This window comes from Heterocephalus glaber, unplaced genomic scaffold, assembly GCF_053883595.1.
Source record: "Heterocephalus glaber isolate CG9 unplaced genomic scaffold, H.glaber_assembly_v1.0 deba00001593, whole genome shotgun sequence".
In the NCBI taxonomy this organism is placed as follows: Eukaryota; Metazoa; Chordata; class Mammalia; order Rodentia; family Bathyergidae; genus Heterocephalus; species Heterocephalus glaber.
The window spans coordinates 1,458,159-1,746,516 of record NW_028258368.1 but is presented as its reverse complement, the minus strand read 5'-3'; the positions used below and the strand labels follow the sequence as shown (position 1 = coordinate 1,746,516).

Sequence of the window (288,358 nt, the reverse complement as noted above, 5' to 3'; positions counted from 1 at the left end):
TTACATAGACTTTGTTTCGATTTTTTCCTTTTCTCATAACTTTTCCTTTCCCTTCTTTCCTTTTCCCTTCCCCTCCCACCTTCCCTACCCCTTTGGACCTTTTCTTCCTATGTCAAATTATCAATTATTCATTTTAATAATTTTAACCCTTATTTACACTTTCAGTTCCTCACACTAGAGAAACTATTCGGTATTTACACACGTGTGTCCTATTTATTTCACTTAAGAGTATGGCCTCGATATGCATCCATTTAGCTATAAATGACTCGTTTCTCATTCTTTATGGCTGAGTAGTATTGCATTTTATTAAAAAACCACATCTTCTTTAACCAGTTTCCAGTTGATGGGCACTTGGGCTGCTTCCAAGTTTTAGCTATTACAAACTGTGCCGCTATAAACATAGGTGCACATATATCGCTGTGGTATGGTTCTTTTAATTCTTTGGGGAAAATACCCGGCAGGGGAATAGCTGGGTCAAAAGGGACCTGTATCCCTAGTTCTTTGAGGTATCTCCGTACTGATTTCCATAGTGGTTGCATCAGTCTACACTCCCACCAACAATGGAGAAGAGTTCCTTTCTCCCCACACCCCGTCAGCATTTGTTATTGGTTGATTTCTTAATAGTAGCCATTCTCTCTGGGGTGAGGTGGAATCTCAGTGTTTTCATCTGCATCTCTCCAAAGATCAGTGATGTTGACCATTTTTTCATATGCTTATTTGCTGCTTTTACTTCTTTGTCTGAGAAATGTCTGTTCATTTCAGATGCCCATTTCTGAATCAGGTCTTTAAATCTGGGGGGTCTAATTTTTTTCAGTTCTTTATATATTCTAGATAGTAGTCATTTGTCTAAGGTACAGCTACTGAAAAATTTTTCCCCACATTGTAGGTAGGTTGTCTCTTAGCTCTGTTGGTGTTTTCTCTTGCAGTGCTGAAGCTTTTTTTTTTTTTTTTTTTTTTTTTTTTGGTACCTGAGATCGAACTTGGGACCTTGCACTTGCAAGGCAAGCACCCAAACCACTGAGCTAAATTCCTGGCCCTCAGAAACTTTTTAATAAGATGAGATCCCAGTTGTTGATTCTTTGTGCTAGTTCCCGTGCTACTGAGGTTTTGTTCATAAAGTTTTTTCTTATGCCAATGTCTTCAAGAGTTCTACCTAACTTATCTTCTAGCAGTTTAGCGTTTCTGCTTTAATATTTAGATCTTTAATCCACTTCAATCTTAGTTTAGTGCATGGTGATAGATATGGGTCTAGTTTTAATCTTTGGCAGGTTGAAATCCAATTTTTCCAACACCATTTATTAAATAGGCTATCTTTCCTCCAGTGAGGGTGGTTGGCTCCTTTGTCAAAGATGAGGTGGCTGAGTATGTCTGGAGTTGTTTCTCATCTTCTAATCTAGTCCACTGATCCTTGGGTCTGTTTCTTTGCCAGTACCATGCTGTTTTTATCACAGTAGGTTTGTAGTATAGTTTCAAGTTGGGGATTGTGATACTTCCTGGCATGTCTCTGTTGCTTAGAATTGATTTTGGTGTTTTAGGTCTCTTCTGGTTCAATGAATTTTTGGATCATTTTCTCTAGTTCTGTGAAGTATATTGTTGGAATTTCAATTGGCATTGCATTAAATCTATATAGTAGTTTTGGAAGTATGGCCATTTTCACTATATTGGTTCTTCCTACCCTGGAGCAAGGGATGTCTTGCCATTTTCTTATATCCTCTTCAATCTCTTTTTTCAGAGTGTTGTAGTTTTCAGTAAAGAGGTCTTTTGCTTCCTTTGTTAGACTGATTCCTAGATATTTCATTTTTTTGGATGCTATTGTAAAGGAATTGTTTCTCTAATTTCTCTCTCAGTGAGTCTGTTATTTGTGTATAAGAAGGCTATTGTTTTTTGAATGTTGACCTTGTATCCAGCTACTCTGCTGAATCTGTCAATTAAGTCTAGAAGTCTTTTGGCAGAGTTTTTTGGGTCTTCTATGTAAATTATCATATCATCAGCAAATAATGACAGTTTAACTTTTTCCTTTCCTATCTTTATTCCTTTTATTTCTTTCTCTTTTCTAATTGCAGGACTATATTGAACAGGAGTGGTGATAGTGGGCTCCTTGTATTGTTCCTGATTTTAGCGTGAAAGTTTTCAGTTTTTGACCATTTAGTATGATGTTGGCTGTTGGTTTTTCATAGATAGCCTTAGTCAGGTTGAGATAAAGACCTTCTATTTCAATTTTCTGTAGCATTTTTATCATGAACAGATGTTGGATTTTGTCAAATGCTTTTTCTGCATCTATTGAGATGATCATATGGTTTTTGTCCTTAGCTCTGTTACTATAGTGTATTACATTTACTGATTTATGGATGTTGAACCATCCTTGCATCCCTGGGATAAATCTGACTTGGTCAGGGAGTATGATCTTCTTGATGACCCTCTGTATTCTGTTTGCCAGTATCTTGTTGGGTATTTTTGCATCTATGTTCATTAGGGAGATTGGCTTGTAGTTGTCTTTTTGGGTTGAGTCTTTCCCTCGTTTTGGAATCAAAGTAACACATGCTTCCAGGAATGAATTTGGAAGTATTGCTTCCCTTTCAATTTCCTTGATGATTTTATTTGTTTTTGTTTTGTTTTGTTTGGTTTGGTTGGGTTTTTTTTGGTGCTGGGGATCCAACTCGGGTCCTTGCATTTGCGCAGCAGATCCTTGATGATTTTAAAGAGTAATGGTGATAGTTCTTCCTTAAATGTCTTGTAGAATTCAGCAGTGAAGTCATCAGGACCTGGGCTTTTCTTTGTTGGTAAATTTTTTATTACATTTTCAATTTCACTCATTGTAATTGGGGTGTTTAGAATTTTTATATCTTCTTCATTTAACTTTGGCAATTTGTATGTATGAATCTGTCCATTTCTTCTGTGTTTTCCATTTTATTAGAGTACAGGTTCTCAAAGTAGGTATTGATGATCTTCTGGATTTCTGTTGGATCTGTTGTGAATTCACCTTTTTCTTTCTTAATTGCATAGATTTCAGCCTTTTCTTTCCTTTTTTTGATAAGGTTGGCTAAGGGTTTATTTATTCTTTTGAAAAACCAACTCTTTGATTCATTGATTTTTTTGTATTATTCTCTTAGTCTCCATTGCATTGATTTCTGCTCTGATCTTTATAATTTCCTCTCTTGTACAAGCTTTGGGTTTGTTATGCTCTTCTTTTTCTAGGAGTTTGAGGTTCTGCATTATGTATTTTGAGTTCTCTCTGTTTTCCTATATGGGCATTCACTGCTATGAATTTCTCATGTAGAACTGCTTTCATAGTGTCCCATAGATTCCTGTATGTTGTACTGACATTATTATTTACTTGTAGAAACTGTCTAATTTCTTCTTTATTTTCCTGCGACCCATTGGTTGTTCAGAAGAATGTTATTCGATTTCCATGTGTTTGTATGTGTTTTGTGGTTTCTTATGCTATTGATCTCCAATTTTATTGCACTATGGTCTAATAATATACAGGAGGTAACTTCAATTCTTTTACATTTACTTAGATATGTCCTATGAGCTAACATGTGATCTATTTTGGAGAATGACCCGTGCGCATCTGAAAAGAATGTGTATTCTGATTTTGTGGGGTGGAACACTCTGTAAACATCTATTAAGTCCATTTGTTCAATAGCTTGGTTCAGTTCTAGAATTTCATTGTTAATTTTTTGTCTAGATGAGCTGTCTATTTGTGATAGTGGGGTATTGAGATCCCCCACTACAATTGTATTAGTGCTTATTTGGTTTTTCATGTCCATTAATATTTATTTTGTATAGTTGGGGGCATTCATATTTGGTATATATATATATATATTTATGATTGTCATCTCTTCCTCTTGCATTGTTCCCTTCACAAGGATGTAGTGACCATCTTTATCTCTCTTAATTAGTTTTGGTTTGAAATCTACTTTGTCTGCAAATAAGATTGCTACCCTTGCTTTTTTCTGGGTTCCTGTCGCGTGGAGAACTGTTTTCCATCCTTTTACTTTCAGTTTATGAATTTCTTTTTGAGTTAGGTGTGTTTCTTGTATATAGCATATTGTTGGATTTTGTTTCTTAATCCATTCTACCAGTCTATTTGTTTGGATTGGTGAATTAAGGCCATTAACATTGATGATTATAATTGATACATATTGACTCATCCTTGTCATGATGTTTTACTGTTGTTGGCTCTTTTATTTCTTATTTTTCCCCCTTTCTCTTTAGTTTCTTACCTTCACTGGTGGCTTCCCTCTGTTGGGCCTCATGGAGTTGTGACCTTTATTGTCTTTTTCTAGGATATTGTTTAGAATTGTTTAGAGTGCCAGTTTGGTGTTCGTGAAAGTTCTCAGGTGTTCTTTGTCATGGAAGTATCTAATTTCCTCACCAATTTTGAAAGATGATTTTGCAGGATACAATAGTCTAGATTGGAAGTTATTTTCTTTCAGGGCTTGAAATACTTGACTCCAGGCTCTCCTTGACTTGAGGGTTTGTCTTGATAAGTCTGCTGTGATTCTGATGGGCTTTCCTTTGTAAGTGATTTGTTTCTTTTCTCTAACTGCCTGTAGGATTTTGTTCTTCTGTTGGGTTTCTGGGATCTTGACTATTATATGTCCAGGTGTAGAGTTTTTTTGATCATGGTTAGTTGGAGTTCTATATGCCTCACTTATCTGTATGTCTAATTCTCTACCTCTGTCTGGGAAGTTTTCAACTATTACCTCTGTGAACAGGTTTTTTTAATGTCAATTGTACTTTCTCTTGTTTTTTTGTGGACTCCTATCAGTCTTATGTTATTCTTCTTTGCATCATCTAGCAGCTGCTGGATTGATTTCTCATGGTCCCTTATCATTTTTAAGAAATCTCTGTTTTCATGGTCATTAACCGCAATCCTGTCTTCTATATCTGATATTCTATCTTCACATTTCCTTAATCTGCTGTGCATACTTTCAGTGGAGTTTTTAATCTCCTGAATATCTGTTTGAATCTGTTTCATGGATTCCATTTCTTTCTTATGTTGGATGATCACGATTTCCATTTCTTTCTTATGCTGGGCATTCATGGCTTCCAGCATGTTTCTGAGCTCATCTATTTTTTTTTATCTGTTTCTGTTCTAGAGCCTCTAATCATGTCTTTCACTCTACTCACCATCTCTGTAGTTATCTGGGAGATTATTTCTGCTTTGAATTTTTCTAGACCCTCATTCATCAGTTTTGTTACTTCCTGTGCTATCACACAGGAATGAGGTGTCCAGGTGGTTGATTATCAGACTTTTCCACCTCATTTCCCCCAGAATTTGCCTTTTGTGGGGTGGAAGTCTGAGTCTGTGCCTTGCCTTCTCATTTTTGTTTTTGGTATCATCCTTGGTTTAATTCCTGAGTTGATTCTTTGAAGTTGCTTATTGTAAGTATCTTTGTTGCTTGTAATTAGAACCCTTATGGAATGATTGCTTCTCAGAGGTGTCTTCCAGGTATAGCTGGTCTTTAGGTTTTGAGTCTCTAATGACTCTGATGCTATCTCATTTTCATTTTACCAGGAAAGACAACTGATTCGATCAATCACAACACCTTACCCCAAGTGATACAATCAGCAACACCATAGCATCAAGTACATCTTAGAAAATGACAATTTGTGGTAGTTATTAATCTCTCACCTTTAACTGTGTGAATTAAATCAAAATTGAGGACCAACCCAACATACGTTTATAGTGAATAAACTCTTCAATGTGGCAACTTTACCCTTTGGGATGGGGAGTTAGAAGGAGTTGGGGAGGGACGGATAGGTAGGTAGAAGGATAGGGGAAGGTTAGCAGTGAGGCCAGAGGACACGGGCGAGAGACGGAAAAAGACAAGAAAAGAAAAATAAAGAAGAAATACAAATTAGGGCCAGAACAGAAACACAAAGGGAAATGAAGAACAATGTGGGACAGCAAGGGACTGAGGGGGAGAGAGAGATAAAGAAAAGAGAAAGAAAGAAAAAAGAGAAAAATTAAAATTTGAAACAAGTAGAAAAAGAAAAATTAAAACTAAGAGCAAAATGGGCTGGGGGTTTAGCTCAGTGGTGTCACCACCTGCCGTGCAAGCGCATGGACTCAAGTTCGATCCCTGGTACCAAAAAAAAAAAAAAAAAGAGCAAAGAAATAGTAATAATTTTGAAAATAACAATTAAAAGATAAAATGAAGGGCCTCCTTCAGGTTATGTCTCTGTTGTCACAACAGACAAAGCGGGCAGCAGTGTGCAGATATAAGTCAATGAGTCTCAGCAAGCCAGTCGCAGACCCATGAAATTCAGTCAAATTTCTGGCTTCAAGTCCCAAGTTGAGCTCCCTGTCCTCCTGCAGGGTTGAACTCTGCAAGGCTCTACTAAAGGTTCCAGCTGCTCTTCCCCTGAAGATAGTCCAGGTTCCGATGGGAGGTGATGATCTCTCCAACTTACCAAGTACCGTGATCTGGTGTGCCTTTATTGCAGAGATTCTCTTCACTTTTCCAGTGGGCTTCAGTTTTCATCAAGGAGCCTGAGAGAGGCCCTCTGTCTGTTGTTCACTTTTGCAGCTCAGGACAATGGCCTTTATGCCCCCCTGTGCCTCTGTAGTGTGGAACCAGGTAGCTGCACAGCCAGGAGGCCAGAGGTGGGGTGGGGTGGGTTGCAGGCTCCCGCATGGCTACACTGGCAGCTGGTGGGCATGCCGAGGGGTCCTTAACCAAACTAGGTTTTGAAGTTCTTTTCTAGGTGGCTTTCACCAAAAACCACAGCCATACCTAGGATCAGGAACACAGTGGATACCCACAGCCTCCAAGTGTTTTCCATTGTCCCTCAGCAAGGTGCCAAGGTCTAGTGTTCAATAGAAGTGGTCCAGACAGCCCAGGTTAAGTGAGGACCTGGATGTGTGAGAGGAAGCCAGAACACAGCATCACACCTTTATATACCACCCCAGGCCTTGGAGACTCCTCCCCCCGCCCCCGGCTTGCCCATTACCTTAAAAGGAATTTGTTAGACAGGAGATTTTTACCTCAATATTCTAGTTTCTGTGTGACAGGAGCCTTCAGCAGCCCTGCCCACACCTCATCTCCAAGAATTTGCTTCATCTACTACTTCACATGCAGCTGCAACCTGGAGGAGACATTCATAGAGATCCCCTGCCAACCACCCTCAGGGCCAGACTGATGTCATTCTACTCTGCTTACTGCTCACCTCACCCACACGACATGTCAGGAGGAGACACCTAGCTAGAAGGTATCAGTGTAGAGATAAACATTAACATTTTTGTGACAGTAACTTGGCTGAAATAATTAAGATTTAAAGTTCTGGTTGTGAAAACTGAATTTTACCTTAAGGAAAACTTATCCCAATGCCTGGAGGGAGGGTCAAGAAGTGACACTTCTTTAGAAGAAGAGCCAAGCATGGTCATATCTCAGTACTCGACCACTTTGAAACGTCAAATTTGTTACTGGACACATTTTGTCATGGTGCCATTATTTGTTTGGTCCTGGATCCACAAGCTAGAGCTTGTCGGTGTCAGTTGCTTTGTATCTTGGTACCCTTTTCAGCCAAAGCAATTCGTTTGTATTCCTCATTTCCAGTACTTGTCATACTTCCTGAACCAACTAACAGTGAGTACCAAGGTACCACTGTCCTGAGGACAAGACTCACATACTTGGACAGCAGGAAGAAGACAAGCAATGAGTACTTCTTCTTGTTCTTTTACTTATTTTCTTAGCTTAAGATACTTGAAAATATATTAAAGATATATCTTTTTATATCGAGATATAAAATGAGAGAATTGAAAGCACTGAGAAGTATACTATATTAGACACACTGGGATCCTGAACTAGATCATCCATCATAGATGATAGATTTAAAGCAACCAGAGAACACAACCCTGCCTGGTCTCTTCATCCATAAAATGGAAGTAACAATATATTTATCTTATTGGGTTGTTGGGAAGATTAAATGTAAAATATGAGAATAGAACAGTGCTTGGCATAAAGCAGTCCTCAATAAATGTTCACTTTTGATTAGATTACCTATTAGGTATGCTCTTTATTATATATTGGAATCACTTGGGGAGCTTTCAAAACAATATTCCCAGGCCTCACCCAAGACCTATTTCTAAATATTCTTGAGATGACAGCCCAGGTGTTGGTATATTTTAAGGCATCCCAAGTAAGTGGCATCCTCCAGGGCTCTGGACCATTGCAAAAGTAGTGGTGAACCAATGGCATGCATGCCGCAGCAGGCTGTTTGTATCATTGAAAGCTCTAAAAAGTTCACCATCACTACATTATTACCTCTTTGACAACAGGAATTGCTCATCTTTATATCACCAGCACTTGAGCTAATGACCCACACATGGGAAAATTCAGCTCTGTCTGTTGGATTGAACTGATAATATGGGAAGATCTAGAAGGAAAAAAATTCCAAGAATGTACTCCAAGCATCTCGTAAGACCTCAAGATCATTTTAGGTGTAACTATTTCCCAACATCATATCTAGGTACCCAGGAGGAGAAGGCTTACCTGGGCACCTTAGGGACACTTGAGGAATATGAGGTAGGGGAATGAATATTAGTCAACACCAAAAAAGTTCACAGAAGCTCAGAATCATACTCATAGAATACCAATGGTTTGTAGCTTAAGCTACATTCTCATTTCAGAAAATGGAAAAAATATCTTTAACATATATTAAAGAATACTGTTCAAACATCAGTCTTTCCTTGATTTCTGAAGCAGGACTGGCACTTCTTATGAAGACGTACAGTGGTTTATAAAACTCACCTAGCTCGGCAAATAAATGTTGAAATCCCAGTGATCACTGAAGGACAAAGGATATGGATTTTAGGAATTAAAAACAAAACCAGAAGCTTTCACTTAAAAATGTAGAAGCCGTTGGAACAATGCGGGGGATCACCAGCCAAATTTACCTGACTACGAAGAGGCTAGGTTTTGTGCACTGTGCTAACAGCAAAGATATAGATTCAGATTGCAGAAATTAGAAGCTATTATTCGTAGAAAAAAAGATGCACCTGGAGTGCATAATGCTAAGGGAATTAAATCAAACACAGAAAATTAAGTATCATGTCTAAGTATACGAGAAGTGGTATTTAAGAAGAACTATAAGTATATAAAAAAACTCAAACTATAAATAATGTAAAGAGCAAAATGAAAGAAAGATAATAGGAAACAGGGAAATGGATATTGTGGAGATGGGAAGGGAATCTGAGAATGAGGGGATACGCAAGAAAGAGGAGGAAAAGGAGAAGTAAAAAGGATCAAGATGCAATAGGTATATGTACCAATATCCCACAATGAATATATTCATTACATATCACAAATATATACTAATAAAAATTTAAAACACTAAACGAGAAGCTACTATTGGGTCCTCTTCCCTTTTTGAATCTGCTTTGCAATGATTACTGTAGCCAAAAAGATGAAAATATTTTGAAACACTTTGTTCTTTCTGAATGTTCATTCACCTTGCCATCTCAGTTTACTATAGTTTGGTTTTAGTGAATGTTAGAGAATTTTGCCAAAGATTTTACTTTCTACCAAATGTTCTTCTTTTTTTTTGGTACCAGGATCGAACTCAGGTCCTTGTGCTTGTGCAGCAGGCAGTGAAACCACTGAGCTAAATCCCCGGCCCCCAAAGATTTTACTTTCAATCAGTCAAAAAGCATTTATTAAATACCCATATACTCTAAGCACTACACTAGATAAATAAGGTTTGGTTGCACACATGCTACAAGCTCTCCAGTGGTTCATAATTCCAGTAATTGAACTATAAACTGGTTCAACTTTAACTTTTACTTTAACTCAGAACTTAAGCAGAGAGAGATAACATGCTTAATAGTTTCTGCTTACACTTTTTTAACCTAATACTGAGGGCATTTCGAGGGTCTCAACTCAAATATCGTTTGTTATGAGCTTGGAAACACATTCTCAGTCGAAGAACAGAAAGCAGTATTACCTTACACCTTAAAGCTGTATTAATAACTGGTGCCATCAACTACTTTTGATAAATAAAGCTTACTTAGGAAGTAAGGCTGATTTTCTAGTCTGTAAATGAACTAAGACCTCTACTGGCTCCCCATCCCATTCCTATGTGTATCATGTTATCTGTGTGGGCGCGCGTGTACCCGTGTGACTTTTTGTGCGCATCAGGGATTGAACCTAGGCCCTCGCACAAGTTAAGCGCACTTTCCTGAGCTCTTACCGGAGCTACACCCCCAAGCCAGCCCGTTGTAAACATCTTGATTCTCTTTTCACTTTTACCAGCCAGAGGCTAAAACATCCTTTTTGAAACAGAAAAGCATCAAGCGGAAACTTTTGACACTTTCACTTTTTAGTGCCTCCTCTGAAGCGTAAGCTACTAGAATCTGTAAATCTCTGATGGGTACCATTTTTCTTTCCTCTCTATGGAGAGGAATTTCAGAGTTGGGAAGTAGCGGATATGTGATACGTTTACACAGCAATGAATCAGTTCTTTTCAAATGGAAACCGTCCTCATCCTTCAGCATCCTTCCTCGCTTGTGTTGTAATTTATACCTCCAAAGCCTCCTGCATGTCTCCCCAGTGACATGAGCTCTTCCTTCACTCCAGGTTTACACTGTACTTCAATTACTACTGTACTTCAATTACTACTGTAATCTCACCACTCTTTTTTTTTTTTTTGGTGCCAGAGATCGAACTCGGGACCTTGCGTTTGCGAGGCAGGCGGTGGAACCACTGAGCTAAGCCCCCGGCAACCGCTCTTAAGGCCTGAAGTGTTCAGATTTGGTAAATCCTTCCCAGGCTTTAATGTAAACCATACCTCAAGAAAGCTGGTTTTTCAATAATGAAGCTTCAGAATTTTTAATGTCACCTCTCATTTCCCAGTGCTCAGTCCTGCTATGAGAAGTGGTCACAGGCCTGATTCATGAGCTTTCTGGGGGACTTAGATTATTTATTTACTTTTATCTCTTGAAGAAAAATTCTACTTTCTCTACCCAAAAAAAGTATAGTGTTTTTTTTTTAATTTCTGTATATACAAAAGTGGTATCATCTGAATGTATCCCTTTGCAACTTGCCTTTTACCCCCAGTATGATGTTTTGGATTTACTCAAGATGATACGATACATACCAATTGTAATGATTAACAGTAATCTGTCTTTCCCATGATAAACAACGTTGCAAAGAATATTCTTGCTTGTATTTCTTTAAGTGCAGGTAATAGTTTCTCCAGGGAATATGACTTTGAGTGGAACTGTGGAGGAAGAGTGGTGTATATCTTCAGTTTTTCTAGATATGGACAAACCGCTTTCCAAAGTAATTGTTCCAGTTTAGACTGCTACCATTTCTGCATACTCTCTCTGGTATTTTTCTTTTCTTTTCTTCTTTCTTTCTTTTTTTTAAATAGTTTTCAACTTTTATATTTGGGAGACAAAATACACCAGCCAAATGATAGAAATAAAACTAATGTTTCTTGGGCTGGGGATTTAGCTCAGTGGTTCCACTGCCTGCCTCGCAAGTGCAAGGTCCTGAGTTCGATCCCTGATACCAAAACAAGAAACTAAGGTCTTTATTATCAAGGTTCAAGATTCCAAAATTTCACAATAGTATGTTTAAATATTGGCTTTTGCATTCATTTATTGGCTCTATACTATTTCCTGTTTTAATTTTTTCTTCATTAAGTTTATTGGTACATTTTAGGTATACAATATGACATTCATCATGGGGAATTTGTACCTTTACATGATACATCTTGATTCTTATTTTTTCCCCATTCTCCTGCCCTCCCTCCGACCCCTCCACCCCTCCCTATTTACAAAGACTTTGTTTTTGTCTTTTCCTTTTCTCATATTTTTTCCTTTCCCTTCTTTCTTTTCTCCTACTCCTCCACTTCCCCTTTCCCTTTGGACCTTTTCTTCCTATTTCACATTGTTTATTTTACATTTTGATACTCATTTACACTTTCAGTTGCTCACACCAGAGAAACTATTTGGTATTTACACATGTGTGTCCTATTTATTTCACTTAAGAGTATGGCTATAAATGTCTCTAGTTTACCATTCTTTATGGCTGAGTAGTACTCCACTTTATTTTTTTAAAAAACACATCTTCTTTATCCAATCACCAGTTGATGGGCATTTGGGCTGTTTCCAAGATTTAGCTATTACAAACTCTGCCACTATAAACATGAGTGTCCATATATCTCTGTAGTATGGGGCTTTTTTTTTTTAAGAGACATTTATTTTGGTTTATGACACATGGCAGGTTTTTTGGTTTTGTTTTGGGGTTTTGTTTTGTTTTGTTTTGTTTGGTACTGGGGATCGAACTCAGGTCTTTATGCTTGTGCAGCAGGTGACAACACCACTGAGCTAAATCCCCGGCCCTAGCACGGTGCTTTTAATACTTTTGAGGAAACACCCAGCAGGGGAATAGCTGGGTCAAATGGGACTGCTAATGTTAGTTTTTTGAGGTACCTCCATACTGATTTCCACAGTGGTTGCACCAGTCTACACTCCCACCAACAGTGAAGAAGGGCTCCTTTTTCCCCACACCCACACGAGCATTTGTTATTGGTTGATTCCATAATAGCAGCCATTCTTTCTGGAGTGAGGTATAATCTTAGCATTGTTTTCATCTGCATCTCTCGAATGACCAGTGATGTTGAACATTTTTTCATATGTTTATTTGCTGTTTCTACTTCTTTGAGAAATGTCTGTTCATTTCAGATGCCCATTTCTGGATTGGGTCTTTAAATTTGGGAGGTCTGATTTTTTTTTTCACTTTAAATTACTGGTACTTTTTAATAGTCACAAGATTTGACACATCAAAAAAATACCACTAATAAATAACAAAAACTGAATGTTTATCAAAGTTACAGCAGACATACTGTTCAGCTGAGAATCACTTCAACAGAGTAAGGCTCTAAAGATAGTAGAGAAACCAATACTTGCTGGACTGTGATGTGCAGCTTTCTTCCTGTGTGGGTTGGTTATACAGGTGGCTCTGGCTCTCCATGGTCAGGATTATCATGATAAAACCAGTTTTCACCCAACAGTGTTTCAAACCAAATTTTCACAAGTTGGAGTAGTGTGTACCAGATGTTGAGGAATGTCCTGGAAAGGTTAAAACTTGAAGACTTTCAGAATTTCTGATAGCCAATACATTCTTTAAAGAGAGCAGGATAAAATGGGTACCACCAGATACATTTGATGCACTGGGTTTACTTTACGACAGGCAAGTCAGTGTGTCTCAATTTTGAAGACCACAGATGACAGAATAATTCAAGTTAGAATATGAGGTGTGTACTTTTTTTTTTCTTGGTACCATTGATCGAACTCGGGTCCTTGTGCTTGTGAGGCAGGCACCAGAACCACTGAGCTAAATCCCCGGCCCTTGAATATGGGGAAAGTTAGGATCAAATGAGTTTTTAACTAGAGTATTAGTAATCCTCAACTCTTCACAGGGAATGGTTAAGTCTTCAAAATTTTTTATAGTCATGCTTCTCCATTCTAAATTCACTAAACTAAATGGTACCTTGTAGAGGTAATAAACAGGAATGAACTGACAAAAATGCTACTCTCAAATGGGCCCATGTCCATTCCTTGTGTCTACTTCCTATACTTCATCCCCCCTTCACCCAAAAAATACCCACTTCAGGTTCTATACCAAAATGACCTGTTCCTGAATTACTTTCAAATGAATAAACTGCTCTGTAGTTTTGTAGTGTATATGCTACTCAGGTCTACACAATGTAGGATGACACAGCCTAGTCTTGGTTCTCAAATCTGGAAATCTCAAGTTCAGCCTCCTCTGAAGACCCTTCCCAATAACCAGAATTGGTGATCCCTAGATTCAAACAATACAAGTTAAAATAGCCTAATATGTGAAAACATTTTAAAATAAAACACGATTCTTTGTGGCTAAAATCTAAATCTGGATTATTCGTGTCTGGCATTGTGTAAACATATTTTTAAGTTCATTTTGTTGGACTTCATTAACTACTTCAGGTTCTGCAGGACTCTTCTGAACTTTGGCTACTGCCAGGTTTATCCCATGGGTGAACCCAGCTTGGGTAATACTAGCAACCTGGACCATGGAGCTGCGAATCTTTGCAAAGGGAGAGACTGCTCTGCTGCTACTGTTCTCAGAAGGGGAAGGAGTTACACGATGCCCTGCCTCAAGTTCCATGCTGAGACCAGAGCTGGGAGTCTTTTGAGATACAACTGAATGAACTGGTTCAACTGACAAAAATTGGGGGCCTGTCCCAGAAGACACATCTAAATGAGATGGCCGAGAAGGTGTCTGTTCCGTTGATTCTGATTGAGTTTCTTCATTAGAAACTTGATTGGTCATTTGATTTCCTTCCTCACTAGCTTGCTGAGACCCAGACTTGGTCTCTGACGGCTCAGTCATTTTGTTTTGTGCATCTTGGACAAATCTGTGGCAGTAAATATCCATAGGCTTAGCAAAGCCAGTCAATATGTGTATGTTGTCAGAAGGGCTCTTGTTCAAAGGAGACTCCTGGCCTTTTCCAAGCCCACTTCCATGCGCAACAGTGACCTCTGAAGGAGCATGAATACTAATATCAGTGCTACTAATAGACTGAGATCGACTGCCTAATCGAGGTGCTGAAGCAATAATACCACAACTAGGAAGAACATAATTGATCAGCCCTACATTTTCTAAAGAATTAGCTAGCTGCTTGTCTTCATCAGACTTGGAATTGATAAGGAATTCATCAGAGTGGTATGAGTCATCTGAAGACATGTCCTCATCAGACTCTGCCTGGACCTTATTATCCATCACTCCCGAGTTTTCTATAGTCTCAAGACTACTATCTGATTTCCAAAGGTTGACTTTTAAGTTTGGTTTTAGAAAATTAACTTTCATTTCAGATTTTGTAAAGTTTCCTAATTTTCGTAGGTTGCCAATATTTACATTGGATTTGGTCTGTTTCACTTTTTGAGTTAGAGAGGAAAATTTGCTCATTAAAAAATTCTTCCCCTGGGCCAAAGAGCCTTGGTGTTGAGATCTGATACCAATGATTCCTTCATGAGGTTTACTGTTCTTCCTCTCGAGTTTTCTCACGATTATGGGCACATCCAGACCTACAGCTTGCTTGGTGATCTGCAACATCTCTGCAAAGGCACTGAAGGGTGTCTTTTCCATCTTCTTCTGGATTACGTGGTACAGCTCTCAGTGTGTGGAAATAACCACTTGCTTCTTTATATCTGTAGTATAGTCGCATGCAGGAAAACTTTGGCTTACCAAAAAGAGTCTGTTCAGGACCTATTTCTATTTTTTCCAGGTTTTCTAGACTTAGTCATCGATACTGGTTTACTTTATCCACTTCATCATCATAATAGGCCACGTAGTAGGCAGAGTTAGAAAGCAATAACAGCACATCCACATCTCTATGAGTAGCATCAATGAGGCTGGGATCACAATAAATAAGGGGGCCCAGTCCCCATGGAACTTTTCATCATCAGGCAGCAGTAATTTCATGTAGCTTTGTAAAAGCTGACTAATCAGTTCGTGGTGGCTTCTCTGGCTTTCCTTATGCAAAGCTTCATGCTCTTTCTCCTTGGTAAATATGAAATAAAGATCTTCTGTCACTGGAATGCCTTGCATCAAATTTATAACGACTTGCCTATAAGCATCCTTAAACTGATTGAGGTAATACCTATTCGCTGAGTTGACACCATCTTTCATAACTCCTGCTAACTTCCTTTCACCTGTCCTTGTAAAGTCACCCTTCAGAGCAGCTGTCCCAGCATACTGTCTGATAATGGAGTCACCATTGTTTACCCACATTATCTACTAGATCCGATTACATTTCACAGGCAGTGGCTGCTCTGGGGGCATCACACCTAATTTTTTCAGCTGCTGTTCCATGACCACTCTTGCGATGGCAGCTTGGACCACGTTTGTGCGATCCAGGCAGTCCATGCAATTAACTCGAAAAATCCCTTCTTTTTAAATTTTTTTTCTGTATTAAATTCTTTTATTAGTACATTGTAGGTATACAACACAATTACATTTCTCATTGGGAATTGTACCTTTATATAATGCATCTTGGTTCTTATTTTTTCCCCATTCCTAGCCCTCCCTTCACGCCCTCCACCCTTCCCTATTTACAAAGACTTTATTTCCATTTTTTCCATTTCTCATCATTTTTCCTTTCCCTTCTTTCCTTTCCCCTGCCCCTCCCACTACCCCTACCTCTTTGGACCTTTTCTTCCTATTTTACATTATCGATTATTCATTCTAATCATTGGTACATTTTAGGTATACAATGGAATGACATTCATCATTGGAAATTTGCACCTTTACATAGTCTCTCTTGGTTCCTATTTTTCACCCTTGCCCAGCCCTCCCTTCAACCCCTCCATTCCTCCCTATTTACAAAGATTTTGTTCCTAGTTTTCCATTTTCTCATATTAATCCCATTCCCTTCTATTCTTTCCTCTAGCCCTCCCACTTCCTTCCCGTTTGCCCCTTTTCTTCCTATTTCATATTACCTATTATATATTTAGTCCTTATTTACACTTTCAGTTTCTCACATCAGAGAAACTATTTGGTATTTATACATGTGTGTCCTATTTATTTCACTTAAGAGTATCACCTCAATGTGCATCCACTTAGCTATAAATGTCTCTAATTTCTCATTTTTTATGGCTGAGTAGTACTCCATTTTATTTTAAAAAACCACATTTTCTTTATCCAGTCTCCAGTTGATGGGCATTTGGGCTGTTTCCAAGTTTTAGCTATTACAAACTGCACTGCTATGAACATGGGTGCACATATATCACTGTGGTATGATTCTTTTAATTCTTTGGGGAAGATCCCCAGCAGTGGAATAGCAGGGTCAAATGGGACTTCCAGTCCTAGTTCTTTGAGGTATCTCCATACTGATTTCCACAGTGCTTCCACCAGTCTACACTCCCACCAGCAGTGGAGCAGGGTTCCTCTTTCCCCATAGCCCCACCAGCATTAGTTATTGGTTGATTTCATGATAGCAGCCATTCTTTCTGGAGTGAAGTGGAATCTCAGCATTGTTTTCATTTGCATCTCTCGAATGACCAGTGATGTTGAACATTTTTTCATGTATTTATTTGCTATTTCTACTTCTTTGTCTGAGAAATGTCTGTTCATTTCAGATGTCGATTTTTGGATTGGGTCTTTACATTTGGGAGGTCTGATCTTTTTAAGTTCTTTATAGATTCGAGATAGTAGACCTTTGTCTGAGGAAGAGCAGGTGAAGATTTTTTCCCACATTGTGGGTTATCCCTTCACACTGCTGGTGGTTTCTCTTGCTGTGTAGAAGCTTTTTAATAAGAAGAGATCCCATTTGTTGATTGTTTGTGCTAGTTCACGAGCAACTGAGGTTTTGTTCATAAAATCTTTTCCTACACTGATGTCTTCAAGGGTTCTACCTAACCTCTGTTCCAACTGGTTCAGAGTTTCTATTTTAATATTTAGATCTTTAATCCATTTTGATTTTAGTTTAATGCATGGTGAGAGATACAGGTCTAGTTTTAATCTTTGGCAAGTTGAAGCCCAATTTTTCCAGCACCATTTATTACAGAGGCTATCTGTCCTCCAGTGAGGGTGTTTGGCTCCTTTGTCAAAGATGAGATGGCTGAGTGTGTCTGGCGTTGTTTCTGCATCTTCTAATCTGTTCCACTGGTCCTCAGGTCTGTTTCTTTGCCAGTACCATGCTGTTTTTATCACAGTAGCTTTGTAGTAGAGTTGCAGGTTGGGGATTGTGATACCCCCTGCCATGTCTCTGTTACCTAGAATTGCTTTTGCTATTCTGGGTCTCTTCTTGTTCCAAATGAATTTTTGGATTGTTTTCTCAAGGTCCATGAAGTATGCCGCTGGGCTCTCAATTGGAATTGCATTAAATCTATATAGCAGTTTTGGAAGTATGGCCATTTTCACTATATTAATCCTTCCTACCCAGGAGCAGGGGATGTCTGTCCATTTTCTGATATCATCTTCAATCTCTCTTTTCAGAGTGCCATAGTTTTCAGAGAAGAGGTCTTTGATTTCTTTCATTAGGATGATTCCTAGGTATTTCAGTTTTTTGGATGCTATTGTGAAAGGAATTATTTGCCCTATTTCTCTCTCAGTGAGTCTGACATTGGTGTAGAGGAAAGCTATGGATTTTTGTGTGTTGACCTTGTAACCAGCTACTTGACTGAATTTGGTTATTAAGTCTAGAAGACATTGGGTGGAGTTCTTGGGGTCTTCTATAGAGAGTATCATGTCATCTGCAAATAATGACAATTTGACTTCTTCATTTCCTATCTTTATTCTTCTTATTTCTTTCTCTTGTCTAATCACCATGGCTAATGTTTCCAGAACTATATTGAACAAGAGTGGTGATAGTGGACATCCTTGTCTTGTTCCTGATTTTATTGAGAAGGATATCAGTTTTTGACCATTTAGTATGATATTGGCTGTTGGTTTTTCATAGATGGCTTCTATCAGTTTGAGGTAGAGACCATCTATTCCAATTTTTTGTAGAGTTTTTATCATAAATGCATGTTGGATTTTGTCAAATGCTTTCTCTGCGTCTATGGAGATAATCATATGTCTTTTGTCCTTGGCTCTATTGATATAGTGTATTACATTGATTGATTTGCGTATATTGAACCATCCCTGCATCCCTGGGATGAATCCCACTTGATCAGGATGTATGATCTTCTTGATGATCTTCTGCATTCTGTTTTCCAGTATCTTATTAAGGATTTTTGCATCTATGTTCATTAGCGAGATTGGCCTATAGTTCTCTTTTTCAGTTGGGTCTTTCTCTGCTTTGGGGATCAAGGTGATGGTTGCTTCCAGGAATGAATTTGGGAGTATTGCTTCCCTTTCAATTTCATTGAAGAGTTTAAACAGTAGTGGCAGCAGTTCCTCTCTAAATGTCTTGTAGAATTCAACAGTGAAGCCATCAGGGCCCGGGCTTTTCTTAGTTGATAAGTTTTGAATTACGTTTTCAATTTCATTCGTTGATATTGGGTTGTTCAGAATTTTTAGGTCTTCTTCATTTAACTTTGGTAATTCATATGTATCTAGGAATCTGTCCATTTCTTCTGTGTTGTCCATCTTATTGGTGTATAGGTTCTGGAAGTAGGTATTGATGATCCTCTGGATTTCTGCTGGGTCTGTTGTAATTTCACCCTTTTCATTCCTAATTGCATGGATTTCGGCCTTTTCTTTCCTTTTTTCTGACAAGGCTGGCTAAAGGTTTGTCAATTTTGTTGATTCTTTCCAAGAACCAACTCTTGGCTTCATTGATTTTTTTGTATCCTTCTCTTAGTCTCCATTGCATTGATTTCTCCTCTGATCTTTATAATTTCCTCCCTTGTATGAGCTTTGGGGTTGTCCTGCTCTTCTTTTTCTAGAAGCTTGAGGTTCAGCATTAGGTTGTTTAATTGGGCTTGTTCTGTTTTCCTAATATGCGTATTCACTGCTAGGAATTTCCCTCGTAAGACTGCTTTCATTGTGTCCCATAGATTCCAATATGTTGTATTGTCATTGTCATTTAGGAACTGTCTGATTTCTTCTTTAATTTCTTCTGTGACCCATTGGTTATTCAGAAGTGTGTTGTTCAATTTCCAAGTGTTTATGAAATTTTTTGAGTTTCTTTTGCTATGGATCTCCAATTTCATCTCACTATGGTCTGATAATATATAGGGGATAACTCGAGTTCCTTTGCACTTACTTAAGCATGTTCTGTGTGTGAGTATGTGGTCTATTTTGGAGAATGACCCATGTGCAGCTGAGAAGAATGTGTATTCTGATTTTGTGGGGTGGAAGACTCTGTAAACATCTGTTAAGTTCATTTGTTCAAGAGTTCGACTGAGTTCTAGTATTTCATTACTTATTTTTAGTCTAGTTGATCTATTTGTGACAGTGGGGTGTTGAGGTCCCCCACTACAATTGTATTAGTGCATATATGACTTTTCATGTCTGTTAGTATTTGTTTTATATAGTTGGGCTCACTAGTGTTTGGTGCATAGATATTTATGATTGTCATCTCTTCCTCTTGGATTCTTCCCTTTACAAGGATGTAGTGTCCTTCTTCGTCTCTCTTAATCAGTGTTGGTTTGAAATCTACTTGATCTGCCAAGAGGATAGCTACTCCTGCCTTTTTTTGGGTTCCTGTCGCATGCAGTATTGTTTTCCACCCTTTAACTTTCAGTCTATGAGTTTCCTTTGGAGTTAAGTGTGTTTCTTATATGCAGCATATTGTTGGATTTTGCTTCTTGACCCATTCTGCCAGTCTATTGCTTTTGATTGGTGAATTGAGACCATTAACATTGATGGTTATAACTGAAACGTATTGACTTGTCATTGCCATGACTTTTTCTTTTTGTTGGGTTCTCCCCCTTTACATTTAATTTCTTGTCATGCCATATGGGTTCATTCTGCTTTGCTTCCTGGGGTTGTGATCCTCAATGTCTGTTCCTAGGATATTGTGTAAAATTCTTTGGAGTGCTGGTTTGGTATTCATGAAGTTCCTAAGGTGCTCTTTGTCATGAAAGTATCTTATTTCTACATCCATTTTGAAAGATAGTTTTGCAGGGTACATCAATCTGGGTTGGAGGCTGTTTTCTTTTAGGGCTTGGAATATGTTACTCCAAGCTCTTCTTGCCTTGATGGTTTGTGTTGAGAAGTCTGCTGTGATTCTGATGGGCTTTCCTTTGTATGTGATTTGTTTCTTTTCTCTGATTGCTTGGAGAACTTTGTTCTTCTGTTGTGTTTCTGGAATCTTAACAATTATATGCCTATGTGTAGATTTTTTTTTGATCATGGCTGTTTGGAGTCCTATATGCCTCACTTATCTGTATGTCCAGCTCTTTTCCCCTGCTTGGGAAGTTTTCTGTCATTATTTCTGTGAAGAGATTTTTTTATGTCATCTGCACTCTCTCCTGTTTCTTCATTGAGCCCAATCAGTCTTATGTTATTGTTCTTTGCATCATCTAGCAGCTGCTGGATTGATTTCTCATGTTCCCTTAGAATTTTGAAGCAATTTTTCTTTTCCTGGTCACTAATTGCACCCTTATCTTCTATATCTGAAATTCTGTCCTCACATTGGCTCATTCTGCTGTGTAGACTTTCAATGGAGTTTTTCATGTCCTGGAAATCTGTCTGCATCTGTTTTATGGATTCCATTTGTTTCTTATGTTGAGATTCCATCATGTTCCTGAGCTCCTCTCTAGATTTATTAATCATGTCTTGCACTAGGGGCAAAATTTCTCCTGTTATCTGAGAAATTATTTCTGATTTCATTTTTTCCAGATCCCCTTTTGTTGCCAGTTCAGTGGGTCCAGGTGGTTGAGTATCAGAGTGTTCCATCTCATTTCCCTTTAGGGTTGCTGTAAGTGATCTGGAAGTCTGGTTTTGAGACTTATTTACATGTTTTCTCATTTCGACTGGGGCGGGGGGCTGTTAGTGCCTGCATGGATTACCTCCTCTGGGCTGGGTGAGGTGGGACAGGGGCCAGGAGCAGCAGTAGGGATGGTGACCCAAAAGCCCTTTCCTGTGGGCTGGGAGCAGTGGGAAGGATGGTGGCCGGGAAACCCCTTCCTCTGGATCAGGAGCAGTGGGATGGTGGCTCAGAAGCCCCTCCCTCTGGGCCGGGAGCCATGGGAGGGATGGTGGCCTGGAAGCCCCTTCCTCTGGGCCAGGAGCAGTGGGACAGAAGGTGGCCCAAAAGCCCTTTCCTCTTGGCTGGGAGCAGCGGGAGGGATGGTGACCGGGAAGCCCCTTCCTCTGGACCAGGAGCAGTGGGATGACGGCTCAGAAGCCCCTACCTCTGGGCTGGGAACAGCGGGACTCAGTACCTTGGTCTGGTGGTCTGCTGTCCTCTGCGTCTTTGTAGTGTGGAATCAGGTGGCTGCCTGTCTGCAGCCGTCTTCCGCGAGACTCAGGACCTCAGTAGGGCATGCACAGACCTGCCTGTCTGTAGCGGGCTGATTGGCATGTATTCCGTGCAACTGGGGACCTTGGTAGGGTGTGGGCAGACCTGCCTGTCTGCAGCGGGGTGATTCGGCATCTTCCACGCGACTCGAAAAATCCCTTTTTGTTTACATATCACTCCCGCTTGATCAACCCAACACCACTTCATGTCAAGAATAATGTCATAGATGGCATCTGTTAGGGTTTGAACAGTCTCAAACTTTCTTCCTCGGCAGTGCTCATGAAAGTCAAAGGAAACGTAAGTGAGATGAGAGTTGTTAAAAAGCAGCACTTGTTTCAGGTAAGCATCATCAATAATTTTCTCTCTTCCTGTCTGGTTTACCAAGTTAATAATAACCTGTTTTTTGTAAATATTCAGTTGTTCTTCGAAATGGGGACAGAAATAGGCAACAGTTTCCTTTTCACTTTTGTCCAGCCAAGATCTTAGATTATATTGATACCCAACCTGGCTCCAAAAGACAGGCACAGAGCCTCATGTCTGAATAAAGGACAGTGTATGATTATGAACATGAATTAACTGCTCAGTCTCCACATAATTTGCAACATTTCCATTTTTATCCACTCCTCTTCGTTTATAGCACATTCCTGCTCTGTGTCTACTCCGGTGTGAAATAAGAGCCACTAAAAATCGTGGGTGAATGTCATCTACACAGGTGGACTCCTGAGGGGGTCTCTCTGGGCTGCTTTTCTCATCATCAGATGATTCATTATGATTAACCACAAGCTCTTCAATCTGCACAAAACCTTGGATAAGGGGAATAATCCAAAAGTCCACATCTGGTGTACCAATCTCAGTAAGATCTTGTATCATATATTTATTCCAAAAAAATCGATCATCAACCTTCTGCCAGAGGGGATGGCCATCCTTCTCCCCAGTGCTCTCTGCCTTTGCACCGAATTGGTCAGGTCATAGGTCAAGCTATAGTAAAAGGATTCTGAGTCCATGAACATCTTCAACAACTCCTCAAGTAATCGTCTCTCCAATTTCTCCTTTTCTTTACTTTCCTTAACTTTTTTTTTTTTATTTGGAGCAGACACATTGGATTTAATATTTATAAAGGTCTTCAGTAGAAACTTTGAGTCATCAGGAGATGGTATAATCTTCTCCGGTTTGTTAATCCCAAAATGATGCTTCTTACAGAGCTGAGTGAAGTTGAAGCTTCCCAATAACACCTTCTACCAATCCCAAACGAATAGGATTCCAGGCAAGAAGTAGATCAGTAGTGGGTCGGAGCTGGAGGCCGCCGTCGCGGCTGCTGCACCACAGCGCGCGCTCCCCCTGCTGCAGGATGTAGAGGTCCTTGGCTTGGAAGAGCTCCATGCTGGCCCCGCGCGCCGAGGGAGGACGCGGCCCCGGGCCCGGGGGGCGGCAGGAGCCCCGGGAGCGTCTCCTCAGCAGCGGCTGCGGAGCCTGCGCCCCAGAGTGGCCTGGGACGGACCCTGCTGGGAAGCTCGGCCGAAGAGCACCTCGGGCCCCACCCGCCCGGGGAGAACGGGCCCCGCCAGCGGCCCAGGCAGTGAAGGTCTCAGGTCTGATTTTTTAAAGTTCTTTAAATATTCTAGATGGTAGACCTTTGTCTGAGGAACACCTGGTAAAAATTTTTTCCTAATTTCGAGTTGTCCTTTCACCCTGCTGGTGATTTCTCTTGCTGTGTAGAAGCTTTTTAATAAGATGAGATCCCACTTGTTGATTGTTTGTGCTAGTTCACAGGGAACTGAGATTTTATTCATGAAGTCTTTTCCTATGCCTATGTCTTCAAGAGTTCTACCTAACCTCTCTTCCAGCAGGTATAGTATTTCTGTTTTAATATTTAGATCTTTGATCTACTTTGATTTTAGTTTAGTGCATGGTGAAGGATATAGTTTTAATCTTTAGCAAGTTTAAATCCAGTTTTTCCAGCACCATTTATTAAAGAGGCTATCTTTCCTCCACTGAGGGTTTGGCTCCTTTGTCAAAGATGAGGTGGCTGAGTGTGTCTGGAGTTATTTCTGCATCTTCTAATCTGTTCCATTGATCCTCAGGTCTGTTTCTTTGCCAGTACCATGGTGTTTTTATCACAGTAGTTTTGTAATGTAGTTTCAAGTTGGGGATTGTGATATCCCCTACCGTGTCTTTGTTGCCTAGAATTGCTTTTGCTATTCTAGGTCTCTTCTTGTTCCAAATGAACTTTTGGATTATTTTCTCAAGTTCTGTGAAATATACTGTTGGGATTTCAATTGGGATTGCATTGAATCTATATAGCAGTTTTGGAAGTATGGCCATTTTCACTATATTGGTTCTTTCTACCCAGAAGCAAGGGATGTCTTTCCGTTTTCTGATATCCTCTTCTATCTCTTTTTTCAAAGTGTTGTTGTTTTCAGAGTAGAGGTCTTTGATTTCTTTCGTTAGGTTGGTTCCTAGGTGTTTCCTTTTTTTGGATGCTATTGTAAAAGGAGTTGTTTCTCCAGTTCCTCTCTCAGTGAGTCTGTTGTTCGTGTAGAGGAAAGCTGCTGATTTTTGTGTGTTGACCTTGTATCCAGCTACTTTACTGAATTTGGTTATTAAGTCTAGAAGACTTTTGGTGGAGTTCTTGGGGTCTTCTATATAGAGTATCATGTCATCTTCAAATAATGACAATTTAACTGCTTCATTTCCTGTCTTTATTCCTTTTATTTCTTTCTCTTGTCTAACTGCTGTGGCTAATGTTTCCAGAACTATATTGAACAGGAGCGCTTCTATACTATTTCCTTTACATCTAAAGACATATCTTTCAACTCTGGGAAATTCTATTCTGGCCCCCACCCGCTTCAAAATGGGAAAGGAACATAGGACTTTGCACGTGCTAGGCAAGCATTCTATGACTGAGCTACACCCCCAGCCTTGGTCTGTTTTAGGGTTTGGGGTTGTGTTTGTTTGTTTTTGAGACAGGGTCTTGCTAAATTCCCAGCCTGACCTCTAGCTTGCAATATTCAATACAGATCAATAGGCTACAGAGTAGATGAACAGATAAAACTTCATCTATTTTATTTCAAGTTGGAAAAAAAGGACTTATTCACTCCTTTCACATTTTAAAACACCAGAAATAGCTTAAGAAACCAGAAGTAGCTTTGGTATATGGATTCTGAAGGAATATTTGGATTCTGAAGATTAATGAATTCACTAAAAGACACTTAATACTAAAAGTTTTCAAGACAAAATGAAGTACTCATGGATCTCAAATTGAAGAAGATATTTTGGCACTAAGTCAAGGTCTCACCCACTAAATGTTACAAAAACATTGATGATGGAAATTAAGATTTTTAACTTCTGTTTCACAGGCTTTACTTTTTCTTTTCACATTCTTGCCTTACTTAAGTATTCATGAAGGATTTTTTTTTCTTGAATTTGTTCCAACATCAGAGCTTAAATATAGAATCTCGTAGATGAGTAAGCACTTGACCAAGGTTTACTCCTGAATAATCCCACATGCCTATTTCACTTATAACACTGAAGCTGTGAAATGTATTTTTCTATTCCTTCCTTTATTTAATCATAAGGAATATTTAAAGCTGCATTCATTCTTAAAGCTGCTGTTCATTCTTTATAAATATGTCTATTGGGGACTAATGTTGCAAATTACATTAAAAAAAAGGTTTGCCTAGGAAAATGTTTTTACCAGCAGATTTACATATTGCAGGAATTTGTGAAGCATCTATTATCAACATAATGTTAGGCATGGAGAACCAACCAGAATGATTATTAACATAGTCTTCATCCATAAAGAGCATATTATTTTTTTGAGGAGAAATACAGAGGAAGCAGGCAAGGCACAATATAAGGCTATCAGTGATCACATAGCAATAGAAAAAGGTTTTTAAAAGTCAGTTTCCTGTACTTTCCTATATCTGAAAAAGATTCTCATGCTAGAAAGTTTACTGATGAGGTCTGAGGCAGAGTCAGGAATCTGAATTTACAGGAAGCAGGTGTTGACTACTATTAACATAAAGGGAAAAGCTAGTGTGACCAAGGAATGGCTCATTAAAGAAATGAGCGACCAGCTGAACTTAATGGTGTTGAGGCTTTAATCAGTTTTAAGAGGCGGAAGAAGGTTGTATGTTTGCATTTTAAGAAGAGGTGAGCTTAGTGATATATTTGGCTGGGGCACGAGGATAGATTCGTTTTAGAGATGGTAAGAGTTAAAAGTGAAACAAAATCTTGTCGAGTTTTTATTCAGGCCAAGAAAATTTTTACTGCATAGACAGTACAAGGCTATTTGTGCTGAGGAAAGATGTGAGGAAGCCAGCTTTTTAGCACTATTGACCAGACAGAGGCATTTATAATAAATATATAGTGAAAGCCCAAGACCAAGGCCTATTCATTCACAAGTGTGTACTAGGCACCCCAATTTTCTAAAATATCCTTTGCTAAGTGCAAAGAATGCACAGTTGTAGGCACCAACAGCCAGAACTATTATGCTAGTGTCTGTATTTAGACTTTTGTTATTGTTGTTGTTGTTGTTGTTAACAAAAATTTCTTCTTGTAGCCTGACTTAGTTTTGGATCATCCTAACAGCTTTTGGTTCTGTATTTTTGCTAATGTGCTTAGCTATTTGGAGTCACTGCATTTGCAATTAAAATGCTCTACATAACTGTTAGAAAACTACGCTTTAAGTGAGATGAAAAACAATTTTTGTTCTATCCAAAATATACTTAAAAGACAGGCAGAGAGAGAAGGGGAAGAGAGAGAAAAAAAGAAGATTAAAGTCATGTTGATGGGTAGCAAGACCTGGAAATAGAATAATTAAGAAAATCGGCTTAATGTTAATGTGTTTGTCAGAACTAGGAGGAATCAATCAGTATGCATAGTAATAAATACTGAAAAAGATAAAAGTTGAGTAATATGGTTAACCACATCCTGCTTGGAACTATGTCCCTGGGGTGGTACATGCTATGTGTTGTATATTTTACTAAAGAACTTTTGAACTCTTAAGAAAAGGAGGCACCAGACAGCAAATTATTATTCATGAGTTATTGTATCACACATTCCAAGTTGGAAGAATTAGTAACTTTCTCCATTGTCCTTAAATCTCTTTCTGAGAACCCCACCCTAGCCAATAATGGGAAATTTAATTTGAATTGTGATCAGTGCTAAATATCAGAAGGCATTAGAGCCATGTACGTAACAGACATCGCAAAACAGGGCCAATCAGCCTGGATCCAGTTTCTTGTGTTATTTTGTGGCTTACAAAGTATATGTTATAAATAAATAACTATACTCACTACTAAAAAGTTTCTAAGGAGTTGCCAGAATTAATACAGGAATCTTTCCTGTAAATTTGTATTCGAAGCTTCTCTTATAAAATCAGACCTTGGGAAATCTGGCCTGCACTAATTCTTATAGGTAATTGACTACAACTGAGTGTTCCCCATCCCTATTAAAGAGGTATTTTTTTGTAGCATGCCACAGTCCCTAAACTCCCTATGATCTTACCCCTAACACTTTCATCAGTCTGTTGTTTGGCTTTACCGCCTCTTCCATTTAGGCATTTAATGTTTGCACTCCATCCCACTGGCTTCTGGAGAATTGCAGCCATGATACTTTCCTGATAAACCAACTAAACACAAAGTTAAGGGGCTCCAAAATCAGAGCCGTCAAACCATGAGGATTGTTTTTGAAAAACTATACGTTGTTAAAACTCCCTGTAACCAGCAAAAATTGCAGAACTGTACTGGGTGCTTAATGTCTATTTTATAGTATAGAGGGTTTTTTAAAAAAACTTTTAATTAAATGGGGAGAGGAAGACTTTTGGCATGTCAATAGTTTTTCAGAACTGGCAACTATGAAAATCATTACCTGGACTCTTGAGTCAAACACTTTTTTTCTGTTCTAAATTTTCAGCTATGTCAAGAGCCAGAGATTATAGCATCTACAGTTGAACCTCCTTGGACTCCTTTGTCTGAGATCATAAATAAAATTAGCACAGTCAGTGACCTCTCATCTTCTTTGTTAAGGGTATAACAATACTCAAAGGCAGTTGAGGAGAAGCTGCTAACTTTGATCTTCATTGATTGGGCCAAATGAGTACTCATTTGGAATGCGTATAAAAGAAAGCTATACCTGATCTTCACCTCTAGTCACTACTATCCTTCCTCATATTTTAGCAAGGAGTAAAGTTATTGTTTTGTTCATGCCCAGGAAATTCAGTCTCAATAATATGGGCTCGATAATATGTTGTGAGAACCAAGATAAGTTAAAATATACAAAAACATAAATTTAATTTTTTATGTAATAAAGCAATATTAAAGATTTTTTCTTAAAATTAAATTATATTAAATATTTAAAGTAATTTAACAACATCTGAATTTCAGATTATATTAGAACAAGAAAAGAAGAAAAGAGAGGAGGAGAGAAAAATTGAACAATGTATAAAATGCTCATCAAGAATGAACAGGTTGGGCTGGGAATTTAGCTCAGTGGTGTTGCCACCTGCCTCGCAAGCGCAAGGACCCGAGTTTGATCCCCGGTACCAAAATAAAAAAGAATGAACAGGTTTAAAAAAAAAAAAGAAGAATGAACAGGTTTGGACTGGAATTGTAGATCAGTGACACAGTACTTGCCTACCATGTGTGACACCCAGAGTTCAATATCTCAGATGCAGAGAGAGAGAGAGAATCACTTTGGAATATTTATAAAAATTCCCATTGACAACCTGAGACACCACACAAAGACACAAAAAATACATCCTTTAAACTCACCCTGAGGGCTGGGAAGTAGAACTTGAGAGTTTCTGCTCCTTACTCTGACCACATTCCCCATCGAGGTAACACATGGCCTCAGGACCATTCCTAAATATAAGGAGATGGAGGTACAACAGCAGTTAAAGAAAGACATTACCACATAAAGCAGAAATAATGAAATATATTGATTATTATTTCAAAATAACCCTCACAGAAAGAGAATAAAGGATTTTCAGCAATATGCCATGAGAACGGTCATAAAGCAAAACTAAACTATAAGACATGAAAAGTAATAGTTGAAATCAGGAACTCAATGAATGCAAGAGAGAGAGAGAGAGAGAGAGAGAGAGAGAGAGAGAAATATCTACCCCATTTTATTTGGAAGTCAGGTAACCAAGTATTCTCCTTTGCCCAGAGTGGGAGATTGCCTGGGAGGCAGGACATTTTGTGCTAAAACTATGATGTTTTGGGAAAATTTAGACTTAGTCACCCTATCAAGCAGATAGGGAAGATTTCAGATGACATCGGGAAAGAATACAGATTATAACTTATTTGGAAAGTTATAAATGCTAGAAGCAAAACTCAACATTTACATAATAGATCCAGAAGGAGGAAATATTTTAAGTAATAGTGAGTAATTTTCCACAATTAAAGAAAGCTGAAAGATCTAAGATCAGAATGATTCTAAACTGCCAAAGATGATGACATGTTTATTAATCATCCAAGACAAAGAGAAAATTATAAAAGCATCTACAAAGAGAACAAAATATTTTCAAAGGAAAGGAACAAGTATCAAAACTTCTCAAAAGTAACACTGGACACAAAAAAGACAGTGGGCACATGTTTTAAAAGTATTAAAAAGAAACAAACCTTGCACCTAGAATTTTTTTGAGCTAAACATTCAAGGATATGAAGTATACAATGGAGATACTTTCTGGCGTAAAAGGCTTCAGGAGTTTTGTCACAAAAAAGATCTCTCTGGATTTTTGGTGAAATTATTTCAATGAGGAGAAAAATAAATACAGGTCAGTATTAGAACATACATGGGAACACAGGCACACAAATAACTTAGTAATATCAGTGTGCTCTGTGGCCTAGAAGAAGGAGCAAGCAGGTACTGTATATCTATAATAATTCAGAAGGTAAGCTCAGTATCAAATAGCAAGGACAGAGAGGGTCAAGTGGGAGTAACTGTGGTGATAAGAAATAAAAGAAAACTAGATATTCATAACTTTAAGGAATTAATAGAGAAAATAAACAAGTTTAGTTCTTAATTTTGTGGCAACCATTTGAAAAATAGAAGACTATCATAAATGCCTCCCAATCTATCACACACATGTGCGTGCACGCACACACACACACACACACACACATCCATTCAATGAAATACAGAAAAGGAAAATAAATAGAAAATATGAAATAAGACGTTAAAGCCCAAATATGTTGTTCTATTTAATTAATGTAAATAGGTTAAAAACACAAATTAAAAGATCACTAAAATTGGGTTGAAAAGCAAAATGCAACTAACTGTCCACACGAAAAAAAAATTCAGAAAGTTTGAAAATAAAAGGGTCAATGTAGTTACATATTCCCCAATGATGAAACAAAATAATGCCGAGAGTATTTGTAATATGACAAATACAATATTTTTCACCTTGAATTCTAAAAGCGAGCATTAAGAGTAATGATATAATCAAGATACAATCTAATGCCTCAAGGGATACAAAGAAATAACTGGTAAAATTAAAAGGACAGATAAACTGACAATGTACCCATAAATTGTTACAGACACTCTCAGAAATTTACTGATAAAGCATACTAATAATAAGCTACACGTTTTTTAAGAAACATGATTAACAAACACAAATAAATAGGTAAATAATCAACAAAAAATGAGTATTCTTTTGAAGTACACATGGAACATGAACAAAAATTTCCCAGAAACACTTTCAGTTGGCTTTTGGCTACATCTCACTGACTGGAATTATATCTAATAGGGCCTATCTGGCTGTGAAAAATCATGTATATCAACCTGTATTAAGATGTAGGCAAAAGAAGATAGATGCTGGGAATAGTTTTGGGTTGGCCAATCTTCAGTGTCTGCCACACTTAAGATATGTGATTGTTGTACCTTTACTTGAATACCTCTCTCTCAATTTAATAAAGTCCCCAAAAGTCTTATACATGTTAGAGTTTGAATGGACTTACTGGATTTTCTTCAATTTCACCTTCCAGTTCTATTGAAATTTTTGTTCCAACATGCGTAATTTTAGTTTCTAATAGTCCCTTTTTGGTACTATTTTTCCAAGTATTTTGTTTTATGTATTATCTTGGTTCATTTGAACTGCTATACAGAACATTACAAAATGGACAACTTATAGAGAATAGACATTAGCTTGTCACAGTTCTGATGGCAGGGAAGTCCAAGATCAAGGTACCAGCATCTTCTTGCTTCATTTTCACGTGTCAAGACAGCCAGAGAGGGCCAACTCCCTTTGCCAAGCCTTTCATAATGGCATTGATCTATTCAAGGACACCCAGGCCTCATGACCTAAGCACCTCCCAACACTGCTGCATCGGGGATTAAGTTTCCAGCACATGAATTTTGGGGTCACCTTCAAGTAATACTTTCTTGAAATCAATTAATCTTAGATGTCTTCTGTTTCTTCAATTCTTTTCCCTTCTCTGGTACTACTTTCATGTGTGTATGTCGTGGTCTAGCTCTTTTGAGTCACTTTATAAATTCCTCATACATCTACGAATCCTTTATAGTACCTTTGTTTCTAAGAATGAAAGACCTGATGGATCACTTTATGAAACTCCTATGATTTTCTCCTATTACATAAGTATGCCTGGCTCCTGTAAGCCTTTTTCCGAGGAAAGCCTTCATTTGTTGGAGGCCCAGGTTATCCGGCCTGCTGAACTTCATTAGAAGCCAAGGAGTAAAGCCCAATATTCACCTTGGACAATATGTTGCGAAATTGTTTTATGTTTTCCAGAATCAGGCTTTTCTCTTTGCTTTTCTATGGTGACAGTAAGTGTAGGAGGAACGCTAGAGGTGGACTAGCCCAGCTGTTCTCTGTTCTTAGCTTCCTTCCTGCTCCGCTCTGATTTGTGCACGCTGGCTCCAACTGCAATGCTGCTCCCCTGTGCTGCAGTTAGAAGACCAGCTTGCCCTTTATCCCACAGGTAATAACAAATGCAGTGCTATTGCACTTTGACCCCAGAATTTTTTTTAATCTGTTGTAGAATCGCCTTACTCTCTCCACTCCTGCAGAATTTATGTAACTTTTTAGTTTTCCGTAGTGTCATTCCAGTGGAGTCTCAGAAGGAAGGTCAGGCAAATGCATGTGTTCCGTCCATGACCTTGAACCGGAGACCTCCAAGGCATCTTCTGCAGTGCTATACTTAAATCATACAGGCATGTTCTTTAACTGCATACTGACAGCTGTAACATCCACCAGGGAATCCTACTGACAGCTGATTTACAAAACAAATAAGACTGCATTTAGAAGTGTATGTGCATTGCTAGATGCTTTTGTAGACAATGTAATGTGGGCGGATTTGTCTTCAATAGCATAATTAGAACAGCATGAAATAGTGCTATTTAATGTCTAGATGGAAGAAAACTTTACAGATAAGAAAAGAGTCCTTAATCACCAGACTTTCTGAGAGCAACATTGTGCTGAGCACTTGGGAAGCTGAGGCAGGTGGATCTCCACATGTTTGAGACCAGCATGAGTTGTGTAGTGAAACCCTGTCTCAGAGAGAGAGAGAGAGAGAGAGAGAGAGAGAGAGAGACCAGCCCAAGAAACCAAATGCATGAGAGTAAAGAAATACAGATTAAGAGCAACAGACATGATATGATATAAATGCTAAAAGCCGTAAGTGGAATTTTAACTTATACAAACAGAAGTGTAAAAGAGGCCTTAATAGGTCAACCCCACCCTGAGTTAGTGCTTATTTGTAGTATTGCATCTAGTTGTGAGAGCCACAATTTAGGAGAAAAATTATACAGTGGTGTGGCCAGTGAGATGATCACACATAGAATGAAAGAAGTGAAGAAATTAAAACTGCTCATGTTGAGCAGGCAACATGACTATAGATATAGATATAGACCATATAGAACTATATACTATGTAGTCTATAGTACAGTATATGCTATCTACTATATACCACATATTATACTATATATAATATATATATATAATATATATATATTTTAGACAGACTCTATGTACTTCAAACTTGTCTTGAACTCACTATGTAGCCCAGGGCACCAGCCTCAAACTCAAAATGATTCTCCTGCCTCTGGCTCCCAAGTGCTGGGATTCCAGATGTGTACCACCATGCCCAGCTTGATGATTTTTTAAAGTTCATTTCTTGAAAGGTTACACTAGCATAGTGGTGCATTCCTGTAGTCTCAGCACTGAGGAGACTGAGGCAGGAGGATCGCTGTAAGTTCAAGGCCAGCTACATAGTGGGCTACATGGTGAATTCTGGGTGACATAGTAAATTCAAGGCCAGCCTAAATCAAATAGTGAAAACCTATCTCAAAAACCAAAAAACAAAAAGAAAAGAAAAAAAAAGATTACACTGTAAAAGAGGAGTTAAACTCTCACAGTGTGGCTTTGGAATACAGAATTGAGACAGATAAATGAAAGTTATATGGGAGTGAATTCTGGCTCAATTTGAGATAGAACTTAATAATAAACAGTTAAAATAAAGTGGATTCCAGGAGAAGTACTGACTTTCTTACCACTGGCATCATAAAAGCAGGAAGCAAATGACCACTTGTAACCAAATGACCACATAGTAGCTAAACATTGGTACATAATCAACTTCTTTTCAACTTTGAGAGTGTATGAGATACGATGGTGGGGAAGGAAATACAGTGGCTGGTAACTTCACAATAAACTTCACAAAATTATCTGGATCTGGTGTTGTAGTTTCAAAGACCTGGGGATACATTAAGGAGGGTCGCTGTCAGAACCCCCGCTGGCCCACCTGTTTCCTTATCCAGGCTCAGCACACACTCGTCACCCTCAGTTCTCTCCCTTTCCTCCTCTCTCGAATCCGACCTCTTGTACATTCCAGTCTCCTTCCCTGCTTTGTTTAGCACTTGTCATCAAAAAACAAAATAAAAAGAATCCTCTATTTCATTTATTGCCTGTCTTGCAATGGAAGACTCAACTTCAAAAGATGCCACTTCTCCCTAATTATGTATAAATTTAGTAAGGCTGCAATAAAAATAGGAACAGATATTTATGATAGTAGATAAGTCCATTTTAAATGTTCATATGGAAAAAAACCCTTGAGAAACAGTAGCCAGAAAATATGCAAAATAGAAGAACAATAAGGTGGAACCAACCATACCATATAATAAGGTACAGACTATAAAAGCCACAATTACTAAAATAGTATTATTACACTATTACATTAATAGACAAACCAAGGGAATAAAGAGAAAATCATATGGAATTTAGCCTTTGGGAAAGATATTATTTCAGGTATTTAGTTAGAGTGATGAAAAGCTAACACAGTAATAAAAAACTATAGGCTTGATATGTGAACAGACAAATTTATATACAGTCCTGGTCATCCCTTCTTAAAACATTAAGGCCTCTCTATACATGTTAAAGATGGACTATAACCTTCAACTCAGTAATGTGTTATCTTTAAATTATTTTCTGCTATATAATTTAATATCCATTATTTTATTAATGGAATTTGGGTTGTTTTCAATTATGTAAATAATGCATCCATGAGTTAATTCAAAGATTACTGGAAGCTGCACAAACTCCTAATCACTTGACCAAGGGTATGCCAGCAGGATAATAAAAGACAAGACAAGATCTTAATGCATAAATGGGGTCTTGGGATGGCCAAAGCTCTTATCAGGCTAAGACACTGTCTCCTGGAGCTGGCCATTATTTACTGAACATGTAGCTTCTGAAAGAGGTGAGGGGCAATGCAGGGAACAGTGAAGTGGAGAGTCCTGACATGACCAGGGTCCTAGCAACAAGGGAACAAAACATTTCCGCAAGAACAGCTCATAGATTAATGGGAAATTTGTTTCTTCCTTTGGATTAATGTTTTCCTCTATAGGAGTTTTCTGTACAAGTCATGCTGTCCTTAGCTGCACTATTGTCTTGCCATCCAAGACATCACAGCATCATGGATCATTAAGACCTCTGCTGTAACCAGTGGTGTGGCCAGTTGTTCCTTTTCCATACACCAACTGTTGGCTCTTCAGGCAAGCCATTGTGGGCCAGTAGGTAGCCTCAGAGTTTTAATGTGAAGAGCCAATTTATAAATCTGTAGCTTGCTCAGAGTGGTCTCTATCAAAAGATAATACTTTTCTGACTACATTCTATCTTTAACATTTGTGTATGTGTGTATACGCACAATACACACATAGATATAATAACATGTGCACATACTAGAATACACAGGCATAAAAATGGATAAATTTCAAAAAAAGTTTGAATAAAATCACCAAACATTACCTTAATGAAATATTGAAAATCATATTATTCCATTATTACATAAAGTTCAAAATATTGCAAAATAAAAAATAAACTGTTAAGGCACACACACATATGTTTTACACATATGTAATAAACATGTGGGGGAGCAAAGGAATAATAAATACACATTTAAGCCTTTTGCATAAAGTAATGTACATGAGTCTTTGGAGGGGAACAGGGGTGAAATGTTATGCTTTGGGTCTAGATGCCCCCCCCACCCCCAAAGCCTCATGTGGCTTGATCACTAGGCTTGATCTAATGTGAAGCTGGAATTGATTCATGATGCAATGCTAGGCTCAAGGTCACTAGGATAAGGGTGTGAATGCTGCCCACCCTAAGTAGTCTGAATAAGATAAAAGAGGCAGAGCCGCTGTTAACCTTCCCTCTTGTTACCTTTTGCTGCCTTGTGCATGCCATGCTGTTCCTCCTCTCTCATGCCCATTTGTCATTCCTGCCTTGGAGTCGACTGATTATGGACTGAAACTTCTACAAACTGTAAGCCAAATAAACTTCCCCTTTGAGTGTCTGGAAAAGAATAAATAAATAAATAAATAAATACACATTTAATATGCGAGCTATTAGTATAAGGGGAGAGTTTGGGATGGAGGAAAGGATTTGGAAAGAACACAAAAACAGTAAGTGGGTGGCAGGATAGATTGACAAAGACCTAGAGTGCTATTCTTAAAAGGATCTAGCTTTAGCTGTCATGGTGATACATGCCCATAATCCCAGCATTGCGTAAGGCTGAAGCAAGAGGATCACAAATTGGAGCCCAGATTAGGCAATTTAGTGATTTAGTGAGACTCTGTCTCAAAAGAGAAAATAAGAAGGACTGGGGATATAGCTCAATGTGAAGGCCCTGGGTTCAACCTCCAATACCAAAAAAAAAAAAAGGAAAGAAAAGCCTAGTTTTCTGGGAACCTGGATTTGGGGAGGGTTCCCACCATTGCCTGGTAAGAATGACTCATTGTGTCTAAACTGCAAAAATACTGTGGTTGATGTTGAATGCCTGCTCTCGTTCTGGAAGTCTGGAACTTTTCTGTACCAAGTACAGCACATCTGGTTGAGTAGCCCCAGTAAAAACCCTGGCCACTCGGTCCCTAAAGAGCTTCTTGGGTAGCAATATTTCTTCTTCTTTTTTTTTTTGGTACCAGGGATCGAACTCAGGAACTTTCGTTTTCGAGGCAGGTGGCAGAACCACTAAGTTAAATCCCCGGCCCACTTGGACAGTAATATTTCATATGTGTTTTCACAATTCAGTGTTGGAGGAGTTGAGTGCAATCTGAATGACACCTCTGGGAGAAGAATTCTGGAATACTGCACCTGGATTTCTCCAGACCTTGTTCTCTGAACCTGTTTTTTTAACACTTTGTATCTGTTCACTGTCATAAGCCAGAGCTCTGAAAATCCCTGTAGGCTGAGTCCTGTGATTCCTCCAGGTGAATGTTTGGGCTATACAAGTGTTCACTTAAAATCTGTAAGCCTTTCATATATCTTAAACATTTTACTTATGCATTAATCAAAAGGAAAAATGAATAGGAATTACCTAAATAAAGCTGGGCTGTACCTGCATAGAAAGCTTTCCTGTAAAAGGAAAAAGCAGCCAGGTGCAGTGGTCCATGGCTACAATCTCAGCACTTAGGCGGATGAGGCAGGAGGATTGCCATGAGTTTGAGGTCAGCCTGGGCTACACAGTGAGTGAGTTCAAGACCACCCTGAACCATATAGTGAGAGCCTGTCTCAAAAAAAGGCAATCTCTGCTGTCCCTGGACTTCTGCCTTCACCCCTACTGAGCATCTGCACTTCTTATCATGGCTAAATACAGCAGCTGGGGACAAGGACAAGGCCCTGCTTGATAAAGTAGGATTCTCATGAAACACAGTAGGAGCTTTACAAGGTGAGGTCTCGGCCTGCAGGGACCAAATGAAGCAGCTGTCTGTGCTCTCACTGATCTCATCTCACTTTCAGCCACATCAACATTAGTGCTCACGGTGACATGGAAGAGAAGCAAATCAATAAATGTGCCTCTGGTCAGGCTTTTGAGCTGATCAGAGAGCTGCCAACTGCATCTTCAGAAGTCCTTCAAACTTTACCTGTCTCTGGAGGAGATCCAGAAGAAACTGGAGGCTTCGGAGAGGACAAAGTCTCAGGAGGCCCAGGTGCTGAAGCAATTGGCAGAGAGGAGGAAGCACAAGTAAGAAGTCCTGCAGAAGCCATCAGAGGAGATGGCAACTTCAGCAACACAGCAGAGGAAAAGCCGATCCTGAAAATGGACTGAATTCAGGCAAGTTATGAGGCCAATCTGACAGCTACTATTGAACATCTGCAGTGAAGGGAAGTGTGCCTGACAGGAGCACAGGAATGGGAATTCCAAGCTGAAGCAACTGAGGGAATGGCACACTCTCACTATTAATACATCTCCTGCCTATATTATAATGGATCGTGGCTCATGAGATATCAGCAGAGGAAATGTACGTTTAAAAGAACAAAATAAATGTTTTTTTCTTTGCATGTGTGTATGCACGTGTGCACTGAGGATTGAACCCAGGGTCTTGTGCATGCCAAACATATGCTGTACTACTGAGCTACAGCCCCAGTCCCTGGACTAAAATCATTTTTAAAAACCAATACAATTAGACAGCCATGTCTGCCCACGCCCTGCCGAGGTCCCCAGTCGCGCGAAACACACGCCAATCAGCCCGCTGCACACACGAAGGTCTGTGCACGCCCTACCGAGGTCCTGAGTCGCGCGGAAGACACCGAATCACCCCGCTGCAGAAGACACCGAATCACCCCGCTGCAGACAGGCAGCCGCCTAGTTCCACACTACAAAGACGCAGAGGACAGCAGACCACCAGACCAAGGTACTGAGTCCCGCTATTCCCAGCCCAGAGGTAGGGGCTTCTGAGCCATCGTCCCACTGCTCCTGGTCCAGAGGAAGGGGCTTCCCGGTCACCATCCCTCCCTCTGCTCCCAGCCCAGAGGAAAGAGCTTTTGGGCCACCTTCTGTCCCGCTGCTCCTGGCCCAGAGGAAGGGGCTTCCAGGCCACCATCCCTCCCATGGCTCCCGGCCCAGAGGGAGGGGCTTCTGAGCCACCATCCCACTGCTCCTGGTCCAGAGGAAGGGGCTTCCCGGCCACCATCCTTCCCACTGCTCCCAGCCCACAGGAAAGGGCTTTTGGGTCACCATCTCTACTGCTGCTCCTGGCCCCTGTCCCACCTCACCCAGCTCAGAGGAGGTAATCCGTGCAGGCGCTAACAGGCCCCTGCCCCAGTCAAAATGAGAAAACAAGTAAATAAGTCTCAAAACCAGACTTTCAGATCACCTACAGCAACCCCAAAGGGAAATGAGATGGAACCCTCTCATACTCAACCACCTGGACCCACTGAACTGGCAACAAAAGGGGATCTGGAAAAAATGAAATCAGAAATAATTTCTCAGATAACAGGAGAAATTTTGCCCCTAGTGCAAGACATGATTAATAAATCTAGAGAGGAGCTCAGGAACATGATGGAATCCCAACATAAGAAACAAATGGAATCCATAAAACAGATGCAAATAGATTTCCAGGACATGAAAAACTCCATTGAAAGTCTACACAGCAGAATGAGCCAATGTGAGGACAGAATTTCAGATATAGAAGATAAGGGTGCAATTAGTGACCAGGAAAAGAAAAATTGCTTCAAAATTCTAAGGGAACATGAGAAATCAATCCAGCAGCTGCTAGATGATGCAAAGAACAATAACATAAGACTGATTGGGCTCAATGAAGAAACAGGAGAGAGTGCAGATGACATAAAAAAATCTCTTCACAGAAATAATGGCAGAAAACGTCCCAAGCAGGGGAAAAGAGCTGGACATACAGATAAGTGAGGCATATAGGACTCCAAATAGCCTTGATCAAAAAAAATCTACACATAGGCATATAATTGTTAAGATTCTAGAAACACAACAGAAGAACAAAGTTCTCCAAGCAGTCAGAGAAAAGAAACAAATCACATGCAAAGGAAAGCCCATCAGAATCACAGCAGACTTCTCAACACAAAGCATCAAGGCAAGAAGAGCTTGGAGTGACATATTCCAAGCCCTAAAAGAAAACAGCCTCCAACCCAGATTGATGGACCCTGCAAAACTATCTTTCAAAATGGATGTAGAAATAAGATACTTTCACGACAAAGAGCACCTTAGGAACTTCGTGAATACCAAACCAGCACTCCAAAGAATTTTACACAATATCCTAGGAACAGACATTGAGGATCACAACCCCAGGAAGCAAAGCAGAATGAACCTATCTGGCATGACAAGAAATTAAATGTAAAGGGGGAGAACCCAACAAAAAGAAAAAGTCATGGCAATGACAAGTCAATACGTTTCAGTTATAACCATCAATGTTAATGGTCTCAATTCACCAATCAAAAGAAATAGACTAGCAGAATGGGTCAAGAAGCAAAATCCAACAATATGCCACATACAAGAAACACACTTAATTCAAAAGGAAACTCATAGACTGAAAGTTAAAGGGTGGAAAACAATACTGTATGCGACAGGAACCCGAAAAAAAGCAGGAGTAGCTATCCTCTTGGCAGATCAAGTAGATTTCAAACCAACACTGATTAAGAGAGACAAAGAAGGACACTACATCCTTGTAAAGGGAAGAATCCAAGAGGAAGAGATGACAATCATAAATATCTATGCACCAAACACTAGTGAGCCCAACTATATAAAACAAATACTAACAGACATGAAAAGTCATATATGCACTAATACAATTGTAGTGGGGGACCTCAACACCCCACTGTCACAAATAGATCAACTAGACTAAAAATAAGTAATGAAATACTAGAACTCAATCGAACTCTTGAACAAATGAACTTAACAGATGTTTACAGAGTCTTCCACCCCACAAAATCAGAATACACATTCTTCTCAGCTGCACATGGGTCATTCTCCAAAATAGACCACATACTCACACACAGAACATGCTTAAGTAAGTGCAAAGGAACTCGAGTTATCCCCTGTATATTATCAGACCATAGTGAGATGAAATTGGAGATCCATAGCAAAAGAAACTCAAAAAATTTCATAAACACGTGGAAATTGAACAACACACTTCTGAATAACCAATGGGTCACAGAGGAAATTAAAGAAGAAATCAGAGAGTTACTTCAATTAAATGACAATGACAATACAACATATTGGAATCTATGGGACACAATGAAAAGCAGTCTTACGAGGGAATTCCTAGCAGTGAATACGCATATTAGGAAAACAGAACAAGCCCAATTAAACAACCTAATGCTGAACCTCAAGCTTCTAGAAAAAGAAGAGCAGGACAACCCCAAAGCTCATACAAGGGAGGAAATTATAAAGCTCAGAGGAGAAATCAATGCAATGGAGACTAAGAGAATGATACAAAAAATCAATGAAGCCAAGAGTTGGTTCTTCAAAAGAATCAACAAAATTGACAAACCTTTAGCCAACCTTGTCAGAAAAAGGAAAGAAAAGGCCAAAATCCATGCAATTAGGAATGAAAAGGGTGAAATGACAACAGACCCAGCAGAAATCCAGAGGATCATCAATACCTACTTCCAGAACCTATACGCCAATAAGATGGACAACACAGAAGAAATGGAGAGATTTCTAGATACATAGGAATTACCAAAGTTAAACGAAGAAGACCTAAAAATTCTGAACAACCCAATATCAACCAATGAAATTGAAAATGTAATTCAAACCTTATCAACTAAGAAAAGCCCGGGCCCTGATGGCTTCACTGATGAATTCTACAAGACATTTAGAGAGGTACTGCTGCCACTAGTGTTTAAACTCTTCAATGAAATGGAAAGGGAAGCAATACTCCCAAATTTATTCCTGGAAGCAACCATCACCTTGATCCCCAAAGCAGAGAAAGACCCAACTGAAAAAGAGAACTATAGGCCAATCTCGCTAATGAACATAGATGCAAAAATCCTTGATAAGATAATGGCAAACAGAATGCAGAAGATCATCAAGAAGATCATACACCCTGATCAAGTGGGATTCATCCCAGGGATGCAGGGATGGTTCAATATACGAAAATCAATCAATGTAATACACTATATCAATAGAGCCAAGGACAAAAGACATATGATTATCTCCATAGACGCAGAAAAAGCATTTGACAAAATCCAACATGCATTTATGATAAAAACTCTACAAAAAATTGGAATAGATGGTCTCTACCTCAAACTGATAGAAGCCATCTATGAAAAACCAACAGCCAATATCATACTAAATGGTCAAAAACTGAAATCCTTCTCACTAAAATCAGGAAAAAGACAAGGACGTCCACTATCACCACTCTTGTTCAATATAGTTCTGGAAACATTAGCCATGGTGATTAGACAAGAGAAAGAAATAAAACGAATAAAGATAGGTAATGAAGAAGTCAAATTGTCAGTATTTGCAGATGACATGATACTCTATATAGAAGACCCCAAGAACTCCACCCAAAGTCTTCTAGACTTAATAACCAAATTCAGTCAAGTAGCTGGTTACAAGGTCAACACACAAAAATCCATAGCTTTCCTCTACACCAATGACAGACTCACTGAGAGAGAAATAGGGCAAATAATTCCTTTCACAATAGCATCCAAAAAACTGAAATACCTAGGAATCATCCTAATGAAAGAAATCAAAGACCTCTTCTCTGAAAACTATGGCACTCTGAAAAGAGAGATTGAAGATATCAGAAAATGGACAGACATCCCCTGCTCCTGGGTAGGAAGGATTAATATAGTGAAAATGGCCATACTTCCAAAACTGCTATATAGATTTAATGCAATTCCAATTGAGAGCCCAGCGGCATACTTCATGGACCTTGAGAAAACAATCCAAAAATTCATTTGGAACAAGAAGAGACCCAGAATAGCAAAAGCAATTCTAGGTAACAGAGACATGGCAGGGGGTATCACAATCCCCAACCTGCAACTCTACTACAAAGCTACTGTGATAAAAACAGCATGGTACTGGCAAAGAAACAGACTTGAGGACCAATGGAACAGATTAGAAGATGCAGAAACAACGCCAGACACACTCAGCCATCTCATCTTTGACAAAGGAGCCAAACACCCTCACTGGAGGACAGATAGCCTCTGTAATAAATGGTGCTGGAAAAATTGGGCTTCAACTTGCCAAAGATTAAAACTAGACCTGTATCTCTCACCATGCATTAAACTAAAATCAAAATGGATTAAAGATCTAAATATTAAAATAGAAACTCTGAACCAGTTGGAACAGAGGTTAGGTAGAACCCTTGAAGACATCAGTGTAGGAAAAGGTTTTATGAACAAAACCTCAGTTGCTCGTGAACTAGCACAAACAATCAACAAATGGGATCTCTTCTTATTAAAAAGCTTCTACACAGCAAGAGAAACCACCAGCAGTGTGAAGGGATAACCCACAATGTGGGAAAAAATCTTCACCTGCTCTTCCTCAGACAAAGGTCTACTATCTCGAATCTATAAAGAACTTAAAAAGATCAGACCTCCCAAATGTAAAGACCCAATCCAAAAATCGACATCTGAAATGAACAGACATTTCTCAGACAAAGAAGTAGAAATAGCAAATAAATACATGAAAAAATGTTCAACATCACTGGTCATTCGAGAGATGCAAATGAAAACAATGCTGAGATTCCACTTCACTCCAGAAAGAATGGCTGCTATCATGAAATCAACCAATAACTAATGCTGGTGGGGCTATGGGGAAAGAGGAACCCTGCTCCACTGCTGGTGGGAGTGTAGACTGGTGGAAGCACTGTGGAAATCAGTATGGAGATACCTCAAAGAACTAGGACTGGAAGTCCCATTTGACCCTGCTATTCCACTGCTGGGGATCTTCCCCAAAGAAATAAAAGAATCATACCACAGTGATATATGTGCACCCATGTTCATAGCAGTGCAGTTTGTAATAGCTAAAACTTGGAAACAGCCCAAATGCCCATCAACTGGAGACTGGATAAAGAAAATGTGGTTTTTTAAAATAAAATGGAATACTACTCAGCCATAAAAAATGAGAAATTAGAGACATTTAGAGCTAAGGGATGCACATTGAGGTGATACTCTTAAGTGAAATAAATAGGACACACATGTATAAATACCGAATAGTTTCTGTGGTGTGAGAAACTAAAAGTGTAAATATGGACTAAATGTATAATAGGTAATGTGAAATAGGAAGAAAAGGGGCAAACGGGAAGGAAGTGGGAGGGCTAGGGGAAAGGATAGAAGGGAATGGGATTAATATGAGAAAATGGAAAAATAGGAACAAAATCTTTGTAAACAGGGAGGGCTGGAGGGGTTGAAGGGAGGGCTGGGCAAGGGTGAAAAATAGGAACCAAGAGAGACTATGTAAAGGTGCAAATTTCCAATGATGAATGTCATTCTATTGTATACCTAAAATGTACCAATGATTAGAATGAATAATCGATAATGTAAAATAGGAAGAAAAGGTCCAAAGAGGTAGGGGTAGTGGGAGGGGCAGGGGAAAGGAAAGAAGGGAAAGGAAAAATGATGAGAAATGGAAAAAATGGAAATAAAGTCTTTATAAATAGAGAAGGGTGGAGGACATGAAGGGAGGGCTAGGAATGGGGAAAAAATAAGAACCAAGATGCACTATATAAAGGTACAATTCCCAATGAGAAATGTAATTGTGTTGTATACCTACAATGTACCAATAAAAGAATTTAATACAAAAAAAATACAATTTATTTGCATAATATTTTCTTGATGCTTAAAAAAATACCTTGGATCTTATTTTGTAATTACTTAGGTTTTTGTTAACACATGTATGACCTGTAGTAGGCCTTAGAAGGTGTGTTTTTTTCACTGAAATGAATTTTCTAGCTGTTCTTTTTTTTTTTTTTTAGTACTGGGGATTGAACTCGGGACCTTGTGCTTTCGAGGCCTCTAGCTGTTCTTTCTGAAGCTCGCCATGTTTACCTTCAGTCCAATATAAATAAGGTCCATAGATAGTGTATGGGGCTAAAACCCCACTGTTTTCTAATGGCTTAGCTTTGCAATCTTCAACCTTGACTAAACCATACTTATTTACAACTTGCAACTGTTAAGAACCCTTATGAACCTCCACATTTGTTCATGCATGATCTACTCACTGCCTAGAAATGACAAAACCAGGCTAAAAATAGCTACTGATCATATCACTTACTTCTGCCTCTACTTGATTACGTGCTGCAGATGTCCTTTGGCTTCAGAAAGGGTTGGGTGCAAAGGCAAATTTGAAATCAATCTGGGTAGAACCAAAGAATCAAACATTTTAAAGTACTGAACACAAATCCAAATGGTTCAAGCAGTTGTAAAATCATTCTTCATAAAGTGGGGGTAATTCTCTAATGAAGTTCTTTTGATGGCATGAATTAATGTGTCAGGTGGCTTATTTGTGGATGCCATGATTAATGATGTTTATTTTAAACTCTTACCAATAGTACAAGTACATGAGGCTACTGAATATTTTCCTACTTGGAAACTCTGAGCTAATTGTTGCATTAAAACACACATAAAAAGAAAATAAGAAACACTGGATTCAGGCTGGACTGTCTTCACTAGTGTGAAGCAGTCCTGTTTATTTTTTTAAAATCACTCCATTAACTAAAGGGGCTAGGCTGGGCCTTTCTGCTACTGAGAGCATTAGCAGACATCCACCATAAGTACCTATTGTAGTTTTGAAGTAATTTCTCGCTCTCAACTCCTGAAGGTTGCTGCCTGCACATTTGCTCATTAGTGTAATTTTCCTGTATGTTATTAGGAGCAAGCTGTGATTACTAAATTTCTGTGAAGAAAAAGAAGCAGTGTAGCAATATCTAAAATCAAACTAAAGAGCATCACATTCAAGGAATTGAAATAGTGAGCAGAGGAATAAGAGGGAATGGTACAACTGGAGTACTCATAGGTAGTCTTGGTTGTGGTCTCCACGACATGGCTATCTTGATTTTCCCCACTCCCTCCCTTCTTCCCTATGCTGTTCCTACTCTGGGTAATTTTTTTTATGGTGCACATTTTAAGGCACATTATGGTGCCTTAAGATCTGAGGCACATTTTCCCCTGTGTGGAGAGCCCTTTCTTCTATTTCCATTTATTGAAAAGACTATGCTTCCCCCATTGCATTACCTTAGCACTTTTGTAGACAATGAATTAAATACATATTCATAGTTATCTACAAGTGTGGGATATTTTGTTTAAATTTGTCTTAGATATTCTAAATAATTTTCATTTTCATATAAACTTTAGAATCAGTCCATCTGTTTTCCAGAACAGGGCCCAGAAAATCTCTGCTTTAGCCACTGGAAACTCTTTCAGCTGGTTCCTTTGTCTCTTTGACATACCCGCATCGTGGTGTGTATGTGTTTAGCACTCGCTTTTGTTCTAATTTAACTGATATATTCTGTGCCCCAACCCTAGAATCAGACACTTCTTCAAGCAGCCCCAGATTCTTTTACTGGAAAATAATCTTAGAAACTACAAAATCTTGGCATTAGATGTACTTGTCAGATGTACTGGGGTGTCATTACATCTAAATTGTATTAAGGAAATTGTGTGTGTGTGTGTATGCGTGCACGTGTGTGTAAACTTATCCAAGTATATGCATATATTTATAAATATTTCTGTATACAACCATCTATAATTATGTTAACCTGAACAAGAGTTCATAGGTTATCTCCAACTGTAATCCATTATTTCATTACATGGATCATTTCAGTCTTTTCCCTTGGAGAATTCCTACTCCAACAGTGAGAAATCTGGTTCCTACCATCCATTTACTTAAATTTTCAAAGTAGTATATATATATGTATATATGTGTGTGTGTGTGTGTGTGTGTGTGTGTGTGTGCATTACTTTGGACATTTTTTTTTCACTTTCAGAGAGTTCATTTTGTTATTTTTATACTCTCCATTTTCCTCCATTATTTTCATGACATTCTCTAAACCCATGTAATTGTTTGTAATCACTGTTATAATTACATCTATCATTTCTGGACCTGCTTCTATTTATTTATATTTCTCCTGGATATATGTCACTCTGCAGCAAAGGGATGACTCAGTATGCCTTGTATGCTCAAACCTCGCACATTCCAGAGAAAGGTCTGGCCCTTGACAGGATCCTGGAAAATGTCCACAAGCCCTTGGAATACCCTGCCTGCTAAGAGAGGCAGTATTTACGTAGGGTCTTGGGCCAACCTGAAAAGTTTGTGTAACACTGTGATTTATGGTGGCTGACTTACAGTCATGCTTTTGGTTGTTGAGGGCTGAAGGCTGAGTATCTAAGCCACTGGACACTATGCCTACGGGACAACCACCACCACCAGCACCACCACTATCCCTGCAAAACAAAACAAAACAAAACCCTGAACCTCAAGGCTGCAGTAAGCTTGCCTATTTAGCAATATTTTGTGCTTATTGTTGCCACTGGGAAAAGTAAATGCTATCCACATGATTCTGATGGGAAAGTACCACTGGGAAAGTGCCTGGACTTTCCTGGGCTCTCTTCTTCGTCCGTTCCATTTGTCAAATTTACTTTGTGTATGTTTTCATTGTAACTGTGAGTATAGAAGCTTTTCTGAATTCTATGAGACTTCCTGGCTAATCACAGAAACACTGGGTGGTTTGGGAGACCTCCATCAACAGTCACATGTTCCTTTTCATATTTGTTTTGTAATTTGTTATCTATTGAATGCTAGTCATTCTGCATGTTATTAAAAAGGTGTGTGGATTTTGTAGTCTTCCTTTAAAGAATGTGGAAGAGTTACTTGCTTTGTTAGGGTGAGTCTAGCTGCTCCTGGTTTGACTCCAGGTGTTTAGCCAGATTTCTCTGTTGTTCTAACCAGAACTCATAGGTATCTCCTAGCTCTGGGAACTATTCACCTTTCAGTTCCCTGGTACTTTTCTTTGCCACTTTGTGGTGTTTCATGTTCTGGGTGTGCTGCTTTGTACAGTAGTGCTCCCTTACCCCTGTTACACCTTCCATGGTTGCAGTTGCCTGCAGATAAGTACAGCCTGAAAATATTAAATAGAAAATTGCAGAAATAAGTAACTCATACATTGTAAATTTCGCCCCATTCTGAGCAGCATGATAAACTCTTGTGCCACCCAAATCTTCTCTTTATAGTCACACTATATACATGACCAAGCCTACCAGCCCATCATGTTAGTCATTTAACAGCTGTCTCTGCTATCAGACAGACAAGCACAGTATCACCGTGTTTGTGTTAAGTAACCCTTATTGTACTTAACCATGTCCCCAAAGTGCTGGAAATTTGGATATGCCAAAGAGAAGCTATAAAGTGCTTCCTTTATGGAAAAAAGTGAAAATTCTTGACTTTATAAGGAAAGGCAAAATTTGTATGCTGAGATCTACAGTAAAAATGAATCTTCATAAAATTATAAAGGAAAATAATTGGTGCTAGTTTTACTGTTGCATCTTTTTTTTTTTAACTGTTGCATCTTAAACTGCAAAAGTTACAGAGTGTTTAAGTGCTTAAGTATAGATGAAAGACTCCCTTTACAATCAAATTTGTAGTAAACCAGAAAAAAAAATACTTCCCCTAAATGATGTTTACATTCTAATCCCTGGAACCTGAGACTATTATACAACAAAAGAGTGGAATTACTTTTTATGTAAAAGTGTGATTAGATTAAAACTCTTGAGATGGGAAATTCTCCTGGGTTATCTTTGTGGGCCTGGTATAATCATACAAGTGCTTACAGATGGAAGAGAGGCAGGAGAATGTGAGAGGATGAGGTGTGAGGGAGATTGGGAGAGTGGAACTGACCTGTCCTTGCTGGCTTGGAAGATAGAGGAAAAAGGCCACTAGGCCAAAAATGCAGGCAGCCTCTCGAAGCTGGAAAAGGGCAAAAAAATGGGTTCTTCCCTGAGCCTACAGCAGGGAGAAACAACTTGATTTTAGCACAGTGCAACTGATTTTCTCTCCTGATCTGCAGGACTGTAAAATAACAAATTTGGTGGTAATTTCTTAGAGCAGCAGTGAAAAATGAATACACCAATTTTCCCTGGGAATTTCTTTGCATGATTTCCTTACAACCTTGGATGAAGGGATAGTCCTTCAGAGATTTGTGTTACTGCTTCTATGCAGTTGCCTATGGGCACTATTATTTCCAGAACACTTAAAACTATATCAAGGGTTTAAGGTAATGTAATTTTGAGGTGCAAATCCATGTGGAGGCTGGGTTTTATTCCATCATTCAGCATTTTACCCCCTTCTTGCACTGTTTGCCCAAAGAAATTTTTCTCATAGTTCCCTGACGTGAAGGTGGAAGTGTGTCAATTTCTGTTTCACCCTAATCCTGGGTTGTAGCCCTTCAAAGGCCCAGCTTGATGTGGAGACTCTCAAATTAGACTTCATGACTTGGAAGGCTCCAGGTTTGACTTCTGCCCCTTTCCCCCCTGGCAGTTGTCAGACCCCAAAGTTCAAGTTTGTCTGGAATGAAAAATGCTTTCAACTTAAAAGCAATTTCAGGATTCTGTTTACTTCTCTGAGAGTTCTCACTTTTTTTTTTTTTTTTAGATTTTGTCCTGCTTTTAGTGCTTTCAATTTTTTTTAGATTTTTTCCCTTTTAGCCAACATTTTTTATTGTTTTCAGTAGTGGGGATGGTCTAAACAACCTCATCTATCATTTTCAGGAAATCTATCAAACATTTTGTTTTCTAGATTTGTCAAGGGCACTCCCTGAGCTTTCTGCTGGTTCGGCCTGGTTCTGCAGTCTTTTGTTTTTGGTAGCTGCCACTCATGATGCGTTCTTTTCCCATTTGTTCATTTGTTAAATTACATAGTCTTATTTGCAATGGACTTTAATTTGTCAGGCTTCTCTGATAGTCAGGTTGAAGTTGTTTTTTTCCCAGGGAATTTGTACTCACTTTGTCAGTTGCCTGGAAGCATGCCAACCCACTACCAATTTAAAATAATTTCTTTGTTTGAGGTTTTCAACATCACCTAGGTATTATGAATTGAACCACAAATTGCATAAGGTCTGACTTGTGGTTACAAATACTCAGGGGAAGTTCTTCCCTTTCTTCTCTCAGTTCCAATGCTGAGACAGACAAATCTCTTGCTACTCTTTCCTAGCCACCCTCTTCCTCACCCATGGGCAAGTTTTTATGCCTCCCCCATTTTACACGTCAGCCATTTTACTGAAATATTGTCATTTAGTTCTGTGCAAGGTTCTCTTCTAAGACTCCATAAATTGGTCACCTTTTGTCCCCTGTGCTTATACTTTGTGGCTTCTAGGATCAAAGCCTGGGGACATCAGGGACTGGTAGAGGCTCCCAGTGTTCTGCCATTCTAAAGCTCCCTTATTTCTTTGCATTCCTGATGCTACTTTTTTGATCTCCAGGGAATGCTTTTACTTTCTGTCTAACTCAGTGATGCATTTTAAAGAAGAAATGTAAGGATTTATGCTGGTGTTGGTAAGTTATACAAAATAAAAATATTAATGGAGCCTCCTCTGCCATTCTTCCAGTAGAGCACCATTTTAGAGTGTTAGCTGTCCCTGGAGTTAAAGGGCAATAAGGGACTCTGGCTGTGGTTCTTAAACTGTATCAGGTGTCCTGACCTCCAGGAATCCCTCTCTGATGCCATGAATAATGTGAGTTTCCATTTTACCGCCATTTTATACCTAGAATGCTAATTCTTTCAACGTGTACACTCAATTCTCTTTATAAGTCTTTTTTACTATTCCATTTTTCTCTATAAATCTTTTATGTGAAATAAGATGAAATGATAAGGTAAATGCCTTTTAACAACTACTGTCTATTTTTTCTTTATTTTTTTGTAGTGCTGGCAACCAAACGCAGGCCTTACTCCTAGGTAAGAGCTCTACCACTGAGCTCTAGCCCCAATAATTACTTTTTAAAACTTTATGTCATTCCCTACTCTCTTCCTATTACAAGCAGAACAAAACAATAAAACACAATCTTAACCCTGAGGTTCTCAAACCCTCTGGGTTTAAGGTACTCTTTAGCATCTCTTTTTTTGGGTTGGTCCCCCATGCTAAAATAAATACAGTCCCATCAATAAGTGGTTAGGTCCTAGTGGGGCGTGGTAGAGTATGCCTGTAATATCAGCACTCTGAGGCTGAGGCAGGAGGATTGCCAAGAGTTCGAGGACAACCTGGGCCACGTAGTGAGTTCAAGGCCAGCCTGAACTGCATAGCGAGACCCTGTCTTAAAAAAAAAAAGTTGTTAGGTCCAAACAATTGAAAAAGTTCTTATATCCTAGCAATTTAGTAACTGTTTAAAAAAATAATAATACACATAAATAGAAAAAAATGTTTAATCCTTCCTTAAACACAATCACTTAAACAAGGACCTCCTGTGCCTGTCCAGTACTTCATATTCTTTCATACCTTGAAATCATTTAGAAAACTACATCCTTATTTCTGGCTCCACCTTGACTATCACTTGGTACTTCCCTTCTGTTCCAACTATCAGGAACTCAACTTCAAAAATGTGACCACACAGAAAGGAATGTAGTATGATCGATCCAATTTTAAAATTGTGGGCATTCATGCCTTTTTACAACAGCCCATCCTACACTCTGGGATGTATTTTTATTTTTTCCTTCCTTTTTACTGAGCCCAAACTCATTCTGCAGAGTCCATTTTTACCTTACTCTTCTGCTTTTTTCCCCTTCCTTTAATAACTGTGAAACAAAATTTAAAAAGAAAATAAAAAACCAAAACAAAAAAATTGTGAATTCCCACTAGGTATAGTCTCACAAGCCTGTAATCCCAGCTACAGAGAAGGCTGAGGTGAGAGGATAGCACGTTTGTGAATAGCCTGAGAAACTTAGTGGAATCCTGTCTCAAAATAAAAATTTTAAGTGCCTGGAGATGTAGCTCAGTGGTAGAGCACTTGTCCAGTGTGCATGAGGCCCTTGGTTTGACCTCTGGTACCACAAAAATTTAAAATACAATTGTGAATTTCCTGGAGTTAGTAGCTCCTCTGGTGTGGGAAGTACTGGTGCATCTCCCTGGATATCTTCTATGTTCGTTCTATGGTGCCCTTTCAATCTGCTGTGCCCCAGGACACCGTGCTGTAGGAACTGTGTCTTTCACTCCTTATTCTCTTTTAACTTTTATTTTCTTTCCGTCTTCTCTTTGAAAAATCCTCTTGAAAAGAGTTGTTCAGCAAGCATTCTTTCTTTCCACTGCAACCTGATTTCTGCCCCACCATTCCACTGAAATTGTTTTCAAGCTGCCAATGAAATCTTTTTACTAAATCTAATCTAGGAGTCTAGACACCAACCTATCTAATGTTAAGGTCACAGTTGGTGCTTTTACTGCCATCTCACATTTTCCTTGGAAAAATTTGGTTCTCTGGGCCTTTCTCTCATCTTTCTTGATACTTTTCCTTTTTTATATCATTATTGTTATGTCTTATTTACCTTTTCATTTCCAGAAGAACAGATGGAAAAAAACATGAAAATGAGAAGTCAAAGGAAAATTCTAGAAGAAAAGCCTTAGAAACATAAAACATCCAGGAGGAATGGAATGTATCATTGATTCACTAAAAGTTTAAATAAATCCAATCAGTGGATAATTGCCATGCAACCAACTGATCTAATCTTTTAACGGATGAACATCATTATTCTAAGCCTCTTATTTGCCTGCAAAATTTTGGGCCAAGCTAACCTAACAGCAAGAAAATTCTAGTGGCTCACCCACCTGCTACTCTACTGCAGCTCAGGCTATATGTGGACCATGTGAGAGCCTTCGACCAGCTCTTCCCTATGTCAGGTCAAGAAAGTGCAATCCTCTCTCAGCCCAGAAAGAAGTGAAAATCCATTTTCCTTGTATGAAATTTCACTTCAGCATCACGCTGGCTTAATAACTTTGCCAACATCGGAGGTGAATTTTTACATGCTCACCCACAGTAGAGAGATACTGCTTCATTTCAAACTAGAATTGTGAATTTACCTCTGTAAACAAAAATAATAACCCCTCCCATGAAGAACAACTTACTCGCAAACACAAATCCAAATGTTCCCCCCCACCAAAAGAAAAATGTTAGCAACTTCCCCCACTGCTCCCACTGCTTTTAGCTTGCAAGCTTCAACTATGTTGGATTCCCAGTCTCAAAGTGTTATGCACCAGCTGTATTAGTTTGAAAGGGCTGAAATAACAGAGTACTATAGACTAAGTGGCTTAAAGGACAGAATTTTATCTTCTCATAATTCTAGGAGCCTTGAATACAAGATTGAGGTTTCTTCTGAGGCTTCTCACTGTGGCTTGCAGGTGGCTTTCTCCCCATCTTCCCAGGGTCTTCACTCCTCTTCTGATAAGGATACAGTCAGATTGGACTAGGGCCTATTTTAATGACCTCATTTTAATTTAATCATCCTTGTAAATACCCTAACTCCAAATATGGTCACAATTTGAGATAGCAGGGGTTCAGACATCACATAAATTTTGGGGAGACACATTCAGGTCACACTTGCACTTAAAACTAGTAAGAAAAGCACCTTGAAACCTTCAGATTTAGATTTAAATATCTATAAAATTATTATTATTGTCATTGTGTGTGTGTGTGTTTGTGTGTGTGTGTGTGTGTTGGAGATTGAACCTAGGGCCTTGCACATGTTAGGCAAGTGCTCTACCACTGAGCTGCATCTCCACCCCTAAAATCAGATCTCTTGGAAACAGTCTTACTAAAAGTCTTACAGGCTTTAAATTTAGCAAAAGGATGTCAGTTTAAAAGCTAATAGGTGTCGCCAGGGATATAGCTCAGTGGCACTGAGCCTGCCTGGCAAGCACAAGGTCCTGAGTTTAATTCTTGTTACTAAATAAATAAATAAATTAAATAAAAGCTAACAGGTGTCAGAGATGTTTGCAGTTTGTTCAGTGGAGCCTCAGAGAAAAGAACACTGAAGCTTGGGTAATTGTCAGGGGGAAGGACATAAAAGTTCTAATCACTGAAAGTTCCTTTTTTACCTTTTAGTAATTCAAAGTTACCTTAAATTATTGGTCTCTCAGAGACCTTGATATGAAAGGCTTTATTCTAAATAGATAGTAGAACATAGGGGAATTCCAGTCACTTGAAAGTGATACATCATGTAGTAATTAATACATTTGCATTTGGAGGGGTACTGCTGTGGTCTGAGTACGGTTTGTCCCCACCCAATCTTGTATTGATGCCTAATCTCCAAGGTAACAGTATGTAGAGGTGTTGGGATCTTGAGGTGGGATTAATGCTACTCTAGCAGAAGTGAGTTCTCACTATTGTAGGACTGGGCTGGTTACCTCCAGAGCCTGGCATCTCCTTCTATCTCCCTCACACAGGTACTCTGAAATCTGTGCTTACTTTCTCTGTTTGCTTCTCCACTGTGAGTTGAACCACCATAAGACCTTCTGGAAGAGCTGAGGAGCTGGCGGATGCCATGCCTTTGAACTTCCAGAACTGTGAGCTAAATAAACTTATTTTCATTATAACATCCTCAGCCTCAGGTATAGGTGTGGCCACTTAATTATGAGGGGACATTCTGAGGAATGGGTTGTTAGAAGTGTACTTACTTACATAAGTATGGTTAGGACCTCACGAGGCAATACAATCTTATGGGTCCACTGTCACACATGCAGTCTATCACTGACTGAAACAATGGGGTGAACGAGTGCACTTTGCTATATAGCAAGACACAAAACAAAGACACGTACATAGCAGTCTCTGATCTACTCTGGATGTTTGAGTTATCAAACATAAGGAGCACAATGATCACAAGATATTGTAACCCAGGAAGACCTTATTTGGACGATCACCTTAATGCCCCCTATAATTATGCCCTCAAGTTATATATTTATAGATGAAAGACTGAGTCTAAGGAAATAAGGAAATGACTTTTGGGCATTATACCCTCTTTCTCCTATAGCAACAAAATAATTTGGTCTCTTATTTGATGATCTGAAACACACCAAAGTTTGAATGGTCAGCAAAACCTGCAGTATTTTATAATAGCAGCATGAAACTTTATGGTGTGTAAAATATCCCTTTCTCACAAGCAAACTGTAGTAGTATTCATTTTGAAAACCTGGGGAAAACTGTGCTTTTCGGGTGGGCAAATAACTTGGGTAGAGAGCATTATACATTAGAAGTAAGGAAAGATTCACTGTGAAGGAGAAAGACATGAATCTGCTGATTTATCCCTGGGTGACAAAAGTTAAATCAATATTCAAAGGGGGTTGTAGCTCAATGCTTGCACAGCATGAGCAAGACCCTGGGTTCCATCTCTGGCTCCATCACTTAAATTAAAATAAAAAATACTTACATAGCTCAAAATGTTTGATGATTTTTCTTGACTATTACCAATTATGGTGTGTGTTATTGTACCTTTAGCCATTTGAAGAACCACCTCTTTAGTGGACAACAAAACATAAGAACCCCTGAGCTACACCTTCAATCCTTTTTATTGTTTTGAGATGTGGTTTTTTTTGTTTTTTGAGACAGGGTCTTGCTATGTAGTCCTGGCTGGCCTTGAACTCACTGCAATCCTCATGCCTCAGCCTCCCAAGTCCTGGGTTTACAGGTGTGCACCACCAAGCCCACCTGAGGTGGGGTCTTTCTAAATCACTAAGTTAATCTAGTAATCCCCTCTAGCTAGACTTGTGCTAATATGGTAGCTACAGGCCTATATTTAAGCATAAATCAGCTAAGTAAAACAAAGTTAAAAATGACTTTCCTGAGTTACATCAGCCATATTTCAAGTGCACAGTAGCTGCACAGGGCTACAATTACTGTGTTGTGCAACATAGATCTAGAACATTTTAATGATCCCAGAAAGTTCTATGGTGAGCACAGCTCTATAGATTATTTTTGACTGACCTTTTGGCTGAATTAGATCCCATGAGTTCTCAGGAATGATTTAGTTTTAGGGCTCAGGCCAATGATAATCACATTAGAGAATGTTGTAACTCTAGGATATGTGTTGTAATTTACAATTTGTAGTATCTTTTCTAGTGACTTGGCATAGTCCTGCTCACTATTTTCCACACCAATCTTCAGAAAATGAAGCAGCGGCCTTCCATTTCTTGGTGTTGGCCCACCTGATCCTAGCCGGGTCAATTAAATGCCTTCATTTTCCCTTAGGAATTTGGAACTCAGAAGGAGAGGCTTTCATTTGGGTCCTCTGTGTATCTAAAACTATAAAACCAGGAGTATTAGTCATATCTCATGACATAAGCAGAGATTATGCTGCTTCTTATGTGTTCTCTATTTTGTCTCAGGTCTCTCCCTTGAGTGCATTCCTGCCACTGGGTCACATGAGAAAAACCTGCATTTTAAGCGAGTTCTTTTTGCTTAAACTAGCTCAAATTGGGTATGTTGCAATTAGAATCTTAACATAAAACACAGATATATCTAATATAGATAGATGAGTATTGATGTTTGTTACTGGACCGATGTATATAAACTTTGTTTATTGGGCCCCTGGACTTTATCTTTCTCTAACCTTTCTGGACTTTCCCCCTGGCCTTACCTCTTCACCTGAGGGGTGTAGTTAGGCTGTCCTCTCCTTTTATTCCCTCTTGCTCTAATAAAGGTATGCCATCTTTCTGGGTGTGGAAATTTTATTAAATCAAATTGTAGGGCTGAGAATGTAGCTCAGTGGTGATGTGCCTGCCTGGCAAGTGAAAGGTCCTGGTGGGGGTGTGGGAACCAGAGTGATCCAAATTGTTTTAACATGTTAACTGACTTTACTGTAGTTTATTGTATTTTAATTGCTCAAGCCCAATGAATTCAGTCAGCACTGGTCCTCTGTGTAATTGAATAATCTTCCACAGTTCGCAGTGGTCAATTTGTTTCTTCTAGGGATTGAACCTAGGGCTTTCCCACCAAACTGCAAACTCCAGCCCTTTTTCATTTTTTATTTCGAGATGGGGTCTTGCTCAACTGCTAAGTTTCTAAGGCTAGGCTCAAACTTGCCATCCTCTGCTTCAGCCTCCCAGAGTGCTGGGATTACAGGCATGCAACATGCCCAGTTCCAGTGGTGAATTTTGATTGTAAAAACCTGGTTTGAATACACATGAGTGCAGTACTGAAGTCCCAGTAAGTTACTTGGACGAAGTGGTTAGGAGACCTCTTGCAGGGTCAGCTATGAAAAGGAACATGAGCTATAAACACCACACTGGCTGAGAGGCGTCACATACAAATGTCCCAGGTAGGAAAATGCTGTTATCCAGTAGCAGAGAAGAGGCTAGGGTGAAAGGGTGACAGGAGCGAAGGCAAAGTGGTATGAACTGCAGAAGGTAAAACGTTACCACACAATCTGAAAGGTAATGGGGAAGTAAAGGATTTAAGCAAGGAAATGACCTGTTCTGATGTGTTTCTTTTTTTAATCACTCTAGCTACTACAATCTGCAGAGTGAATTTCAGGAAGATAAACAAGGGAACTGTGAGGAGGCTACTATGGGTGTTGGCAAAAGATAATCATAGCTAGGCCTATGAGGAACCCAGGTAAACATCCAGATCTCAGCTTTATTGACTCAGTTACAACCAGCTCTCAGGAACCAATCAAATTCGTAAGTGATTCCAGCAGTCGTCCAGAGTAAAGATTCTGTCATCTTTTCCTCTTTCTTGTGAGTGAATTTTAGAGAACTAATTGTTGAAAAATGACTTTCAACAAGAGGACAGCAGTGTTTGGGGGTTCAATGACACTTCTAAATCTTAAACTGCAAGTAGACGTTAGTCCTAGAACTAGCACTGGTTATTTTACATTGCACCAAACGAGAGAGAAGACATTTTGTAAGCAACCTGTCTTATAGTGTAAGAAATAATGTAGTCACCTTGTTATTCCGGAGAATCCAGGGAGAAACTCCTCTAGAATAACTCTCTTCCATTAAAGATGGGTTCCCTCTCACCCACCCCAACAGCGTGCGGCCTGGGACCCTTTCCCGCCTTGCACTGCCGTGCAAGCATTGTTTGGGCCACCCCAGACCTGGCGGGCACGCAGCGTGCATTTCCTGCACGCAGAGGCCGCGCGCCAGCTTCCTTCCCGGGATCCGCAGATTTTGTTACAATGTTTCCTCCCTGGACTCTCTGTTACTAGATGACTAGTAACTTTTCTTTGGGCTGTTAACATTTAGTCTACTGTCCACTAAAGTTCTCAAAAGCAACTAAACGCAGTCGCTCTTGCACAAGCCAGTCGTCAGGGAAACAACAGAAATAAACACACTACTGTTTCCTTAATTGGCCGCTTCCCGGGCACATGTAGGTTTTTCTTTCAGCGAAACTACGGCAAAGCCTGCCAAGAGGGACCATCAGTCTGCTGCACCCCTCCGTGCCGAGGCGCTCGCTCCCGCGTCCGGGGGCGCGGGGCAGGGGTCGCGAGCCAAGCTGAGCCAGCCTCCGAGCAGCGACGCTCTGGCCGGCGCTCGCTCGATGGTTCTCACGCGGGAGCGGGGTCCGCACGGTCCAGTCGCTAGGTGGCGCGCTGGCTGGCGCCGCCGACTCCGAGATACGCGGCCCGATCGTGTCCGCCATATTGGATGCCGCAGCCGCCGCTGCCAGCGCTTCCTCTTCTGTCTTCGCGGTGCGCTGCTGGTTCCTGTGGCCCAAGCGGCGGGGAGGTGAAACAGGAGCCTGTGAGAGGAAGAGAAAAAAGGGGGTGGAGAGCATAGGGTTCGGGGCCTGAGGGTGGGGGACCGAGACCGAGCGGGGCGGAGAAGAGAAGGCGCCGCGCCAGCCCCTCCCCCGCCCGCCGCCGACCCGCCCCAGCAGACTGTCCCCAGTCCCGGGCTTCGTCCGCCCAGCAGCCATGCCCGGGCCTCACAGCCCCTGAGGGTGCCCTCGCCCGCCAGTGCCTCTCTTCGGCATCCGCCCCTGGTCGCAGCAGCTGCTCTCCCGCCGGCGCCCGCGTCTCGTTCTCTCCACCCAGTACAGCTGCCGCCGCCTCTTCCGCCGCCGGGCTCGGGCCTCCGCGCAGACAACATGGAGGCCGTGAAAACCTTCAACAGCGAGGTTGGTACCGGGGCCTGGCTCCCTCTCTTGCGCGCATCACCCCTGCCCCCGGGACGAGGCCCGCGCGCCGAGGGTGGGTGCAGGCGTCCCCGGGTGGGGCTGCGGGCCTAGCCGTGCTGTGGGGGAGGGGAGATCGCTCCGCGCCCCTCCCCCGGGGCCGGGGAGGGCGGGGGAGGCCCGCGGGGCGGAGGGAGTTTCCGCGGCTCGGCGCCCTATGGACGGCCGCGGGTCGGAGGCGAGCAGCTCTTGGGCCCTCCCACCGAGGCTCCGGCGGGTCTCTCGGGTCGGTACCTCCCAGGCCTGGCCCGCCCACCTCCTTCCTTAGCCTCGGGGGTTTAACGGTCCCTAGACTGGACGTCCCTAGGCAGACCAAGAGGACGTCCTCTGATGGGAGCGGTGCTGGCGGTGGGTGACTAGAAGCTACGGGGTGGTGATCTGTGGTCACATCACATGTAGTGTTTATAACTGCGATACTGTTGACTAGGTAACTTATCAGCTAGGGACTTAGGCTAATTGGGTGGTTGGTAGGGATGCAAGGTTATTTTGTAATTTTTTTTCTGTTTTACTGTCTCAGTCATCACGACATGCACAAATGCAGTGGTAGGGAGCAATCAGTGCCTTCAGGAAAGATGCTGGGGAAATCATTTCCTACGGGTTCCTTCAAGGGTCAAATGTAACGAGATTTTTTTTTTTTTTTAAAGAACGTGCTTTTGTTAATTGAACTTACTGATCTCAAGGAAAGCAAGTCTTTAAAATGTATTGACTTTCTTTTTAAGCGGTGATCTTACAGGACTTTAACGCAGACATACACAGCAAGTACACGAACACAAGCAGCATTGTTATCCTTATATGTATGTCTTAGAAATACCTAAATATGGTAGCTAAATTAGGGAAATTTTTAATGAACTTTTGATTTGGGAATGCTAATACTTAATTCAGTAGTATAATTGTTAATATCTTACATTGATCTCTTAAATACCACACTAAAGGCTCTGATAACCCAAATAAGGACAGTACTTTCATATTTTATCTTTTTTTTTTTTCCTTTTAGGATTAAGCTTAAAAGTGGCTAAAAGTTAGATAACATGAACTGGACTTACCATTTTAGACTAGTTAGTGGCAACATAAGTTTTTTTGTGAGGGATTCTGTTTTTCAGTACTAGAATTTTTTTTTAAAACACCTTTTTGATAAAATAGTTATAGCAATAGATTTGGGAATGTTTTTTTAGGATATAGCTGATAATTTGGGGCACATGTTTTCTTTTGTAAAATTTGGTTTCCCAGCCATTACTCTTTAGAACTTAGAATATAGAATAAAATCAGTGATATTACATGTTCAACTTGCTGTGAACAGTTTTTACAATTGGGGGGGCAGGAATTGTAGCTTTTTATTTGCTACATGGAGTGCTACAGCACTAAAGTTAAGGTTCCACAGCATTACTTGATTTAACCCTTTTCCATTTTGATGTGCGTCTCTGTTTAGGAGGAACATAATGTGTCCCCCCTCTTTAACCCCCATCAGGTTTTAACAGGAGCCCTCAAGTGGTTAGTGCACTATGGTTGGTCACAATGAAGCGCAGTGGAGAATAAAAGTTTTTCCTGTTTCTACTGATTAGGGGTAAGAGGGCTTAACTTTTACATGCTTGTCTGGGTGTGCCACCTCTTCTCATCTAGTCTTCACAGGAATTTTGAGATTTCTTGTACACCCGTTTTTGTGTATGTAGCACTCCTCTTTCTCCCGTAAGGATTTTGAAGAATTAAAAAGTCTTTATTCTTTCGTATTTACTAATATTTTCTAACTTCATCATGTTTTAAAGTGAAGTTAGCTTCAAATAGCAGTATGGAATCAGTTGAGGAAGGGAAATACATTTGAGGAAGATTCAGAAAAATGCTTTTCGTTTAAACAAATAAAATATATCACCTTGTTAATTAAAATTTTTTATTATAACATTCTGAATAGTGTTGATGTAATAAATGTGATATTGCAAATAGGCATATACTGCGAAGTTCAGTAACTTGTATTTCATTAAATTGTGTTGTAAAGCATAAAAATAAAAGACTGACTTATAGGATTAGAAAAAAAAATTTTGGAATGCTTTACCTCAGTGAGTTTGGCTTTTAAAAGCATTTATTCTTGGTCTCAATTGTCCAAAACTTTGCTAAATTAAGGTGTCTTTAGAACATCTATAAGGCATTGAAGTTTAACTCTTAAGAATTATTAATATTTGTCCATAGGTATTTTTATTCTTTAAAGTGTGAAATGCTTAGTTTTTATGACTTTCTAATTTTAGGTTTTCCAAGACAGAACTCCTCTACTCCCATTTTTTAATTTAGCAGGGAACATTGACCTGAAAATATGCACATGCCAAGAGATATTTAAGCCAATAGATTTTTTAAAATATGCAAAATGTGATTTTCAGTCTGTGAAAACTACTGACCTTTTATAGGATATGTATGAGTCATTGTTACAATACCTCCCCCTCCATCCTAATTTCTCCGAGGGGTTCTCTGGCCTCTCATTCTTGTGTTAAGTATTATGTTAGATCCGCCTGCTGCGCAAGCGCAAGGACCCGAATTTGATCCCCGGTACCAAAAAAAAAAAATTAGAGGATCCTCTGATTGTGCAGGAATGATATGTATGGTAAGATCCTCTCATTGAATAGTAATTGAATGGGATCTAGGCCTTTACTTTTTTCTCCTCTAGGACACATTCCTAGGAATCACATTCCTTCTCTTTTTTCTTTAAATTTTGAGGCAGAGTCTTGCTAAATTCCCCAGGCTGAGCTTAAACTTGTTCTCTAGCCTCAGCCTCCTATAGTGCTGGGATTTACAGGCATGTGCCACTATGCCAGGTTCCAAGAGTTGATTTTTAACTGCCCACCTTGCTAATTTGTGTGGAAGCTGATTTCCATTCAAGCATCGTCACTGTGTTGAAAGTGTTAATTGCATGATCATCATTGTCTTCTGAAATGTTGGAAAGCTTATCCAGATTGGAACATGCAGTGCTTGACCTGGACAGTTAACCATAGAGTTATGATTACTGTACGAGGTATTGTAGTTATTGCTGCTCTGATATGTAGGGTAGCATTTTCTTCTAATTATTTAGAGTTCTCACCTAGTGAAAATGATCTCATACTGGAGTGCTTAAATATGTGGACCACTTAGCATGGAGTTGATTGCTGGAATGCAGTATATTCTGTACTTAAGGATGACCAACTCTGAAGGTCATTCTGGTAGGGTCTCCCTTCCTCCACCTAACCTTGCCTCTTTTTTCTTTTTCTTGACAAAGGGGAAGGGGGGTGGAAATACCTGACCTTTAAACAATTTCTACTTATTTAGAGAAGGCATTTTGAAACATAAGAATTCTTGAAGTAATCCTGTATATGAAAAATGTAAGCCTGTTAGCAATAATTATGCTTAGTCAAAGTAACAAAAAGTGATTATTGTGTATTGGCTTCTTTTAATTTTTAAGGATTTAAAATACAGTGCCAGTATTGTTTTCACATTTCAAATAATTAATAAGTCTTCAACATAACCATATATCAATTAGTGATCAGTTTTTAAAGGTTCTTGTATAGTTATTTGCATCTAGTTTTTCCATGGCCCATTTCTTTTGCTCTCCTGAATAGACTGAGTAGGAAAACGTAGGATTGGATCTGTAGGTTTGAGATGTGTTAGAAAATTTAATTTTTGGATTTACTGTGGCTCACAAATTCTGAAAGGATTCTGTTACTTCTTATCATTCTTAGTTTCTGGTGGTTGTCTTTAGTATCCCTGGTTAGTCATACAGTTTTTTAAACTGTTCTAGGAAACAAACTTGCCAGTCTCCTTTTTTTTTTTGTACTGGGGATCGAACTTAGGACCTTGTGCTTGGGAGGCAGGCGAGACACCACTGAGCTAAATCCCTGGACCCCAGACTCACCTTTTTTTTTTTTTGGTACCGAGGATGGAACTTGGGACCTTGCACTTGCGAGGCAGGTGGCGGAACCACTGAGCTAAATCCTCAGCCCCCAGACTCACTGTTAATAGCCAGTAAATTTTGCAGTCCTCAAAGCAAAATCACATTCCATTTAACTTCATTTCCACAGTGGACATTTTGTCAAATTATAGGACTTTTTGTAACCTTTCCTCTAAAATCTAGTAATAGTTATGGATTGGTAGAGAAAAGTGGAAAATAAAGAGGATAATAAAAGTATAAAATTTTTTAGTTTGTATATTTTACCTTTGTGGTTCTGAGAAGGGAATTTATGTGAAGTAGCCATAAAAACGGTATTTTTCTTTGGTTTTTATGATCCAAGGAATCTCTTTTTCTTTTCTGCTTTTTAGTGGGAGTTCTGGTTCCTTCAGGTCATATTTTTGTTCCTGTCTCCTTGAAAATTTTTTAAAGATACAGCATACTTAGTATTGTGAAAGAAGGAATCCTTCACTAACTCCTCCCTGCCCCAGGAGCTTAGGTAGGGGCTTCTTAAACCTTGGCACTATTGGTGTTTTAGGCTGGATAACTATTTGCTGTATAGAGTGGTATTGCACAGTGTAGGATGGTTAGCTGCATCCCTGGCTTGTACCCACCAGATAACACTAGCACCTTCCCCATTTGTGACAATCACAAATACCCTAGGCATTACCAAAAGCCCCTTGGAGAGCAAAGTGATCGTGGGTGATTTGGGTCCCATGTTAAACCCTAACCCTAATCTTAATTGTGCTTTTTTTCGAGTGATTACTGTAATTTTAAGTGTATGGTAATAGTGTTTATTCCCAGACTATAAATTCTATGGGAATAGGAATCATATATCTTCATTGCTTAATATCCTTGGTACTTAGTGTATATGTCAAATGAGGATTTTTTGAATCCTTGTTTCTTAAATAGATGGCATACTAGTTAACTAAATGACCTTGGCCAAAGTAGTTACCATTTCTGAACATTTAGTTTTAAAATACATGACTAGTTTGATTTCATATTTAGGTTCCATGTTAGTAGGAAGATTCTTTGACTAATTCAATACAAAGTTAATTTTTTAAGAACTTAATATGCCTAAGCACTACTTTAAAGGTTATTTTTATATCATTGTAGGAGTATAGGTGGAAAACTTCAAATTAGAACTCTGATCTGCATATAATTTTCGTTTAACTGTGGGGTGGAGAGGAGAAGTGAGGACTTACTCATTGAAGATACCTGTTAAATCTGTCCAAAGTTTTATGTTTACATAGTAATTATGCTCTATTTTCAAATCCATTTTTGCTTCATTGTTTAAAATGATTACATAGTAAAAGGTTTTTTTCTTACCCACATTAAAAATATTTAGACCATCCGGCAGTTGAGATTGGCATAATGATTTTGAAACTCTGTACAATTTGAGAGTGTTACAGTCTTAATCATTCAAGATTAAATATAAAACTTCTTTGGCAAGATTTAAATCCACATATATAGCATTCAGTTATTCTAGATTAGTATAGAGTTTGCTTCTTTTCTAGAAGGGTATAAGTAGCTTAGAATTAGTAATGATACTACCACTTATGTATGTAATTTCAGATACCTCTTTCTATGGCCAGTTTTGCTGTTATTTTGGACAACCTCTTAACTCAAAAGGGTATGAGAATGTAATCAACCTTGAACAAGGGTTGAGCTCCTGAATTCTTAAGTGAGCTCATTTTATCTGGTTTTGTTTTCTCAACATCTTTCTCTACTCCTCTCTCTCAGGATTGTGCATCTACTCCTGCTTGTACAGACTGCTTTTCCAGCAGCATGGACACAAGAAGCATAGTAAGATGATTATAACTCACATAAGGCAGGCCCTTTGAAAACTGTTAGGTTTAAATTGGTAGTGAAATGATGTGTTGATTATATGAGTAGTACTTTGGAAGCAGAATGGAGTTTGTCAGAACATATGAGTAATCTTAGAACATGTAGGGAGTATGTTGAATTTCTGAGGAATTTTGGAATTTCTTGCCAAAAGGAGTGGGGAGTTGTTAGGCTTAACAGTGAGCATAAGTCATATGTAAACTGTTTGTTATGAGACAATTATGAGCATTTGGTTATTGTTTTTACAAAATTTGTTTTAAAAATCTGCAATGTACATTCTGCTCCATATAATTTTATTGTATTTTTTAAAAAAGAAATGTAACATTTAATATGAGCAAATTGAACACCTCTTAATTTGATATTTGGAAATAACATCCATCTTATGTTTTGAGGAAGTTTTTCAGACTATAAGATGGCAAATTGACAGGTTATAGGAATGGAGAGACAGACTAAATCAAATTTTAGATTTTCTAATTATAGAGGAGCAGATTGTGGTAGAGATACTTTGGTTATGGGAAGTAAATGCTGGTGAGAAATGTTTCTGAAGCCTGTGATTTCTTATATGAATTAATTTTATCTCAAATTTGATGGCAAACAGTGCATTTACTCTGATTTTGATTTTATTCATTTATCTTTGTAATTGTTTTATGAGAATTTCTGATAAAACCATATTTTATACTCAGGAAAGACTATTTAAATGTATTACAGATCCTACCATAGGTTAAGAAATACCTCAGGAATTTTGACATTACCTCTTTTAGTGAAAAGGAGAAATAGGTGTATTCTAAAGATAGTTATGAGTATTGTTCATGTTTTTACAAAATTTGTTTTTAAAATGGTTCAACTTAATTTTTTTCTTTCTGGTATGGGGATTGAATTTGGCCTCTCACTTGGCTAGTAAGCATTATACCACTGAGCCACACCCCCGTCCAACTTAATGTAATTTATATAAGTTGACTTGAAAGAACTAGGATTTCATTCTTTCATTGAATTATTTGTTTAAATTTTTGCAAGGCATTTTTCCGTCTTTACAGTACAAACTAGAAAAGCAAAAACATTACTACCTTGGAACTTGTTTTTGTGATCCTTTTCCTTTTGCCTCATCAGCATTGTGTCTGGTGAGCTTGCTGCAGAGCTGGTGAGGCAGGGGAGGCATACTGACTTCAGGGTTGCTTGTTTAATACAGACTGGTTGATAGCAGTTCTTTCTGCCTGACCATTCTTAGTACTTCAGCTCTCAGAGCTATCTCGCTCATCTGCTACTCAAAATAGAAATGAGTAGGCAGGTATGTTTAAACAAGGATCTGATCCACAATGGGAAGATAACACTAGTACCATTACATTTTATTCCGTACCAAATTTTGTCACTTAAATCCATATGATAGTTTAAATCTTTACCGTTTCTTAAACATACCTTTAAGGATTTTTTTTTTAGCAATATTATAGTCTCCCTGTGTACTTTTGAGTGGTAACCAAAATTCTGTGAAGTTAGAAGAGTAAGTTAATGTTTTTATTTTTAAAACTTTTCCTCGATTTAAGTACATGAAAAAAAGGTGTCTATTTTCTGAATTTGGTCTGATTCCTTTGGGCTTATTTTGGTCCTTTATGAAGAAAGGACAAAACAGTTTGGGTCTTATACTTTTATAGGTAGAACTTGGGAAATAACTTACATATCACTATATAGTGATACTTGGTCACAGCATCTCACAAGTTGACCAGATTGTACTTGGTGGTTTTAAAAAATTTAATGTTTTAACACTATAAATTTTTATGAAAAATTGCTGTTTGAATTTATCAGGATATTTGAAATATATGGGTAAAGGTCCTATGGAGTAAAAGGGTTTGCTTTGGTGCTAGGGGTTGAATCCAGGTCCTTGGACATGGCATTTATACACTCTACCACTGAGCTATACTATAACCCCAGCCATGGAATAAATGAATTTTTTTTTAATCTTTCTTTCTCTCAGATGAATCTTAAATAAGTTTTTACAAACTAAAGCATCTGATACCACAGATGTCTAGTTTATTTAACACCTATTTACTATGCTGGAAAAATATTTTGGATTTTTGAAGCGCTTTTAATTCACCAACATTTGTTTAAAAGGAATGAGTATAATACAGCCATCCCTGGGTGTTTGAGGAGAATTGTTCCAGGACAACACCCTGCCCTCACTTGTAGATACCCAAATCCTTAGATATTCAAGTTCCTTATATAAAATTCCATGCTAGTCTCAAAATCCTTCCATATACTTTAAATCAATTTTAGATTTCTTAATGATACCTAACACTACAAATGCCATGTAAATAAGTAGTATTCTGTATCATTTAAGGAATAATGATAAGAGAGTACATATTCATTGCAAACACAATTTTTTTCTTGAATATTTTTGAATTGTGGTTGGTTGAATTCATGGATGCAGAACTCACAGATAAGGAGGGCTATCTATGTGGTGTTTTATGTAGTACTTCCGCTTTTTTCCCACATCAGCGTGTTCCATTAAATCTTCAGGATAACTTTGTAAGAAAGATTGGATAGGTACTATCCTACTTCACAAACAAGGAAATTAAGACCCACTATTGTTTGTGATTTTACCAAAGAAATAGTTTTATAGATATTAGAGCAGGGAGTCGAAAGACTCAGTTCTCAGTCTCTGGTGCAGATATTTTTCTTACTTTTCTGGGTAAAGGAGAACCATCACTTAATTTTTCTTCTTTTTACTTTCATCATGTCCAAATATGTTAAATATTTTTTCATTTTTTTCAAACCTTATAATGTCACAGAAATTACAGAAGAAAGAAGTTTTGTATGCATTTTATCCAGATTTCTCTACCTCATGTTAACTCTCTTTGCTTTCTCATTCTCTTTCTCCACATACACATGAAGACACTTTTTTTTTCTGAATCTTATGAGATACATTTCAACTCCTGGTGCACTTTACCCCTAAATAGCTGTGTACATTTTCTTTAAAAAATATATTCTTTTATTTAACCATAGAAATCAAATTTGAGAGAATAATATTGATATTATGTTGTGTGAAGATTTTTTTCAAATTTAATTAATTGTAACAGTACTGTCCTTAAATCTGTTTTGTTTTGTTTTTTGAGACATGTTCTTACTATGTAGTTCAGGCTGGTCTTGAACTCACCATGTAGCTCAGGCCTGCCTCAAACTCACAGCAATCCTCCTGCCTCGGCCTCTTGAGTGCTGGGATTACAGGCATACGCCACCACACCCAGCTGTTAATAAATCTTATATCACACTTTAACATTCATTTGTGTTCTTAGGTCTGGAACAGTTTGTTACTCTTTAATAACGTTTGAGGTATCTGATGAAAGTAGGCCAGTTTTTAGAATTCCTTCAGTATTAATTTGAATGCTGTTTATTCATGATTAGGTTTAGGTCATGCATTTTTGGCAGGAATACTCTAAAAGTGATATGTCTTTTTCATTGTACAATATCAGGAAATATTTAATGTCCATTTAGCCCATTAATAGGGATGTTAACTTTTATCTACTGTGAACTCTTGGATTCTTTTTTAGTAATTTTTTGGATACTTCTATTCTCAGTTTTAACCAATCAGAGCTCCTTTAAATTGGCTCCTATGTCCTTTTGATGAATACTGATTACTCTTTGAATATTCCCTTATTTTCTTGTCTAGTAAGGTATTCCAACTTAGTCCTGATTGGTTATTTATCCAAAAAATCTAATTTCTTCTCTTATCAATAGAAGCTATAAAATTTTATACACATACATATTTATCTTTATTTGTCTAAAAAAGCCATGAGTTCATAATGAGCTGTCCAATTCCAGTCCGGCAGCATAGGGTTCATTCTAGCCTTGCCGTTGTCCAAATCTATAATTCCTTTCTCTACAGCAAGAAGCCTAGCTTCTGTTATCTGTCATAAATTATTTGCTCAGTCCTACACAGAAAGTATTTCCAAAATTGCTAAAGCATATGTCTAAAAACAAATCTTGACTAGAATCTGATATTTGTTTATAATTTATTTTTGTTTAGTAGTTAAACTACTGTGTATAAAGATTATGTGAGGGTTTTTTTCTTCCTTTTAGGTGGTTGTGCTCTTCATTTGAAATATTAGTTTTAGCTTTTTTTTTTTGTATTGCATTTTGATTTTTTTCTGTTTCATCCTTTGTGTGTGTGTGTGTGTGAGTTACTAAAGATACATTAGCTTTAACCTTTTTTCTAGCTTCAATATCATAATCACTGATGCTTTAGTAAAAAGCAAAACAGGTTAATATTCTTCAAGTCAATAATATTTCAAAATTCAGAGGGTTAGATGTGGAGAAGGACTTAGGTGAAGGATCAGCTTTTAGTGCAGATTGTATTGGTAAGATGAGAGAAAATGGATAGAGAATATTTCATTCATTCCCTTGGGAATGGAATCTTCATTACAGGGGTCAGCAAACTTTTTCTATATGTAGTAATATTTGGGCTGACAAAATGTATTTGGCTTAAGCAACTAGGTGAATATAATGATATATGTTACCTGTTGGCAACATAGACAACTCTGGGTGAGCAAGAAGGTTGAGCAGATAGTGTTGGATATTAGGGTGAATGGGAGATGATTTACCCCATATCAAGAATAAAAGAAAGGTCCTCACTAGAATGATTAAAATCACCTGTACCTCAACCAACCAAAGACCATAATTGTTATTGCTTTGTTGAATATAGTAGTTTTGTACCTGTTTAGTATTTGGTGTCTGGAACATCAAGGTGGATATATGAGTCAGGCATCTGGAGAGAAGAGGTTAGAAGTGAAGCTTTACAGGAAGGCACAATTAAAGTAGGCTTAGAGCAAACTCTTTTAGAATCTTCCTCAAGTTGGGTGGTTGGTTAGGTGGTTTCTTTCATCCTGTCCACTCCTCTCCTTGATGTTTTCATCCTCTCATATTGGGTTTGAGAGTATAAAGATATTTAAAAGTGACTTCATGAGAAATGCTTGATTTTAAATTCTACTTGCACAACCAGTTGTTCTTGTGTATGATTAAATCTTTAGTAAGTTGAATGGTGAGTGAAGAAAATTAAGGATTTAAATTTTATTTGAGGATTTATTAGAATTTCTTAACATTAGGCCTACTCATCATTTAGCACTTTCTTGCTTTCTTAGTCATGTAGTTCTTTACCTTAACTACATAGTAACCAATTTATTGTGAACATGAAATTGTGAATTTAATGACTATATCATTAGATGTAATTTTTTTATATCTATGTTTATTTGAATACTTCTAACTATACCGTTGTGGGAGATTTGTTATGAAGAAGCTTTATAAATGATTTTTTTTCTATTTAATATTTTAGCCATTTCAGTATTAGTACTTTTTACCAAATTAAAAACAAGAGAATGTAACATTCGTATCATCTTGTTTTGATGTTGACAAAGGATGGGAAGAGTTGAAATTAAAGAAAGGTGGATTTTTTGAATCATAGGGAAAATTTAAGCTGAAGGAGCTATTTTCATATATGTGCATGTGTGTACGTATTTGTTGCATGTTTTGTTTTCTGTTATGGGGAATAATTTCTCTTTGATTTTAGAATATGGCAGCTAAAGACTATCATAGTCATGTTATGCATTTGTAGCTACAGACATAACCAAAGTTTATGGTTTTGTAATTGAGTTCCTTGTTAATTTCTGTGTTTAAACTTAATTTCTAAAACTTAAAAGTTTTCGACCTGAAAGCCTTATGTCATTTTGCAGACGAGGAATCAGGACTCAGAAGTAATGAAACTTGTTCAGAATCAAAGTTATTAGAGACACATAGTGACCAAATTAGAGTGAATTTATATCCTTTGTACCTCAGTTCCCTGTTTTATTTTGTTTTTCGGTGAATTTTTCAAAATGTGATTTTGGTAGTGTTTATATTTGTTGGGGGTAGATAGAGGTGGAGTGGGAATTGGTTCTTAGTAGATGGTTATATCATTTCATGCTAACTCTGGGGCAGAATAAGGAATACTGTGCTGCTACTTTTCTGCTCATAAAATAAGGTGCCATGGGAAAAAATGTGCCTTCCTTGGCAAGGAAATGTGCACAATAACACCTAGTTAGTAGTTTTCCAGCATCTCATCCTCTACAGAAAACTTAAAAAGCATCTGAGCCTGTGTATAAAGCTCTTGGAGGAGAGGAGGGCAGTTACACTTATCATTGTGTACCTTTGGCATATTTCTAGTTTTTACTTTTTACTAATGGTGACTTCTTTGTATCTGCAGTACTTGCCTTGAGAGTTTTGAAAACTACAGTCATACCTTGGTGTAGAATTTGGAACTTGATGTGTTTTGACATGCAAATTTTGTCTCAGTACTCATCATTTGCTTGGTACTTGATATGCAGTTTACCTGTCAGTATTATTACCTTGTGACTCACTGTCCTTTCCAGCCAAAATATTTGTTTGGTACTCATTGATTTTGGTACTCGTCACATCTCCTGGAACCAATTAATGATGAGTACCAAGGTACCACTGTATTGTTTGGAATGCTGTCAGTGTTTTAAAGCAGCAGTCCCCAGTCTTTCTGGCACCAGGGACAGTTTTGTGGAAGACAGTTTTTCCATAAATGGGGGTAAGGGGTGGTTTCAGGATGATTCGTGCACATTAAGATTATCGTGCACTTTATTTCCATTATTATTACATTGTAATGTATAATGAAATAATTAAAAGTTGTCATAATGCAGAATCAGTAGGAGCCCTGAACTTGTTTTCTTACAACTAGATGGTCCCATCTGAGGATAGTGGGGGACGGTGATACCCAAAGTGTGTTATGTCCAATCTGTTCCATTATCTTGTTTTGGTTATTGTCACTGTGGAAAACTTGGTTTCACAAAGATAAGATGTTGGAAATGGAAGCAAGGTTTTGAGTGCTTTTGTGGCTACCTTAGGCTATTCCACCTTGACTTTAATCCCCAGTGTAGGGAGATTTGAAGTAGTCTCAAACACACATTTAGGCCACCATCATTTGTAATCTCAATCAGTTGATGCTCTTCTAGCATAGAGAAAGTTGAGTCACTTGGCTTATTTACAGAGGTGTTGTGGATCCATTACTTCCCAGTCAGGGCTCTTTTTTTTTGTGATTGGGAAGTATTGCTCAAATTTGTGAAAGCTGAGATAAGTGATCATCCACCAGCTGGGAGAAAGAGAGCCCTGTTTTAGTCTCTTTTAAAATCTCTGGTAATGTTTAAAACATGTCGAAAATCCCATTGTTTACTTGTTGCCCCATAATTTCAGTTTAGCTTTGAATGCAGCTACTTTATTAGCCAACTAAAACACAGTTGTCATTCTCAGCTGAAGTAACAGATTGTGTTCAATGAGCAGATATCTCTGGAGCAGTTCTTGTAACTCAAAAACTGGCCAGTGATCTGCCTTTCGAAAGCCATCTCACTTCTGTGTAATATTTGGGGCCATCTCTTGACAGAATTGCACAGACATGAATTAAGGCCATACACTTTGGTAATTTTAACCACATCCTGCAGAAATGTTTCTCAGGTAATATTTTTTGGCTAGCTAGCATTTTGCTTATGAATGATACAGTGCATAGACTCGCATTCACAAGTGGTCTCTAACCCAAGTAGGGAAACCAGAAAGCCATCTAATCATGGCATCCAGTGTGTCCTTGTATATACCAATATAAAATGACCAATTTGGTTTTCTTGCTATATAATCATTCAAAAACTTGAACAGTTCTGCAGCAGTGGTGTTGGTTGGCAGCGAAAGTACACATACTTTACCATATCCACATGTACATCCTCCTGAAAAACACTGCACGAAAACAAGCATTGTTCCCTTGTCAATATGATAGACTTGTCAGCTTGGTTTTTGTGACATGGTGACTCATTAATCCTCTCAACAGTTGTGCCTCAGTATCCTCCGCTATTTCAACAATCCATTTGTTATGATGCTAGCCAAAAGAGGAACACATACCACCTCTTAAACTGCAGCTTCACCTAAGATGTCCTTAGCGGATGGCAAGATCAGGTGTTTACCAATACTAAAGAGTGTGTGAGCTTTAGTAATGTGGTTAGCTACTAAGAATGATGTTCTCAGTGCACACACATTTGGTGAAATGGTAGCCTTCAGTAATTGGTTCTGTTCTTTGTGTACATGTATTTTTCTTTTGGAAGATTCCAAAGGCTTGTCTTTTAATGCGGGGTACTATATTTGGTCTCCAAGTGGCAAAGCAGTTTTGAAGATTTCATGACAACGTTGGATAGTGGTTGCCACATATTTTACACAGCTGGCTTGGAGAATGTGAATCTCTTGTGACATAATTTAAGTAGTATGCTTAGTATTTTTTTTTTCTCTCAGTACCAGGGATCGAACTTGGGACTTTGCACTTGTGAGGCAGATGCGTGCCACTGTGCTACATCCTGACCCTCCTAGTATTTGCTTTTAAGTGCAGGTTTCTTTTTTTTTTGGCAGTCTTAGAGTCTTGTACAAGTCTCATCATTGGGTCTGTCTCCCTTTTTTCAAAGAAGCTCTCCAGTGATTTTTTTTTTTTTTTTTTTTTTTTTTTTTTAGGTTTTGGCTAAAGTTAGCTTGTGGCCTTTCCAAAACTGTGACTGAGACAAGTGGGCAGTGAGGGAATGAGGTGCAGATGGAAGTGATAAATGCAATGTGGGCAGGCCATGCACGGACTAAAATATGTCAGGTTCTGACTTAAAGCCTGCACCAGATTCAGCTGTACAAATGAAGTACATCAACTCACTTGGCACTATATAGTAAAGCCTGCCACTAGATGTAGCTTAGTTGTCACTTGCCAGTCATCAATGATAGGGGCTTTTTTTCCCTTCTGGGATCAGGAATTGAACTCAGGACCTTGAGCTTGCCAGGCAGGTGCAGCACTGCTGAGCTAAATCCCCAGCCCTATTGATAGGGTTTTGATAAGAGTCTGTGAGCAATTGACTTATGGTCTCTGTGCAGTCAAATCTCTTTGCTAATATTAGTCAGAAGATGCAGCTGCTCTTCAGCACTAGCATCCCTCCCTCAGCTCCACCTCAGATCATCTGGCATTGGATTTCCAAAAGGAGCACTCAATCTGGAACCTTCAATCCATCATGTACACAGTTCACAGGTTTGAGCTCCTGTGAGAGTCCAATACAGCTGCTGATCTGACAGAATCAGAGCTCAGGTGCTAAGGCAGGCTACAGGGCCAGCTATAAATACAAATGAACCTTGACTTGCTTGCTTATCACCTCCTTTGCTGTGGCCTAGTTGGAGACCTTTGTTTTAAAGCATGAAAAGTCTACTAAATTCATAAGGTTATAGTCAAAGAAAGATGTGACAGATAACAACTAGCCACAAGGAAGAGGATGGTGGTTTCATCGTTTATAAAGTGGGATTAGACAAGATGTCTTTTAGGAACTCTTAAAAATTAATCCTATGAATAAGTCTTTCAACTTTTTCTTAGCTTCAGTTTACTCATTAAAAAGTTTAGATAATAACACTATCTGTGACCATCTCTCAGACTTGATTTGAATATTCAGTTTATTTGAATACTTAAAAACTGAATAATTTTGTAAAATATTTGGAGTGCTAAGGGGTACTAGCTTTAGTGTTTTTAGTTTTCTATAAAAATGTTTCTGTAGGAATGTTAAGTGTAAAAAATAGCTGCAACTTGGGAATACATAGTGTTATGGATAATGGTTGTTGCCATGAAAAATATCTTCATACTATAGCATACTTTAATAGTGGTTAAATTATGAGTTAAAAGAATATGCTAGGTTATATTCTGCATATTTTCCAGAGATGGAGAAATAGTTGAACAAGATAGTAACAAAATACAGTCTCTAATGTATGTTGGACTAATTATTAGCCATAATTAACAAGAATTTATTTAGGGGGTTTGCATTTGTTTGGTTTTGTTTTTTTTTCAGACAGCCTCACAGTTTCATTGTTTTGCGACAGGCTTTTAAGAAAACCAGGCTTAAACAGTAATAATAATTTTTCACTAGGATGTATAAAATGTCTTTCATAGCTATACACAGGTAAATATGTTTAGAGTATTCATATATAGATACATATGGAAGATTCTGGAATGTGATTATTAGCCTTTTCACAATAGTTATTTCTAAAGTGAGCAATAGATATATGGGGTGCAGTGAATGAGAGCTTCTAATAGTTTCAGGTTTTTACACTGAGCATTTATTGCCATATTACTTTTGTAATACTTTCTCCAAGTCCAAAACAGCATGAATCTTAGCTTTTGGGAGAAGGGTGGAATCAGTCTATTTTAATATTAATTAATGTTTTTAGAGAAAGGGACCTTCCTTGTTCAGAATTTGAAGCCCTTAAGCCTTATTGAGGATTGCATAAAATTTATTTTTAAGTAGGATTTATCTGGTCATTATTTGATCAGTAGACTCTTAAGAGTTATCGTTCATCTTTTGATTAAGGCCTACTTTGTTACTAAATTGAGGCTATTGGATAATAGGTCTCCATAGTCCTTTACTCTGTTGGGTTGCTTACTGTAGCTGTGTATGTTTACATGGTTGCTAGCTGGTGAACTTCTTTGTTTTGTTTATGGAGACTAGATCACATCTGAACACCTAGGTGGCCAGAAAAACTGAATTAGAGACATGGTTCTATGACTTACTCAACTTGGTTCTCTAACAGTTTGAATTTGTCACTTACTTGAAGTTCATACATGTGTAAATGAGAACATTATCAATCTTAGCCATGTTGAGGGTAAAGTAACTCAACAGTTGTGATAGTGCTTAATAATTAACAGAGTCTCTTAGATCTAAAAAGTAACACTACTATCTTTCTCTTTTGCCATGCAGCTGGTTGTCTTTTTTAAGTATTTGTATTGGTTGTTTTCATTTCTGAAATGATTTTACTCTATACAGCCCTACAAGTAAGTAGGCTCTTGTTTTACTTATTCTTCTTCTGATATTTAATTTTTAGTATTTATTCCTTATCCTTTTAACTGGTATCTCTTTAGGTATGACTTGCAGTTTTTATTTTCTGTGCTAGGATTCAGTCCCATATCTTGTATGTAATTTTGTTTGTTTTGAGTCAGGGTTTCACTGTGTAGTTCAGGCTGACCTTGAACTCATTCTGTAGCCTAGGCTGACCTTGAATTTAGCCTCCCAAGTTCTGGGATTACAGGTGTGTGCCATTGTGCCTGGCTTCTGAGTATTTTTTGTGTATGTACTTGAATTTATATTGCTGTCACCCCAAATCTAAACTTATCTTTCTTTCACTGATGACTTACTTTTAAATGTCTGTTTATGTTAGTACTAAAATCATGTTCCCAAGTATCCAGACTCAAAAGCTTGGTATTTCTAGATGCCTTTTTGGGGAGGGGGTCACCGGGGATCAAATTCGGGACCTTGTGTTTGTGAGGCAGGCAGTGGAACCACTGAGCTAAATCCCTGGCCCTAGATGCTTCTCTTTAATCCATACCTCACCAGTCATAAAATCCAGTGATTTATTTTAAAAATGAAGCATCCTTCCTGTCCTTTAAAATTCTCAGTATTAGTACTTTTGCTAATGTTCACATTATTTCTCCTTTGATTTGTTAAATCATATTATTGGTTTTTAATTTACTATATTCTTTCTTTAGTTCCTATATATTTCAAGGTTACTAGATTGTTTCTTAGATTAATCTCTTCAAACAACAGTTTTATCTGGAATCACTTAATACTTTTCAAATTCTTTCAGATTCCTTGTTCTTCATCTGTAGGGTTTTGAGCTTATATATAAAGTTTTGTGGGTTTTTTTTTTTTTTGGTTGGTTTTTTGAGACAGGGTTTCACTGTGTAGTTCAGGCTGGCCTCAAACTCACAGTGATCCTCCTGCCCTCAGCCTCCTTGTGAATTACAGGAGAATGCCACCATGCCCACCTAAAGCTTTTTATAAGACAGTATAAGACTATAAATGTTGTAGTCTGTATAAATTGGCTTATATATATTGCATGTACATGATGTTATGAAATGTGAATGTTTACTATATGGGAAGCTATGCACTGTATATTCCAGTCCTGGTGTCTTACTGCTTTTGAAACACTAGTGATTTTCAAGTAGGAAAGCACGGTGTTCTGTTCAGATTCTAATGTATACCCACTGGGATACTTCTACTGTGCATTTTTGTAATCATTGTAAAAATTTTTGATGGGTGTGTTATAAATATAAATTAGTGTGGAAGTAGAATTGTAGCTGTAATAGGAATGCTCTTTTCCCATTTAGTCCATTTCACTTTCATTTACTTTATTAAATCTTTTTTCTTTTCTTCCTCCTCCTCTCCTCCTCCCCCTCTTCCCCCTCCTCCTTTTCCTCCCGCCTCTTTCCTCCTTTTTCCTCCCGCCTCTTTCCTCCTTTTTCCTCTTCCCTGTTTTTCCTTCTTTATTCTCCTTATTCTTTTTTTTTTTTTTTTTTTTTGACAGTATTGGGGATTTAGCTGGGGAGCTATACATCCTCAGCCCTCTTTTATTTTGAGACAGGGTTTTGCTAAGTTGCCCAGGTGGGCCTGAACTTGTGATCTGCTTCCTCACCATCCCAAAGTACTGCGATAACAGATGTGTGCCACCATGCCCGGCTTTTCATAAAATCTTGTTTCTTACTGGATATATATTTTATGTATAGTCTAGATAACCTCCTTCCTTCAGTAGTGCTTTTATTTTGGCACTGAATTTATGTCATTTGCTCCTGTTTTTATGAGGCAAAGTCTGCATCCTCCCAGAATCTCAAATTTTTAAATTAGATGAATACTGGGGTGTTAGAGAATAACAAAAGATGTTTATTTACTAATGGTTGAGTTTAATATGCACACTCAAATAAGTGTCTGCAGTTACCTGTGATTGCATATTAGACACCTTTGGAATTATCAGTAAAATGCCAGCAAATAATGGTAAGTCAGTTACTCAGAATCTACAGTAATAAAAGTGTGTATAAGATTTTTTTCCTTCCACCTCGAGAAGATTGTTAGATATTTGCAGGGAGGGTGTGTGTTTTGTTTTCTAAAGGGCTTAATATTGTCCCTGTCTTCATTAGCTAGTCTATGACTGTTGGCTTGATTTCACCTAAATCATCATTAAGCTTTAAATTTACTAATCAATTGAATTTGGTTTTGTACACCCTAATTTTTTACTTTATTTGATTTTAACCTTGATAAAACTTATTAATTCAAACTTAAAAATTGTATATAAAAGATGACTTTTATTATACAGTACTACGAATTATATTGGGCATTATTTCGTCCTGCTACATTGAACTTTATATCCATGATTAGTACCATAGTGTTATAAAGACAAGATTGAAAAGCTATATAAAGTGAAATTCTGGGGGAAGAAGTTTATATTGTTATCCATTGTTTTGACGTTGCATATATACAAGTAAAGTTGATCTGCGTTCAAGTAAATTTAATGAGAAAGTTGGGTAATTTTGGTAGCTTATCTTTGGTTATTTCATTACCTTTAGAACCTATGCAAACCTAGTGTGTAATTGTGGAGGATATGAAAACATTCTTTATTGGCTGCTATTTATTGAAGATTTATAGTGTATAAGGTCAGAATTTTCCAAAGTGGATGGGTGAAAGGAGGGTGGGGGCAGAAATCTCCGTGCATGCTCATGCATGCATACACCATTGATGACTAATTTGATTTTATGTATGGAAGTGATTCCATTTTTCTCTCCTTGTGATAACAACAGGGAGAGAAACCTCAGTTTGGTGCCAGTATGTCTTTTGCATAGCTGAATATTTGCTAATCTCCTTTAAAAAAAGATTACACTGTAGACTTCGCCTTTGGCAAGCAATATTATTCAGAGAATATTTTCTTTTCCTTGTAATTAATTTTAATACTACCTTCTACTGATACCTATATACTAATGTCTTTCAAAAAATACATAGATAGGCTTTTTTAACCACAATCTACAATAAATTGTTTGTATCATAATGCAGTAGTTACATATGTAAATACAATAGGAAGAGAAGTGTCATCCAGGATTGGAAAGTACACTTTATTATTTTCTATTTGTTCTGTTCTTTTTTATTTTAACTGGGTGAGGGTTATCCTGAAAAAGTTTTATATAATGGGTTGGCTAAATTATGGTTTGAAAATCATCTAGATGGAAAGAATACATGAAATAGAAAAAAAAATGTGGTAGGGCCCTTTTTAATTTTAAGAAAATTACCTGTGCTTAATAAATTATATGCAGTTTTTGTTTGTTTGTTTGTTTTTTGTTTTTTGGAGACAGGGTTTCACTGTGTAGCCCAGGCTGGCCTTAAACCCTCAGTGATCCTCCTGCATTGCCCTCCCAAGGGCTGGGATTATAGGCATGGCACTACTACGCTCCCAAGCATAAATTCAGCAGAGATGAGCTCCCTGGTGCTTAGCTCCTGCTGTCATCCTTCCATTGGGGGCTTTTTTTTTTGCACACAGAGTCTCACTTTGTAGTTCAGCCTGGCCTCAAACTCATGGCGACCCTCCTGACTCAGCCACCTGAGTGCTGGGATTACAGGCGTGTGCCACCGTGCCTGGCCTAGCTCTTATATTTATAAAGTTACAATTATTGCATATGTATTTGTGATTTAACATAATAGACATTTGTTACTCCTCCATTAATAATGGTTGCCTCACTAACTACATCTTACTATACCTTACTGAATCTCTTTCTCTTCAAGTAGGCTATATTTTTAAAAAATTATCATATATAATGTTGTATAAATAATCATGATAGCCTTTCACTACAGTAAGTCACTAGTAAAAATTATGTGGCTCTTTTTCTCCATACTACCTCGTTTCAGATTTTGTATTTTTCAGTTTTAAAATGTCCATTTGGTTCTTTTTTCTGTTTGTTTGTTTTTTTCCTAAAAGTCTTATTTTTGCATTATTTTAGGAGTGTTTCCATTTACCTTATGGGGCACACTTACTACTTTTTTAAGGTTTTTAAATCCAGTGTTGTCGTCATTTTGGGATTGGCCTTTTTTTAAGTCTTGCTTTACCCTGTGGACTAATTTCTCTGGGGTGGGTTGTGTGTGTGTGTGTGTGTGTGTGCACGCGCACGTGTGTGTGTGTGTTTTGGAATGTTAAGTAAGTTTTACTTGCACACTGGACATATTCAGTATGTTGTCAGGCTTTATTTAAATCCACTGAAGAATGTTTGTTTGTGTTAGGGAAAGGACTTGGTTAATACCAGGATGCAGGTTGTATCTTGCCTTTTTGCTGTGGTTCCAGCCTATATTCAATTTTGAAAGCATTTGTTCTACCCTTTAGTTATGTCCAGCATATGTTCCACTTCATGAGTTACTCTAGGAATTGGGTAATGGTTGACATGAATTTTAGTTCATATAGCGTTAGTGTTTGTCTGCTGCATGCAAAAAATTCCGGGATGAGCTCAGGATCTAAGTTAGTTTACACACAATATTGGGGCATCTTCTCTCTCCTGGATTCCCATATACTCTAGATCACAGGGCTCTCTTTTCTCTTTTTCCTGGCCAAAAAAGTTAATTTTCTCTCCAGGCTGAGCATTCAAAATGAAGTGGTATGAGAGAAGGAAATAGAAACCTCATCCCTATTTCTTTGGATGATAGTGGCTGCATTTCTTTGTTCTTCTGGACTTCTTTTGGGGGTTTTAGATGCTAGTGTGGCAACAGGGACTGCCTTCAAACCATTGCCAGGGCCAGGAGAGAAACAGAAGAGGAACTTTCTAGTTCCTGACAAAAGAGAGTATTCCTTTTACCTGGGAATACTCTTTCGTTTTTGCCTCGTGTTGGCTGCAGTGTACTGTGATTCTTCTAGCTCTGAGATCAAAGCTGAGCATACTTTGCTGGAGCTATGAAATTTACCTCCCTCTACCCAGTCCCCTATGCTTTCACTGGTTGGTGGTTAGGTTTGACATCAGCCTCCACTTTGCCAGTTGTTTTTAAGTCCTCAGGTACAGTAGTTGTCTTTTGTGTTCAGTCTGGGGTTGTCAGTTGTCATTTGAGGCGGGTTTGTAGTTGACTTATTCCATCCATCTTGGCTTATACTGTAGACCACCTGTATTCCAAGGATTTGAAAAGGATGTGTAAATGTATGTGTTGAATTAAGGACCTATACAAATACATTTTTGTGGCTTAAATGTAGTTCTTTAAATAACATTTTTATTTGGGTGGAGCAGAGTTGATTACAAGTTTTAAATTATAATGCACTTTTTGGGTTTTTTGTTTTTGTTTTTGTTTTTTTTGGTACCGGAGATCGAACTCAGGTCCTTGCACTTGCGCAGCAGGCGGCGATATAATGCAGTTTTAAATTAATCTAGATTCTAAAATAGTTTCCTTTTAAACAGTACTCAAAACTAATGTTCTTACACATTTGGTATGCTTAAAAATAAGGTATTCTGCTTAATGTAATATAAAATGTTACTCATTAAAATGCAAATAGCCCATAGGAAAGGATAATTAGTTATAAAGCATATAAACAGTTGGTAGCACTTTAACCTATAACACTTGTTAGCACTTTAAAACAATGCTAGAGATTGAACCTAGTAAGCACATGGTATACTACTACTGAGCTACATCTGTAGTCCCTTTTGTTAACACCTTTAAAAAATTCAATTCTAGCCTGGGAGGATTTCTAGCTCTTGTTAGTGCCTTTTAAAAAATGTAATTCTGGCTTCATTTTTATTTATTTTTAAGCCCCTCCCCTCCCCTCTTCCCTTTCTTCCCCTTCTGTTTTGTTTTCTTTTGAGACAGGGTCTCCGTATATAGCCCTGGGTGGCCTTGAACTCTTGGCAGTCCTCTTGCCTCAGCCTCCTCAGTGCTGGGATTACAGGCATGAGTCATCACATCTTGCAAAATTTATTTTTTTCAACCGTTCTTCTGGCTGGCCACCCTGATATTTAGGTGTTGACTATTGGGCTCCTGGGAAGACACTTTTCCTGGCTTAGGAACAGCCACCTTCTCTGTATGTCCTTACACAGAAAAGAAAGGGGGGAGAGTGTACAAGAGTGAGATAGATACATTCTGTCAGTTATCTTTTCTTAAAAGGACACTAAGCATGTTGGACCAGGGCTGTCTGCCCTTATGACCTTAATTACCTCTAAGGAGGCCCCATTTCCAAACATAGTCACATTGGGGATTGGAGTTTTAATATAAGAACTTTGGAGAGAAGAAATGAACCACAGAGGGCCAATATTGGCAGGTGGAGTTACAACAAAACTGATACTAAAATGTAAGTACTGTATTTTTCCAAGTAACAGGCATGTAATTTTTTAAAGTACAAAGGAGATTTTATTGAAAACTCTTGATTCTAAGCCTGTTCTTCACCCCTGCTCCCAATATTTTAATTCTAAACACTTTAATTATTCTACTGGCACTGATACTTTTATACGGCTATTACTTGAACTTTAGACATTATTTACTACCTTGCTGTAATAGTAGAGAACCATTAGTTTCCTTCTGCTGCTCCTCCCCTCTTTAATACCTTGCTTTTGAATGGTAAAACTCTGGAATTCTTCATGACACATTGTTTCCCACCTTCACTATATGGTATCTTCTTTTTTTGTGTGCTATGGCTCTTCATTTTCTTCTTGTTCTATCATTTACCAACCCTTTTATCCCATTTCCATTTTCTGGAAGTTTATGACATCTTTTACCTGCTGATTCTTCTCCCCACTGTACTTTTATATTGTGAGTTTTTATACCCCCCCCCTTTTTTTCTTTAAAAGACCTTTATTATTATCTTAACCAAGGAGGAAGAAAAGAGAAAGCTTGGTGTCTTGGATTGAATGTGTCAAAATTGTGTTGTTTGTAGGAATGAAGTTTTTGTTTTCTTTGGATGTTTAAAGAATCCTGATCTGTACTCAAAGCCTTAAAGAATCATGTAGAGAAAGATACACAGTGGACCCTTGACTTACAAACTCGATTAGCTCTCAAAGGCTGGTTGTAACTCAAGTTGGTTGTAAGTCAGTACGGCTGAGATCTGGATGTTTACCTGGGTATCTGCTATAGGTAACTAGAGGCAGATGAATCTTCCATTAACCCGATTAACTTCAGTTGTTCTTATGTCAGCCTGGTCCAGTATAGTAATCTACTGTACTGGATTACTCTCAAGTTATTTTAGCTTTACACTTCCCCTTAATTCCATTGGTCAGAGGGCCAACAACCTCAAAGGCATAGACTAACCTGCACGTGAGCAAGATGTTGATATTTCTCTGGAATAAAACCTCTAATAAGCTCTTTGTTGGGCTCTTGCAAGGTCCTAGTGAAATTCATTTAATATTGCTCAAATTGGGAAAGGCACCAAAATTCAATTTTTGCTTGAAGTAGTAAACATGAAATAACATGTTGTTAAATTTGGGCTGAGGAGATTCAATATGTAAATAGGACGCGAAAATGCCCACCAGGATGTGAGAGTCCATTGTTTATCAAAAAAAAAAAAGTGTATCTTTAGGATTGATAATGTTGCTCAAATTCAGTGGCTGACTCGCTTTTATTAATAAGTTCAGTTGAAACACAGTTGCCCATTCATATGCAAGTTATCTGTTAGTGTTCTGCTACAAAGAACAGAGCTTAGGGCTTGTTATAGAAATAGTATGGTGCTCTTTAGCCTTTTGTCTTTATAGCAAACCTGAGGCAGCCTATGTGTGAAGAAAAGAAATTTATTAAGCTGCAGTTTTGGAAGTTCAAGGGTATGTTGCCTGCATGGGCTTAGAAGTTTTTGTTTTTCGAGACAGGATCTCACTCTGTAGCCCAGGCCTACCTCAGGCTCCGGAGTGCTAGGATTACAGTCATGTACCACCATGTTTGGCACTGCATGATCTTAGTTCTGATGAGGATCCTCTTGGCTTGAGTGACAGTTTTAGGAGCATTTGTAGGAGCGAGTAGTCACATGATGAGGCATGAAGCCAGAAAGCTGAGTAGGTGAGTAGGGCCAGGCCCGGGTTTTCTTAGCAACCACTTTGGGAGGACTACCAAGATGTATGAAGAAATACTGCACCTTATTTTTTTCTGAGGGCAGCATCCCCAGTGACCTCACTGGGTCAAATCAAGGGACCAGCCTTGTAGTATGTGAAACTTTGCAAGAGACAAACTATATCCAAATAATAACAGAGTTTAAGATCTTTACTATCTCACACATTATTGAAAAAGTTTGCTCACCCGTGGACTAATTGATAAATACTGGTCTTTAAAAGACTTTGGTAAAGTTTTTTGATGGAATAGTCACAGCTAAGAATTCTGAAATCTTAATTAAAGTCATTAGAAATTTATTTGACTGGAAGAAATTTTCAGATTTAAAAACACATTTGTGGCAGAGAAGCTCAGCTGGTCCCAGTACCTGGAAGGAAGCTCCCCCGCTGCCATCCCAGGCTCCTAGGGCAGAGAAGTTGAGCCAGTCCCAGCACCCGGAAGGAAGCTCCCCCGCTGCCATCCCAGGCTCCTAGGGCAGAGAAGGTGAGCCATTCCCAGCATCCGGAAGGAAGCTCCCCACCTCCATCCCAGGCTCCTAGGGCAGAGAAGGTGAGCCAGTCCCAGCACCCAGAAGGAAGCTCCCCTGCTGCCATCCCAGGCTCCTAGGGCAGAGAAGCTCAGCCAGTCCCAGCACCCAGAAGGAAGCTCCCCCACTGCCATCCCAAGCTCCTAGGGCAGAGAGGCTGAGCCAGTCCCAGCACCTGGAAGGAAGCTCCCCCGCTGCCATCCCAAGCTCCTAGGGCAGAGAATGTGAGCCACGTGGGTACCAGAAGCACCCCCTCCCGAGGAAATGAGAAGACAGGTAAACAAGTCTCAAAAACAGATTTCTGGGTTACCTACAGCAACCCCAAAGGGAAACGAGATGGAACAGTCTGATACTAAACCACCTGGACTCTCTGAACTGGCAACAAAAGAGGATCTGGGAAAAATGAAATCAGAAATAATTACTCAGATAACAGCAATGATTTTGCTTATGGTGCAAGACATGATTAATAGATCTAGAGAGGACACAGATTAAAAAATAGAGGATCTGAGGAACATGATGGAATCCCAAGATAGGAAACAAATGGAATCCATAAAACAGATACAAACAGATTTCCAAGAGATGAAAAACTCCATCGAAAGTCTGTGCAGCAGAATGAACCAATGTGAGGATAGAATTTCACATATAGAAGATAAGATTGCAATTAGTGAGGAGGAAAAGAAAAATTGCTTTAAAATTGTAAGGGAACAGGAGAAATCAATCCAGCAGCTGCTAGATGATGCGAAGAAGATTATCATAACACTGATTGGAGTCAGTGAAGAAAGAGGAAAGAGTGCAGATGACATAAAAAAACTGTTCACAGAAGTGATGGCAGAAAACCTCGCAAGGAGGGGAAAAGAACTTGACATACAGATAAGTGAGACATATAGGACTCCAGCTAGCCTTAATCAAAAAAATCTACACATAGGCATATAATTGTTAAGATTCCAGAAACCCAGCAGAAGAATAAAATTCTGCAAGCAGTGAGAGAAAAGAAACAAATCACATACAAAGGAAAGTCCATCAGAATCACAGCAGACTTCTCAATGCAAACACTCAAGGCAAGAAGAGCTTGGAGTGAGGTATTTCAAGCCCTAAAAGAAAACAGCCTCCAACCCAGGTTGATGTACCCTGCAAAACTATCTTTCAAAATTGATGGAGAAATAAGATACTTTCATGACAAAGAGCACCTCAGGAACTTCATGAATACCAAACCGGCACTCCAAAAAATTTTAGACCATACCCTAGGAAAAGACAATGAGGATCACAACCCCAGGAAACCCAGCAGAATGAACCCATTGGGCGTGACAAATTAAACGCAAAGGAGGAGAATCCAACAAAAAGAAAAAGTCATGGCAAGGCTTTTAAAACTTTTGACTTCATCTCCCTAATGAGTGTATAATTCAGTCTTACTATTGTACTGATTAGTATTTTTCTGATTCTAGAATTGCACACCATTCCTTGTGCTATACTGGCTATCATCTTATGTCTACATTTTGATTGGGTTGTCTATTAATGAGCTCTAAGAATTCTTTATACATTCTGGTCATAGGTTATATGCATTGTAAATATGGTCTGTTTAAGGACTACTTTTCATTTTAATGATGTCATTTAAAGTTCTAAATTTTGATGGAATCCCATTTATCAATTTTTTTCTTTCATACATCATGTTTCTTGTATCCTAGGTAGTTCTTGCCTACCCTGAATTCATAAATATTTTCCCTTACAATTTCTTCTTAAAGTTTTATACTTTTAGGCTTTCTTGTTTAGGTTCATAGATCCCTTCAAGTTATTTTCATGTATGGAAAAAAAGGGTTGAGGTTAATTTTTTATATACGGATACCAGGTGTTCTAGTGCCATTTGATGAAAACACTTACCTCTTCCTCTGCTCTTGAATTGAGTTTATATTCTATAAAATGCTAATGTTAAATAATCTTTCAAAACTCAGTGGACCATATATGTGTGGTTCTATTTGTAGATTCTCTTTTTATTCAAATGATCTATATGTCTTTCCTTACCCCAACACTGCCTTGATATCTGTAGCTTTAGAAGAAGTCTTAAAATTAGGTACTAAACATCTTCCAACACTGTTTTTGTTTTTGTTTTTAACTTTTCTAGGTCCTTTGTACTCCTACATAACTTTTAAATTTCAATATCCAGTTCTTCATTTATAGCAAGTATACACAGACCTGAATTTTTATATATACTTGGTGTTTTCTAATCCTGCTAAATTCAAGTACAAGTTCTAGGGGCTCCTAGAGATTTCTTAGTATTTTCTCTATAGATGAGCATTTCATCTACATATAAAGATTTTACTTCTGCCGTGCCAATCCTATCCTAGTTGTGTCATTTTATTGCCAGACTATTTTGGTGGATACTAGGTTTCAAAGTTTAATGAACAGATAAAGAGTAAGCATATCTGCCCTTGTTTCCCACCTTAAGGAGAAAGCATTGTATCTTCTCCATTCATATAAGGCATTCTCGCTGGAAGTATGGAGTACATGTCTTTAATCTGTTGAGAGGTTTCTGTTCTACTTCTAGTCTCCTAATAGCTTTTACCATGAACAGCTGTAGAATTTAGTCCAATACTCTTTCTCCAACTAGTGACAGGATCATATGGCTTTTTCCTTTCCTCTGTTAAAATGATGACTTTTGGGGGTGGATCTTCCAATGCTGACCCAACACTGCCATCCCTATACTAAAACCACTTTCTACATCCTGCCAGATCTGCCTTCTAATAGTTTGTTTTGTTAAACAAATTTCTATCTCTGTTCATACTTTTTTCTTCTATTATCTTTATCCAGTTTTAGGATTAACACAATGTTGAGTTCCTAAAATGAGGGGAGAAGTGTTCCTTCTTTTTTCTGCTTTGTTTGATATAATTTATCAGTTAAAATGTTTATGAGCCTGCTGTTGTCATATAGGTAGGTTTTCAAGCTAGGAATATACTCTCTTTAATAGGTGCTATTCAAATTTTATATTTCCTCCAGAGTTAGTTTCATTAATTTGTCTTCCAAGGTACTTCTTAGAAGTTGTCAAATTTATTTCATAAATGATTTTTCAAATATGCTTTCTATGTCCTTTTAAATTCTATGAAATCTGTGGTAATGTCTCCTAGATCTTAATATTGTAATTTAAAAGATGTGTAACATATTGTGTAACAGGAAGAAAAGGTCTAAAAGAGCAGGGGAATTGGGAGGAGTAGGGGAAGGGAAAAAAGGGAAAGGAAAAAATATGAAAAGAGGAAAAAAAATGGAAACAAGGTCTTTGCAAATAGGGAAGAAGGTTGGAGGGGGTGAAGGGAGGGCAAGGGAAGGGGAAAAAAATAAGAACCAAGATACTCATGTAAAGGTACAAGATCCCAATGATGAATGTAACTGTTTTATACCCAAAATGTACCAATAAATTTAATGGGAAAAAACCAAAACAAAACAAAACACATTTGCCATGGTGATACCTGCGAAGTGATAGTATAGAAATTTAAAAATTTATAAGATTAAGGGTGGAGATTTAGCTCAGTGCTAGAGTGCTGGCCTAGCATGGGCAAGGCCTTGGGTTCAATCCTCAACACTTCTAATAAATGAATGAATAAGTGCACGCATCCTGTAATCCCTGCACTCTGGAAGACTGAAGCAAGAGAACTGCCAGTTTGAGCCAGGCTTAGGCAATTTAGAGACACTGCCCCCCAAAAGGAGGAGGGGCTCCTCAGTGCAAAGGCCCTGGGTACAAACTACAAAAAAAAAAAAAAATTTACAGATTTAAGCAGGACTCTTCAGTGTATAAGGAAGGGGAGAGGAAACAAAAAATGGATATAAAGTGAAATTTTTTATTTTGTATTTTTCTATGGAAAATATACCTTGATGGCCAAATGAAGGGGCTGGTCAGGAATAGGACTTTCTTTCATTCACTGAAGTTAGAGGGATATAGTTTGTGTAACTAAGGGCTTTGTCACCTGAGATTAGGTAACATTAGCACATGGTATGCTAGGGGAATAGGTTTAGGTTTGGGAAGTAGAGTTAAGTCTGAACAGTAGTGCAGGAAGTTCCAAGGAGCCTAGAAAAACTAGAGTAGTTTTTGGTTTTTTTTTTGACATACATTAATCCGTTTATTAAAGGCTAGGGCTGTCTCAAATAGAGCTTCTGTTGGTCTTTCAATTCCTTTAGTCTTCTGATAGCAAACTTGACTGTGAGTGCAGGAGTGGTGATGGTGTTAAGTCCAGGTGCTGGTCACTCTTTTCATGCAGGAATCACCCTGCCTGATCCCTGCAGCCCGTCTTTTCATCTTGGCCTTGCCACAGACCAAGTTGTGCTTGATGTGCTGGCTGATTTCAATTCATTTATTTTCCAGAGAGAGGCACATAGCAGGTCCCATATTTGCTGACAGTTCTATTTGGATGTTGGTTTGACCTAGGCCCAGTCCCAGAGAGAAACTACAGTGGTTCTTCCTGAGGAGGAAGTTAGTGGAGCAAACTAACTGGAATCAGCAGCCACTTGGAAAACACACAGCAGGGAGCCAGACCCCAAGAAGTACAGGAGTGGGATTAAAACCTATGCAGGAAACTGGGTAGCTGTGACAAGCATAGAGATAAGCAAAGGAAAAGAAAGTCCCAGATGATCCTTCTCTGGCATTTTCCAGTGTGAAACCATGACATATTTTCTGTCCTGATTCAGATTTTAAGACTATAGACAGAATTACATTCCCACTGGTTTTTGGCTGGTTGACATTATTTGATATTAGAATAGAAGTTTGAATGAAGCTGGTAATTCTAACAGCAAAGCAATATTATAGCAGTTGGATAATGATTATTAAATGCTTGCTGTGTAGCTGTGTATTAGGCATAGTTATATCTTGTAGATCTAAAGGTAGGTTGAATTGTACATAGAAATCTTTTAAGAGTCTCTAATTGGCTGGCAGCATTCCATCACTATATTTTTTGTTAAAGAATTGAACACTACAGTGACATTTGTAAAATTCTTAGCAAATGGTCTTTGATAGATGTCCTACAGGATTGAGTGTGATGCTTAGGATTAAGCAACAATAGACTATGTAGGACACACAAAAGATTGGAAGGGAAACTGGATGATGACGAACTGTCTTTTAAGTGATGTGCTAGGTTCATATCAGTTCAGTAAGTGTTAAGCACATTTGTATTACAGGTCAATCAAAAAGAACTTTGAGGGCTGGGGATTTAGCACAGTGCCACCACGCCTGCCTTGCAAGTAAGTGCAAGGTCCTGAGTTCGATCCCCAGTACCAGGGGAAAAAAAAAGAACTTTGAATTAATTACCTTAGGAAAATTAAACAGAGAAATTATTCTTGTATACCATAAAACTAGTTAAATATAGCAGACAAATTAGTGCCAGTAGACATTTGAGATGATTAAAGATCAGCAAGATCTGTAGAGCACAAGACAAGAAGTGGGAAACATGTTAAATCATCCATCTTTGGTATTAAGTAAGCATGTTAGAACTAGCAGAATCACTATCTTGTTCCTGAATTCAAGGAAAATATATTTTGAGAATTATTGGGTAAGGTACTTTGGGAGTAAATTTATTTTTTTAACAGATTAGTAAAAGGCAGTGTTTTAGGAAATTTTTGTCAACTTTTTTTTTTTCTGTCCATATAGTTCTTTATTTGATATCTTTGAGTCATTTATTGTTATGGTTTAGATCTAAAATGGTCTCCAAAGCCGCCTATGTGACTGGATTATGGATGTTCATAGCTGACCTGCTGTTACCAGGCGGGTCTGGTCGGAAGAGCTGTTGATCTTTATATTAAATTTCAATAAAGGCAGTTGGTTAAGGAGTAGATGAACTTACCTATATCAGTTTCTTGATCAGATGTAATAAGGAAATGGGATTTTAGAGGATCTAGAGAAATGGTTAGTTGGAAGTGTTTATATGACGTGGGCTTTGAAATGTATGGTATTAGTATTTTTCTGAGTAGTACCTGAAATATTTACGCTAGGTGCGTTTTGTAAAGGAGGGCTGATGAAGGCTGACTTTTCAGACTGCTGAAAATATTCTTGAAGTCATTATTCTCCCATCTCCTTAAAAAAGCAAGCAATAGTTCGTTATATGAGACTGTGGACTAGAGCTTAATTGAAATTGAAGCCATTACCTTACAAAATGAAAGAAATAAAACAATCTGATGTTTCTTCATTACTCTAGTATAAAATTTTCTTTCAAGTGGCTGAGTGAATAATGTTTGCTGGAGCCTTTACTATTATTTATTTAAATGAAGAATGCATACCAAAGGAAAAGATTATAATAATGGTTAACTTTTGTGGAGTGACTTTATTGTGCTCTAAAAGCTTTATATATATTCATTTCACAGTTTTTCTGTGAAATGAATATTCTTTCTGACTTGTAAATTGAAAACCAAAGATTAGAGGTTTAGCAGCTTTTAATAAATTAACACAGTTGGAATTCAAAGTGAAAAGTTATGCATTGCTGTGTCTTATATGTATTTAATTCATTCTTACATATTCTTAATCTCTACCAAGCACTAAGGATACACTTTGAAAACAAGGAAAAACATAAAATATGAACAACAAAGAGGATTTTTGTTCTTAGAGCTTATTCTCTATAGAAGATGGCAGGAGTGGATCTCAAATGGGGTCCTCTTAAGAAATTCTGGGAAATTAACCTTTGTTTTTGTGGCTTGCTATAAGGCATAGAATGTATTGTTACTCTTTGCACCTGAGTAGACTGGCATACAAGTAGATTTTCTAAGACAGGAATAGAGGCCACTAGTCTATTACAATTCTAGGTGAGTTTGACAGAGGTCTTACATTTAAGAGTTAAAGATCTTAACCAAAGAACTTAGCTTAAAAGTTCGTTGACAGTATCCAGTGGGACCTAATCGTAGTCAAAATCATGAACAGATGGGTCTCTAGGAAATGAAAGAGGAAGAACGTTTGTACTTCTTACTAGAATTGATTGCAGCTTGTACAACATTAGGTGTACAGTTAACCTCTTGAATTGCATTAAAGAAATTCATTAAAGGAATTTATGTCCTTTGTCTATCTGCTTCGTAACAGGGAAGTCTTTCTTCATTAGGATGCTTTAAGCCACATTAGCTAATAGGGAGAGCATGGTGGAAACTGTTCAGAATAGAGGGAATAAGCCTCATTTTAAGGACCCTGTGGTGGGGAACTGAAAACAAAACATGATTGAACCAGGAGCAGGGAGGGAGCTGTGAGCATGATGGAAGATGAAGCTGGAAATGGAGACAGTAGGACCAGGCAAGGCCTTATATATACAGGTTATTTTACAGGTTTATCCAAGAAATTATTGACCATTTTAAGGGGTCATGGGAGTGGATTTGAATGTCATTCACCTGATCGGATTAGGTTTTGTAAATGTAACCATGAATTAGATGAGGAAAATATGCCACATTCATTAGGTGTTCTCTCGGTGAAAAATGAGATAATTTGGACTGCAATCATTGAGTTGGTGACTAGAGGAAGAAGAGGAGACACATAAGGGAAAACTGAGTAGATTCCGTAGATATGAGGAGTAAATATGAAGACCAAAGTCTGTTTGGTAGTTTATGCAGTATTTTAATGATCAAACTTATTTTCTAGACTTTTAAATATCTTATACCATTATTTTTACAAATCTTAGCTATTTGCCTATTGAGTAATTTCTCCACTATCTGTAATTGTTTCCTCAATAAGCACTATTATTATTCTTTGCTTGTATGGGAAATTTCAAAAGAAATATTTCTTGGAGAAAGGGTTGTTGTTAAACATTAGATTATTTTATTTTATTTTTTGGTTTTTTGAGACAAGGTCTCACTATATAGTTCAGGCTAGCCTTGAATTCATTAATGTAGCCCAGGGTGGCCTCTAACTCAAGGCAATCCTCATGCCTCAGCCTCCTGAGTGCTGGGATTACAGCCGTGTGCCACCTTGCCCTCAAATTTTGAAACAATTTTGTTGAGGTAATTCAGCAGTTTTTAGTATATTCACGAAGTTGTTGAAATCATCACAACTAACTTTAGAATAGTTTCTTCACCTCAAAAAGAAACACTGTTAGTAGTAATTCCTCATTTTTCTTTGTAGCATAATGTTTCCAAGGTTCATTAGAGTTGTAGTATTTATCACTATCGTATTCCTTTTTATAGTGCAAGATGTAGTGCATTTTGTTTATGCTTTCCTCAGTCGATAGATATTTGGGTTGTTTCTGCTTTGTAATTAAATGAAATTTAAATGAATTCAAATGAGTAATGCTGTAGTGACCACTCATGTACAAGTTTTTTAATGTGAATATTTGTTTTTGGCTTTTTTGGTTATATACTTATGATTAGGATTGGCTAGGTCATACGGTAATTTTTTTTTTAAATAAACTCTCAAACTTTTAAAAAGTTGAAAAATTTTACATTCCTATCAACAGTGTATGAGAGCTCCAATTTTTCAACATCCCTACTAACACTTGTTATCTTGTTGATGATAAGTGAGCGAGTGTAAAATGATAACTCATTGTAATTTTGATCCATTTTCCCGTGGCTGATGATGTTGAGCTTTTTAAAAGAAAAGCAGCCCTTTGACTTCAGAATATAAAAAATGGAAATTTTGGTAATTTCGTGTAATTTCTTAGAGATAATTAGTTTTGCTGTATTTATATTCTGTTCTTTTTTCATCAGTTGTATTCCTTGAATGACTATAAGCCACCAATTTCTAAAGCGAAAATGACCCAGATTACAAAGGCAGCCATCAAAGCTATTAAGGTGAGTAATAAATTTTACTCCTAATTTCAAAAGAAAATACTACTATAATATTTTGAAGGGAGAATAGTTTTTATAGCTTATATAATTACTCCAGCTTTACAGTATTAATACATCTTTAGTGTGGAAAAGAAAAAAACCTACCACTTGCAAACCAAATAAATATTTAACATTTTGGTAAATATTCTTTCATAAACTTTGAAGTACACATTTTTCCTTAACCTTTCTTAGGCAGGTGATAAATACTGGTTATATCCACATCATGAAGAATGTGTTAAACACTATCATTTGTCATACTGACTTTACAAAATTTTAAATACAATTTGATAAAAAGCTTTGAAATAAAAATTGATACCTTATGTTTTTTAACTTATTGATGCTATAGAGATTTGAAAATGGGTCATTATGGGAAGTAATTGAGCCTTGTTGTACATAAAATGCTTGAACTGTTTGTAGAGACCACAGACATGTAACCATTGCTCTGTTATGTTAGGCTTTGAACCTATTTTGACTCATCCATTGGTCTGAAAAATTTCAGGAAAAGGTTGGACCCTCTGAGGAAATACACATATGCACAAAATTTTACATAAAGTATTTTGGCTAAAAGACCTTGAAGCTCAACCACATACACCTTCCTAAGTTCTTGTTCCCAGAGTTAGCACTTCTTGCTTTAGTAAGGCTCTTAAAAGTAGGAATGAATGAGTTCTTATTTCTAATATTAATATATGACTACTAAAATATCAGGGTTTTTTTCATGGTATATGATATGCTCAATATAGAATAAGTTTAGCCTCTTGTACTTTATACTAGTCTCCATTATGATCTGATCTTTCATGATCCTGAATATGCAAACATATTACTATTTAGTACTTAATGCATTTTATGTAACTGTTGAGCAGAATACCTTTTTAATTAAAAGGCTTAATGAAGTATAGGTGCTAACATTTTCTGTTTTCAGGTGTCAAAAGGGTGTAAGAAATTAAATAATGTGTTAGAATATGAATTGAAGTTTCAGTTGAGTAACTTAATTTTTATGATACACTGTACTGTTTTGATTTATTATTGCTGTTTTTAATTTTTAAAAATTCAATTCTAAAACATGATGAGCATTAAATATTCTTCCCTTAGATTCACTAATTATTAACTTTTTGTCATCCTTGCTTTATTTCTTTCTACACATTCATAGACTCGCACGCTCTTCATGTTTTTGGCTGATTATTGGAGAGCTCCAGACCTCATTCATAATAGCACTTAATCCATATACATTCAAATTTAAATTTCATAACAACATTGTCCCAAGAAACCATAGTATATTGGTCATGTATAAGAAATTGCACTTTGATGAAATACTATCATCTAATATACAGTACAGTTCATAACTTATTTTATTGAATCTTTTAAATTTTTAATTAAAAATTTTATTAACACATTTATAGTTCATAATGATTACATTCATTGTGGGGAGTTGGTACATGTACATAACACAACTTCTTTTACTTTCCCTCTTTTTCTCCCACTTCCCCTTCTGCCTCTTAGTTCCTATCCAATTTGCAAAAGATCTCCCATGTTTCCTGTTATCTTTAGTTCTGTGTATCTTTTAGTTGTCTCTTCTAAGGCAGTTTCCCTGATAAAGCATAATTCATTAGAAGTACAATTCACGTTCTTTAAACAGGAATGTGCTAACCACAGCATACCATTGAGGTATTAATATTTATGAAACATAAATTCTAGAAAGTTACTTATTTTGAGGTTTATGTTTTAAGTATTATGTTCTAAGAAACTTAAATCTTCTAAGTTTTTTCATGACTGATAGCATATCATTACTGATTTTTAACCCATATGCTCACTTTTGCTGAATTTTGTGCGGTCCATTAGGGCATTGTACTTTTCTGCATCTTATATATCTTCAGTTCATTTTTTAAGACAAGCAGGAGATAATGAAATTAAAAACAACACTGTTGCATACATTTGCTGATGCTGTTTGTGGATAAAGTTATTTGACTTTTCTAATACTACCCTTGTGATACACGTGCATATCACAAGTATTTTATGTCAGTACAACAATTTGTCAAAGTATGGTTTCATAAAGACTTTGAGAATTCTTTTATAAGTATCTATGTTGAAGTAATACACTTAGGATATACCGATCATTTAGCTACATAAAAGAACTACTTATATAATTCGATATCACAGCTGGTTGCTTGTAAATGTGAGTACTGTGAATGTTTATCATGAGAAATTTGATTAAATTTAATTGTCTTGATGGACCTTTGAAACTATGTTTAACTTGTAGTTGGTAGGAAATTCTAAGCTACCCAAACTGATTTTAAAATTATACTTTTTTTCTCTTTCAGTTCTATAAACATGTGGTACAGAGTGTTGAGAAATTCATTCAGAAAGTAAGTATATACTATCTAATATATAGGCTAAATGTAGTAAATTGTATATTAATGCCTGTGCTCTCCTTTAAATCAAATACCTAAGGTTATATTGTTTTGTCAGACTGTTGAAAAAATGATTCCAGTTATTTTATTTTCTAATTAAGAATAAAAGAAAATAAGTACCTTTTCAGTAATTTCAAAAGCAGATTTCAAATAGGTGTTTTTGTTAAATTTGGAATTATGAATATGATGCTTTGTGTAGCCGTCAATGAAATTCTCTTGTCATTTTAAGCTGCATCTTTAGAAAATAGCTATTTATATGAGATATGTATAAAATGTTTATCGGCTTGTTTTTCTCTTGTTTCATTTGGTCTTATCCATTAGTATATTACATCTTAATGCATAGACTTGCAGTTCCATTTTCAGGGTAAGCAGAGGAGGTAAACTTGAAAACAGCCGTATTACATACATTTAGTAATGTTTCTGTAACCAGAGTGAAGTGACTGGATTATGGTTCTTTGGATTCTTGTTTGTGATTAGCACTGTATCAATGCCAGTTTGTGGTAGGAACCCGTAAGACTTATACCTTATAAAATGATACAACAGGAACTCTGTACTTTCCTGATTTGTGCTAAGGTTTATATTCTGCCCATGTTCATATACCATATATAAGCGCAGAGCTTGGTTGAGAATCAGAAGTACATATATGGCATTAAATATTCAGCAGGGTTGCGGTATGTTACAAAAATAACTAGGAGAAAGGAATCTAATAAGATTACTGGGTCTCACTAAGCTAGGTGGCCTTGGATAACTCAATTAGCTGTATTTGATTCAGTTTTTTTTTTTTAAGTCTTTTCTCAATATCTAAAGTATTAGTTAAACATACTTTGGCATTAAGTAGTTTGGATAACTTGATGGTAAGACATAAGTAAAATAACAGGTATACTCTCTGTTTAGGTAAATTAAACTATGAAAAGTTAAAGTTAGTAATTGAAAAGATGTGTCAGTCTAAAGCCATGAAGTTGTTATGTTTTGTTTTGTTTTTTAAGTTTCTTAAGTTTCTTCTGTCTACCGCAGTGTTTCTTAAGCTTTATTATGTGTAGAAATTGCATAGGGATGTTGTTACAGTGCACATTCTAATTCACCGAGTGTGGAGAAGGACCTGAGATTTTGCATTTCTAAAAGTTCATAAGTGGTACCTTTGATGTTCCTTCAGAAATCACAGTTTGAGTAATAGGGATTTAAAGAATAAGTATGAGTTTATGTATTAATGTTTTTTTGACTGATTTGATTTGGGGTGAAGGTAATTTGAGAATGATTTCAGAATCTTAGGGAGACCTGGAGTAAGCAGAGTTATTCTATTCTGAGATAATTGTATGTCATTTCGAAGAAGCAAGTCTGTGTATGGGGAATAATTGAATTGCTTTTCCCAACCTGTTTAAATCAGAGATTTATATAATGTTAAATTGTGTGTGTATATTTTCAATTAAGCTTTCAGTAAAGTACAGTAATTATAGAATCATATGTAATTGAATAAATTAAGACTAGCTCATAACACAGATTCCACATACCCTTCACTCATTTTCCTCTGATGATTGCATCTTGGACAGATTAACACATTCACAAAGGGGCTGTAATTCATGTCTTGCTGCCGTGCAGCTCTGATTTGGATTCAGTCATTCCTGCTGGCTTGAACCTCTGGTGGTACATACATGACTGTCCCATCAGACAGCTTCTACCCTTTCTAAGGGGGTCTTTGATTACAGTAATGCAAAGAAAAGTAATTGATTTAGCAGACCATGTGTCATCATATTATAATACCTTAAGGAAAACATTAAAATGGTATAAAAAAATTATAGTACATCTAATTTGTAGTACAGCAGTTGTACATACATATTATATACACTGGCAAGTATACTTGTAAGATTTCCATGTTAAAATTTAGAGAAATTAATTATAGGTAACTTAGTGATTATAAATGTCTTTTAATTTAATGAAATAAATTTATAGATTATTATACCAGTTTTTAAATAGGTATGAATAGTATTTATTTGTATTTGGGCAGTAATTATTCACATTCAAGCAACTAACTAGATTTGGTCTATTCATAGTTTTTAATAATTTTATAGCAAAAAGACTGATAAAAGTGATTAGAAGTGTTTTGTACCACCAGTGGTACGAACTTCTCAGTGGGAAAGTCGTTCATGTACCGCCAGTAGTTCAAGTCAGTGGGGATGTAATTGTGCCTAACCTAATCCAGAAATTTAAAATGCTCCAAAATCCTAAAAGTTAATGAACACAAACATGATGCAACAAATGGAAAATTGTACACATAACCTCATGTGATAGTTTGCAGTCCAGAGTGCAGGCATACCAAAAATACTATAGAAAATTACCTTTAGGCCATGAATATAAGGTGCATAGGAAACATAAATGAATTTAGTGTTTAGATTTAGTTCTATCCCTACACTATCGTATTATGTATATGTACTTTAAAATCTGAGAAAATCCAAAAACGTCCAATATCCCAGACACTTCTTGTCCCAAGCATTTTGGAGAAGAGATAGTTGACTACTCTGTAACTACTAGTACAATATTGCTGTCAGGACATTTATACAGTCACTTAATTGACAAGTCAACCTTTTTAACTTTACTAGTTTTCTATGAACTCATTTCTGTTTGTATATTTAGTTCTGTGCAGTCTAATAACATTAGTGGATTTGCACAACCACTACCATAGTCAAGATACAGAACAATTTCTACACTACATGGCTCTATTGTACTTCCCTTTTATTTATAGTCACTCTGAACTGTACCTCCCCTCGTCTCTAGTACCTAGCAGCTACTAATCTCTACATTTGCATTTCAGTATTGTTACATAAGTGGAATCATGAAAGATGTAGCTTTTGGAGCTGGACATTGCTCAGCATAATTCCTCTCAGTTCTAGCCAAGTAATTGCATATATCAAGTAGTTACTTCCCTTTTATTTCTGGGTAGTATTCTATGATATAGATACACTGTTTAACCATTCACCTGTTATAGGTCATTGGGGTTATTTCCAGCTTTTGGCTTATGAATAAAGTCCTAGGAACATCTATATACAAGCTTTTTAGTGAATGTTAGTTTTCATTTCTCTGGGATAGTAAATCATGTTTTCATTTTAAAAGGAATTGCCAAACTATTTTCCAGAACTGCAGTACCATTTTATATTCCCTTCACACAAATTATGTAGGTAAGGGAAAAGTAGGGCTGCATCTTGATAATATGTATGATTCCTTCTTGTAGTTATGAAAGATTTACTGATAGAGTAATGAATAATGGTGATAAATGAAAAATTAGCAATGAAAATGTCTTCCTACAGGCCCGGAAAAACTGAAAGAATACCTCTGGCCTTTGTGAAAGTCTGTATTCTGTTTATGTCTTACCTTTATGAGGCCAAAGCAAGGACTTCAAAATACAGATAATTAAGAAACTTTATAAGTTTTAAAACTATTATTTGGTCAGCTCTCCTAGTCACTGTATTTATATTATAAATAAGCAGCTTATCTTACTTACCTTGAATTATAAAGAAAATAAATTATATTTGGAGTAGAGGCCTCATACTTTGCTGAGTTTTCTACCATCTGTAGCTAACCATTCTGTTATTTGCCATTTTGACATGCAAAATCTAAATCTTTAGGTCCACTTCTAAAATATATCCATGTGAAATATTTTGCCTTTTGGCAAGAATATTGCAAATGAATCTGTCTACAAAATTCAGAATAGGATTGAATGTAATTCTTCAGAGCTGTTGTTTATTTTGTTCTAACTGGATGCTCTGTTTTAGTCAAATATGTATCATGGCACTGTGGCTACTTTTAGATACTTTAATGTCATCAAAACATTTTATTTTCCTAGGCTCTTATAATGCCCTGTAGGTGAACTACTGTTGACTTAATTTAAAAGTTTTTGCCTATGATTAACCTTCTAATCTTTTTAAAATTAATTTTATTGGCATACTTTTGACATCCGTAATGATCCATATTCATTATAGGGAATTTGTACCTGTACATAATATATCTTAATTTTTTTTCCCATTCCCCTGCCATCCTTTCAATCTTTCTTCCCCTCACCAATTACAGAACTTTGCTTCTATTGTTTTCCTTCCATTCTTCTTTTTTTTTTGGTACTGGGGATCGAACTTGACCTTGCACTTGCAAAGCAGGCGGTGGAACCACTGAGCTAAATCCCCAGCCTCATTATTATTATTTTTTTTAATCCCTGTTTTCTACACACACCCCCCCGCCCCCTTGTTCCCCTTCTTATACTGCCTTGTTAAATTGGTGAGAGCCCGGAATATCATCTGTTTATTGTCATTTTTATGTAACAAACATTTATTCAGTGAATAATTATGAAAGCATGATGCTAAACACCTAGGCATTACCATAAAGAAAGTTTTTGGTTGTCTAGAAACTTGGTCTCTTAGTTTTATGCACATGATATTTAGGTGGTTGATACTTTACAGTGGGTGTATTTTTTTTTTCTTTTTTGTCTTTTTTTTTAGTACCGGGGATCGAACTCAGGTCCTTGCACTTGCACAGCAGGCGGCGAAACCACTGACCTAAATTCCCGGCCTTGGTGTATTCTTTTAAACAAAAGCTGTTGTTCATCTTTTGGTATAGTTCTTTTTCTGCTCTTTGACATTTTCCCAGAGGAAGGGTACAGTCAATATTGAAAGATGGTTGTTTTTGATGTTTGGTTATATATGTATACACTTTGATGAAGGGTGCAGTATTCTATGGTGATGGGTACTCTTACCTTTGGGATGGAACATACAGGATTTAGGCACTTGGGTACAAATAGTTTGAAAGGCGTAAACTTGCAAGTGTTCACTTTCCGTTATATACTTTTACTAAAATTTCTTTGCCCTGCAGTATTTTAGATCAGTTCTAAGTCTCATGCTCTTTACATTTGCATTTCAAATATATCTTGACCTTTTCAGTCATGTTGAGCCATTTCAATAAGAGAAACTTTTGCAGTCATGTTTTTTAAGAAATCAAGGGTTTTTTATATAATTATTTTTGTCATGAAATACATACATGCATAGACAAAAAAGTACAGGAAGCAACATTTGTAGCTAACTTTTTACCAAGAAAAGACCTGTACAACTGCCCTTCATTTCAAGAAATAGAACTTTAGGGCTGGGGATTTAGCTCAGTGGTTTTGCTGCGTGCTGTGCAAGCGCAAGGACCCGAGTTCGATCCCCAGTACCAAAAAAAAAAAAGAAGGAAAGAAATAGAACTTTGACCAGTACACATCCCTTTCATATGCCTTACCAAGTAACCATAGTCAGACTTATGTTAGTCATGTCCTTGCTTGGCAATAAAATTTTACTAAAATAAGTATGAGGTCTTTCATTATTTACAAGTATTAGTTTCTGAAAGCAATCCCACATAGATAAGCCCTTATGTATTTAATACAGTGTATTAGCCCTATATGAATGGAAACAAAATTTTAACATTTCTAGACAAATATGGCTGTTAATTTCCAAACCATACAAACTCCACACAGTAAACTGGGATACTTTTACCAAAGTTGACAGCCTGGCTAAAGTTTCCAAAAACTCAAATTTTATGTGCATATATAAAGATCAATGACAGCAGTATGTTATGGATCAATAGCATCTACAGCTTTTCCAGGTTCTGCTGTCATCTGAACAAAATTCAGTGTCAATCTAGCATACTCCCATTTAAAAACAAAACCAAACCAGGATTAATACCCCCCCCCCCCCATTAAAGCTAAGTTGAGTTGCTTTAGTGGTACCTGGCACCAGTTTTTTAAAAAGATTTGCTTAGTCATTACCTGGAAAAGAGAATAATTCTGGAATAAAATCTTTTAAAGTAGCTTGATAATGCACAGTTGCCACTATATATCATAATGCAGGTACAAGGTATTTTACATTCATAGAGGTATGATACAGTACTGTTCTTCATATAAATATCAATTCTTTAAGCAGTTTAATTTTTAATTTCACATGGTGGAATTCTATACTATGTATTCTCTGTTTACAGTTCTTTTATTCAATGTGGTATGTTTAGGATTCATCCGTGCTAGGTATTGCACTGTCTGTCACTGTTGTTGTGTATGTTCCCATTCTGTGAATAAACTTCACATTGTCCATTCTCCTATTTACAGTATTGGGAGGGTTTTGGATGTTGAATTTCTGAACAAAAATACTAGCACCTGGTGCAGCATGCATTTCTGTAGGAACAGAATTTTGCTGCATTATAGAATATGCCTTTCTTCAAGTTGGCTGTATACAGTAATACTAAGTTTCATAATGTCTGTGTTCTCATTTACACTATGACTAGCAATGTATGGATTTGTGTTGTTCCCCGTCTTTGCCATCATTTGGTGTTATTAAATTTTTTTAATCCAGTGAGTCTTAGCTACAGATTATTTTCAAGAGACATTAGTAAGCCATTTTCACTGAGGAATTAAATTCCAAACAATCTTAAAACTTGCTTTAAGAATCTTGAGGACTAGGGGCCGGGGATTTAGCTCAGTGGTTCCGCCGCCTGCCTCTCAAGCACAAGGTCCCAAGTTCGATTCCCGGAACCAAAAAAAAAAGAATCTTGAGGACTCATCAGAATGAATTTCTGTAATCAAGAAGCAAAACGTATTCTAAGACTTAAAAACATAAAGCTTTCTACTTTCTTTAGACTGAGTATTACTATATTTAGTTTAACCTCAGATATTTTACTAAGTTATATATTAAATTTGAGGGGTTTTTTTTTTTTCTCTAAGTCATCTTCCTTCTCCCATTGTGTTTCAGTGACACATTAGGGAAGAACAGTCGTCACCTTTTATGTCTTGCTTCTTGAATATGAAGAAGAGAGGGGTTAGTGATTCCCCATTACCCTCTTTCACTGTAGGTGTTGTGGAAACGTATACTGCCATCTTAGAATTGCTGAAGTTCTATGCTTTTCAGAAAATTTGAATTATCACAGGTTTTGAAAATAGCAAAAGAATTTAGTTTGCCATCTGAAAGAAAATATCACTTGATCTTTCCTCCTATTTTTTAGTAATATCTTGGAACTAAGTAGTGTAGTTAACTTACTTCCTTAAGAAATGCTATGTAGGGGCCGGGGATTTAGCTCAGTGGTTTCGCCGCCTGCTGCGCAAGCGCAAGGGCCCGAGATTGATCCCCGGTACCAAAAAAAAAAAAGAGATGCTACGTAGATTGGCTCAGAATTAGCAGTAAAGATCATACAGGCTCAGTTAAGAGTGTTATATATGTTCTGGTTGAACCTTTAGTAAACTAATACTGGATGTCCATAAAGTCTGGAACATAGGAATTTTTGTGACATTGAAACTTTTTTTTTTTTTTTTGGCTACTGGGGATTGAACTCGGCACCTTGCCCTTGTGAGGCAGGCACAGTGCTACTGAGTTAAATCCCTGGCCCTTGGCATTGAAACTGTTAGGTAAATTATCCTGTTTCCAGGCTTTATAGATACCCCATACCTTGAGTTCACTGTGTAGATAATAGTTATTACTTTACATAAAGTGTTAATAATCAGTTTGTGTGACTGCTAAGGAAAGTATATAAAGCTTCCCATAATTTCTTAGAATTCCTTAACTGACAAGATCTTTTAACTATGTATTTTATAATTAAAAATAATCTAGCCTGGTCAGCATTACATTATCAGCTAATAACTGGTTTGCTGTTTACAAAACTCACTTGGGAGAAATGAAAAATTTAGTATGATACAGCTTTTTAGAAATTATTCAAAGAGTACAGTGAAAGTATATCATGCCACTAGAGTCTTATTAGAAATTCTAGTTTTCAGTATGCTAGAACTTCAAGATAAAATTGAAAAAAATCGTATTTCTTGGTTTTAATACTTCTCTATAGTTTCTACTTGGTGACGTAACAAAGTTTATCAGGTTTTGAGTTATTTAAAACATTAAATCATGCTTCAATTTTTTTTGCCGTCTTAGGTAGAAAAATGTCTGTTAGTACAAGAATTATTTATTTTGTTTTTTTGAGACAGGATCTTGCTGTGTAGTTCAGGCTAGCCTAGAACTGTCAGTGATCCTCCTGTCTCAGCCTCCCAAGTGCTGGGATTACTCATGTGCTCCCATGCCTAGCTTAGTGCAAGAAATTTTAACCCCACAACATGTGTATTTTGTATTTTTGAAGATACTGTGGAAGCAGAAATATTTTCCTCCCTTAGACCTTACTGTTTACCACTATAAGTGTTAGTACAGTTTTGAAGCTTTAGAATGTTTATACTTGTCCATATCAGCAAATTTACTGTAGTGGGGCCAGGGATTTAGCTCAGTGGTTCCACCGCCTACCTTGCAAGCGCAAGGACCTGAGTTCAATCTCCAGTACCAGAAAAAACAAAAACCAAAACAAAACAAAAAAAATTTTACTCTAGTGTATACTCATGATTCTTCTCTGTTGAAATCAGAATTTTTTTTACAAATCAAATTAAAAACTACATTATATACCTTGCTTATCCCTTAATATTAATTTTAAAATTTCTCATCAATTTATAAATTCTATTTAGCCTTACTATCAATATAATCATTTGTATAGAATAATACATTATGTATAAGACTGTTCTCTGCCTTTAGGAAAATTAAAATGCCAGTCAGTCAATCAATACATAATTATTAAGGACTTACATATGTTTGTAGCACTGGAGAATATATATTTCCTAACAAAAAAAGATGCCTTGGTTTTCATTAAGTTCAAAAAGTTATATTTACTGAAATGTATTATTAGCCTAGTCAGGTAAATAATGTTGTAGTAGTCAAAAGAAGATAGCCTTGGGTGGGTATGTGAATTGAAGGAAAATACACCAGTGTTTTTGGAATGTGTGGGGAAATTAACTATTTCAAACTTTTGAAAAACAACAATTTTATAAATGGAGAAAGTTTTGATCCTTTAGCTTAACCTCAGATTTTAATGTCCAAACACCAACATTTTTTCCCTGTTATGAAGTATTTCAGACACCTTGGAATAGATTATTTTGAGTTGGTGTTAAATTTTGACTTAGTAAAAGACTCTTAAGAGGAAGTCCTTTAAAGTGATTTCAGCGAAAACATATAAAGTACCATCTCTTTTTTTGTGTGTGTGTGCAACTTGAAATCATTGTCTTGACTGAAAATACCATGTAGAAACTTCAGTGTGTGTGTTACAGGAAATTAGAGGATTCTTTTCTCATTGATATCTATCTTTTTAAGAAGTCTCTGAACAATATAGTTTTGTTTATGTATTATACATGATTTCTAGAAAATAACTTTGGGTGAACTATTTGACCTGACTATATCCAAAAGTAGAACGTGCTTTGGAGCTGTAATTTTATTTTAATCAACATGGTTCAGAAGCAGTTTTTTTTATAGAGGCAAAATAGAAGCAGTAAGCTTGATAGTAAAAGGATGCTTCATTGTACTTACATAATTACATAGGCAAGAAAGCTTGTAAGAAAGGAGGGGACATTTATATCCCACAGAAACATTGACCCAGGACTATAGCTAAAAATTGTTTACATAAGATGGATTCCCAGAATTCTAATGATAATGATTTGTCTAGTCTATTTCTGTAGTACTGTATTTCAGAAAAAATTTGAAACTGTTCAGTGTAAATAGAATGTTATAATTTGCCAATTGGTATTTGTTCGAGCTTTGCTATGTGCTCCAAATGAAATCTAATGCATATTGGCAGGATATTTTCTGGAGTTCTTCTTCCATCTATGTAGCTTTTCCAAATCATTCAGTTTTTATTATTATAACAAAACTTTATTAGGTTTTTGTTATTGAAGCCAGCTGTGCATAACTGTTTTGAAACTTGGATGACTGGCATTTGAGTACAAAGATTTTTTTCTTTTTTTGGTACTGGTGATCGAACTTGGGACCTTGCGCTTGCAAGGCAGGGGGTGGAACCACTGAACTAAATCCCCGGCCCAGGCATTTGAACTAAATGTGTAGAGCAGCGAAAGTAGATTCTTTAAAATGACATTCCAGAAACATGCTGTGGAGTAGTCAATGTCTTCATTACAGGATGAGCAATTCTTTTGTATTTATATAAGATTTATGATGACTTTTGTCTGTCAAGAGTTTTACCTGTTTCCTTCCTTTCCCACTCTTTTTCTCATCAGTGTAAACCAGAATACAAGGTACCTGGACTATATGTCATTGACTCCATTGTGAGACAATCCCGACATCAGTTTGGTCAAGAAAAGGATGTGTTTGCACCCAGATTTAGTAATAACATCATTAGCACTTTCCAGAATTTATATCGTTGCCCTGGGGATGACAAGGTATGCTGTTAATGAAACACATTACCCTCTTGGTCTTATTTACTGTCTTTAGGTTAATACACAGTTCATGTTATTAGGTTATTCTGAGTTTGAATAATTACAGTATTTATATTCCTTAGAATTTCTTGGATACTGGATAAGTATAGTTGAGTTTGCAACTTTTTAATGTGTATTGAAACAGCTGCTATTAAACAGATTGGTTTCAGTGAGCTTTTGAAATTACACTTGACATTTATTCACACATACAACCAATTCAAGATTATGATTATTTTATTTGAGTTGATGTTTACCTTTTCAGTGGTTGTAAAAAATGGGTTTGCCAAGCAATTAATAGAAAATAACTGCATATCAAAATTCTTTGGTTATGGTACAATTTTATTAAAATGTTAGAAACCAACTCTTCAGGTCTGCTGGATCTGAATGTGTAGTCTAATTAGCATGTAAAAAGAAAACTTTGGACCCAGAGGCAGAACAAAAATGAGTTGTTTATCCATAATTTGCCATGGGATATTAGCTTAGTTATTTTGAGTGATGATTTGGAATTTAGATGGTACTTTTCTGAGAGTTAAATGCAGTGTTGATAAATGAGGAAAAGGTAAGGATGAACCTGATAATGGTGGTTATAAGGAAGAACCACAAAACCTGAAAGTTCTTCACAAAGCTTTCAACTCATTTTAAGTAGGGTAAGATTAAGTAGTTTTATTAGCTGATATATAAGCTTGAGCCAAAAAAATCTTGTGATGGATAAATATAGAGATAAATTTATCAAAGTATTTTTTGTGAGTTCATCTTAGATGTAATTGTAATGTAATTCTTGAGCCAATTTTTGCTTTTTGTTTTAATTACTTTGTTACTTTGATACTTGCATGCAGGCTAAAAGAATGTTTCAGATTTTAAGTGACCTATCTTAATTGATTCTTAAAATAGGTACCTTATAGTCCTATCTGAAGTAAGTTACTAATTTGAAATTTTATAAAAACATTTTTTAAGGGGCTGGAGATTTAGCTCAGTGGTTTTGCTGCCTGCTGTGCAAGTGCAAGGACCCGAGTTTGATCCCTGGTACCAAACAAAAAAACCATTTTTTAAGAGTAAAACAGCACTTTGATTGATTTAGGACTCTTATTAAATTGGGCTTAGATTTATATTAGTTACAATGAACTAATCAATCTTAAATGTGTAGATTTCAGTTTAATATCTCTCATTTATACTAATGTTTATGGAATAGGACTTATTTTTAACCATAAGAAAGGTTATATTAATGGTGTAACCTCACGAATGAGAGACATTGTGGCAGTATAGATGTGTAAATGATAGTTGCTAGGTACTAGTTATTTTGAAGAATGTGAATGTCTTAGAAATGGAAAAATTTTTATATAAGGAAAAAGAAAATGAGGTTTTCAAATGGGGGAGGCCCACACACACTATGTGTGCTTCTTTTCTGGTGCTAGGGATTGAACCCATGGACTTGAGCATGCTAGGCAAGCCCTCTACCCTTGAGCTACAAAACCAGTCCTAGTGGGGTTATACATTTTATAAAGAAATAGTCAAATTAAAAAGTCAGAGTATTTGTTGTGTAATTTTCTTACCTTTTATCTGAAATTTAAAAATTTGCATGTTAATGTAGTTTGGATATAATTTTTAAAATGTATCATAATATTATGAGGAATTTAAAAATGAACCAGATATTCTGAAATATATACATGCAACAAAGTTTTTGATAGTTAGTAACTGCCTCTTTTAAATTTTTTTCCTAATATAGTATAGGTAGCATTATAATAATAGTAATTACTGCTTCTTATTTGCAGAACTTTGATGTGTTAAACAGTTGTGAATCAAATAGTGTCATGATAACCATTGTACTTATGGCAGGTTCAGGATACTATTAGAATGACTTTGAGTAAGATACTTGTACTTCAAGAAGCAAAGTGTAATAGGCAGGCCACTTGGTGTTGCTTGCAAAATACTGTGGAACATCTTGAGGCATTCTTCTTTGTTGGAGCATATTTTTCTGCTTATAAATTTGAAGCTTTCAGGATCTGAGAAACTCTGATACAACCACGGGAGAAACTTAAACAGAAATTTTTCTTATCCTCAAGTTCTTTCTAAACATTGCTAATTATCAAATAGAAGTCAGTAATACTCAGTCTTTTCAAGTTTACAATACCAGATATAAAAGAAGACATAGCAGTATGAAATCTCTTTTGGAGCAAGATTAATTAAGTTGAAATGTTTTATAGGCTGCTTCAAGAAGAGCTGTAACTAATAAATTAAAACATAATCTCTACCTCAGGATGCTCCAAATTTGGGAATGGGTAAGACTTTGAAAATACTAGCTACCCTTAAACAGTTTAATTCAGTTTGAAATTCAAAAAAGGAACCTGAGAAGCCTTCTGGCATATAGTCTTATTTTATAAATGAGGAAACAGTTTTAAAAAATGTTTGTATTTATTGACAAAGTTGGCCTAAGACTGGTTAATGAGAAAGGTATGTAGTTAGCATGTAGTACATAAGTTTGATAGCAGCTGCATAAATGTTATTTGACTCACTGAAACTATGCTAAAACTATAAAGTACTCTGAATACTTAAGTAATCCAAAAAAGTGTGAGATTAAAACAAAAATTTGATTTGTATGTGAATTGAGGATAACATTGAGACTCTTCTGGGGGAGGAAGAGTAAATTGAATGCAGTGCTGCAGTTAAAGGACCTATTAAGAAGAGAAAAAGTGTGTAAGTCGGCTTACCAGTAACAAGTAGGTCACATTAGGCAAGGATTTTGCCCTGAAGTTAGTTGTTTGTTCAAAAGATAAGCATCACATGGGACAGAATTAAAATCAACTTTAAATGTCACTTTAGTATGAAATAAGTCCTGTCACTGCATTGGAACCCTTCAGACAGTTCTTTATGCCATCTATATTATCAGGCATATTAGAATTGATGTACACAGAAGACAGAGCCTACTTATTCCTACCTTCAGCTGGATGTAGCTGTCCTTTATCTTACATATCTAACAGAATTAATGTTATTTCAAGAAAGTGAAGGTTTGCAAGTACAGTATGGTAGAAAACAATTTCAGAGGTGGAAAGTACTATGGAAGTACTTTAATCTTTAAAGTACTTTAATATTCATTCTAATCAAGTCTCTGAATACTCTGTATAGAATGACTATGCTAGAGATTTGAAAGCAAAATCTCAATGTCATTTTTTTTTTTCTTTTCTAGAGTAAAATAGTGAGAGTATTAAACTTGTGGCAGAAGAACAATGTGTTCAAGAGTGAGATTATTCAGCCTCTGTTGGATATGGCAGCAGGGATTCCTCCACCAGTTGTCACACCTGTTTTGGCCAGTACTACTACTGCTCTGAGCAATACTCCAGGTATAGATTAGTATCTAGGTATTCTGCTCGTATTTTTCATAAGCTTATTCATTTATAAAATAACAATTTGACAGTACTGAAGAATGTGTCTAACGTTAGATAATTGAAATATAACTCAGAAGGAAAAATAAAATCATGTATTTTTGTGTAATTCTTTCTAGAATTTAGAAAGCTTTATTTTTCTTTTTTAATCATCAGAAACATAATGAGGCTGGGTGTGGTGGCACACACCTGTAATCCCAGCACTTGGGAGGCTAAGGCAGGATTGTTTCAAGTTTGAGGTCAGCCAGGGCTACATAGTGAGTTCAAAGTCAGCCTGAACTACATAGGAGACCCTGTCTCAGATAGATAGATACAAACAAACAAAATGAATTTGGGAAAATAGATTTGCCAGTTAGGTCTTTCCTGATTTAGGCTATCAATGTCCTCTTACATTTGCATCTATATCAACTTGAAATGCATGTAAAGAATCCTAAAAAAATTTTTTTACAAAAACTAGGATACTTTTGTAATAATCTCAAAATCATGTTTTCTTGGAGTATTTAAATGATAGTAAAAATTTTTATCACAGTCTCAAAAACTAAATTTGTTAGCATTTGGTATATATTTATCTTTTGTTGTGCATATACATGTACACATACACAGATTTTTAACAAAAATGGCTTCATGTTATACATATGTACTGTCTTAAAATTTTTTTCATCAAAGGATATGTTTTATTTCTTCATGCTACTGAATTTTCTCTAGTAAGGTTTTTTTGTTTGTTTGGTTTTGGTTTTTTTTTTTGGTACCGGGGATCAGACTCGGGTCCTTGTGCTCTTGAGGCAGGTGGCAGAACCACTGAGCTAAATCCCCAGCCCCTAGTAAGGTTTTTAATGCTCCTAAGTATCGTAGATTAAAATAGTGGCTTAGTTTATCCAGGACAAGTACGTATCAATTCCTTCTAGGCCTTTTGGGGTGTATTTTATAAATCTAGCTAATTATATAAAGGATTTCAAATATGCTTTCAAAATGGAGACAATAAAATAACATTTATAAAAATTTATGTTTTATGAAAATAATAGAACGGATTCTTCTGTCTTTTTAGTCTTACTGACATATTTACTGGGGGGTGGGGTTGTCTTCTTTGAAAGGAACGCCTGTGACACCTGTTACTCCAGCCAATGTGGTTCAAGGCCTGCCTGATCCGTGGGTATCTCAGATAACAAACACAGATACTCTTGCTGCTGTTGCTCAGATCTTACAAAGTCCTCAAGGCCAACAGGTGAGCAGCTTTTCTGTTAATGACAGGAGTAATTTAGAATCATTTTTCTGATATATTGTTTAATAACATACCACCTAGAAAGTATTGTTTAGTTTTATGAAAATAGTATTACTATATATACTCCTCTGTTACTTCCATTTTTTTGTTTAATTCATCATGAACACTTTAACATCATTAAAGATTGTTTTATAAAAATCTCACTCTATACCAATTGATTTCTCAGCACATAGTCTGTGCCAAACATCATTAGGTATTGTTGCTATCCCAGTAGCAAAGATAGGGTGGTCTTCTATCTTATGGGAGACAGACAATTTCAGAAAATGATAATATGACCAAAGTTTGAAGGAGCTAGTTTTAGAAAAGGGGGCCATGACAAGATATCATTGAGCAAGTGACATTTGCATTGAAACTTGAAATAGAGCTAGTCATGCCAGATAGGATAATAGGAGGCAGAATTTTAAGTGTTGACTTCCTAAGGTGGAGAGCAATGCATATTGTAGAAGTAGAAGACAAGCTCCTGAGGTTGCAGCATCAGGAATCGAGGGGGATTGAGCTACATATATCAGTTGATTTGAAGGATGGGAAAGATTGCTGCCATTGTAATACCAAGTAGTTCCATTGTACTTACACTTTTTTGTTGGTACAGAGCTTGAACCCAGGGCTTTTGCACTTAATTAAACCTCCAGTTCACACTCTCTTATTCTCTCTCCCTCTCTGTCTTGCTCTCTCTCTCTCCTTTGAATAGACTTATTTTGTGTAGCCAGTGCCAGTCTAATTTCTCTTAGTTTTAAAAAATGTCATTTTTCCTTCATTTTCCAGTTAAAATATATTATTTGCAATTAATGGTAGTTATCCTCAATTTATGTGTAACATACATTTGTTTTACTGTGATAGGTCTACTTTTTTTTTTTTTTTTGAGACAGAGTCTCACTCTGTAGTCCAGGCTGTCCTTGAACTCACTGTGTAGCCTAGGCTGGCCTCAAACTTGTGATGATGCTCCTGCCTCAGCCTCTGGAATGCTGGGATTACAGGCGTGGACCACCGAGCTTGTCACTAGTTCTACTCTCAAAAGAAATTTTAATAGACATATGATAGCACCACTCATTCTTACCTTTTTTCAGATTCAGTAAGTAGAATGAGTGAATTTTGTTAAAAAAAAAAAAAAAAGAATGAAGTTGAAAATGTAATAAAAATCTCCTAAAACACACCAAGCCCTTGAGGGTTTCATCTTAAGTTCATCCACAGGCAGAAGTCATTCAAATTGCAGTGTACAGAACAGAAAAAAAGAAGCATATTTCTGAATGCAGAAATATTTAAGTGCTGAGAATAAATATATATAAATTAGGGGCCCATCTTGTAGGACTGCAGAATAATTGCAAATTATTTTACATTTCAAAGCAAAACAAAAAATAATAAAAAACTTAATGCATTGTCTAGGAGTATAGTTGTATGTGGATGTGTGGTTAGAATTGTAATACTAAACAATGATTAGAAAGTCTAGTAATATAATTCATTATATTTGCTGACTAAAGGCATACTATTACTATATTGATAAAATTTTAAATAAAAGCCTGATGAAAACACTGTTGTGTGGGAAAAGCAGACTGTGCCCCTAATAAAGAATACTTATTTCAAGGCTACCTAATCCCAAGGCCTGTAATCCCAGCACTCAGGAGGCTGAGGCAGGAGGATTGCTGCAAGTTCAAGGGCGGCCTGGGCTACATAGTTCAGTGTTAGCTTGAACTACATAATGAGACACTGTCTCAAAAGGAAAAAAAATACTTATTTCAACACAAAATTTAAAAATTGGGCCAGGGATTTAGCTTGGTAGTTCCATGGCCTGCCTTGCAAACGCAAGGTCCTGAGTTTCAGTCTCCCGTAAATCTTCATTTAAATGTCACCATAATAAGCCCTGGCTATTTAAAATTGAAACTCTACTTCTCATTCTTTACACTTATCCCTTTCTCACTTGCCTTACTTCCTTTCTTAGCTTATACTTCCATCTGTTGAATTATATAATTGACTTGTTTTGTTACTGTATTTTCTTTGTCTCTTCCTATTAAAATGTGTGCTGTCCTAGGGCCTGGGTTTTTGTCAGGTTTTCATTGCTGTACATCTACACGATTGTAGGTTTTCAGTACATTGTTGTAGAATGAATGACATACAGAGGCCTACCAATGTTAGATATACAAAAGGTATTTTAGAGTTGCCTAGAAGATGGCCTGTGTAAGTTAGTAGTGATAGAGTTGAAAAGACAGCCTTAAGTGAGACCTAAGTTTTGAAAGCAGTAAAAGGGTGAGCTGATAAATACAGGGTTCATATGCTTAGCAATGGGGAATTGACAGGAAATTTTATGTTGAAGTCACATGATCTGAACAGTACGTCACGTGAGTTGGAGAGGAGAAATATCTAGAGACAAGGAATTCTTCCTTTTTGCAATAGTGATACTAGAAGAGACTACGTGAAAAATAGTAAAGTTGTGTATTGTCTAAAAAGATCTAATTTCTCTATTTTTAAAGAGACAGGAAGCATAATCTGTATATTAGATAAAATTATTTCATTTGTGATAATATATTGAAAATAATTCATAAAGCAGATGTTCTCATTTTAACAAAGCCTATTAATAATTTGATAGAAGGAATTTTCCAGAAGGAGTGACACAAAGTCAGTAAGACACCAATTTCTATTTTTTCCCCAAAGAAGTAGTACAGAAGGTCAGTACAGCAGTAATTGATAAAACATGAAGTCATTGTAGAGTATCAGAGGTCGATCAATCCTCCGACTGGCTAGAAAGGGGGATAGCAAGGGATAAAGAAAAAAAAGACAATAGAGACTTGGATAGTTTCAACATATAGGGGGAGCCAGGAGGTCAGTGCCTCAGAGTGGGCAAAGATAAGGATCTCTGAGCTTGCCACTGTTTATTGGGTTCATAGGGAGTATCAGATGACTCACAGAGCGGTGATGATCACTAAATTCACTAGGATTTTATAATCAAAGGGAGTATCAGATGTCTCAGAGGACAAGCAATAATCCTATGAGGATGAGGATCTTAGATTGATGAGGTTCTTGCGTTGATTAGGATGGTGAGATGAGCAAAAAGTTCTTACACCAGTAGGTGGGATGAGTTAAGCTGATAAAGAATTTTCCCCTTCCCAGGTGAAACATTTCTCTTTTTGTATTACTGCTTGGTTCTTAAAGAACCAGGATGTCTTCAGCTGATGTAATTTTGCTCTTGAGAGTCACAGCATCATTGTATCATTGAGGCCTCAGGCAGCCCTAATCATAATTTAATTGTGAAATGATTTTTTTCCCCAAAATTATGTAGAATGGCTCCTGACAGTAGAGGGATAAGTTGAATACTGTAATGATCTGGAATTTGCATGATTGAAGGAACAACAGTACACGTGAAGTTATCAAGAGGAATCGTTAAAACATGCAAAGGAGAAATACGGCGCTTTTTTTTCCTCTTCCTTTCTCCTTTCCTTCTTCAAGGATTTAGAGTTTGTGTCTTATTTATATTTGTTGTTTTTAGTTGTTGTGGAGCTTCACACATATTGGGGGGGGCTGTGTTTGTTTTTTGTTTTTTAGAAGGGGAAGGGGTTTATTTGGCTTAAAGTTTGTAGAGGTTTCATTCCGCAATCAGCTGGCTCCAAGACAGGGAGGATGGCAGATAGTCATCCCAGAGGAGAAACAACATGGCACACACAAGGTAGCAAAGGCAACAAGGGAGCATCACCTTGTCTTCCTGCCTCTTTTATCCCATCGAGACTACTAGGATTACGGTGGTGCTAAACCAGTCACTCAGATGTACTGGTTTAGTCATCACATCCCCTTAATCCCAGCATCACACATTCTAGATTCAGCTACCTCTGACCAAGAGTAAGGCTTTGGGGGGACATCCAGACCCAAACTATAACATTCTGCTCCAGGCCCCCGAAAGACTCATATACATTCCTTTATGTAAAAAGCATTTAGTCCACCAGTTTCAACATTGCTGAAAAGTCCAAGTCCAAAGTCTCCTCTGAGATATAAGGCAAATTGTTAGTTGCAAGCCCCTGTACAAATGAAAAGAAAGTTAAATACTTCCAACATGCAATGGCACAAGACAGACATTTCTATTCCAAAAGTTACAAACACAAGGTTACAAAGGAATAGGACCAAAGCAACTCCAAAATCCAGCAGGGTAAACATTAAGTCCCACAGTTCCACTTCCAGCCTGCAAGGCAGTCTGTGGCAAGTTGTAACCTCCAAAGGGCTTGGGTTGGCTCTGCCCCTACGTCATTTTGGGTGGTTGTAGCTTCCATTGCTGTAGCACCCATGGTTGTCTCTCTTGCTGGCTCTCTTCCCTTCTTGGAGTTTTTCTCAGATGATCCACACTCCTGGATTCTCCATACTTCTAGGGTTTACCACTGTACCTTTGGCTTCACACTCACCTTCACACACTGCCTTCTCAGGGGCACACTGCCTGGCCGCCCAGGCCTTCTGAAATCTGGGTGGAAGCCTTCCTGACCCCACAACTCTTGCATTCTGCATGCATCTAAAACCAGCTCTCCATGTATGATGTCAAGGTCTGCTGCCAGCTGGAGCAGTAGTAGTGAGTCTGCCCTCTCTCTTAGCTGTAGGGATCCAGTGCCTATGAACCGAATCCTGAGGAGCAGCTTCCTTGAGCTGCCATTTTGGAACAACTTCCCTAGGCCGCTGCCATTCTGGAACACAGTGCTCTGAGGCTTTCTTCTCAAAACAAAATCTTTCACCCTTACAACTCTGAAATTGCCAAGGGTGGAGTCCTGCTGCTTCCTGTGATGCCCTCAGGACATCTTTTCTTTTCTCCTGTTCTCAGCAATCAAGATGTCCTCTGCTCTGTCTTTGTGTATTTTATTTTTTATCACATTAGTAGTGTTTTTGTTTTTACTTTTAGAAAATGTTTATTTGATAAACAACTCTACTTTTCTTCCTAATGTTGCTAAATTAGAATAGCCATGACATTTTATTTACTGTCATCTTTCGTGGTGTCTGTGCCTTCTCATACTGTAAGTTAAATACAGATTTCTTGACTATCAGTAGCTTTGCTATTTTTTATATTTCTAATCTAAACTGATAATTTCAGATTGAATAGACTTAAAACTTTAAAAAATCATTATTTTATAATCTATTTTATTAGTAATATAGTAATTATACATATGTAGAGCACATGGTGTGACATTTTGATACATGTACATGATATGTAATGAATGATCAAATCAAGGTAATTGGTATATATAGATCATCCCATCCATTTATAATTTCGTTTTGTTGAAAACATCAAAATCCTCTCTACTAGCTGTTCTGAAACATACCGTACTTACCTTACTGTCCTATGGAATATTAGTTTATTCCTCCTACCAAATCACACCTGTGTACTTGTTACATTTTAAAATTTTATTAATTTTAAGATATATGGAAGGCTTTATCAAATCCTACAGGTCTTACTGTTGTATATTTTTTAACAAGGCTGGTTAAATAGTGGAAATGAGTTGCTTTCAGCCCTAGTTGACTTTATTAATCATTAATAACTCATTTCCTTAGTCTCAGACTCTGCTCCAAGGAGCAAATTTCTTAATTGCTCTTCTGCTTTCAGAAAATATGTTCTCAGGTGATAAATCTGAATGGTAGTAAAAGTTGCCACTGTTGTCAGTACTCATCCCTTTACAGAGTTAATTGAAGAAGGGATGAGAAAATTAATGGAAAATGACAGTCAACTTGTGAGAATTTTTCTTCTGGTTTTTATGGTATGACTGCTTAAAATATCTGACTTTCCAAAAGCAGGATAAACAAAATACTGTTCCTTATGCATACGAACCTTTTCTTGATTGTCAAAGACTGATTAATATTATTGATTAAAAATTGTAGATGGTATTCTTATGAATAAAACCCAATACCTGTTTTATAATAATTTTTTCACCTCCAGCTTCAGCAGTTAATACAAACTTTACAGATACAACAGCAGAAGCCCCAACCTTCCATCCTGCAGGCCCTGGATGCTGGTCTCGTGGTTCAGTTGCAGGCTCTCACTGCGCAGCTTACAGCTGCAGCTGCAGCAGCCAACACACTTACTCCCTTGGAACAGGGAGTCTCTTTTAACAAGGTAATAATTAAAATAACATATCTGTTCTGTTTGAAATGTTAAATTTTGTATAATTTGTGGAGTCTTAATTTTATAATTATATTTTTTGGTAAACTTAATATCACTGTACTGTATAAAATTTCTACATTATATAAATGGTTCAAACTTAGGAAGGTAATTTAAAAATTCTTCTTGAAACATTTAATATTCAGTACTTTCTTTTGACTAAAGATAAATGGTCAGTGTATTTCCATTGAAGCAAGTCACTGTTTTTTGAATTTCTTGGTATGGATGCTATAATTATATTAATGGTGGTGTTCTATGTTATATAATTTTAACCTACTGAAATTAAAATTATTTAATATGTGAAAGTTCAAAGGAAAACTTTTACAAGTTGGCACATTGCTTTGTTATTATAAATTGAAGCCTAAATAAAAAATAGTACTTTTATCTTTTTTTAGTTTTCAGTTTTATTAGTACACGTTTGCAGTACATAATGATTACATTAATCATGGGGAGTGGGTACTTGTACAGAATATGTTTGAATTACTTTTTTTTTACTTCCCCTCGTCTCCCATCCTTCTCCCTCCACCTCTTGGTCTGCTATTGAAAATCTTCAGTGTATAATTTATTGTGTGATATTCTAAGTATGCTTATTAATTACAGAAATGTTATACTTTGGAAGTAGTATTTATATATTTTAAATTTCTGTTACTATTATTTTCATAGGAAAGTAAATATTGATTTATTGGATTATTAACTGAATTTCTGGGCCCCCAGCTTCCAAGTCTAATTTTGAATTGCTAAACTACAAAAAAAGCTTTTAAATTGAGTATTCTAAAGATAGTAGAGCAACATTTTGCAATGAGAATTGTACTAGGAATTGATCCACTGATTATGGTTCTAGATGTTTCATCAAACTGTATTAGTATGGTCAGGCCACTGAATTACTTTAATCTTTTGTATTTTCTTCTGTAAAATTAAAACATCAGTGTTTATATTGCTTATGTCAACATTAGTATGTATACTGCCTACTGTCATAGGACAGTAGTACCACCTCATTCTCAGAATACACATTCTAGGACCCACTGTGGATACCTTAGTTGGTATAGTACCAAACCATATATGTGTAATGTTTTTTTCTATACATGCATACTTATCATGAAGTTTAATTTATAAATAAGGCACAGTAAAAACTTAATACTTAATTTAAAAAATATAACAATATACTGTAATAAAAGTTACATAAATGTGGTCTCTCTTGAGTCAAACAGATAATATTTTCAGATACAGTTGACTGGAAACTGTAGAAATTGAAACCATAAAAGGGGACTAATGTATCATGTCAAGTACTTTATTTTTTTAAATTAATTTTATTGGTACATTTTAGGTATACAATATAATGACATTCATTATTGGAAATTTGCATCTTTACATAATCTCTCTTGGTTCTTATTTTTTCCCCATTCCCCTGCCCTCCCTTCAGCCCCTCCACCCCTCCCTTTTTACAAAGACTTTGTTTCCATTTTTTCATTTTCTCATGTTAATTCCATTCCCTTCTTTCCTTTCCCCTACCCCTCCCACTTCCCCTTCCCCTTCAAAGTACTTTAAAGACTCACAGTGCTTCACTCTATTATAGTATAAAATGATACAAAACACTTATATTAAATGAGAGAGATAAACTAGAGATGTTATTTTGCAACTTATATTTGTATGAAACACTTCTTAATTTGTCCCTTTTTGTCCCCTGCTCTTAGAAGTTGATGGATAGGTTTGATTTTGGTGAAGATTCTGAGCATACTGAAGAACCCAAAAAGGAAATTCCAACTCCTCAACTGTAAGAATTGTATTTTTCTTTATAACCATAGTTTTCTTTGTTTTATTTTGTAAATACTGGGTGGAATATTGCCATCTGAGCTATTAAGTATACTTTGAATGAATTGAGGTTATTTCAGGTTGTTGAGCTCTAGCTTACAGAAAGATAAGAGTTGCTCCCGTGTTCCCTCCCTAGATTACTGGGATTCTTTTTCAGATCTTTGCAAATAGGATACATGAAAGTTTCTTATAGGAATATTGATAAATCTAGTGATACTGTCTATATTTCTATTGGCTTTAACGCTGTATAAAAAGAATATTGGGGCTAGTGCCAATGTCCAATTTTAGGAAGTGTACCACATTCTAAGAAGTACATAAACTAATCAGAAGTAAGGATTGGAATTATAGGGATGTTTATTTAAAGAATTGTTTTTTAAATCAGTGATTTCCCCAACAGTTCTGCAAAGTTGTAGGTTCTAAGAGGGTACTCTATATGAAAAGACCAGTAGAAAGAGGATGTTGGAGATTGGGAGGTGGAATTTGTTAGAACTGAAGGGAGAGGATAAATGATGAAAGTGTGTAGTACTCTTATTTCAAATAAATTATTAGTTTTATGTATTAAGTTAACATGTAAACTGTACATAATCATAGAATAGATAAAATACAAATATATTCTTTTGTTAAAGGAAATTTTCTTGACAAAATTAAAAGCTAGTATTTTAGATTATGAAGTTAGAAGGACCATTTGAGATCACATTAATGTCCTAAACATGTGAGCATCTCTAACCACCCTGTCATTATGGTCAAAGTGAACTTTTTTGGGGCGGGGGGGCAGGTACCGGTGATGGAACTTGGGACCTTGTGCTCAAGAGGCAGGTGGGGGAACCACTGCACCAAATCCCCAGCTCACCCTGTCATTATGTATCTAATGTCTTAATCTCTTCTGAGACAAGAACTTAAATTATTATTATTATTATATATTCTTTTGTGGAGCTGAATCTTACTTCTTTTATTTCCTACACATTGATTCAAGCTTTGTTTTTTGAAGCAAGGAAGCAAATTACTCCATTTTTTTGATGTGTAGTGTTTGAATATTTGAAGATAAGTGTCATTCTTCTCCTTAAGTTTATTTGTTCCAGGTGAAGTACATTTTTCCCCAACTGTTTCAAGACTTCTCATCATAGAGATTGCCCCTTTAGGAATGCCCTCTTTTTTGTTCATATCATAGCTTATGGCACCCAGAATTCCAGGCGTAAATTTCCCAGATTATAGTTAAAAGATTATATCCTCTTATCTAAACACTGTTTATTTCTGATAACAAACCAAGTAATGTGTATGTTTTCCTAAAAGAAGCATAATAGTTTTATGAAGTTTATGGTCAGTTATAATTGTGGATCTTACACATAATGGCTGATAGAGCATTTTCCCCACTTTCATATTTTTAAAAGGAATTAAAATGACAATGTTTAAATACTTTAACTGTTTCACTCACTGAGTTTTTCTTAGCTCTATAAAATTTATTAATTTCCATGTATTTAATAACATGAGATAGTAGTGTCAGATCTTCAACAGGGTATCTAACATGGTATAATATCTATCTATTGAAACACTAGGGAATGCATTTCTTTTAATGTATTAATGTTCCCAAGTATTCCATTTGGTTGTTAATATTTCAAAAGCAGACATTGTAATAGAGTCTGTTTTATCAAATTAGTAGTTTTATTTGTCTTCTTTGAATACTCAGTTATTTTTATATTATTGTCAGTGGGTTTTTAAATATATTTCTACCTGTTTTCTTTTTAGTTCTCATGTTTCAGAATCTGTGAACAATTCCATTTTTCATCAAATAGCAGAACAACTACAACAGCAAAACCTTGAACATCTCAGACAGCAGCTTCTGGAACAGCAACAACCACAAAAGGTTCATAACCCCATCTTGTGGTCTTTGGAGTTATTGCTGTTTCTATTCTGTAAATTGAAATTTTTCTGTGGTGGTTGGTTGATGTTTGCTTTTGGTCTTAATAGAATATTTTCTCATCTGTTTCAGTTTTTACCAGCCACTTTATTTTCTTTCTAAAGTATGATGGTATTTCTTTAACTTTTTATTACTGAGGATTAGTCTTTTCAAGTTCTTTACAGTTTTTTCTGTAGAGTAACACACTGTAGAGTGTGTCTGGCAGTTTAATGAATCCAATTTCAGTATTCTGGAAGTTGAAGTCAGAAGGCCAAGGTGGGCTTTCAGAACTACCACTTTTTTATGTTATTTCCTCCTCTCTGTTCTCTGTCTAGCAAGGTAATGATGATTGTATTATTGATGGTAATGATGGCAAAGTAGAGATTACTGTCTTTAATTTTGAAAATATAATTGCTATTACTATTTGGCTGGAACTTTGTTAGGCATGTATTAAACATAATTTCATTGAATCTTCATGAGGTAGGCATTGTGACTCCTGTTTAGAGGAAGTTGAAACCTAGTAAAATTATATAGCAAAAGTATATAACTAACATTAGATATAATCAATCTTAAGACACACCATTAATTTGTATGTAGCTGAGGATTTTTAAACACTTCAACTAACATGTAACATTCTTTTGTTCTGTAAAAATCTTTTAAATTTCAAGAATGATGAAATATGAAAAACTGTTGTACTCTAGAATTGACCAATATGTCCAGTTGTAAGCCAAGATTAAATCTACTACAAAGTTTAGTTCTGTTTTATATAGGAAATACTTCTGGGTATAAACTGTTTAGAATACATGTTAAAAATCCCTGCAGTACACTTTGCTAATAATAAAAATTTGGAGACATGAAGGAACTTAACAATACCAGAAGTGTTTTGTTTTTTTTTTGGTACCGGGGATTGAACTTGGGTCCTTGTGCTTGCGCAGCAGGCAGCGAAGCCACTGAGCTAAATCCCCGGCCCACCACAAACATTTTTGAAGTATGAACAATTCATTCTTAGGCAAGAAATACGTACAAAGGTGTATGGAAAAGTGATTACTTGAGGTTCTGGCCTCCGGAACCCTGATGGAGCCACATGTATTGTAAACATGTGGCAGAATTCTAGTTTCTATAATAAAGGTGAAGGATATGGGAGTTATTGAAGAGGTGCATTAGCTGGAAGGGATAGCAAACTTGAGACACAGCTGAGTTCTGCACTTTGAATAATGATGCAAACAATTTAAAAATGTTTCCTGCTTTTAGGTAAACTTGGGTTTATATAAATTACAGTTTTAGATTTGATTACTTTGTAAATGTTTAACATGAAATTATGTATTGGGCTTTTTTAAACATTTAATTGTAAAGTTTATTATATTTAAATTTTCATTTGTAGTAAAAGTGTATCCCAGTAGTGGTGTTTTTTTTCTAATAGGCAACTCCTCAGGATAGTCAAGAAGGAACATTTGGTTCAGAGCATTCAGCATCACCATCACAAGGGAGCAGTCAGCAGCATTTTCTTGAACCTGAGGCAAATTTGGATGATTCCATAGATATTCAGCAACAGGTAAGTACTTTTTTGAATCATAAATTTCTAAAATTATTTTAAGAAATCATGTAAAATACTGTATCTCCTGAGTGTGTCTTTTCTATACAAGCTCAAAATGCTAGCTTTTTAATCTATTGGGCACTAACTCTATTGTGAAGTTTTTTAAGGGAAGAATTGTTAATATGTAACAAAATCTGAATAGTGCTTTTTGTGTGCCTTTCTTTTGACTTCCAAGGATATGGATATAGATGAAGTACAAGATGGAGTACAAGAGGAGGTCTTTGAACAAGAAGCTAAGAAAGTGGCTGTTCGTTCAAGATCAAGAACTCATTCACGATCTCGTTCAAGGTTCTACAGTAATTCTTAATAATAGCTGTGTGTGAAGTTAAAAATGTTGGCTTTATTTCTTTGTATCAAGATTACAATATTTTTCTTCAATTTTATAAAATATTCTTAGTAATTTGAAAGCAAAAACAAGGGAACCTTTGTTCTACTTTTTATCAGATGTGTCTGTGCCATTTCAGTAACATACAGCAGTCCCAATGCATCATAAAACAGGAATTTTGGATAATTACTTGATTTTAGTTAGTATGAGGATGATGCCTAGATTAGGATGTCATTAACCTCTGAACAGCTGTTAAATTGTATTTCTTGCATTCTAGTTCATCTCATAATGATACCAAAATTGCTGAAAAAAATTAAGTTATAAAAATCATTTGTATAGAATGTTAAGTATAATACTAAGACATTATAAAACATTTACTATAAATATTCTTTTGTTGTTTATTTTGGTACTGGGAATTGAACTCAGGACCTTGAGCTTGCCAGGCAGGCATGGCGCCACTGAGCTAAATCTCCAGCCCTACTATAAATGTTTTTATTTGTAGGTATAACCTAAAGTCATTGGTACCCCTCCCCATGTGGTAGTAGAGGTTGAATCCAGGGCTTCATACTGAGTTACATCTCCCGTCTGTCTGTCCGTTTGTCCATCTCTCTTTTTGATACAGGGTCTTACTAAGTTGCAAAGTTGCCCAGGCTGGGCTTGTACTTGTGATCCTCCTGCCTCACCCTTTCAGTGTGTTGGAATTATAAGTGTGTGTCTGCCATGTTCAGCTTACCTAATTTATTTATTTATTTTTAATATGTATTAACTCCCCTGCAGAGTAAATGTTGGAATTATTTCAGTTTCACCTTCTGCTGTAAAGTCAGACACCACAAAATTTTAGAAGTACAAAGCTCCTATGCAAAATTATATACTGAAGTAATCTTTTGTTGGAGATATTCTCTATTTTCGATCTTTTTTTTTTTTTGTATCAGAAATCAAACTCAGGGCCTTGCACTTGGCAGGCAGGTGCTGTGCTGTTGAGCCATATCCCCAGCCTGGATTCTCTATTTTCTAATGAAAGAATCTAACATTTTCATCACTTTGTTCATTTTATTTTCTTTGGTCTTTCATTTCTGTTTTTGACTCGTTTTGAAAATATACTGGAAAACACTAAGAAAAAATGAGGGCTTTTCTCAAATCTTATTCTCCCTATTTCTAGGTGAATATTCACCTAGACTTGGGATCATTAAACATTTATTGCTAGTGTAGATGTACATAGCCTCAGATTTGAACAAAATGCATGTTTGATACTTGGTTATATTATAAAACATTTCAAGAAATAGCCAGACTTTCCTCCCTCACTTGATATTAGCAAATTTGGTAGAAGGAAAACATTGTCATTAGAAGTAAACTAAAACTTTTTTGTAGATCACCAAGAAAACGAAGGTCCAGGTCACGATCTGGTTCTAGAAAGCGTAAGCACAGAAAGCGATCACGCTCCCGCTCAAGAGAAAGAAAGAGGAAATCATCACGTTCATACTCAAGTGAAAGGAGAGCCAGAGAAAGGGAGAAGGAACGACAGAAAAAAGGATTACCTCCAATTAGATCTAAAACATTAAGTGGTAAGTAATATACTTTGGTAAAATGCTGGTTTCAGGGCCGGGGATTTAGCTCAGGGGTTCCGCCGCCACTGATATTATATGATATTTTCATATACATACACAGTATGTAATGTGTGTTTCTCTTTCTGTGTGCCTTGTTTTATCCATTTTCCCCCAAATGGCAGGCTTTCATTTTTTTTATGGCAGAATAATGTAATGGAATTCATTTGCTATTGTTACAGTAAAAAAGGAAATTTGGAAAGCATATAAGTAAAAACAGTAAAGAATATCTCTTCCATTGTTTACCTCACTCCTCTCCTTACTGTGAAATAATAGTTTTTTTGTGATAACTATTTTCCATTTTTAATTTTATTTTTAGTTTTAATTTAATTAAATTTTATTTGCAGTAGTGGGGATTGAACATAGGGTCTTTGAACTGGCTGTGTCCTCAGCCCTTTTTAAATTTTATTTTGTTTAGTTTTGAGAGTCTTGTTAAGTTGCCCAAACTGAGCTGGAACTTGAAATTGTTTTGCCTCTGCCTCCCAGTGCAGGGATGGCTGGTGTGGGCTGCCATGCTCAGCACTCTATATACATGGGGTAGTGTTTCTCTACTATTGGTCCTTAGTGTGAGTTTAAATTTTTTTTTTTCTTTTTTGAGACAGAATCTTGCTCTGTAGTTCAGGCTATCCTTGAGCTCACTATGTAGCCCAGGCTGGCCTGGCTCGAACACGGAGCAATCCTCCTGCCTCAGCTTCCCAAATACGAGGATCACAAGTGTGTGCCACCAAGCCCGGCTGTTTCAGTGATTTGGATGTAATTTTTTTTTGTTGTTGGTTTTTGTTGTTGTTGTTGTTGTTGTTGTTGTTGTTTGGTGGGAAGAGATATTCAACCTACCACAAACCCTAAGCAGGGTTCTGAAGCTGTTTGAGTTTCTTCTTCATTACTATGTCCTACATGAGCTACCTTAATCTCCTCAAATATTGTTCCATTTTCCTAGCTCTTTTGTTAGCTGTCTACATTTTTCACCCTAGGAAACAGTAATAATTCCCCCTTATTATATGAAGAAGAGACATTGTGATTCCTACAGTGTCACTGTTGATGATTCATATCCCCTGGACTATTCGTGAAAATCCTATGTTCTAAAATCCACACTAAGCGGGCAAGGTGGTGCATAGTATGTCATGGCAGGAGTTGCGGAGCGAACCTATTCACGTAATAGTGGCTGGGAAGGAAGCAAAGAGAGAGAAAGAGACTATAGTCCCAATATCCATTTCAAGGACATGCCCCTGTGTCCTTTCTTCCACTAGGCCCCACCTCCGAAAGGTTTCATCATCTCCCAGTAGCCTTTACCACATGAGCCTTTGGTGAGACACTTCATATCTGAACTATAATAGTACTTGGGATTAAGGAATTTGGTTTTTTTGAGCCAGGGTCTTGCTATTTAGTTCAGGCTGCCCTTGAACTTGAGGCAGTTCTGTCTCAGCCTCCCAGAGTGCTAGAATTAAAACGCATGTACCACCGCACCTATCTTAAGGATCTAATTTAAATTTTGAAAAATAAAGATCCTGAGATGGAAAGATAAAAATTTGGTTGAGTATTAATTATATGTGCATAGGATAAGACTACATGAGACAAAAACAACTAGTAGGAAAAGAGCAGTTACCCAGGGGTCTGTGTGGGCTAATTTCCAGTATTTAAACAACCATCTTGAAGATGTTTAAGGTGTTTTTTGGGGGGTTTTTTTGTTTTGTTTTTTTTTGTACCAGGGATCAAACTCAGGACCTTGTGCTTGTGAGGCAGTGCCGGAACCACTGAGCTTGAATCCCCAGCCTTAATGTTTGAGTTTTGACAGCCAGAAAAGAGAGGCCTGCTAGTAATTTGCAAAGGGTCACACTTTAGTTTGAGGTTCATTTAGTGGTAGAGTATAGTCTGCTCTAGACCTGCCCTATCAAGATGATAGTCAAAATGTTAGAAACTTGTATTTGAATGTGACATTAACGTAAATCCAAATACAGTATATTAAACTCTGTAAATGTGTCGAGTGTAAATATTTTTAAGTAGATGTCTTCAGTAAAAGGAAATATTCACGGAGGCATGCACAATATAGCAAAAAGTAGGCAAAGTGTCTCATGTTTATTAAAAGAAAACTGGCTTTCAATAGTTTAAGTATCTTTAAAGTTTTCAAGATAACAACTTAAGGTGCTCTAATTCAGATTTTTCCTGTTTTTATCTCTGCAAAGTAGTGATTTCCTTTTGCATGGAGTATTGTTTCCATTCTTTGACTTTCAGTCTGTGAATTGCTTTTTTAATTAAATATTTTTCTTGTGTGCAGCATATTGTTGGATCTTTCTTCTTGATCCACTCTGCCAGTCTGTTTTTGATTGGTGAATTGAGACCATTTACATTGATGGTTATAACTGATATGTACTGACTTATCCTTGTCATACTATTTTCCTGTCATTGGTTCCCCTTTTTTCCCCTCTATTTAATTGCTTGCCTTGCCTGGTGGATTCATTCTGTTGCAGTTCATGGAGTTGTAGTCCTTATTATCTCTTCCTATAATGGCCTTCAGAACATTGTGGAATGCTGATTTGGTGATCATGAATTTCTTCAGGTGTTTTTTTTTTGTCATAGAAGTATCTTATTTCTCCATCAATTTTGTTTTGTTTTGTTTTGTTTTTTGGTACCGGAGATTGAACTCGGGTCCTTGTGCTTGTGCAGCAGGTGGCGAAACCACTGAGCTAAATCCCCAGCTCTCCATCAATTTTGAAAGATGGTTTTGCAGGATACATCAGTCTGAGTTGGAGGTTGTTTTTTTTTTAGGGCTTGAAATACTTCACTTGTAGCTCTCCTTGACTTGAGGGTTTTTGTTGAGAAGTCTGCTGTGTTTCTGACAGACTTTCCTTTATAGGTGATTTCTTTTCTCTAACAGCTTTTAATAGTCTATTCTTGTGTTAAATTTTGGGAATCTTGAATATTCTATGCCTTAGTGTAGTTTTTTTTTTTTAATCACAGCTAATTGGAGTTCTATATTCCTTATTTGTATGTCAAATTCTTTTTCCCTGCTTGGGAAGTTTTGTGTCATTACTTTTGTGAACAGGTTTTTTAATGTTGTTTGCACTATATCTCCTGCATTTTCATTGATTCCAATTAATCTTATGTTATTCTTTGTATCGTCTAGCAGCTGTTGGATTGAATTTTTGTGGTCCCTTGGTATTTTTAAGAAATCTTTTTATGATCACTAACTGCAATCCTGTTCTCTATATCTGATATTCTGTCCTCACATTGGCTCGTTCTGCTGCATATACTTTCAGTAAAATTATTAATCTCCTGGATATCTGTTTCATACATTCCATTTCTTTCCTATTTTGGGCATTCATGGTTTCTGTCATTTTCCTAAGCTCATCTATTTTTTTTCTGTATCTGCTTTAGAGTCACTAACCATGTCTTTCTTTATGATCACTATCTCTGTAGTTATCTGAGAAACTTTTTCTGATTTGATTTTTTTTTTCTAGAGCCCATTCATCTGCTTTGTTACTTCTGCTGTTACCACTTCAGAGACTCCACGTGGGTGGGTTTTGAATTGTTCCACCTCATTGCCCTCTGGATTTGCCTTTGGTGAGCTGGAAGTTTGGAGTTGCGTCTTGCTTAACTGTTTTCTCATTTTTAATTTTAATTTTTTTTTAGTTTAATTCCTGGGTTGATGCTTATAAATTACTTATGGCAAGTAGCTTTACTGCTAGTATTTAGAATCCTTAGGAAATGACGACTACTTCTCAGAGATGTTTTCCAGGTGTAGCTGGCTGTTGGGTTTTTTGTTTTGTTTTGTTTTTTTAATTATTATTTTTTTTGGTACCGGGGATCAAACTCGGGTCCTTGCGCTTGTGCAGCAGGCAGCGAAACCACTGAGCTAAATCCCTGGCCTGCTGTTGGGTTTTGAGTCTGTTATAAGGGCTGGAGATTTTACAAGATTCTACCTCTTCAATTTATTGAGGATGAGAAGTTGCTGCCGGTTTGGTCTAGCCCTTGGTTTTTGGCACTGACTTATAGTATTTTTATTTTCCATTAAGTTTATTGGTGCATTTTAGATATGAAATACAGTAACATTCATCATTGGGATCTTGTACTTTACATGAGTATCTTGGTTCTTATTTTTCCCCTGCCCTCCCTGCACCCCCTCCATCCTTCCCTATTTGCAAAGACTTTGTTTCCATTTTTTTCCTTTGCTCATTTTTTTTTCTTTTCCCTTTTTTCCTTTCCCCTACCCCTCCCACTTCCCCTACTCCTTTAGAGCTTTTCTTCCTATTACACAATATCAATTATACATTTTAAAACTTACAATATCAAGATCTAGGAGACATTACCACAGATTTTACAGAATTTAAAAGGATATAGAAAACATATTACAAAAATCTTTTTTGAAATAAATTTGACAACTTCTAAGAAGTACCTTGGAAGACAAATTAATAAAACTGACTTTGGAGGAAATATAAAATTTGAATAGCACCTATTAAAGAAAGTATATTCTTAGCTTGAAAACCTTACCTATATGACAACAACAGGCTCGTATACATTTTAACTGATAAATTATATCAAACATTTAAAGCAGAAAAAAGGAACACTTCTCTCCTCATTTTAGGAACTCAACATTGTGCTAATCCTAAAACTGGATAAAGATAATAGAAGAAAAAGTATGAACATAGATAAAAATTCATTTAACAAAACAAACTCTTAGAAGTCAGATCTGGCAGTATGTAGAAAGTGGTTTTGTTATGGGGATGGCAGTGTTGGTTCAGCATTGGAAGATCCACCCCCAAAAGTCATCATTTTAACAGAGGAAAGGAAAAAGCCATATGATCCTGTCGCTAGTTGGAGAAAAAGTATTGGACTAAATTCTACAGCTGTTCATGGTAAAAGCTGTCAGGAGACTAGAAGTAGAACAAACCTTCTCAACAGATAAGCCATGTACTTCCAGCAAAAAATGCCTTCTATGAATGGAGAAAATACAATGCTTTCTCCCTAAGGTGGGGAACAAGGGCAGATATGCCTACTCTTCATCTGTCCATTAAACTTTGAAACCTAGGCCCAAACCAAAATAGTCTGGCAATAAAATGACACAATTAGGGTAGGATTGGCAAGGTATGAGTAAAATCTTTACATGTAAATGAAATGATCATCTACAGAGAAAATACTAAGAAATCTCTAGGAGCCCCTAGAACTTGTACTTGAATTTAGCAGGATTAGAAAACACAAGGTATATATAAAAATTCGGTCTATGTGTACTTGTTATAAATGAAGAATTGGATATTGAAATTTAAAAGTTACTTAGGAGTACAAAGGACCTAGAAAAGTAAAAAGAAAAATAAAACTGTTGGAAAACATTTATTACCTAATTTTAAGACTTCCTCTAAAGCTACAGTAATCAAGGCAGTGTTGGTATAAGGAAAGACATATAGATCATTGGAATGAAACAGAGAATCTAGAAATAGAACTACACATATATGGTCCACTGAGTTTTGAAAGATTATTTCACATTAACGTTTTATAGAGCATAAACTCAATTCAAGAGCAGAGGAAAAGATAGTGTTTTCATCAGATGGCACTAGAACACCTGGAATTCGTATGTAAAAAATTAACCTCAACCCTTTATTTCCATACATAAAAATAACTTGAAAGAATCTATGAACCTAAATATGAAAGACTAAAAGTATAAAACTTTAAGAAATTATAAGGGAAAATGTTTATGAATTCAGGGTAGGCAAGAACTACCTAGGATACAAAAAACATGATGTATAAAAGAAAAAACTTGATAAATGAGATTCCATCCAAATTTAGAACTTTAAATGACATCATTAAGAAAATGAAAAGTAGTCCTTAAACAGACCATATTTATAATGCATATAACGTATGACCAGAATATATAAAGAACTCTTACAGCTCATTAATAGACAACCCAATTAAAAGGTAGACACAAGAAGATGATAAATAGTCAGTACACGACAAGAAAAGGTATGCAACACTAGAATCAGAAAAATACTAATCAGTACAATAACAACATTGAATTATACACTCATTAGGGAGCTGAAGTTAAAAGTTTTAAAAGAACAAATGTCAGCTTAGGTGTGAACCAGTTAGGACTTTCTAATACTGCTAATGTGAATATAAAATGCTAAAAACCATTTTGGAAAACAATACAGAAATTTCCTGTATTACTGTTAAGAACCAACAGTTCTGTTCTTAAGTTTTTACTTAAGAGAAATGAAAACACATGTTCACAATAGATGTGTACATACAAGTTGACTATCCTTTATCTGAAATTCTTGGGACCAGAGTGTTTCAGATTTTCATTTGAAATCCACTTGATCTACAAAGAGGATAGCTACTCCTGCTTTTTGGGGGGCGGGGGGGGAGTCCTATCACATGGAGTATTGTTTTCCACCCTTTAACTTTCATTCTATGAGTTTCTTTTTGAATTAAGTGTGTTTCTTGTATGCAGCATATTGTTGGATCTTGCTTCTTGACCCCATTCTGCCAGTCTATTTCTTTTGATTGGTGAATTGAAACCATTAACATTGATGGTTAAAACTCATACATATTGACTTATCATTGTCATGACTTTTTCTGTTTGTTGGATTCTCCCCCTTTGCGTTTAATTTCTTGTCGGACCCAACGGATTCATTCTGCTGGGCTTCCTGGGGTTGTGATCCTCGTTGTCTTTACCTAGGATATTGTCTGAAATTTTTTGGAGTGCTGGTTTGGTATTCATGAAGTTCCTGAGGTGCTCTTTGTTATGAAAGTATCTTATTTCTCCATCAATTTTGAAAGATAGTTTTGTGGGGTACGTCAATCTGGGTTGGAGGCTGTTTTCCTTTAGGGCTTGGAATATGTCACTCCAAGCTCTTTTTGCCTTGATGGTTTGCATTGAGAAGTCTGCTGTGATTCTGATGGGCTTTCCTTTGTATGTGATTTGTTTCTTTTCTGTAATTGCTTGTAGGACTTTGTTCTTCTGTTGGGTTTCTGGGATCTTTATTATATGTTTAGGTGTAGATTATTTTGATCGTGACTGGTTGGAGTCCTATATGCCTCACTTATCTGTATGTCCAATTCTCTACCTCTGTCTGGGAAGTTTTCAACTATTACTTCTGTGAACAGTTTTTTTATGTCAATTGTACTTTCTCCTGTATTTTCATGGACTCCTATCAGTCTTACGTTATTCTTCTTTGCATCTGCTGTCACTGGTACACAAAGTGGGCAGACAGAGTCCAAATCTTTGTTGATTAATCCCAACAAGCCAGCCATAGATTTATAGCAGGGTAGTGGATAATCCCAGCAAGCCTGCACCTTTAGTTCTAAAGCTCAGGCTGGTTTCTGGTTGTGAAACTGGAACCTGATTTGTTCAGCTTGTAGGACTACATGTGCCTCCTGCCACCTTGAACTTGGTTCTGCCTCCCCCATAGAGGCAGCCCACAGCTGCTCTTGAGTTCTGAGCTCAGTTGGTCCCTCTCCAAGATGGCTACAGGCCAATTACCTTCTGAGGGACATCTGAACCCAAATCATTCACCATCTACTGCAGTCTACTGCATCCATTGCTCCATGCACTGGTGTGTTTTTTCTGTGGAGGCCTCTGGGGTTACCAGTAGTCACTGTTCTTCTGCAGGCGAGAACTGCCTCTCCTACTCAGTGAGTCACAGGTCAGGGAGAAAGCACCACTTCCTACCTTCTTCTTTGTTGAAGACTCTGTCTTCGCTCTTCCCATGAGCTTCAGTTCTCACTTCAGATCATTGCTGTGTCCCAGAGACCCACTTCCCTCCTTCTTTTCCTCACCTTGCTATATTCCAGCATCTGGACACCTAATCTAAGTGAGGCTGTTTCTCTGGTGTTCACCATTCCATCTTCTCAAAAGTTTCCTCTGTATTACATTTTAATGTGACTGGGAAAAGTTGACACAACTAGTATTCTATTCTAATGGTGCATAGTTGATTCCCACTTTCCTCAGCATGCTCTGCTTACACCAATGTTCTGGACCTTCATTTCTTTGCTGATAGGGCTGGCACCCATGTGCTCAAACGACCTGTATACTATGACTGAAGGCAGTGGATCATGACTGAAGAATGTTAAGCTCGGCGGCAGTGGCACAGTTGGATTTGGATTTTTAGAAAACCTCGAAATTATTGATTTCCCTAAGAATAAGATAGATAGTACAGTTTTCCAATTTAATTTATTAGAAAGAAACATTCATTTATTCTAACACCAACAGACACTTAGAAGTTTCACAGGTAGGATTGCGGTGGGAAGTGATTTTGAAACTTTGTTCATATTATAATCACCTGGCAAATTTTAGAACTCCCATTTTTCAATCTGCTATACCTCATGACACTCATCTTCTCCCAAAGGAGAACCTAGGCATCCACAGGCGATTCAGTGTGTCAAGCCAAGTTTGAGAACAGGAGAAATGCAGGTGGGTTCACTCAGTGAAAATGTGAATGGATACCTGGGATTTCAGTTGATTTTAAACAAAATAGATCTTAACAGATATTTTAGATATATTACCATAAATTTAATCTATTGTTAGTATTTTTTTCCCTTAGCTCCTTGAAAGAAGTTAACTATTTTCATTTAAATCATTCGTCTCTTATGTCTTTTCAGTATGTAGCACTACTCTGTGGGTTGGTCAAGTGGACAAGAAGGCAACACAACAAGATTTAACCAACCTTTTTGAAGAATTTGGACAGATTGAATCTATTAATGTAAGAATAAGCAATTACTTAAGGCTATAAAATTAACATTTCACTCATATAATCACTGCCATTCCTAATTAAGCCCAGTAATATGTAGCTTTAATAATGGACATCTTCACAAGAATTGTTTTGTGTTCATCATTTCTGGTCAGTCATTGCTGTTTATCTGTTTAATTTTTTTTGTTACCGGGGATCGAACTTGGGTCCTTGCACTTGTGCAGTAATTGGCCAAACCGCTGAGCTAAATCCCCGGCCCATCTGTTTAATTTTTTAATGGAATTCTAACAAAATATTCATAGAGGATTTATAGCAATATAGCACTTGCTTTGTAAGAACAACAGATGTTTGAGTTAGCAGGAACTGTATATGTGATCTATTTCAATTACACTTTTTTAAAAAAAATTAATTTTATTGGTATACTTTTGATAAACATAATGATCACATTCATAGGGAATTTGTACATGTACATAATACATCTTCATTCTTTTTTTTTCCATTCCCCTCCCCTCTCAATTCCCTTTTTTAAATGTATCTAAGGAAACTGTCCCACAGAATTGTAGTCACCTGCACATGAGTGTGTATGTAGTAGGAGATACACAACTGGACTTGAGATCCTAGTCTGTTATGCAAGATTTTTTTGTTCTTTTCTCTCAATCTCCCTCATTCTGTTTCTGTTTTCAAACAGCACATGCTAGGCTAAAAACAAAATACTGTGACCAGGAAATTGTTTGTAATTTGAGCATAATTCTTTTGCTCTTCAGCTTCATCCTTTGACTGGTTTTGCTGTATTTGGTCTCCTTGGAGTATTTTGTTTTCTTAGACTTTTGGCTTTACTTGGGGAGTCAGACATCCTTAATTAACCATTAAGTTGTTTTTATCCTTACAAATTGTTTACTTTCCTGTCTTTCCTCTGTTGCATAAATTGCAGGCACTAAAATAAAACAATGAAATGTTTTATTGTCCTTTATTTGTTTGAAGAGCCTTTTAATTCATTAATCTCCTGATTTCTTTAGCTGTAGTTGTAGCTTTATTTCCCTTTTGGACCATTTATTATTTACCAGATAATTAACCAGTTTTTCTTTGGTCTTAATTCCCAGTATTCCTTATATGGCCAAATTTCTTTTACTAATAATAACAGCACTTTTCATTTAAATTGAGTTTGACCTTTTTGTGTTTTGCTTTCCAGTGCATATGATTTCATTGGACCCTTACAAAAAGTTTATTAATTCATATAACATTACATTATAATATTATTACATAATAATAGTATTATAGCATTATTACCACAAGAGTTTTGTAGGATTCTCTTAGTCTTTTGTCTTTTTAAATTTGAAATAGCTGCCTTTTAGAGTCCAACATAATATAACTTTTCTGAAATTTTTTTCTCATTTTCTTATAACCTTAAACTAGTGGTTGTTAGTCCTTGCTACATATCAGAGAATTGGTCTTTACATTTGAAAAACAAGAATATCCATGATGAGTATCTTTTAAGTTTTTATCAAAGTGCCATAGGTATGCTAATTCTAGTGTACAGCCAGCAAGTAAGTATTTTTTTTTAAATTTTATTTTATTGGTACATTTTAGGTGTACAATACAATAACATTCATTGGAAATTTGCATCTTTACATAATCTCTCTTGGTTTTATTTTTTCCCCCTTCCCCTGCCCTCCCTTCAACCCCTCCATCCTGCCTTTGTTTCCATTTTTTCATTTTCTCACATTAATTCCTTTCCTTTCCCCTACCCCTCCCACTTAGCAAGTATTGCTTTGAATAGAACCGACTTTGTATCATTTTGCTATCCAAAATGCTATCCAAATAGGAGTTTGAATTTTCTTGTTCCCTTGAACATCTCTTTGCTATTATCTCCATTCTTTCTTTTGTTACATTTGGAACCATAAAAGGCACTAGGTTATTTTGTAAACTGAAGAGCTGATGGTAAAATGTAAGATATGAAAAGTTGAAAGATTTATAACCTATTCACTTAGTTTTGGAGAATTTGAAGACTGAGAAAAAAATCATTCCTTTTTCCATGTTATCAGTCTTTGATGAGCTTCAAGAGAATATTTTATGAGTTAGTGAGGAGTTGGAGTTACATTGCAAGGGGTGAAGAAAAATGTCATGGGTTGGAGACTTCTTTTTTAAGAGGTTTGGTATTAAAGAGACAGCTTGAATTATTAGGCTGAGGAAAGGTTATTTGGATTAATAAAGTCATTGGACATTTTCCCAGGTAGGATATATCATATACAGGCACAAATTCCCTATGATGAGTGTTAATTATCATTTGTTCCAAAGTACTTGGATAAAATAAAGTTTTATAAAACGGAAATATTTTTATTTTATCATTAATTATAGATTACATTTTTTCTTTTGAGACAAAGTCTCACTGTAGATTAGAAGTTATATATTAAGGGTATGATACTTCTCTAAAACAAACTCTCTGCACATACATAGTATATTATTTGTAAAAATATAAATACTACTAGGAATAAATTATTTGCCATCAAATATTTTGACCATGCAGTATTATTTTCCTTTCATCTGGTGGCATTTTGTATATGAAGAGGCTATATATTTTTGTTGGTATTTTGTATTTAGGAAACTCTTAACTTGTGTTATTAAACGTTTCACATATATCATGGCTTAGAATGAAACCAAATGGGTTTTGAATTTTGGGTTCGTTTTTTGTATAAAGTAATTATATGAACTGTGCCAATAAACAGCTGAAGGAAGAAAGGGGACACCAATTCAGTAATCTGTCAAAATAGGATTGGAGCATTAGTATTACATGTTGTTCCCCTAAAACCATAAAATACCACAATGATTTTCTGTCCTTATACTCTTGATTTTAAAAATCTAACTTTTTTTTAATAGATGATTCCTCCCAGGGGCTGTGCTTATGTTTGTATGGTTCATCGGCAGGATGCATTTCGAGCTCTTCAGAAACTCAGTTCTGGATCATACAAAATTGGCTCCAAGGTCATTAAGGTGAGATCTTGTGGAGGGGGAGTTATGGTGTAGGCAGCCCACATTTAATATTTATTATGTTAAAGTCTAAGTTGACCATAGGAAAGGGTCATGTGTGGTTGCTCGTGCACTCCTTTTTATTGTTCTTTCTTTGTGTTGTGATTTGAATCTGTGGCCTCCAGCATGCTGAGTTCAAACTTTCATTACTGTGCTATACCCACAACCTTGTATTCTTTTATTGTCATGGGTACAAATCACTTAAGAAACTTAGATTTTAGTATTGTTGAGTTATAAAATCAGATATAGGTAAAATAAGTCCAGTAACCAAAAGTTGAGTCAAATTATTCCTTCACGTCACACTTGTTCAATTAAGTTTGTCTTTTGTTTACTCTTTTTTTGCATTGTCTCCCAATGATATTCCCTGATTAACATTAATTTATTTTATATCTTAAGTAAACCAGAGCCTTGTGAAGTGATTATCTGCTAGTATATTTTTTCTTATTAATCCTTAAATTGAGAATTTTGTTTTTCTGTTACTTCCTGTGATTAATTCACAGTTCTTTTCTGCTATTTATGGAGAATTTATTCCATCAGTTTCTGCAACTAAATTTAAAATGTTAAAATGACTTTTCAGGGAGTTAACACATTCATGACAAGGCTATAATTCATATGTTTTGCTGCTGGGTGGCTTTGAACCTCTGGTGGTACATTCATTACTGTCCTATCAGGCCTACCTGGGATCAAGCTGGCTGGAATGTGTTAGTGTATGCCCATCTTTTGTCGTTTCATGATCAAGATTTCTCTGTGTGAAATACTGTGATCTCGTCTTTCCTGGTATACAAAGTTTTGTTTAAATTGTAATAACTATCCTAATTATTGCTAATAGAAGTTGGCATTTTGACAGTGAAAACTAGATTTGGATTGTTTCTGGAAATGGATAATTTTAGTTAGCAACAAAAAGTGGAGATACTATAAATACTACCTCTGATGCAGATTTAACACAAAGAAACCAAACTAACTGTATTTGTATTTATGTTGTTGAAATATAAGTTTGAATTTTTTTATACTGTTAAAGTATACATATGAGTGTCCTTTTTTCCTTCCCCTGTTCCCAATAGATTGCTTGGGCTTTAAATAAAGGTGTAAAAACAGAATACAAACAATTCTGGGATGTGGATCTAGGAGTAACTTATATACCATGGGAAAAAGTTAAAGTAGATGACTTGGATGGTTTTGCAGAAGGCGGTATGATTGATCAGGAAACTGTAAATACTGGTAAGAACCCTATAGTTTTATTATTTAAAACCTATACTTAGAAGTTTGTAATTGAAATGAGTTTGGGTGACAGTCAACTCTGTTTATTTTACATATTGGCTACATCTCCCAAAAAAGGGAGTAAAACACTGCTGTGTCCGGTGGGCTCCATTTCATAGCAGGAGTAGAATCTTAGTGTAGGGTTCTCTAGTACAGGTTCATGCAGTCTGATAATACCTATTAGAATGCTTTTTAGAATACTTAAAGCACTCCTATCTGTTCTTTTTAAAAATACATCTTTTTAGAATCTCCCTGTATTCTGAAGAATGCCCCTGTATTAAATAATTTTAAAAGATTCCAGTTACAAATTTATAAGATTTTTAAAGGAAGTATAACCTGAAAGAAACGTTAAAATTGCTATTTAGAAAACTAAAATGTGATTTATACTTTATTTCGTCAAATCTTAGTTCTTTTACCAAATTACCTAATTTTTAAAATATTGTAGTTTTTGGGCCAGTGAGATATTTTCAAACATTTTCTTTTCAGTTGTTTTCTTCTGGCTGAGTATGTAGCTCAGTCACAGAATATGTACTTAGCATGCACAGGCTTTAAAAAATTCTTTTCTTATTGTCAGCAACATGCCCCTCTTCCCCAGTGCTTTTTTTCTTTTTTTCCAGGACATTTATTCTTTCAGTATATATTTTAGTTCCAGCTGTGTATCAGACCTAATTTAGGACTGGAATTATGAAGTGACAGATGACAGAATTACTCTTCTCTTGAGTCCGTGGGCCTAATCCTGTCTGTATTCTGTTCTGCAAAAAATGTTATACTGAAATACAGCCACACTTGGTTCTCTATTTTATATGACTCTTGTTTTTTGTTGTGGTGTTGCATTAGATAGCATATGGCTCACAAAGCATGTAATACTTGATATAAAAAAGTTTGCTAAACCTTGTTCTTATGTAGTGGTGAACCAGTGACACGTGTTACTTGTTTTTAAGACAAAAGATCTTAATGTATGAGTTTTTTCTAAACTAAAACTTCAGTATTCAGGTTTAATTACAGTGTTGGCATTTTTATAAATTAAGTGGGTTTTGGGTTACAGTTTGTGCACTCATCTCTAAAAGGTTCGCCATCACTGCTGTAGTGGAAAGACATAAATAATAAAAACCATAAATGATATAGCATAACTGTTGATAAGTCATATGAAGAAAAAGCAAGGAAAGGAGATGAGTGGTATGTGTGTGGAGGTGTTACAGTTCTTAAGTGTTTGAAGGTTTGTTCGAGAGTGATGTTTGAAGGGATAATACATGCAGCCATCAGGGGAAAGAACATTTGATTCAGAGTAAATCAGAAGGGCCAAAAAATAGAGACTGGTATAACTAGGGAAAAGTGAGTGAGGAATGAATTGTAGACAAAGGGAGAGACATACAGCGGGGCAAAGTCTTACTCATCTTACTCTACTTTGAATGAGATGGAAGATCATTGGAGGATCTCCGAGAGCCTGTTTGTTCTATTTTTACTTAGCTATATTGTCAGGAGAGTTTTTCTGTATTGGGATAGTACTTTGTTGGTTTTCCTTTGTGCCTTGTGATAAAATATAAAATAAGGTTGGTTTCTCTTATATCAGTCTTTGAAATGTTTTCATTATCTCTCTTCTGTTTTCTTTAGACTGAAAGTTTTAGTGTCTTTCATTTGTCTCATGTATCATACTACTTCTTAGTATCATAACTGATTTATCTGGGCAAAAATTTAGGGTGGCACCAAAGTTATGGTTATTTCTTAAAGATTTGCTAAGGTAGACGAAAGATTTAGATGTGATATAAATATATACATAGGAAAAAACAAAAAGTTGCACCTATCCCAAGGATAATCAATAACAAATATTTTGTTTAGAATGGGAAACTGTGAAGAGCTCAGAACCCATTAAAGAGACGGTCCAGACTACCCAGAGTCCAACTCTAGTTGAAAAGGAAGCAGTGGTCACAACCCAGGCAGAAGTTTTCCCTCCACCTGTTGCCATGTTGCAGGTTAGTTTAGTGTCTTTCATAAATGTATTATTTTACATTTCTGTGTTTACTCGTGTATTTACTTTATAAAAACTTGAAAGAAATTATCTGATTTAGAATAGATACTTGTCAGTAGTGTTAGGTAAATAATACTTTGTTTAAATATCGTTTTTAGTCAAAAATTTACTAGGACTGTGGTGTCATTTTGCTAAACACAAAATTTAAAATAAAAATTATTGCTTCCTTAAACTTGCATGGCTGTTTTCTTTAGATTCATATTTTCCTGAAAAATCAAATTGATAGAACAATAAGTACTTCGATGAGTTTAGTCAAACATTTTTGAAAAAAACAGTATTTTTAGAAATGGTATCATTCGTGATTATATTTATTTAATGAACATATATTTTGTTGAGTTCTGGCTGTGAGACATGCACTACTTCAGGTACCTTGAATTAGGGACCTATCAGTGGGGGAAAATACATGTTCTTATGGAGTTTTCATTTTCAGTAGGGGAGACAGAAAATGTAAAAATAAAAGTGAGATCCTGTGGAAGAACAAAGGTACTGTAAGATTGAATAGAGTTGTATGGTTAGATGCATACATGGTCAGGGTGGATCTAATTGATAATGTGACATTTGAGTGACAACTTAAAGATGCTGGGGGAATTAACTATGTAGATATCTGAAAAAGAGCATTTCAGGCAGAAGGAACAACTAGTGCAAAGTCCCTTTGTCAGGAACATGTTTGGTGTGTCCCAAGAATGGTGGAATTCTTAAGTGGCTACATATGTTACAGCCAGTAAAAGTCAGGTTAGTTGGAGAAAAACATGTTTGAGGACTCCGTTTTTCATTCTGAATGAGATGAGCCATTGAAAAAGTATTTTAAACAGAGAAATGACTTGATCTGAATTGAATTTTAAGGGATTGCATTAGCTATTTTGAGAATAGGCTATAAGTCAACACTGATAAAAGCCAGGAGACCAATTAAACAATTGTGATACAGTTGAAGGATAACAATGGCTTAGAGTAGACTGCTAGTCGTGGAAGCATTGAGACTTGTTCAGATATTAGGTATATTTCGAAGATATAACCAGTGGAACGGAACTTCTAGTAGTATTGAATTTGGAGTTGTGAGAAAAAGCAAAGGGAAAGTTTGTTCTAAGGAATTGGAAAGATAGTGTTTGTTATTTTGTACATGTAAAGTATGAAATGTCTCTTAGATAGTAAAGATAGATGTTGAACAGGGACAGTTGATAATAATGGAAAATTTAGGAGAGAGGTAAAGCTATGTACCAATACATTTTGGGGACTTTTTATACCTAGGATGAGTAAAAGATTTAAGCTGGGATTAGAAAATCAATTTATGAGAAATTCAAACTGTTCTAAAGCTTTTATTGACATGTTTCCTAATAGTAATTTAATACAGGTTTTATTAAATTTAGTGGAGATGGCAGTTGAAAATTGAGTCTGATATTCAGTGTTTGGGTAGGTACCCATCCCTTTATATTATTTGAATGTAAAGATTCCACCACATCCAAGTACATTATCTGTTGCCTCGCTTTTACCATATACAGCTTTACTCACAAATGTAGAAAGTGGGAAGGAACTTAGTATATTGATATTTTCTAGTTTCAGTATAATTTACCTTTAGTTGTCCTAAGATGTAATCATTGCAGGTGAATAAACTGATTAGTGGACTTTTTTTTTTTATCCCCAAAAGATTCCAGTAGCACCAGCGGTACCTACAGTTAGTTTAGTTCCACCAGCCTTTCCTGTGTCAATGCCGGTTCCTCCTCCTGGCTTCAGTCCAATCCCTCCACCTCCTTTTCTTCGAGCAAGTTTTAACCCTTCACAACCACCTCCTGGTAAGGAATTTTGTCTTATTATTTGAACACTACTTAGGATGTCATTAAAGTTCTTTTTCCAGGTTTAAATGCTGTAGAGCAGTAGTTCTCAGACCTTAGCATACATCAGAACCACTGAGAGGGCTTGTTAAAACACAGATTGCACTGCGCAAGTGCAGGGACCCGAGTTCAATCTCCAGTACCAAAGGAAAAAACCACACAGATTGCAGAATGTCGTCCTCTAGTGTTTTGTTCTATTAGATCTGTGTTGGGACCAAGAGATTGCATTTTTAATATGTCCTCAAAATGCAGATTGCTGGAAGAATCACTAATAGAAAAAAATTAATCATTTTAAAATATCTGAAAATCATGATTTTTCCTGCCAGGCTTGTTGGTGCATGCCTGTAATCCCAATACGTGGGAGGCTGAGGCAAGAGGATTACTGCAAGTTTGAGGCCAGCCTGAGCTACATAGCGAGACCCTGTCTTAAAAAACAAACAAAAAAAATCATTACATTTACTATAAAATTTATGTTGAAGGGGCTGGGGATTTAGCTCTGGTTCCGCCGCCTGCCTCACAAGCGCAAGAACCCAAGTTTGATACCTGGTGCCAAAAAAAAAAACTTATGTTGAAGTTTTAATATGGAAATTCTCTATAATTATCACCCTTCTGTCAGAAAGTTGGCATTGATTTGTGTACGTTCTCCGAAAATTCAGTAGATTCCAGTATATTAGAAATTATAGTATATTTTTAAGTGCCAATTGAATTTGGTATACTTTTTTTTATTTAATTGATTTTAAAAAGTTCCCCAAGTCATTGTTTCTAGATTGAAAATTATAAATTACTTAACACACATTTTAACAGTTACATATATATAATTGCTTACATAGTTTAGAGATAGAGCTTTTAGTACTTGGCCATGGGAGCTTAGAAGAATGAGGAAGAGATACTAGGGATCATGATACACATACTGCTTCTCCAAATTAAGAAAAAATGTGTAGCTTTATGATTTGTGTATTAAAAGACGTACTTTGTTTCTGTAATTTCTTAGCCATTGGAGAAAGTTTTAAAAACTTGTCAACAATAGGGCCAGCGATGTAGCTCAGTGGGGCCTCGCCTGGCCGGCAAGTGCAAGGTCTGGAGTTCAATTCCCGGTGCTGGAAAAACAAACAAAAATTGCCAACAAGAGTAAAACGTAAATTCATCATCATAGTATAATTGTAACTTGTCAGAGTACCATTTAAAAATTTTGATTTAATAACGTAATTTGAAATTGACAGATTTTTAATAAGAATTTTCTTTTTATATTTTAAGTATTGAAATACTCGTATTGAATATTTTCTGTATTTGTGATTTGAAGGTTAAAATTTATTTCAAAAAATATGTAATTAGTAATTATACGACATGGCTTTATAAGGTCATTTTTCATTTGTTTTTAAAATTACATATCTTTATTTTTAATCACTTTTCTAATTGAGTTTAATAGTACTGTACATTTTTAAAATGCACAGATTTATAGTTTGATTATTTGATTTCTAAAACTATAAAAACTCCACTATTAAATTGAAGATTTCTTAACCAGTATTCAAAGCATATGGTATTATCCAAAGTCAGTAAAAATATTTTGATCTAGTAAGTAGTATATGTATCAAAAAAATTCAATGATATGTTTGACAGATGACCTTATTGCATGTAGTGTGATCAGTATGCTCAACTGAAATATGTTCAACTTTCCCCATGCAGTCATTGTTCTAACATAAACAGACTACCTGGCTTTAATTTATAACAACATAGAACACACTACAGAAATGAATGAGTAAATAAATAGAACATGCTTATAATGAGATTCTCTCTGCTTTAGCTTACTAGGGATCAAATAAAGTAAGGTATGTAAAAGTCATTTTAAAAATAGAAAATACACAACTATGAGGGCATAGTAATAAAAGACTAATAAGAATGCAGAATTTCACTGAGTGTGGTAGCGCACATCTGTAGTCCTAGCTACTACTGATGAGGTTGAGGCAAAATGATAGCTTCAGCCCAGGAGCACAAGGCCAGCCCAGGCAATTTGAGACCTCATCTCCAAAAACAGGGTGGAATTTCATTTGTGGTTATTGAATTCTTTGATTTAAAGCATGTAACTTTTCTTGTGCCATTTTATTTTTTTGGTCTTTTCCCCCCCGTGTAGGTTTCATGCCACCGCCAGTTCCTCCACCGGTTGTACCACCCCCTGCAATTCCACCAGTAGTACCAACATGTGAGTTTTCTGTATAAAGAATTTTCTTTATTCCCAGCAGTGCTAGTGTATTGGTTCTTATTCCTGTGAATTATTTTGATTATGAAAGTTTTTAAACAAATGAATTTATGAGGTGATTTCTAAAAATTAACCATATCATAGGATAGTCCTTACTCATATTTGCCTTGTTGTCTCAGAATGTCTTTATAATGATTTTTAGTCAAAATTCAAAGAAGACCTTCCCATATTTTTTCATTTTGCTTTATGAAATGTCTTTATTTAGAGCAGTCCTGCCCAAATTCCTCTTGCATTTCATAGTTCTTCATGGCTTGTTGAAGAAACAGCTCAGTCTGTGTGCGGGGTATCACATAATGGATTTGGATTTTTGCTTCTTTGTGGTATTGACTTTGTTCCTTTCTTTGGATTCCATGTAAAGTGGAAGTTAGCACCAAAGACTCCTAGATCTTGGTGTAACTTCCTCACAATAATAGTTCATAAGCAAAATACCTTTCACTTAATATTATATCATATCACATAAGAAATCAGTATCTTCTTGTCCCATTTTTGTTTGTAAAATAAACTACTTTTTAGAGATGTTTTAGGTTCACAGTGAAATTGAGCAGAAAATACAGAAATTTCCAATATTGTCCCTGTGAATGCAAAGCATCTTTCATTACCAATATTGCACCAAAGTGGTAAAGTTAAAATTGATCGACCTACACTGATACATTACTCAAAATTCACTTTTGCTCTTCCACTTTTAATGGTATTGATATAATCAGAGAATTTAGGTAGTGGAACTTAGTCATTTAAAAATGTTTCCCTTCAAAGTTTTCTATGGTAGTTTCATCCATTGATGATTGTTGGCTGTATCTAGTTGTCCTGAGTTGCCAAGTGGTTATCTTTCTAAATCCATAATTCTCTGCATAGCTCTAGAATTTTTTTTAATAAATAAAATTTTTCTTTTATCAACAAATGTCACTTAAGTTACTGTGAAGTGTATTCCTATAGGAAGATAGCATAGGTGATGCCAAATCTTAGAGCTTTCAGTGATAACCAGTCTGCTGCAGCATACATGCCATAGGCTCGCCACCGTTGGTATAGGTACTTAAATCTTTCCTTTGTCATTTTTCAGTCATTAATTAGTATTAATGGGTGACTCCAGTGATATGCAGTGACTGGAAATGGGGAAAGGATTTCTTTTTTTTTTTTTTTTTTCCTCCATCTCCTCTTTTCCTTGGGCCCTATCTTCTCTTTTTTTTGTTATTTCTTTAATATGTAAGGATTAATAAATTTTTACTTCCAGTCGTATTTGTTGTTCTTGTTGAAGTTCACATTTTTTCCATCTTTGGACAGTGCTTCTTTATTTTTTATTAGTTTTTGAGGGCCTGTTAGTTTTTTCTTTGGGGAGGGGCTCAGTTTGCACCTTACTAATCTTTTATACTTTCCTGTTCTAGTCTTAGAATCAGCCATTTCTCTAAATGGGATATTTAGAAACCATAATCCAAGTACAAGATTCTCATTTTGTTCTTGGGATTTCATTGAGTCAGCAAATTTTCAAAAAAGAGTAATGACTACGTATTTTCATTCTCCTATAATATAGAATTACATACAGTAGTTTGAAAGCAGTTAAAACCAAGGTTACTGTCAGCAAGACTTCTGAATGAAACTATTTGTCCTCAGAATATATATTTGGTGCAAATATATAATTAGGATGCTCCTATGCAAGGTCACCTTAAATCATAATTTTCTTTTTGTAGTTGTGGAATCAGTTTCATGTGTGACTTTCAAAAAGAAAACATTTTAATGTATGACGTATTCCAGACTACCTGGGTTTGTTTTTGTTTTTGTTTATTTGGTATCAGGGATCGAACTTGGGACCTTGCCTTGCACTTGTGAGGCAGACAATGGCACCACTCAGCTAAATTCCCAGCCCGAGACTACCTGGTTTTGACATCTATATTTTCCTTACTATAACATACATTTCAAGAGAAATGCAAAAACTCAGTGTAAATAATTACAGATATTTCACTTTTGTTTTATTCTGTTGAACATTTCAGAAATATTAAATATATTTTTACTCATTTCCATTTTTTACTTTTTATCTGTAGTAATTCTCCAGCTTTCAAACAAACTTTCAATAATTAGGCAAGCCTACTTCAAAAAATTAGACTTGAAGAAGCCCTGATAAAGAGAATATACCTGATAGGTAGATTTTAGCTTTTGATACTCTAGTTGTTTTTCTTATATTCTTTTTTTTTCTTTGTATTTTAAAATGCTTTCCTTTTAGTGTCTAGGTGGCAATAGAATCCTTTCTTTTTGATATTGTTGGTTAGTTAGGAATAATTATTTCTGAAAATTAGAGAAAATATTCAGAAGTCATTTCTGACTTCGTTGTCTAAAGAGTCTCATGCTGTACCCTGCCTGTCAATTATCCCTAGTTAGTTAAGTTTTGCAAAATCTGAGATCACATAATAGAGGAATAAATACTGGTGTTCTATAGATTGCTTGCACTGTTTCATTTAATTTCATTTCATAACTCTTGCTCATGATTTCAGTGGTATTTTGGGGTTTTTTGTTTTTTTTTTGGTACCGGGGATCGAACTCAGGTCCTTGCACTTGCTCAGCAGGTGGCGAAACCACTGAGCTAAATCCCCAGCCCAAGACTTCAGTGGTTTTATCCCTACCTTAAATCTCTGTTGTGCTAACAATTTGTATAGGTAGTTCAAGAGTTAAATATGAGGAAAAAGCATTTTGTAAAATCTTCAAGTATGATTTTAACAGTATCCTAAGTGACATAAATTGGACTAAAAATTACAGTTGTATATTTTATATTTCTATAGTTCTGCTTTTTAACATATAAATGACATAGGTACTTAGTGATTTTTCTCCTGATTCTTTAGTATAGAATGCTTATAACTTTATATTTCTAGTTTACCTATTCTGATTTGAATTTCTAACCTTACTTGACAAAAGATTGTGAATGTAAGGACTCTGTTATATTGTAATTTCAATGAGATTAGTTGGATTTTCAGTCTGATACCTAGTTGTCAGTATGTACTAATTGTTTATATATTTTTTAGATTATTCACTTAACTGGGCTGACCTCTTTAGAAAATTAATTTTTTATAATACGAGAATTTGCTTCTTCAGGACTGGTTCTTTTATTAATCACTCTAGGTGATTATTTAAGTGAATATTTCTTAAAATTGTTGGGTTTTCCTGTTCTTCAAAAGCAAGGCTTTCTAAGTATAAGTTAGCTGCTTCATGATAAGTCACTGGTCATTTTGAGCATTAGTTATCATATAATATGGTTAGTAATGCAGATATGCCACTAAATAAAATATTTAAAAAGCCAATAAACTTAGTACATGAATTGATGAATTAAATCTGAAAAACACTTTTCTCCTCTCTAAAACAGCTTTAGTGCAACCACCATTGTCCATGACTCCAGAAACTGTGAAAGATGTTGGATTTGGCAGCCTTGTTTTACCAAGTGGTTCTGTTGCCAGTGGTCTTGCTACTGCCACTCTACCAGCTGGAAATGTTTTTAATCCTCCAGCTAAAGCAGAGCCTGAAGAAAAAGTACCTCATCTTATAGAACACCAGATTTCTTCTGGTGAAAATACCAGATCAGGTAAAAACTAAATGAAACAAAATCCCTGAAAATGCATACACATTTCTTTTCTAGTTTTGGTGTTCAATTCTGGGGTGGCATGCATTTGTAACCAATTCGGTGCACAAATGCTGGCATATTCTAATCATTTAACAAAAATCACTGTGTCCTACAAATTACATTTTTATGTTTTGTTTTGTTTTTGGTACTAGGGATTGAACTTGAGACCTGGCGCTTGGGAGGCAGGTGGCAGAACCACTGAGCTAAATCCCCGGCCCCAAATTACATTCTTAAATAATGACGTTCTATTCAGAATAACATAGATTTAAACATCTTTCCATTAACTGTCCCCTTCCTGGGGTGGGGAGGGGGGTCCTCACCCCTTTTCTGGCTTATTGGGACTGCTGAAATGTATTGCCATCAAAGTGTAAGAGTGTCCAAAATCTGTATAATTTATAAGATAAAAATCAGTTAGCTTCACCATCTGCCTTGCAAATGGAAGGACCCAAGTTCAATCCCCGGTACCAAAAAACAAAAAATAACAACAAAAATCAGCTAGTATGTTCAGTCATGTTGGCGCGCATGCCTATAGTCTCAGTACTCTGGGAGATTGAGGCAGGAGGATCACAAGTTTCAGTCTAGCCTGGACAACTTATAGAGAGACCTTGTCTGAAATTTAAAAATGGACAAGGGAGGGCTGAGGATTTAGCTCAGTGGTGCCACTGGCTGCCTTGCAAGCACAAGGTCCCGAGTTTGATCCCTGATACCCCCCCCCAATGGGCAGGGGATGTAGCGCAGTGCAAAAGCCTTGGTTTCAATCCCCAATACCATCCCCCCAAAAGGTTATAGGTTTGAATAACTTAATATGAACTTTTTTGTCTATCAGGTATCATCCAGCTACTGCTGGAAGATAAATATGGTATTTGAAAGCATTAAGTCCTTTTTTTATGGCCCCACTATATAGGTATCTGTTATAAATTACACTTTTAGGGCTGGGGATTTACCTCAGTGGTTCTACCACCTGCCTCAAAAGTGCAAAGTCCAAAAAAAAAATTACACTTTTAAGTCTTTTGTTAAAGTGTGGCTTCCTTTTTTATTTTTTATTTTTATTTTTTGGTACCAGGGATCGAACTTGGGACCTTGCGCTTTTGAGGCAGGCGGCAGAACAGCTGAGCTAAATGCCTGGCCCGTGACTTTTTTTTTAAAAAGAGACTTCATGTAAGGTTATTTTACGTTACAGCCCCATTTAAGTTTTTTAATCTTTAAGTTTCATTCTATATGATGTTAATATTTTTATCTAACATCTAGTGTAGTTTGGTTCAATAAGTATCTGGTTAATTCTAAGTTAATTACTAGAAATTATAGCTTTAGTAATTTATAATGTAGTTTCTTCTTCATACCAGACTAGCTTACTTTGCATTATTTCTTCCCTTTCCATTTTAGTGATTGCAAATGATATTTCAAGTAACGCTGCAATTTTAGGAGGACAGCCACCTAATGTGACAAGTAATTCTGGAATTCTGGGAGTCCAAAGACCAAATGTATCAAGTAATTCTGAAATACTTGCTGTCCGGCCATCTAATGTTTCCAGTAGTACTGGGATTATTGGAGCCCAACCACCAAATATCATAAATAACTCTGGAATTTTGGGAATACAGCCACCAACCGTGTCAAGTAATTCTGGACTTTTGGGAGTGCTACCCCCAAATATCCCTAATGCTTCTGGACTTGTAGGAATACAGCCACCAAATGTTACAAATACTTCTGGACTTTTGGGAACACAGCCACCAGCTGGACCTCAAAACTTACCCCCTTTAAATATCCCCAGTCAAAGGATGCCTGCAATGCCAATGTTGGATATTCGTCCAGGACTAATACCACAGGCACCTGGACCAAGGTTCCCTTTAATACAGCCTGGAATTCCACCTCAGCGGGGAATCCCTCCCCCATCAGTACTTGATTCAGCTCTTCATCCACCACCTCGTGGACCTTTTCCTCCAGGAGATATTTTCAGTCAGCCAGAAAGACCTTTTCTAGCTCCTGGAAGACAAAGTATAGACAATGTTTCTAACCCAGAAAAAAGGATACCACTTGGGAATGATAACATTCAACAGGAGGGAGATAGAGATTACCGGTTTCCTCTCATAGAAACCAGGGATACCATTCCTAGACCTCCCCCTGTGGATGTTAGGGAAGTGGTTGGGCGGCCTATAGATCCAAGAGAAGGTCCTGGAAGGCCTCCATTAGATGGTAGGGATCATTTTGGAAGACCACCTGTAGACATAAGAGAAAATCTTGTGAGGCCAGGTATAGATCACCTTGGTCGGAGAGACCACTTTGGCCTTACTCCAGAGAAGCCCTGGGGGCATAGAGGAGATTTTGATGAGAGAGAACACCGGGTTCTACCTGTTTATGGTGGTCCAAAAGGCTTACATGAAGAAAGAGGTAGATTTCGGGCTGCAAACTATCGATTTGATCCTAGAAGTGGTCCTTGGAACAGAGGATTTGGACAAGAAGTTCACAGAGATTTTGATGACCGCAGAAGACCCTGGGAGAGGCAGAGGGATAGGGATGACAGAGATTTGGATTTCTGCAGAGAAATGAATGGAAATCGTCTTGGACGAGATAGAATTCAAAACACTTGGGTCCCCCCTCCTCATGCCCGGGTTTTTAATTATTTTGAAGGGGCTACTTCTCAACGAAAAAATGATAATGTGCCTCAGGTTAATGGTGAAAATGCAGAGAGACATGCTCAGCCACCGCCTTTACCAGTACAGAATGATCCTGAACTTTATGAAAAACTGACATCTTCAAGTGAGATAAACAAGGAGAAGAGTGACACAGTTGCTGATATAAAAAGTGAACCAGTGGTGGTAGAAAGCACAGAAACTGAAGGGACATAATCATCACTCAGTAGGTAAAAGATACCTTTTGTAAAGTTGTCATCTCTCTGTAATAGATTAATGGCTAACTGGACCATAGTTCTTCACTTTTGTCTGCCAGAATTAAGTTAATCTGATGTTCATGTTCACCTTTCTCTTAAAATAATTGTATAACTGACTTGTATAGACATTGTTCTTAATATGAACATGGTAGGTAAACTTTTTTTTATTTTTCTGATAAAATATAAATGTTGCCCCCAGATTCTTTTAATGTCAAGGAAATGAATAACAGCTTGTCAGAGACTTCCTATGGAAGAAAGAATTTTTAGATACTATCATTAGGTTGGATATGGTAATAGATATATTTCAAGATAGCAAGTGATGGTATATCTTATCCATATCTCTAGGCTGCTGCAGAATTTTAAGGTAATAGACAAAGCTGTGATATTTTATGCAAAGACTGGCTCTAGATACTTGAGGAGCATAATACAGAGATTTTAAAAAGTGATTTTGTAAAATCTACACCATGGTCTCTGTTACTCCAAAGTAAGTGTGTGTGATTTGTTCCTCATGCTGCAGTGAGTAAAAAAGAAAAAAGAAAACAACGTAAATATTAAAGTACGTTTCAATGTTGGGTGAATTTTGTTTTTAGATGCCAATAAAACTTACTTGTTTGATAACAGTGTTCTAGGAATTGTATTTTTTTAACCTACAAATTCTTAAAACCATGAATCATTAGCTGCAAAAGTTTCCTATTACTCTTAAAACAACAATGAAGAAGTATGTGGTGGAAAGGCATGTACTTTGATATAAAAATCATGCAGTCTCAAGTATGTATGCAATATCCATGTATGTTTATTGTGTGAATCACTTTTTTTTCTATTTCTCTGTATGTCTATCTCCATGCATATACAGAGAAAAACAGAAAGTTTAAAAATCAGGTAATAAAATATTCTTTAAAACCTCATAGAAAATTGGAGACATTTGGCAAATTAACATTGTTCATACTGTAGTTACAGCTCTTAGTCTTGATGAAGGTAAATAAGAAATATAAAGAAAAACATTGTCAGGGTAGCAGTTCCTTTTTAATATAAAGCATGATTTCAGATTTAGCATGGAACCAAACTTCACATAAACGCTTGGATTGCTTTGTTTCACATTATATTTGATTTTTTGCAGAGATAGTTCTAGCACTAACAAGCATAGTAATTCACATGCCTGGTGTGAATTTCTTTGTTGCCCAAAATGTATACTGGTGTTGATGGACTTAAAGATACTGATTTGCAAAGATACTGATTTGTGTACCAGGAACAAAATGTCCATCAAGTATTTCATAGGCTCTGGGAAACAATCCTTAAGTAACCTTCAAGGTAAACCAAGTAGGAGAAAAACTGGGGGTTGATTTCCTGTTTGTTTTTGCTTTTAAGCTTCATTTATTTGCTGCTTGTTTTCTTTTGGATTTTCCATATACAGTAGATACATAAAACCATTGGTATTTTTTCGTTTCTAATGGAAGGCTTCATTGGTTCTGTGAATACTCATTTTCTTTCCTTTGCATTTCTGACAGTTCATTTGCTCTATGAAATTCCTAAGCTGTATTTGTCAATCCTCCAGCAGGGATAGAGCACACCATCCATGTAAACTTGGATTGATTTTGCTTACCTCTGATGATCTAAAGAGCTGCAAGAACTTTAAGGTTTCTGACCAAAAATAAAGTCTTTTCTTACAAGGCCAGAATAGACATAGTACAGTATTTTATTTGGAAAAACAGGAGAGAGTTGAAATGTTTAAATGGTATTTGTTTCTAAGGTAACGCAGTAATTTGAGTTGGTTTCAGATCTTAGGGGAATGAGGAAGAACTGCAATATTGGTACAAGGTTTTAATGTTCAGCAAAGATTAGCTTTCTCCTTAATGAAGTAATATTAAATGGATTCTTTCTCTAACTTTAGTTGCATTTACCATGATTAAAATTTAAGTGACATTCACTTGAGTTAAGTAACAATAAGAAATGTGAGACATATTAGTGATTTTTGACCCCAAGCTTTTCATCACTGTTAGACTTTCATGTAGGTACTTGAAAACAAATAAGTACAGGTATTGGACTGGTTTGAAAGTTTGGAGATGAAAGCTACAGTACTGTGTCTTTAAAACCCATCTTGGAAATGTGTGTAATATTCTTTTTAAGGTAGCTAGAAAGAAATTATGTGCTTGTTCTTACTTTGTCCTGGTTTTGCTAAAAATTTAAATGAAAGGAGATTATTCGTCCTCATTTTAAATTTCAAAAACTGATATTTACATTCACTTTTGTTTTAAATGCTGGAGAGAAAAATTGTTTTACTTTGATAGGACTGGACCTATCACACTTTTGATAATTTTGATCATGGTTTTGTCACTAGAATAATAGTTTGAAACTGCTTCAATACAATGGTTTGATGTGCAGCAGGCAGAAACTACATTGGATACTGAATTACATGGTGGAGTTTGATTTGGTTTGGTTTGGTTTGGTGCTGGGGATTGAGCCCAGGGCTTCGTGAATGCCCTCTTATCTCTGAGCTACATCCCCAACCTAACATAGCATATAATGTGTGGTGTGTTACAGTGGTAAGACTTTCTGCAGTATTAGTTGGCCCAATCATTAGTTTTTACATTTCTTTCTCAATCTCTAACCATTTTGTTAAACATCAGTTTCTGGTTTTAAGCACAAATATATATACTGGTACTTGATCGTTACCGTTGGATAGAAACTTACTTTATAGCAAAGTACCCTTTATCTGCAATGTATTACAGGTAGACTGCTCTATTCTAATTGTAATTTAATACATGGGGTAGATAAATATTTTGAAAGTGTTGGAAGATAGAAAAATAGCATGAAATTATTCATTTAAAACTCTGGAAGTAACTTCATGTAATATTTCATTGATAAAAATCTATTCATTGTTTATTTCATTCTTACCAAAGCAGTTCCTCTTGTCCTGCGAATTTAGTTGTTTCATTAATTTGCCATTTGTCACTCATCTAAGAGGTTATACTTTATGAAGCTACACAAAAAAGGTAACCTTTTTAAATTTGCAGCTTTTTATGAACACCATTTTATTGGATGTCATTAATTGTAAGACACACTGAACACATACATAAACCGCTTCCAGTAAGACATGGTAGTGATTTAAAACACCCTAACTCAGAGGTATTAAAATGTAAAAACTCATAGAATTGAAGAAATCATTGATTCATTATTGAAGTAGACATTCTATTCAGTGAAAATGTAAGACTATTACTGTAATTTGAGTAAATTTCCTACCTGTGTAAATGTTCATACACGTGTACACATGTAAGAGATGTAGGGAGTATTTTCATGTTTGTCTTCACTGTATTTTTTCAGATGGGCACAGCCTTTAATGAACAAGGAAATTTTATATTCAATTAATAATTTTGTTAAATGTTATGTGCCTTCATATTAGTAGACTACCTACTGGATGCTATATTAAAAAGTCTTAATACCTTTTAACTTTCAAAGAAAATTAACATTTTTCTCTTTAAAATAATTATTTACATAATTCAGAATAGGAGAACAAATGTCTTTATATTCATTTTTAAGATAGGCAAAATAAAGCCCACTAAATTATTTTAAGTATTCAGATGCTGCAGTGTGGGAGAGAATTATCAATATTTCCTTCATTAATTCATGTTTTGATTTTTATATGACATCTTTTAAACTGTAAGTTGTAGGCATTAAAATTTTTATTTTTCACTTCTGAAGAGTAAAACTGGTTTTTGTAGATTTTAATAGAGCTTTAAAACAAGATGTTTTGATCCAACAAAATTTTTTGAAGCTAGAAATTAAAATTAACAACCTCAATTACTTTCGCTGGGGAGAAGAGTACTTTAAGTAGAGACACATGCATACTGAAAGCAGTTTTGAATCTTTGGTTCTCAGCCAGGAAATGTATAACTGAATCACTTGTGGAACTCTTTGAAAATTGTAGGGGCATTGATGGTCAAAACAGACTAATACAGAATATTCTGTGGTAATACACATATATAGATTATATGCATATAACCATCCTAGTTACACATATATATGTATGTATGTTATATATATATAGCTATTTTAGATATTAAAATTAGCAAATTTCTTATACAGTATATTTAAGCTTCTTAATATTTAAAAAACTAAAATATTTATATAGAACTATTTTTAGTGTCACAGCAAAGCAATACAGTTAATTGTGACAACTGCTTATGGAAAATGATTGAAAAGTAGAGGTCAGCTATAGATAATTCAAATGTTAATCTAAAAATGAACTATTACAACAAGAAAAAGAAGGAAGCTTCAGGTAATTTTGTAAATCCCCCACCCCACCCCCACCCGTCCCGGTTCAGGGCCTTCACACTGAACTACATCCCCAGCCCTAGTTTTATTGTTTATTATGAGACATAGTCTCACTAAATTACTAAGTTGCTAAATTGCCCAGACTAGGAATTTGGGATCCTTTTGCCTCAGTTTCCCAGAATGTTGAGATTAACCATGCCAGGCTGGCTCTAGGGTATATTTTTTATTCAAGTGGACCTTTTAAAATAGATTACCTCAAAGAAAAATTTACTTGATATTTTGTAATTAAATATATTGATTATAGAATAAACCTCTTTGGAACAAAATTGCATTCAGTGATTAGAAAGAATGTTATTAGGACTACTTAGATGTGGATTACACTTGCATAATTAAAACAAATCAGTGGTTTCTTTGGGTGGGAGCTTTACTCTGACATTTTTCTGTCCCTACAGTTAATTCCTTCTTTTTTCAACAGGTTCTTCATCCTGTGTGTACAGTTGGAATTATTCTGCCTTGCCATTCTAAAATTATGCAAGGGAGAGAAATGTGCTAATAAGCTAATTTAGTATTGTATAGAAGATGTTAGTCACTTCAGATAGTAAAATGAGGGACTTTTGTACAGAGCCCGAGAGACGGCTTAATGAGCATACATAGTTAGCTGTCCCTTGGTATCCATGGGGGATTGGTCCCAGGATGATGCCCTTAAGTACCAAAATATGTGGATACTTGGCTTTTACATGAAATAGAATAGTATTTGCACATATCACATGTACTTTAAATCATCTCTAGATTATTAAAAATTCCTAGTATTAATGTACAGGTTTGTTATTATACTGCATTGTTTAAGGAATAATAAGGAAGAAGAAGAATACACATGCTTTTTTCCCCAAATGTTGGTTAAATCCACAGATACAGAAGCAAAATACGGAGGGCTGACTATTGTAGCACTTGTTTGTCCTGTGTCTCTTCTACCCTCCATCTATCTCCATTTTATTTTTCTACCTTTCCCTGAATAGACTCCAAATCATTACCATAGCCTTCCAGGTTTCTTTTTCACCAGGCCTTCTGGGCAAGGACTATTGAATTCATTTGCACTGAAAGTAATTTTATATCCCTTTACTGACTTCTCAGGTCATTTACAGCATTTAAATACCTTACGTTTAAGAAATAGGTTTTCTGGGGCCAGGGATTTAGCTCAGTGGTTCTGGCACCCGCCTTGCAAGCACAAGGTCCTGAGTTCAATCCCCAGCACCAAAAAAATAATAATAAGTTTTCTGTTCTGTAAATGACCAGTTGAAGAAAAATAAGAACAGTATCTTTGGACAACTTCCTGAGCCTCGAAGCATTATTTCTTAATAGCTAATTTGTGGGGTTATAGTTTTTATTAAAGATAATAGTACCTAATATTTAATACTTACATAAAACAGGACCTGAGATAATTCTATTACTTCCACATCTTCACGACTGTCTTATGAGATAGTTATTTTGATACCTATTTTGTTTGAGAGAAAGCTATATCACATGCTTCATTACCTTCCTCAGATCTCTTAACATGAATATTTGAGTAAAGATTAAAACCCTATTGTGCCACATTCAGAAGTTAGTTTGTACAACCTCATAAAATGTCATATAGTAGATGTTCACGAAATTTGAGTTCCTTTTCTCTTACAAAAGGAAAATACATACACAGAAAAACATCTCAACCAGGCTTTTCCATCTTCATAAATTATAGCTGCAGTTAACCACTGCAGTTCTGTTTTCATTACAAGTGTACATGGTACCTTCTTTTCCTGTAGCTAAATAGTTACTTTAGAGTCTGTTTTCATGATTTGTTGAGATTATACCATGGCATAATAGTTTTGACTTTGCCAGTAAATTTCAGAGACAGACCTGTCACACTGATGTTGAACAAGGATTTTCTTTTTTTCTTTACAGTGCTATTGGGATTGAACTCATTGCTTTGTACTTGCCAGGCAGGTGCTCTATCTCTGAGGTACATCCCCTGCCCAGTAAGTTTTCTTTTGAAAACATTTTTTCTCAACAAATTAAAATTTCAAAACCCCTTCACCCGGGGCTGGGGATTTAGCTCAGTGGTGCCTTACAAGTACAAGGTCCTGAGTTCGATCCCCGGTATCAAAAAAAAAAAACCCTTCACCCTTGGAATTCTTTTGTAAAGCAAAGCCAATGACTGCTTATAAATTTGCATTTTAGAATATGTTTATGATAACTCCTTTATAAAACAGCATTTATATGTAACCAGAACTTAATGTCCTGTTTGCTTGTATATAAAAAAGCTATTTTAGAAATACTCCATTGGCTTGAATTAAACAAAATGTGTAAAGTTATCTTTACACATAGTAGGTATTCAAAACTAGTGCTTATTCACCACTTGAATTCATATGAAGAGTTTAGAGGTCATTATCCTTAGTGGTGATGGATGATATAGTTATTTTGCCTTATTAAAATACATAACTTGATTCTACGTTTTCTTCATGTCAAGTCACTCAGCTTGGATTCATGTAATGCCTTTTGTGGGGCAGGCCTTTGAAACCTTTTTCCAGAGTCCTTCAACCAGTGACAGCATTGTGACCATATTCCTGACTAATACACTCCTCAGAGTATATGCTCATCAAATCTGTGAGATAAATACATTTCTAATCTTGGCAAAGGTAATTACAGTGGTTCCTCAGTTCACAAACTTAATTCTTCCCACGATTCTAGTTGCAAACCAAATTGGATGAGAACCAAATCAAATACAGTGGTTAGGTTCAATGTTTACCTTATGGGGAAATTTGATTCAGTTCTTGTCCAATTCTGTTTGTGGCCAGAATTGTGGAAAGAATTAAGTTTGTGAACCAAGGTACCACTGTATTAGCTCGGCATGGTTGCACACACATGTAATTTGCAAAGTCAAGAGGATTCCAAGTTTGAAGTCAGCTGGGCAATTTAGTGAGAGCCTGACTCCAAAATATCAAATAATAAATAATAAAAAAGACTGGGACGATAATCCAGGGTGAAGGCCAAGTTCAATCCTCAGTAGCATCCAAAAGGTAATAAGCTTTTATGATTATTACATGCAGTAAAATTCTTCACATTTAAATATTTTTTATAACAAGAGTGTGCTTATTACTGAGCTAGGGTTTAGTTTATATGTTAGCAAGGGTCTTTATAAAGTGAGAAGACCTATTACTCTGAAAGTGTAGAGGATAACTGCAGTTTAAGAATAGACCATTTTTCTTATGAGGATTAAAATTGCTTTGAGCTCTATAGATAGGGGAGGGTAGAATTTTTTATATTACTGTAGTCAGACCAAGGGAAAGGACTTATATATTCCTGTGTGGCAAAGCCATCAAGTGCCCTAAGACAGTAATCTTTCAAAAATGTACTTAATCATATTTTAATTATAGTGCTCTTTCTGAATACTATTGCTTTCTGAATTACTAGCTCTGCAGTTCATGACTCATGTTAAAATGCATTTTTGTTAACAGGAAGAGAAGGGAGTAGGGAGAAACAGGTTGAACTTTTATGTGGCAGACACTCTACATAATTTTATTTTCAGAAATATCCTTTTTGGCAGGCTTTTTTATCACTTCTTCACAAATGACCCAAACTCAAGAGTTCTCCATGGTCACGCAGGTCTTGATTTGTGCAAGTGTTCTCACACAGGTTTGCTGGCTTCAATGCTATGCTTTAAAGCATGATCATTTTTGAAAGGTAGATGTTAACATACGCTATCTGTAAATTAGCTTCCTCGAGCTGCTGCAGCAACATACAAAAATTGGGTAGCATAAAACAACAGAAATTTTCTCAGTTCCAGAGGCTAGAAATCTGAAAAGATGGTTTCAGCAGAGCTGTGCTCTCTTTGAAAGGTCTGAGAAGAATTTTTCCTTGCCTGTTCGAGATTTCTGGCAGGTCTCAACAGTCTTTAAATTCTTGACTTGCAGATCAATTACTTCAGTTACCTGCCTCCATAAAAATATCAGTTATATTGGGCTAGGAACCCACACCCTACTTAACTAATTTACATCTGCAATAACTCTAGTTTCAATTAAGGTGCTTGCTAGGGTACTAGGAGCTAGGACTTAAACATTTTGAGAAAATGAAATTCAACCTACAGTAGCCATAGCCTATGACTAAATTGTGTAACTATTTTAAGATCTGAGTAAACACTAGAACATCTTAAAACAGTGGAAGTAGTAGGCACATTTTAGACTAACAAAATACATCTTTATAAAGCTCCATTTTAAAATTAGCTTGGACGTCACATCAAATTTAAATCCCTAAAATGTGGATTATAAATCAAACAAATATCACCGCCTACCTTTTAAGATAAATTTGTGGTGCCTACACTCCTTTTTCTTTGTTCTTACACTAAAGGAATTTACAAAGAAAATCTAGTAATATTAGTATTGTCCAGTGTTATATAGAAAAGAATCTACTGTAATATGAATTATTCTTCCATTAAAAAATGGTGTCAGAGTTTCAGATGGGCTCGGAGTTTAGCTCAGTGGCACTGCACCTACCTGGCAAGTGCAAGGTCCTGAGTTCGATTCCTAGTACCAAAAAAAAATACACATAAAAAATGTATGGATAGGAATATGTTACATATTTATCTTGGGGCTGGAAATTTAGCTCAGTGGTGCTGTACCTGCTTCGCAAGTGGTAGAGCACTTGCCTAACATGTGAAAGGCCCAAAGTTCAATGCCTAGGACCAAAAAAACCCAGTAAAACAATGCTCACTTTCAATGGTGGAGATTTTTTGGACTTCATTAAATATAGCCATCCTGAAAGTGTACAGTATATGTCTTTTCACTTCTTTTCTGTATGTAATGTTTTTAAAAAGAACTGACATTATGAGCATTTTTTGTTTTGTCTGCTTGTTAAAATTTTCCATCTATTATGATCTGACCGTCATGCTGCCATTTCAGTTTTTTTATTACATATAACAGATGGGTTTTCTATTTACCATATAACCAGTTTGTTTAGTTTTTATTTCATATAACCTTAATACCATACTCTTTTTAAAAATAGAATTAGCAGGCCAGGGATTTAGCTCAGTGGTTCCGCCGCCTGCCTCACAAGTGCAAGGACCAGAATTTGATCCCCGGTACCAAAAAATAAAAAAATAAAAATAGAATTAGCCACCAAAATCTTTATTTGATCAAATAAAAATACAGGTTTATATATGACTAAAATTCAAGTTTAATGAGTTCATATGGATCCTTTCTAAATAGGTGTCTTTTAATAGCAATCCCTATAACTTGTACAGAAATTTGAATTGAGAATTCTCAAGCACGAAAGCACTTAAAATACTGCTTTGCACATAGTACTATAAGGTATTTGCTATGGCTAAAACAGATTTAGGGGACATTGAAGTCAGATGTATATTAATTGCAAATGGAGCAATGTTGGATGTTTGAGTCAGAGGGAACATGCAGTATAATTTTGGGAGTTTAGTAGATTTTTTTTTAGATTTCTTTACCTACAAAGGCTCAATTCTTTGAGCTTCACTTGTGTAGCTGGTCCTCGGTACCTATCTAATTTATTAGGTTGGTGGCAGATGTCCTCTGTCCCAAGTGGTGCCCTCTAGGGAGATGATGGTGCCTAATTTTAGGAAGAGCCACGAGAAGGCTTCCTTTAGCTAATTGTCTGTCTCCTTATAGTAACAATTTAGTGGGTAAAAAATGGTATTACTGATTTTTTTTTATTCAGTGAAATAGGAAGTCAAGTTTTGCAAGTAGACTTTTACCATGGGACTTGAAAAGGGCCAATTTCTTCTGAAGTAAAGAAAAAGATTTGGACTTTTCTCATAAATATATTCATGCTAAAAGAAAGTTGACTTCTCCATGTGATATTGAGAATCTGAAAAGCAATTTAGAACCAATTAATTCTAGAGAAAGTCTCAAAATTTGAGACCTCAAAAAGATATATTTTGGGGGAAATTATTTAACTACTGTAGATAGCCAAATCTTTCAAATATGGAACATAGAGCCTTTACACCATGTGTGTTGTAGTTACACTGTGTGTGTTGTAGTTCTGAAATCTAGTCACTCATAATCACCCGTTAAGGAAAATGTTACAGGGATATTGGCCCCGTTGGAAGTCCATAAGTCCACACCAGTGATAGTTACCTGCGTACCTGTAGTCATTTAACTTATCAGAGCCTAAAAAAAAAAGTTCAACACTTTGTGTTTAGTCAAGTCCTTCCTGGTAGTTTTGTTTCTCCTTTAAACTGTTTAGACAGTTCTCTATTCCACCCTGCCTCCCCCTTAATCTAAATATGTCCAGATAGTAACAGTTCAGCTTTTTTTTGCGGTACCAGGGATCGAACTGAGGACCTTGGGCTTGTGAGGCAGGCAGCAGAACCACTGCGCTAAATCCCTGGCCCTTCAGCATTTTTTTAAAGGGAGCACTTTCTATTTTTTTCTTGGCTATTTACATTTTTAGTTTGACATTTTGAAATTCTAATCTAATAAAGTCCTTAATTAGAGATGTATGTACATCCACACACATAAACATGTATTTATCAGATACTTCTGCCTTGGATAAGTCTGGTAGATCTTTTGATCATTTTGTGATAGTACTTTGAATATTCTCACAGGTATTAAACCAATACCACTGTCTTCTCTTTTCTGCTGAAATCTCGTATCTGTTTATGAAACACACTAGATTTAGAACTTTGAAGTCTGGTACTTTCTTATCAGGGCCAACTCAGTCTTCATTAGAAAAATGATTCCTTTAAATGCTCCTGTAACTAGGTAGAAATTACTCAGTGTAGAGGAGGAGAGCAAGCAAGAGAATTGCTCGTAATTTTCAAAACAGTACTATTACTAATAGCTTACTTACAAAAGCATTAATTTTAAATCATTTTTGAGTCATTGATTCATCTTCTGATTTATTATACTTATCAGTTCTCTTTAAAATCACTGTCCAGTGTTTTAATAGCATCAGGACCATGGTACATGTCATGGAATTGCCTCATCTTCTGGACAGAGCTGTAGCAATGAATGAGAGCAATGTAGCAATTTGCTACATTCAAATCTTTCCACGTTTTTCCAGGTAGACACTATAAGCCACAATTTTAGCATTGAACCTGGAATCTTCAGGCCTGGTTCTAGAACGTTTTATCACGTAAAATAGTGTGATTCGCTTAACAGTTTCAGTATACTCCTCTTAATTGCTGTGTACAAGAATGTGCCTAGTACTGGCCTCTGACCATTTTATAGTCTGTGTTCAAGCAACAAGAACCCATTTTTCTTAATGTTGTATTATGGATATACTCTAGAATATTATAGTTTATTAAGCACTATATGAAGCTTTTTGCCCAACCAGTGACCACAAAAGTATACATTGCAGTGAGTCAGTGTGTATGTAGGATTCATTCATGAGAGTTCATGCATGAAATACAAAGCAAATTTCTTGGAGTTATTAAAAAAACTTGTTAACTGTAGGCATTTACCTGGTTTGGAGATTTAACTCAGGAATAAAAGCTCTTGGATGCTCCTGCTAGAATGTCTGTTGTACGCCCTAGGGCTCTTTTTAGTACTACAATTTATCTTAGTAAATGAGAATTAATAGCACTCTCAATGCATTTGTGCCACTATAATTATTTTTGTACCCTTCTGCTTTCTAAACACAATGTGATTTGTTGTTGTTGTTTTTGTTGTTTTGAGACAGAGTTTCACTATGTAGTTCAGGCTGGCCTTGAACTCATTATGTAGCCCAGGGTGGTCTCCAACTCACAGTGATCCTCCTTCCTGACCACCCAAGCCCTGGAATTACAAATGTGTGCCACCACACCTGGCCAACACAATAAATATGGTTAAAAAAAACCCCAACAAAACACTGGGGATTTATTTCCCCAACTGTTGAGCTGTTGATAACCTGTATCTTATCTTCTGGCTTTCCCAAATCCTCATGATCTCAAGCTTTCATTGGTAATTAAGAATCTCTGAAGGCCCAGGGGAGGAATTCGCATACTTTAGAGTGCATTTTTTCCTATAACTTGTACAATACAAAGAACCTGAAGCCAGGGAAAATTTAGTATTGTAATACCCAGAAATACTGGAATTGATTATCTTTCTAGGCTACAACACTAATTTTTTACCTACAGCAGTGGAAAAACTGGAAGATACAGCAGCATTTCTCTCCCTCTCCCAAGAGACACATATACCTTAACCCTTAGCTGTAGCAGATACCATGATATTCCAGTATCCTCTTCTGCTATGCCCAAGTCTTTCCATGTTTCTCCAAGTACAGTTTAGCATTAGCTCTGGAATGTTCATCCTTGGTCCTAGAACATTTTACCATGTGAAATAGTATGATTTGCTTAACATTTATTTTAGTGTCCTCTTAGTTTCCTGTATATAGTTTTTAGTTCTTAAAGTGATATTACATGAACTATAATACTACTTTGTATAAGTAAACACCATGCAAGTATCATTCTGTCCTTTCCTTCGCTTGCCTTAAGATCCAGAATCAAATAATTTAATCATTCAAGTGTTTGTGTTCCTGAGTTCTTTGAAGTATTTTAAAGTAAAACTAGCAATATAGTCAACATTTATTACCTCTTGATTTTACAGATATCACAATGCCCTAAGTATTACTCTGACCATAATTTCACCTCTTTATGGGGAAAGGGATCCTTAATGGCGATGTTAAATGTAATAATTACATCTTTTGCCATTTATTTTAGGTTGACCTTAACCTTGTCAATAAAACTTTTAAATATTATAAACATGCTAATACATGACCTTTCAACCCAAGTAATTTTTTTGAATATTAAAATAAAACTTTATTTTGAAAAAATGTTAAAGGGTAGTTTATCTTTATTGAACTATTGGAAGAAGTTTTATAAAGGAACAATTAAAAAGAACTCAGGAAAAGGGAACTAGTATGGCATACTTGATACAGATTAAGAAAAGCAGCAGCATTATTTTACATAAATATATCTAGATTCATTCTGAAAAAAGACAAGGTTTACATTAAACTTTTTATGTTTATGAAATAATGATCCAAGACATGAATATCTGATGTGATCCAGATATCAGAATGCATAATCATCCCAATGCATATGGCCTTGCCAACTATTTAATAGCATGCCCTCAACGACTGGATCTATTTTGTCCATATTGAGAAGAATAAAAACAGTGTCAGAAATTTGTCCACTTTGGAATGATTGAACTGAAGTGTCTAGAGAAATCTGATTTATTTTATCTTGCCCCTGATATAAATGTGTAAATTGGTGTTTTTCAGTCAATAGTCATGAACCAGGAATTGAAATCTTTAGATTTTTAAACTGTAATTGAATTATTTTTGCCTTGATTAGTCCTTTTATTTATTTTTTCCTTTTTTGAGACAGTCTCATATAGCTCAGGCTGGCCTTAAACTTGTGGCAATCCTCATGCCTAAGCCTCCCAAATGCTGGGATTACAGGCATGTGCCACCATGCTGAGCACCTAGATTGCATTTATCTCCCTTTTTCTATTTGTGTACCTCTTAGCTTGTTTCCAAATGATGTGCAATGTACAGTTTTTATTTCCTTTAGGGCAATAGAAATATAACCTAATAGGCCCATGGATGTAGCTCAGTGGTTCTGGCACCTGGCTCGCAGGCACAAGGTCCTGATCCCCGGTACCAAAAAAAAACAGAAAGAAAGAAATATAACCTAATAGCTTTAGCGATAATCCTGATTTCTGTGTGACATATCTGCCTTCAGTAAATGTCTTTACTCACTTAGATGTAGTCCTAGATATTATTTTTATATAGTCAAATTTTGGGTGAAGTGAATGAGCTTTTCATAAAATCCCCTTTATCTTAGCCTGTCATACCACAAGCCTCAAGTGTGCACACCAAATTGCAGTTAGAGGTAGGTTTAAATAATGTCATACAAATTGAAACACTTAGAACATGGAATTTCAGATTTTTGGCCCTTTAGTTGGTAAAGATCGTACATCTGAAAGTGAATCCAAGTTGAATTTTCTTTATTTGGAAGAGAATTGGTAGCATATCCAAAGACCATCTCTTTCAGTACTGAGTTTAACTACAAATGATTATAGAGCCCAAAGGAGTTGTTTTTAGCTATTAAAAGGGATGATGACCAACAGTGACTTCATTGTTTTGGGAAAAGCTACACTCTTGAACAGGTTTACTCTGAAGTTTACTCAGTACATGTGAGAATCTTTGCCTGTTGTATCTAGGGTGGTTTTATCATATGTGAGTGTGATATTTGTGTCAGAGGCATCTGATCTCTTCAGGAAGATATTGCTAAATGCAAATTCTAAGTGAAATAAGTTTCTCTAAAGACATTTTCCTTGTTATTCCATCCTAAGGACTGGGAGTACAGTCTTACATCTAGTCTCTTCACTTTGTTGAATGTCACTAAGTTGCATTGTCAGCTGGTGCATTTACACCCTCGTTAGGAAATTGTGAGATTGTTAAAACATACGCCAGATCTTGAAGAAGTGAAGGCTATGTAGTAGATGAAGTTTAAGGGAGATAAACCTAGCTTCAGCATCTTCCAAACAGTCACCTCTTACGGTGTACTGTAATTAAACTGGCAGTATCCAAAGTATCTATGCTGACTTTTCTGGAAACTGACCACAAATATTAATACAAGCTAATACCCAGCAGGACATGGATGATAGTATGACAGTTTTTCAAAGGTGATGCTTAACTTAAAATATCAGATTTTTTGTTTTGTCTTCAATAAAAATCAGAGTTGATTGTAGTGGATAAAATTTGAGCTAAATGCAGCATCTCCCTGTCAAAAACTTTCCAAAATAGTTGTAAATTTGTTTACTCAGGTTAAAGGAAAGAACCTCCATTTTTGTCATTATAACATTTCTTTTCCCCCCATTAAGTTTATTGGTACATTTTAGGTATAAAATACATTTACATACATCATTGGGATCTTGTACCAATATATGAATATCTTGGTTCTTATTTTTTTTCCCTTTCCCCGTCCTCCCTTCACCCCCTCCACCCTGCCCTATTTGCAAAGATTTTGTTTCCATTTTTTTTCCTTTTCTCATATTTTTTCTTTTCCCTTCTTTCCTTTCCCCTACCCCTCCCACTTCCCCTGCTCCTTTAAACCTTTACTTCCTATTACACAATAGCAATTATACATTTTTAAAATTAAAATAACAAGACCTAGGAGACATTAACACAGATTTTACAGAGTTTAAAAGGATATAGAAAATATATTTCAAAGCTGTTTTGAAATAAATTGGACAACTTCTAAGAAGTATCTTGGAAGACAAATTAATGAAACTAACTCTGGAGGAAATGTAAAATTTGAATAACACCTATTAAAGTATATTCCTAGCTTGAAAACCTACCTATATGACAACAACAGGCTCATATACATTTTAACTGATAAATTATATCAAACATTTAAAGCAGAAAAAAAAAGGAACACTTCTCCCCTCATTTTAGGAAATCAACATTGTGCTAATCCTAAAACTGGATAAAGATAATAGAAGAAAAAAGTATGAACATAAGTAGAAATTTGTTTCACAAAACAATTAGAAGTCAGATCTGGCAGTATGTAGAAAGTAGTTTTATTATAGGGATAGCAGCGTTGGTTCAGCATTGGAAGATCCACCCCCAAAAGTCATCATTTTAACAGAGGAAAGGAAAAAGCCATATGATCCTGTCAGTAGTTGCAGAAAAAGTATTGGACTCAATTCCACAGCTGTTCATGGTAAAAGCTATCAGGAGACTAGAAGTAGAACAGAACCTTCTCAACAGATTAAAGACATGTACTCCATACTTCCAGCGAAAATGCCTTATATGAATGGAGAAGATACAATGCTTTCTCCTTAAGGTGGGGAACAAGGGCAGATATGCTTACTCTTTATCTATCCATTAAACTTTCAAACCTAGGCCCAAATCAAAATAGTCTGGCAATAAAGTGACTCAATTAGGACAGGATTGGCAAGGTAGAAGCAAAATCTTTGTATGTAGATGAAATAATCATCTACAGAGAAAATACTAAGAAATCTCTAGGAGCCCCTGGAACTTATATTTGAATTTAGCAGGATTAGAAAACACAAGGTATATATAAAAATTCAGGTCTATGTATACTTGCTATAAATGAAGAACTGGATATTGAAATTTAAAAGTTACGTAGGAGTACAAAGGACCTAGAAAAGTAAAAAACAAAAAAAGTGTTGGGAGATGTTTAGTACCTAATTTTAAGACTTCTTCTAAAGCTATAGTAATCAAGGCAGTGTTGGTGTAAGGAAAGACATATAGATCATTGGAATAAAACAGAATCTAGAAGAACCACACATATATGGTCCACTGAGTTTTGAAAGATTATTTAACATTAACATTTTATAGAATATAAACTCAATTCAAGAGCAGAGGAAAAGACAGTGTTTTCATCAAATGGCACTAGAACACCTGGTATCTGTATATAAAAAATTACCCTCAACCCTTTATTTCCATACATAAAAATAACTTGAAAGGCTCTATGAACCTAAATATGAAAGCCTAAAGGTATAAAACTTTAAGAAGAAATTATAAGGGAAAATGTTTATGCATTTAGGGTAGGCAAGAACTACCTAGGATACAAAAAACATGATGTATAAAAGAAAAAAATTGATAAATGGGATTCCATCAAAATTTAGAACTTTAAATGACATCATTAAAATGAAAAGTAGCCCTTAAACAGGCCATATTTACAACGCATATAACCTATAACCAGAATATATAAAGAACTCTTTACAGCTCATTAATAGACAACCCAATTAAAAAGTAGACATAAGAAGATGATAGCCAGTACAGCACAAGGAGCTGTGCAGCTCTAGAATCCGAAAAATACTAATCAGTACAATAACAAGATTGAATTATACACTCATTAGGAAGATGAAGTTCAAAGTTTTAAAAGCCTTGTCATGACTTTTTTTGTTAGATTCTCCCCCTTTGTGTTTAATTTGTCACACCCAATGGATTCATTCTGCTGGGCTTCCTGGGGTTGTGATCCTCATTGTCTTTTCCTAGGATATTGTCTAAAATTTTTGGAGTGCTGGTTTGGTATTCATGGAGTTCCTGAGGTGCTCTTTATCATCAAAGTATCTTATTTCTCCATCAATTTTGAAAGATAGTTTTGCAGGATACATCAATCTGGGTTGGAGGCTGTTTTCTTTTAGGGCTTGAAATACATCACTCCAAGCTCTTTTTGCCTTGAGAGTTTGCATTGAGAAGTCTGCTGTGATTCTGATGGACTTTCCTTTGTATGTGATTTGTTTCTTTTCTCTCACTGCTTGTAGAATTTTGTTCTTCTGTTGGGTTTCTGGAATCCTAACTATTATATGCCTATGTGTAGATTTTTTTTTTTTTTGATCAAGGCTAGCTGGAGTTCTATATGCCTCACTTATCTGTATATCAAGTCCCCCCCCCCGCCCCCCCCCCGGGAAGTTTTCTGCCATCACTTCTGTGAAGAGTTTTTTTTATGTCATCTGCCCTCTCTCCTGTTTCTTCATTGACTCCAATCAGTCTTATGTTATTCTTCTTTGCATCGTCTAGCAGCTGCTGGATTGATTTCTCCTGTTCCCTTACAATTTTAAAGCAATTTTTCTTTTCCTGGTCACTAATTGCAATCTTATCTTCTATATCTGAAATTCTATCCTCACATTGGTTCATTCTGCTTCACAGACTTTTGATGGAGTTTTTCATCTCCTGGAAATCTGTTTGCATCTGCTTTGTGGATTCCATTTGTTTCCTATGTTGGCATTCCATCGTGTTCCTCAGATCCTCTATTTTTTTTATCTGTGTTTTCTCTAGATTTATTAATCATGTTTTGCACCATGAGCATAATCTTTGCTGTTATCTGAGTAATTATTTCTGATTTCATTTTTCCCAGATCCTCTTTTGTTGCCAGTTCAGAGAGTCCAGGTGGTTGAGTATCAGATTGTTCCATCTTGTTTCCCTTTGGGATTTCTGTAGGTGATCTGGAATTCTGTTTTTGAGGCTTGTTTACATGTCTTCTCATTTCCACGGTGGGGGGGGGGTGTGCTTCTGGCGCCCACATGGCTCACCTCCTCTGCCCTAGGAGCCTGGAATGGTGGTGGGGGGAGCCTCTTTCCAGGTGCTGGGACTTGGCTCACCTTCTCTGCCCTAGGAGCATGGAATGGTGGCAGGGGAGCCTCCTTCCGGGTGCCGGGACTGGCTCACCTTGTCTGCCCTAGGAGCATGGAATGGCAGCGGGGGAGCCTCCTTTTTGTCATTATAACTCTTGTCCTAGAAAACAGAAGGTTCTTCTAAGAGTCAGAATACTTTTTTAGATGACCCTGTTCTAGGATTGTTGGAAAGAATGTTGATAAAGGTCCTTCAGTGCTTTCTGAGGGCTCAAGTTCTTTCTATGTTCTGTATTCTGGAGAGCTGTAAAGGGAAATTCACTTGCCTCTTAATCCTAGAGGGAGAGTATTTCTAATACCCAGTTTTTTTTTTATCCTGGGTAGGTGCCTCTCTTATTCATAAAATGATTCCAAAACTTTTCCACTTAATGTAAAACATGCAGTCCACTCCCCTCAGGAGAGGACCTTGTTTCTTTTTCTCATGGTACAACTAGTAAACGGAACTACCTTGTTTGAGTAGCCCCTCCTAGCACCAATGGTTCTTAACTAAGGGTGACTGTGGCTCCTTTCTTTCCTTCAAAGGACAGTTGTCCCTTTCCTCCCCTAAGGAACAATTAGAAACTTCTAGAGACTTTTTTGGTTGTCACATTGAGGTAGCTACACCTGGCATCCAGTGAATTTTTGAGGTTAAGAATACTCCTAAACATCCTGCTGAGCAGAGTAGCCCCACTTCATGATAAAGAACCATTTGTCAATGTCAAAGGTGTTCAGGCTGAGAAACCTTGCTCCAGTTTTGGGAAAACATGTCACTTCTTAGGTCTAAAGCTAATTTTTCCATATTCTATTGTCCTACTTCACACAGGACACTACTTCATTAAATACCTTCTCTTTCCTGTATCTTTTACCTTTCCTTCTTTGCTGACCTTAAGTTTTCCTGTTAATGTGCCTACTTATAAAAATAAAACTTTTATCTTGACCTGTTATATTCTAGTTATTGTTGTCTTTATCTTTGGAAACAGTGTTGTATTTTTGTTTATCTTCTTTTTATTCCTCAGGGCATTGGAATCAACTTTTTGACCTCACCAGTCCATTGAAATTGCTCTTTCTAAAGTCACTGGTACTCTAATACCAAATTTTGTTTTATTTTGTTTTGTTTGTTTATTTTTGGTACCAGGGATCTAACTCAGGTCCTTGCACTTGTGCAGCAGGCAGCGAAACCACTGAGCTAAATCCTTGGCCCCTAATGACCAAATTTTTTAAAAATAAATTTTATTTTACCTCATTCCCCCCTCAAGCCCCCCTCCTCCCTATGTAAAAAAGCTTGTTGCCATTTTTCCTTCTATTTTCACTTTTTTCTTGTCCCTTCCTTCATCTTCTCCCCCCTCCCTTGTTCCCATTCCAATTTGAACACTTTCTTCCTGTTTCCCAACATCCATTGTATATCTCAGTCCTTATTTCTACTTTCAGTTTCTCACACCAGAGTAACAATGCAGTATTTAAATATGTGTCCAATTTATTTCACTTAAAAGTATGGTGTCAAGGTCCATCCATTTAGCTACAAATGTCTGAAGCTCATCCTTCTTTATGGCAGAGTAGTACTCTACTGTATTAAAAAAGCACATCTTTACCCACTCATCAGTTGATGGGCATTTGGGCTGTTTCTAATGACTGAATTAAAAGGGCATTTCCCTTATCTTCTTGATAGTTCAGCAACATTAATAATAGTGAAGATTTTCTCTCTTAAAATTACACTCTTCTGGCTTTGCAGGCCACTGTGTTCTGTGTCCTTATCAACCTTTTCCTTCTAGCGTGTCACACTTGCTGTGTGATTCCATCCATTTACATATATTCATTCTACAGGATCTTGCTTCAGACCAGCATATCAGTGGCCACACCATTGAGACTCAGATCCACCTTACTTTCTGTAGGTTTCTACCTAGATAGTCCATAAGCATCTCAAATTTAATCCCCATATTTTTCTCCTGAATTCTTGCCAAAAATATCTTTTCCATAGCCTCAGTGCTAATCATTCTCTACGTATCCCTCATAGTATCCCTCAGTGACAAGTTCTTAAGGGTTTTTTTTTCACTAAACATAATTGAAATTCTCATTTCCATTACCCTTGCCTTTATTCAGTCTTCCATTGTCTATTTGACTGTCCCAATGGCTTCAAAGCTATCTTCCAGGCTCAACACTGATAAATGCATCCTCTATTATGCTTAATAATTTTCCAGAATTTTCCTGGAGAGAATATGGCCCCTGCAGCTGTATTGCCTAGGTTTGAATAGAGACCAAGTCTTTGGTGCCTTAAAATGCTTAGTGGGGTTAAAGATCTTAGTACCAGTCTTACATGGTTGAGGTAGAGTTAAATAATTAAACACAAAGTATTTGGAACAATTCCTGTCACATGAATACATAAATGTTAGCTGTTATTGTACTACTATCATTATTAATGTAGTATACATCTCAGAACTTATCTACCAAAATCCCTTCACTGATGTGATAACCTCTGAAATAAAATCCAAACTACTAAGTCTGATATGCTGAATCCATTAAGATCTAACTGCTTAATCTGTCCAGTCTCCTGTAAACACCAGGTGTTAGCAGTTTGATATTACCAGCAATTTCTCCAGAGTGCTTTGCTGCTTATCTTGCTGTTTCTTGTGACTGAAATGCCATCCTCACTTTTTCCACTGTGCAGTCTGATTTATCTTCTATTCATTTTCTTCTCACTGCATACATTTATTACAGTTCTTGACAGTTATAGTTGACATGCTTTTTTCTTTTCTTTTCTTTTTTTAAGCAGTGGGCTTTTTGAGAACAGAAATCAGATCTTATGCTCCCAATTATGTGCCTGTCTCAGTGAACATTTAAAAATTTGATAATACAAAAAAGTAAAAAAGGAGAATTAAAAAAAAAACTCGAGAGCTGGAAAGATGAGCTCTTTGCTATACACAGCCTTGAACAACTTCAGCATCACTTTTCAGGTGGTTAAAAACTTGTAACTTCAGGCTCCCTCCCCAACTTACTTAACCATGATCTGTATTTTTAAGAGAGACCCAGGTGGCTTGTAGCAGAAAAAATTTGAGAAACAGTTCTCTAGTTCATTTTTTTCAACAGATTTTCATATGTTCAAAATCATATATTTGATACTTGTAAAGGTTAAAAATAGTTTTGCAAATATACTTAATGGCAAAATGATTAAAGCATTTAAAGGTAAGGGTAAATTTAATATCAGATTCTTAACAATCAGCAGTCCTGAGTGACCCTTGATTCTGATAAGGACAGGATCTTTTTGTTTTGAACTAGTAGCCCTCATTAGTTACCTAAGAATCTTTGTTTGTCTTGGTATTGGGGATCAAACCCAGGGATGCTCTATTACTGAGCTACATCCCTAGCCCTTTTTTGAGACAAGGTCTTGCTAAGTTGCACAAGCTGGGCTGGAATTTGTGATCTCCCTACCTCAGCCTCCCAGAGTGCTGGAATTACAGGCATGCACCACCACATCCAATTTAAGAGTTCTTTTTGACACCATCTCTGATAATATTTGTAACAGCCTGGAGTGCATTTTTCATATAAATATTTTTATCTTGCCTGTGAATGGAACTTCGTTAAGTTTTGAGGTGGAAGGCTATGGATTTGAACTGAGGGTATAATTACCTTGACTGCTTTGGGGTTTTTTTTGGTGGGTTTCTCAAAGTTTATCTTCAGCCTGGCTTTGCCCACTATATTCTGGCAGTGTACTCATAATGAGATTAGAAATATTGGAAACCATTATTTAAAAGTTCCTATAAGCACTGTGCCTCAGCTCAAGCACATTGAGTGATATATTCTGTTTTTAAATTAACTTATAAGGTTGAATGCTTTTATATTGCATAGCCTGTATAATAAATGTTTCATTCAGTGTTAAAGTTTCTACTAAGATTTTCCCAAAAATAATGAGAAATCTATTTTTTAACTGATAGACCTGAAAAAATGACAAAGTTAAACTCATAGACTTCCAAATTTCTTCTCAGATTCTTTGAAGCTGTTCATAAAACTTTATTTTAAACATTAAACTTTCAGCTTGATTGTAACACTCAAATATAGATGTTTGAGGGATCAGAGTTGGAGAAAGCATGTTACAATATGTATCATTGGAATGGAATCCAGTTCATACGAATTTGAGCAGATACTATTGGAGAATAAATATTCCAAGTAGTGGGTGGTAGAGAAAAGTAATAGAGTACTGATAGAACAGATCTGACCTTCAAGAAATTTATCTTTCAAGGGTGTCAGCCAGTAAACCATATTTCAGTGTTATGTGGAGTGCTGTAACAGGATATACAGGGTATATGTAGGTCACAGAGGAAGAGTACCATTCGTTAGATTTTACTTAGAAGATACATTTTTGTTTCAGCAAATTAATGCCTAAGTCAGTGCCATCCTCTGCAGAAGTAAAGATAAAGAATGTACTGTCTCTACCTGGAAGTGTGTTTTGGTTATTAAGTAAAAATTCATGTGCAGTGATTAGTTCTCTCAGATTGATTGAATAAAGATATATTAAGTGTCAGTTACTCTGTAAAGAGTCTTTCCTTCTTGTTTTTGGAGTTTCTGCTCCCACCCTCTCTGTTTTACTTTTTATATTCGTAGCCCCAGTGCGTGAATTTGCAGGGAACATCTCTAAAATTATGGAGGTCAAATTTAGGTATCTTTTCAGTTCCTTTTCTTCTCTTGTCCTATTTTTAGCCCCAGTTTCTTCTGTTCTAGAATAATTATTGCTGATAGCATAGAACCCAGAATGTGAGCAGTTTGCCTTAGCAGTTTTATGATTCAAAATTCTCTCCTCCTCCATATTAAATTATTTTTAAAAGCCTGTTACCCCTAATTACAATTAAGGGAGTTATAATGCTTGACAGTTTTGATTCTTAGTTTTATAAATATAAATTCTGGATTGGTAATTTAATTCACATTTTAAGACTTTTACTAAAATAATGCGGGTTTTAACAAATATAGATCAGTAAAATTTTAAAATAGTATTTTGAGACACATCTTTTGCTTAAAAATTCCTTCTCCCTTCATCCCTTCTTCCTCTTCACATTTACAAAAGCTTTGTTTCCATTTTTTCCTTCCATTCCTTTTTTTCCTTTTCCCTTTCTTCCCTTCCCCTTCTCCACTCCCTTGTTCCCCTTCCCATTTGAAAGTGTTCTTCCTACTTCCCAATATTTATCCTTATTTACCCTCTGGGTTTCTCATACTAGAGAATCAATGCAGTATTTAAACTTGTCTGTCCAGTTTATTTCACTTAAGCTTATGGTCTCAAGGTGAATATTTTCCTACAAATGACTCAAGTTTATTATTCTTTATGGTAGAGTCGTACTCTATTGTATATAAATACTACATTTTTCTCCACTCATCTTTTGATGGGCATCTAGGCTGTTTCCAAGATTTAGCTATTATAAATTGTGCTGCTGTAAACATGGGTATGCATATATCACTGTAGTATGATACTTTTAACTTTTGGGAAGATACTTGGAAAGGGAATAACTAGGTCAAAAAGAATTCCTAGTCTTTTGAGTTTTTTGAGGCATCTCCATACTAATTTCCATAGTGGTTGTACCAGTGTACATTCCCACCAGCAGTGGAGAAGAATTTCTCTTTCCCCACAGCCTCACCAGCATTTGTTATTGGTTGATTTCTTGGTATAGCCATTCTTTCTGGAGTAAGATGGAATCTTAGTGTTGTTTTCAGTTGCATTTCTTGAATGACCAGTGATGTTGCACATTTTTTAGTGTTTTTATTTCCTGTTTCTACTTCTTCATCTGATAAATGTCTATTCATTTCAGATGCCTATTTTTTAATTTGGTCTTTAAATTTGAGGCAGTCTGATTTTTTTGGTTTCTTTATATATTCTAGATATTAGTCTTTTGTCTGGGGAACAGCTGGCAAAAAATTTTTTCCAATTCTGTGAGTTGTCACTTCACTTTGTTGATAGTTTCTTTTGTTGTGCCAAAGTTTTTTAATTTGATGTGATCCTAGTTGTTGATTCTTTGTAATATTTGCTATGTGATTGGGGTTTTTGTTCATGAAGTCTTTGCCTACTCCTGTATCTTCTAGAGTTTTATCTATTCTATCTTCCAGTAGATTAAATGTTTCTGTTTTTATATTTGTATCTTTGATCCATTTCAGTTTTAGTATAGTGCATGGTGAGAGATACGGGTCAAGGTTCAATTTCCAGCATGTGGAAGCCAGTTTTCCCAGGACCATTTATTGAAGAGGCTATTTTTCTTCCAGTGAAGGTGTTTGGCCCCTTTGTCAAGGATAAGGTAGCTTAGTGTGCTTGGAGTTATTTCTGCATCTTCTATTCTGTTGCATTGATCCTCAGGTCTGTCTTTTTGCCAGTAACATGCAGCTTTTTTTTTTTTAATCACAGTAGCTTTGTTGTACAATTTCAAAACAAGGATTGTGATGCCCCCCCTGCCTTGCCCTTGTTGCTCAGAATTGCTTTTGCTATTCTAGGTCTCTTCTGCTTCTATATGAGTTTTAGGACTGTTTTCTCTAGTTCTGTGAGGTATGCTATTGTTATTTGAACAGGATTGCATTACATCTGTATAACAGTTTTGGAAGTATGGCTATTACCACTATATTAGTTCTGCCTATCCAAAAACGGGGTATCTTTCCATTTTCTGATACCTTCTTCAGTCTCCTTTTTCAGAGTACTGTAGTTTTCACTGTATAGGTCTTTCACTTCCTTTATTAAATTGATTCCTGAGTATTTAATTTTTCTTGATGCTCTTGTGAAAAATGTTATTTTCCTAAGTTGACTTTCAGTGAGTTTGTTATTCATGTAGAGGAATGCTATTGATTTTGAAGTGTTGACTTTGTATCCTACTACACTACTCAATTTGGTTATTAATTCTAGGAGTCTTTTGGTGGCTATTTCTATGCAGAATAAGTATGTCATCAACAAATAATGATAATTTAACTTCTTCCTTCCCTATCTATATTCCTTTTATTTCTTTCTCTTGTCTAATTGCTCTGGCTAATGTTTCCAGAACTGTATTGAACAGGAGTGGTGGTATTGATATAGGAGAAGAGATATGACTCCCAAACCTGCTAGATATCCAAAATGTGAGTTCATGTTTTCTAAAATCGAAGAATGAATTCTAGGAACAATGGAGGTTAAGAGTAGGAAAAATTTATTGGGAGAAAGAAAGCTTCTGCCTAAAAGACAGAAGGGGGACCAGAAAGTGGGTTGCCTGCCCACCCCACTTTTCAAGGATGTTTTATACAGCAAAGCCATGTGGTGAGGTGGGTACAAAATGAGACAAAACTATAAAACCCAATGGAAATTTACAAAGTGGACATGACGTGGACAAAGCCATGACCAAAAGATTACACACCTGGCTAATATTGATTAAATGAGGATCCAATGGGGAAACAAGTCACAAACAAGGAATTTTCCATTTAGAATATCACTGCTATCTAGGGAAGTAGTGCCTCCTCTTTTTATAGTAAATGTGTAAATGTGTAAATGTATAGTATATGTATAGTAAACCAGTATATGTATAGTAAACCAGTAAATGTGCCTCAGTTGTTCTCCATGTTGGCTCCTTGCAGTATTGGCTCCTGGAGGGCTGGCACCTTAAGGGAGGCCCTGTCTAACTGCCTACAAGATATCTAATTAACTTACCTATGTACAATAATATTGGGCATCTTTGTCTTCTTTCTGATTTTAGAATGAAAGCTTTCAGTTTTTGACCAGTTAGTATAATGTTGGCTGTTGGCTTGTCATATAAGGCTTTTATCAGATTAAGATAAAGACCTATTCCAATTTTTTTTTATCATGAATGGATGTTGGATCTTGTCAAATGCTTTTTCTGCATCTACTGAGATAATCATGTGGTTTTTGTCCTTAGTTCTGTTAATACAGTGTATTACATTTATTGATTTGTGTATGTTGAACCATCCCTGGGATGAATCCTACTTGGTCATTCTGTATAATTTTGATGATTTGCTGCGTTCTATTTTGCCAGTATCTTATTAAGGTTTTTTGCATCTATGTTCATTGAGGAAATCGGCCTGTAGCTCTTTTTTGGTTGGTTCCTTCTCTGGTTTTGGTATCAGGCTAATACTTACTTCCAGGAATGAGTTTTTGAGTATTGATTCCCTTTCAGTTTCATGAAAGTTTGAGGAGTAGTGTCTTTAGATCTCTAAATTTCTTGTAGAATCCAGGAGAGAATTCGTCAGGACCTAGGCTTTTCTTTGTTGGTAGCTTTTTTTAAGTTCAATTTCATTGACTGATATTGAATTATGTAGAATTTTTATATCATCTTGATTTAGCTTTGGTAGTTCATATGTATCTAGGAATCTGCCCATTTCTTCTGTGTTTTCCATCTTATTAGAGTACAGATTCTTAAAGTAGGAATTAATCATCTAGAGTTTTGCAGGATCTGTTGTGATTTTGCCCTTTTCATTCCTAATTGCATGGATTTGAGTCTCTTTTTTTTGATAAGGGTGACTAAGGGTTTGTATATGTTATTTAATCTTTCAAAGAACAAACTCTTTGATTCATTCTTTGTATTGTTTTCTTAGTCTCAATTGCATTAATTTCTGCTCTGCTCTTTATATTTTTCTCCCTCATATGCGCTTTGGATTTAACTTGCTCTTCTTTTGCTAGAAACTTGAGGTTCAACATTAGGTTATTTATTTGAGCTTGCTCTGGTTTTCTAATGTGGGAATTGACCCACATAAGTTCCATAAGTTCCCATAAGTTTCAGTTTCATAAGTTCCAGTATGTCATATTGGCATTATTGTCTAGTTGTAGAAACTGCCTAATTTCTTCAGAGTGTTATTTAGTTTTCATGTGTTTATGTAGTTTCTTTTGACATTGATTTCTAATTTTATTGCACTATGATCTGAGAAGATGTGTAGGATAATTTCAGTTCCTTTGGATTTACTTAAGCATGTTCTGTGAGCTAATATGTGGTCTATTTTGGAGAAAGTCCCTTGTGCTGCTGAGAAGAATGTGTATTCTGTTGTTCTTGGGTGGGACACTCAGTAGGTATCTATTAAGTCTATTTGTTCAAAGGTTTGGTTCAGCTTTTATGTGGGTTTGTTGATCAACTATGTCTAGTTGATCTGTTTGTGACAGTGGAGTGTTGAGGTTCACCTTTATAATTGTATTGTGCTTATCTGATTTTTTTGTATCTATTAATATTTGTTTTATATATTTGGGTGTGCTAGTATTTGGTGTATAGATATTGATGATTGTTATCTCTTCCTCTTGGATTGTTCCCTTAATGATGACCTTTGTCTCTTCTGATCAGTCTTGGCTTGAATTCCACTTTCTCTGCAAATAAAATATCTACCCCTGCTTTATTCTTGGTTTCTGTCGCATAGAGTATTGTTTTTCATCCTTTAACTTTCAGTCTGAATTTCTTTTTGAATTACATGTGTTTCTTTTGTGCAGCATATTGTTAGATCTTGCTTCTTGATCCATTCTGCCAATCTGTTTCTTTTGATTGGTGAATTGAGACCATTTATATTGATAGTTGTAACTATATGTATTGACTTATTTAGCCTTGCCATATTATTTTCCTGTTCTTGGTTCCCTTTCTTTCCCTTCTGTTTAATTGCTTGTCTCCCTGGTGGGTTCATTCTGTTGGGATTCGTGGAATTATTGTTTTCATTGTCTTTTTCTAGAAAATCCGCCACAATTGTTTGGAATGCTGGCTTGGTGACCATAAATTTATTTAGGTGTTATTATGGAAGTATCTTATTTCTCCATCAATTTTGAAAGATAATTTTGTGGGGTGCATCTATGTGGGTTGTTTCCTTTTAGGGCTTGAAATACTTCAAACTCTCTTTGACTTAAGTATTTATGTTGAGAAGTCTGCTGTGATTCTGATGGGTTTTCCTTAATTGGTGATTTGTTTATTTTCTGTAGCAGCTTTTTATATTTTGTTCTTGTGTTGAATTTCTGGGATCTTGACTGTTGTATGCCTTGGTATAGATTTTTTCTGATTGTAGCTAATTGTAGTTTTGTATGCCTCATCTGTATGTCAAATTCTTTTTACATGCTTGGGAAGTTTTCTGCCATTACTTCTCTTAACGGGTGTTTTTTTATGTCCATTGTGCTATCTTTGGATTTTTTATTGATTCCAGTTAATCTTATGTTATTCTTTGCATCATCTACTAGCTGTTAGATTAATTTTCCATAGTCCCTTGCTATTTTTAAGAAGTCTTTCACTTGATGATTGCTAATCACAACCCTGTGTTCTATAACTGATACTCTATCTTCACATTGGTTGATTCTGCTGCATATAGTTTCAATAGAATTTTTAATCTTCTGGATATTTGTTTGGATCTGTTTTATGGAATCCAATTCTTTCCTGTGTTGTGCATTTATGGTTTCCATCACTGTCCTAAGCTCCTCTATTTTTCTTTTTAATCTGTATCTACTCTAGATTCACTAACCATGTCCTTCATTGTGGTCATCATCTCTTTAGTTATCTGTGTGATTTTTTCTTTTTTTCCTAGAGACTCATTCATCTGCTTTATTTCCACTGCTGCCATTTCAGAAAGTTCAGATGGGTGGCTTTTGATTTCTTACACTTCAGTGCCCCCTGTATTTGTCTTGGGCCAGCTGGAGGTCTGGGGTTACATCTTGCTTCTGTGTTTTCTCTCTTTTTTAAAAAATTTGTTTTCTGCATTGATGCTTGTAAATTGCTTATGGTAGGTAGCTTTATTACTAGTATCAAGACCTCTGTAGGAAATGACTACTTTACAGAGATGTCTTCTAAGCATACCTGGCTTTTGGGTTTTGAGTCTGTCCCAAGATCCTGCCTGTTCAATTTATTAGGGATGAGAGGTTGTTGCCTGTTAGGACTAGCACCATATTTTAGTACTGAACTGTGGTGTTGTTTATGACCCCCAGACAATCTCAGTATTGATCCACAAGGAAGAACAATTGATAGCAAAAATTATGTCACTTTGGCTAAAGTAGTACAGTCAGTAATAACAACAGCATCAAGCGCAGTCTAGAAAAATGACAAACTAATAATTTGCTATCTTTAACCATTGGTGCCAGATTTATAGTTATATAATAAAATCTAAAACAAATCAGAAAATTATACAGTAAATAACCCCTCCATAGAGGCATTTTACCCTAAGGGGAGAAAATTTAAATGGGACAGGTAGAAAAAATACTGAAATAAAAAAAGAAAAGAAATTAGAAGAAAGTCTGAAGGACAAAGGAAGATTACCTAAGCTTTGGAAAACTGGTAAAGAGGGCAGGAGGGAAAGAAAAAATGAAAAGACAGAAACAAGAAATCAAAACTAAAAACAATGTTCATAACTTATGAAGAAATAAAAACACACAAGAAAATAAACAAAAAACTGACCGCAAAGAAAAAAATTTCTCTATGATTTCAAGCTTATGGTCTTCTGGGTCTGCAGTTTTGTGGCAGTGTCCAATTCAGGACAAGATTCTCTTGTCACTGGTCAACAAAGGAGGCAGCCCAGATCCATGCTAGATAATCTCAGTAGTAGGATTAGGGCGGGGTGCTGGGTAATTCCAGTAAGCCTATAGTAGGATTAGGGTGCTTTCAAATCCACAGTTCAGGCTGATCCTGGCCTCTGGTTGTGGGATTAGGGCCTGAGTCATTCAGCCTACAACACTCCGGGTCTCACTTTCCTAACCACAGCTCCCTGATCCTAAACTTCTGTGGTTGTCTCTTACCCAGTCACTGTGGGGTTTCAACACTGGGAGCCCTGAGATAAAGCCAACCCATGACTTCTTTGAGTTCCTGGTTCACTTGGCCCCTCACTAAAATGGCATTCAGCCAAACATTATCTCCAGAGAACACGGCAGTTGCTTGGACTGGAGTCACTTACCAGCAATTGTAGCACACAGCATCCACTGCTCCATTCCACTGGTGTATCTCTCCCTGGAGGACCCCAGAGTCACCTACCCTCACTCTGTCTCTGTAGATTCAATCCTCCTCTCTAACACCACAAGCTGGGAGCCAGGGAAAAAACACAATTTGCTCCCTCCTTTTTCAGCATTGAGGTCCTCACTTTCTCTGTGTGCTCCAGAATTTTCTTCAAGTCCTTCCTGGATCCTGGGAATCCACCTCCCTCCTTCTTTTTTTCCCCAAGTTGTTACTTTCCAGTGTCTGGATTCTGAATCTTGGCAAGTTTGATTTATTGCTGCTTAGTAGCTCCACCATTGTCCCAGAAGTCCTCTTGAGACATATCTTTAAAATACTTCTGGTGAACCATGTTTGATTACAATAAACATATTTTTAACGATTTCTTTCTTTAGCCTCTGTGTATCATATTTGACATTTGCTCTCTTGAGCAACTCAGCTTCTATTTTCCAGAGTCAGTATTTAGTTAGGGTGTCTTATCCTATCACTGCTATTCACATCTACATTACTGCCTAGGGCAGACACACAGACAAACATGCTGGCAGAGAGTTTTTAATAAATCAGCTCACCCTTTAAAACAACAAAAGATCAAGAAGATTATCTACTGGCTGTTCCTGGCAACTTTGTAGTGAATTTGAAATATTCTGTAATACAGTCATTCCAGATAAGTTTGCTGAGAATTTATTCACAATTCCTCTTAGGAGTGAGTGTCCTCGTGTGTGCCAGAGAGGCTTGTTCCAGAAACACTGTATAAAAAAAATTTCTATAGCCCTAAAAGAATATATCTTACTTTCTGATTTGTTGCAATCAAATAAATCATATTTAGTGTACATATAAATAAATCATTAATTTATTTTCACACTACCAAATATATTATTACCATGTTGCATTACTCAGTTTATTTTATACTTTTTAAAAGATTTATTCAGCATCATGATCAGGCTGTTATAATTAGCAATCAGCAGCATAGGTGCTAAAAAATGGAGTACATTAAAATGCCTTGTTGGAATGCTTTGCACTTTGTACCAAACAGGAGCTAAATAACCTGTTATACAATTAGTCACAAATGCAGTCCTCAAGTTTTTTTTTTTAATCCATACACATAAGTATTGTCTAAAAGATGTCTTCTCTGTAGCAGTTAGTCCCTGCCACCACTGTATCTGGCTGAGTTCACAAATCTGTTCAAGCTAGTAACTTCCGTGTTACTTTTCTGGCTCTCTTCACCTGCTAAAGTTTGTTTCCTAGGAATGATTAAAACCTTCTGCCACTGCCATAGCTACTACTGCTGGAACTACCTTGATTTCATGGTTTGGCAAAGTCTCGGCCTCCACCACCAAAGCCTCCAGTTTCCTCCCTTTGTGCATCCAAAATTTGAACATTGATTGTTCCACTTGCCAAAATCATTGTAGCTTCCACACCTCCCAAATTGCTTTTAGTATTACCAAAATCATTGTAGCCATTCCCACTGGCACCATATCTGCCACTACCACAGCTGCCACCAAAGCCACTTTGACCACTGAAATTTCTTCCACAGCCAAAATTGTTATGGCCACCACCAAAAGCTGTAGAACTGCTTCCACCTCTTTGACTAGATGAAGCACTAGCCATCTCTTGGTTCAACAGGGTGATCTTACTTCACAGTTCTGGCCATTCAGAGTATGGTATTTCTAAATGACAGTCTTATCCACAGAATCATGGTCATCAAATATTATAAAACCAAAGCCCCTCTTCTTTCCACTGCCTTGGTTAGTCATGATTTCAATCACTTCAGTCTTCCCATGCTGTTCAACATAATCTCATAAGTGATGTTCTTTAGTATCTTTTTTAATGCCACCAACAAACATCTTCATAATTTGATGAGCCCTTAGTCTTTGAGAATTGTCTCTTGAGACAGCTCTCTTTGGTTCCACAACTCTTCCATCCACCTTGTGTGGTCTTGCATTCATGGTTGCATCCACCTCCTCCACAGTGGTGTAAGTGACAAACCCTTGGAGCACTTGCTGTTTGGATCACTCAGTACCACACAGCCTGTGAATGTTCTTTGCTCAGAATGGCTTCTCAGACTCTCATCAAAGTTGTGTCAGAGCTCAGCTCTCCAATCTTCTGCCGCTGTTCGGGCTCTTTAGGAGACTCTGACTTAGACAAGGGCACTCAGAAGAGAGACTTTGTTTGTTTGTTTGTTTGGTATGGGGGGGGGATCGAACTCAGGTCCTTGAGCTTGCGCAGCAGGTGGCGAAACCACTGAGCTAAATCCCCAGCCCAGAAGAGAGACTTTTAATGACGCTTCCTTGGCAATGTCCATTAGCAGACTCTTACATATTTTAGAAGTCATAATCTCTGCATACTGAGATACCAGTTATGGTTGTGTGTGTTGTTTTTTTTGGTACGGGGGATCGAACTCGGGACCTTGCGCTTGCCAGGCAGGCGCTGGAACCACTAAGCTAAATCCTCAGCCCTGGTTATGGTTGTTAATTACAATTGTAATTATTCTGAAAAGTGGAGCATTAAGTCAGAGTTGAAGAAAAGTGAATAAATCCTTAATGTTTTTGTTTTTTATTTTTTGATACCGGGGATCGAACCCAGGACCCTGTGCTTGTGAGGCAGGTGCATGAACCACTGAGCTAAATCCCCGGCCCCTTAATGTTTTTAAAAACAACTGGAATTTGGAGCTTGAAAGCACCATAGAGATCATTGGGTATATTTTTATACAAGAAAAAAACTTAGATTGTGACTTTTACTCATGATCATAAACCTACATAGCAGCACATTATAAAAAATATATACTCTTCATGTTTGTATATAACTCATACCATATTTGTGGTTTATACATCTCTGTAGAAGTACAGTGAATAGACTCAGAGTCAAGTTACTTTATGTTTTTGTTGTTGTTGTTTTGAACGTGCAATGGGGCCAGTTACTGTGTCCAGCTTGTGTTTGTTTCGAGGACCTGAAGAGTAATGCTAGATACTTAAACATGCTACAAATGGTTGAACCTTGAAAATGTGCTAAGTAAAAGAAACCTGACACAGGGCCGGGGATCTAGCTCAGTGGTTCTGCTGCCTGCCTCGCAAGTGCAAGGACCCAAGTTCAGTCCCCGGTACCAAAAAAAAAAAAAAAAGAAAGAAACCTGACACAAAAGACTACAAATCATGATTTATTCATATGAAATACCCAAAATAGGCAAATCAGTAGAGACAAAAAGTAGATTAGTGGCTGCCAGAAGCTTGGGAAGGCAGGAGTGCAGGGAGGAATAGTAACAGCTGATGAGTATAGATTTTCTTTTAGGGTGATGAAAATGACCTGAAATTAGGTAGTGGCGACAGTTCCACAACTTTGTGAATATTCTTTTTTTTTTGTGGGGGGGGGTACCAGGGATCAAACCTCAGGACCTTGTGGTTTGGAGGCAGGTGCTGGAACCACTGAGCTAAATCCCTGGCCCTTTTTAAATTTTATGTTAAGTATATTTTACCACAATCTTTTTCCTTTCTTTTTTTTGGTACCGGAGATCGAACTTGGGTCCTTGTACTTGCAAGGCGGACAGTGAAACCACTGAGCTAAATCCCCGGCCCTAACTTTGTGAATATTCTTAAAACTACTGCATTGTACACTGAAAAGGGTGAATTTTATGGTACATGAATTTATACCTCAAGAAAAACAGTAACACATGTAAAGTACTTAACAGGTACCTGATACATAACACACTCCATAAAAATTAGCTGCTGTTATTTTTTGGAGCCATTTATAAATTTTAAGAAGATAACTCAGAAAAACTAGGAAGTATAATATTCAGTATTTTATTTCACTACCTGAAATATAAGTGATGTAAGTACTAAAACGATTATTTTTTTAACAATAGAATGCTCATAACATAAAAAAGGTATTTACTAGCAGTAACCTTCAAATTCAGTAGTTAGCTAAACTGTATAGCAGTTTTATGGTATGGTTTCCACAATTTTCTTAAAAATTAATACCATTAAGATATTAAATTTTATGTCATGTATATTTTACCATGATTTTAAAAAATAAATACCCAGTCTTGTGAGATTTGCTTATCCTTAGGTACTCTTTACCTGCCCTGTTTATAGTCCTATCCTTTTTTCAGAAAAGAATAATCATGGAGATAGAAATCTTTAATAATGGCAGATTATATGTTATCTTCAGTTTGGAGCTTTAAAAACAAACATTATTTGTAATGTAACATGCAGTGTTACATCTACCAAGTACTAAATAGGCACCCAGAAAATAAACTTCATACTGTACATAGTCTCAAGAGGTTAGTATACAGTGGAAGACACAGTGTGGAGAGAGTGATGCTTTAGTGTCTCTCCTTGACTGCAGGATCAGTGCCTATAAAATACAAGCAGCAAATGCTCTGATTACCTTTCAGAATCTGTAATAAAGAAGCTCTCTAGGGCCCCATGGAAGCTGATAGCAGGGAGAGAATCCATAGTTTGTGTTTTAAGGACTAACATCAGAGATCAGCTGAGGACAGAGACAGTTGACCAAGGGCAGCCCTAGTACAGAGGAGATGTTCTGATCTATGATGCTTATCAGATATTTGTTTAATGAATTAATTTATAGTTATTCATTGAGATAAAATTTGCTGATAATTAAATACGTAAGTTGTGGTATCTGTTTATCAAGCCATTTCTATATGTTAGCATTTTGTTTAAGAGTCCAGGGTAGGGATGGAGATACTAGAAAATTCTGTAAATGTCAGTGGCCTTCAAGGACTTGGAAAGTTGTTGGGCTGAAAAAGGTGCTAAAGAATGGTGTGACAAAACATATGGTTGAATAAAGTCCAGTGCTTCCATACTCCATGAGGGTGTAAAATGCTGCAGGCAATGAAAAAAGGAATGCTAGTGACTGAGTCACGGTGAAAATGGGATTGGATTGGCCCTTGGTCACCTTGAAGGCAGAGAATGGGTGAAAGGAATTCCAGATTGGGGTTGGGAGGAGGATGGGGTTAGGGTGGGTACTGACCAACTCGGAGGCCAACTAGGGCAAGGCATAACCTCAGTCAACCCTACAGAGGTTGGTAAGGTAGGAGCCTCGTCCACCTGGAGCTGGCAGGTTCTTAGTAGGAATAGGTTACAATTTGATGGGTTGAGATGGGGATAACTAGACTCTTCAGCATTGGGAGCTGAGTTGTTCCTAGTGCACATAAGCAGAGGCATAGGTGCTGAAGCTGAAAAGTGATTTGATGAATTGGTGTTGAAGGATAAATTAATTCGGTAGTTTTGTATAGGAGAATTGAGGATGGGGAGTCAATTAGCAGATCTGGCCCACAGTGCTCTTGCATATACTTTTACATGACCCAGAAAGCTGGATCTTGGCAGAATTATAAGTAGGTTGTTACCTTATGTTTCACTGTTTGTTTGTTAGTTTCTTTGTTTGTTTGAGGCAGGGTCTCCCTCTGTAGTTTAGGGTGGCCCTGAACTCACTATGTAGCCCAGGCTGGCCTTGAACTTGTGGCGATCCTCCTGCCTCAGTCTCCTGAGTGCTGGGATCACAGGCAGGTGCCAACAGGACTTGTGATTCTATTCATTGCTCTCCTATTAGACACTAGACAGTGTTATTCAGTGAATGTTTCAGGAGATAATCCTCATTAAGAAACATACAAAATTTCATTTTAATAAATGACTTACATAGGTCAAGAGCTTTCCTTGTCAAATTTTCACGATAGGTGATGATGCAATGGCTGGTAATTCACACTCTTGAGGGACAGACTGACTGCTCAGTGGACTCACACTGTGGAAAAAATCACCTTTGCGATTTTGCACATCTTTAAGATCAGTGTTTCTCAAAGTATGGAGCATGAATAACCTGTATTACTCAAAGGATTTGTTTAAAATGCAGACCGAAGGGCTGGGATTTAGCTCAGTGGCTCCATGCCTGTCCCACAAGTGTAAGGTCCTGAGTTCGATCTCTGGCACTGGAAAATAAATAAATAAAATGCAGGCTGATCTCCTCCCAAGACCCAGCTGAGCAAAAAGCTTTGGGAGCAGGTGGGGGAACTCCACATCTTTAACCAGCACACTAAATTTTGAGAACTACTGATTCATGACATGCATTTCTGTGGAATTGTCTCTGACAAGCAGCTTTCTTAGTCTCATTTCCTGCGTATTAGGTTCTTTCTTGGTGGGACATTTTCCAGTAGCTCACATTATATGTGGTGTCTTACTCGCCAATTTTGTACTATTTCTTACACTGCAAGTAATTGCTGTTGCATGGTGAAGCCAGCAGCTCCCCCTTTGAAGAACTGAGTACTGTCAGCATAGCAACCCAGCTGGCAGTATTTGTCCTTCATCTGGCAAATCTCAATAAGTCAAATTCCTTTTCTATAATAATGTCAGTGTTACCAATTTCTAGAGTTGAAAGATTTCTTCTAGTAGGACTCCTTATTGAATACTCCCTTGAAATAATCGGACTCCTTCCTTGAGTATGCTATAAAGACCACTGAACCTGTATTTTAAAATTCTTGTAACTTACTCAGCCTTAAAAAATATTCATATTCCAAAATACCACGTCAGAAGTTAGATAACTGAAGTTGGCCTATTTTGAAGTGTGCAGGGATCAGTGTGGGAGGACATGTGAGTTACTAAGTATAATTTATTTCTTCCTGGGTAGAAATTCCAACGCTTGAGCTTAGAGCTGCCCTTTTATTACACTTGGCTCTCCTCAAGCATTATTGACCTTTGGTTAGTATACATGTGAATAGATTCAGACTGTTCCCATTTTATTATCTGATTTGACCAGTAAATTAAGTACTTAACAGAAAAATGAATTTCTTGTGAGAATGAAATCTGTAAAAGACATCAGCAGCCTCAGGTGATATTATAAAGTAAGGGCTGTTGCGTTCTCCTGGCTTTCTTTTCTGTTTTCTTCTTCTTCTTCTTCTTCTTCTTCTTCTTCTTCTTCTTCTTCTTCTTCTTCTTCTTCTTCTTCTTCTTCTTCTTCTTCTTCTTCTTCTTCTTCTTCTTCTTCCTCTTCCTCTTCCTCTTCCTCTTCCTCTTCCTCTTCCTCTTCCTCTTCTTCGTACTGGGGATCGAACTCAGGTCCTTGCACTTGTGCTTTCTTCTATTGATTTTTTAATTAGCCCATCCCTGGCACCTTTCGGGAAATTTTTTTAAATTAGGCCCCCCTGCTTTGCTCTCACTCTGTGGTACATGCCCTGACGGAGACCTCCCCTCCATCAGCCCTGCAGGCAGCTGCACACTGTGCCCTTTGCTGCACAGCTCCATCCTGGTGTGCTGTCTTCCCCAGTTGCCTTAGTCCAGTTCATCTCTACCTAGATAAGTTGCTAAATTGGAAATTTATATACTAGAATGTTTTACTGAACCCAGGGCCTCCTGCATGCTAGCAAGAACTCTTACGACTGAGATACATCCCCAGACTTTGTTTCCTGATTTTATTTTTTTGGTACTGGGGATCGAACTCTGGTCCTTGTGCTTGTTTCCTGACTTTATTTTGAGACAGGACCTTGCTGAGTTTTCCAGGCTTGTCTCAAAATTGTGATCCTTCTACCTCAGCCTCCCAAGTATCTAGGATTACAGGGATGTGCCACCAAGATTGGCTTGAATCTGCATCTGAAAGCAGAGTTAGGTGTTTCTGAGTTACATTTTCCTCAGAAGTAATTGTTTCACTGGCTCCTTCATCCTCATGAAGAAATCTGTCTTAAGCACAAAAGTTGCCATTTGAGCAGCTGGAGGACTTGTGCAAATCTGTCATCCTCTGATACCACATTCTCTTTGCTAACTAGTTTCTGCATTAAACAAAGCTTTTGAAATTTATGCAATAGAAGGCGAATGTCGTTTTGCTCAGCTCATTCTTGGAGTGTTAACATTTTGGGTGATGTTTCAAAGCAAATGAATAAGACAATTTGTGAGGATGGCTGTGGAAATAGAAAGTGCTTGGTTTGGTTTTGTTTTACTCTGTGTTCCCAATACATAATAGTGATGTTCTTTCTGGGTGATTGGTACATGCACATCTCTTTCGATACCTTTGTCTCCCTCTGCCTTTTTCCTACCTTCTCCCCCTTGTAAAATGGTTTAATAGTCCCACACTTCATGAAAAGATTTATTTTCTTTTAGAAATACTGGCACTTTATCTGATCAGTAGTGTTCTTAAAAAATTATTTTTCAAGTTGACATTAGTTTATTTTGAAAATTGAATTTATCAAATTAGTTCCTTTGACCAAAAAATTTTAAGCATTACATACTTTTTATCCCATTGATTTTGATGTAAAAATCTCTCAATGCCTCATAATGCCTGTTTTCTTTCTACTGTCCACAGCACAGTTTTTACCTTTCATTTTTCTTTTTGTCATTCCAAATGGTATTTTTATAATACTTTTCTATTTTAAAAATTAATACATATTCAGCCAGATATGGTGGCACGTGTCTGAAATCCCAGCTACTCAGGAGGCTGAGGCGGACGAATTGAAAGTTCAAGACTAAGACCCTGTCTTGCTAAGAGCTGGGGATACACCTCAGTGTGAGGCGCTAGGTTCACCAAAAACAAAAGCCATACATAATTCAAGCAATACCAAGAGATAAGAAGTGAAAAATTCATAGCTAGCCAGCCAGCCTCATTCTTCTACAGAGAGAACTGCTGTTGTCAGTTCCGCACATATCCTTCTAGATGCTTCCAGTGTGTATGAAACATACCCTCCTTTTTAAATCGTGAGCAAAACATTCTGCTTCTTGGTTACCCTGACTTAGTTAATCAGTCTCCTCCTGAGGAAGGTTTCAGTCACTTCCTGTTTTCCTGTCTATTAAACCCAGCCTTGGCAGTTTTAAGTGCTGTTGCTCCTTTCTGAACACCTTTTAGAGTCATTTTAGAGTACTGTCAAGGTTTCGGTATTTACATAGAAATTCTTGGCTTAATGCTTCTACTTTAAAAGGCATGAGTTCTCTCGGGATTAGAATTCACTTGGAGGAAATTGCTTTTGTGGTGTCCAGTGTCATTCTTAGGCGTGGAAAGCATTACCCAGCAGGAGACGGGGAGAGACACAGGCAGAGCTAGCTGTGAGGGGCTCACCACAGATCCCACGCATCCTCTGCACCTTCCCGAGGAAGAGGGTGTCTCTTCAGCCTTGCACGGATTCAATGGCTGAGCAGCCAGAGAGTGAGGATGGCTTCTTGAGTAGCTGTTTAAATGATCGCCCTTGAGCCCGAATCAGGAAGGGTGTTCTCACAGACAGGGCTGTGGTAGCCTCGCACTGGGTGAGGCAGAGAATTATGCAAAAGTTTAACATCACTTTTAGTGAAAACTTTTTTGGGGGGAGCGTACTGGGATTTGAACTCAGGGCCTCATGCTCACCAGGCAGGAGCTGTGCCACTGAGCTACATCCCCAGCCCTGAACACTGTATTTTAAATGTTGCTTTATAATTAACTGGCATAGTAATCCAACTTTCCCTGCCAGCTGCTGGTTCCCCAGGAGCAAAGCCCCTTGTGTCCCTGATGGAGCTTTGTGTACAGTGCAGTAAATATTGACTGACCAACAAACAAAGGGAAATGATGGAAAAATGACATTTTATACAAATTTGTAAAAAGTTAAATAGGAATAGCTTTATTTTTCCCAACTTTAGCAATAAGTAACATTTCCGGGGGGGAAAAAAGCTCTAGAAAAAAACCTCTATGTTTATTTGGTATGAAAACCAATCCTGTTATTTTTATTTTGCTTAGTTAAAAAAAAAATGAAGAAGATTAGAGAAGCTGTATTTCCCCATTGCTGGTGTGAAATTCGGCTTGAGTATTCATCACTGAAAAGTGTTATTTAAGAGTTATTTTGAATTCTTTCCTACTTCATTTTCAATGGTGGAAAGAAATGGAAAAAAAGTGTCAAGGAAATTATTTCCATCTACAAGAATTAAACATTTTCCTGTTGATTTTTATAAACTCATACTTTGAATTCACATATACTATTTCAGTCGCTGCTGTGACTGTGGTTGTATAAAGCAGCATATGGGGCTGCTGCCTATGAGATCAGACATCTCATTTGGCATTTTTATCATTTCAGGGCAAAATTAACCCATTGGAAGCTTTTATGAATTTAATAAACCTATCTACAATTTACTTATTATAAACTTTGAGATTTAAAGGAGAAACCCAAAGCTTTAATTTTTTTGTTTGTTTGTTTTGTTTTGTTGTGGTACCAGTGATCAAACTTGGGTCCTTGCACTTGTGAGGCAGGTGGCGGAACAACTGAGCTAAATCCCCAGCCCTTTAATTTTTGTTTTGAAACAAAGGAAAATATTCATGAAAAAGTGGGGCCCTTAATATTTGAAAATGGAAATTTTCAGATATACTCTGAGAATTTGAAATATACTCTGTAATTTTTCTATTTTGGTACCTTTGGAAACCTTTCAGATATATTGGAGATATTTCCAATATTTTTTATGACAGATTATATATATACATATGCTATCTGGACATTACCAGCAGGATTAGTGTTTGAAGTAAAGTACTGTTTAGTTCTTTCTATTCTACAATATTATGTTTGTGGCCTACCTCAACTAAAATGTGTATTTCTAACAGAAGAGACTCTTTAGCTAAAAGTTGTAAAAGATTCCAAAAGAATAAACATTTTTAGTTGTGCCTCTGAAAATTCACTTGAGAAAAATCCTATCTGAGAATCTGTATTTCTACCAATAGAGGGCACTGTGCCCTTGTAAAAGGAAACACAGTGCTCTTCTGATAAATTTAGTGGAGTTGCAACATATTTGCCCATTGTACACTTAGATGAATCACCTAAAGCACCAGAAATTCCAATTTCACCAAACAACAAGTAAAAGCATTAAACCTGAGAGTTTGAAAGAATTTTAACTTTCATCAGATGCAGCATAGATGAAGTGGGGTAGGGAGACTTTTTGTTATTTTAACATTTAATTTGCAAATCCCAAGTAGTTTCAAAGGAATTCCTTGCAGTGATTATCTCCTATTTAATAGTGAGGTTTTGCTTATTAAAATTGTTGAGATCTTTATACCATTATAGTGCCCTCATTTCATAGTGTTTCATTCTCTATACCAATAAACATTTCATAGGAATGTTGTTCTGCGAGGCTATCTGCATAAATGTGTTTGCTCACAGTATCAGAAAAGCATTGAAGAAGTGAGCACAGTGCTGGTTTGTTATAAAACTGTAATGGTGCCCTTACCAGATTGCTCAATAAATGTGCAGATCCTAAACTGGCCTTGTTCAGCAAACCATCTCTTAGTGATGTCACAGGTAACACGGAATATCGTGACAGCAGCAGGCACTTGGCCAGTCTTCTTACTCCTGCAGTGACCTGCTCTCATGCAGAGTGTATTTCTCTCTTCTTTTCACCTCAACTTCTTTTCTCGCTTCATTTCTACTACTTGCTCTTCTTTTTTTTTTTTTTGGTACCGGGAATCAAACTCGGGTCTTTGCACTTGTGCAGCAGGCAGCGAAGCTACGGAACTAAATCCCTGGCCCTACTTGCTCTTCTTTTACTTTCAATAAACTTTGCCCTTTTGCATCAAAAGAAACAAAAAAGGAAGCAGACAAAGAACACCTCTACAGACAAGTGTGGTAGAACAAGGGTCCTGTGCTATACAGGCCCCTTCAGCATCAATGTCATAATATGGGGTAGGGGGGCATTTGGATCTTGGTCCTTCTGCTTACCAGCTCTGAGGTTATCTTAAAGCTACCCTCCCTGGACCTCAATTTTCACATCTGTGAAATGGGGTTGATAAGAGTACCTGTCTCCTAACACTGCTGTATGCAGTCATAGAAGAAATATATCTGAAGAACTTAAAATAGTACCTGGAACTCAGTAAATACTCAGATTGCTGTTTATATACCTTCACCTTTTCTTTTTCTTTCTTGATTTTTTTTTTTTTTTGGTGCTGGGGTTTGAACCCAAGACTCTTGTGCATGCTAAGAGAGAGCCCTCTCCCAGTGAGCTACATCCCTTTCCCTTTTTGTTTTTTGTTTTGAAGCCACGTCTCAGTTAGTTCCCACTTGGTTTCAAACTTGTGATCCTCCTGGCTCAGCTTCCTGAATAGCTGGAATTACACCCTCACTTTTTCTAAGTAGAGTTCATGTGGAGATACGGTAGCTGAATTCTTAGAACATATTCCATTCTTGTCTGTTTCCTGAGGATCAAGAGTTTATTCTTTGTTTTCTCTAATTAACCCTCAGTTAATCTGGTGCCATATCAGATAACCAGATGTGTATTAATCTTTAATGATTTAAATTTTCTCGATTATTTTTTCTTTGAAGTTGTTCCCATATTAATTCAATGAGTTTTCTCCTTCTGGTCCAATGCCGTATTTTGCTCAGGAGTTTTTCTTGTGGGATATATAATCACATCTTAGTTGTTTTTAGTGATTCAGATTGACTTTTCTTTCTTTCTTTCCCTCTCCCTCATCTCTCTCCCTCCTTTCTCTCTCTCTCTTTGCATTGAAAAATCACAAAACACAAGAGAAATTTTTTAAGATTTCACTATTACATTCCAATTTATTATAGTCTTTTTTCATAACAAATTTATTGTGTGATTTATAAGCCATTTGTGTTCAGCACAATTAAAAATTTAAAACCGTAATTAGCCATTTATATGAAAGGATTCTATTAACTTCCAAAGTCTATATAATCAAAGTTCATTACCCATATACTGATTCTGGGTGAGAGAAACCAGTATCTAGCACAGAAATATATAGACACATTTTTATAGTTATGGATTTGGTCTTGAAAGGTGAGGCTGGTAATAATTTGTTTTTATTTTCATTATATGCTTTTAATCTCTGTATTGTAAGGAGTTATCTACATAGTTGTTGTCTCTAGGTAGATGAGTTAAGCCTATTATAGTGAGGCATTTTGCTTCCAACTTGTTACAGTCTCTGATTAGGTAAATAATGGGAAGTGAAATGATCACCAAATGCTTTGTCTAATAAACATCTGGCATTTCTGTTGGTATAGTAGGGGTTCTGTAGTATAGACTGGAATCCATAAATTATAATCTCTTCTCCATTAACCGAAGAACTATGTATTTTTAAGATATAGAGTGCAAAAAATAATGTTGACTGAGTGAGTATTCCCTGAAATAATATACCTCATCTGAATTTAGGCTTTTAAATGAGTCACATGTGGGTGTACACACACACACGTGCGTGCACGCGAAAAGGTGAGCCATCCTGGGATAGAACATAAGGTGATAACAGTATGATGCCAGCCATTTCTTATATGTGACTGTAAACTGTTGTCAAAAATCAGCCACTAGAGAAGGAAGCAGTCCTTTTGTCTGTGGGTCTCTCCCATTTACATTAGTGTTTGTGTGAGGAATTCAGAATGCTGAGTCAAGTTCATTTATCCAGATGGCCTAATGGCTTAGGAGACAGAGGGAACTTCTACTGGAATGTATTATTATCCCATAACTTACAGGGTGGTTTTTCTCTAATGATAAAAATTATTACTTTCTAGGGCCGGGGATTTAGCTCAGTGGTTCTGGTGCCTGCCTCACAAGCACAAGGTCCCGAGTTCAATCCCCAGTACCAAAAAAAAAAAAAAAAAAATTACTTTCTAGTGTTTTTCATGTATTTTTTAAGTTTAATAAATAAAAGTATTGGAGATTGGGCCAGGGATTTAGCTCAGTGGTTCTGCCTCCTTGCAAGTGCAAGGACCCGAGTTTGATCCCCAGTACCAAAAAAAAAAAAAAAAACTATTGCAGATAAAAGGTAAGTTTCATAGCTGATTTTAGTTTTCCAGAATGCCTTTGTGTTGAGATACAGTTCTTTTGTAATAATTTTATAATCATTATTTTAGAGAAACTCAGGACATATCCCAAAATACTATTAAGATTACTTTTCATTAATTTTTTCTTTATCATTGACTTTTATAACATTTATAATATTAAAATTTATTAAAAAGTTTCTTCTAAAAATACAGTAATTTTATTAGATATTAATAGAAGCATTTGAAGGTAAAAATTAATTTCTTAAATGTGTGCTTGTGGATTCTTGTCATTTGTTCTGGGTACGTGGGAAATGTAAGCTTAGAATATTCTGTGTATTAAATTACTGAACATTTAACCTGATTAGGGTTTGAACTGAATGTGTATTATCCTGACATTGAATGAATTCATTCATTTATTCAACAGACAGGTAAGCACCAGGCACAGGCAGAAAGAAAACAAAGTCTTTGCCCTGGAGGAACCCACAGTGCGGTTAGGAAGGCCAGCCCGGCACCAGATAATGCCTGCAGGAGTGGTTGGTGGCAGATTGGAGATGTGAGCAGTGCTCTTCGAGTATACCCCGGACAGCAGACCAGCCGTGGAAAAGGCTGGCTAGGAAAGGCGAGTAGAGAAGGTGGCACTTAACCAGGGAGGGTCCTGCACTTTCTGGAAATGAAGATGTTTGTTGGGGTTGCTTGAAGATATGAGACTGAACAGAGGGAGAGGTGAACAGGGAGGAGCTCAGCTTGGCCTCCCTGTGTAACAATGGCCTGTGCTTGGCTGATGCAGTAGGAGTCTCATCGGAGGTGATCCAGTTCAGATCACAAATATATTCCCACCCTCTTCACTAGCATAGTCAGGAATGTGAGGCAGGAATGATCTCAGAAAAAATGACCCAGAATTCCAGGAATTGCCTTTAGATTCCCTGCCTCTTTTGGGTCCCAGTACCCAGCACTTCTCCAAGCCTTTCTTGCCTGCCCAGCCTTGATCAGAAAGGATCATCTAGTACGTCAGTGGGAAGATATTATTTTACTTTATCTGTGTATATTTCATGCTCGGACTGTCTTCCTAATACACAGACCTATACTGTGAATTTTAATTTAAGGTGTTAGGATAATGTATGTGTCAAAAGCCTACCTTTGGATCCAAATTTCTCTGTCTCTCCCTAGTAACGGGACATTGGGTCATTCAGTTGTTCTGTGCCTCAGTTTCTTCCTGTGTGAAAGATGGTTAATGGCACATGACAGTGCAGTGACGTTTGGAACAGGAGGACATATAACCACTTACTGCACAGTTGCTATTATTACCTTTATGATAGATGTTGTTATTACCTGTATGATTTTCTAGATTCTAGAAAAAAAAACTGTACGACTAAAGACTTTAGGAGCACCAGACCCTACTATTTGTCAGCACTCAAGAGAAAGCATCCTAAAATATATGGAAGTGAAATAGGGAGGTTATCTGTGGGTTTAGTCTTCCTCTTTCTAGTGGTTCTAGACTTTCAAGAAAGCACATATTTTATAAGATACTGTGTAACAATGTACTGGATATGGGATAAATTCAGTGAAAGTCACAGCCTCTGCCATGTTTTATATCATTTGTTCAAAAATAGGTAGCATTATTGGGCATAAATATGTAAAAGTATATAGAGGGAAAAAAGCAGCCATCCAAAAAAATAACAAGGACAGCATGGACATATGAGTAAGATATATTTTGGGGAGTGTTCCTCTACTCAGGATGCATGCATGCTTTCAACTCTCTGGGAAAGGCAGAAGTAGGGACAGTTTTTGTGGGCGGAGGGAGCTCTGTATAGTATGGGAAGCCATGATTGCCCTCGAAGAGTGGGTACTAGAGAGCTTGGTGCTTGGAAGTGGATGAGCTGAGCCAGCTCTGTGTTAACCTGGCGAACCTTGAGTTTGGCACTTCATGCAGTAAGCTGTTGCAGGAGACAAGCGGGCTGGTTGCAGTGACAGGCTCTTACAAGCTCTAAGGGATCCTCGAATTATTTCAGTGCAGTAGAGTTTGTCTTGTGTGAAGTACAAAGAGTAGGAGGTACAAAGTACAAAGTAGGCTGTGTGGCTGGGACTGGGGCCACAAACTGGTATTTTTGAATGAATTGGCCTTGGGACTTACCAACTTTGTGCATCATAGATCAAAGAAAACAAGAGCTGAAGGCCCTTGCGGGACAACCTAATCCATAAATAAAGAGTATATGGGTGTGTCAAATTGGTGAAAAGAGGAGAGAATTTGAAAAGCATGTTTAATGTGGTTTGTTTCATAATGGGAAATGAAGCTTTTTCAGATCTCCTTGGTTGAGGGAAGACAGGTGGAACCTCATACTGCAGCAGAGGATCCTAGGGGCCTGGGTCAGCCACAGCCGTGAGATGACGGTGGCCATTGCATGGTTTCCTCACCTGTACACAGGACTGCAGATCCCAGCCATTTAGAAGGACCATCAGTTGGCATCACCTGGCAGACAGTCCTTGGGAGTTTGGGGCAACAACACAACTTTTATAAAGAACTGGTATTGAGGCCTGGGGATTTAGCTCAGTGGTTCCGCCACCTGTCTTGCAAGCACAAGGTCCCGAGTTCAATCCATGGTACCAAAAAAAAAAGAACTGGTACTGTTCGTTGTACCACCAGAAACCACATTCTCAGCCCAGGGAATTGAAGATGAACAATCCCCTCAGGTTCCCTTTAAGAAAAGTATCAGGAGAAAATGGACTTAGAGTGCCAGGTTTCTCAAGTGTAAATATAGGACACCAAGCTAAATTTGACTTTCAGATTGAAATGAAGAGTTTTATTATGTCTAAAATTCCTGTTTAACTGAGCATCTTGAATTTTATCTCATATGTCTAATTGGAAACCTAGAGTCCTAGTAGAACCAAGACATGGACTGATGACTCAATTATCCTAGATGGCATAGGGATTTCATCTGAGGGCGTGCCCTTCTTGGGTTCTTTCTAGATGCCCCGCAGTGCTGGCTTCCTTATTTTCTCCTCTCTCTTCCTTCATCCCCAGAATTGTGTAGTGTTGGCACATGCATTTTAATGGCGTTAACTTGTGGTTTTGTCAGTGTTGTTGTAGAATGATAATAATTACATCTATTGAGTACTTGTTGCACTAGAGCCTTTACATAAATTATTTTATTCTCATAACAACCCTGTGAGAATAGGCATTACTATTGCAACTTCCAGATGAGGTGCACAAATACCACAACCAATTTGGGCAAAGGGTGGATTCAGACTGAGAGACTTCAGGTGATTCATCTGTGTCAGCAACTTCTCTGCATAGTTGTATCACAACAGCTTAGAGTTGATTCCATGACAAATTTTTTGAGGAACTGTCTTATTTTTCTCCGCTATCTGTGATGTAAATTTCTCTTCATAACCATGGGTTTGTGTTCAAATTCCATGTCATATTATTTTTCTTTTCTGATTTTGAATTTGTTCACTTTATTTTCCTAAAATAAGATTTTACCTTACCAACTAAACTGATGTGCACTTTAATCCCTTCAGAAACATTTTTTTTTAAATTCTTTTATTGGTACATTTTAGGTATACAATACATTTACATTTATCTTTGGGTGATTGTACTTGTACATGATGTATCTTTGTTCTCATTTTTTCCCCCATTACCTGTGCGCCCTTCACCCCTAAACCCTTCCCTATTTACATACTTTGTTTCCATTTTTTTTTCTTTTCTCATAATTTTTCCTTTCCATTCTTTCCTTTCCCCTTCCCCTCCCACCACACCTACTCCTTTGGACCTTTTCCAATTTCAAAGTATCATTTATTAGTTATTAACCCTTTTAGTCCTTATTTACCGTCTCAGTTTCTCACACTAGAGAAACTATTCGGTATTCACACATGTGTGTCTTATTTATTTCACTTAAGAGTATGGCCTCAATATGCATCCATTTAGCTATAAATGACTCTAGTTTCATGTTCTTTATGGCTGAGTAGTACTCCATTTTATTAAAAAAACCACATCTTCTTTATCCAGTTTCCAGTTGATGGGCACTTGGGCTGTTTCCAAGCTTTAGCTATTACAAACTGTGCCGCAATAAACGTGGGTGCACATACATTGCTGTGGTAAGATTCTTTTAATTCTTTTGGGAAAATACCCAGCAGGGAAATAGCTGGGTCAAGTGGGACCTCCAGCCCTAGTTCTTTGAGGTATCTCCACACTGATTTCCATAGTGGTTGCACCAGTCTGCACTCCCACCAGCAGTGGAACAGGGTTCCTTTCTCTCCACACCCCCACCAGCATTTGTTATTGGTTGATTTCTTGATAGCAGCCATTCTTTCTGGGGTGAGGTGGAATCTCAGTGTTGTTTTCATCTGCATCTCTCGAATGACCAGTGATGTTGAACATTTTTTCATATGTTTATTTGCTGCTTTTACTTCTTTGTCTGAGAAATGTCTGTTCATTTCAGATGCCCATTTTTGAATTGGGTCTTTGAATTTGGGGGGGTCAATTCTTTATATATTCTTCAATTCTTTATATATTTCAATTCTTTATATATTCTAGATAGTAGCCCTTTGTCTGAGTTACAGCTGCTAAAATTTTTTTCCCACATTGTAGGTTGTCTCTTAGTTCTGTTGGTGGTTTCTCTGGCAGTGTAGAAGCTTTTCAATAAGATGAAATCCCAGTTATTGATTCTTTCTGCTAGTTCTCGTACTACTGAGGTTTTGTTCATAAAGTCTTTTCCTATGCCAATAGCTTCGAGAGTTCTACCTAAGTTATCTTCCAGCAAGTTTAGTGTTTCTGTCTTAATATTTAGATCTTTAATCCACTTAGATCTCAGTTTAGTGCATGGTGATAGATATGGGTCTAGTTTTAATCTCTGAGGGTTGAAATCCAGTTTTTCCAACACCATTTATTAAATAGGCTATCTTTCCTCCAATGAGGGTGGTTGGCTCCTTTGTCAAAAGATGAGGTGGCTGAGTATGTCTGAAGTTGTTTTTGGATCTTCTAATCTATTCCACTGATCCTTGGGTCTGTTTCTTTTCCAGTACCATGCTGTTTTTATCACAGTAGCTTTGTAGTATAGCTTCAAGTTGGGTATTGTGATACCCCCAGCCATATCTCTGTTGCCCAGAATTGCTTTTGCTATTCTGGGTCTCTTCTGGTTCCAAATGAATTTTTGGATTGTTTTCTCTAGCTCTGTGAAGTATATTGTTGGAATTTCAATCAGCATTGCATTAAATCTATATAGCAGTTTTGGAAGTATGGCCATTTTCACTATATTGTTTCTTCCTACCCAGGAACAAGGGATGTCTTTCCATTTTCTTATATCCTCCTAGATCTCCTTTTTCAGGGTGCTGTAGTTTTCAGCATAGAGGTCTTTTGCTTCCTTTGTTAGATTGATTCCTAGATATTTCATTTTTTTGGATGCTATTATAAAAGGAATTATTTCCCTAATTTCTGTCTCAATGAGTCTGCTATTTGTGTATAAGAAGGGTATTGTTTTTTGAGTGTTGACTTTACATCCAGCTACTCTACTGAATCTGTCAATTAAGTCCAGAAGTCTTTTGGTAGAGTTTTTTGGGTCTTCTATGTAAAGTATCATATCAGCAAATAATGACAGTTTAACTTCTTCCTTTCCTATCTTTATTCCTTTTATTTTTTTCTCTTGTCTAATTGCTGTGGCTAATGTTTCCAGAACTATATTGAACAGCAGTGGTGATAGTGGACATCCTTGTCTTGTTCCTGATTTTAGCGTGAAAGTTTTCATTTTTGACCATTTAGTATGATGTTGGCTGTTGGTTTTTCATAGATAGCCTTAATCAGGTTGAGATAAAGATCTTCTATTGCAATTTTTCCTTCAGAAACATTTGGAGTGCCTTCACCTTCTCAACTTCCTAAATTTTGGCATTGAGTTAAGTGAATTCATGTTAGGTATTACATTTAATATGGTAAAGTCGCAAAATTCTGTAGGAGCCTGGACTCAGGATTTATATGTTGATTATGTACATATTTTTAAATGAGTTACAGCAGTTTTTGTCAGTACTGCGGAATGAATCCAAGATCCACACACTGAGCTGATCCCAAGTCCCCTAACCCCTTCTGAGACAAAGTATTGCTAAGTTGCCCAGGCTGGGCTTGAACATGAGCTCTTCCTGCCTCACCTTCCAGAGTGCTAGGATTGCAGCCATGACCACCATGTCTGGCTGAGTTACAGCAATTTGAAGACTAGAAAATCATTGTTGAAAAGTATTTTATCAACCAAATTATGTTCAGGATTACTTTTATTAGCTTTCAGCTCTTTGAGACACACCATCTTCTCCATCTGATTTCATTTCTGCCTGTTCTCAGTTACAAAGATATTAGGAAGGTGACACTTGGTTTGCTGTAAAATGTAGAATCTGTTTCCCCAAGATCATTGATTTAAGTTTGACAGATTTAAAGGGATATAACCTACTCAGTGAGTTCTTTTAGTCTAGAATATTTTCCTTTTTTCCTAGATGTTACAGTTTAGGTTTTTGGCTTGGCTGAATTTGTAGAGAGAGTTTGGTTATGAGGGTTTAAACTGGTCTGTACCCTGGCCAGCTTCACATGTGGATGCCCTTCCTCCAGTAATTTTGTCTCTAACAGCTCTGTGTGCTCTGTGTCCTCCAAGGCCCTGTCTTTGTCATTTTGCTCGTGTAAGCTGGCCTTGACAGCTGCATGTGACAGTTGGGAAATTGCTTTCAAAATCTGGCATTTGAGTTTCAGTAGCCAATTTGTATAAGAAAATCACATATTTTTTATAATTTTTAGTTGAAAGCATTTGCATTCAGTATCTTTTAAATAAGAAATAAAGTAGAATGAATAAAGACAACAAAGACCGGTTTTGCTAAGTATCTTGATAACATTTTGGGAAGAGGCATGGGAAATATTTAAATGTAATTCAATATAACACTTAAATACAAATTCAAAATATTTAAATTTGAATCTCTAAATTGTGAAAACCTAGTTAAGAAATTAAAGTTAAAATACATATTTGATGCCATCTTTGTAGAACCTGTTTATATGTGTTTTTAAGTAGAATTATGTTAACTAATAATAATAAGCCATTCATGACAAATGATCAGAAGAGAGATTTTATAAATTAATAGCAGACCAAGTGTAGGAATTCTACCCCATGCATACATAAGTAATTTTTAGTCTTAATGATTGAAACTATTGCCACAGTCAGAGGTATTTGTTCATAATTACTTAGCTAAATAATTTCACTTAAATTTTTCTTGGTGCATGTTTGCAGTGCATAATGATTACATTCTTCATGGGGAGTTGGTACATGTACAAAACACATTTTAATTCTTGTTTCATCCCTCTCGCCTCCCTTCCCCTCACTCCTTCTTTCTTCTCTTGGTTTTCTCCCTTTTTTAGTTAAATAATTTCTATCCATCTATTATTATAGGCTCCTTTATCACTTGTAAATTTATGGAGCCAACCTTTTCTAGTTTGGTTATTGATGTCCATGAGCTAATTTTTAGATATTACTGGTAGCAACTTTATACCTCTGGTACTTAGCAAAATGCTTGACCATGCATATCTTTCAGTGAATACTTGTTGAATTGAAATTAAACAGGCTGGTTAAGGTGTCTGTGTATATTATATTTAACAAAGAAATAAAAAGATGTTTGTGTTTCATTTCGTATGTCCCCCTATTGTTAAGGAACATGGGAATAGAAAACTTGAGATTCTAAAATATTTCAGTGGTCAACTAAGATAGATAGCATTTTTAGAAATAGTGGTAAAATTAATTGTAAGTAAGAGGGTTTTTTTCTTAAAATGAATATAAATACATTCACCTCTATATACATATACACCACCTTTAAAAATGGCAAAACTGTGGAAATACTGATAAAGTAATCATATATATTATATATTTTCCACTCATATATGTTTTATATTAGCATCTTTTACATAATTTATTCATGTTTTCTCATTGTTGTATTTTTGCAAAACAGGTGTAATAGAATTCTCTAAGTAGTTTTATACAGTGTAATAATATTCTCCCCACAAGCCAGAACTTCCTAATATTAAAACTTCTTTCTTAAAAGCCAGATCAGCATTGGCTTTGTATTCCACATTTCTGCCCAATAATATTTTTATTTTTTAAAATTCATTACCTAGGATTGGACTCAGGGCCTTTGCATTGAACTACATCCTCACGCCTTTTTTAAAAAAAAATTATTTTATTGGTACAATTTAGGTATACAATATAATGACATTCATCATTGGAAATTTGCACCTTTACATAATCTCTCTTGGTTCTTATTTTTCCCCCTTCCCCTGCCCTCCTTTCAACCCCTCCATCCCTCCCTATTTACAAAGACTTTGTTTCCATTTTTTTCATTTTCTCATATTAATTCCATTCCCTTCTTTCCTTTCCCCTACCCCTCCCACTTCCCTTTCCCCTTTGCCCCTTTTCTTCCTATTTCACATTATCTATTATACCATTTAGTCCTTATTTACACTTTCAGTTTCTCACACTAGAGAAACTATTTGGTATTTACACATGTGTGCCCTATTTATTTCATGTAAGAGTATCGTCTCAATGTGCATCCATTTAGCTATAAATGTCTCTAATTTCTCATTTTTTATCCTTGAGTAGTACTCCATTTTATTTTAAAAACCACATTTTCTTTATCCAGTCTCCAGTTGATGGGCATTTGGGCTGCTTCCAAGTTTTAGCTATTACAAACTGTGCTTCTATGAACATGGGTGCACATATATCACTGTGTTATGATTCCCTTAATTCTTTGGGGAAGATCCCCAGCAGTGGAATAGCTGGGTCAAATGGGACTTATCATCCTAGTTCTTTGAGGTATCTCCATACTGATTTCCACAGTGGCTACACCAGTCTACACTCCCACCCCAGTGGAGCAGGGTTCCTCTTTCCCCACAGCCCCGCCAGCATTTATTATTGGTTGATTTCTTGATAGCACCCATTCTTTCTGGAGTGAGGTGGAATCTCAGTGTTGTTTTCATTTGCATCTCTCAAATGACCAGTGATGTTGAACACTTTTTCATATATTTATTTGCTATTTCTGCTTCTTTGTCTGAGACATGTCTGTTAATTTCAGATGCCCATTTTCAGATTGGGTCTTTAAATTGGGGGGGGGGTCTGTTTTTTTTTAAGTTCTTTATAGATTCGAGATAGTAGACCTTTGTCTGAGGAAGAGCAGGTGAAGATTTTTTCCCACATTGTGGGTTGTCTAGTCTCACTGTTGGTGGTTTCTCTTGCTGTGCAGAAACTTTTTAATAAGAAGAGATCCCACTTGTTGATTGTTTGTGCTAGTTCACAGGCAACTGAGGTTTTGTTCATAAAATCTTTTCCTACACCAATGTCTTCAAGAGTTCTACCTAACCTCTATTTCAGGCAATTCAGCATTTCTATTTTAATATTTAGATCCTTAATCCATTTTGATTTTAGTTTAGTGCATGGTGAGAGATATAGGTCTAGTTTTAATCTTTGGCAATTTGAAACCCAGTTTTTCCAGCACCATTTATTAAAGAAGCTATCTTTCCTCCAGTGAAGGTGTTTGTCTCCTTTGTTGAAGATGAGGTGGCTGAGTGTGTCTGGAGTTGTTTCAGTATCTTCTGATCTGTTCCACTGGTCCTCAGATCTGTTTCTTTGGCAGTACCATGCTGTTTTTATCACAATAGCTTTGTAGTATAGTTTCAAATTCGGCATTGTAATACCCCCTGACATGTCTCCGTTGCCTAGAGTTGCTTTTGCTATTCTGGGTCTCTTCTTGTTCCAAATGAATTTTTGGGTTGTTTTCTCAAGGTCCTTGAAGTATGCTGCTGGGATTTCAATTGGGATTGCATTGAATCTATATAGCAGTTTTGGAAGTATAGCCATTTTCGCTACATAGATCCTACCCAGGAGTAGGGAATGTCTTTCCATTTTCTGATATCATCTTCAATCTCTCTTTTCAGAGTGCTCTAGTTTTCAGAGAAGAGGTCTTTGATTTCTTTTGTTGGGTTGATACCTAGGTATTTCAGTTTTCTTGGATGCTATTGTGAAAGGAATTGTTTGCCCTAGTTCTGTCTCAGTGAATCTATTGTTCATGTAGAGGAAAGCTATTGATTTTTGTATATTGACCTTGTATCCAGCTACCTGAATTGACCTTGTATCCAGCTACCTGAATTTGGTTTTTGGGGGCTTTTTAGGTTTTTTTTTGGTACCGGGGATCGAACTCGGGTCCTTGCACTTGCAGGACAGGTGGCAGAACCACTGAGCTAAATCCCCAACTCCCTGAATTTGGTTATTAAGTCTAGAAGACTTTTGGTGGAGTTCTTGGGGTCTTCTATAGAGTATCATGTCATCTGCAAATAATGACAATTTGACTTCTTCATTTCCTGTCTTCATTCCTTTTATTTCTTTCTCTTGTCTAATTGCCGTGGCTAATGTTTCCAAAACTATATTGAACTGGAGTGGTGATAGTGGACATCCTTGTCTTGTTCCTGATTTTACTGTGAAGTATTTCAATTTTTGACCATTTAATATAATATTGGCTGTTGGTTTTTCATAGATGACTTTCATCAGATTGAGGTAGAGACCATCTATTCCAATTTTTTGTAGGGTTTTTATCATAAATAAGTGTTGGATTTTATCAAATGCTTTTTCTCCATCTATGGAGATAATCATATGGTTTTTGTCCTTGGCTCTATTGATATAGTGTATTACATTGATTGATTTGCACATGTTAAACCATCCCTGCATCCCTGGGATGAATCCCACTTGATCAGGGTGTATGATCTTCTTGATAATCTTCTGCATTCTATTTGCCAGTATCTTATTGAGGATTTTTGCATCCATGTTCATTAGTGAGATTGGCCTATAGCTCTCTTTTTCGGTTCAGTCTTTCTCTGCTTTGGGGATCAAGGTGATGCTTGCTCCCAGGAATGAATTCAGGAGTATTGCTTCCCTTTTAATTTCATTGAAGAGTTTAAACAGTAGTGGCAGTAGTTCCTCTCTAAATGTCTTGTAGAATTCAGCAATGAAGCCATCAGGACTTGGGCTTTTCTTAGTAAGTTTTGAATTACATTTTCAATTTCATTGGTTGATATTGGGTCGTTTAGAATTTTTAGGTCATCTTCATTCAACTTTAATTCATATGTATCTAGGAATCTGTCCATTTCTTCTGTGTTTTCCATCTTATTGGTGTATAGGTTCTGGAAGTAGGTATTGTTGAACCTCTGGATTTCTGCTAGGTCCATTGTAATTTCACCCTTTTTATTCCTAATTGCATGGATTTGGGCCTTTTCTTTCCTTTTTCTGATAATGTAGGCTAAGGGTTTGTCAATTTTGTTGATTCTTTCAAAGAACCAACTCTTGGCTTCATTGATTTTTTTTTTTTTTTCTTGGTACCAGGGATTGAACTTGGGTCCTTGCGTTTGCGAGGCAGGCGGCAGAACCACTGAGCTAAATCCCCGGCCCTTCGTTGATTTTTTTGTATTGTTCTCTTAGTCTCCATTGAATTGATTTCTGCTCTGATCTTTATAATTTCCTCCCTTGTATGAGCTTTGGGTTTGTCCTGCTCTTCTTTTTCTAGAAGCTTGAGGTTCAGCATCAGCTTGTTTAATTGGGCTCGCTCTGTTTTCCTAATATGTGCATTCACTGCTATGAATTTCCCTCATAAGACGGCTTTCATTGTGCCCCATAGATTCAGATATGTTGTATTGTCATTGTCATTTAATTGTAGGAACTGTGTGATTTCTTCTTTAATTTCCTCTGTGACCCATTGGTTATTCAGAAGTGTGTTGTTCAATTTCCGTGTGTTTATGTAATTTTTGTGGTTTCTTTTGCTATGGATCTCCAATTTCATCACACTATGGTCTGATAATATACAGGGGATAACTTCAGTTCCTTTGCACTTCCTTAAACATGTTCTATGAGTGAGTATGTGGTCTATTTTGGAGAATGACCCATGTGCAGCTGAGAAGAATGTGTATTCTGATTTTGTGGGGTGGAAGACTCTGTAAACATCTGTTAAGTATATTTGTTCAAGAGTTCGATTGAGTTCTAGTATTTCATTACTTATTTTTAGTCTAGTTGATCTATTTGTGACAGTGGGGTATTGAGGTCCCCCACTACAATTGTATTAGTGCATATATGACTTTTCATGTCCGTTAGTGTTTGTTTTATATAGTTGGGCTCACTAGTGTTTGGTGCATAGATATTTATGATTGTCATCTCTTCCTCTTGGATTCTTCCCTTTACAAGGATGTAGTGTCCTTCTTCATCTCTCTTAATCAGTGTTGGTCTGCAAAGAGGATAGCTACTCCTGCTTTTTTTCGGGTTCCCGTCACATGGAGTATTGTTTTCCACCCTTTAACTTTCAGTCTATGAGTTTCCTTTTGAATTAAGTGTGTTTCTTGTTTGCAGCATATTGTTGGACCTTGCTTCTTGACCCATTCTGCCAGTCCATTTCTTTTGATTGGTGAATTGAGACCATTAACATTGATGGTTATAACTGATACATATTGACTTATCATTGTTGTGACTTTTTCTTTTTGTTGGATTCTTCCCCTTTACATTTAATTTCTTGTGGTGTGTGATGGATTCATTCTGCTGTGCTTCCTGCGGTTGTGATCCTCATTGTCTGTTCCTATGATATTTTCTAAAATTTTTTTGAGTGCTGGTTTGGTATTCATGAAGTTCCTGAGATGCTCTTTGTCATGAAAGTATCTTATTTGTCCATCAATTTTGAAAGATTGTTTTGCAGGGTATATCAATCTGGGTTGAAGGCTCTTTTCCCTTAGGGCTTGGAATACGTCACTCCAAGCTCTTCTTGCCTTGATGGTTTGTGTTGAGAAGTCTGCTGTGATTCTGATGGGCTTTCCTTTGTATGTGATTTGTTTCTTTTCTCTAACTGCTTGTAGAGCTTTGTTCTTCTGTTGGATTTCTGGAATCTTAACAGTTATATGCCTATGTGTAGATTTGTTTTGATCAAGGCTATTTGGAGTCCTTTATGCCTCACTTATCTGTATATCATGTTCTTTTCCCCTGCTTGAGAAGGTTTCTGCCATTACTTCTGTGAACAGTTTTTTTTTTTTGTCATCTGCACTCTCTCCTGTTTCTTCATTGACTCTGATCAGTCTTATATTATTCTTATTTGCATCATGTAGCAGCAGCTGCTGGATTGATTTCTCGTGATCCCTTACAATTTTGAAGCAATTTTTCTTTTCCTGGTCACTAATTGCAATCTTATCTTCTATATCTGAAATTCTGTCCTCACATTGGCTCATTCTATTGTGTAGACTTTCAGTGGAGTTTCTGATCTCCTGGAAATCCGTTTGCATCTGCTTTATGGATTCCATTTGTTTCCTTTGTTGGGATTCCATCATGTTCCTCAGCTCCTCTCTAGATTTATTAATCATGTCTTGCAGTAGTAGCACAATCTCTGCTGTTATGTGAGAAATTATTTCTGATTTCATTTTTTCCAGATCCTCTTTTGTTTGCCAGTTCAAGAGTCCAGGTGGTTGAGCATCAGAGTGTTCCATCTTCTTTCCCTTTGGGGTTGCTGTAGGTGATCTGGAAGTCTGGTTTTGAGTCTTGTTTCCATGTCTTCTCATTTGTATGAGGGAGGGGGTGCTGTTGGTGTCTGCAGGGCTCACCTCCTCTGCGCTGGGAGTGGTAGAATGGCGTCCCGGAATCCCCTTCCTCTGGGCTCCGAGCGGTGGAACTTCCACCCCTTTTTTATTTTTTATTTCAGACAGAGTCTTGTTAAGTCACTAAGTTGTACAGGGTGGGCATGAACTTACGATATGTTTATCTTATCTTAAGCTCCCAGAGTGCTCATCTTACAGGCATGTGCTACTACACCTGGCTACCATACTTTTAATTAGTAAAACCAGATGAAAGCAATATGGTAGGTACAAGTTGTACAACAACACATAAAACTTGAATGATTAGCTAGCTGGGCACCATGGCATGCACCTTTAATCACAGCTATTTAAGAGTTTGAGACAGGAAAATTACAAGTTTGTGGCTAGCCTAGGCAATGTAGTGAAACCTTGTACCAAATAAAACTTTAAAAGTTCTAGGGATATAGCTCAGTGGTAGATAACTTGGCTAGCATATGTACAGCCTTAGGTTCATTTTCTAGAACTGGAAAACACACATGCACGAACATACACACTTGAATGATTTACGAAGGAGACAGGTAGAAAGTCAAATTTGCAGATGCATGTCCCTATAGACATAGTAATGACCTAGGGTAACCAATTCTAAGTAAACGGCAGATAAAGTAGCTCTCTAGTTTACCTGAAGAAGATCAATGGCACAGAGGTGATGCCCCAGAATGGCTTTAACCTTGAGTTATGATGTTCACTTCAACAAACATTTGGGGTTTTTTTGGTAACCGGGATCAAACTCGGGTCCTGGCGCTTGCTCAGCAATCAGCAAAACCGCTGAACTAAATCCCCGGCCCCCAACAAACATTAGTTGATGGACTGCCAGGTCCCTGGTGCCACAGGAGTGATGGGGATGCCACACTTGACAAGGCAGACATGATCCTGCCCTTCTGGAGCCAACAGGCATTATCCAGATTTGGCTGTGTGTCCAACCCACATGAATAGGCCATTGTAGAACTTCCCTTGTACTTTATAAATCAAAGACTTACCAGGCCTTTTAACTGTAGTTTGCAGACTAAGTTGTATTTTCTCAACTTCATATTCTTAACACTCCTCTTTACTGGGTTACAGCTGTGAGTGGTTGAGATCCCCTGAATGAACTATGTATCTCTAGTGCCTGATACCTGCCCTGCCTGTAGTGTATCAGTGCCTTTGGAGAAACTCAGAATTGTCTATTGTGATAACAAACCATGATTTGGTTTCAGAACCATTTGAATAATCAAATACTGGTAAGGGAACCTGATTTACTTAAAGTCACTTGTACTAGGCTTTCAGTTATTCATAAATACAACTAGTAAAAACCAAGAAGTAGAAGAGCCTCTTGTGTAGTCAGATCAGTTTGGGGCCAGCAAATAGGATACTAAGGAGCAGGCCAAGTATCTCAGGTTTGGGGTGGCCATGTGAGCATAAGGCCATCTGAATAGTGGTGGGGTACACATGTGCATGAGTGAGAGCTCCCAGGTGTGTATATGTGTTTACAGGCAGGGGCAAGACAGGGTCAGATGGCCAGCCTCTTCCTGGGAGCTGAGTACAGGCAAGAGATCCACTATACTGCATGCACTAGAGTGACCTCAGGCTTGTCTCAGACACTGTTTTAAGAATCTTGCTTGTTTCATCCTCTTGGCTACAATAATTACAGAGATAGGGCAGGGAAGGAGTCCTGCTAGAGAGAAATGTGAGCGTCTAGTCCTGCAGCTAGACTAGCACCCAGTATAGAGCTGACAGAGGCCAGCTGCATTGCGAAATAAGAAAACTACTAACAAAGAACAAACTACAGGCCTCATATCTAACTGACCAGTTAGATTTACGTTCCAGGTATGATTATAGTGCTGAAAAACATCTGTGCGATAGCCCGTCTCTCCACAGTGCAGATAACTGAGATTGAATGTGTATTGCAAACAAGTCATCTGTTTAATTTCCAAGTTAGTTTTTATGACTATGTTATTTTTCTAGTGAATTTTCAAGGGATTACCTTTTCTAATTTTAGGAATCTGAAGGATGTGGTTGTGGCCTTCACTTTGTGTTGCTGATGGAGAACATTGAGTACCATTCTTTTTCCTCTCAACACCAAATGACTTTCTGAATGTGCACTGATTAATTGTCCGTTTCATTTGAAAACACTGAAGTTATTCAGTATAATTAAGAAAGTTTATTTTTTTGTTGAATAAAAACAGTGGCAAGCCTGTTTTACTTAAAACTAAGTGCAGAGATTGTTTCATGTAAAACAGGTGGCACCAAGGTCTGCAAAAAGCTTGGGCCCTTGATGTAGATCTGATTCAAACGCAAATGCAACATCTGCAGCAGCACAGCCTGGTGACTTCATGGAAGTTACTTGATGGGCTATTCCTGAACTCGGAGTCAGGCAGGAAAGCTCACAGCAGTGTTTTTCCAGGGCTGTTTGGGGATGGCATCAGACAATGCTTGTCACATCCTAGCGTGGTGCCAGCACCAGCTATGCTGAGTAATGAGTGTTATTTTACTTAGATGTTCCTTTTGAAGGATCCTATGTCCTGCAGACTCTGCCATCATTTTCAATAACATTTGATGAGCCCCTCTTTCTATCCCTGCTCACAGTGCTAGCTTGTGACAGTCCTCTCTGACCCTGACTTGAAAAAAAGAATCGTTGCTGTTTAAGTACCTCAGTGGTTTTGTGTGTTTTGTTTTGTGATGAGTCTCGCTGTGTTGTCCAGGCTGGTCTCAAACTCATGCTTTCCCAGTCCTCTCATCTCAGTCTCGTGAGTAGCTAGGGCCACAGGCATGTGCCACTACACTGGGTGACCATCACCGCGATGCCCATGAACCCAAGGGATCTCCATCCACAGGGAAAACCGCCATTCAGTGGTGATTACAGGTTGATAAGGAAAACGTACATTTTACCTTTTTGAGAAAGGAGAGGGGCTTGTCTAAAGATGAAGTACACCACCATACCAGGCTCCAGCTTTTCCTGAAAGATTGTTGCTGCCGTTCAGTAACCCTGTCTGAAAGCAATCTTTTCCTCCTCAGTCCTTAAGTGGCTCTAGACTACAGTTATTTAGGTGGGTATTTCATATTTCATTTTTCATTTTATGACAGTCTTAGACTGTATATGTATGTATTGAGTATAAATAGAATACCGTATAGTCAATATGTATGTTTTATATATAGAGAGAGTATATTTTGTGTCTGTACCTATCTGAGGAGCAAGCACAAGGTATTTCGTGTATATTAGATCTGATTGCTCTGCAAGATTTAAACAGGAAATGGGTACAGGTATCTTCTGACTTGTTTCCAAAGCCCATCTACCTGTGATTAAGGAAGGAAGCTGTCAGTGAGCATGGTTACTCTTGGGGCAGTTGAGGCAGTGTTCCTTCAGCAATGAAAGCAGTGAGACACTTTTTTTTTTGGAAAGTCCTGAGCATTCCTTCTGGTCTCCCAAGGAAATTCTATTTAAAATTACCACTCTTCATTTTACCCAGCTCAAAATATTTATCACATAGCAAGCAATCAGTCCTAAGTGCTCAATTAAGTCAACCTTTTATGTACATTAAATTTGGGCATGGACATACTTATATACTTGTAAGTGAGCACTTAGCAAACATACTCATTCCTTTATGGAAAGAAGCACCCAGCTGTGTAAAGGAAAACTCTGGCAGGATTGTGTGTGTTTGTGTTTAGGGTGGAACATTTCTTATTTTTTTCTCTTAAGTCATATTGCATGTTCCTTGTAGAAGGCAGAAACCAGAGCCCAGGGGAGCTGGAAGCCAGGTACAGCTTGAGATGAGAATAAATATGCAGAACAAAGGGCAGTGAGGGCTGGTGGGGAGGATAATAGGGAAGGCCTGGCTGAGGCACTCCTAGAGCCCCCGGGGCAGGTAAAGACCACTTGGGGCGAGGTCTGACCAAAGAGGAATGCAGGGGCTGAAAGGTTGGTGGGAATGGAGCACACAGCAGACTAAAGCAGAAAGTAAGGATTTGAAGAGTGATCAGGGCAGGGTTGTGGCTTGTTCAATGTCAGTGATAGCATTACCTTTATAATCTCCTAGAAGGAAAGAGCTATTCAGGAGGAGGGCAGTAGTGAAGAGTCTGCAGGGTTCTCATAGCTCTGTCTACTTTCCAGATAGCAGCATTTCAGCCCTGAGCCCTCTGGGTGTGGCAAGGAGTACATACAGTTTTCATCTAGTTTCCTAACAACTAAAGGCGGGGAAGTAGTATTCTTCTGTATCAGCTGTCACATCCAGATTCTGGACTTACAAAGGTAACTGGGCTAGAGAGAAGAGTATTGAAAAATTGGGGATCAGATTCTGGCTCTGGCACATGCCTTAGGCAGATACCACATCTGAGTCTTATTTCTCAAACATGGGCTGCCTTAACTAACATCTGTCTTGCAAAATTGGGAGGAGAAAATTAGCCCTTTTTCTGCTCACAGTCCTAGTGTGTTCTCTGTAAAAGCTCTATTGGTGCCATCACCTGTGATAAGACCCCTGACAAAAGTGTGGATGCAGCCAGCATGTCCGCAGTAAGCCAGTGCTTTGTGTAATCAGTGTGCAAGCATAGAGCCTCTTGTCAGCAGACTGCAAGAACAGTTGACCACGGCAGGCTGAAATAGTCCTGGAATACTCTGTGCTAAGGACTTGGTGAGAAACTGCTTTTGTTTCTTAACAGTTAGGTCTTGGTACCCATTATCTCTAAGCACTGCAGTAGAGACACTAGTTCTCCTCAGGTGGCAAAGACACCCATCCAGGTCTGAGGTTCAAAAAAAGTAAAAGGAACCTAATACTCATTCTGTCCTGGAATGGATGGTGACTGAGAACAACTTCAACATCAGCAAAATCAGCAAAATGATCACAATTTTCAGCTGCCTGCATTTGGCTTCGCACTGTAGCAGTTTAGCATCTGTGGCCATAGACACCTAACCACTGACTGTCCCAGTTATCTGCTTCTCTTTCCCTTTGCAACCCGTCCTAGAGCTCTGTGCACACAGTGACACACAGTGACACACAGTGGCCCATGTGGGGAACTGCCTGGATCAGTGTATTAAAAAAGAGGCTTTACTTCCTGGTTTTCTTCCCCAAAGGTGACTGCAAACATTGCTCTTCATTTCTTCTATATTTCCCTTTTACAGCAATAATCCTAGCAATATTTTTTTTTTCTTAAATAGGGTCTTGCTATGTAGTTCAGGCTGGCCTTGAACTCACTGTGTAGCCCCAGCTGGCTTTGAACTTAGAGCCATCCTCCTGCCTCAGCCTCCTTCCGGAGTGTGAGTGCTGGGATTACAGGCATTACCACCATGCCCAGCTAGCAGTAGTCTTTTGCATACACATATACTCTCTTTAGCTCTCTGCCTCTTCTTTCTCTCTTTGCATACAAGGAAGGTAAAGAACTTCCTGCCCCTGCCCTGTAACATCCTTCTGGTAATTACTGGGTGCCTGTGTGTGACACCGCATTGGTTTTGTACTTGATAGGGAGTTGAGTAAGACCTTAGTTCCATGTCCATAAAACTTACAGACTCTTAGAGTTGAAGATTTATAAGCCAAAAACTGCGGGCTGAGGTAGGAGGTATGAGTTTAAGAGACTTTGTATTTACCTATCTTTCCAGTTTTCAAGGGAAAAAGTGCATTAGTACATATTTCACATTTTCTACATAATTACTTGCAAGAGGATAGAAAATGTTGGAATTAAAAAGAATGAGCACATGTTGGTCATCAGTTTGGACTTGGACTTTTTTCTTTTATTTGTTCAACCACCGAGTCATTGGGTGGCCTTGGCAGTGTGCTAGGTGTGAGAGAAATTGGAGGGAAGACCTCATCCTCATCCACTGAGTGTACCTCTAGTGCAGTGGTGACAGAGGAAAGGGGGTGGGGAAGCAGCGTGCGCACAGTGCGTTGCTCGCAACTCTGTGGGCCGATTGTCTGGCGGTTAAGAGGGAGCTGCTGGAAAAGCTGCATCCGGAAGGATTGTCTCGTGATTTTTGAGGATGGTAGAGATATGACTTAACAGAAAGATGGCCATAAGGGCTGGGGAAGCAAGCCAAGAAAAGTGAATGGACGTCTTTAGGAGGTGAATGTTTCTGAAGTCTTTGAGTCACAATTTTCTATGGAAAATTGAGATGAGAGAAACTGCGTCATTTTTGAGAAAGAGAAGGATGTAAATATGTCATAGTGTCTTTACATTTTGTAATGTCTTTATCCAGTGGGCTGGTAAAGAATAAAGGCAGGTTACCTATTAAAGACTCTGAGTTATGCTTTTTTAGAAAGTCAAACAAAACATTTTCAAGACATACTGCTCATTAACCCTAAACATGAAAGATTTATAAAAAGCAAAAATTACGATGCTGCGTCACATAACTGAATCCCAGAAAATCTTGGCTGTCTTTCAAAAAAATCTTGAAATAAAATGTTTTCTGGAACATTAATTGGAAGACAGCTTGCTATCACCAAATTGTCAGTCTGCAGTAGACACTCAAAACTGCTAACAGATGCACCCTACAGATTTTTAAAATGTGGAATCATTTCAGCCAGCTGCCAAATCATTGATTTCTGTACCTTTTTTTAAAACATGAAATGTCCGTATAAATCTACATAACTGACAAAAAGAGTTCCTCTTTGTACTACATACCATCGACATCTGATTTCCTAACAGAAATTTGCTTTGACTAGAATTAAGCTATTTAAATTAGCTAAGTAGCTATTTTTAAAACAACATAGGTTAAATTTAGAAAGTTGGGGTGTTAGTCCTAGTAGGTTTTTTACCATGCCTAATGATTTTCCATGTCCCTTTAAAACCATGTTTCCCGTGTATGCATTTGACATTTGTACAATGTACCTAATCTATATTTGTCATTAGAATTTATTTAGGAAAACTGCCCAGGTATTCACATCAATGAGGTGATGAATTTATTAAGGCACACCGGCCCAGGTCCACTCTACATATCACAGCCTTCTCCAAGAGGAGTTGAACGGGGTGGGACAGTAAACAGAATGCCTTTCAGGCTCCAGTTCTGCACACATTAGTCAAGTCCAGAGCCAGATCCCTTTGTTCAAAGTAGGTGCACGAGGGGAGGTAGTCACCATAGGCTCTGTGGACCACGGTGATGGTGGGGACAGACACCAAGTTTGTGTAGGCCTGCCCACACCCCCCACCAATCCGCCCTGCTGGATGCCTCTTTAAAAAATAAGCAAGTGGGGGCCGGGGATTTAGCTGAGTGGTTTCGCTGCCTACTGCGCAAGCGCAAGGACCCGAGAGTTCAATCCCCGGTACTGAAAAAAAAAAGTAAGCAAGTCAGGGCTAGGGACTTAGCTCAGTGGTTTCGCCGCGCAAGAACCCAAGTTCGATCCCCGGTACCAAAAAAAAAAAAAAAAAAAGCAAGTGTATCTCTCTTGTTTTTATAATAAAACCTTAGTTGTAATTTATGAAAAATTTTTGCGAGCTGGACATGTTGGGTACATCTCCATAATCCGAACTGTTTAGGAGGCTGAGGCAGAAGGATTCAAGTTCAAGACTAACCTGGACAATTCAGCAAGACCCTGTCTCAAAAGGGCTAGGAATGTAGTTAGGTGGTAGAGCACTTGCTTGGTATACGTGAGGCCCTGGGTTAAATTCCCAGTATCAAGAAAAAAGAAAAAAACCTTTTGCTAAATATTTATAAAACTCTTTACCTGTCCTATTGTATAGGATAGACAAAATTGGGTCTCAGGCTGTGCGTATTCTATTTCTATTATTATGATTATATTTCTAGAATCATACAAATTAAGTGTAGTTTAGAAAATTATGTGAGACAGAGGTCAGAATAGAAAAAGCCACCTGTGATCCTAAATCTGGACTTTTTTTATTCCTAAAAATATAGAAGAATTCTGCCTTCCCTATGGGATAAAATGCTGCAAGTAGAAACCCATTTGAAAGAGCCCACCACATAGAGTAGGTTAGCAGAAGAATCGTGGTCGTTCTGGAGCCGGGCTTTCGTCCTGATTTTGGCACTTGCTCAGTGGTTGCTTCTGGCCAGTCTTCTTTCTGTGAGTTTCTGCAAAAATGGGGGTAATGATGCATCTGCCCAGGATGCCATTAGGAATTCCCGGCAAGGCAGAGCGTGAAGTAAAGGGGTACCAGTTACTGTTGTTAAGTGTATGGATATGCCTCATACATGGGCTTTATCACACATGCCTAAGGACTGCTCTTACCATAAAATATTTTGGAAGACATCAAGAGATTCAAAAAAATACTATGGACAGAGTTTCAAAAAAGGAAGTTGATACGGGGGGGGGGGGTTGATAAACACAACAGTGTAATCCTGCTAATATAAGTGACATATGATGCTGATGGAAAAGAAACAGGGTCTCACTTGCACCAACACTCTCTGAGAGGCCAAATCTAAAAGGACATGAACAGAAGAGGAAGAATTATAATCCAAGATGAATGTAGACGAGTAATGTGAATCTGTAAAAGGTCAGTCAGGGGGCTGAAAGTAGGTTTGAAAAGAAGCTATGGGAAAAGTGTTTTTTTAGTAAAAGGGAGGCAGTGGGGCGAGGCACAGGCAACTGAGGCCTTATACTTACAAGTCACGAAGCCAGAAGGCCACATCAGCAGGATTCAGAGCCTGAGAGTGGTGGAGATGAAATGCCTTTAGAAGAATAGGTGCTATTTTATAAGAAAGGTTATATGGAAGGTGGTGTGTAAGTAACCGTTGAAGGACATAAGGAATAACCCACACAATAACTGGAGAAGACTATCTTCCAGACAGAGGGAACAGCAGTGCAGAGTCCTAGCCAGGGTCTTGTTCACATGCTCCATAGAGCAGGAGACAGTTGTGCCTGGCCCTGGGGGTCTGGGAGCTACCTGGGAAGTAAGGACAGGGCAGCCCAGACAGGGCCTGTGGGATTAGTGAGGTGGAGCCATTGGAGGTTTGGGAGGTGAGTGGCCTTATCTGACTTACTTTTGAAGGCCACTGTATTAAAAGTAGACTTATCCAAGGCAACCGAGGCAACTGTGGGAGAAGAAAAGCCAGTAGGAGGTGAAAGAGGGACTGGGGTAATGGAGAATCTGCATGTTTGGAAGGCAGAGTGGGTGGTTATGGGTGATCATAAAGAGCATACTCTTGGGAGGTAGTGGTGTGGAGAATACATTCCTCTGACAGAGCTTGAGCCAGGCACACTGGTGACATCAGAGCCAGCTCAGCTCATGGAGGTGTCAGTCCCTTTGCTTTTCCTCAGGCACAGGGCCTAGACTGGCCTGACTCTTCTAGATTTGGAGGGCAGGGGGACTGAGTGTAGTGTCCTGCCTTTCTGGGCTGGGAGTGGTGCCTTGAATTTGGTGTATTTCCCTGCGGGAAAAGGCATGGGGAAGTAGAGGAGCGAATAGTACCTCCAATGCCCTTGCATGGACCTGGCCAGGGACAGCAGCTTGTCCCTAGCACTGCTGCTGCTGCCACACTTACAGTGTTGTTGCCTCTCCCCTTGCAGTTCGTCTCTGATTCCCTTACCCTCACTTCATCCGTAACCCTCACCCTCACATGTCCCCAGCATGGCTCTCGCCTAGAGAAGGGGCATCCCTGGGAACTGGAACGTGCAGACTGGCCTGTAATATGCCAAGGTGACAAGCAGAAGAGGATTCCAATGCTTGGGAGTGGGTAAACGTTTTGATCTTCAAGCAGAAAAATACTTTCTAAAAGTGCTGGCCAGGGAACTTGTCATCATTCCCAGCACAATGTCAAAAAGAGCCGTATAAAGATGGCTTGACTGGTGAAAAGGGATTCTCTGGCCTGGGGTCACTAAGGAAAGTTCCTGCCAGAGAAATGACTGCTACTTTAAAGGAGGGTTATGTCATTCAGTGAATGAGAAAGATGTCATAGCTGCTGTCTAATTAGACTTAAGTAAGGAACAGAGAAAGTCACTCAGTTTTTTGTGGCAAAGGCAGAAGAGGAGAGGCAGAGGCCTGGGTGGCAGTGCAGCCTGGCTGGCTCAGTCTGTCCACCCACTCGACTGCTGACTGATAAAGCAGTGTCAGTGAGTGGGAGCTGTGGGAGCTGCGGGGACCTCGGGCCCCAATTTTATAGTGGAGCCAGGGGAAGCTACCTCTGAACCGGCCTTTGTCTTAGGGTTGTGGAGCAGAGGTTCTAAGCTATGGCTGATCAGAAGGAGGAAGACAAGCCCAGCTGGATAGGAAAAGGAGCACTGGATCGTCATGAGGACCTCTGGGGACATGGGCTGCAGGTGTGCAATCACAGGCTCTGGGGCAGTCTCAAAGACGAGGTGTCAGCGCTAGGCAGATTTTCTTTCTCTTTTGGTGCCCATGTATAGATTGTCACAGGCCCATTTAAAAGGGCTGAAATGAGATAAAGATTTCTGACTTCAGACTTGCTCTCCTCAGCTTATTGGTGATTTCAAAGATGGATGTCAGGCATGATGATTAAACCTAGGGATTATCAGAAGGTACAAGAGAGCACTAGACTCTTGGGTGAGCTCTGTGCTGGTGAAGGGTGGGTCAGAGATGGTTTGTTTAATAGTGACCTGGATGTAAGAGACAGAGGCTTGTCAGTCGACGGATTCCCATGGCCACCAGAGACTAAGGCAGTGGCGGCAAACCGATGGCATGGGTTCCTCGGTGGGCAGTTTGTATCATTGAACTAAAAGGTTCACCATCACTGCACTAAGGCAAGCTTAGAGTGCTGTAGCACAAGAATAGGATTCAAACTGAGATGGATGACAAACCGTGACAGTGTTACTCTGTCCCACAAATGAGACCGCTGTTGAAATTTTAAAAGCAGTTCCAGTTTCCAGACACTGACAGACAAATTTTGAGTGTATCCATAGGAAGATGACCTAGCTATCTGGGGACTAGATGTGTCAAGTGAAGATTAATGCATCTGCTCTGGAGAACATTTAAGGGATTTTAAGGCCACTGACTTAAAATAAGTGCAGCCCAGCTGAGGGATTGGACGTGCTCCTTGTAACACCAGAAGGCAGAGAGTTGGGCTTCCTGGCCATTGTCACTGTCTAAAAAGAGAACTGAGGCCTGGCAGGAGAGGTGGCAGCACTGCATCCTGGACAGAATCTGCCTAGGGGTAAGTTAGAGGCAATGCAGGGGTCTCATTAGACATCCGGTGTGATAGTGTGTAGGCCCCTTTGGGCCTGAGAGTCTGTGATTCCAATGGGCTCCTTCATACTTTCACGTAGTTACTGTTTGTCACAATTCATACACAGATGTAGAATCTTTGGTGTAAAAACTGGTGTTTCAGACTGTCTACTGCTTGCTAGGGTATGGTTCTAAGCTGAGAAGTTTAGTTTACCTCATAGGCAAAAAGGCATCAGTCTCAGCAGGGTTCATCACATGAGACCTACTGGTGTCCTGCAGCCAGGGACTTGGTGGAAGCAAAGGCTGAGCGGCCCAATTCTGATCTCTACTTCTGGGAGCCAGACAGCAGAGTGCTCCGACAGTATGTCAGACAGTGGGACCTGTGGTTTTCTTGAATGCTTTTAAAAATAATTCCTTTTTTTCAGATAGGCAAGTTGGTGAAGATAGACACTGGAATATATTTTAAGTTTTCCAGTAGTTATTATAAATGTAAAAGAAAGTCCTGTAGAGCTGTAAGTACAGGCCTACTGGACATGTCCCTGACTGGAGCTGCTAAGCCATGGCGAGTTTCCTGGTTCTGATCGGGCTGCTGTGTCCACAACCTACGACCAGATATTTGTCCTTGTCCCCTAGAACAGGGCAAGGGATTCAGGGGCGTGGGAGGTTTGTTTCCAGCATATTCCCAGATGGGGGCAGTGAGCCACGCGATGCTTGTTCCTCCACTGGGGAAGGGTTGATCTAGTCGATGGTACATACCGTCCTCCTGACCCCACATGGGAATGCTGTAAGAGAAGAAGGGAATTCTTTCTCCAGGTCACAAGTTTACCTTTTTTGTTGTTTTGTTTTGTTTAGACAGAGTCTTGCTATGTTGCCCAGGCTGGCCTCAGACCTCTGAGCTCAAGTGATCCTCCTGCCTCAGCCTCCCGAGTAGCTGGGAATACAGGCGAGTGCCATGGCTGACTTACCTGAATAGAATTTGTAAGCAATGTGAACAACTGACTTTCCAAAAGCTTCCTTGTAGAAGGAAGGTCAGGCTTTCTTCAATGGGGGATCTTTCTCCATTATTTAGAGTGCCATTCTGTGTACCACTGTTGGCTTAAAGGCTCTTGGTTTTCTGTGTTAAATAAATGGCTCTACAGTATAATACCTCTGCAATGGGGTATGTGATGTCATTCCTCCCTCTGTTTGTCTTCCTCCTTCTGTCCCCTCCCCTTGAAGTCTTTCACATTCCTCAGACTCTCACACCTCCTCTCTGTCTTGATTTAGAGAATGCTTTGGAGTGCACCACATCTAAAATAGTGCTGCCTGAGTACCTCTCCCACCTCTCTCTCACTGTACTTTTGTTGTTTTCTTTTGGGGTTGTGGAGGACTGGAGATTGAACCCAGGGGCACTCTACATTGAGCTGCATCCCCAGCCCTCCCCTACTTTTTGAGACAGGGTCTCTCGCTGTGTAGCCCAGACCGACCTCAAACTTGCAGACCTCCTCTGTCAGCCTCCTGAGTCACTGGGATTACCAGCAGACCCCAGCACCCCAGCTCTGGTTTTCCTTGCAGCGTGCTCCTGCTGGCCTATCCCACCCCCTGTCTCTGCCTGTGTGGAAGCTGCATGATGACAGCTGTCCCCAGCTCCTAGAATAGTCCCAGAACAATGATTACCTGATGTTTCCATCAGGCACTGGTAAAGGGCGGAGTTTTGTAGTCAGGGATCAGCAGTGTAAGAGAAGTGTCCTGAAACCATCCTCAGTGCTAGAGGAGCCAGACAGCTGTGGAAATGAACACAACCTACTGTGCTAGTCCAGTGTCCGTGAGGTTTACCCCTGGTTGAGTGCCAAACAAAATACAAGACACCCCGTTCACTTTTAAACTTCAGATAGGCAACAAATGATTTTTGATATAAGTATATCTCATTCAGTATTTGAGCTGCACTTTCAAAAGTGTTTCTTGTTTCTGTTTGCTAAATTTGGCAGCTCTACTCTTTAGCTCCCTTATATATTGATTGGCCTTACGTTAGGAGGTTCAGTGTTCTTTGCAGTTTCCTGAAAGAAAACTATTTCAGCCTTTTCCCCAGTATACTGTACTGCAGATTAGAGCCGGGCTTCATTCAAAATCTAAAATCCCTGCCATGGTGATGGATCATGTATTCAATACCCCTTAATTCTTTTTTGTTTTCCACTCAAGAAAATATATTGAATATAAATAGAAATGACTGTTAAGGGGGTAACTTTGAGCCCTTTTTGATTTATTATTTAAAACAAAGCATTTGTAGAAATGGATTTTATTGTTGTGACTAAACTTAGCAAATGACTTGAGACCTCTCAGCTGATTGGTATGTCCAGATACCAGTGACTGGCTTTGAAGCAGATTCACTTTGAAGTTGAAAATAGGTGGTTTAGAATTTCATGCTAGAAAATAAGGATTGTGGATTTTATTTTACTTAAGATACAAGAGGAAAAAATATCTTGGACTCAAAGTCCTTCCCAAAGAGAAGGAACTGAGACCATAAACACCGCCTCACTACTGAGAAAACAACCATATATGTATATATTTAACGGGGTGGACAGTACCATTTTTACATCTAACAAAACAAAGTCAAATTGACTTCACGTAGAGCAATTAAATAGTTGTAAAAAGATTTCTGAAAGTAAAACAAGCCTTATAAGTGAGAAATGGCTGTATCTTTTCATAGTTAATATTCACTGCCAAATTTTTAGTTGTTTTCTTAACTATAAAAAATGCCTCCGCACTTTAACAACTACTAAAGACATTAGAGACCCAAGACACAATTGGAATAAACCAAAAATAGAGAAGCGAGGTGTGGTGTAATCCCAGCACCCTGGAAGAGTGGGCTCCCAGCACGGAAGGAGGCTTAACAACTTGGGGAGATCCTGTTTTAAATGGGGTGTAGGGATATAGCTCAGTACAAAGGCCCTGGGTTCAATCTGAAGTGCAAAAAAAAAAAAAAAAATCCCATAATATCTGCTGAGATAGCTTTTAAATTATTACTTTGCAATATAATTGCGGATTTGACACAATGTTCTAGTCATTAAACTGTAACATACTGTCACAGCTAAATTGCACTTTGAATTTCATTTCTCTTTCTTATGTAATAAATAAATAAGTAGATACATTTATTTGAGTCCTCTGGTTCCACTCAAGTGCCTGTTATCAGCACTTGACATCCCTGAAGAATGGTTATACACATGTTAAGTGTAATGCAAGCAAAATAGCAGCAGGCAAGTGCCCATCCTCCCATCCTTGGAGCCTTCTAGCTTGTCATCCAGCAGTGGGTCATCTCTTCCTTGTGTGATTACTTTAAGCACTGGTCCCTTGGCTCTCTGGAAGGTGTCTGTGTACGTCCAGCTACTACGTAGTCCATGGACACCTTCTCCAGAGTGACTACTGAGCATCTTGGGTGGTGGCCAAAGAGTGAGCTAAAGACAGGGTGGGGGCAGGGGAGGGGATCTAGCCTGTCACAATTTGGTGTGGGGGGGGTGCTTTTTGAAGAGTGTTTGGAAACTAGGCCTATTCAAGGTGATTTTTGCCACCTGAGCTCCGAGGGCAGCTCAAGTCCCATAATGGGTCATGGATGCAAAGGAGCCCTTTTCAGACCTGAGTTCATTCTGCACTTTGGCATAAGTTTTCTCCCCTCGACCTGCAATTAGAAGACAAAGCCATCTATAACCATACTGAGACAGAGCCCCTGTTGGGGGATGAACATGTCACTTGAAATATTACAAAGGAGACTTTGGCTTCAAACATTGGCTTCACCTGCTGCTAGCAGTACGTGCCAAGGAGGTAATTTAGCCTCTGTGGGCCATGTCCTCACTTGTGGGATGAGGTTAATGATGGCTACTGAAGGACAATAGGACAGCTGAGATGGGCACCCGCCTGCTGTCTGGCACCTGACACAGGTGAATCCTTCCCTCTTCACTGTGGGGATAGGTTAGTGATCAGATTTCAGTTCTCTAGCCCAGGATTGCTAAGGCCTGGCTAAGCTCACACTGTGATTTCAGGAAAAGGATAATGATTAGAGCTAGAAGTATTTACTTTGAAGTTGCCAGAGAGGACACAGAGGCTTTAGATGTGTTCAATAGCAGGTGGTTGGAAGAAAAAGTAACAGTTTCTTTTGAAGACACAATAAAGAGAAGAGAATTGCATGTGTACTTTTGTAAACTGGCTGTTGCAGAATGGACCTAATGTTCTATAAAACTTTCTTATAAATTGTTGCTGTTAGGCCTGAGCTCCATTGTTCTGTAACCTCTTGGAATTTTGTTTTCTTCTTTCTCCTGTCTCCCTGCCAAACCAGTTAAGCCAAGACCACCTAGTCCTGTTCTGATCTACAGACTTGCAGTCCCAATCCACTCTGCCCCATGGTGCTCTGTTGTGCGTGGTATTGGGGAAAAGATCAGCCTCACTAGTATTCTTTTCTCTCTTTTTTTTTTTTTTTTGTACCAGGAATTGAACTCAGGACCTTGTACTTGGCTAAATCCCCAGTCCTTGCTCACTAGTATTCTTACCACCTAGAGCCTTTTGTAGCCTGTTACTCAATGTACATTTGATTGGCAGAAGAGAGAGAGAGAGCAACATAAAGAGAAAAATACTCTTGAGACAACTTGCGTTCCTGGCATTTTTATAACACCTACCCCTGAATGGAAAAGCTCATTTCATCTTAGATTATTGTCTGTAAAGTGAATCAAGCTTTCCCACAACACATGATAATTTCGGGGAGGAATTCATTCCCTGTGAAACATTTCAGCTCCCCAGAATGTGATGCTCAATGTTGACAAGGATCCAGCTGCAAAAAAGTAAAAATCTTGAAAGATGTGAGGTTTCGGTTGAAAAGATGCCCCAAATTCAAAGCAAAGGAGGGGATCCTAGGGAACCTCTGGGATTCTTGTGTGGATCCAGGGCTGGGCTGCATTGGTGGTGGCACCTGGTTTGAGATGATTCATTGATTGTGCTGAGAATCACTTTAGTTGTAATACTTTAGTTGATAGTGCTTAGAGTCAGATATGATGTATATGTGACATCAGTGACCTTCAAGCTGTATGTCAGAGGCTGTGGAGCAGGAGAACCTGGGAGTTCTCTAGTTGGGTGGGCAAGCCCAGCTGTTTCCCACTCATGTCTTACATGTTCAAGCCTCACAGCTTAAAAAATAGGGAACATAATTTCAAATAAATCCTTGGGTGCCTTGGCATTCCTGGCTCTAACATTTATGGTTGCAGCTGTTGCAAGCCAACTCAGAGTATGGAATAATCTTTAATTTCCCTAAGATACAAAGTGAATAGCATTGCCTACAGGGCAGGTGGGTAACAGTGTGTGTCTAGCTGGGTGTATCAGTCTTGCTGATTGGCATCAGTCATGTGTCCACTTGGCCACAAATTAGTTTTCTTCCCTCTTCTTCTTAGGTTATCATTGTATAAGGGGCGAAATTATGAACTCTACAGAGATTTGCAATTTGAGATTTGCTAATATCTGAGATGTGTCCTTCACCAATGTGTAAAGTCTTCTAAGAAAGGTACAGGATTCTGGACAGCTGAATGGAATTCCAGTTGCCATGCCTGAGAAAGTTGTGAGGTGTGTTCTGGAAGATGCCATGCTCAATCACTCCTGAGCACTGGAGGGAATTCTGTGTGGGGTACAAATGCAGCACATATCAGCTCTCAAACACTGTGAAAGAAGAGATTTTTCTTATCCCAATCCTGGCAGAGGCTTCTGAGGAATATGGTTCGGTAAAATTACCCATTAAAAAATATTATGTTCTGTTCTATTCTGTGCTTTTGGACCCTCCTGAGACAAATGTTCCTGAGAGTGTGCAGTGTTTTTTAGAGAAAGAAGATCTATTAGTGGCTTGTTAATCTGGATTGTGTTTGTCATTCTTTGCGAGCTTGTTAAAATAAGACTCTCTGCCTTCCTGAAAACTATTAAAAAGAAGAACCGGGTCATGCAATTCAGTGTAGTCTTTTGCCAGTATCACAGTTAAACTGATTAAGCATGTTCCATGACTGTAGGGGATGGTCCAGATGGCAGGTGCCGGGGTGAATCCTCCCTCCCCTGAGGTTTCAAGTGTGGCTATGCCCCTAATTGTTGTCGTTACTAGCACTGCGTTGTGCTCACTTTATAGATGTGGAGCCCTGGTTTCTGTCAGTCACTTCATGAGCATGTGAGGAGAAGATTGTGTAAAATAAAACAAATGCACAGAACTTGGAAAATCTAGCAAGTCAGGGGTGGAATTTAGTCATCCCTCTCTAAACCCACCTGTAATTTCTCCTGTTTTCACTCACCACAGTTCTCCTGAATAGCCAGATCCTACTTGTAAATACTTACTGTGGATAGGGAGAGATGCCGGCCAGCCTAGGTCCCTCAAGTACCCTTTCTGCCTGCCTTGTCACCTTTAGGGCTGGATGTCACGCAGGACTATGGCTGGCTGTTGTGCCACAGATATTCCAGGGATCACCTTTCCCTTGGACCGTGTTTTCTGGCATCCAAGAAAAGTGAGTGGCTTGTCATTTCCTTGACTAAGTTATATAAGTTCTCAGCCACTAATTCAGTTTGCAAATTAGTTTCTGTAGCTATTTTAAAAAAAATAGCATCTGCTCCAGTGAGCCACCATACAGTTTCTCCAGTTCAGCTGTGAAGACAGCTGAGGACACCAGACTGAGTTTGCTTTCGGCAAACTGGATATAGGAAAATCAAAAAAAAAATTTTTTTTTAATGTATGATTGTTCACTTTTCAAAAGGTTCCTTTGCCTCGCCCAAAAAGATTAATAGTATTTCTTTAAACATTGACTCCAGTATACTAAAAATAAAATGTAATCAATACCCTGTTTCTAGAACATTCTTTATGGATCCATGTGACATGCCTATAGGAAGTATTATAACTCTCTTAAAGTTAACTTTTAAAATTACTAAATCTTTTTAATCCGAGGGGATTCAGTTCTACTAAATAAAGTTGATAGCTTTCACTCTGGCCTGAAGTGAGGGGGAAAGTACATAATAATACTAAATGATGGTTTTCACACAACAGATTTAAAAATGAGGACACTACATCATGTGACCTGCAAGGCATTAATCTAACAGTATCTGTTCATGGAAACCTGAAGGGAAGTCTGAACTTTTAAGCTGGAGGGAGAGCTCTGTAAAGCTGTCTCTGGGGTAAGATTCTTTAGTCCTTAGCATCAGCCTCTAGCCGAGAAACTTCTAAGCAGTCTAGATAATTCCTCTGCCAGTGGAATGCATGTCAGAGAGCTACTTTACAAAAATGGTCTGAAATGAATCACAGGTAGACTTTTATCTTCCAGGGTGGCTCTTTAGTGTTATTCCAGTTTCATTCATTCTGTTCTTCATCACTGAGTGTCCATTAAGCCCAATGCCAAGAGTCAGGACCTTACAAAAATGATTTCAGACTTGGCTGCTCTCAGGGGTCCTCCAGTCCAGTTCTCCCACCCTGTAGACTTGGTAGTTGCAAGGTTGTAGAATGGTGCCTTGGATCTCCTGGTTTTGCCTCTTTTTCTACCTGTTTCTGTGTTTTCTCCCACTCCAAAGTTCAGGTGTCAGAATACAGAATTGCCAGGTCATATGTAGCCCAAACATATCACACAGTGTGGCACAGTGGGCCATGGCTTTCTGTGAGTGGTTAGCAGATGTTCTTTTGAAATTTTTCTTGTACTTCAACAAAGGCATGAGTGTTGGCTGTTTTTCCTTTTTAACGGCAGTGTGCTGATTCCTAGCTGCTTGTGGCGGTTCCTCTGAGTAGGAATGGTCCAGAAGAGAGGGAGAATGTTGGGAGGTAGAGGAGAAGAGGAGCTCTGGCTTTGGGGCAGGGGAACAAGTAGAAAGGGAGTACCACAAGTGTCCAGCAGCCAGGGGGAACGGAGTGTGTGGTCAGAACCACTGACCCCTGGACGTGGACCTTCAAGAAATGGGGTGGGGGTTGTAGTCTCTCTGTCACATTTTCCATCAGTCACAGTGAAGCTCCCAGAAAGCAAAGCACTTGGGAAGGCTTCACAGAGGAGGCAGCCACTGAGCAGAGAGGTTTTACTGGCTGACAGAGCCATCTCAGGGTAGAGAAGGGAGGGAAGTGCATCTCAGGCAGTGGGAATGGGAAGCCCAATTTCAGCTCAGCAAGGATCCTGCTGCCCCTTCTGTCTCCAGGGCTGCCTGAGAGCACAGATGGCAGGAGGAAGAGTAGCCCCTTCCTGCTTCCTCTGTGACACTTTTCACACAGCTGTCACTCGGCCCCACAGTCAGCTTCAGAGATGAGTATTAATCTCCATCCCACAGATGGGGAAACGCCGAGGATCCTGCCCGAGGATGGCACACCTAGTAGAGTGCAGCCAGACATGCAGACCCAGTGTGCATAAGGCCAGAGTGCGTGCTTTCAGCCAGCCCCATGAATTGCCTCTCCACGGAAGAGCTAGCTCAAGGGACTCTGCCAGGCTCTGAACCCTGTGCCTCCTTCCTGTCAGCTCCCAAGATTGGATTCCAACACTATGGAAATAGCATGATTCATTATGGTCCAAAAGTCTAAATTATAATTAGATCATTTATGCCAAGTGGCATAATTTTTCAAGATTGAATATCTGAGATATTTGAATTAAATGAATAAGGACCATTATAGAACAAAGAGTCAAAACATCACATCGATTCTCAGTCTTGGTGTGTCCATGGGCAAGTGGAGAACTTCAGAGCTGTAGTTTTCTAGTGTTCAAAGTGAAAATTTTGTGCCTCACAATTCCTAAGGTCTGTTTTGGTGCTAATAGATCCTTTTTTTCTATTATGCTTCTTGGGGACTCTCAGAGATAAGCATGATACACATGTGGACATGAATCAGGAAATGTGAGCACAGGTTAATCAGGGAGCACGGGTTATCTCCCATCATAGGAATAAATTTCCCTACAGGGCAATGATTGCCTTTATTTTCGTTATTCTTATGCTTGGTACTTAGAAAGACATGATTTCATATTGTTCTAACCTAATGGGATGTGGCTGCACACATTTTGAGTAGGTTTTTAACCACAGAACAATAAAACATTTAGCAGATTATGTTTGGAGGCATCTGTACACACTGCTTCTCGAAGCTCTGAGCCAGCCGTCCTCCTCCCATATGGATGACCAAACGCATCAGCTGGATGAGGCAGGCTGGGGTCTGGCATCCGTGAGCCACTCTGGCACTGTCGCTTCCACATGGCAGGACAGACTGGCAGAGGCTGAGTCTGATGTCACAGGGAAAAGAGTGCATGCATGCCAAGCCCTGTGCCACCACCACCTTCTTCAGCCCATTGCTTATTCATCCAGTGTCAGTGCTGCTACAGATCAACCCCGGTGTAGTTTTCTGTCCCCTGGCTTCCTATTATCGTGCCTTTGCCTTTCCTGGTGAACAGAGGAAAAGGAAGATGCCAGGTTTCCAGTGGACAGCTTTTCAAGTTACTGGCGGTTCTGCTAAGATACTGAAGGGAAAATGGAGATTAACTAAAAAGGGGTCAGAGGCATTCTGTGGACTTTGTCTCCCAGTATTGTTATCCTTGCCTTCCCTTTCTGAGCTGTACTTTAGAAATGACTCTTTTGGAAATCTGTTAAGGAAAGAAAATGTGACCAGACGCAGGGGTCAGCTGCATTTGTGTTTCTCCATCCAGTTTGCCCCCTTGGGGTAGTGTTCCTGAGGAAGCATTTTCTCTTCCCGTCTGGTCCTTCCTCCAGCCCTATGCTGTGACCTGTCACTTTTCTACAGCCAGTTCCTGCAGAAGAAAGGCTGTGGCTGGTGTGGAAGTGGCTGGAGCTCCCTGCAGCCCTGGGCACTCCTGGGTTCTCATCATGGGCCATGCAAGGGGTGGCTTCTTTCATGTCTGGATGCTGAGGGCACTGGGAAGAAGTGGACTTGGAGAGGAAAGGCATGTAATTTGGGAGCAGGCACACTTTTTGTGAAATCTAGTCAGTGCCGCTTGAGGTACATTGTTAGGTGCTCACGTATTAAGCTCTGTGAACCTTGGTTTTCTTATTTGCCATGTGGGACTAGTAAAGAGGGCTGCTTAAGACTGAGAGGTAATATAAGTCACCTAGACTCCCAGTGAGTTAGGAGTGCTTCCGTTTCCATGGGCCTTCATTGGATCCAGTTTATGTCAGAGGAAGTGTAACTGCATTCTGAAGTGTAGGACAATTGCAACAAACACATATGGGCAGCAAGTGAGCTGCAGAAAACTGGTTCTAAAATCCTCATGATTTCATCCAGGAATGACTTCTACCTGTGAGCACTGCTGCTTCTCAGAATTGATTGATTGATTGATTGATTGGTTTTGCATTCTGGGAATTGAACCGAAGGTCTTCAGCATATGTTCTGGCTCTGATCTACATCTCTAGCCATATATCCATATATATATATATATATATATTTTTTGTACTTGAGATCAAACTTGGGACCTTGAGCTTGCAAGGCAGATAGCGGAACCACTGAGCTAAATCCCTGGCCCTAGCCATATATTTTTTTAAAATTTTAAGACAGTCTCGCTAAGTTGCCCAGGCTGACCTCAAACTTGCGATCCTCCTGCCTCACCCTCTTAAGTAGCTGGGATAACTGGCATGCATCACCATCCCCAGCATCAGATTTATTTAAAAGAAAAATAGTCTTGTTCTTTGCACCTTGTTCCCATTGAAGAGTAGGGATTCTGGCCTACCATTCTTTATCCTGGGAAAGAATGGCCGGTACTCTGGGGATCATGAAACACTGGTAACTGTTGAAGTAGGGTGACCCTGACCTAGTGAAAACATATTCCTTCACAGAAGCTCAAAATCACCTGTTGCATCCCTGCTGCTGTGGCTCTCTGGAACAGACAGGTTTCTTTTTTTATGGTGAACCTGTAGATGTTCTCGTGTTGAATTTCATACGTAAAAGTGTCAGTCTATAGCGGATGCAGAAGGATCTTCATGGTGTCCAGCACCCAGACTGTGCCCACAATGAAAGAAACAGGCACTGTGGAATTAGAGCCAATACAGGTTGGGACTTGAGCACTGTCTGCCGTATGATGTTGGCAGAGGCACTTCTCTGAACCCTTTGTGACATTTTTATTCTGTGTGGAGACGCTCTTATTTTTCAGGGTATTCTTTATAAACCACTGAAGATATTAGAGCTACTAGGAGTGGGAGAACTCTGCAGCACAGGTGGAAATGATGATGAATAATGAGTGTGTCATTATTCAGTGTTAGGAGCCTGGGTTGGTGTGGAGAGAAAAGAGGGTAACCAGGGGACAAAGGCCTGGTTGGGTGCCAGCCTGTGGAGTTTTCACTTTTAATTCTGGGCCAGTCCTGTGAGCCCTCACATCTCACCTGCCTTTCGGGGAAACTTGTCCTCTGTTTAAAAGACCAGAGGCCCCCTAACTGCAGGAGCTTTGAAAACCACAGCACTCTCCGGGAGCAACACATTCCCTCAGTGCCCTATTGCTCCCTGCCCAGTGCTTGCCGTGGTCATGTCCACCTCTTCAGTGATGGATTGCTTCAGGGACCTCATATCAATGCCATCAAGCACTTAGGACAGATAGCAAATCATCCCAGTTAACCTTGATCATTAAAATGCTTACCAGATTTCCACAATAAATTTTATGTACCATTCAAGTTCATTTGTCAATGCAAAAATATTTATTTCTCTAATTTGGCAGTAGAGAAACACAAATATAGCTTGTTACCGTTGTGTGTATTTACAGATCATTCTTCTGTATCCCCACCCCCTAATTTGAGTGAATCTGTGCCTTTTTCCTTTTTTTGCCCATTATGGTCTCAGTGGATAACAACCCTCCCCTGTTACAACCTGGCAAATCTTACCTAGATTTAGGGCAGCGGCCCTGAAACTTCAGTGTTGCAGCAATTGAGTCCAATGACCGAGCTTTCATTGTTTTCCTTGGGTAGCTTTTAAAAAATCAACTTTTAATGTCAGCTTTTCTGTTTGAAGGAAAAAATTATTGACCAAACATTTGTAATAATCCAGAATAATAGATTTTTTTCTTGGCACCAGTTTTGTTTTGTGTGGCTCTTACACATTTCACAAAGTTATGTCTCTATACTAAAACCACAGTAGAAGTATGAAAAACTCCATTTTATTATTCTTGTCAATTATTTAAGCCCTTTCTCTTATTACATAAAATGGCCCAAATGTCCTAAAATAAATAATAATGTATAATATAATAGTATGACATGGTAGGGCCAGCAATTTAGCTCAGTGGTTCCGTCGCCTGCCTCGCGAGCGCAAGGACCCAAGTTTGATCCCTGGTACCACAAAAAAAAAAAAAAAATAGTATGACATGGTAAAACACAGTATTTTATACATAACTTTTTGTATCATTAAGTTTTTCCCGCAGCGTAAAATCAAAATTGCTTAGTATAGTCCTTTTAAATCACCAAAGCTTATCATTTTGTTACTAATGACAACTAACTGTCCAAAATTTCCAAATATTTAACCTAATTCCTGGTTGTTCCTTTAACAGCTGTGAAAAATCACATAATATTTTCCAGCCCCAGTTATTCTTTCAGTAAAGTCTGGTGAAGTAGTTTAGGGTCAGTAGAGCCCATCTCTATTTACTAGATCATATCTTGGTAAAGTTACTTGACATAGTTGTTTGAACTAGTCCCACTAATTGAATTATATAACTAGGTAATATGCTCTTAGAGAATGCTTCCAAATTATTATACTTATTAATGTATTTTTTTAGCTTTCATGTGGTGGGTGATTTCTTAATTGTGGAAATCCAGGAGGAACCAAAAAAATGATACTTCTTAGGCCTTTTGCAGCAAAAGATATGAAAACATAAAAATGTGTCTTTTCACCCAATAGGTAAATCACACAATCATTTTAAGAAGATTTTGATTGACTTTGGATGCTAGTAGATATTCTGAAATTTCTCTCGAAGCTCAGCTCAAAGTTCTCAACCTTAAGCAAAACTAGAACCGTAGGTACCAGGTGTAGGTTTTGGGTAAGCCTGACCATTGCTGCAGACCGACGTGGTGGGACCTGGCCATGCTCTGTCAGGAGCTAAGAAGGCAGGTGTGCATGAGCCCATTAAAAGCTAGCATTGGATGCCACCTTCTTAGACAATGTCTGCTGAAGTCTTTTCAGTCTGTCTGTACGTGTGGAACTAAGGCCCAGCAAGGTTAGTCATTGGCAGAATCACATCTGGAACCTGGTCCACTGACTTCCAAGACGGGAGTTCCTGAGCATTCCAGCATGAGGGCAGAGATGGCCACTGCACAGCCTGGTTCTTCCGGTGCACTGGAAAAAGATATGGCAGTTTAGAGTCCAGAAATCCATCAAACACTGAAAAATTTGCTGTTGTATTGACACCATCTCTTCTTTAGGAATTATCTTGGAAAAAAAACTAGGAAAAGTTATTCCATTGACCAGTGATGACCAGTTATTGTTCCTTTTGTCAACAGGCAAGATGATGAATGAAGTCCTGGCAGCTTCCTGTGTCCCAGGCCTTGTAGAAATAACTGAGACAGACGTGCTTCAAAGTTCTAATGTGCATCACATCGGATCTTGGTTAAGGAAGCGTTAAAAGGAACCCGCCATTACCTATTGAGAAGGCTCTGTGCTCTCAGGCATTTGTTTCTGATTGAATCCAGAGGTTGCAAGCATGCCTCCCTGTATTACCTGTTGGAGCAGGTTTAATTTTATAAATTTTAAACACAAACTCTATGAGTTTCTAGTTCATAATTGTTCTTTTTGAGGATCCACTCAGATGAACAATATTGCATCTGTAAGAGATACACACCTCCACAAGCCCAGAATTGATTGGAAAATCAGTGACAACAAACTCCCATCTGTAGCACCATCCAGTACCAGTGACGGAAAGGACAAAGTGCTTGGAATCCTTTGGGAAGAAGTCATGTTGTGTTGGAACTACAAATGACTGGAACCATAGCTTTAGTACACCAAGACATTTTTAAAAACACAGTTTGCATATACTATGTAGTTCTTGACCAGTGGCTTTAATCCATTATTATTATCTCCCCGGATATCATCAAACATTGAAAGTCCTCAACTTGCATTAAAAAAATGTTTTTAAATGCAGCTTTAACAAAATCCAGTGTTCAATATAGTCTTCCGAGTATTGCACTCCAGCCGTCCTGTCCTTTTATTGCAAACAGCAGGTACCTGGGTGGTAGACCAGAAGCCTTGTGGTAGAGTAAGGAATGACAGTGAACAGGCATACTACATTGTATCATAAACATACTTTATAAGTACATTTCTTATTTGCTTCTTATTCAGGCAGAGATTATAAAAGTTTGCTACAAGTATCCAAATCGGGATTTGTGTTTTGGAAATCATCAGTGTTCACAATACCTGCAGGGGGAAAAGAATGGAAAGATTCAAATATGCGTACCCTTTACACTTAAAAGAATATTTTCAGTCATTCTTTTATTTGTTTTGGCTCTGTCAGAAATTAAAGTGCTTGGAATGCTGTAGTCTGTGGTCTCTTGAAGTTTAGTCAATGAGAACCTAACACCTTCACAGTATGCTGTCACTTTGGACATTCATAATAAAAATTGAAACTGATTTTGGTTGCTAGTCATTTATTTTGCTTTGTAGCTTAGTACATCTTTAGTGGTTCGTGTTTGCCTAGCAGATATGCAATCCTTATCACTATATTTAAAGATGTAGAGATAAATACATAGTTCAGGCCCTCCACTGTATCTGTCATTGAATCACTGAGATTTTTCAAATTTGAACAGCCACTCTTGTTATTTCTTGAAAGGCCAAAATGTTTTTGAAAGCCATAGGCTTTTTGAATATTCATTCTACATTATGCATATGCAATATGCATTCTAATTACAATTAATTAATGAATCGAAGATAATTCCTGAAGATTGAACCTAAGCTTTCTAGAGTTTCTTCTTATAATATATTTTCTACTAAATTGATTATAAATTTTGGTTGTAATTTATTTTCTATTAAATAATAAGTAGGGAACTGGAGAAAGCTGTGGGTAATACAGTGGCTCTATAGGCATTTCAATAGCATCTTTGTTTGACTCTCTGCCCAATGTGTTGGAGTACTGTTTTATGTATTCTCATACTATATAGTAAGAATGAAACGACTCCAAAGAAGTCTAAACATAAGAGTCTTGAGTAGAAAACTTGGATCTTGCTTGGCACTTTTACCAAATTTGATTTGACAGTAAGATCCCTTTCCTTCTTTTCTTTTGTAATGAAACCTGCATTTGGCAGATTTACCACCCATCTAGTTATCTAACTCCCCTCTTCCAGCCACCACTAAAAAAAAGGAACAGCATGGATTTGGGAATAACCTGAGCATTCTAGTACATAGATGAGCAAATGATTTGGTAACTTTTTTTTTTTTTATTGGTACCGGGGATCGAACTTGAGTCCTTCTGCTTGTGAGGCAGGCAGTGGAACCACTGAGCTAAATCCCTGGCCCAATTTGGTAACTTTTTTAAGGCAAGGTCTTGTTTTGTTACCCAGGCTGGCCTTGAATTCCTGGGCTCAAGTGATCCTCCTGTCTCATCCTACTTAGCCTCTTAAGTAGTTGGGACAATATGCATGCATTACCACAACTGGCTTTGATTTTTGAACTCTGAAATTGAAAAAAAAAAGGAGGATCTGCATTTTTTTTCCACAGATGGGGTGGAAGGAAAGGTAGAATAGAAAACAAATAGTCAGATAGTCACATTCCTTCAGGTGTGCGCTTAGCTGGGGATGCTTTTCTAATAATAAGGTGCATGCACAGGTACTATCTGTTAGCAGGGTCATTTTTGAAAACCCTAGGGCACCTTCAGAGGGGCAGAGGTTGGTGCTTTTGTGGTAGATGATTGATTCCCTTTCAGAAGTGCCGCCCCTCCACGCGTCCAGACTGGCCCTCTTTGTCATGGGCCCCAGTATTTAGCAGCTCACACTCTGTGCATGGCTTCAGTCAGTGGCAAGGAAAGCTTTCAAAAGTCTTCATTCCCTAGGGACTTCGACACCATGAGCTGGCTTTTAAAACAGTGTTAGGTTACTTTGACACACTGAAGCTATTTGGTATGTACACAATTAAAAGAATCCTTGATATGGGGTACAGTATTTGGTTGTATAATTTCCAGCTTCTCACTTAAATTCCAAGGACAGTCATTTCATCCAAATGAGATGGGTGGTCTTAAGCAATTTCTTTGCAGTTAATAATTTCTTCATAGAATAAAAAAAATCTGCTTCATAATAGCCTCCTGAAAGAAGTGCACACAGATGTTTGCTTTTATCCAAAGTCATTTGTGTTCTATACAGTTTAAGAATATAACCAATTAAGAACGTAAAGTTTGATGTGTGAAAAGGAAGCCTCTTTCAAGTCATTAGTAGTGATTTCCCCAAATCCACTGCTTCTACATCAATTTATTTATTTTATTTTATTCTTTTTGGTACTGAGGATCTAACTCAGGACCTTGCACTTGTGAGGCAGGCGCGCGGTGTCACTGAGCTAAATCCCCGGCCCCCAATTTGTTTAAAATTGGGAAACATTTCACATATCATGGTGGCATCAAATACAACATTTTCATAGGTGAGCATATCTCAGAGGCAGCCTGGCACAGTGGTTAGACTCCCACAGTTATTGTTTCATAGATATTAATTATACCATTTAAGACCTATGAAAAATGTTTACACCTCTAATTTCTTCTGAGCACACTTCTTACAAATTTTTTTTTAAATCAGAAAAATTCTCAACCCATAGCCAGGCAGAAATAAAATGAAGACCATTTTCATACATTTTTATGTTATAGCAAGAATAAATTATTTCCAATCCAAAAAGAGCCTGTAGACAATTTAGGAAAAAAGATTGTAAACTACAAAAAAAATGGATACATTTTATTAACTAATTTTTTTATACAAGATCAAATACTGTCCTCAGGTTCAATTTCCAAAAAAGATACCATTCATAAAATTAATACAAATTTTAAAATACACTGAAGGGTTCATAGTCCTAGAAATAAATGTGGCTTTCAGATGGCTGAAACAATCAGCCTGGATAGTTGGAAAGACTGAATATGTCTTTCATAATTTTGCCCCGTTGGTCATAACGAGGAGAATAATATTGAGTAAAAGCAAGACTTTTTTCAAAAGCTTTGTGAATGCTGAGCCAAATCTTATATCCTCTTACTGGACTTCTCACAGAGAGTCTCACTGATATAAAAAGTTCCCACACACAGTGTCACGCAGGAAAAGCCAAGAGCCTCAGCCATCAGACCTAGAGTATATGCAACTCCTGTTTCTCATGGCACCACTGGAATCCTTTCTTTACTGACAGGAAAATCAAAACAAAACAATAATGAAAACTAATGTCTTTGCCAGAAATGTCCACACTGTCAGGAGTTTTATTTGCCTGTATGTATGTAAATGTACATACACATGGACACTTCGTGAATTGGAGGCATAAGCAGAGTGACTAGAATCTTCTTAGGCCATAAAGAAGCAAAGCTCCCAGGATAAGGTCTGGCTGGGGACTGCCAGGAGAGCATAGGTACCCAGAGGCCAGCCTGGCTTCTGCAACAAGCTTGGCCAGCAAAAGGAGGAACCCCAACTGCATTCTCCTGATACCAGCTCCCATACTTGGCTTTTTAGAAGAATGTTGTAGATTTGTCTTTTAATACCAATATCCCTTCATTCATCCAACACGTAGTTTATTTAATGCTTACTAAGTTTCTGGTACTGTGCTTGAGATCAAAGAGGGAACTACAAATTAAAAATTATGCCTCTTTGTGTCATTAAGATCCACATATTAAAAAGGAATACAGGGATATATTGCATATTAAGCAGATGAACATCCGAGAGGCTCACAGAGGGAGATGCCAATCCGTGGTTTCCCTAAAAATGACTTATTAGCTCATTTCCACTACAAGAAAGAGACAACAGTTTGTTGTTGTTTTTTTAATTCCAATTTTTTGGGGGGAGGTGGGTACTGGGGATCGAACTCGGGACCTTGCTCTTGCAAGGCAGGCGGCAGAACCACTGAACTAAATCCCCAGCCCAACGGTTCCTATAGTTTATCCTTTTGCTGTTTCCCAGCCAGTAATGTGTTTATTGGTTTATTTGGATTTGACAGTATTTGGGATTATGTTAGCAATAATGCACTATTTCTATTCAAAGTGTAATATCTTTAAGGACTTTTGATCTGATTTCTGTGGCCTAGCAGCAAATATTCCTATAGCAAGTTTCACAAGGGTGTTCTGCAGCTGGACACTCCATGCAGCAGAGCTTAGACAAGATCCCCTCCTTTCTGAACCCCTAGACTTTAGCCAGGATGTAAGTCCTGCTCTCCGAAGGTGCTGCCACTGAATTCTACTTAAGAAGTGATAAGTTTAACTATAAATAGATGGAAGAAAACACTCAAATATTTTCAAGCACAAAGACTGACTTCACAACCTTTGGAAAATAATAAAAGAGGAAAAGCTGTTTCCAATGTGAAACTACGTGAATTCAGTTTCTTGAGAAATCTCCCACATGAACAAAGATAGACTGCAGCAAGACGGGGGTGGGAATAGACAGACAGTTGTTCCTAGCCCACAGTGTTTCTGGAGTTGGATTTTCCTACAGATATCTTGGTACAGAAGCCACAAGGTGGGTTTTCCCAGATCCCTGTCACAATTGACAGGAGAAGAAAGGTTTACAGTCTAGTTGTATCTTGCTTAGAAAGATGTTTATTAAATACAAAAGAGAAAAATAAAGCCAATAGACAATCCGGTGAGTTATGGATTTAGTTCACCTTAGCTTTTATCTTTTTGTGAGGGAAAAGGTGCATCAGGTCTAAGTGCAGAACTTCATTGCAATATGAGACTTGTGAGATGTAGGTTTAATGTGGAAATTCAAGTATTTCCATCCACCGGTAAACATTGGACAATACATGTTACTTAAATAATTAAAAGCATGACCACAAGCAAATAATTTTCTAATTACCTTTTCTTGGACTTCAGCCAAGACATTCCATTCCGCTAAATTCCAGTCACATCCCAACTAACCTTGGTAGGCTTAACCAGACCATCAAATTCTTCAAACGGAAGATCCACAAAATTAACACCAGAATAAACTATTTTCTAACAGCAGAGATTGAGTTTTTCCCCCCATTGGATCTCCAGTTTGTAAGTAATTTGAAGATATTTATATATATATTAATTTTACTTGATAAATTTTTACTAGTACATGTTTGAAGTACATAGTGATTATAATTTATCATGGGGAGTTGGTACATGTACTTAACATCTTAATTCTTTATACACCCCCTTCCCCTCTGTCCCTCTTCCCTTCATCTCTAGATCCTCTTCCCATTTGCAAAAGATCTACCTCCCTGTTTCCTATTATATCTTTTATTTTGCTCTTTGTTTATACTTTGGGTTTCTCATATAAGAGAAACTATATGATATTTAAGCTCATGATTCTTATTTATTTCACTTAAGATTATTGTCTCAAGGTGCATCCATTTTTTTACAAATGACTCAATTGTATCTTTGAATACATATATTTTAAATGCACTAACATGTTCTATTGGTAATCCTACCAGTCTTTGCTGTTGCAAAAGGCTGTCAGGACTGTAGATGCTCAGCTTCTACCTAGGTCACCCCCTTGGGCTCAAAATGCTGGACTGCGCAGTGGGCAGCACCAGCTTCTAGCATAAGTTGTCATGGACTAAAGCCACTAATGCTACCAGGATTCCTTCAAAATAAGACCTAGCTAGAAAACAATCAGCCTTGAAAGCTAGAGATCAACAATGTCAGCCCCACTCAGCCTATCCTTGCCTTACAGAGTAGCCACCGAGCTGACATGAATTAAGCCAATTAAACAATTTTTTAAAAAAGTCATTCTCCAAGAGCAGAGAGCAAAAAGGAAACCCACTTAATAGGAGAGATGTGTTTAGTGTACTTTAGTTCACTTCTTAGATGCTGTTCCTAAAAATTGGTCTCCCACTTGAGTTATCTGGGCTTGCATCAAAGAAGTTTCTTTTCTTGTCAAATTTCTTTCTCCACCCCTAAAGAAAGCATATTCCCTTACTCAGGTGTGTCTTTTAAGCTACTCCCTGCTCACTTTTCAGTTTGCTGCTCTTTTATTGCTTGCTCTTGACATTCACTTGGGTTCCTCCTCGGAGAATGCTTACAGCTGATGATGCTTGCAGCCGCTTCCCCAGTGGTCCTAGACTTGTCTGCCCATTAGTCACATGGGAGGTATCAAAAAGATACCAAATCATGTGTCCCCAAAGTTTGTGATTTTTCGATGTGCCCTGGATGTTAGGAGTTTTAGAACCTTGCAGTAGATTCTAACATGGAGACAAGTTTGGGAACCACAGGGCTAGAGAAAAGAAAGGAGAGGTTTATTGGCCTGAGCCTGAATCCCGGCTCTGCCTCCTGCTAGTTGTTTGATTCGAGGCAAGTTATTTAATTATACCAGGCCTTGGTTTCCTGAAAATGTATAAAGGAGATAACCATACCAGCATTTTTGTCATCTGTGTAATGAAAATATTGTTTGCATTGTGTGATTACTGATGTCATGGGTCTGGCACAGGGTGGGCACTCAGGAAATGGTAACTGTTCTTGTATCCCTAAGATGAAATAAAGACATGGTAACAGCAGATGACTAAGGAATGTCAGGTCAATGAAAGTGAAAACAACGAGGGAGACACCCGAGCTCACATGGGCTGTTTTTTCTGGGCAATCAAATAGTTCATCTACAGCAAGCTTTTGGGAAGAATAATACAGCTTTATGGTCACGGATAAGGCTATTGTTTGCGTCTGTTTTCCCAGGGTGGGGGAACAGAATCAGCTGGGCAGATAAATCTGAAGAGAACTGGGAAGCGGGCTCTTGGGGAGGCCTGGTTGGCTTCTTGAGTTTGGTGAGCACATTGCTCATCACGCCTCACCACAGTCTGGGGACGTCACAGGGACGAAACAAAGGGGTAGGAGGGAGGTAGGGCCGATCTTGTCCTAGGCTCCTGGCATTCTAGACTCCAACACTTGATTTTATTTTAATCTAAATCCTCTATGCCCTTCATTTCTCACTTCTTTTTTCAGACATTGCCCAGGCTGGACTTGAATTCCTCGCTGAAGAGGTCCTTTTGCCTCAGCCTTTTGAGTGGCTGGGACTACATACAGGCACATGCCACTGCACCCACTTCCCCCATGGCTTTTTATTACTCATTTTACATTCATCTCAAAAATTATTTTTAAAAACAAACCAGACTTGGGTGAGGCCAGAAAGACTCTCGCTTTGCCGCCGTGGGGTAAGAAGAGGGGGTTAGCAGTGTGAATTCCTCTAAGATAGAGATATGGATAGACAGAATGTCAGAGCTGAAAGGAACCCAAACCACCACCTGAACCCCAGGGGTTCATAACTGGGAACACTCTAAACTTAATATGCAACATCTGGGACATATTTTAATTTTGGTTGATGAGGATCATGACTTTTCATCGGATTTGAAGAGTTTGGTAATCCTCCAAGACCAAACATATCAGTCTTATTAATAAGGAAACTTCAAAGCCACAAGGACAGTCAGGAGCAAATGGGACTCAAACTCAGGTGATCACAGTTCTTTCCAGCCTCCACTCCCCCACTCACAGCAAGTCTGGGCATTCTCAGTGGGCAGCACTGCTGAAGCCCCAGGTCCACTGGATTCGCCAGAGGGACACCACAGCCCAAAGAGGACAGTCTGACGTGCACACAAAAAGTTCCATTATCCTTCATTTAGGGACATTGGGTCTCCTGATGACTCTGGGAAGAAGGTAGAGCTCTCATCACTGATGGAAAATCTTCATAGGTTAAACTGTGATGCAGAATCAGCCAGGCTGGGCTAGCAGGACTCAGGCAGGCCCATGGAATGCAGGCCACACACACACACACACACACACACACACACACACACTCACTCAGAAGGAGAGTTTGGACCTTCTTTTTCTTTCTTTAATGTAGTTGAATTTTTATGAGTAGGCTCATTAGTGAAAGTTTCAGCAGGATGAAGGAATTATACTGCTCTCCATGAGAATCAGTTAAGCCCAACACCAACAGCATAGCCATAGGAGTTGTGCCCAGACAGGGTGCTTGGGATGGTGGGGAGGAGCTGTTCCAGCAGCCACTGCGGGCCTGTGGGTGGGGCTTTGGAAAGACTCCCCATCCTCCAGAGAAGACAGGGTAGTGTTAGCAGGTCAGGCTCTGCACCAGCTCTGCCTGGACTGAGCCTCAGTTCCACCACATGCTAGTGTTTACCTTCCTCTAAACTTCAGTTTCCCAATCTATAAACTAGGGAGGACAGCATATACCTGGGAGATTGTTTTGAGAACAAAATGAGAAAAAAATGATTGAAAGTAGATTCAGTGACCAGGTAATCCCACGTGTTCATTGTGTTGAATCTGTTTTGCAGTGTGAAATCGTATTGTAACTTCTTATATCAAAAAAGGTGATGCTATTACTGTTCTAGGAAAGAATGAGGGCTGATTAAGTTCAGGGACCATGATGAAAATAAAAGATTGATTGCCTTTGCTTATTTTCCCATCAGCTACTATGCTATATGACTCATCACCTCTGTTGGTTTTTCAGTTACCCAAGTAAGAAAAGAGTACATTACAAATGAAGTTTGGATGATTAGTAAAAGATGTCAAGTCCAGATTTTTCTAAAACAGCTATGATAAACTCTCAGGTCAACTGCTCTGCAGCCCTCTGTAGAAGGAAGCCTAGGAAATATCTTTGGTACGAATACATTTTTGTATATACCTTTGACCTCGTCTAATGTCATGGTTTCCATGTGACAGATATTGGAGGAATTTCACACTTTGGGCAGTATGTGTAGTGTTTTGACAGTAGTGTTTCCTCCTTTAGATGGTTTTGTAGCTGGTCCGGCGATGTTTGCAAGAGCTAACTTTGGCAAGAAAAGAGGACCCATGGTCCATGTGGTACATGGTTGGAAAGACAAGGGGGAGATACAGACTGTTCTTGGGGACAGAACTTCCTCACTGGGACAGATAATTTGGTGCTACTGCACTGCACTCTAGTAGGCCCTGCTTGGCATGTGCTGGGGGACGGGGGCTAGGCTGACCTCAAGAGAGGTGAGGGCTGCTGCTAGCACTGATTGTACCTTTGTATAAATTACAAAAGGAGGCCCTTGTGTCCTAGGATACACAGCTTAGCAAGGGAGGACGACTGGGTTTCATTCAGTTCCTGCTCTTCTGCAGAGTATGTCCCGCAGCTGTCCTCAGCAGTGCTAGCACAGATCTAGAAGTTCATCCATTTCATCCCAACCAGGAAGCTGAATGATGACACCGAGGGGCTCCTTGTGTATTTATGTCCATGTCGTGGAGGGATTGCAGGATGCGGAGAAGGTGCTGGGAGATGGGAGACTAAGGACCTTTGTTTCCAGAACTTGGAGAGGAGTCCCTGTAGCACTTCCCGGGGCTTTGTGGACATTCCCAACCTCTCCATTCTCTCTCTCTCCCATCTCTGCCAGCTTGCTGCTCTTGAATCCCTGCCCAAGGCTGGCTCTGTGTTCTCACCTCCCTGGTCCAGGTCCTCTCACCCACTACTCCCTATTAGCACACCTCTGGCTTCAGAGGGCTCCAGAGCTGACCTGTCTGTGGGTGGAGCTCATCTGGAGCCTTACACAGAATGCTGGAGAGTGCTGGGAACAGCCAAGCTCATACCCTGTGCCTGGACCTGTGTTGGGGGACTTGAGAAAAGGAGGTGATGAGGCTTCTGGTATGTGGGGAATAGATGAGGCTGAGCAGTGAACCGTTTGAGTCTCCTCTTTGTGTCTTGCTCTGTGTTCACCACTGGAGCGTCCCAGGACCCCATCTGCACATGCTGAAGGGTTAGGGTTAGGACCCTCCCAAGCAATCCAGGATGACTTCGTCTGGAAATCCTTGCCTTAATTACATCTGCAAACGCCTTTTTCCCAAATAAGGTCACATTTCAGGTTCCAAACATTAGCGTATGGACAGTATCTGTTCAGGCAACCCACTACACACCATTTTCCAAACCTGCTTTATTTCCTGATGCATTTGACTGTATTTTTCCCTGGAATCCTGGTGTTCTCTGACATGCCTTCATAGCAGCTCTGGGTAGAATGTGAACTATTCTGCAGCATCACTTCCCTAGTCTAGAATTATTGCCTTGGGGACTAAATTCTCTATCTGGAAAGGTCCAAGTTCCTCACCCAAGGAATTTATTTCTGAAAGACCAAAACATCCTTAAGTCTGTGTTTCTCTCCTCAGCGCTGCCATATTTCCTAAACCAAACTACTTCCCTGCATTCTTCTACCACGTTCCTATCAGGCCAGCTGCCTCCATGCTGGCTACCTCGGTCTCCACACCATGGGCTACACCACATGTGCCTCTGCGTGCTCCCTGCCCCCACACAGACACCTGCCCAGTTTCTCAAGAATAAAACCTAGCTCGGGTGTAGCTAAGTGCTACAGTGCTTGCCTAGCGTGCTTAAGCCCCTGGGTCCCGTCCCCAGGACCATAGTGAAACCTAAAGGCACAGGCCTGGTGTGCTGTGAATGTGCCCCTTCTTCCTTCTGCCCACTCTCTCCTGGCTCTCAGAACGGTGGTCTTGCCCTGCCCCAGGTCCATTTCAAAGCCCTTGGGCATTTTTATTAGGAAGCCTCCCAGCTCATATATCAAACTTAATAAAGTGCACCTGCCTGGCATGTTAAATATTTGGGAATGCAACAGTCATTCAGGGTTTCTGTAAGTCAGCTTCTGAGCATCTTTGGCTAGGAGGGTCCCTTTGAGAGTGAGAGGAGAAGGTTTCTCAGCCATCTCCCGAGTGCCACAGCAGTCACAGGGAGGAAGACATCGGAGCTTGCGTGTTCTCACATGCAGCGGAATCTTTATGGCCACTCAGACATAGTGTTGGCAGGTGCTTTGTTCCGCCTTCCTCTTATTAAGCAGTTACTAACATCAACTCCGCAGCTTTCCTTTCCTATTTGGGAGATTTTTATTTTCCTGGGTCTCATGCCTTTCTCAAACAGACCCTGTCTCTACCCAGCCTTTGCCTGGCCAACTGTTCCTCAGTCTTCAGCTCTCGCCTCAATTAGAGTTCCCCTGGGGACCCCTCCTTTGAGGTCAGCTCCCCCGTCACATCAACCCATGGCTCACTGTCACTTTCCTGGGAGTGCTTCTCAGAATTTAACTTCAGAGTATCTGTGTGTGCTGAGGGTCAGAGGCTGTGGCCAGTTGGTTCCCCGTGTTTCTCACTAAAACTGTTAGCACTATGCTTCTTCTCATGTGCTTCAACTTTTTGATCACAACCCAAGAAGGTCTTTTGCTTCATTTTTGCTTCATTTGCCTTTTCTTGTATTAAAACAGAATCCAGCCTGATTCATTATTGTTCACAGTGAACTACCATAATCCTAATGGCACAGTATTTGAGAATCCAAGTCAGAATTTGTGACCCAGGGACTGATTCAGCCTCCACTGCCTGAACACTTCCTCAGTGAACAGCACGTGTCCTTGGCCTTAACAAACCCTTCACCATCATTACCACAATCATCATCAGTGTGTATACAAAGAACTAGCAGAGCTGTCTATATTCCCATCAGTGGCCTCCCTTGACACTTGTAATGATGTGGGAAATGATAGGCACTTTATGTAGTTACTAGTGAGTCACAAGTGATACACTGGCCAGAAAGAATACGCTTAGCCCAGAATCTCTAACACAGTAAGCACTCGATCCTTTATAGCCATTGTTGCTATCAGATAGTACCAAGAGCATGTGAATGTTGGCTTAGTTATTCTATGTTTGATATTTAGTTGTAAATGTCCTCATGTTGCTTGATACTTTCGGGTCCGTGTGGCTGAAATAAACACTGGGTGCCTGCCTCTCAGTGCCAGATCAGCTTTAGATTTGCAACCTGGACTCTTACTCCACAAAAATTATTGTTCAGCCATAGACCAAATGGCCTTATCCTTTTGACTCTTACCTTAAGGAAAAAGACAAGATTTAAAAGTGATTTGGTTAAATAGATACCTCATTGAATGCTGAACATTACCTCCATTGCTAGTTTCACTGGAGCCCCTGGTCTTTTCCCTGGGCTTGGCTCTCTGAGTGGCAAAAACTGGTATCTTTGTTCTCTGTCTCTCCTTCGCCCCAGGAACATTTATTAGGTGCCTACTAAGAAAGAAGTTTGCTTGCCATGTAAGAATTAAAAACTGAATAATAAGGCATGGAGATCTTGTCCTAGAGTCAGTTGGGAGACAACATAAAACTTCCACAAGACAAAATGAAATCAGTGACTTAGCAGAGGACCGTGAAAGTGTTGGGCTACAGAGAGAAGAGTCACTGTTTCGAAGTCAGAGGGGAAGGCTGAAGATTGGGGTCCCAAAAGAGCTGGTCTTGAATAGGGGAAGGGGTTCCAGAGTAAGGAAGCCCCAGAGCAGAAGCAGGGCAATGGGGAAATGCACAGTAGGGACCAGTGAGGAGCTACAGGTCAAAAGAGAGTCCTTGTGTGATGGTAACAGGATGGTAGTCGCTTGTGAGGGAACAGTGGCATCATATGAATGAATGTGGTTCTCTGAATCTCTGGTTTCTGCTGCCTACTGAGTAGCATTTTGTTCATTTAAAAGTTTTGACAAATGCATCCATTTATTTAATAGATCACATCTAATATGGCCAGGCACTGCCTAGTCTCTGTATTCATAGAGCTTTGAGTGCAGCAAACATCACTACAACATCATGGGCGAGCGGGTGCTCCAAAGAAGAATAAAGTAGGGTAAGGAGGGGTGGAGAGGCCACAGCTAATATTTTATGTGTAGCGGTGTGGGAAGACCTCACTGATATGTGAGCGGAGATAAGAAAAATGTAGGAAGTAAGCTATGGTTGATTAATTGAAAAAATTATGGGAAAGTGAGTTTAATCTACTCTTTGGCACAATGCAGCCAATTGCAAGAGCATATTGCTTTTCTTTCCCACTGCCCTGAAAACATTTTCAGTACATCACTTAGGCCTCAGCTTTGCAGGGAAGCCATGCTAAGTTGGTAGAAGTGGCATAGTCGTGAGTTATGTGCATTTCTGGGAAGGCTGTTACTACACTGGTGTTTGTAAGTCAAGCAGCTATAGGTCTCAATGTCATTTCTACCACTTCCTAGCCCTGTGACCATGGCAATGTTATTCAAACTCCTTACACCTACTTCTCATAGCTAAAAGAGAGAGTACTCATGATAATGTTGAGAGAATTCGATGAGATGGATATATATGAAGTACCCTGCTCCCTGCTGGTAACCAAAGATGAGTTTAGTTAAATGTCAGTAATCACAGCTGTAAGAGTGCAGGGTGGAGTGCAGCTGGTACTACCCAAAAAGTGGGTCATCCCCTCCTGGGTTGTGTCTGGAAGTTACTTTCCCAGGTTGAACTGTTGCCTCTTAACTTGGGATTCCATGACTGTGATCCCCTGAAGGTCAAAATATGAGTTTGATCCTTGTATTTCATGCAGTGCTCTTTACAGTAAAGCATTAAATAAGCATTTAATGGTGAAGTGAATTGTTGATTATAACTTGACTAGGGAAAGACCACAGTGGATAAAGCACTCCCACACTGGAACATGTCTCACCAAACTCTCAGGAAAGAAATTGCCTTTTATTTAATTTGTTTCCCTAATTTTTTCATCATTGTTTTTCAATGCCCTTTTTTTTTTTTTTTTTCGGTACCGGGAATCGAACTCTGGTCCTTGCGCTTGCGCAGCAGGCAGCGAAACCACTGAGCTAAATCCCCAGCCCCCAATGCCATTTTTATAGTGACTAGAGTTGCACCAAGATAAAAAGAGAGAGAGAGAGAGTTGTAGGTGTAGCTCAGCAGTACAGTGGGTGCTTAGCATGCAGGAAGCCCTGGGTTCAATCCCTGCACTAAAACAAAAACAAAGTAAAAGTAAGAATCAGGGATAATCCATTTTTTAATACTAACTCCAGATTTCAAAGATAAAATGTGCCTAGTATATGATCCTAAAGTATTTAACCAACATTTATCTGGTGGCAGAATTGCAAAGACAAGTGACAAGCCACCTCTTTGTAATTGAGAACCAGGGTTAATTAAGTCACCAGGTCTCACCCCTGCCACTGACTTGGTGAATCTTTGAAGAAGAACCATAGTCTGCCCCTTGAAGGTTTTGATAATTTCTGTTTATACTGAAGAAACTTTGAAATACCGAGATTCGAGTTGGTATGGGACTTCAAAATGGATTATTATTATTATTATTTTTATCATTATTATTTAAAGAGCCCCAGGGGGCAGTGATCATAAGGGGATAGATGCTGCCTAGCATGGGAAAGACCCACACTTGAAGCAGGGTAGGAAGGAGCCCTGACTGCCTCTTGAGGACGGCCTTTGGCATCAGAGCGACTGTATCAAGCTGTGGTCTGGATGTCTTAGAATCATACCAGGCCAAGGGTGTTCATGGTCTTTTCAGTCAAGCCAGATTAATCTCAGTCCTGTGTCGCCAGGACCGTGATAAGTCTCCCTGGTGGTGAGAGAATCATGGCTATTTCAGCCCCGGCCAGCAGAGCCTGTGCACGCAGGTTGAGCAGGAAAGGCTCTGTATTTCCTGGCTGTCCCTGGTGTGTGCTTCCATCTGCAGTGAGTGTGCATGGTCTGTGTCTAAGCACAGCTCCTCCCCCCGGGAAGAGCCTCACCATGGCTCCCCCCGCCCTGTACAAGGCCTGCGTGTGTGAGAGGGACTGAGGGGAAAGGATTTATAATCCATAGAGGATGTAGAAAAGCTTGCTTTGAGTCAATATTCAAGAAAAAAGTTGCTGAATTACATTTCCTGTTTTCTTCTTGTATCTCTTCAGTTCCAAGCCTTGGAACTGTGAAGGTCACTGTGTCGGCAGTGAGGGATAAGAAGGAGGGGAAATAGAGGGTCACAAAGACTTCCTTTGACCCTTACCAGTGGATGCCAGGCATTTGCTTCCAGATAAATTTGAGTTCAGAAGTTTCACCATCTTTAGAGAACTGACGTGCTTGTGTGGGGGCGATCCGTGCAGTTTCCAGTAACAGATGTGAGTAAACATATGTGCCAGTGTAATGTTATTATTGTCATAGAAGCATACTGCTCAAAAGGTCACTCAGCTAAAATGTGGATGGCACCCTTCATAGCTTTGTCCACAGTGTGGCTGCACCAAGTGACAAGCTCAGAGCCTAGGAGTCCAGGAATGGGCACAGGGGGTTCTTAGCCAGGACTAACTCACTACTGCTCCTGAGATGCCAGGAATCTGGGCAGTCTGAAACGGGAAAGGAATCATGGCTCCCCTTGGCCATTCTCAGGCCTCCTACTTCAGGATAGCTGGTGACTTGTCCTGCATCTTGAAGCTACCTCTGCCAGACAGAAATGTAGCCCAGGAATTCCACCCCAGGCTGGAGATACTGCCATTCTTGGGGGAGGGCCACAGTTCTCCAGTAAGGGCTTATCTCCATCCTGTGGCAGGAAGGCCAGTGGTGGGAGTGTTTCCACTGAAACCAAGAGAGCTGGGAAGTCGAGACTGAATGAAGTATGTGGAGTGGAATGAGGGGCAGGACAAAATCCAAATACCAGGTGGATCATTGATGTAAAATTTCGGCAAATATTTCACTGATGTAACAAGAGGCTGAAGGAGAGACTCTTTGGCTGTGGGGTGTTTGATATTGGAGAAAAAGGTGTTGCCAACAAAAAGTTCCCCAAGAGGTGACATTCTGGCTGAAACCTAAAGTCTATGTTTCATAGACATGAGGAGCAGCCCCTGGGAAGTTTTAAGGGAGATGTTACCTTTTCTTTTCTTTCCTTCTTTGTGTGTGTGCATGTGTGTGTGTGTGTGTGTGTGTGTGTGTGTGTGTGGTACTGGGGATTGAATCCAGGGTCTTTACACTAACTTACATCTCCAGCCTTTTAAAAACTGTTTTCTCTTACTTTGAGACAAGTTCTCAAGTCACCAAGTTGCCCAGGCTGGGTTGGAATTTTCAACCTCCTGCCTCAGTCTCCTAGGGCATGCACCACCATGGCCAGCTGAATATTACCTTTTGAATAACTTCACTGCTGTTGCAGTGGGGAGAAGCAGTTGGAGAAAGTTGAGCCTGGAAATAGGGAGATAGCTGTGTGACTCCTCCACACTCGATGGAGCAGCATGAGATGACACAGGTAGAAATTAGAGAAGAGAGTGCCTGTTTGCAGAGAGAGCCCCAAAAGGACTTCCTAGAGAGCTGGGCAAGAAGGATGTGGGAGAGGGAGGAGTCAAGACTCCTAACAGGCTACCCGGGGCTCCATTTTCCAAGCTAAAGCAGTCGTCAAAACAAAGGGACCCTTTGTGGTAGTCTGGGATCTCGAAGGGATGGGGAGGTGAGAGCTGGTCCGCTGGACCAATTGTAGGAGGAAAGCAGAGACTGGTGCTCTTTCTGGGTTAACTAACAAGGCGGGTCAGATAAAGCCTTAGCGCATGCTGGTACGCGGTGATGATTTGGCAGTGGAGCTGACCAGGAGAGGAGAGGATGAGGCAAAGGCATCCCGAGTCTACCCTGTAGATAATGTGTGTCCTTTTCAGTTCCCCAAGGGAAAACCAGAAAGCAGCGTAGGGAGGGAGCACGGTCACCACCTGGGAAAACCTGCAGATGGGCTGTAGGCAGCCCCATCTGCCTGAGAGGTCCATTGTTCTCAGGCTCAGGGGACAGGCTGGACACTACTACACACACACATGCACACACACACACACACACACACACCTTTTCTTTGTGGCACAGGGGATGGATGGGACTCAGGACCTTGAACATGCTTGGCAAGGACTACATATATTTTGAGACATTCTTATTCAGTTGCCTAGACTGCCCTGAAACTTGCCATCCTTCTGCCTCAGCCTCCCAAGTAGCTGGGATGATTTTTTATTCCAGGAGCTTTTAACCACAGTGTTTAGCCAGGCTGCTGATCCCATGGGCACTGGCAAGCCAGTGAGCAGTTCCCTCCCACTGTGCTTATCTTCGGAGGAGAGGATGCTCCCAGTCTCCAGTGGCTTCTACTGTTTTCTCTTCTCTCTGAGCCCCTCTGGCTCCCTGGTGTCCACAGCCTGGCCAGACACAATGTGGGCACATATGGCACTGTGCTCTGACATGACCAAAGGTTTCTCTGTTTCTCCTATTCTGGGAGAAAATGTACATTTTATTTTAAAAATTTGCTTTTTAAAATGTGTTGAAAGAGGACCTTGATCTGATCTTTACTGTCAAAGCAGACTTCCACTGGCTTTAAGTAGGAATCTGACCTGAGGAAACTCTACAGCTTCAGACACATTCTCTTCAGGATGGATGTTCATATCACACAACAGTGGCACCTATGTCCTTATCAGAAAATGGGGACAATTGTATTTGCCTGTGTCACAGAATGTAAGCTGTAGTTGTTGAAAGATAATTTTAAAAAATAGAACTCAAGATTTTCCTGCTGGTGCTTTTGGACTGCAAGCTATTTCTCCTTCTCTGGCACTCCTATTCACATACACACACACACACACACACACACACGCACACAATCATCTCTTATTTCCACAAGATTCACTTGCAGTCCTACAAAAAAGGAGTTGCGGCCACAGATATCAGCCAAATCAAAGGCCCAGGATGGAAATGCAAGTTTGAGTGACCTGCTCCTGATTTTCAAAGCTTCCTGCTTATCACCTGCCTTTTCAGTTTCCTATCTGAGGCCTATCAAGATGTGAAAAGATGTCTGGGGACACCACTGGGTAATGGGATCTGTGGCTTCTCTTTTCCCCTGAGGGCCTCCCCAGGCCTTCCTAGGTCCCAGAGGAAGGTGGGAAAATGCACACATACTGTCTGCTGTCACAGCTCATTCTTAGCAGGAAAGAGCTAAGGGACCCTGGGTCCCAGGTACACTGCCGCCCTCTGCCCTGTGTGCCTGACAAGCTTCCAAGCCTTCTTATCATTAGAGAGACTCCAGGTAGGAGGATGAGTGGCTCCTTCTGTAGCAAGGACATGGTTCCCGTGATTTCCCACGGGAGAAGTGTCTGGTGTCCTCTGGAAGCTTCTGCCCCAAGGGAGGACTTGCATGTCGGGGGCACTTTTAAGGTCAACAGGTGAGTCTGAAAGGTTTGAACAACCTGGGATGGAGGGAGAATTTTCCTGCACTTCCCATTTTCCCCAGCCAAGTACTCTTAAGGGCAGAGGGAAAAAAATTCCCATCTTCTGGGCCATGGACATAATAGTGGTTTGTCACAAGCTTAAATAATCTAAATTACCACAGAACTCCAGTGTGATCATAAAAATATATCCCAAGTTTACCCTCTATCACATACATAGGTTTGTTTTAATCTGAAGTTGGTGGTTTGAGCTATACCAAACTACTTACACCTCTGACTACGCCTCCTCCCAGTCTTTAAATATAGTGAGGCCCCAGGAGGGTGCTGGGGGTTTGTCCTAGGGCTCTGTGTGCCCTGATGCCACCCTGTCTCCACCTGCTGAAGAACGACCTGCAGTGGCTCTGAGACCTTCCTGGCCATGGGCCTTCCCTTGAGGAAGTGCTCTCAGGCCCAGCTTCACCTTCCTGACAGCTCCCACCTAACTGCTCTGTCATGTTGTGCCTTCCCAGCTTTCTCCTGTCTTATCATTGTCTCTGTCCACTTACGGAGTGCTTTCCTGTGGGTGTTCTCACAAAACCTACTGCTTAATCCTTTGGAAATGAAGGTCATTATCTTCCTGCCTCTTTTCCCTTCTCGTTTCTTCAAGATTGTCATTTCTTCGATCTTCCTGCACTCTCCTGCCAGTCTCCCTGCTTGGTTTGCTGTTTGAATATCTGGGTAGAGGTGGAGACCTAAGGTAAACAAGTAAACTAACAAAAGTACCAAATGTAAGACTCAGAGCTGATGAAAGAGTCTCAACAGCCGGTGGCTGCGTTTATACAGAGTGAGTCTCACCTCTACCCTGATGCCAGGCTGGCAGTTGGAGGGGGACGGGACAGAACACAAGTTCCAGTAGACCGTAGTCCTGCCTCATCTCCAGCACGATGTCAGGTGGGAGGGCCACTGTGACTTCTGACAAAAATCTAGCAAAATGCCTGGGCTGGTATATTCACCTGAACTGTGATTTAGGTGACTCTACCCCCAAACTCATCTTGCTGCTCGAGTACCACTGACACCACCTGAAAGAAGTCTGCCATGACTGTATTTTAATTTAGCAGATGATCTCCAGAGCAGTAATAAAAAGTCCAGGAAAAAAATTATCTAAAGCTGAAAGAGAAAAATAAGGACACAAGAAGCTGATTCTGTGATTCAAAAAAACAAACAACAACAACAACAACAACAAAAAACAGTGTCCTTCCTATCACCAAAGAATGTTACGAATGTAGATAATATTGGTGGCAGCACCTGTCACTCATGCCTGCTCCCTCTGCATGCCACCCTGTGTCACAGACTGTACTAACATGGTCCTCAGTTCTCTTCACAAACCTCCAAACTGGATTCTTTCATCACCTCTATTTTGCACAAGGCTGAAGGGGACAGAAACACTTCACCAAGATCACACAATTGCAAAGTGGCAGAATCAACAATCCACTCCCTCCGAGCCAGGAATCTTTCCCTTAAACACTGTGTGACACTCCACACCTACCACCTCTCTCTGGAAAAAGTTTGCTTTTTTTGTCTTCTGAAACTAACAACAGTGCTGAAACTCTACAGTCACATTTACCTTTCTGATTGAAAGTGTATTTCTAGCTTTGTATTATTTTATATGTAAAGGATGCATGTAGTCAGGCACTATGTTTTTTATTTTTTCTGCTATAGAGGATCTTGACTTGGAGGAGATAGAATTTATTTCTAGCAAGAAGATACACACATCCATAATTTAGCCAGTATACTTTCTGGATTAATTTTTATTAGCTTTTGAAGCTGGAACTGCTGAGATGAATTTACAGGGAGCACACCGTTTTCAGCATCTTCATAAAGCCTTCCTCAAGAGGGAGCTCCTTGCAAGCCTTAGTTTTATGTGTTCGGTTCTCTCAGGGCCTGAAACCTGGCTTTCCAATCAATAACACTTTCAGAGAATGGGTGGCACATGAGTGGAGAGGAAGTTTATGGAAGAGCTATGAAGAAATGTAACAGAAGTTTAGAAATCTGTATTCTTAGGATTGAAACCATGAAGGTCCAGGGACTTAGGGCTATTATAAAGATTGCTTAAAGAAAAAACAAAAACATAATTCATTTAGTATGTGGAATCAGAGGGGCTATTAAGAAGCCAGGAAGAGGGGCCGGGGATTTAACTCAGTGGTTCTGTCGCCTGCCTCGAAAACACAAGGACCTGAGTTCAATCCCTGGTAGCAAAAAAAAAAAAAAAAGAAGGCAGGAAGAATTGTGTTTCTCTACTCTTAAGGTCTTGGGGGGCCTTGGAAGATTCTCAGTTGCCCTCAGTAAGCCATTAGAGCAATCCCTTTTGTCTGTGTTCCAAGACATTCCACAGATGCCTGCAGCCATGGATAACACCAAACCCTGCGTATACTAGATTTTTCCTATATACACACCTATGATAAAGTTAAATCTATAGGTTAGGTATAATGAGAGATTAACAATAACTAATAATAAAGTGGAGCCACTATGACAATGTACTATAATAAAATTATTTGAAATTCATGAATTGATGTTTCTGGGATTTTCCATTTAATATTTTTGGACTGGTCTTGACCGAAACTGTAGAAAACAAAATCATGGAGGGCCTGGGGATTTAGCTCAGTGGCTCTACCGCCTGCCTCGCAAGTGCAAGGATCCGAGTCCAATCCCCGGTACCAAAAAAAGAAAGCAAAATCATGGAATGGATAAAGTGGGAGCACTGAACATCATGTAATATACAGTATCCTGCAGTAAAGGATGTTAGGGTATTTATTTTTATTCACTTGAAAATCATATTGATTCTTCTGGAAAAAATGCAGAGACCACTTTAAAAGGCAGAAGAGAAATAAGAATAGAATTCTAAATAATGTTTAATTTAGAAGAAGGCAAGAAAGGAGGAGCAGAAGAATTTGAAAGATGGATGAAACCAATGGAAAACAAATGAGAATGTCATAGTTAAAATACACCAATAATTAATGACAGATATAAGTGGACTAAACATTCCAATTTAAAGATGGAGAGTCCTAGACTGGAGACAAAAGAAAACCCAACTGTATGCTGCTTTTAAATATAAATACAGATGTATTGAAATTATAAAAGATGGAATAAGTATGACATATAAACTGTCTGCTTTAGAAACATAAGACCATGGCCATATAAACATAAAGTGAAAGACTTCAAAATGATAAATGTTCCCAGAAGTAAAAGAGGCAATTCTCCAGGGACAAATAAACTATATATAAACCAGAGTCATAAAATTATACACCTAGAAATGGAGCTTAAGAGACATGGAGAAATATTAACAGAATTTCAGGGAGTCATAGAAAATTCCAAAGTCATTGTTGAAGATTTTAACCTCCCTTTGTAAGCAATTGATAGAACACCTAGGTTAAAAAAAAAATCGTATTCCTCCTTGTCCACTGGCCATCCTCAGAGGACTGAGCCAGGGCCAGCCAAAGAGTGCGGTGCTCACAGTAGGTTTCTGTCTCATTTTCCAGCCTAATGAAGTACAGTTGTCTCAGAATCCTTTGTTCCCCCAAAGAACATCTTGAGACTGATTATAATTGCTCTGAGAGTGAATAGCATCTTTGCCTGGGCAAGGGAGCGACTGAAGAGTTCACTCGGCCCCTCAGGATGAGTTTCTAGTGACAGAGTAAATTGCTCCACTCAGGAAGGTGAGACCCCATCTCTCCCAGAGAGCATCTTGTAACAACTTTTCCCCAAATACTGGGCTATCAGGGATGCAGCCCCCTTCACAGGGTTCACTGCTCAGTGTTTGGTTATGCTGATGAGCCCTTGGGCTCCAAGTTTACAGTTTTAGTTGGATAGTTAAGTGACTCTTAGAATCAAAGCCACCGGGTTATGGGCTGCTAGGAGCCGCTTAATGGGATTATGGCAGCACAGGCTCAGCCTGGTCTCCCTGGCTCCAGGCAGAGTCCCCTGTCTCCATCAATTAATTCTCAGCCTGACCATCTCCCTGCAATGGGAATTTTTCAATTTCCTTCACTGATAGGATTTAACATTTTCCCAGGCCTGAGAAAATAATGGATTTGAACCATGCAGACACTCTCAGGATAATACAGAAGAGTTGTTTAGGTTAAAGCATCCTTTGCTTCTGTATCAATTAAGATTCACCTGATTGTGGAGACTTGACCCTCTGAATAGGTCTGAGATCAAATATTTCTAAATTAGAATTTTCTTTGTTCAACTTAAGCCCTATTTTCCTTATTATCCAACTCTACTCAAAAAACAAGCTCCGCATGATGGTGCCTATACTCCTAGCTCATTGGGAGACTGAGGTAGAAGGATCCAGCCCAAGTTTAAGCCCAGATTCTGCAAGTTAGGGAGAGCCTAAATAAAAACAAAAAGGGCTGGCGAAGTAGCTTGAGAAGATTCAATCCCCACTATGGCACTAAAAAAACAAACAAGATCATATAAGCTTAAGTTGAACCAAGAAGCCAAATTCAAGAAATTGCATATATTTGATGGCTGGAAGGAAATAGCTAAGATCCAAATACGGGATTTTGTTAGTTAAGGGGAAGGAATCCAAAAGGGTTTTAAACAAATAGCTGGTTTCCAGTTGGCTTCCAGCTTTAGATGTTATATGAAATCCTGCCCAGAGGGTTGTGGGTAAGCTCAGTGATAGATTGTGTGCTTAGAATATGCAAGGCCTTGGGTTCAATACACACACACACACACACACACACACACACACACACACACACAATGTCCACCCAGAGCAGGAGAAAGTTCCCTAGAAAACTGGTAGGGAATAATCCAGGGAAAGAGGACAAGACTGTAAGATGAGTGCTCAGGCTCGCCTACAGAATCCTTCCACACACCCTGTCCAGAGACACTCAGGTTGCCTGGTCTGTTCTTTAATTCCTACAATGCTGGAGGTCGAACCCAGGGCCTCTAGGTGGTCTACCACTGAGCTACATCCCGGGACTACTTTTGGCATTGATTGTTCCTTCTGTCTGGTTTCCTCAGCTAGGGCATTAACTCTACCTGATGCCACAGAGAGGTGTGTGTGGTCCTTAAATCCTCTCTGGTCCCTGTGCAAGTCCTCAAGTAGAATATGGCAGTTTTTCCATTTTGTCTTTAGTGGACAAACGGAACATGAAAGAATAGAGCATTTCACACTCCAGTCTTCTGCAAGGCCCTCCCCTTTGCTTCTAACTTTCACAACTGCTTAGACAGTGACTGAGGGGGAGCAGAATTAGGGTATCATTTCAGAAATAATCTGATAAATGATCTAAATCAATTAGATCTTCCAAATGGAAGAAAGATATTTGGAGCCTGTTTATGGTCATTTAATAGAAGTAGAAGGAAAGAGTACTTTTTGCTACTTTTCCCTTCAAATGGTCTGAATCAGGAATCAGGACACTTTAATAGAAAGAAGAGCATAGGGCTCAGGGTCAAGATTACTGTTAGTTTTTGTGACCTTGGGCACCTGAGTCTCATCTGAGCCTCAGTCTTCTCATCTGTAGTCCGGGGAGGTTAGTTCTTTCCTGCTGGCATCACAACAGTGTGTACCAGTAACATCACACAGGTGAAAGGCTTTCTAGGTGACTGTGCAGGGACTGGATGATCCTTATCTAGGAGTCTCAGTTACAGTCTGGAATTCTTCTTTTTACTTCCTTTCTCCTCTCATAACCTGTTTACTTTGTCCTTTATTATTCCCACTACCACATTTTCTGACATTCCTTTTTTTTTCTTCTGTTTATTTTCACTTAACTGGTGAACCATCAGAGCTTTCATTATTTACCATGTACCCAAGTCTTTATTCTAAACACTTCATGATACCTTCCATTTTTCTTTTTGGCAGTACTGGGGATAGAACCAAGGGTTTTGCATATGCTGGGCAAAGGCTGGACCACTGAGCTATTTTCCAGTTCTACTTCCCTTAGGTTCATTCGGCAGTTTTCTGATTTTAACTTTCCGTAGTTTAAGGTTCAGTTCTGAGAACCTAGTGTTTGCACGCTAGTTATAAACTTGCTCGGGCGAGCGGAATGTGGCCATACCTCTCTGACTCCATTTCTTGCAGTGCTAGGGACCTTAATCTTCATTCCGCCCCCAGGTCAGATCGGCTCAGCGGGAAATGCCTCTAGCAAGAAACTCACCCCCCCCAACCCTGTTTCCAAGTCTCCTTTTCTTTCTTTCCTTTTCTTTTTTTTTCTCAAGATGAAAGTCCATTTCAAAAGTATTTTAACAGCCGATTTGTTGTAAGACATTAAGCTAGAAAGTAGTATTATCCTTCACTGCTCTTATACCCTTGTTTGGGGTTGGTGGCCTGATTTTTCTTTTGAGGATAAGTCTCATTGATGTAATTCTGAAACAATTTTAAACCCACAGATTAAGAACATATGTTTCTTCCTGTCACATGTTGAGGGAGACTTCAACTCATTCTGAAGTCTATATTGAAGAATGTCTTTAAAGCAAAATTGCAACTCCTCAGCTGTAGTATCTACAAATTATATCAAGTATGAATAGAGCGACCCAGAGAATCAGACAAAAGCCCTCTTCAACCTAATGCTCTTTCTCTGACAAAGGGCTCTGGTTCTTTTGTTTTGTTTGTGCTGCTGTTCGGGGAACAAGGGTGGGTGGAGAGATGCTACTGGGAGGACCTGGTTCCCTCCTCCTGTCAGTCTCAGGCAGGTGATCTGTCAGCGTGTGACCTCCCCTCACTCCTTGGATCTGTTCATATTTCATCTCCTACCACTTGGAATGTAAAGTTTCAAGGTTTTATTATCTACAGTAGCAGAGTACTGCCTTTTTTAAAATCCTAAAATCACTCCATTCAATCTTTGAAAAGTGCCTTCCTTCTTTAGGATCTGAAGCAGTGATGATATCTGCATTTTCTCCATTCTATTCCACCTCATCCTGGAGGTGCTGATGGCATCTACTTAGCCTTTGTCATGAAGGCTTAGCTGAGAGGGCTAATTTTGGTTTAGAAAATGGAAAAATTTTCAAAGGCACCTTCCTCCACCAGCCAAATAGTTTTTTCTCTAGGGTTTTGGTTAGGCTGCAGTGATCTTTGTTGCAACGCAGGACCACGTCTTGGTGACTCTTGATATGTAAAGGGTTAAGCATCACAGACAGTACTAGTATAGTGAAAAATAGCACCGATCCAAAGCATATAATGTACACTCCAAAATAAGCCGGGCTCGCCCTCTTTAATGGGATCACTGCAGCCAAGCCAAATTCTACAGCTAGTCAATTGTATACATCTGGCAAACCTGTTCATACCATTCAACGTTTGCCGCAATATGATTTTAATTACATACAGATTGTATGGCTGGAAGAAAGCACTGGAAATAAGCAAAAGAAAGTTAAGCACAAGCCCTTTTAGAAGTGGCCCTGCTTGGTGAGGATGTGTGCAAGTGACTTGCAAGGAGAGGGAGAGGAATGTGTGTGGTGAGGAGTTCGGAATGGGACAGGACTCACCTTCAGTCTGGGAGCCTGGTTGTTGATCAGGAAGGGGGCGCACAGGACAGTGGTGATTAGGGTGCTTTTGAAGTTCAGACTCCTGCTGACACTTGCACCTTGGTATCTTCTTCCTTCCAAGTATAGGGTTCTCTCTGCAAACCAAAATTGCTCTCCGGGCAAAAACAGCATTCAATTTGAAAGGCCGTGAGCACTGGACACGGCAGATTGGTAGTTTTGAAACTCCATCCCACTCCCCGTCTAACCAGACTTCATTAGGCTGTGTTCTTTGTTTTTCTGAAGTTCTCTTTTACAGAATGATTTCAAAAGTGATGCTGTTTACTTTGCTCCAGAAAAGGGATAGGCAGCAAATTCTGTTTTGGAATCTGAAATTGCAGTTCCTGTTCCTGGAGCGTGTGGGGGCCTCTGCTGTGCAGAGGGGACCCATGCTCTGGAACGTGTGTTCCTCACCCTACCTGCACAGCTCTGGTTTCCCTCAGAGCTTCCTGGAATGGCTCTTCCTGCCTGAATGTCTTGTGGGTAAACCACTCCGGAGCGCAGCCTTCTTGGTGTGGAGTGAAACTGTAACCCCACGAGCTGACCTCATGGAGTTTGCCTGAGGAAGTTTGAAGGCTTCAAAACACAAAAATGGACACAGTTCAGGCCTCCTGGGGGAGAAGAAGGTAAGAGTTAGTATAACAAGGACCTAAGGTGGATGCTCCGTTTCCTAGAACATTTCCACGAGGGGATAGTCTGTCGTGTGAGTTTTACCAGGAAGACAGGCTAGCCAGGGAGTGACACAGGGAAAGCGGTGGCAGGGGGTGGGCACTGAGGGGATTGATCTCCTTCCTGGTGTCCCTGCAGGAAGAGGCAGAGCCTCCTGGGACCTGTCACAGGGCCGAGGAACCAGTGGACCCCAGTTGCTGGGGAAGAAACCATTCCCATGCCCTTGACCTCCACTGTCCTTGCCTGGGGTGCCCATTGGCAGGTCCCACCTGTCCTTCAGCCTTTTAGATCATTGTGATGGCAATGTCCATTTGTTGAACTTTTTGTTTTTTTGGTTCCGGGGATCTAACTCTGGACCTTGCGCTTCTGAGGAAGGCGGCGGAACCACTGAGCTAAATCCCTGGCGGCAATGTCCATTTGTGAAAATGTCCATTTCCATGCTCATCTGACTCTCTTGGTGAATATTTGTGTGCAGTCCCAACTGCAGGCATGTACATTCTAGTTTATTTCTCTGTCGTTTGGGCTTTGTCTCAATTACTTTTCTTCAATCACTAAATCTGGGAAAATCGCCAATTTAGCCAGGATTTGTGTGCTTTTAATTAAGTTATTAGGGCGGGGATTTAGCTCAGTGGTGCAGCCGCCTGCCTCGAAAGCACAAGGTCCTAAGTTCGATCCCAGTACCCCCCCAAAAAATAAATTGTTATTAATTTAATTTATTTGAATTCATAGTAACTATCTGTGGGTTGAAGTGCCTCACTTTGGAGAAAATACCAAGACTGTCAATTAAAATAGAGCCAATGGATTATGAATTTTTTTCAGGGAAATGTCTACATTTTACCTGCTTTCGCTGGATAAAGACTAAATGACTCTGAAGTTAATTTCCCTTAGCTGAATGGATTTTTAAATTCACTGTTTAATAATACGTTCAGATGTATAAAAATAACATCTTCCAGTCATACAAAGCAGTGTCTCTTTGAAAAAGATGAAATGAAGAAAAGGAAGCAGGGAGGGGAGGAAGGAAGCAAGAGAGAAGAAAAAAGGAAGAAAGAAAACTCATTTGTACGTCATTCCAAATATGAATTTCTTGTCTTTTAAAAAAATATGTTCTCCAGTGGCTTAACATATTGGCCCTAGTGGAAGTTAAACTTTTATAGAAACCTCCTCCTTGGAGCCCAGGTTGCATACTGTACTTAGTTACCAAACTCTAAGGAAGCAAGAGATGCTAGATTTAACTGGAGGGGATCTTTCCCTGAGTGGGACAGCTGAAAGAATTCACCTTTTTTAACCTAGAGAACCACCATCCTTTCCCCGCCTCGATACCCCACCCCTCCTCTGCTGAGACTGGCCCTGTAGGGCCTGGACTAAGCTCAGCCACACGGAGACCATCTTCCCCCACACTAGGAGGGGGACAGGTTCACAGGGGTCCAGTGGGGACTTGGGCAGCACAAAAAGAGCAACTGCTTTGAATGCGTTGTGGCTCAGGCCCTGTGCTCTGGGAGCCTTATTTTCTCTTGCTGGCTTTTACTGCTCTGCCATTAGTCATGCAGATGTCATAACTAATTAAAATATATGGGCTGTCTCAGTGCAAGGGGAAGCACAAATAATTGCAGCAGAATATATTGATTTGCTATGGTAGAGTTGTGCGCATGGGGATGTCCGGGAGGGGCTAGGATGGAGGATGTTGGGGAGAGTGAAAGAATGAACATGAGTTCATGGGACAGGGCATTCGGAGGGCTTTCTGAGCATGGTGAGGACATGACAGGCAGGCATCAAAGAACCTGCCATGTTTTTGGATAACAAAAATTGCAGCATGGCTAGAAAGCAGGAAAAATGGTGTGGGAATTTACTGGATATGAAACTGGTTTGCTGCATGGGGCCCAAATTGTGATGACCATGGTCAACTGTAATTGATTAATTAATTAATTATATTTTTTGTGGTACTGGGGATTGAACCCAAGGCTTTAGGCATGGTACATAGGCAAATGCTCCACCATTCAGCTACATCCCGAGCCCTATATTATTTATTAACATGTCCATGTCTCCTGCCAAAGTATTTACACCCTGCAATCTGGGAATAAGTCTTATTTACTTTTTTGAGTGTTTCTGAATCCTGCATGAAGTGTGTTCACTGGACTCAGCAGATTTTCATGGAATAGAGGACTGAATGGATGTTGACTAATATGGAAAGTCATGTTAGCCTCAACTGCTAAGCACTCTAAGCAGGTCACATACCATGGTGATTTGTTTGGACATTATCTCTCAGCAATATAAAGTCATAAAAGTTCTAAAACAGAGATGTGATCTAAGCCTGTCTGTTTAGGGACGTAACTCTGGTTATAATGTGACAGATTGGTTTGGGAAAGGCTGGAAGCTGGAAGAACAGTTAGAAAACTACTGAATGACTCAGAGGAGCTATAAGAAGCCTGAGGCAGGGTAGAGACTTGAAATAGTTATAAGGTCGAATTAGAATCTAGCCCCCCAATTTTTGGTGACCAGTGGGATAAGAAGGGGGGAAATAAAAATCTCAAAGGAAACACCAAAGAGATATTAACACTCGGCCCTCAGCACATCTTACTTGATAATGTTGGTCTAGACTAATGAGCAGTGAATGACAGGTGATCAACAAGACTCACACGAACATCCAAAAGAACTGATTTACATAGCATACACAATATGCATAACATACAAACAAGCGAGTGATTCTGACATTAGAAGTAGAATCAGGGCCACCACATATGGCTTCGTGGGTTGCACACTGCACAATTCTAACGACCAACGTTACTAAAAACAGTCGGTCACCTTGCAAATCTACTATATGCTTTTCTTATCCTTCAGCTCATCATATGCATGGATTATTGCTTTGGGTAATGAATAAAGAAAGCATTTTGGATGGGGATTTGATAGCTTTGCAAGAATTAATCACCTGATGAGATGGAAATCCCTTCTATGGCCAGATCATTAGTATTAGTTGTGTGTTTGGATTGGGGTGAGTGTTTGTCTTTTCATGTTAAAATGAGAGAAGTCCTCAGGCATGGTGGCATATGGGAGGCTGAGGCAGGAGGACCTCAAGTTTGAGCCTAATCTGGGCAATTTAGCAATTTAGCCAGACCCTGTCTCAAAATAAAAAATTTAAAGAAAGGACTGGGGAGGTAGCTCAGTGAGGCCATAGATCCGGTCTCCAGTATCCCACCTCAGCCTCAAACAAAGGTGCCCCTCCCCCAACCTTCTCCTTTCTTTTAGAGGGAGCCTTGTTATGTTGCCCAGCCTGGTCCTGAATTTCTGAGCTCCAGCTGTCCTCCTGTCCCAGCCTCCTGAGTAGCTGGCACTACAGGCACAAGCCACATTCAGCTCTGTTGTTCTCTTTTTTAAATCAATTGAGAAACTACGCTTTATACTGGCTGTAACTCTAACAACAACGGGAGAATGAATCCAGCTTTTGGTTGGTGGTTGCAATTTCAGTCTCCAGGACGTGTGCGGTGCTCCACGTTGGGATCACATTCAAAATGTGTAACGCAGAGTGACACGTGGACTCCACTAGTAGAAGGGATGGACTCAGAAACTAGTGAGGAACATAGGGTCTCTTAGGTCCCTCCCAGCATCATATGTTGCTTTTAAATTCTGCAGATTTTGCTCACATGCTTGGAGGAAATGGCTCCAAGATGCGACAGCCGAGCATTTAGGTTTGGCTGGGACTGGGCTGCAGCCGGCTGTGGCTGGGGTTTCGAAACCACGGCAGTTCTCAGCTCGGAGGGAGGGGGAGGCCCCGCAGAGCGTGTCAGCGCCAGCGCCTTCCCGGATGTCACACTGCCAGGGGCTGTGGAGGGGAAGAATCCGTGTTGATTTCAGGGCCGCCCCGAGACTCTGACTTAGCCCCGGGTTAGTCAACAATCTCCAGATCCTCTCTCCCCGGGACGGGTTCCCAAAGTGCGGTCTGGAATGGAGCCTGGGCACCGCGCAGGTAGTACACAAAGGTCTGCTTTTCTCCACACTTACTCAGCCAGTGGAGACAAGTCAGCCTGCCTCGTCTGCGGCTGTGCATTTATTTTAAAGAATGTTAGCGGGGAAATATATCGCTTACGGTCTTCCGCCCTCTTTGGGAGTGTTTATTGTGATTGGAAATCGTTCCAGCCCACGTGGTTGTGGCTTTCCCCCACTCTTTGTGCTCCGATGTTAAACAGCCCTCTGAGCAAATAAACAGTAACGGCTTTTTATCCAGCTGCAGAAAAAGGACGACTTGGGCTCAGAGAGCTGGAGTCGCATACCTGGGCTCCGTCCTCGGCTTTGTGCTGGCTTTTCTCACCCTGGAGCAAGGCCCGGAGGTACAGTAGAGGCGCTTGCCAGCGGGGGCTGGGAGCCCAATTCTGGTATTCTGCAGGCAGTGGAATTGATGGCCCTGTCTTCCTGTTTGGTAGTACAGTATTTACCCAAAGTCCACGTTAGCTATTCCTATTGAGCTGCTCTTAACTTGATCAAAACTTAAAAGCAAAGCCTGGTATGATATGCTGCTGCCTTTAATTCCAACACTTGGGAGGCTGAGGCAGGAGGACTTCAAGTTTGAGGCCAGCATATACTACATAGTAAGTTCGAGGCTAACCTGGACTAAATATTGAGACCCTATCTCCAAAAAAGTAACTAACTAACTAAATAAATAAATAAATAAAAGTTGAAAGCAAGCAAAGAAACTGAAAAACATGTGTGTTCTATGATATCAAACTTTTTGTTGTTATTGCCCAGGCTAATCTTAGGTTCAAGTGATCCTCCTGCCTCAGCCTCCCAAGTAGCTACAGGTATATACCACTGCACCTGGCTAGATAGCAAACATCATAAAATTTAGCTACAAACAAACAAACAAAAAACCTCCCATCTGTTGGCACAATAAATGAGAGGAACTTAGGAGGAGCTGGAGAGGGTGAAAGTGCCCCCAGTGGCTGACAACATACAGGGAGCCACCAGCCCCCCCCCCCCATACTGCCTTTCCTTTGGCAAATGAGGGATATGTGGGCTTTAGGCTCTTTCTCTGTGTCTCACTAGACTTGGAAATACCAGGTAATTGATCACTGTATTGTTTTTCCCCTATTTCAAACAAACGATTTCCTTATGTAAAACCCTCTAGTTTTTTAAAATTTGTTTTAGTACATGTTTGCAGTCATAGCAGTGACACTTGTCGTGGGGAGTTGGTACATGCACATAACACATCTGAGTTATTTTTATATCCCCCTCCATTCCCTTCCTACCGCCTCCTTTTGTCTCTTGGTTGTTGAAAAGCAGAAACTCCGTTAATGCAGGAAGTAACACACACGTGTAGCTTATTAATGAGCTACCTACGTGAACACTACCTAAGCCAAGCCGGGAGACAACTTTCTCCAGTCTTAGCAGCGCGGCCCCTGCTCTCAGTGGTCACCCTTCTCTTGGGTTTCAGTTTTATCACCCGCATGCGCATTCCTCCACATGAAGCTTTAATCTCAGCTACTTAAAAAGGTTTCACGCATCTAGGGGGTGAGCTCAGCGGTAGAGCACATGCTCAGCTTGTGTGGGGCCTTAGGTTCCATCCCCAGCACCAAAATAAATAAGCAAATAAATAAAATTAATGTCTTTCCATTCTTTGTTTAAACTCTAAATGCTTTCTTTGCCCTCTTACAATGTATCTGTTGAACAACCTTTAAAGTTTAAAGCATTAAGGTAATTCTGTCAGCCAACAGAATCACTTTAGTTACCTTGGCTTGTGTTACCCATAATTTTAAGACTTTTTTTTTCAAAAAGTAAAATCATTAACACCTAATTTTAAATGAAATGGGGCAAAACCTACAAATAGATATAATTTAAGAAGCAAAACAATTTATTTTGCATATAGACTAGCAATGAAGGATGTTATTTTGCTAATATTCAGAAAGAGCTTTCCATTCGATGCTACCATTGATTTTGTAATGTGTATGATAATAAATAGAATCATGTTATTTTATTTCTATCTTCTGGATAAAGAATAGAAAACAGTTTATAGCTCTATTAGAAATATTAAAAACAACCATCAAAATCACGAGGAAGCTTAGAGTAAAACACAAGGGCTTAGCCAGGCATGGTGTTGCACACCTATAATCTCACCACTCTGAGAAATGAAACAGGAAATGAAGAGGATTGCAAGTTTGAGCCCAGCCTGGGCAACTTAGTGAGACCCTATCTCACAGGCTGGGGGAGTGAGTCAGTATGAAGGTCCTGGATTCAATCCCTGGTATTGAAAAAAACAACTTTTTAGCTTGGTAATTTGTCAGCATTGATAATAATAATTAAAATGGTAAATACTTGGAGAATACCTTTAGTTCATGAAGCACTTTCACATAACTAATGTTCCATTAGTTTCTGAATAGAATTTTTAAAAATGCCCGGATTATTTTTCCTGCTTTCAGTATCAGCTAGTATCCTCTCCTTAGCCATATCCTTTAGTGAAGGCTTGATAGAGACTTTGTTATTTGTACAGTTCTGTCATATGTGACCAGTAAAGAAGCACAGATGCCTAGTTATTATTTTCTTATATGTTTCTGGAATGGTTTATTGTGTATTGTATCCAGTTATTGTCAGTGTCGTCGTAAGTCTATAGAGGGGAAGTATGGATGAAGAAATGGAGACGCTAATCTTGAGATCATCTCCCATCGTTGCTTAATAGATACATGTGTGATTCCAAGTCACCAAAATAACACGTGGAATCGGAGTGTCCCTTGCATGGTCTTTGCACAGCCTGCATTGGCAGAGCTTGCATATGGATAGCTCAGGTTCTTCTGTGGGTGACTTTTCTTTCTCTTTCTGTGAGCCCCACTTAGAAATCTATCTCCATGGGACAGTCTAGTGCATTGCCTCAAATCTTCAACCTGGAAACATGGTGTACAGACTATGTCAGAAGGAAGTTTTGTTAAAAGAATAGAAAATTCAATACTTATTTTGTCCTGGAAAGGGAGCTCACAATAGCCTGCCATCCCCCAAGGAGCTGTGCTTTGGGATTAAGATCATTCGAAGGGCCTGAGTTAGCTTCTGTCTCATACCTTTCTGACTGTGAGGCTCTTTGTCCTCTTGCTGTAGTGGGAGATGGGAATCTTCCTAGATCAGGCCTGTGCGTGTAGACCTTCTACCAGCTCCAGCAGTTCTCAAAATTTGGGCTAGACCTGGGGCTCTGTCTTCTTGAGGTTTAATCCCCTCTTCTCTCTCCAGCCTGGCTCCATCACATAAGCACAGAACTGGTGTCACTGTGCCTCCCCTTGCTCTGATAGGTGTCCTCCTCCATCCTAGCGTACAGAAAGAAGGAACCCAACTCTGTTTTGCTCTCTCACCCCTGCAACCTCATACCATTCCTTCCCAAGCTCTTCCTGGCTCTGAGTGTTTGATCTGAACATCTCATCCTTAAGGGGCTTTGCCTTGGTGAGAAACCAAAATTGTGTCCCTCTCACTCTGCAACTGGGTGCTGGTCATTCCCCAGGCAGACATTTGCTCCTTTCTGCACTCACCATTTTGTATGCACCTCTAATAAAACCCTCATCTAACTCAGTGGTCTTCATACTTCTTTTCACTTGACCCACAAATGAAAATATAGTTTCTGATGCAAACCAGTACACACAGACGTATATGGGACTAATATATTGTCCATGTGAGTTCCCTTACCTCTACTGTGTGCATACTATTTTCCATTCTATGCTGTTCTGTTGTGCTCTATTTATTTGTATGCTTATCTCTTTTTAATCCTGATCAAGACGGATTTTGAACCAGGTGTAGTGGCTTATGCCTGTAATCCCAGCTACCTGAGAGGCTGAGGCAGGTGGATGTTGAGTTCTCGGCCAGCCCGGGTAACCTAGTGAGACCCTTTCTCAAAATAAAAGGGATGGGGATGTGACTCAGTAGTAGAGTGTTTCTGGGTTTGATCTCCAGTACCACGCCCACGCACACACAAAAAACCCCACTTAAATGAGTCTTGTGGCCTTCTAATGTGTTGAAAGCTGCAGTTCGAGCAACATGGTTCTAATGAAGGTGCCTGACTGCACCTCCCCATACCCGCTACATTCTGAACTCGATAAAGGCAGGAAGTGTATTGATTGCTCCCTTGTACTTCCAGCACCTACCTAGGTGTCTGGCTGTAGCAGGTACTCGTATAAATAAAAATTAAGCCAAAGACACAGCCTCTCCAGGCTTTTGTGGTCCTGTTTGTGAAGGGAGGAGTGCGATTGCATATGTCACCTGGTGGTTGTGAGAACTGAACGACACCATGAACTTGAAGCAGAGCACACAGAGCCTAGCACCAAAGGACTCCCAGTAAACATGTGTTTGTTGGGTTTCCTACATCCAGCGCTCTCTTTAAGCTGCTTTTAGACTGCACTGCAGCCTCTCCAGTGTAACGAAAGGTTTGAACTCCATCAGCTCAGGGTCTCAAACAGCTCAAGCACTCTGAGATTTTCCAGATGCCTTGGAGCCAGGAGGCAGATTGCCTTCCAGGGACACAGTTTCATCCTGTAGCTTAGCACAGGTCAGGTTTTGGCTGAAAATATGAAACCGTCATGGGGGACAGTCTTTTTTTTTTTTGTCATGCCCTGGTGAGATTCATTTCTCCATGAAATATGGAGACTGAAGCTTATTAGAATTTCACTGCAAAAATGAAAATTACCTCTCTATTTAGAAAGTTTATAAAATAAGTTTAAAACCAGAATTTTTTCTAAATCAAAAGCCTTCGTAAGAGCTGTTCTTTCAAAATTATGAGTCTCAATTAAGTCTTACTTACCAGGCAAAAAGCACTGGTTGATGAACTTCTGAATTGACCAGTAGCTGGCTGCTAGATGGTGGGTGGGACAATTTCTCTGGAATCTCATTTCTTCACCTGTGAAACCAGGTGTGGTGGTGCACACCTGTGATCTCAGTGCTCTGTAAAGCTGAGGAGGATCACAAGTTCAAGCCTAGCCTGGGCAACTTAACTACTTTAGCAAGACACTGTCTTAAAATAAAGTATTTTGGGCCCGGGATTTAGCTCAGTGGTTTCGCTATCTGCTGCACAAGCACAAGGACCCGAGTTCAATCCCTGGTACCAAAAATAAAGAAAGAAAGAAAGAAAGTATTTTGAGGGGATATAGCTCCATGCAAAGGCCCTGAGTTCAAACCTCAATACCACAATCAATCAGTCAACAAATAAATATTAAAAATTTTTAAATTAAAAAGGAATGTCTCATCCAGGTGCAAAATTTTTGCATTCCCAAATATGAACTTCAAAGTCCTTTGATTTCTAGTCACTGGAACACATTAATCAACAAGGTAATAACATCCCAACAAAAGCATACCTCACCTGCAGAGTGAATCAAACACGGCACCTTCAACCTTTGCTTTCTATAGCCATTTCTTGCTGTTGTCATATACAAAGACTAAGTGATGGTTTCACTGATCTTGGAACTAATGAAGAGTCAGGTTAGCTGTTATCTAAATAAATTAAGCCTCAGAAACCAAGCTTTTGCATGAATCATCGGCGTAATTTGTTCTGAGCTATACTTCATCTTGTCCATGAAATATGAGCTTTTCATTTAATGCTGTGTGAACTGATAGTTCATGTGTGAGTAATTTAATGAGCCTGTGTGTTACTTTCTTCTAGGACAGAATGACTTGGAAGATCACGGAGCTTCTAAAGCTTCTAGGGGAATGTGAAGGCTTTAATCTTCAGCGGCCTGATTGAACTTTAAGAAGGTCAGTAGTGAATTCTCTTTGTCTCTATGTCTTCAGAAAATCTTAGTGAACAGGCTGTCTCCAAGTTAGGGTGATTCAGGACACTGCACCTGCATCTGGCCGCTTTCACTTCCCTGCCATTAAAACCAAGGGCTCCCCCGATGTGTAGGAGGAGGGATGATCCTGGTGCATTTCGGGCACTGCCACTGCCTGCCACCAGCCTCCCAAGGTGGAAATGTCACCCTTGCTCCTTTCTGGCACCGCCACACAGAGATTCTGATGGGAAAGAAAAATAAATGCTAAGTGGCTCACCCTGAAAGGCTAAACAGTTTTCAGAAAAGCATCCCTTCCCCCTGGTGTTTCCAGAAAGAACACAGCTTCAGCTCTGTCCATTGCAGGGACCGTCACATCAGTGTTTGTGCGGAGAGGAGAGGATGCTAGCTGTGACACCTCATCTTGTGGCTCCTTTGTTCTCTCTTGGCCATCTCTGGCCCTTCTTTCTAGTCTCCATTCCCTTCTCTAGTTTCACCACCTTTTACCTAAAGTAAAATTCATGTCCAATTATGTCACTCCCTCAGAACACCCTGGAAGGGGTCCCATCTCCTACGGGACAAAATCCAGTGTGGTTCACAGGCCTCTTGGCCTGAACCACCCCCCTCAGCCTCATCAGGTGACTTCCCTTCCTCACCCTTGGACCTGTCATCAGGTGGGTCCCTCTGTCTCATTCCTGCTATTCCTTCTGTCTGGCATGCCCCCCTGCCCCTCCTCCCCCTGCCCACTCTGCCAGTCTCCGCTCACGGACCAGCCTTCTGGGCCCCATATCCCTGGCTGCACGTGGGTGCAGAGGCCCTGATAACACCTTGTCCCTGCACTGAGCACAGTGTCTCACTAATACAGTTGTGCCCCATCCCCCCTCCTGCTGCCTTGGCTTCTTGGTTGGCCAGGGACTTCTTGTCCACAAGGCAGTGGTCAAGGTGCAGAGCCAGGAGCCTTCTTGCATGAATTCACAGCCCAAGACTGTGGTTCATTGCCTGGGATCTCTGTCCACAACCCCCCTAGGCAACATGAGGCCTGGGCTGGGCCTCTCTGCATGTGCTCACTGGCTGATGTCACCGTGGTTGCCCTCTTTTTCTAGGGCTCTCAGAGGTTTTGGACATGGAGGACTCCTGCACAGAAGTCCGAACCATTGCCATATGTACTTGTCTCCTGGAGAAGAGGGCAGGGTGCCTGTTTAGCATGTGGAGTTTTGGTGTATGCTCGGGATTAAAGATAATTACTATCTCCCTGATCCTAATTTGTACTGTAAAATTCTAGAGGGTAAACAACTTGTGCATATATTTGCATGTGTGTCAGACTCACACTCGCAAATGTGTTCACACACATGCACACACAGACACGCAGATACACACACACCGCCGTCGTTACCTCTGTAAAGCCTGAGATTTGGGAGAGTGCTCTTTGGGCCAGAGCTCTTGTGTGAGGCACGTACCCCACTGCAGCCCCACCTGGGCTTTTCCTTTCACCTGAACACCTGCACTGAGGCAGATGCCAACGTGCAAGCAAGTGCCAGCTGCCACTTGCCTCACAAACACACACGTGTGCTCACACCTGCAGCCTCCCTCCCACTCAGCCAAGCACACACTCACAGACCAAGGGTGTGGCTGTGCATGGGGAGTTCAGGTGTGGGAAGAGACTGTCCACAGGTGGTCCTTGAGTCATTTCTTGTTTTTATTAGTACACGTTTGCAGTACATAATGATTATGTTCATCATGGGAAGTTGGTAATGTCCATAACACATCTTAATTCTTTTTATATCTACTTCCCTCTTCTCCCTTCCCTCTCCCTCCATATTTTGGTGATGTTCCCATTTGTAAAAGAGCTTTATCCCTGTTGGCTATTATCTGTCTTTTATTCTGCTCTTTATTTATACTTTGGGTTTCTATGTAAGAGAAAACATGGGCTCTTTAAGCTTGTGTGTCTGATTTATTTCACTTAACATTTCACCCGAGTCATATTTATGTGGCCCTGTTCTTTGCTTTGTATTTTATTCTCCTACTTCTCTCTTTTCCAAGACGTATTTCCATGAAGTACTATTTCTCATGGCTCCTATCTTTCATTTTTTCACTACAGCCCCATACACAGTATTGGACCAGAGAAGTACTGAGCTACATCCCCAGCCCCTTTTAAAACTTAAAAAAAAATTTTGAGACAGAATGTGGCTAAGTTGCCCAATCTGTCCTCCAACTTGTGATCCTTCTGTTTCAGCCTCCTGAGTAGCTGAGATTAAAGGCATGTGCCACCTCGTCCTCCTGTATCTTTCTGTCATCATTTCTTCTTCCTGGCCAAGCTCCAGCCTAGGCAGGCATCCTTTGGATGAATGCTACTGTGATTTGTTTGTTCAGAAGTCCTTGTGATAACACTGAGCCACCACACTCTGTCCTTCCCCCTTATACTAGCACTCGCTGGTGCATTGGACCAGCTGGGCAGGACCCAGTCCCAAACCCCATTCTTACCTTATTTGAACCAGGTATCCTTGCTAGATGAGGGCCAGTGGCTGATTATTGGCTTAAGGCAAGGGTTAATATTCGAGCATCTGATGCCATTGAGTGAAGGAAGACCTCAGTGTCTGGGGGTGGATGGGAAGTGCAGTGGTAGAGGGTGTACGTGGCATGGGTGAGACCCTGCCTTCAATCCCCAGCATACACACACATACACACACACACACACACACACACACACACACACACACACAGAAACATGAAGGACTTATGTAGCTCAACACTCCAAGCTGACTCATGCTCTGAGAATATATATGCATCCATGCAACTGTATAAACATGTCAGGTGTGTTTTTTTTTTTTATTTTAGACAAATCATTGTCAAAAACTCCTTGGAAGAATATGAACAAATTTGCACATACCTTAAATCATTGAGAAACCTGAGCCCTTGCTAATGAGATCAGATTTATAAAATGTGCACAGATAATATAGAAAGAGGGGAGTGAATAGCCAGGGATGATTAAGACAAGAGATTTAAGGCAGCTGAAGTTGAAGACATGCCTTGGCTTGCAGAGATGGGGAGAGCGACTTTTAAAGTCTTGTTGGACAGAAGAAAATGAGAATTTGTAGCGATGAGTTCCTTGCTGGACATACCAGACATAAGATGGGTGGCCGTTGGGATGTAGATGTCATAGAGGGAATTTAGTAAGCAATTAGTGACCCTTCCTGCCCCTAGAGTCTGTGATTCAATGAAACAGATGGTGATATTCTGTATCAGCTTCAAATGTGTCCAAGGGTGTGAGCCACTAAGATAATTATAGAAACTGAAAGACTAGCTTCTGAAGAATTTATTTGCTTTTCAACTCCAATATGTGATGCAGCTTCCAAAATGACTGACTTTATTTCCAGGACATAGATAGTATTCTCTGGGAAAATCGGGTTTGTCCTGTGTGCTCGATTATTAGCAGATAATAATACTCTCCACTTAAAAACCCTTTTCACTGGTGGCTCTCAAAGAACTTTAGAAGCATTCATGAGTTCTCACATGTGACTGTGAATTTATTTTCACGTTTTTCAGGTGGATAGTAAATAATTTTGCACCTGGGCAAAGCTAAACACAGAGGTGGTGTCCCCTGAGTATCTGAGATCCATCAAGAGATTAGGAAGCCTCTGTCACTCTTTAGGGCGGTCTCATCTGAGATTACCAAATGTCTGGCACCTACGTGTCTGATGCTGATGCTCAGATGAATTCATATGTCTTCCTGCCACTTATTTCTATTCCAATCCTTGGACAGATAAGATGTGAAATGTGGGAGAAATTTCCACACTTCTAATCAGTATATGGGTTTGAGAGTGATGTGTCTCTACCCCTTCTACCTTTTTAAACTTAGAGCTGTTTTTCTCTTTTTTTTTTTTTTTAACTGGAGATTGAATCCAGAGGCTTCACACTGAGCTAAATCCAAAATCTTTTTTACTTTTTGAGACAAGGTGTCACTCAATCACTAAGTAACCCAGGCTGGGCTAGAAGCTGAAGTCCTCCTGTCTGAGCCTCCCAGAGTGCTGGGATTACATAAATTTAGAGCTATCTTACACACACACACACACACACACACACACACACACACACTCATACACAAAATCTGAGCCATCTGGAAGTTTCTGGAACAGGAGTGGACGTCTTATCATCTTCTCACTTCATGTCTCATTGCCCCAAGCCCCAGTTACCACTCAACACTGTTTAAGTAGTAATAGCATCTCCCTGGGGTCCTAGATGAAGGGAAAACTGGCCCCCACACACAGTTCTGACTCTGACACTGACATTTTAGTAGCTGAAATCTAAACACAACCTGCTGCCTTCATTTCCTCTTCATTTGTTCCCTCCTGAACCCCCTGCGGTTCAGCCTACACCCTCTTCCCTTGACTGAAGTCACTTTTTAAGAAGTCTGCAATGACCTTGTGGCATTCCTAAGGGAATTTCTCAGGCCATTCTGCTTCCCCCGTTGGCCCACACTAACCTCTTGAAAGTCTCTCTTCCTTTGACCTCTGTGACCCTGAAGTCCCCTGATTGCTTCTCACTTTCTGGCACTTTCCTGTTTGGAAGACAGTCCACCAGGTCCCCCAGTCTTTGGGTCTCTAGCCCTTCTGGGATGGAGCAGCTCCACCATCCTTATCTCTGAGCAGCAGAGCTATCTCTCTCATCTCTTCCTTTCCTTTCCCACACCCAGCAGCTCACCAAGTTCCTCCTTTTCCTTTGAAATGGCTCTTACCCCTCCCAGCACCTAGGGCATTTCCTCCAAAATCTTTTGACTGTGCTAATTAACAATTTTTAAAAAGTGTGTTTCATGTAGATATAACCCACTCTCCCAACTTTCAGTTGTCTACGTAGGATCTACATTTTCTATTAACTAGTATCTTCATTTAAAAAATATGAAATAGAAACTCAGAATGATGAGCTTTTAAAAGATAAATACAAAACAAGACTCTAGATGACCAGGAGCAGACCTGGGAGGACACATCACCACGAAAGCTAGGGACAGGGCCACGGCAGTGGCCCAATGCGTCTACCCACTGCTAGGTTTCCACTTCCCCTTCCCCTCCCTCACGGTGTCTGCATGCATTTTGATAGTACATTGGTTTCTTTTCTTCCTTTCTTCAGAAAACGTCGGTGCCCTGGGTACCCAGGAGAGGGCAAGCCTACCTCCCTGGTGACCTTGGGGTGCTGCAGTCCCAGTATCACCTCTGCTCCAAGCCCTTATCCCTACACCCTTTCTCCTTCTGTCCAAGTCCAGGGCCTCTGCCTCACTCAGCAGCAGCCCAGCTTGCCTCTGTACCCGCTCCCCGTTCCCTGCAGCACATCGATGCCCACCTCCTCCCAGCTCTGTCCCATTTTCTGGCGCATGGTCACCTGCTGCACAGCAGTGTTGCTTGGCCCTCATACATGGACCATCTCCCCTCCTCACCAGCTTCTGATCCTTGTTAGTACACAGGCCAGGTTTCTTCTTCATCGCATTTCCTGCCTGCTCTGAAGAAATGAGCCTAGACTCTGAACCTGACCTCTTGAGGGCTTCTCCCTCCTCTCTTCAGGAGGGCACATTGTCAGGCCACCCGAGCCTCCTCAGGGCTTGTGTTTAGGCAGAGACAGCCACAGAAGCCACGAATGCTGTGACACACATCTACTTGCTGATCACGTGTGTATAGGGGAATTGGCACGCTTGTGGCCAGCAGTTTACCACTGCTAAATTCTACTCAATCTTGGCTTCTTACAGATAGTATTTCCCAGAAGGTGGGAATATATTATTTCAAAATTTTCATAGAGAAGTGGGCTGCTTATTGAAAGTATGCTTTTGACTGCCAACTTGGATTATTTTAGTTGAATGTTGACCCATGCGAGATTTATTAGCAAAGCATGCATCTCTTTAGCACCTGATGGAGCTCAGGATATACACATAAATCATTCAGATGACAATTTCCTGGAACAGGAAGTGGCATTTACCCACAGATCAATGCAGCTATTCACAGCTGGCAGAGTTAAGATGCTGAGGATGATTCAATATGATCAACACTTGGAAACGGAGTGAAGAACCCACCAGGCTAGCACTGTTCCCACATCTTCTTAAATTCCCTTTTAAAACTCCCCACCAGGTGCTGACCTGACAATTCACTTCCTGGACTTTACACTTAACTGCTCTGTGGCTTGCACACAGCCATCGCGTTCTCAGAGTTATGTCCAAGGGGACCCGGCTATTACTGGATGGACAACCTTGGAGACCCCTTCACCAAAACACACTTTACTTAGTGAAATAAATTCTAGATGCAGACTGCAAATTAATTTCTTGGTCCACTGTAGGAGGGATTGTCAAAAAAATTGAGTTGTTGAATTATTTTTTCATTTGTTTACATAGTAACCTTGGCAGGGCTGGTGATTATCATAATTATGTTCAGAGTTCAAAAGTCATTCCATAGTATGTATTTCAACTGCAATATGGTCCAGTGTCCTGACCCAAGATTATCTTGCCACCCTCTTCTGGGTGTTAGTTGCTGGCCAGGGATAATAACCTGTCCTGTGGTGACAGCACACACTCTATCCAGGTTAACATCCAGGGGTGTTCGCCAGATTGAAGTGTAATTTTCACTGCCCTAACAGAAGGTAATTACTGATTCTCTCTTTTTTTTTTTTTTCCTTCAAGCTTATCTGCCTCTCTTACTTTGAAAGCAAAGGGCTGAGTTGGAGAGAGTGAGGCGGGGGGGAAGGCCAATGCTGTCCACAGAAATCTTTTCTAGTTAAATACTTCTTTGAGATTTTTTGATCTTTTTATTATTTTTTTATTTTTATTTTTTTGCAAGAGAACCATATGACAAGAACTAAGGAAAGAAAGAAAAAAAAATGGAGAGGAGAGAGGGAAAAGGAGAGAGAAAGAAAAAATTAAAAAAAACAGAGATAAGGAAAAAGAGAAGACTCCTAGTGGACCCAGTCTAGTTCCCTAGCTCCTTGCTGAGCAAAGTTCAGCTCAGGACATAGCTTGTGTTTTCAGCCTCCACCTTCCATTCTGCCTCTTGGCCAGGGTGCTGGGAGCATTGCAGATGGCACAAGGAGAGGGACGCAGATGTGGGCCTTCCGATTCCTCTTGGACTCTCACTGAGGTCTGTGAAGGGAATACCCAGAGGAGTTGCCAAGCTAAGCATTTCCATAGCTTGAGTCACACAGACAGCACTTTGCTTTGTGAATACAAAACAGGCAAATAAAGGAACAAAATGTCAGTTTTGAAAGGCGATGAAATGATCATCAGCAAGTGCCATTGTATGAACTCAGACTAATTCTCAGTGTGGCTGGCCTGTGGTTTTGGTTTGTATGAGAAAAACGCAAACCTCTAGCAAGTTGGTTCATATTCTCTTTTCACTGTTTACTTTAAACCCTGCTTTGAAGCATTTTTGGTCCAAACCAGTGAGAAGTTTGGAAAGTCTGTGTTCATCACTGGAGTTTAATTAAAACACACTGAGCCATGCAGAGCCTTGTGGTTTAGAGTCATGGAAAATCAAGGATTCAGAAGTATAGACTGATCCTAGGAAGAAAGACCTCTCCCCTGAAACACTGTATTTCTTGCCTTCCATTTCCTTGCAAATTTGTAGTTGACTCATTCTTAAACATATGAATGATCATTTTTCCAGTAAAGGATTGATTAATTTTGTATTTACACATTTTTGGTATCTACCTATACTGAAGCATTATCCAAGTGTTTATACCATTTTATAACCCTTTGTATTAGATTTGTTTATAAGTATATGTTTGCTGTTCGTCTACTATGTGCAGAGCAAATGTGTGTGGTAGTGATACAGTTGTGCACAAAACAGAGTAACTTGGTTCCTCTCCTCGTGGAATTAGATCTCTGGTGCCCTTGGCTCAACAGTCATGTTAAGACTGTAGCATTTATTTCCACAGTGGTTGCACCAGTCTGCACTCCCACCAACAATGGAGAAGGGTTCCTTTCTCCCCACAGCCCCAGCCAGCATTTGTTATTAGATGATTTCTTAATAGCAGCCATTCTTTGTGGGGTGAGGTGGAATCTCAGTGTTGTTTTCATCTGCATCTCTCGAATGACCAGTGATGTTGAACATTTTTTCATGTATTTGTTTGCTGCTTTTACTTCTTTGTCTGAGAAATGTCTGTTCATTTCAGATGCCCATTTTTGAATTGGGTCTTTGAATTTTGGGGGTCTGATGTTTTTCAGTTCTTTATATATTCTAGATAGTAGTCATTTGTCTAAGGTACAGTTGCTGAAAATTTTTTCTCACAGTGTAGGTTGTCTTTTAGCTCTGTTGGTGGTTTCTCTTGCAGTGCAGAAGCTTTTTAATAAGATGAGATCCCAGTTGTTGATTCTTTGTGCAATTTCCTGTGCCACTGAGATTTTATTCATAAAGTCTTTTCCTATACCAATATCTTCAAGAGTTCCACCTACTCCTAGATCTTGATACTGTAATTTAAAAAATGTATAATTGATATTATGTGATAGGAAGAAAAGATCTAAAGGAGCAGAAGAAGTGGAAGGGGTAGGGGAAAGGAAAAAAGGGAAAAGAAAAAATATGAGAAAAGGAAAAAAAATGGAAACAAAGTCTTTGCAAATAGGGAAAGGTGGAGGGGGTGAAGGGAGGGCAGGGGAAGGGGAAAAAATAAGAACCAAGATACTCATGTAATGGTACAAGATCCCAATGATGAATGTAACTGTATTTTATACTGAAAATGTGCCAACAAACTTAACGGGAAAAAAAAAAGTTCTACCTAACTTATCTTCCAGCAAATTTAGTGTTTCTCTCCTAATATTTAAATCTTTAATCCACTTCAGTATGGAGATACCTCAAAGAACTAGGACTAGAGGTCCCATTTGACCCATCTATCCCCCTGCTGGGTATCTTCCCAAAAGAATTAAAAGAATCATACCACAGCGATATATGTACACCCATGTTTATAGCTGCACAGTTCGTAATAGCGAAAGCTTGGAAACAGCCCAAGTGCCCATTAACTGGAAACTGGGTAAAGAAGATGTGGTTTTTTAATAAAATGGAGTACTACTCAGCCATAAAGAATGAGAAACTAGAGACATTTATAGCTAAATGGATGCATATTGAGCCCATCCTCTTAAGTGAAATAAATAGGACACACGTGTCAATACCGAATAGTTTCTCTAGTGTGAGAAACTGGAAGTGTAATTAAGGAGACACACGGATGAAATGGCCTAATAACATATTTCTCAGATTGTGTTTGCATCGCGTGTCATATGACTGTATCAAAATTTAAATCAGGGAGAAGTTTGGCTTATGTGGAGTCTGCTCACTAACTGGAGTTTTTTTTCAGATCATTATTTGTTCAATGTTGGTTTGGGGGATCTTTCTGAAACAAATCACATCCTCTGGTGTCTTGTTGGTGCTTGAGATGCTTTTTGAAGTTATATGGAAAAATGTTTAAGCGCTTTTCAGTTTTGTTTTGGTTGAGTTCTACTGTATTTGAATATTATTGTACTTTTTTTCCCCTTGCATTGTTCTTCTTTGAATGGTTTTAACTTTTTGTATGTGTGTGTGTTTGATAATAGAGCTATTTTTTTTTTAAAAAGAGTGTAGCATTTAGGGCCAGGGATTTAGCTCAGTGTTTCCACCACCTGCCTCAAAAGCTCAAGGTTCTGAGTTTGATCCCTGGTACAAAAAAAAAAAAAAAAAAAGAGTGTAGCATTTAGTTAGATCTTGAAAAGCAAGCTTGCCTTTCACGGTGTGACGTAGTTAAGAAAAACGAATAATTCTGAATGTAGTACTTGTTGTCAGCATACAATTTATAATTATATTTACTTTAAAAATTTAACTGATACATAACATCAAAGTGGTACATATTAAGAGAATATGGTGTTATGTTTTGATACATGTATACATTGCATAATGTCTCAAACATTTATCATTACTTTATGGTAAAAGCTTTCAAAATCCATCTTTTTTTTTGTATTAAATTCTTTTATTGGTACATTGTAGGTATACAACACAATTACAATTCTCATTGGAAATTGTACCTTTATATAATGCATCTTGGTTCTTATTTTTTCCCCATTCCTAGCCCTCCCTTCACGCCCTCCACCCTTCCCTATTTACAAAGACTTTATTTCCATTTTTTCCATTTCTCAGCATTTTTCCTTTCCCTTCTTTCCTTTCCCCTGCCCCTCCCACTACCCCTACCCCTTTGGACCTTTTCTTCCTATTTTGCATTATCAATTATTCATTCTAATCATTGGTACATTTTAGGTATACAATAGAATGACATTCATCATTGGAAATTTGCACCTTTACATAGTCTCTCTTGGTTCTTATTTTTCACCCTTGCCCAGCCTTCCCTTCAACCCCTCCAGTCCTCCCTATTTACAAAGATTTTGTTCCTATTTTTCCATTTTCTCATATTAATCCCATTCCCTTCTATCCTTTCCCCTAGCCCTCCCACTTCCTTCCCCTTTGCCCCTTTTCTTCCTATTTCACATTACCTATTATACATTTAGTCCTTATTTACACTTTCAGTTTCTCACACCAGAGAAACTATTCGGTATTTACACGTGTGTCCTATTTATTTCACTTAAGAGTATCGCCTCAATGTGCATCCACTTAGCTATAAATGTCTCTAATTTCTCATTTTTTATGGCTGAGTAGTACTCTATTTTATAAAAAAAACCACATTTTCTTTATCCAGTCTCCAGTTGATGGGCATTTGGGCTGTTTCCAAGTTTTAGCTATTACAAACTGCGCTTCTATGAACATGGGTGCACATATATCACTGTGGTATGATTCTTTTAATTCTTTGGGGAAGATCTCCAGCAGTGGAATAGTGGAGTGAAATGGGACTTCCAGTCCTAGTTCTTTGAGGTATCTCCATACTGATTTCCACAGTGCTTGCACCAGTACACACTCCCACCAGCAGTGGAGCAGGGTTCCTCTTTCCCCACAGCCCCGCCAGCATTGGTTATTGGTTGATTTCATGATAGCAGCCATTCTTTCTGGAGTGAAGTGGAATCTCAGCGTTGTTTTCATTTGCATCTCTTGAATGACCAGTGATGTTGAACATTTTTTCATGTGTTTATTTGCTATTTCTACTTCTTTGTGTGAGAAATGTCTGTTCATTTCAGATGCCCATTTTTGGATTGGGTCTTTAAATTTGGGAGGTCTGATCTTTTTAAGTTCTTTACAGATTCGAGATAGTAGACCTTTGTCTGAGGAAGAGCAGGTGAAGATTTTTTTCCCACATTGTGGGTTGTCTCTTCACACTGCTGGTGGTTTCTCTTGCTGTGCAGAAGCCTTTTAATAAAAAGAGATCCCACTTGTTGATTGTTTGTGCTAGTTCACAGGCAACTGAGGTTTTGTTCATAAAATCTTTTCCTACACTGATGTCTTCAAGTGTTCTACCTAACTTCTGTTCCAACTGGTTCAGAGTTTCTATTTGAATATTTAGGTCTTTAATCCATTTTGATTTTAGTTTAGTGCATGGTGAGAGATATAGGTCTAGTTTTAATCCTTGGCAAGTTGAAACCCAATTTTTCCAGCACCATTTATTAAAGAGGCTATCTTTCCTCCAGTGAGGGTGTTTGGCTCCTTTATCAAAGATGAGATGGCTGAGTGTGTCTGGCGTTGTTTCTGCATCTTCTAATCTGTTCCACTGGTCCTCAGGTCTGTTTCTTTGCCAGTACCATGCTGTTTTTATCACAGTAGCTCTGTAGTATAGTTGCAGGTTGGGGATTGTGATACCCCCTGCCAAAGATATGGCTTTTAAATGCTTAGGTGGCTATGTCAAAGACTGTGACCAAGTATTGAATTTTTCTGACCTTGCTTTCCTTATCTGCAAAGTGAGGGGTGGACTTCATGATCTGTAAGACCCTTTTTAGTATAGAAAATCATGTAACTGATGCCACCTGATTTTGTCAATGCAGATGTGGTAAGAAGCCAGCTGCAATTGTGGCTAGTACTTGTATCCTCTTCTTGTCTACACCATCCTCTGGAATATTATACCAGTATTGCCCGCCAGGCATTCAGAGGTAAAAAAGGAAAGGCAAAACAGAAACACATCTTGAGTAAAGTATGCCCTCAGATGCCAATTTCAATTATGTTTTTCTTCATCTTTCCAGTGAAGTATTCTTTCCTTTATTGAACCATGATTGGGTTTATCACTTTTGAGCCATTCATTTATTTGGTAATCCATTTATCCAATACTTAGGAATGTCTAGTATATTCTGGGGCAGGGCTGGACTTTGGGAATGTGGAAATGTGCAGACACTTTGACCTTGTATGGCTTTCCCTCTAATAAAATCACTACATTTTACCCCACATAGTCATTCACATCCTTTTCAGTTCTAGGCCTCTTCCTCATGAAAAGATGATGTTGAAAATATTTGGAAAACATAAAGACCAAAAACAGACTAGATTTTGCTTTGTTTTGAAATATCCAGCAGCTAAAGCACAAACCTAAATTTTAGAAAGACAGATCCCCCAGCTGCACATCCTGTGGTTCACATGAGTAACCAAACAGGACAAATAGTGTATGTGTCTTTAAGCCTTTCCTGTAGCCCTTAGTAATATTCCCTGGGTATAAGTAAGATGGAGATGTTTTTGGTTTGTTTTTAAAGGAAGTATTATGCTCATTTTATAATATCTTCTATGTCCTAGATAATAAATATATATTGATTCATATCTTATTTTTATAAGTAACTTTCAGAGGATGGCAGTACATCTTCAGAGGATGAGAGGTGAAGCTCCTGCCTTTAAACAGAATATTTCAAACTTTCTCCTAATTATATTGGAGTGTTTGTTTTTTTCCCCATTAACTTTATTGGTACATTTTAGGTATACAATATAGTTACATTCATCATTGGGATCTTGTACCATTACATGAGTCTCTTGGTTCTTATTTTTTTTCCCCTTCCTTTGCCCTCCCTTCACCCCCTCTACCGTTCCCTATTTGCAAAGTCCTTGTTTCCGTTTTTTTTCCTCTTCTCATATTTTTTCCTTTCCCTTTTTTCCCTTCCCCTACCCCTCCCAATTCCCCTGCTCTTTTAGACCTTTTCTTCCTGTTACACAATATCAGTTATACATTTTTTAAATTACAATATTAAGATCTAGGAGACATTACCACAGATTTTACAGAATTTAAAAGGATATAGAAAGCATATTACAAAAATCTTTTTTGAAATAAATGTGACAACTTCTAAGTAGTAACGTAGAAGACAAATTAATGAAACTAACTCTGGAGGAAATATAAAATTTGAATAGCACCTATTAAAGAAAGTATATTCCTAGCTTGAAAACCTACCTATGTGACAACAGCAGGCTCATAAACATTTAAACTGATAAATCATATCAAACAATTAAAGCAGAAAAAAGAAGGAACACTTCTCCCCTCATTTTAGGAACTCAACATTGTGCTAATCCTAAAACTGGATAAAGATAATAGAAGAAAAAAGTATGAACATAGATAGAAATTTGTTTAACAAAACAAGCTGTGAGAAGTCAGATCTGGCAGGATGTAGAAAGTGGTTTTAGTATAGGGATGGCAGTGTTGGTTCAGCATTGGAAGATCCACCCCTAAAAGTCATCATTTTAACAGAGGAAAGGAGAAAGCCATATGATCCTGTCACTAGTTGGAGAAAAAGTATTGGACTAAATTCTACAGCTGTTCATAGTAAAAGCTATCAGGAGACTAGAAGTAGAACAGAGACTTCTCAACAAATTAAAGACATGTACTCCATATTTCCAGCGAGAGTGCCTTATATGAATGGAGAAGATACAATGCTTTCTCCTTAAGGTGGGGAACAAGGGCAGATATGCTTACTCTTTATATGTCCATTAAACTTTGAAACCTAGTCCCCACCAAAATAGTCTGGCAATAAAATGACACAACTAGGATAGGATTGGCATGGCAGAAGCAAAATCTTTATATGTAGATGAAATGATCATCTACAGAGAAAATACTAAGAAATCTCTAGGAGACCCTAGAACCTGTACTTGAATTTAGCAGGATTAGAAAACACAAGGTATATATAAAACTTCAGGTCTGTATATACTTGCTATAAATGAAGAATTAGATAATGAAATTTAAAAGTTATGTAGGAGTACAAAGGACCCAGAAAAGCCAAAAACAAAAACAAAAACAAAAACAAAAACCAGTGTTGGAAGACATTTAGCACCCAATTTTAAGACTTCTTCTAAAGCTACAGTAATCAAGGCAGTGTTGGTGTAAGGAAAGACATATAGATCATTTGAATAAAACAGAGAATCTAGAAATGGAACCACACGTATATGGTCCACTGAGTTTTGAAGGATTATTTAACATTAGCATTTTATAGAATATAAACTGGATTCAAGAGCCGAGGAAGAGATATTGTCTTCAGCAAATGGCACTAGAACACCTGGTATCCATATATAAAAAATTAACCTCCACCCTTTTTTTCCATACATGAAAATAACTTGAAGGGATCTATGAACCTAAATAAGAAAGCCTAAAAGTATAAAACTTTAAGAAGAAATTATAAGGGAAAATATTTATGAATTCAGGGCAGGCAAGAACTACCTAGGATACAAAAAACAATGATGTATAAAAGAAAAAAATTGATAAATGAGATTCTATCAATGTTTAGAACTTTAAATGACATCATTAAAATGAAAAGTAGTCCTTAAACAGAGCATATTTACAATGCATATAACCTATGAGCAGAATATATAAAGAATTCTTAGAGCTCATTAATAGACAACCCAATTAAAATGTAGACATAAGAAGATGATAAATAGCCAGTGTAGCACAAGGAATGGTGTGCAACTCTAGAATCAGAAAAATATGAATCAGTACAATAATAAGATTGAATTATACACTCATTAGGGAGATGAAGTCAAAAGTTTTAAAAGCCTTGACATGACTTTTCTTTTTGTTGGATTCTCCCCCTTTGCGTTTAATTTGTCACGCCCAATGGATTCATTCTGCTGGGTTTCCTGGGGTTGTGATCCTCATTGTCTTTTCCTAGGGTATTGTCTAAAATTCTTTGGCCTGCCGGTTTGGTATTCATGAAGTTCCTGAGGTGCTCTTTATCATCAAAGTATCTTATTTCTCCATCAGTTTTGAAAGATAGTTTTGCAGGGTACATCAACCTGGGTTGGAGGCTGTTTTCCTTTAGGGCTTGAAATACCTCACTCCAAACTCTTCTTGCCTTGAGGGTTTGCATTGAGAAGTCTGCTGTGATTCTGATGGACTTTCCTTTGTATGTGATTTGTTTCTTTTCTCTCACTGCTTGTAGAATTTTGTTCTTCTGTTGGATTTCTGGAATCCTAACTATTATATGCCTATGTGTAGATTTTTTTTTATTAAGGCTAGCTGGAGTCCTATATGCCTCACCTATCTGTATGTCAAGTTCTTTTCCCCTCTTTGGGAAGTTTTCTGCCATCACCTCTGTGAAGAGTTTTTTTATGTCATCTGCCCTCTCTCCTCTTTCCTCACTGACTCCAATCAGTCTTACGTTATTGTTCTTTGCATCGTCTAGCAGCCACTGGATTGATTTCTTGTGTTCCCTTACAATTTTAAAGCAATTTTTCTTTTCCTGGTCATTAATTGCAACCTGATCTTCTATATGTGAAATTCTATCCTCACATTGGTTCATTCTGCTGTACAGATTTTCGATGGAGTTTTTCATCTCTTGGAAATCTGTTTGTATCTGTTTTATGGATTCCATTTGTTTCCTATGTTGGGATTCCATCATGTTCCTCAGATCCTCTATTTTTTAATCTGTGTCCTCTCTAGATTTATAAATCATGTCTTGCACCATGAGCAAAATCTTTGCTGTTATCTGAGTAATTATTTCTGATTTCATTTTTCCCAGCTCCTCTTTTGTTGCCAGTTCAGAGAGTCCAGGTGGTTGAGCATCAGAGTGTTCCATCTCGTTTCCCTTTGGGGTTGCTGGAGGTGATCTGGAAGTCTGTTTTTGAGGCTTGTTTATGTGTCTTCTCATTTCCACGGGGCGGGGGTACTTCTGGCGCCCATGCGGCTCACCTTCTGTGCCCTAGGAGCTTGGGATGGCAGCAGGGGAGCTTCCTTCCAGGTGTTGGGACCAGCTGAGCTTCACTGCCCTAGGAGCCTGGGATGGAGGCAGGGAGCTTCCTTCCAGGTGCTGGGACCGGCTCACCCTCTCAGCCCTAGGAGCCTGGGAAGGAGGCGGGGAGCTTCCTTCCGGGTGCTGGGACTGACTCAGCTTCCTATACTGGAGTGTTTTTATGACAAAATTTATGAAAAGATTATTACATGTTCAAAAATTCTCCTTGCTCTATCAATATGATTTAAGTATTTGAACTGAGAGATTACCTGAATGAAGAGCTTCTGCTTACCGCTTGGATTTAAGGGGGAAACAAACATTTAGATTTATCTTTTTGGGGGGCAGTGTTGAGACAGGGTCTCGTTTTGTAGTTCAGACTTGCCTTTAACTCACCTTGCAGCCCAGCCTTGAACTTGTGGCAATCCCCCTACTTCAGCACCTGAGTGTGGATTTATCTTCATGATCAATTGTAGTTTGGAAATGATCTCTAAAACAAGATTGCTTTCCTAACATGTTGTTCATTTACCATAATTTGAATCTTTCTTTTCTTATGTGATACTGGGGATAGAACCCAGGACTTTGCATGTGCTAGGCCAGTGCTCTACCACTGAGCCTGTACCCCTATCCCTGCCTGAACAGATTTTAAACTAAGGTTTGCAAATAAATCTCTATAAAAATCACAGAAGCCTTTTTTCTTTCCTCAAAGAAGACCTAAGCAGAGTGCCAAATTTTTCTCTGAGGAGATATGAATTGGTTAAAGGGAGGCCCTGTCACTGTACCTCAGATGTGAGACAGGTGTTCTATTCCTTTCCTCTTCCTTGTATTTAAAAGATTTTGTCTGGTCTCCCACATACATTTCTCCGTTATGGGATTCCTTCTATGTCATAATTACCAAGTTAAAACAACATAGAAAAACTGGTTTTTACTTCACTGTTTGCATAGAGTAACACCCAAGGAATTTGCAGAGTGAGTTTGATGCTGAGCTAAACCACACGTGTGACTAGAGAGGGAGGGAAGGTCTCCTGTCCACAGGCGCCGCTAGACACATTTTTCACAGCTCAGCAGAAATGTGACTAATAGTTACTCCATGAGACAAACTGTTGTGTCTGTGAGGAAGAAATTCCTCTACTAGAACAAGATGCTCTGTTCAGCGACCTGGGGTGGGGAGATCCTGTTCAAGCCACACAAGAGTCCACTTATAGTGGGCCTGAGCTCTCATTAGTGCATTGCAGCTTTTCCTATTTCCATTCTCAAGCCTTCCAGAGTATTTCCTGAGAAATGGAAACCCTGGCTACTATTTTCTGGTGCATTCTTACTATGTGGTAAATGGCTAATTTCATACAATTAAGAAAGCTTCTTCACAAAGACACTAATAGCCTGCTGGAGAAAGTATAAAAACACGTGTGGGGGCTACATTGGTATTCGGGGAACAGTTGTGTTTCATTTTATGAATAGTTCCCTCTTCCACAGAGAAATCTGGGGAGGCCAGAACAACGCTATATAATGGCTTTTTTTAAAAGCCCATGGGAGCCCATTTATTTTTACATTGAAAAATTGCCTCCTTTTAAAACCCCCAAGAGTTTTCAAAATTCCATATACAGTAAGTTGAATATAAAGTCTCCTTAGAATTTTGGAAATTTAAAAAAATTTGATACTTAAACACTAATGATATTAATATTTTTTAAATGTGGGAAATGTTCTAGAGGCCTTTGTATTGGTCAGCTTTCCTGTCGCTGAGACACAATACCCAATTTAAAGGAAGAAATACAACCCACAACTTATAGGAAGAAAGCTCATGGTTTCAGGGAAGTCACTCCATATTTGGCTAGCTTCAAAGCAGGAACATCATGGCAGAAGGGTGTGGTGAAGCAAAGATGCTTAGTTCATTGTGGCTGGGAAACAGAGCAGAGGAACAGAGTTGGTAAAGAACAAGGTAGGGACCATATATAGTACCTGAGGTCAAGCCTCCATTACCCACAGAGACATCCAGGAACATACTTTACTAATCTGCTAGGCACTTCTTAATTCAGTGAAGTTGGCATATGAGGATTAATGGTCACACTTACATATTTTATCCAAATAATCCTTCACAACAACTGAGGTAGGTTCTATCCCACACTTTACAGATAAGGAGACTGAGGCAACAGGAAGGCTGAGTAATTTGCTCAAAGAGCTAGAAAATAATAACAACGTCCAGGTTTGATGATGCATGCCTGTAACCCCAGCATTTGGGTGGCTGAGACAGGAGGATTGCCACTAGACTGAAGGCAGTCGCAACTACACAGTGTGCTCAAGCCCAGATTGAACCAGAGCACAAGACCCTGTCTCAAAACAACATCATTGTATCACAATCCCCAACTTGAAACTATACTACAAAGCTACTGTGATAAAAACAGCATGGTACTGGCAAAGAAACAGACCTGACAATCAGTGGAATAGATTAGAAGATCCAGGAACAACTCCAGACAAACTCAGCCACATCATCTTTGACAAAGGAGCCAACATGCTCACTGGAGGAAAGATAGCCTATTTAATAAATGGTGTTGGAAAAACTGGATTTCAACCTGTCAAAGATTAAAACTAGACCCATATCTATCACCATGAACTAAACTAAGATGGAAGTGGATTAAAGATTTGAATATTAAAACAGAAGCACTAAACTTGCTAGAAGATAAGTTAGGTAGAACTCTTGAAGACATTGGCATAGGAAAAGACTTTATGAACAAAACCTCAGTACAACAGGAACTAGCACAAAGAATCAACACCTGGGATCTCATCTTATGCAAAAGCTTCTCCATTGCAAAAGAAACCACCAACAGAACTAAAGGACAACCTACACTGTGGGAAAAAATTTTAACCAGCTGTTCCTCAGACAAAAGTCTACTATCTAGAATATATAAAGAACTAAAAAAAAATCAGACTCCCCCAAATATAAAAACCCAATTCAAAAATAGGCATCTGAAATGAACAGACATTTCTCAGACAAAGAAGTAAAAGCAGCAAATAAACATATGAAAAAATGTTCAACATCACTGGTCATTCGAGAGATGCAGATGAAAACAATTCCACCTCAATGGCTGCTATCAAGAAATCAACCCATAACAAATGCTGGCGGAGGTGTGGAGAGAAAGGAACCCTTCTCCATTGCTGGTGGGAGTGCAGACTGGTGCAACCACTGTGGAAATCAGTATGGAGATACCTCAAAGAACTAGGACTAGAGGTCCCATTTGACCCAGCTATTCCCCTGCTGGGTATCTTCCCCAAAGATTTAAAAGAATCATACCACAGCGATATATGTGCACCCATGTTTATATCGCCACAGTTCATAATAGTGAAAGCTTGGAAGCAGCCCAAGTGCCCATCAACTGGAAACTGGATAAAGATGTGTTTTTTTAATAAAGTGGAGTACTATTCAGCCATAAAGAATGAGAAACTAGAGACATTTATAGCTAAATGAATGCAAATTGAGCACATACTCTTTTTTTTTTTTTTTGGTACTGGGGATTGAACTCAGGTCCTTGCGCTTCTGCAGTGGGCAGCAAAACCACTCAGCTAAATCCCTGCCCCTAAGAATGTACTCTTAAGTGAAATAAATAGGACACACATGTGTAAATACCAAATAGTTTCTCTGGTGTAAGAAACTGAAAGTGTAAATAATGATTAAAATGAATAGTTGGTAGTGGGAAATAGGAAGAAAAGGTCCAAAGGGGTAGGGGAAGTGGGAGGGGTAGGGGAAAGGAAAGCAGGGAAAGGAAAAATTATGAGAAAAGGAAAAAATGGAAACAAAGTCTTTGTAAATAGGGAAGGGTTGACAGGAAATGGGGAAAAAATAACAACTAAGATATATCATGTAAAGGTACAAGTACCCAGTGATAAATGTAAATGTACTGTATAACTAAAATGTACCAACAAAAGAATCTAAGGAAAAAAAAATATCATCAACAACAACAGTAACGAAAGAAAAAAAGAAAGGGCATAGCATTTCTTTCAGCTCAGGTTGATTCCAGAGCACATGATTTTAATAATCTTTGTTGCCTCATTGTAAATAATAAAACAGCTGCCTCAAGTAATGATTATATAGATAAGGACAGCATTCATATAATAGGTTCTCCGTGCTTATTTTTATAAACATTTATATGGCACCATATCTATGGTCTCCTGAATTTCCTTAGCAAGGACATGAATAGAGATTCTAAGCACAAGCTAGAATTTTGTACTCTTTATGTTGTTCCTAGTGTCTCATTTCCTTGCCACTGTTTTTTCCCAAACTGAATCAACAGCCATGTACCCCTTTTATTTAAATAATGACAACATATTTGTTGAATAATGAGAAAACAAAGCTATGTGAAATAAGAAAACACAAAGTACCATGATGGAAACTGCATACTTCAGTTTAAAATTCAGCATTTTGTATTTGTCTTTGTCACTTTCCTCATCAATGGGACAAAATACCCAATGCCTGCAGCTTAAATAAGGAGAGGTTTATTTTGGCTCATACTTTGTAGAGGTTTAGTCCGTATTCAGCGAGCTTCAAGGCCAAGTGACATAGTTGGAAGAACTTGGACAGTTGGGAGCTGCTCACTTTATGGCATCCAGGAAGCAGAGGAGAGATCAAAAGAGGAGCCAGCAAGGGAGGTGTACCTTTCGGGGACATGCCCACAGTGACCCACCTCTTCCAACCAGACCCCACTTTCTAACAGCAAGTCAGCTATATCACCCCCATAGTCCAGTACAGGTCAAAAGCTCCACCTTTGAGCTCATGAGGATTTGGGGGACATCCGGAAATAAACCATAACACTATCATTATGGTTTAGATCTAAAATGGGTGCTGGACATGGAGCTGTAATATTTAATTTTTGCTTTGCTGTTTTTTGGCTTTCCTTTGATCTAATTCCCTTCTATACCCCTATTCTTCTTTTGGAATGGAAATGTTTACTCTGTGTCATTGTATGTTGAAAGTGCTTAACTTTCTTGCTTTCTTTGTTTTTGTTCTGTTTTGTTTTTAATTCTTAAGTTCTTTTATTGGTACATTTTAGGTATATAATACATTTACATTTATCATTTACATAGATTTTATTTCCATTTTTTTTCTTTTCTCATAATTTTTCCTTCCTCTTCTTTCCTTTCCCCTGCCCCTCACACTTTCCCTACCCCTTTGGACCTTTCTTCCTATTTCAAATTATCAATTATTCATTTTAATCATTTTAACCCTTATTTACACTCTCAGTTTCTCACACTAGAGAAACTATTTGGTATTTACACATCTGTGTCCTATTTATTTCACTTAAGAGTATGGCCTCAATATGCATCCATTTAACTATAAATGTCTCTAGTTT

The 288,358-nt window shown here is 38.4% G+C and overlaps 3 protein-coding genes and 2 pseudogenes across 15 annotated transcripts; 2 read left to right on the top strand and 3 right to left on the bottom strand.

Annotated features, from left to right (window-relative positions):
* Positions 1-13,435: 13,435 nt before the first annotated feature.
* Positions 13,436-23,289, bottom strand: LOC101713983 (phosphatidylinositide 4-phosphatase SAC2-like; annotated as a pseudogene).
* A 13,901-nt stretch (positions 23,290-37,190) lies between these two features.
* LOC147823322 (stathmin-2-like) lies at positions 37,191-37,472 on the top strand. The gene has a single exon (XM_087193538.1). It carries the CDS (start codon positions 37,191-37,193, stop codon positions 37,470-37,472), a length of 282 nt encoding a protein of 93 aa, XP_087049664.1.
* Positions 37,473-56,705: 19,233 nt separating this feature from the next.
* On the bottom strand, positions 56,706-58,179 carry LOC147823321 (uncharacterized). Of its 2 annotated transcripts, none has more exons than XM_087193551.1 (2): positions 58,051-58,179; positions 56,706-57,829 (listed from the first exon to the last, which is right to left on the bottom strand). In XM_087193551.1, the coding sequence occupies exons 1-2, from the start codon at positions 58,177-58,179 to the stop codon at positions 57,422-57,424; spliced, it is 537 nt and encodes a 178-aa protein (XP_087049677.1). In that variant the 3' UTR covers positions 56,706-57,421. The 2 variants fall into 2 exon arrangements, with proteins under 2 accessions (XP_087049677.1, XP_087049678.1); XM_087193552.1 differs by having other exon boundaries at positions 58,020-58,144.
* On the top strand, positions 58,025-266,963 carry Scaf8 (SR-related CTD associated factor 8). Of its 12 annotated transcripts, XR_015444070.1 has the most exons (24): positions 58,049-58,207; positions 63,906-63,968; positions 92,073-92,156; positions 94,508-94,552; positions 104,685-104,846; positions 108,064-108,217; positions 109,351-109,481; positions 115,429-115,605; positions 117,342-117,421; positions 119,203-119,320; positions 120,774-120,905; positions 121,123-121,235; positions 122,641-122,834; positions 131,460-131,560; positions 134,423-134,536; positions 135,634-135,790; positions 137,666-137,799; positions 139,498-139,642; positions 141,810-141,878; positions 145,279-145,494; positions 146,917-148,390; positions 192,806-193,000; positions 217,916-218,006; positions 230,480-231,602. XR_015444070.1 is itself a non-coding variant. In XM_087193548.1 (23 exons), exons 3-22 carry the CDS (start codon positions 63,951-63,953, stop codon positions 148,374-148,376), a joined length of 3,804 nt encoding a protein of 1,267 aa, XP_087049674.1. In that variant the 5' UTR covers positions 58,078-58,207; positions 59,730-59,825; positions 63,906-63,950; the 3' UTR covers positions 148,377-148,390; positions 230,480-231,602. The 12 variants fall into 12 exon arrangements, 9 of the variants coding, with proteins under 9 accessions (XP_087049673.1, XP_021093599.1, XP_087049671.1 ...); XR_015444072.1 differs by lacking the exons at positions 192,806-193,000; positions 230,480-231,602 and adding an exon at positions 266,872-266,920; XR_015444071.1 differs by lacking the exon at positions 192,806-193,000.
* On the bottom strand, positions 179,711-217,817 carry LOC106010412 (heterogeneous nuclear ribonucleoprotein A1 pseudogene; annotated as a pseudogene).
* Positions 266,964-288,358: the final 21,395 nt, after the last annotated feature.

Excerpts from the sequence above, each read along its gene's own strand:
- LOC147823322 (XM_087193538.1), top strand. The coding sequence starts at position 37,191 with ATGGAAGAGAAGCAAATCAATAAATGTGCCTCTGGTCAGGCTTTTGAG.
- Scaf8 (XM_087193545.1), top strand. The coding sequence starts at position 58,178 with ATGGAGGCCGTGAAAACCTTCAACAGCGAG. Across the intron at positions 63,969-92,072 it reads GCATGGACACAAGAAGCATA|TTGTATTCCTTGAATGACTA; the intron begins GTAAGATGATTA and ends TTTTTTCATCAG. Across the intron at positions 135,791-137,665 it reads TCAGGAAACTGTAAATACTG|AATGGGAAACTGTGAAGAGC; the intron begins GTAAGAACCCTA and ends TATTTTGTTTAG.
- LOC147823321 (XM_087193551.1), bottom strand. The coding sequence starts at position 58,179 with ATGTTGTCTGCGCGGAGGCCCGAGCCCGGCGGCGGAAGAGGCGGCGGC. Across the intron at positions 57,830-58,050 it reads GGGGCGGATGCCGAAGAGAG|GCTCCTGTTTCACCTCCCCG; the intron begins GCACTGGCGGGC and ends TTCCTCTCACAG.